Below are 288,358 nucleotides of genomic sequence, written 5' to 3' on the forward strand. Positions count from 1 at the left end.
ATACCTGTTTCTTTGGCTCTTCAGTTTATACGATAGAGAAATTTACTGAGTGTTTCTAAATTCATATTGTCGGTAAATGATTGTTTTTCAAATGCATGTAAACAGAAGAGCTTGTACGAATTGTAAACAGTGAATGAAGCCTTCCGTTCCCTCAGGTCCTTACATTGGATATTCGTAACAATACGTGTATCGCCATCTCATAAAGTAATCAGTTTTCGGCCAATTTCTTTGCTAACAGTGTTTGAGAAAGCGATGTAAAAGAAAGAAGTGGAAGACCTTAGCTCATATAAATTGCTGTAGGGCAAGCAGTTTCACTTCAGGATTTGTCAAGAAACATGAGAGATGGCTTAAAGTTTTCTCTCTTAAATGACGCAGGGTATCGTGAAAGACGTGAAGCACATTGTAAATGGTATAGTTAACAGGATAGTCAGTAACATAAGCATGTGTCTTTCAGGAAACAGATTAACGCTTAACCGCAACAAAACGCAATGCACGTAGTTTCTGACACGGAACTCTCCTAAAAGGAAATTTTTACTGGCCGATGGTGGTCAGTCAGTGAAGTCGACCATTTTAAATTCGTAAGACTGACGGTAGATGGGAAGATTTATGAGGAGTATCAAGTTCGGATTCTTGTCCAGAAAATAAGTATTCCTCTATTCACTATAGGAATCATGTCAGGTGTCTCCGACAGTCAAACGCGAAGGCTTGTTTACTTTGCTTTCTTTCACACTATTATATCGTATACTGTCGCATTTTGTGGCAGATCTTTGAACTCACAATCCAGGAACTCGCGGTTGGACTGATCTGCAGTGCCAGTTCGCGAAATACGCGCAGGACATTATTCAGGTATCTCGGAGTTCTAACTCTGCCGTCTTTTTGCATATATCATGCAATTACGGGATATGTTGTTAATAGTATTGACTCATGCAGAAGGAACTACAACCTTCGTTCACTGAACACTATACGAAAATAAAACGATTCCTTAAACAATTCACAGAAATGGGTGTATTATTCAGCAGGATTCATTTTGAGAACGCTTCCAGCAGAACTAACAACAAATGACTGTTAAAAGCAATTAGTCATATACATGTTGAAAGTTTGCAAAAACAGATATAATGTCTGATGGGATAGCAGCAATCAGTGATTTTATAATGTTACTTATAATCTGTCCTAATTGCAAATTTTTTTTCATGTAACCGGTTTCGGTTCATTCAGAACCATCTTTCACATGTGATAGTTGCTGGATTTGGACGGGTTACTCCTGTAACTGAAATATCAGATCTGAAGATGGTTCTGAATGGACCGAAACCGGTCATTTGAAAAAAAAAATTGCAATCAAGACGGATTATAAGTAACATTATACATGCTGAAAGGTTTTGTAGTGCTACACGCCATCTCCAGTACAACAGTCCAGAACTTTTTCTGTAATGTGCTTTTTTGTATATTCTCTAATACTTTTTTTGTTTTTTATGAATTCTTTAATTCTTCAGTTTAATAATTTTCACATCAGTTTCTTGTGAGCCACACTCTGTCTCATTTCATAACAAAGTAGCTCTGGCTGAAACAATTAGTTATTGTTTTATTTAACCCGAACAGACTGGGGCCTTCAAGCCCTCTTTTACATCTGAACTTTTTACGACATAGCTACCTAAAAATAACAACAATTTTGATATAACAAACAGTAATAAAATGATCTGAGTGTCTGTAGAGACAATGTGATTAACAATTCTCTCTAAGAGCTAATAAAATTAATACTGCCATTAATTATACTACTGTCGCTTCGAATAATAATAATGAATAATAATAATAACAATGGTGATAGTAATAATAATAATAGTAGGCCTAGTGCAGATACAAAAAGAATTTATAGGTGTACAACATAAATATTTTCTAATGTAGGGAGTTCTGGGAAACGGAAATTTAAGAAGACTGCACCAGCTAAGAAAGCTGAAAAATTAGGGGTTTGAGACGGCTAGAAGGATGTACAGGAACGATGGTTGTCATTACTGTTTCTTCAGTAGACATGCCATTAACTGTCTTTTGAAACTGGAGATGCTATTCTCTCCTCTTTTTCAGAGTCGGGTTCCTGTTACGGCGAACGGCTTCGAGAAAATGGCTGAGCGATGAAGTGAGACAGATAGGATTTTGCTCTGACGCGAACGGGTTTCCCTGTCATGTTGTTGAGAAAAGAGCGTTAAAGTCTGAAAGAGATATCAGGGCCATTATAAGCTATATAAGATAATAGAAAAGACAGAGTATATGGAAATCTCTGCTCTTGTATGCACGCAGCCAGGATGACTGTGCATCTGGTGGTGTAACATAATCAAAGACTCTAGCGTCACAGACTATCGAACACAGGCGTTCGTAACCAGTTCCAGGCGTCGTAAGCCCTCCTGAGAAAATTCTTGCAGGATAACATCGCTATAATCAATAACTGAAAGTATAAATGTTTGTAAAAGTTTCTTTTTCAGGTCAAGAGGGCAGAGTATTTTGAGTATTTTATATATTTATAGGACATAGAGATATGCTGATGCCTTCTTGCACACAGTGGTTACGTGCTCAAATCAATTTAGATTTTTACCTTATTATTATTTCTAGAATCTTTGCTGAAGGGGAGAACTTCATATTTGTCCCATTTAGACTAAAAATATTTCTGGCTAACGAGCCTAGAATAACCAACTAGTACTGCTTGGGTTTTAGATGGGTTTAGTGTTAACGCTATATTCTGGGCTCATTTTGATAGTGCACATAGATCAGTACTGAAATTCTCCCCTGACCTTAAATTAGCAGACACTGATTTTCTTGCTTAGGAGAAACGTTGCTTACACAAACTCCATAAATACTTGTTTAGTAAATGACTTAGTCTTTTCAAAATCACATGTCAAAGAGAGCGGTAGAAGACAGGTTCTGAATTTGCTCAACAACTACGAGTTGTGTGGTATACCTACTCTATGATGCCGGTACTGATGAACGTGCCATTCTTACACTCGTCAAGGCAATCAGAAATTAGCCTTACTCCTACATACTGTTGCAGGCCTGTATAAACTGTACAGAGTGTCACACTCCTCTCCTTCCCGGACACTGCACTCAGACATTCAGCAATAACCGTAAGAGTTTATTTACGTAACTCAAAGAATTGTAAAAGTTGTCTCTTTGTTTCCGAGGTCTCTATATCTCTGTTGCAGCTTTACAAATAATTTGGGAATTATTCAGTGGTTGGGACAGTACAGCCTTATTTGGACAAGATACGTTTCATTTTACTTGAAGAATCTATAGTCGTCACAGTGAAAAATGTCCTTTCGTTTACTAACCGCTGAAACGAGATCGTAAACAGTTCTAATGTTTACATTTACTTTTTTATTGCTATTTTTCTTTTATGACTTTTGTTATTTTGGGCTCTTAAACTATTTCCAAGCGCTTTTCTGTAAACAGGCACACTGGTACACTGCACTGTCTGTAACATATATTTTCTCGTTTGTTTGGTTTTATACACTCATTCACTTCCTGTACGTTGTGTACTTTGCTTTAATCTCGCGGAATGTGATGGTCTTTACTTTTCTTATAGCTGCTGTGGAAGCATCTGCTGTTCCACTGTGTGTTCCTATGTGCCGGACTCTCTCTCTCCCTTTTCCTCTCCCTCTCCCCCTGTCTCTCTCTCTCTCTGTCTCTGCCTCTGTCTCTGTCTCTCTCTCTCTCTCTCTCTCTCTCTCTCTCTCTCTCTCTCTGTGTGTGTGTGTGTGTGTGTGTGTGTGTGTGTGTGTGTGTGTGTGTGTGTGCGCGCATGTCACTTTGTGCACATGAATAAGTGTGCGTGCGTTTGCTTGTGTGTATGTGTGCGTAAGTAGTCTCAAGCCGTTAAATACCGAATCTCTTCTGGTAAATACGTCGCTATTCTAATAACATAATTCACCGTCTCATAGGTTAATGTTATGGTAAACGTTTATGTATATACACTACGCGTTTGCACGTTTCAGCCAGAATCGATTAGTCTCTGGGAATCGCTTGTCGTGTACCTTTCGCAATTCGCTACACTTATTAGAGGCCACGCCGACTAAAATGATACTCTATTTTAATGCTTTGGCAACTTTTCCAAGCATCCAGACTGCTTTGGTACGTTCGGTGATTATCGTTGAATTTAACTTTGCGAATGATTGTTCAAAAGTTATTAACAACAACAACAGTCCTCGGTCACAAAAAAGGACTCCTTTTTTGGAACCGATCGCTCCTACTGCTGTTAATTTTATTTTGTAAAAAGTCGCTGACCACGCAGGCATGTTCAAAACTCATTAACATCACAATAGTTCGCACAGGTACCATTTTTCCCGACGCGATTCACTAAACACAGCGAATTAGCATTTACGTCTCAACGCTCTCAATAGTCTACGTCTACGGCGTCTTACTAAAGTGCGCGAGACAGTTAAAGGGTCACTATTTTGAAACCACGTAATTGTCTCCACTGCAATATTGAAGCTTGAAATTTGACTCAAAGCTGCCTACAACCTTCCTCGGTAATGGTGCAAGTGTGCTGCTTCCCAATACATTATATGCGGAACCGGCGACGCTGCAAACGGCAAGGTGCCGACACATGCGACAAAATGGCCAAAGGTAGGAAGTACATGTGAGCTGTAAGATGGGTTAATGACGTCAAATTGGTGCCAAATTACACCAAAATTCTGCCCGAAGCGGACGTGTCACACGATGGGAAGGTCGTCAGACCCCCCTCTTACCTACATTTCACCCACTGTTTTGACGCCTCTGCATTGAATGTCAGAACCGCAAACCCAAGCGGTTTTCCTAGGGGTGGTGGAGGGAAACACTTCATACACACCGCCGCTCAGAATCGACACGAAAGGACCTACTGCTGACATCCACTCTTCCGCTCCTCACAAGCGACTATTAATCAAACTGCGTGCATATGGAGTATCGTCTCAGTTATGTGACTGGATTCGTGATTTCCTCTCGGAGAGGTCACAGTTCGTAGTGGTAGACGGTAATTCATGGAGTAGAACAGAAGTGATATCTGGCGTTCCGCAAGGTAAGGTAGTGTCATAAGCCGTCTGCTGTTCCTGATCTATATAAATGATCTAGGTGATAATCTGAGCAGCCCCGTCCGCAGCTCGTGGTCGTGCGGTAGCGTTCTCGCTTCCCACGCCCGGGGTTCCCGGGTTCGATTCCCGGCGGGGTCAGGGATTTTCTCTGCCTCGTGATGACTGGGTGTTGTGTGATGTCCTTGGGTTAGTTAGGTTTAAGTAGTTCTAAGTTCTAGGGGACTGATGACCATCGATGTTAAGTCCCATAGTGCTCAGAGCCATTTGAACCATTTTTTGAGCAGCCCCCTTAGATTGTTGGCATATGGCGCTGTAATTTACCGTCTAGTAACATCATCAGACGATCAATTCCAATTGCAAAATGATCTAGAGAGAATTTCTGTATAGTCCGAAAAGTGGCAATTAACACTAAACAAAGAAAAGTGCGAGGTCATCCACATGGGAACTAAAAGAAATCCGATCAATTTTTGGTGTAGGATAAATCGCACACATCTAAGGGCTGTCAATTCGACTAAATACCTAGGAATTACAATTACGAGCAACTTTAATTGGAAAGACCACATAGATAATATTGTGGGTAAGGCGAAACAAAGACTGCGCTTTGATGGCTGAACACTTAGAAGATGCGATAAATCCACTAAAGAGACAGCCTTGATTACACTTGTCCGTCCTCTGCTGGAATATTGCTGCGCGGTGTGGGATCCTTACCAGGTGGAATTGACGGAGGATATCGAGAAAGTGCAAAGAAGGGAAACTCGTTTCGTGTTATGGAGCAATAGGGGTGAGAGTGTCACTGATATGATACGCGAGTTGGGGTGGCAGTCACTGAAACAAAGGCGGTTTTCTTAGCGGTGAGATCTATTTACGAAATTTCAATCACCAACTTTCTCTTCCGAATGCGTAAATATTTTGTTGACACCCTCCTACGTAGGGAGAAATGATCATCGTAATAAAATGAGAGAAATCAGAGCTCGAACGGAAAGATTTAGGTGTTCCTTCTTCCCACTCGCCATTCGAGAGTGGAATGGTAGAGAAGTAGTATGAAAATGGTTCGATGAACCCCAGCCAGGCACTGAAGTGTGAATTGCAGAGTAATCATGTAGATGTAGACATATGGGGCTGCAACTCCACTGAACGTGATTTGATCTCTTTGAACTGTAGCGTGACCGTTAATTTTGCTTTAGTATACAGGGACTGTTCAAAACCATTGACTAAATTTTAACGTGATCAGAGGCAGCAAAGGATATTTACGCTTTTTCAGCTCTCTTGTTTCGCGCTGCTCTTTGGCGCGATCACAGGTGAGGTGTGGTGGGGTGCAACACTGACACTTGCGTGAATAAAGAGGCGAAGAGGCCCTCTGAGTGTTCCCCACCCCCGCTAGTGCCAACACCCTTGGTGCCACCCGAATACCTTTGTTGAGCACTTTAAACAAGTATCTGAACAGAGACTTGGGCAACCGTTAAGTTGAGCGACGTTCCGCTCCCTTGGACACACCTTAAGTTCCGCATACCTGAAAGCAGGCGCTAGAGCAGCAGTGAAGCGCCTGTCAGCTGAATGGTTGCCGAAATCACTGTACAGGTATATTTTTAAAGTGATCAGCAAACGTATTCGGGTGGCACCAAGGGTGTTGCCGAACTGGCAGTGTTAGAAGGACGTTTTACCGCTTTATTGACGCATGTGTTCAAATGGTTCAAATGGCTGTGAGCACTATGGGACTTAACTTCTGAGGTCATCAGTCTCCTAGAACTTAGAACTACTTAAACCTAACTAACCTAATGACGTCACACACATCCACGCCCGATGCAGGATTCGAACCTGCGACCGTAGCGGTCGCGCGGTTCCAGACTGCAGCGCCTAGAACCGCTCGGCCACCGCGGCTGGCGACGCATGTGTTAATCTCGCACTCCCCTCACCACATCCCACCCTTTATCCGCCACAGGACAGCATGAAACAGGAGAGCGAGAGAGCATAAACACATTTGAGGTTGTTTCGGATCACGATCAACTTTCGTCTCGTAGTTTTGAACAGTTCCTTGTGGCACCGGAGCAAAAATTGTGGTTGCGCTACATTCTAAAGGCGCCAGATTACCATCAAGGAGGCTGCAGTTCCACGATCCCCTTAGAAAACGGTTGAATGGTTAAGGTGGCTGTCAGCTGCGTCGAAGGTTGTCAAGAACGTCGTCCTACTGCTCATCGCAATGTAAACAGCCGATGTCGACAGTGAAACATGTGGGAATCAACGCTTCGAGAGGAGGGGTGATTTCATTGGCGCGCTTTATGTCACCGCGAGGCCTTTTCGTGTCGATTTCGAGTGGCAGTTTATGTGAAATGTTTCCTTCGGCCAGAAGACAGTGTGATTTTCAGTCATTGTGTCACGATTCTGACCATCATCCCAGAGCCGACAGGTGAGGGGGCGAAATGTGGGTAAGAGCGTGTGTGGCGACCTTTCCATTGTGTAGCACAACCACTTTCGTTGTTAACGGGAGACAACAGCCGAATTTCAAAAAAGTGTTGCTCAGTGTATTTACCTCATCAACATGAGCCTCGTGCTCTTGACAAATAGTGAGTCTCAGTGTATAATTTCCATCTCAACATAAACACGCTGCCAGCGCACTATTCACACACCACTAATGGTAATGGCACTGTGAGACAAGATCTACTGTACGCTGACGAAACGGATATTTGTGCTTCTAGGTAAGTTTAAAGAATGTGGTAAAGCCTATATTTCCTCCTTGTACCCCTACATAGGTAAGTGATACCTTAATTTTCTGTTCAGAGTTGAACGTTAGTGCTTGACTGCCAGAAAATCAAGTAAACATCCAAAGCAGTCAGGATTTTATGTTGGATGAAGACTCTGTTCTGATCTTACAGAACTTTTCTGAAGTGCTTTTTTTTTTTCAGGAAATGTGCTGGGAATTACATGCTGTCACAGCTGAGCTGACGATTGCGTCAGTAGGGGAGAGGGCTATACCTTCGAACATATTCATCCTATCGCCTCTAGCAGGCCCTGTAATAGAGGTTTAACACTTTTTCTTACTCAGTTGTGAAATGATAGGATTCACTTTACGTCTACTGCAGTATTTTCATGAAATTACAAAAATTACTCTCGGAAAGTAGGGTTCTTGCAAATGTGAAAAACTGTTCCAGGATACAACATGGTCATGTACCTAGGAGTAAATACTCTATTGAAATTTGTCTTGCAATCTAGAAAATGTTGTCATTAATGCATCTGACAGTCTATGTGTTAAATTGTTAGTCCACTACACAACAATAATCAATAGGTAAAATCAAACTAAGAAGTATTATCAAAAACCAGTGACAAGTTAAATACATTTTGAAATAGAAGCTATTGCCAACTAACACAGATATCCAATTTCGAGATAGGAAACATTGTTAAGACGAGAAAAAACTGATTCTGATAAACACTCCTGTTTCAGTTCTTTTTTATTTGGGACACTTAACCGCTTCCTTTATCTCCCCTCCCCCTCTCACCCCTCTAATTTCTACTGACTGTCTTTCACATTTTATGATTTGGAATGTACGATTGTGCTATACACTTTATTCTTTTAGTTGACAACTTTGGTAAAGCATAACAAGACTCTACGTTTTGTAACGTTTGGCAATTCACGGCACCAAGCAGCATTTGTTAGTTTTGTATGAGTATGACGTGTAATCCCTTGAAATAATACTTCCTCTGTTTCATAAAATACTCATTTCCTCCTGCCTTTTCCACCCTCCCCCACTAATTTCTACAATTTGTGTCTAATATTGTATGGTTCGGAATGTACCACAGCACCACGTATTTTATACTATTAAATTATAACTTTCGTAAAGCATCAAGAGACGCTACGATATTAACGTTTGACGGCCCATGGGACCAAATAATACTTCTTAATTTTGATGCGTCTGACGTATAACCAACCAAGACTAATTTTTGGTTGTACTAAAATACTTCCTATGCTTGATAAAAAAATTGGTTGTGTTTATTAAAAGAAAATTGTTCTAACTGTATTAAATTTGTGGTACATATTTCTATAGCTATCATATGTTTTAATTTAGTCGTTTGTCGTATCACTCAGTTGTTGTGGTTGTAGCTTTTGACGATGTATGGCGTCACGTAATACCTCCGAATTTAACAAATATTTTGTGTAGTCTTTTATCACTGTAAAGTCATTACCAAACCTATAAAGAAAATATTTATTTTAAAAGAACCTGGTTCACAGCCATCACACACGGTGTAATAAATGTCCACTATTTTCGTGCCATAGCACCACTATACATTTTGTAATGACACCTTGTGGCAAAAATGTCTTATTGGTCCGAACTCTACGGAACTGTGTCTGTATTGATTGGCGACTCCATGGCGTGTTATGTGCACCACGACCAAATAGTGGATATAATTGGAAGGAAAATCAGCATTGGCCGTATTTTGTTGTTTTATTGTCAGCATAATCGATTTTTGGTCACGTAGTGACCATCCTCAGTGCTGTAATATACAATTAAAATTGGTAGGCATTGGTATCAAGCTACAACCACAAGCTTAGAGCGATCACATAAACTGTGTCTGTAGTCTGCGAATGTTTCACATATGACCTAAAACGCCATATCTACGGGCAGCAATCGCACCGGGGTGTGTCTGTTACAGTATATTTCAATCAAAGTGGAATGCTATAGCCATCCTTTACTATGGGTTATAAAATATTTTTTTTTTTATTTTTTGTAGATATCTGATGATGGATGAATTCTGAAACGTGGTATATGAGCAATAAATTCATTCGCTTCCTGATGTTTGACTTGCACCATTGTGAACCCTGTCAGCCTGAGTGCAGAACTACTGATTGTTATAATAATGGTCACCTGTCTCCTACATGTCTTTGTCACATTTATAAACTCATTTTCTTCGCAACTATCAAATGTTACATGAGAGAGGATATTTCATGTCAAGGTACAAGATGGTACAGGATCGATGGAGTATGGCTTTAGCCGTCCATACTTTATGTGAACCGTTTTTTTTTTTAAAAAAAAAAAAGAAACAACTGATTATTGTTCACCATAAAAATGTGTAACTTAAGAAAAAACAACATCCACCAAATTACACTATATTATAAAATACTGTAATTTGTAGAGATCGTAATATTTCCAAACAAAGCACAAAACATAACCTCATGCCTCACATTTACAAAAACGATAGAACGTGATGGAAACTGATTATGGCGGATTCCAATGTGCATTCCCTAATGTGATCCTAAAATCAGTCATTAGATTGAACCAGCGACCAGGAACCATTCCTATCTACACTATCCTCCAGGTTCAACAGCCTCTATTTCCAAGTGGTATCGTCCATTCGAATTATGGCATTGTTTCCAGTAATGAGTTCTCGCGCACACGTTTACTGCAATTAACATTGACTGACATCGGTAATGGTTCGTTTCGAGCATCATCAAAGTCTTATTTCAAATTTAAATTACCATACGTCGTAATATAGTGTAGCAACAGTAGCTTTTGGTCGATGACCATCTCTACAACATAAAAGAAGTGTCGTGATAATTTGCACTTCAAATGGCACAAATGCTCGTTTAGGCGATGCGAACTCATGGCGGTCTCACCAACTCTGACACAAATCACTGTGGCCGTAATTTGGTCGCTATTAAGCTGGCGCTGACGTGATACCTGCCAGTGGCGCTCTCGACTGATGGCCTGCATTAAATCATTTTACTGTTAACGCGGAGGACAGCGATTCAGCAGTTGATGGGAATCAATATTGAGCTGAAATTATTGAAACGCTGGTGCAGTAACCAGCCCCTGAGTAACACAATGACGATCATTGTTCTGCACAGGTGCAGGGAACTATTATGATTTGACCACAAATTAAGAGTCCGATAAGGTTATCACCAACGGCTACAAAGCTATTGTTGGTACAATCTCTGCAGCCAGTGCCGATGTTACACATCAAAATTTTCCTTTAATCAAAACCGTAAATGAAGTACAACATCGCACGACCTCTGTCGTACTTATTATCTCGCTGACCAGATTTCGTTAATGCAGTTATTGAGTTATTGTAGATATTAACTGAGGAGAAAAGAAAGCAAGATTAATTGAGAACAGTAGGAAACAGTACACAGGGATTAAATCAGTAAAGCACTTAACCAGTACGGCGGATCATCAAGCTATAAACACGAATCAGAACTGGAAAGTGCCAATAATGTTACATGAACCAATTACTATAGAAAGATTTTTACTACTTTAGGATAGACAGAACACCAGTTTGTTTAATTTTATTGTTTAACATAACATTGTACACGTTTGTAATTACCCGTTGCAAGTGTTGTGCTTCAGTATGAGATATGAGTGGCTCAATTTTGTAATTCAGTCTTTTGCTGTGTCAATTATACTTAATAATTCTGTTGTTTGTAAGTACTGAAACTTTCTGGAAGCAGACGCGACACAAGATAAAAAACCAGATTCTATCAACAGATTTCATTTTCGGTTTGATATCAATATACCATTCGACAGAGCGGAACACGGTGAACGGAACGTCAATAACATGAATATGGTCTAAGCTATGTGAAGTATTCACAAACTGATATGAGTAAATGAGACTGCTGATACTGACTACTAAAAATATACCCAGTAGGGATAATTATGTAGAGGTGCGGTTCGTGCTAATTTATAGCACTCATGGCAAATTTTATGCTGTATGGGAGTATCTTTTAACGTTTGTCTCTGTCGAATTGGGACGTCGAATTTTATTTAACGAAACTACACAGCGGGAAGGATGGTAAAAGGATATATTTTTTGAAAGTACGCTCTGAATCTGTGACTCTAGCCTTTATAGTCTTGATTTGCCAGGGTATTTGTTTAGACGGACTGGAGAAGGACCACTAAGTGAATTAGAGTGTTAAGGTATTTCATACAATAGTCCAATGTTTATGTAGGAGGAAGAGCCAATTCCTTCAAACAGTTTCTCCGTGACACTTTTTTCTATACATATCCTTTTTTGCAAGAGTACTGGTCCAGCGAGGAATTCAGGAGAGCTTACATAGACTTTGTAAGGTGGGTGAGATCTGTAGATTTGAAGCTATTAGATTGGGTTGCCAGTCGTGTGTATGTTGCTCACTCGGAAAGAGAACTGTCTACGAAAGGCACGGTTCCGGGTTCGAGGCCACGGTTTCCATCCGCAAAGATATTTCAAAGCAGCAGAGAGAAAGATTCATTATGGAGCATGGAAAATAGTCTATTCCAACAGTCACGTAATGAAAATTAATAAATCCAAATAAATGTAGAATATAACGCACTATCTATCGTAAACGAACTATAACCGTAATTACAAGCATGAAAAAGTAGCTGTGATCTTTATCCATTCCTCTTTAAAAATCAACCGAATAGTGCTGATAATTTCTAGGAACAGTTACAGGAGTATTAGAAGTACTACAAAGCGCATCAGTTGAGGAGCTTTAAGCCTCTCTCAAATCAAGATTGTTATGTATTCATACTTAAACATAGGTTTAGCGACGTCATAAACTTAGTGCGTGTACAACTATTTTCAAATACGTCATGTTCGTCGCACTTGGGAACCTGTCTTGCTACTGATCGTTTGCACTGCATTAGATACAGCACGCACGGAAGTGTTTCGCTTACTGCCTGTATTTCTCTTCTCAAAAGATATTGAAATATGAAATGAAGTCCCATGCTTCTTTACAGAGCGTAGGGGAACGATGCGGGAGAGCCGCACCGCTTTACTAGGCAAGGTCCTAATGGAGGTGGTTTGCCGTTGCCTTCCTCCGACCGTAATGGGGAAGAATGATGATGATGAAGACGACACAACACCACCCAGATATCTCGAGGCAGGAAAAATCCCTGACCCCGCCGGGAATCGAACCCGGGACCCCGTGCTCGGGAAGCGAGAACACTACCGCGAGACCACGAGGGGCGGACCAAAAGATATTGTGCACCTACATTACATCTAAATTAGGTTGAATTATCTTAAATATTTCCTGATGTAACTAATTAAACTTCTAGCTCAATTTGAGCGAAGCTGTAAATAACGATAAAAAAGTTTGTTAGAGTGTGCATTACTAGTACATTCTCTTCACACAGTTATAACTATATAGGCAGTAGAAAGGAGTAGTATGTAGAAATTGCTGTGAAAATGTATTTGTAAAAAATTACATCAGAAAGTACAGGGACAGATTAGTGGACGAAGGACGTGGGAAGCAGATATAAAAGTTTCTCTGGTTATTACACACTCGTTTCAATCCAAATATGCTCCTATATACCCTTGAGAAGCGGCAGTTTTAGATGTGTAGTAAGGCAATTGCCCACTCTGCAAAAAGAGTTGACAGTGAAACTGGTACGAAATCAAATGTGTTTGACGGAAAAACATAAGCTCAACGATGACAATCAACAACTTACACGTTTTTCGATTTTGCTTGTCAAATACACAAAAAATTTGGAACGTACAAGAAAATCTACCAGCTGTGAAGTCTTTCGACTGATATTAACATCTGAATTTCATCCTTCGCGTATCACAAAAGTTTGTCCTAAAAGGTCACCAGAAATGTATACAATAGTCACAGCTCAAGTTACATAGAAATCTCCTGTCGACCCGAGGCTTCTAACTAAGACAATGAGTTACATTTGCTGTGTCGTTAAACAGAAATATCAAAACACAGTTACAGTGTAACATTTTCCAACATTCTTCTACCTCAAACGACTGTAGGCTTACTCAATGCAGTCGTGAGTGTTGTGATCGTCAGAAATAATAAGTATTATTTTTAACGATTACTGATTTGTCATAAATATTACTCACATGCAACTCACTTTCCAGTCCTGTTATTATTCCCAGAAAGACATGGAAGATGCGGTTTGCAAGTGTTGGCGTTCACTGTGAAATGTATGTCCCACTTACAGGCATAGCTTAGGGATCCCGTTAGGTTCCCGAGGACCTGAGACACTTTAGTGTGTGTGTGTGTGTGTGTGTGTGTGTGTGTGTGTGTGTGTGTGTGTGTGTATGTGCATGTGCGAGCGGGGGAGAGCACTTAAAGACCTTCGCCCTACAATCAGATCTGCTGCTAAGCTGCGATGAATGGCAGTTTGCTCTACGTATGGCAAAATGTAAGCTAAGACAGATGATTAGGAAAAGCAGTCCTGTAAAGTTTGTATACAGCATTAATGGTGTGGTGCTTGACACAATCATGATTGGAACGAACATGTGAAATCAGCTGTATGATAGGCGAATGCTGACTTTGGTTTATTGAGAGAATTATTGGAAAATGTAGCTCATCTATACTGGAGACCGTATACAGAACACTTACGTGACCCATTCTTGAGTTCTGCTCGAGTATTTGGGATCCTCACAAGATCGGATTGAAGGAAGACACGAAAGACATTTAGAAGTGTAGTGTAAGGTTTTCTGCCGGTTAAGTTCGATCAAAAGCGAGAAAAAGGAAACGGTGAATTCAAACTGGAATCCCTGGAACGCAGAAGATATTCTTTTCCCGAAACACATTTGAGACACAGAGCAGAAAAATTTTATTGCCCGCAATGTACACCTCGTGTAAGAGGTGCAAAGACAAAGAGAAATCAGAGCCCGTACATAAACATACACGCGATCGTATTTCCCCCGCTCCATTTGCGGGTGGTGTAGAGACTGGAACGAAAGGTAACCGCCGTTATGTACCACATAGTACGTATATAATGCAAAAAGTGTAACCTAGTTGATGACTAATGAATACAGGCTCAGGGTGGCGGGTCACCACTGGACCACGACCCGAGTTCGTAGGTCCCGTACCAGTGATTTTTTGAAGTGAGATGAAAATGGATTGCACCATCTAACCAAGACTGCGGTGGAGTTAACCAACCTCAGTAGTTCATTAGAGGACATCGTAAATTGAGTTCGTAATTGACAATACAGTGTACGTAATATTCGATATCCAGTAGAACTAGATTTGGAGTTGAAGAATAAAGCCCCTGAGGTGGAGCATTCGAGGAAATTCTTTTGTGAGATTCGTTTGGTGATTTTCATGTCAGGGTACGCTGATTTGCATGTCATTCGGTGTAGTGCATTGTGAATTCGTATTCTGGAGGCATTTCAACCTGCTTTCTACTCTGTTTTTGGACAGCCTGATTCCTGTGTTCATCACGCTGTCTATTATTATATTGTGAAATCCTCAGTATGCATTCCATGTCGGGTGGCCATCCTTTTGATTCAGTGTTCGAATCAAACAACATTCGACTGTGTTCCTACTAGCCGACCTGCATGCTCAAATATAAGCATGGACTTCTCCTCTGCAAGGTAATTACTGAATCGGGAGACAATGAGCGGCGCTGGAAGGCAGGAGAATAATGCCGTGCGTCAGCAAGGTGACGAATTGACGTGAAGAGCGGTTAAGGAATAAGCGATAGACGGAACATCGCCGGTAAGGTCAAGGTTGCATAGGAGTGCGAAGATAAAAGACGGGGGGCTCTCAAATCACGGATAAAAGGCCATGCGGCACCAATGGCGCCGACGTTATGCCAGGCGCCTAGGCATTCACGCACTGCCGTTACACCGTATGCTGAGATACAATGATTAAAAGTCACCTACATCACCAGTTACTGAACCATATCTATCCCGAGTTCAGAGATATTTGAGTTTACAATGTGTGTGTTACAGACAGAAGTTACTAGCCGTGTTATCTAACGCTCTGCTTCCCGAGACGGAAGGCGTGCCGGTACCCTGCACGAATCCGCCCGGCGGATTAGTGTCGAGGACCGGTTGTGACGGTACGTCAGATAAATGGACATTTGGAGAAAGGGAAAAGAAGTTTGTCATGAGACGTGTGAACCATAAATTATCTAAAGACTAAGTACGTCTGCGCGATGTATAACAAATAGTAAAGAATGTAAATTATTATTATAAAAACTCACAAATAACGATGTAATTAACAAAGAACAGATTTTTGTATAATCTCCGTGTAACATAGGCCATAAAGATCAGAGACAATGCTTTGATGAACTTTCTCCCCTGGTTTTGTTTTGTCTAGCGGTAGGCCACCATTGTAGTGCTGTTTGATAATTAATGTAAGTTTTTTCTGTATTTTAGAAGAATATAATATAAATTGTTATTAGAAAGTGTGTATTATTGACTTAGTTCTCACCCTCCATGGTCGCAACCATTAATTATCATTAATCAAGTTTTTTTCAGAAGTTCGAGTTGCCGGGAGCAATTATTCCTTACCAGCATTTGGTCAGCCATTACGCTGACGATCTTTTATAGTTAATAACTCATGTTATAATGTTACATGTAAATGCGAGAGACTTCTCAGTTTTGATCTTTCATTAATTTCAAAGTTAAAGTGAGTAGTGATAGATTTCATTTACTAAAATTCACAGCACTGAATGAGTTCAGTATGTTACATTTTGGTCGTTTAACGGCAGATGAGATTCTCTCCAGTTTTGCCTTGCAAATAATGAACAAGAAATACTGAAAATCATTCCATTCAATAAGCTTCACAATATCTCAGTTAATTTTTGAGTAATTTGGTACATAAATAACCAGTAGCCCCTGAGAACCATATTAAAAATTACAGTTTACGTAAGAAAACGCATATTTTCTTTTCTGAACAGTAGCGCTCACGCAAACCATTTATTAGAAGGTGGTGAGTCGCGGGATCTGTTTAAAAATATTATATCATACTTACTTCGGGGCAGCCGATGTCCGTGCGAGTGTTATCGCGGTATAAGTTAATTAAAAGTCTCGTGCTAGCCCACAATATTTAAAGACACCCCGGCCAATAAATCATAAATAATAATATATACAATATATAATACAATCACAGTAAATATATTATACCGTGATAAGTGGCGCCCAAGAACGCGGGGCACGAATTTTTATGTACCAAATTATGTACAGAAATATTGAGTACATAAAATTTACTGACGTATACTCGTATTTATCAGAAAATTTTACAAAAATGTTAGTAAAATGTATTTATATGTATGTAATGATATGTATGATGCAAGTACTAATACTATATATGTAAAATTGTTCCATGTACCCAATATAAATACTTTCATCTGTACGAGACTGAGGCAGTGAAGATTTATGGACGTGAAGCTGATCAATACATACAGCTGTCTCAACCGAGATATACTCAGCAGCAAGTAATACTAATTACTAAAGGTAAGGGTGTAAGTGCATGTGCTTCTGGGCTGGAACCGAGAGGAGGAAGGAATCCGGGGGCCATGCATTGAGCTGACTTTCTGGGCTCAGATTTGTCATAATTGTGAAGATAAAGTGAATCACATTCATTTGCCAAAGTGAAAGTTTGGTCAGATTCATTTACTATAACTTGGCACTAGTGAGTGAATCAGTGCTAGAATTTGCTAGACAGCGAGTAGTATTTGAAATAGAGGTCACACAATCAGCTGTGTGGATTTCAGATAAACTCAAGTGCAATTAACAATAGGTTCACTTGTGTGTGTACTGACACCAAAACAATATTTCAATAGAGATAGAATTTTTGCAGTACACAAGAAGTATTGTAAAGGATTACATCATAAAGTGAGTGTAAAAGGATAGGTGATAGTTTCATTTGTAGTAATTATTAAGATTTCATTAGATTGTTTCAGTATGATAGCGTGTGTTTTGAATATTTTGTGTATTTCTTGTGTGTGTGAGAATTTGGGGGAAACAGATTTCTGTGTATATTTGTGTCCAGTTAGTGAGAGTAAATTTATGCAAACATGGTTAAGACACGGTAGGAAAAACTAGTAGAGAGCGAGAATATGTCTGGGTATGATACAGATGATAATATACAGGAATTTCCAGTAAAGAATCCACCCGAAATGTCAGGCTCTTAAATTCCTAGACAGGAAAGTGATCAGCCAGTGACAGATAACGTATCAGGCAATGGTGAGCATCAGTCTCAGATGAGCAGGGAAGTTCACTCAGCTGCTGGGACAGGGAAACATGATGCTACTGCATCAACAGATAATGTTGTGGAAGCACCTGCACCAACAGCTGATTTCTTGACTGTATTTATGGCACAATTAGATCTAAGAGAGAAGCAACGTGAAGAGAGAGAAACTGAAGAACGCCTTTAACGTGAAGAGAAAGAAAGGCAAGAGCGCGTGATTCGCGAGCTGGCGTTAATTTCAAAAGTCAAAGATATGTTAGTGGTAGAATCGAGATGAACGTGAGGAAAAAGAAAGACAGGAACGCCTTGAATGCGGACGCAGGGAACAGGAGCGTGATGCTCAGTTCCTGGCAAAAATGAATGAAATGTTTGAACAACGTGACAAGGCGCTAGTGTCATATTTGTCACAGGAGATCGATGTGGTAAAACAACAAGTCGCAGAACTGGTTGAACAAAACAAAGACATTCCGAAAAAGGTAACACAATTAGACGAACGCGTAGATCAACTGGACAAGGCGCATTGCGTCTTAGAAAATCAAGACAAAAATGTTGTAAAAACGGTAGACCTAATTTCAAGCAACTTAGAACAAAAGAGCGATGATTGTGTCACGCAGGCTGTGGCTCGATTGGAACTCGAGGCGCAGTCAGCGACGTGCGCGATACCTCATATAAAAGTAAATACGGAAATGTACTACTTAATATATGCGGGGTAGAAAAATCAGACTGCAATAGAATGCAACCGCTCTCGCCAATGAATTATACAGGTATTGTCGTTGCAAACGAGGACGGAATGTTACCAACCGTAGCACAAGTAAAACATGAAGAATCGTTAATCAAACACCGACAATTTCAAACATTTAACGATGAAAAGAACAGCGTACATCCCGTGATTTTCGTAAAAAGTTTTCGAAACGTGTTACCTGTGTTATGGACTGAATATCAAAAAATTCTGTTCGTGATTTCATTTATTACGTGAGACGTGGCACTGTGGGCGATGGAGATCGCGGAACAGTATTCGACGTTCTCGGAATTTGAAAGCAATTTCCTAGCTAGTTACTGGTCTAGATCTGTACAGGAGAGGCTACGTAAACAAGTGTACAACCCTGAACCCTTCTTTAACCCTCGCTGTGGTAATCTAAGCAAATACTTTGAACGATACTCGAACAAGACGAGGTATTGGGATGAACCCGTGCCCGCGAGAGATTTTTTACAAATATTAAAAGGCAAATTGCTAATAGTGATTAGGGAAAAATTAGTGCACGTACCTGATACCGACCTGGAACTGTTCATGGCAACAGTAGATTCTTTGAACTTAATACATGAAGATGCCCAGCAGAATGAGCAAGGGAATTCAAATAACGGTGAAGGTAATAATACAGCAAGAAATCAAGGTAATGATAGCCCTAGTAAAAATGGTTATGGCAAAAATAACGAATATTCTCATGGGGATAACCTCCATAAGAAGGTGAACTCAATGAATAATGGGCCGCCTGCAACTAACAACTGGTGTAGGAATGGTTATAATGCGAACCAGCATGAACCAGTCTCCACCAAAAGGGGGGGGGGAGACATTTATAACCGAAAGAGACGGAGCGAAGGGGAAGGATAGTCCTACTTCGTAAACAAAAATATGAGAACAAACAATGAGCAGTGGCAACGGCCAGGGCCAGCTAATTGGCAGGCACAACAAGCCATGCCAACAGGTCATGTGCCTGTCAATCATATTAACGTTATTCCGATGCCACCGCCCCCACCTCAGCCAACGAATAGTCAGTCACATGTGTATGTCGCGCGTGGTACATCGCAAACTGTGACTGACGGGGTGAAAATCACAGATGTGACAGACCAAGCATCGGCAGGGTGCGACAGACCGTCAAGCTCTGGCCGACCTCTGTAAGCCCTTCGCCGACAGTCGGCAAAATTAAAGAGGGGGGGGGGGGGGGCAGGCAGAATGTGGGTGTGTATTTACCCCGTTATAATGACGGATGCGATATTAAAGAAGAATTAAGGCATCTTGTTGTGATAGGCTTAAGTAAGATGATTCGGCTACTTCTCTTCAATTTGTTGTTTGATAGTGACAGCTTCCCACTCCCAATCGGGTTCCTGTTCATTGCTGTTTTGACTGATGATACAGTCACTGATATTCAATGTATCTGGATCATTTTCAGTCAAACATGTACAGGCTGCATTCAGAAAAAAATAAATGGCCTAGAAGTGACAGTAATACTTGGTAAAGGGGCGAGTGCCTCTTGCATAGATGAGCAGTTATTTAAATGTATAGATCGTGTAAAGAAACACAGTTTACCAGTGGAAAATTGTAAGGTCGTAGGTGCTCTATGGGGCAGAGTGCAAGTGATAAGGAATCAGTTGCAGGCTGAGATTGCCAAGGAAAAAGAAGCTATATTATGCCCATTCCTTGTGGTTAAGAATCTTACAGTGCCTTGCATACTGAGACTTGATGCGCTGCGGGAAATGAGGACTAGAAGTGACCTCTCCCGGGGCAATTGCACTTCATCCTATCGCAACCGGCAAGTTGACCTGGCACTGATAAGGACTTGGGGCGCGTACATAAATTACTGCTGGAATGTCCGAGTAACTGAAAATGATCCAGATACATTGAATATCAGTGACTGTATCATCAGTCAAAACGGCAATGAACAGGAGCCCGATTGGGAGTGGGAAGCTGTCACTATCAAACAACAAATTGAAGAGAAGTAGCCGAATCATCTTACTTAAGCCTATCACAACAAGATGACTTAAGTCAACTATTAAATCATTCTCACAGAAAACAGGAATCATTAAGGGATATGAATTTGACATGCAGGTTGACCCCCAACCAGACATTCTGTCGTGCTACCTACTCTATGCCGTGGTCGAAAAGACCAGCCGTTGGAGAAGAGATCTAAAGGAATATAGCTAGTAAAGATTTACTTCATGTATGTTTCATTTTGTGTATATAGTTCTTTTATATGTGGTAGTTTTTAAGTATGTGTATGAGTGAGTTGCTTGTGAATGAAGGTCATGCATTCAAATGTGTGCAATCAAACAAAGTATTAGTAAATGAATCCGCGTAATGGCACTTTGCACAAAAGTGAAAATGAGAGAGAGGCACTGTGCATGATTGTCGGAAACACGTACTAGCAGCGGATCATTGACCGAATGCGTGAAATAGGATGATTTAAACTCTAAACAGGATAATACCTGAGGGTATGACAGATAATTAACATCTTCACAGATTCCAGCTCGGAAGCGCTTGCAGTTACACACGTGCAAGCAAGGCAACTGCAAACGCAGCAACAATAAAAGAAATGAATCAATGTTGAATGAACATAAAGAACATATGTGAAAAACCTACTGAACTCACGAGTCCATAAAGACCAGTTGGGCGACACATTAAATAATAGGTGCCAACTAGATCAATCACTTAGTACAGAGTGATAAGAAATACCTAGAAGGAACTCTGATTTGTGTAATGTAGGAAATACGATAATGTAAAGTGAGAGCCATATTTCTTATGTAGCTTAAGTAATAGGTGTTAAAATATGTTCCAATTTACAAGTGCGACTATCCGGACGCTTAGTTAGTGCAATACGGATAAACCGAATCACTAATTGGAATGTGATGGAAAAAGTGAACAGTAAACTGTGTGGTAACACACTGAATGTTGACTGTATTTAAGAGTGAAAAACTATTGTTTAAGTACAGTGAACTAAGATAAATAAAATTAACAGCATACATGGTGGTGCGTTCTGCAAGAAACAATTTAATATATGCCAAATAATACTGACATCCATAGTGTGGAAAAATGTTTCTGTGAACAGAATACTCCCAGTGGACTGTGAATGGACGCTACGGGTAGCGCACAGCGAACTGTGGATTCCGGGGTCGACAAACGCACGCTAGAAGTGACGCAGACCAAATATAGTGAAATGAAAAGTGTCTCAGCAGGGTACTAGCATGTAGTGCTGAGTAGTGATCACTTCGCAAAAAACAATGATTAAATCCGAGTAGTGAAATGTGTCAGTTCGAGCCAGAAACTTATTTAAAGAACTGGACCTCGTACGTTCGTACATTAATTACAGTGACTATATATTTCTTATTGTGATGTATATGTGTACGTGAAAGCACAGACAGACATTTTGCGTAAAGATGACTTAGTACTTCAAGACAAACGTACTGTGTATGTAATTTCAATTAACATCTATTTCTTGTTGTAATATATATATTTCTTGATTAATTCATTGGACATATTATCAGCATAAATAATATAAAGAGAGGCTGGCTGAATCTCAACAATCCGAAAGCTCCAGGCGAGGTTTTTGATCTGCTTTTCCTTACGCCTGTAACCCGAATGAGGGAGCGTAAGCAGATTCGTACCGGGTCTGTAAGATTTCGGATTGTTCACATTCCTGATGAAAAAGAGAGTTATAACTAGTAAATGAACTCACCTGTAACAGTGAGATCGAAACATATCTAAAACATACGAACGGTATAGTACGAATGTAACCATACATGTAACTGTGACTTGAACACAAATGTACTTACCACAATCATGAAAACGTGAGCACTTAAATAATGATGTAAGACGGTAGTGAGTCTGTACATAAAGTAGTAAACCACTTTAAGTACACCCTCACTAGGGGGTCCATGTGACGGCACGTCACATAAATTGACATTTTAGTAAAAGAGAAAAGGTTTTTGCTTGTGTCACGTGTGAAACATAAATTATCTAAAGACTAAGTACGTCTGCGCGATGTATAACAAATAGTAAAGAACGTAAGTTATTATTATCAAAACACAAATACCGATGTAATTAACAAAACACAGTTTTTTTTGTATAATCTCTGTGTAACATAGTCCATGAAGATCAGAGGCAATGCTTTGATTGAACCAGAGCCCCTGTTTTGTTTCGTCTAGCGTTAGGCCGCCATTGTCGTGCTCTTTGATAATTAACGTAAGTGTGACCTGAATTTTTGGAAAAATATGATAGAAATTGTTATTAGAAAGTGTGTATTATTGACTTAGTGGTCACCTCTCGTGATCGCAACCATTAATTCTCATTAACCTAATTTTTACAGAACTTCGTACTTCAGGGAGCTCATCTCCCCTAGCAGCATTTAGGCGGCCATCATTCTGACGATTCATGTTATTAAATGTAAATGCGAGAGACTTCTCAATTTTGATCTTTCATTAATTTCAAATTTAAAGACAGTAGTGATAGATTTCAATTACCAAAATTCACAGCACTGAATGAGTTCAGTATGTTTAATTTTGGTCACCTAACGGCAGATGAGATTCTCTCCAGTTTTGTCTTGCAAATAATGAACAAGAAATATTGAAAATCATTACATTCCGTAATACCTCAGTTAATCTTTGTGTAGTTTTATACATATATAACCAGTAGCCATGAGACCCATATTAATAATTAAAGTTTGCGTAAGTATACACAAATGTTCTTTTCTAAACAGCAGCGCTCACGCAAACTATTTATTAGAAGGCAGTGAGTGCCGCGTTGTGTTTAAAAAATATTATATCGTACGTCTTTCGGGGCAGCCCATGTCCGTACGTATGTTATCGCGGTATAAGTTAATTAAAAGTCTCATGCTAGCCTACACTATTTAAAGCCACCCCAACCAAAATCATAAAATATAATTATAAAATAAAAATATATAATTATACAGTGATAAGGTACCCACACCCATATATATACAGTTATACCGTGATAACCTCTGGTTGTAATAGTGAGGCAGAATTGAAAATTTAAGTACAAGACCTGAAAAGATGGACGTCATCAATCTACCCGCAAAGTTGATGATATAAAAAACATCTTTAATGGCTTAAAGTTACGACTGCTGTACTCGAGCCAGGAAAAACTTCGCACTCTGTACGTTGCTGCTTGCCCCAACTCTCGTGTGAAAGCACCCGTGTCTGCTGCTCGGTATTGCAAGCGGCCTGCCTGCGTTTTAATACCACGAAGCACTTTGTCTCAAGCTAATTTGTTATACAGTCAAACTGAGGGATGAACGCTGGGCTCATTACAATTTGAACTTATCTTTGCCCTGCTGCATACACATGTAGGCATAATCTTCTTTTGAAACCTAGCACATAGCTCTTGAGACATCTTTAATAACACCTAAACATAATGAATGAGGAAACATTTATTATACGTCTGGACCTGCATGTGTTTCCATGCACCGAAGCTTTTCTTCTGGCACTCTTTTCTTCCCTAATGTCATTCTCTCACTTTGTTGTAAAAAGTGAACATCAGTTCTCGTTCGACTCACCTGAAGGTGACTGCCAGTTGTCAAGCCGAAATATCGTGCAATGAAGTTTACGACGACCTGCTGCAAGCCCGAAACCTTTTGAACAAAGTGAACATCAAACTTCCTGGCAGAGTAAAACTGTGTACCGGACCGAGACTCGAACTCAGGACCTTTGCCATTCACGGGCAAGTGCTCTACCATCTGAGCTACCCAAGCACGACTGACGCCCCGTCCCCACAGCTTTACTTCTGCCAGTACCTCGCCTCCTACCTTCCAAACTTTACAGAAGCTCTCCTTCGAACCTTGCAGAACTAGCACTCCTGAAAAAAAGGAAACATCCCCTAGGCTGTGGCTAAGCCATGTCTCCGTAATATCCTTTCTTTCAGGGGTGATAGTTCTGCAAGGTTCGCAGGAGAGCTTCTGTAAAATTTGGAAGGTAGGAGGCGAGATACTGGCAGAAGTAAATCTGTGGGGACGGGGCGTCAGTCGTGCTTGGGTAGCTCAGTTGGTAGAGCACTTGCCCGCGAAAGGCAAAGGTCCCGAGTTCGAGTCTCGGTCCGGCACACAGTTTTAATCTGCCAGGAAGTTTCATATCAGCGCACACTCCTCTGCAGAGTGAAAATCTCATTCTGGAAAGTGAACATCAGTTGACGAAACAGTGGGTAAAAGATATCTGACACATTTCGGTGAGTCACACAAATTGATTCGTGAGGTAGACCTAAGAATATGATTAGTATCTTAAAAATTATGGCTTAAAAATTATTTCGTTGTTTGGCGCAGACAGTATCTGACATTATGAAATTACGTACCAATTCTTGTATGAGTTACTTTGATAGGCAAAGAATAAAACTAAATTGTTTTTATGTTGCTCTTGTAGCAGCATCCGTCCATCACACCCCGTGTACGAACTTTTCCAGTATTTGCTAACGGTAAGCAACATTGATTAACGTCACGACCTCCCCTGTCGTTGGGTCGGTGGCGTGTCACAATGTGCCTAATTGACATGTACCGGACCGGCTGCCTGTGGTTGTGTGCAGTACAAGTTAGTACCGTAGTATGAGTCAGTCTCGTGATATTGTACAGGCACCAAGAACAGGGTTTCTCGTCACTTTCACGAATTATTCAATACCGACCCTTCTGCTTCCGTGGTCTGAGTACGACGCAATGTGAACGGAAAGAAAGTTGAAAAAGAAACGCAAGTTTCATTAGTCGTAGCTTACTAATTCTATTTAGTAGTAGCCGGAGCATGATCTGAGCATGTGTCTACATCTAGATCTACATCTACATCTACATACCTACTCTGCAATTCACATTTAAGTGCTTGGCAGAGGATTCATCGAACCACAATCATGCTATCTCCCTACCACTCCACTCCCGAACAGCGCGCGGGAAAAACGAACAACTAACCTTTCTGTTCGAGCTCTGATTTCTCTTATTTTATTTTGATGATCATTCCTACCTATGTAGGTTGGGCTCAACAAAATATTTTTGCATTCGGAAGAGAAAGTTGGTGACTGAAATTTCGAAAATAGATCTCACCGCGACGAAAAACGTCTTTGCTTTAATGACTTCCATCCCAATTCACGTATCATATCTGCCACACTCTCTCCCCTATTACGTGATAATAGAAAACGAGCTGCCCTTTTTTGTACCCTTTCGATTTCCTCCGTCAGTCCCACTTGGTAAGGATCCCACAACGCGCAGCAATATTCTAACAGAGGACGAACGAGTGTAGTGCAAGCTGTCTCTTTAGTGGACTTGTTGCATCTTCTAAGTGTCCTTCCAATGAAACGCAACCTTTGGCTCGCTTTCCCCACAATATTATCTATGTGGTCTTTCCAACTGAAGTTGTTCGTAATTTTAACACCCGGGTACTTAGTTGAATTGACAGCCTTGAGAATTGTACTATTTATCGAGTAATCGAATTCCAACGGATTTATTTTGGAACTCATGTGGATCACCTCACACTTTTCGTTATTTAGCGTCAACTGCCACGTGCCACACCATACAGCAATCTTTTCTAAATCGCTTTGCAACTGATACTGGTCTTCGGATGACCTTACTAGACGGTAAATTACAGCATCATCTAAGAGAACTGCTCAGATTGTCACCCAGGTCATTTATATAGATCAGGAACAGCAGAGGTCCCAGGACGCTTCCCTGGGGAACACCTGACGTCACTTCAGTTTTACTCGATGATTTGCCGTCTATTACTACGAACTGCGACCTTCCTGACAGGAAATCACGAATCCAGTCACACAACTGAGACGATACCCCATAGGCCCGCAGCTTGATTAGAAGTCTGATACGGGTGGTGGTCTGCTCGCGTGAATAATGACCAATCTACCCTCCTAATAAAGTCTTCAGTCCTTAATTTATGTGCAGAATAGTGTACGTGGAAATCCACTGCTTTTTTCAAACACTGCGTTTCCAGTCAATTGCTTGTTCCATTGACTTAGAAGCCACCAGTTAAGGAAAGGTACTATTTAGAAAATACAAACCGACTGCTAGTTCTGCTGAGCGGTCGTGTACCTGTGCCACTCGATTACACAACTGACAGCGGGCTAGCATTCTCTAGCCTCTGCTTGGAGCTGCTAAATATCGTACATTAGTGCACCTGAGCTTAATCTGTAAATGATTAAATCATTTCAGTTTCAAACACGTTTCTCTAGAGAAAACATACCAGGAAACCCAGTGTCGTATTCTTCTTTGTCGCCTTACAAAATAATCGTAAGAGCTGGCCCTTGTTGCTTATGGAGAATAAAACACACGTTGTTGATACCTTACGCTCGTTTGCGTGAAGCGTGCGGTTCAGGTCCCCGCGCACGATTCAAACATCAGTTTGGTGTGCCATCTGTAAGAAACATCTGGTGAATCCTGAATGTTTCCATCAACAAGGCCGTGACCGATAACCGTGACCTAAACTTTAAAATTTATGTCTTTGTTGGTCGTGAGCTACTATTTCCATCCTTATGAAATTTACTACATACTACTTCGAATATTACGTCCGTAACGAACGGCATTGTGAGGCAAGTGACTGTTGGCAAAAATAAAACAGTTTCAGCATCAGTCACTCTTATCTGATATTACTCAATTTTTCCACACCGTTTTTGCCAAACGGGGACTACAACTGTTATGAAGAGGCAGTTCTAAAACCATTCAGATATTTAGAATAATCGTGAGAAACCTGTAAGAATGTATGGATAGTCTTACTATCGTTCCTGTTTGGGATCTACCAATATTCGTTTTATAAAATAACATTATAATAAAAATAATAGTGCACCTATCAATGTAACTTGTGTCAAAACTTTTTATTGTTAACATTGTTTTGAGAATACCTAAAGTATAATTTCATCTTTATTCTCTGGCTCTAGCAAGACCCTCCATTTTTGCCACATGAGAAGACCATAGGTTCTCCTTGTCCTTGCAGATCACTTTATGTACTTAGAATAAGCCCGGAACAGTACAGCGTTGAAAGTAACTGTATAGTGGGAGTAACTAGGTAAAAAAATTTTTTTGTGTCAGCCAGCGGCCCTTGAAGTCAGTGAAAAATCAAAGGGAAATGCGAATAATTGTTTGTTATAGAATGAAAATTATGTATCAAAGCGAAATCACTATCCATTTATACATTAGTTTCGATTTTACTAAGATACTACTGTACATAGTCTAGTTTCAAACAAACATTTTCGGATGTGTGTGTGAATTCCTAAGGGACCAAATTGCTGAGGTCATCGGTCCCTAAACTTACACACTACTTAAACTAACTTAACGCTAAGGACAACACTCACACCCATGCACGAGGGAGGACTCGAACCTCCGGCGGGAGGGGCCGCACGATTAGTGACATGGAGCCTCTAACCGCATAGCCACTCGGCGCGGCCAAACATTTTCCTCGTAACTCTTACATACTCTAAAAATGGTTATGTGCATAAATGCATATTGTATGTATGTATGTTCCACATGTGTGGGTACCCGTGGTCTAGGGGTAGCCGGCACGGTAGCTCAGCGTGTTCGGTCAGAGGGTTAGCTGCCCTCTGTAATAAAAAACTGAGTTAATCGGTCAACAGCGCACTTAAACGGATGTCTTACGACTTCCGCCCCGAGCAGATGCAACGAACGAAAGAAAATTGTCGGCACGTTAGCTCAGCGTGTTCGGTCAGAGAGCCGGTTAGCCTCTGTAATTAAAAACTGAGTCGAAGGATCAACCACCGAACTTGAACAGGACGTCTTGTGACGTCCGCAACGACCAAACACAACGATCAATAACGAAAAAAATGCAAAAAAAAGGGGGGGTAGCGTCTTTGATTCATAATCAAAATGTCTTCGGTCCCGGGTTCGATCCCCGCCACTGCCTAAGTTTCGATAAATAATCGGCATTGGCGGCCGAAGACTTCCGGCGTAAGAAGTCACCCTCATTCTGCCAACGGCCTTGTCAAAGAGGGCGGAGGAGCGGATAGAGGTTCACGGCACTCTCTTGTCCTAGGGGTGGGAAATTGCCCCTAAAGGCGGAAGAATCAGCAATGATCAACGACATGAGGATGCAGAAGGCAATGGAAACCACTGCATTAAAGACACGTAACGTGTATCCACAGAACATGTGGCCTGTAATTGAAGAAGTGTCATGAAGATCTCTCCATTGGCAAAAGATTCCGGAATAGTCCCCCATTCGGATCTCCGGGAGGGGACTGCCAAGGGGGATGTTACCATGAGAAAACGATTGAACAATCAACGAAAGGATAACGTTCTACGAGTCGGGGCGTGGAATGTCAGAAGCTTGAACGTGGTAGGGAAACTAGAAAATCTGAAAAGGGAAATGCAAAGGCTCAATCTAAATATAGTAGGGGTCAGTGAAGTGAAGTGGAAGGAAGACAAGGATTTCTGGTCAGATGAGTATCGGGTAATATCAACAGCAGCAGGATTCGTTATGAATAGGAAGGTAGGGCAGAGGGTGTGTTACTGTGAACAGTTCAGTGACCGGGTTGTTCTAATCAGAATCGGCAGCAGACCAACACCGACAACGATAGTTCAGGTATACATGCCGACGGTTCAAGCTGCAGATGAACAGATAGAGAAAGTGTATGAGGATATTGAAAGGGTAATGCAGTATGTAAAGGGGGACTAAAATCTAATAGTCATGGGCGACTGGAAAGCAGTTGTAGGGGAAGGAGTAGAAGAAAAGGTTACAGGAGAATATGGGCTTGGGACAAGGAATGAAAGAGGAGAAAGACTAATTGAGTTCTGTAACAAGTTTCAGCCAGTAATAGCGAATACCCTGTTCAAGAATCACAAGAGGAGGAGGTATACTTGGAAAAGGCCGGGAGATACTGGAAGATTTCAATTAGATTACATCATGGTCAGACAGAGATTCCGAAATCAGATACTGGATTGTAAGGCGTACCCAGGAGCAGATATAGACTCAGATCACAATATAGTAGTGATGAAGAGAAGGCTGAAGTTCAAGACATTAGTCAGGAAGAATCAATACGCAAAGAAGTGGGATACGGAAGTACTAAGGAATGACGAGATACGTTTGAAGTTCTCTAACGCTATAGATACAGCAATAAGGAATAGCGCAGTAGGCAGTACAGTTGAAGAGGAATGGACATCTCTAAAAAGGGCCATCACGGAAGTTGGGAAGGAAAACATAGCTACAAAGAAGGTAGCTGCGAAGAAACCATGGGTAACAGAAGAAATACTTCAGTTGATTGATGAAAGGAGTAAGTACAAACATGTTCCGGGAAAATCAGGAATACAGAAATACAAGTCGCTGAGGAATGAAATAAATAGGAAGTGCAGGGAAGCTAAGACGAAATGGCTGCAGGAAAAATGTGAAGACATCGAAAAAGATATGATTGTCGGAAGGACAGACTCAGCATACAGGAAACTCAAAACAACCTTTGGTGACATTAAAAGCAACGGTGGTAACATTAAGAGTGCAACGGGAATTCCACTGTTAAATGCAGAGGAGAGAGCAGATAGGTGGAAAGAATACATTGAAAGCCGCTATGAGGGTGAAGATTTGTCTGATGTGATAGAAGAAGAAACAGGAGTCGATTTAGAAGAGATAGGGGATCCAGTATTAGAATCGGAATTTAAAAGAGCTTTGGTGGATTTACGGTCAAATAAGGCAGAAGGGATAGATAACATTCCATCAGAATTTCTAAAATCATTGGGGGAAGTGGCAACAAAACGACTATTCACGTTGCTGTGTAGAATATATGAGTCTGGCGATATAACATCTGACTTTCGGAAAAGCATCATCCACACAATTCCGAAGACGGCAAGAGCTGACAAGTGCGAGAATTATCGCACAATCAGCTTAACAGCTCATGCATCGCAGCTGCTTACAAGAATAATATACAGAAGATTGGAAGAGAAAATTGAGAATGCGCTAGGTGACGATCAGTTCGGCTTTAGGAAAAGTGAAGGGACGAGAGAGGCAGTTCTGACGTTACGGCTAATAATGGAAGCAAGGCTAAAGAAAAATCAAGACACTTTCATAGGATTTGTCGACCCGGAAAAAGCGTTCGACAATATAAAATGGTGCAAGCTGTTCGAGATTCTGAAAAAAGTAGGGGTAAGCTATAGGGAGAGACGGGTCATATACAGGGTTATTACAAATGATTGAAGCGATTTCATAGCTCTACAATAACTTTATTATTTGAGGTATTTTCACAATGCTTTGCACACACATACAAAAACTCAAAAATTTTTTTAGGCATTCACAAATGTTCGATATGTGCCCCTTTAGTGATTCGGCAGACATCAAGCCGATAATTAAGTTCCTCCCACACTCGGCGCAGCGTGTCCCCATCAATGAGTTCGAAAGCATCGTTGATGCGAGCTCGCAGTTCTGGCACGTTTCTTGGTAGAGGAGGTTTAAACACTGAATCTTTCACATAACCTCACAGAAAGAAATCGCGTGGGGTTAAGTCGGGAGAGCGTGGAGGCCATGACATGAATTGTTGATCATGATCTCCACCACTACCGATCCATCGGTTTTCCAATCTCCTGTTTAAGAAATGCTTCTGCTTTAGCCTTTTCCGTAAGATTTTCCAAACCGTCGGCTGTGGTACGTTTAGCTCCCTGCTTGCTTTATTCGTCGACTTCCGCGGCTACGCGTGAAACTTGCCCGCACGCGTTCAACCGTTTCTTCGCTCACTGCAGGCCGACCCGTTAATTTCCCCTTACAGAGGCATCCAGAAACTTTAAACTGCGCATGCCATCGCCGAATGGAGTTAGCAGTTGGTAGTTCTTTGTTGAACTTCGTCCTGAAGTGTCGTTGCACTGTTATGAGTGACTGATGTGAGTGCATTTCAAGCACGACATACGCTTTCTCGGCTCCTGTCGCCATTTTGTCTCACTGCGCTCTCGAGCGCTCTGGCGGCAGAAACCTGAAGTGCGACTTCATCCGAACAAAACTTTATGAGTTTTTCTACGTATCTGCAGTGTGTCGTGACCATATGCCAATGAATGGGGCTACAGTGAATTTATGAAATCGCTTCAGTCATTTGTAATAGCCCTATACAATATGTATAACAACCAAAAGGGAATAATAAGAGTGGACGATCAAGAACGAAGTGCACGTATTAAGAAGGGTGTAAGACAAGGCTGTAGCCTTTCGCCCCTACTCTTCAATCTGTACATCGAGGAAGCAATTATGGAAACAAAAGAAAGGTTCAGAAGTGGAATTAAAATACGAGGTGAAAGGATATCAATGATACGATTCGCTGATGACACTGCTATCCTGAGTGAAAGTGAAGAAGAATTAAATGATCTGCTGAACGGAATGAACAGTCTAATGAGTACACGGTATGGTTTGAGAGTAAATCGGAGAAAGACGAAGGTAATGAGAAGTAGTAGAAATGAGAACAGCGAGAAACTTAACATCAGGATTGATGGTCACGAAGTCAATGAAGTTAAGGAATTCTGCTACCTAGGCAGTAAAATAACCAATGACGGACAGAGCAAGGAGGACATCAAAAGCAGACTCGCTATGGCAAAAAAGGCATTTCTGGCCAAGAGAAGTCTACTAATATCAAATACCGGCCTTAATTTGAGGAAGAAAGTTCTGAGGATGTACGTCTGGAGTACAGCATTGTATGGTAGTGAAACATGGACCGTGGGAAAACCGGAACAGAAGGGAATCGAAGCACATGAGATGTGGTGCTATAGACGATTGTTGAAAATTAGGTGGACTGATAAGGTAAGGAATGAGGAGGTTCTACGCAGAATCGGAGAGGAAAGGAATATGTGGAAAACACTAATAAGGAGAAGGGACAGGATGATAGGACATCTGCTCAGACATGAGGGAATGACTTCCATGATACTAGAGGGAGCTGTAGACGGCAAAAACTGTAGAGGAAGACAGAGATTGGAATACGATAAGCAAATAATTGAGGACGTAGGTTGCAAGTGCTACTCTGAGATGAAGAGGTTAGCACAGGAAAGGAATTCGTGGCGGGCCGCATCAAACCAGTCAGTAGACTGATGACAAAAAAAAAAAAAAGTTCTACATCTTCTCCTAAACTATTGGATCGATTTTAACGTAATTTAGGAAATAATCTCACTGTGTGGAAAGAATTGCTGTGGGAGTAAAATCACCTACCTTTCAGAAGGGTGGAGTTGAAAAAACAGCCCACGAAGCGCGAATATGCAAACTTTAAACATCCAGTATTTGAGAATGAGATAACTAGTGACTCGCAAAGAACTTTATGCATAACTTCAACCCTTTATAAAGCATTTTATCGCTGAAAACCACCCCAAAAAGATGAAAGGAAAAAAGTTTATCGCTTTCTACATTTTCGCCGTTCATCCGGTAAAACAGCCACACGAAACTGACTTTTGATTTATTGCTTTAATATTCTATGTACTCACGAGACACTTTGTAGCCATTATTCACGTATGTAATTATGCATGCAAGTATGTTCCACATCTCCTGCTAAACCACTGGATCGATTTTAACCAAACTTGGTTAACATCTGACTATCTGGAAAAGAACGTACCAGCAAAATCATATCATGCTAAGACACGTAGTTCAGGAGATATGACATCATAAACTCTAAATGGGGGAGAAAGAGCCGTGTCGTGAATTACGTTCACATTTACAAGGTGCATTCAAGTTCTAAGGCCTCCAATTTTTCTTCTCCGGACTAGAAAGAGATAGAAACATGTGCATTGTTTTAAAATGAGGCCGTGTTCATTGTCAATACGTCCCAGAGATGGCAGCACCGTGTGGCAGATGGAATTTTACCGCCAGCGGCGAGAATGAGAACTGTTTTAAATACTTAAAATGGCGACGTTTACCTTACTTGAACAGCATGCAATCATTTGTTTTCTGAATTTGCGAGGTGTGAAACCAATTGAAATTCATCGACAGTTGAAGGAGACATGTGGTGATGGAGTTATGGATGTGTCGAAAGTGCGTTCGTGGGTGCGACAATTTAATGAAGGCAGAACATTGTGTGACAACAAACCGAAACAACCTCGGGCTCACACAAGCCGGTATGATGACATGATCGAGAAAGTGGAGAGAATTTTTTTGGGGGATCACCGAATGACTGTTGAACAGATCGCCTCCAGAGTTGGCATTTGTTTGGGTTCTGTGCACACAATCCTGCATGACGACCTGAAAATGCGAAAAGTGTCATCCAGGTGGGTGCCACGAATGTAGACGACCACATGGGTGCCCGTGTGGCATGTTGCCAAACAATGTTGACGCGCAATGACAGTATGAATGGGACTTTCTTTTCGTCGGTTGTGACAATGGATGAGATGTGGATGCCATTTTTCAATCCAGAAACAAAGCGCCAATCAGCTCAATGGAAGCACACAGATTCACCGCCACTAAAAATATTTCGGATTACCGCCAGTGCTGAAAAAATGATGGTGTCCATGTTCTGGGACAGCGAGGGCGTAATCCTTACCCATTGCATTCCAAAGGGCACTACAGTAACAGGTGCATCCTACGAAAATGTTTTGAAGAACAAATTCCTTCCTGCACTGCAACAAAAGCGTCCGGGAAGGGCTGCGCGTGTGCTGCTTCACCAAGACAACGCACCTGCACATCGAGCTAACGTTACGCAACAGTTTCTTCGTGTAAACAACTTTGAAGTGATTCCTCATGCTTCCTACTCACCTGACCTGGCTCCTAGTGACTTTTGGCTTTTTCCAACAATGAAAGACACTCTCTGTGGACGCACATTCACCAGACGTGCTGCTATTGCCCCAGCGATTTTCCAGTGGTCAAAACAGACTCCTAGAGAAGCCTTCGCCGCTGCCATGCAATCTTGGCGTCAGCGTTGTGAAAAATGTTTACGTCTGCAGGGTGATTACGTCGAGAAGTAACGCCAGTTTCATCGGTTTCAGGTGAGTAGTTAATTGGAAAAAAATCGGAGGTGTTAGAACTTGAATGCACCTCGTATTACTTTTTCGTTATAAACTATATTCAGAACACGTTTCAAAGACAGTAATCACGTCTATCAATGGATGTACCTGGAAAACTTACATCATTGGACACACAGTTCAGAAGTTATGACGTCAAACACTGAGATGCGTAAAAAACTGTTGCATCATACTTGACGTTTTAATTTGTTACTTACTACTAACTGATCACAACACATTTAGCAGACATTAGATATGTATCTGAGTACACGGGAAAAGCTATGGGTAGAAAGCTTGTCCTTGGACCCTTGGAACGATTCCAGCCAAGTTTGGTACACATATTAGTTACAGAATAGTACAGAACACTGTGGTGGTATGTGACAGTGATAACGTGGGGAGAGTGGGGGGGGGGGGAGGGGTGAAGAAGATGGACAGGGAGGGGAGCAGGTAAAGACCGACAGGGAGGGGGAGAGGACATGGACAGAGGGGGGGAGGAACATATAGGCAGAGAGAAGGGGAAGACCATGTAGAGGGGTTGGAGGGTGGGGAGGAGGTGAAGGGAAAAGTGAGGGGAAAAGGGAAAGATGGATTGAAAGATAACTGGAATAAATACATACGCCAGGTACTCAGCTAAACTTTGTGGCTACCCTTCGAATTAATTTACAAGTTACGAATTTAATATTTTGTTTGTTTACAAGAGTGCTGTGACATTTAACTTCGCGCCACAGCGGACTTCTTTCTCGTCCAGCCGGCCAAGGAAGTATGGCTCTCGCATTCACTGTTTGGCTAGAGGGAACGGTTGGAGAGGGAACAATGGATATTTGCTACTGTTGTAATGACAGAGCATCAGAAGTGTGCTCTGTTGTCGCCAGTGACTGGTGGCCAGCTGAAAAGTGTGAGGCTGATGTGTCTGTACGCAGAGTACTGATCACGGTGAAGTCAAACAGTGGCTGGTATGCGACGCGATCTTAAAAATTTGTGATAATGCACGGCATTGCCATGACGGTGCAATGGTGTGCGTCCCGCATTCTCTTTTATTTTCGCGCCGAGAGTGTTCAGTCATTTACAATCCAGTTCCGTATTGTGTTTTCTGATCACGCTGAAGGAATTTTCAAATATTGTACATAACTTTGTTTTTCGAATTTCATGTTGATGTTTGTTGTCCATAGGTGGCCTGGTATAGTACTATTGGCTGTAGTAGAAGTCAGTAGCTGGTTAAGGCCTTTTGTGGCTGAGGAACCTCCTGTTGTGATTTATTGGCTGAGGATCATCCCGTTGTGATTTACTGTGTTATTATGGTTACTCGATTATAACGTACTATTGGCTGCAATTGTGTAAACTGTGATTTCTATTCTGTTGTTTTTGGTTGGTGCCCAATAACGTGTCACAGAGGCTGGATCTGATTTGAGTTGTACATATTATATTTGCTTTCAGTTAGTGCGACGTCCAGTTTTACATCAGCTATTCCTAGGCAAAATACTGTTGATTTTTCACTGAGTTCCAATCATTTCCACTGATGTCATCCCGTTTGTTTGCTAATGTTTATGTTGTTAAATAATTGTTACTGTAAAATATGCCCGCACTTGCATGATCCCAAGCTCGAACGCCAGTCCATCCAAATTCGGCGCTACACAGGTACATGTTTGGCCTTATACGCCACTGAAATCGCCTTAACACGACGCCAGAGGAGCCCATTGATAAAAAATTTCCTTTACTTCACGTTTACGGTCAAAATTTTTTTGGTATCAGACTACCGGTTTCGGCCTCCAGTGACCATCTTCAGATCTGTTGTATGAAAATATGTCCTAGTATAATGGAGACATAGTAGACATGTTGTTATGAAGATGGTCATTATAGACCAAAACCGGTATTGTGATGACAAAAAAAAAATTGTGACCATAGACGTGAAGTAAAGCAAATTTATTCTATATTCGGGTCACTGTTCAATTTACAACTATATCGCAGCCTGTGAAACCACTGATGAATGTTGAGTATCATGCGGCAATTACTTTACTGCATTGGCAATGGATCTACGCTACAACAATCTGTATTGAGTTTGAAGCGTCCGGCAACAATTCTTCATTATATGACAAATCTGAATGACGAAGTACGTAGTGGCAGACCATCGATCTCTGAAGCACAGGGTATCGCAGGAGTAGAGAAGGCCCCGATTTTGGACGTCCGGCATATCACAACCGAGGGAATAGTGCAAAATTAAAAATCATGTACCAGTTTCCACCTTGTACAACATTTTGAAATTATCTAGGGCCACCGCCCGCCGAGTTCCGTAACTACTCGCACCCGTTCAAAACGCCCGCCGAAGCGAAGCAGGAGCGGAAATATTGCGGCTGCGCCAGGCCAATCCAGATGACTTCTTTAACCAAGATGGACGAGTTTTTGGTGTATCACTGTGATCTCAAGAGGAAGAAACAAAGCAAGCAGCGGAAACATGTGAATTTACTGCCACTGAAAAATAAAAAATAGGCGAAAACTCGAGCATCTCGGGGAAGTATGATTCTAAAGATTTCTTGGGTCTAATGGTCTGGTGGTTAGAGATTATGCTCGTAAGGTCCACCTGTCACAGGAACATAATAAGAAAAACTTTTAAGATTATGTGTTACGGAAGATTGTAAATACGACGAGTCGAAGGAAACGACCAAGGTGGTGCTCTTGCTCAGTGATAAAGCATCTTAGTTTGTGCAGGAAAGCGTCACATAAACAGCTTTGCTGAGCTGTGGAAGTACACTCCTGTTACGGCACAGAATAGTAAGGAGTGGAAATTAGAACAAAATTATTAAACCTCATTCAGATTGACACAAGTAAAAACAAGTCACGACGGAGACGAAGAGAGTCAGAAGCAGGAAACGAGCCAGTACGTCACAAGCGGGTCCGTTCATTGACACGTTACGACGCTCTCTACCAGGCGAGGATACGCATTCAGCAGAACGGCGACTGCGGTAGAAAATCAAAGGAAGCGTGACAAACATATTATTTAGCATTTTGCAAGAAACTGTCACAAGAGCAAATAGCGGGGACTTGATGCAGTAGTTAACGGCCTGTTAAGCGGATATAACAGATTCAGGACGATACGTGTGGTCATTACGAACGGAGCCTTGCATCATAGCCTCTCGTCAGCTCCCTTTAAACAGTACAGCTCTCTAACTCTCAGCACTAGTTGATCACTCGGATCGATGGCACACACAGTAACAACACGCGACTCCATGACTACGACATTGTATTAAATCTATGTCCCGGATGCTCCATCACAGTCTCTGAATTAGCCGAAGATGTACACATCTGATACTTGATGCTGCTCGCCACCTACCGTCTACTTCATCTACGTCGACATGGGCTTTCCGCAAGCCAATGTAGGTTGCGTGGTGCGGGGAAACGTACACCACTACCAGTCATTTCCTTTACTGTTCCAAAAACAGAGCGAGGGAGAAACGACTAGCTATATGTCTCCATATGAGCCCAAATTTCTCGTATCTTTGTGATGCTCCCTGTCGCCGTTAGATAAGCAGCTGCCAGCAGCAAGTCCTATACTCTTAGCTGGCTTATTTGTTACATAGTTTAATTCTTAATTTCTTTGCGTGTTTTTGGGTACTTGCATTGTTTAATTCATAAATTTCGGGCGTATTATAGTATTTGAGATTGTAGCATCGCGTTTTGGTACCTGAATAGTGTAAAATCGCGTAGTCTCCTTCCGCCGCCGAGCAGTGTGTCAGCAGCGCGAAAGTAGCAGCATTACTGCATTTACTAGGCAATCTTGTATTTTAATAACCGTTTAAATTTTGTGTCGAATTGTTTCTGCTCTCTGTAGATTAGTTCAACCGTTCTTTGCACATCAGATTTTATCACGGATAGGGACTGCAACTGCTGTGTTCGGATGCGGGCTGAGTTGGCATCCCTTCGCTCCCAGCTTCAGACAGTGTTGGCTTCGATCACACAGCTTGAGGCTGTTGCCAATGGGCATCACTGTGGGGTTCCCTCGGGGACGGCCAACTCGTCCCACGCATCCCTCAATCGGACTAAGGCTGTGGCTGCCCGGGATACTGCCCACATTGAGGCTGACCCCTCACCTGTGGTAGAGTGGGAAGTCGTCTCGAGGTGTGGCAGGGGGTGAAAGACATTCCGGAGGGCTGAACGGAAGGCCTCTCCAGTTCGTCTGACGAATCAGTTTCAGGCTCTGTCTCCGGCTGATACTGATCTTCGGCTGGACATGGTTGCTTGTCCTGTTCCAGAGGTTGTCCCTCAGTCTGCAAGATCCGGGCTGTCGCACAGGGTGGGCTTACCGGTAGTTGGGAGTTCCAACGTCAGGGGCGTAATGGGGCCCCTTAGGGATATGGCAGCAAGAAAGGGGAAAAAATCCAATGTGCACTCCGTGTGCATACTGGGGGGAGTCATTCCAGATGTGGAAAGGGTCCTTCCGGATGCCTTGAAGGGTACATGTTGCACCCATCTGCAGGTGGTCACTCATGTCGGCACCAATGATGGGTGTCGCTATGGATCGGAGGAAATCCTCTCTGGCTTCCGGCGGATATCTGATTTGGTGAAGACTGCCAGTATAGCTAGCGGGATGAAAGCAGAGTTCACCATCTGTAGCATCGTCGACAGGACTGACTGCGGACGTTTGGTACAGAGCCGAGTGGAGGGTCTGAATCAGAGGCTGAGACGGTTCTGCGACCGTGTGGGGTGCAGATTCCTCGACTTGCGCCATAGGGTGGTGGGGTTTCGGGTTCCGCTGGATAGGTCAGGAGTCCACTAAACGCAACAGGCGGCTACACGGGTAGCAGGGGTTGTGTGGCGTGGACTTGGCGGTTTTTTTTTTTTTTTTTTTTGGTTAGATGGCCTCGGGCAAGTACAGAAAGGGCAACAGCCTCAAAGGGTGCGGGGCAGTCAGGACATGCGGGGACCAAGCAGCAATCGGTATTGTAATTGTAAACTGTCGAAGCTGCGTTGGTAAAGCACCGGAACCTCAAGCGCTAATAGAAAGCACCGAAGGTAAAATCGTTATAGGTACGGAAAGCTGGCTGAAGCCAGAGATAAATTCTGCCGAAATTTTTACAAAGGCACAGACGGTGTTTAGAAAGGATAGATTGCATGCAGCCGGTGGTGGCATGTTTGTCGCTGTTAGTAGTAGTTTATCCTGTAGTGAAGTAGAAGTGGATAGTTCCTGTGAATTATTATGGGTGGAGGTTACACTCAACAACCGAGCTAGGTTAATAATTGGCTCCTGTTACCGGCCTCCCGACTTAGCAGCACAAGTGGCAGAGCAACTGAGAGAAATTATGGAATACATTTCACATAAATTTTCTCAGCATGTTATAATCTTACGTGGAGATTTCAATTTACCAGACATAGACTGAGACACTCAGATGTTTAGGACGGGTGGTAGGGACAGGGCATCGAGTGACATTATACTGAGTGCACTATCCGAAAATTACCTCGAGCAATTAAAAAGAGAACTGACTACAGGAGACAACATCTTGGACCTACTGATAACAAACAGACCCGAACTTTTCAACTCTGTAAGCGCAGAATAGGGGATCTGTGATCATAAGGCCGTTGCAGCATCCCTGGATATGGAAGTAAATAGGAACATAAAAAAAGGGAGGAAGGTTTATTTGTTTAGCAAGAGTAATAGAAGGCATATTTCAGACTACCTAGCAGATCAAAATGAATATTTCTGTTCCGACACTGACAATGTTGAGTGTTTATGGAAAAAGTTCAAGGCAATCTGAAAATGCGTTTTAGACAAGTACGTGCTGAGTAAAACTGTGAGGGACGGGAAAAACCCATCGTAGTTCAACAACAAAGTTAGGAAACTACTGCAAAAGCAAAGAGAGCTTCACTGCAAGTTTAAACGCAGCCAAAACCTCTCAGAGAAACAGAAGCTAAACGATGTCAAAGTTAGCGTAAGGAGGGCTATGCGTGAAGCGTTCAGTGCATTCGAAAATAAAATTCTATGTACCGGCTTGACAGAAAATCCTAGAAAGTTCTGGTCTTACATTAAATCAGTTAGTGGCTCGAAACAGCATATCCAGACACTCCGGGATGATGATGGCATTGAAACAGAGGATGACATGCGTAAAGCTGAAATACGTTTTTCGAAAGCTCTTCCACAGAGGAAGACCGCACTGCAGTTCCTTCTCTAAATCTTCGCACAAACGAAAAAATGGCTGACATCGAAATAAGTGTCCAAGGAATAGAAAAGCAACTGGAATCACTCAACAGAGGAAAGTCCACTGGACCTGACGGGATACCAATTCGATTCTACACAGAGTATGCGAAAGAACTTGCCCTCCCTTCTAACAGCCGTGTACCGCAAGTCTCTAGAGGAACGGAAGGTTCCAAATGACTGGAAAAGAGCACAGGTAGTCCCAGTCTTCAAGAAGGGTCGTCGAGCAGATGCGCAAAACTGTAGACCTATATCTCTGACGTCGATCTGTTGTAGAATTTTAGAAGATGTCTTTTTTTGCTCGCGTATCATGTCGTTTCTGGAAACCCAGAATCTACTCTGTAGAAATCAACATGGATTCCGGAAACAGCGATCGTGTGAGACTCAACTCGCTTTATTTGTTCATGAGACGCTCCAGAGGCTGTCAGGAGTTCTGATGTAATATCGTCTACTCCTGGGGTCTTCTAGCGACTTAGATCTTTCAGAGCTCTGTCAATTTCTTCTCGCAGTATTATACAGCTCATCTTCAACTACGTCCTACTCCCCTTGTATAATACTGGCTTCAAGTACATCTCCCTTGTATAAGCCGTCTTTATACACATTCCACCTCTTATTTTCCTTGTTTTCTTAGGACTGGTTTCCCATCTGAGTTCTTGATGTTTATACTGCTGCTTCTCCTTTTCCCAAAGACCTTTTATTTTTCCTGAAGGCGGGACGGTAACTATCTTTCCCTAGTGAAATGTGCTTCTAAATTCTTAGATGTATCCTCTTGCCACTCCTGCTTAGCCATTTTGGACTTCCAGTCAATTTCATTATTGAGACGTTTGTGTTCTGTTTTGACTGCTTCATTTGCTCCATTTTGAACATTTCTCGTTTCGCCAATGAAATTCAATCAATATCTCCTGCGTTATCCAAGGATTTCTACTTCACCTTGTCATTTTATCTATTTGAACCTCTGCTGCCTTCACTAGTTCATCTCCTGATGTTACCCATACCTCTTCTAGTGTATTCTGTTCCCCTGTCCCAGTCATCCGTTGCTAATGCTTCCTCAGAAACTCTCAGCCTCTTCTCCTTTCAACTTATTCAGGTCCCATTTCCTTAATTTCGTACTGTTTCCAAATTTCTTCAGTTTTAATTTGCAGTTCATAACCAAAAAGTATGCTTAGTGTCTATATCTTTCCCTGAAAATGTCTTACAATTTAAAACAAAGCTCCTAAATCACTGTCTAATAATTATATAATCAACCTGAAACCTTCCGGTAGTTTCAAAGTCTCTTCCGCGTGTACAACCTTCTTTTATGATTGTTAAACCAAGTGCTACCGATGATTAGATTATGCTATAGGCCCTATTCAAAATTCTATCAGGCTGCTTTCTCTTTCATTCCTTTCCGCCAGTCCGTATTCACCCACTACTTTTCCTTCTCTTCCTTTCCCTGCAATCGAATTACAGTTCCCCATCACAATTAAAATTTCGTTTCCTTTAACTAACTGAATAACTTATTTCATCTCATCATACATTTCTTCAATCTCATCACCTGCGGAGTTAGTTCGCATACAAACTTGTAGTACGGTGGTATGCGTGGCTTCGTGTTTATCTTGGCTACGGTAATGCGTTAAATTTGGTATACTTACTAGCTTACCCACATTCATATTTTATCATTCATTATTAAATCCACTCCTGCATTATCCCTATTTAACTTCATGTTTATAACCCTGTATTAACTTGACCGGAAGTCCTGTTCCTCCAGCCACCGAATTTCACTAACTGCCACTATATCCAACTTTAACCTGTCCATTTCCCTTTTTAAATATTCTAACCTTCGTGCCCTTTTAAGGGGTCTGACATTCCACATTCCGAACTGTAGAACGCCAGTTTTGTTTCTCCTGGTAACGACATCCTCCTGAGTAATCCCCACCCGGAGATCCGAATGGGGCACTACTTTAAATCAGCAATATTTTACCCAAGGGGATGCCATCATCATTTGGCCATACAGTACATCTGCATGCCCACGGGAAAAATTACGGCTGTAGTTTCCTCTTGCTGTCAACCGTTCGCAGTACCAGAACATCAAGGCCGTTTTGCTTGATATTACTAGGCCAGATCAGTCAATCTTCCAGATTGTTTCTCCAATAAATACTGAAAAGGTTACTGTTCCTCTTCAGGAACCATATGTTTGTCAGCCCTTTCAACAGATAACCCTCCCCTGCACCCGCTGTACAGCTATCTGTATTATGTATCGCTGAGGCACACGAGCGACCCCACCGACAGCAATGCCCATGGTTCATGAGGCGGTGGTGGTGGTGGTGGGGGGGGGGGGGGAGGGGGGGGACATACGAGTAGAAAAAAACGCAGTTTGTTTATTTCTCAACTTTAAAAATAAATGAGAAATTTCAGTATTGTTTAATAACTATTTGTCATACCTCTTCCGAAGAAGCGCGTGCTATTTACCATAAATGTCATTGATTAGGTCGATAGCTTGTGAGGACCACAATGGGAGTTTGGACTGCTGAATTGGTAGAGCCCAACAGGCTATAGCTATAATTCGCCACAGTCAGACAACAGCTTCGACCTGACAGAAAGTTACCTTTCTACTGTAGAATGGAACACATCTTCTGTGAACAGCTCTGCGTTGCTAACGCGCAACACACTGTGGCTTGGAGAGCTACCACGTGACTGAATGTAGGCGTCACACCGTGTAAGACGCACTCTGCTTGTCAGACGGTAGAGTGTCACTAGCCTCAGCTCCAAATCTTGATTCTAATCACGATTTTAATGCGCCAATAAATTTAATTACAGAATATGTAGCACGTCTGAGTGCCGTTACTCTATAAAGTAAATCAAGGAAATCAGGCTCTCTCGAATAAAAATAAATTTAACGAACAGAAAAACTTTCTGAATTGTTTAATGTCGTCTTGTTCTCAGTTTTGCTCGTTAGATTAATTTACTGTCATATTTGCAAAGTTCGTCTGGGGCATAGTTTGCTGCCTGGCAACAAGAAAGTAAGCAGAAAACATTCCTCACTAACTGCGACCATTAGTATAAAAACTACATTTGAGTGCAAACACGGAACAATTATATGTTAAATCTGTAGCAATACAATATTAAATGCGACGTATGTTAATATTCATATGGGAACAAAACACTAGAAATCAGCAAACAAATCAGTCAGCCACTACGATGGTCGGATTCAATCACACTCATGTTCGCTCCATCTACTTGCTCTCTGAACCATATAATGTGCTGAATAAATTTTGTATCTCGCTATTCAAGAAATAACGTTTAATCGTGATTTAATCGACATAAGGCTGGTAGGAAGTCAACCACGTAAACCAAGTGTTTCGCCAATAGCCATGGAAACGCATTTTGGAACAGCATCCCGAAACATTGCGGAGTTATCTTGCGAGTGTAGTGAGTAATAGTACCAAAACAGACTTAAGATTACTCAGAATGAACATATGAATAAAAAAAAAAAAAACAAGAAACAGACTTAAATGCTGATAAATGTACCTGAAACAATGAGTAACGCCGTAAGCTGTATGTCTGTGTGTGTTACTTATTTAACTGCGACCGATTTCTGTGGTTCACTCCCCGTCATCAGGCTTTTGTCTGGCAAGTGATGGTAGTATATTGAGATAACAAAAGTGATGAGATAAGGGGTTGGGTTGTCTGGGGAAGGAGACCAGACAGCGAGGTCATCGGTCTCATCGGATTATGGAAGGATGGGGAAGGAAGTCGGCCGTGCCCTTTCAGAGGAGTGATTTAGGGAAATCACGGAAAACCTAAATCAGGATGGCCGGACGCGGGATTGAACCGACGTCCTCCCGAATGCGAGTCCAGTGATGAGATAAGTATATGCACATATACAAATGACGCTAGTATCACGCACTCGAGGTATAAACGGGCAGTACACTGGCGGTGCTGTCGTTTGTACTAAGGTAATTCATGTGAAAATGTTTCCGACGTCATTATGACCGTAATACAGGAATCAGTAGACTATGAACACACGGAATGGTAGCTGGAGCTAGACGCATGGTACACCCATTCTGGAAATCGTCAGGGAATTCAGTATTCCGAGATCCACAGTGCCTAGAGTGTGCCGAGAAAACTAAATTTCAGACAGTACCTCTCACCAAGGACAACGCAGTGGCGGACAGCCTTCACTTAACAACCGAGAGCAACGGTGTTTGCGTAGAGTTGTTAATGCTAACAGACAAGCAACACGGCATGAAATACGCATAAACCAATGGGGAACTTAGGACGAACGTACCATTTAGGACAGTGCGACGAACGAATGACGCGAGTGTCTTCGCTGACAGCACTACACTGTCTGCAGTAGAAAAATTTGGAAATTTTCGGTAAGGTCTTATGGGACTAAACTGCTGAGGTCATCGATCCCTCCGTCTGCAATGTCTCTCTTGGGCTCGTGACCATATTGTTGGGCCCTAGACGACTGGAAAACCATGACCTGGTGAGAGGAATCCCGATTTCAGTTGGTAGGAGTTTATGGTACTGTTCGAGTGTGTTACATACTCCACGAAGCCAAGGACCCAAGTTGTCAACAAGGTACGGTACAAACCGATGGTGGCTCCATAATAGTGTGGGGTGTGTTTACGTGGAACGGACCGGGTTCTCTGGTCAAACTAAACCAATTGTTGACTGGAAATGGTTATCTTCGGCTATTTGGAGACCGTTTGGAGTCATTTATGGATTTCATGTTCTCACACAACGACCAAATGTCAACGGCCCTCAATTGTCCGCAACTGGTTTGAAGAACATTTTGTACAATTTGAGCGAATGATTTTTGCCATCTAGATCGTCCGAGATGAATCCCATCGAACATTTATGGGACATAATCGAGAGGTCGGTTCACGCACAACATCCTGCACCGGCAACACTTCCGCAGTTATGAACGACAGCATGGATCAGTATTTCTGCAAGGAAGTTCCAACGATTAGTTATGTCCATGACACTTAGAGCTACTGGACTACGCCGGGCAAAACGCGGTCAATTGCGGCATTTGGAGGTATCCAATACTTTTATCGCCTCAGCGTATAACTAACAGCTCCAAAATCATACGCCGTTGGTGGTCATATAACCAATAGTGCTAGTAGCAGTTGGTTACATGACCTTGCATGGGGGCTTAATTATTATTTTCGAAAATATTTTATTTTTATTTTTGGTGGCTGTATGTCCGATTACGCTGTGTCTCGTAAACGGTTGGCCCTGACTAGTATTATTACGCAATCTGACTGCATAGAACAACAACAAAGAATGAAATGAAAATTTTCGTTAACACAATTAATTAATTAAGTCCCCAGCAACTATAAAACCTACGAAACCAAAACACAAGTGTAACTGTTCTGTGTGTGAAAGTATGACTCAACGTACACACCTGGCACGGTTCTTCTTCAATAAGACAAGAAATTTCAAATACCATTTATACTGACGTGATAAAAAAAAATTAGAAATACTATAATTGCGCAAGAAAACCAGAATTACACTCTAATACAAGAACACAAGCCAGATGCTTTGTTGACTGAACCTGTAATGACGCATTATTTAAGACATTGAGATAATAAAAAGAAAAGGAGATTTTTTTTTTCTTTTACCTTCATATATTGATGAAAAGCACTCTAAACATTACAATATCTCTCCACACCGACTCGCTACTACCACATCTCAACAAGAACTTTTCAGTATCACATCTCAGCAAGCACTTTTCACTAGCACATCTCAACAAGCACTGACTACTACGAGTTCTCCCCAAGCACTGCCAGTGGAGGCGGCTGAATAATACTCTTTTTGCGCTATCTCTGGCGCTGTGGCTCAGTGTAGCCACCTTTCATGTGCCCCTCCTCCACGGGCCAGAATTTGATGGTATTTTTGCCAGCATTGGTGGTGAAAATACCACCAAATTCGTCCACAAAAATACAGACAAAAATAAAAGATAATATTAATACCTAAATATCACATAATTAGTTAAAATTTTGGCTTTGCACTGACCTTTCAATAACCTAATATATAAAATACAGTAAGCAATACAACTTCTTTTCATACATGTGACTTTACATAATAGTTCACACAATACGCAAAAAATCAGTTTATACAAATGTTCACATAAAATGCTTTGAATGATTAAAAAAAAAAAAAACAAGTAGTTAATAGTTCCAGCAGTAGCACCCAGCAATGGTCAACAGGTGCAAATACCAACAAGTGACATCATTCAGCAGAAGCAGTTCCATTAGTGGCACTCAGCAATGTTGAACAGGTGCAGACAGCAACAAGTGACATCATCTCAGTAGAAGCAGTCCATCAGTGGCACCCAGTAATGTTGAGCACGTGCAGACACCAACAAGTGACATTATGTCAGTAGAAGCAGTCCATCAGTGGCACCCAGCAATGTTGAACAGGTGCAGAAACCAACAAGTGACATTATTTCAGTAGAATCAGTCCATTAGTGGCACCTAGCAATGTTGAACAGGTGCAGACACCAACAAGTGACATCATTTCAGTAGAAGCAGTTCATCAGTGGCACCTAGCAATGTTGAACAAGTACAGACGCCAACAAGTGACGTTATTCCAGTAGAATTAGTCCATTAGTGGCACCCAGCAATGTTGAGCAGGTGCAGACAGCAACAAGTGGCATTATTTCAGTAGAAGCAGTTCCATCTGTGGCACCCAGCAATGTTGAAGAGGTACACACAGCAACAAGTCACATTTCTCAGCAGAAGCAGTTTCATTAGTGGCACCCAGCAATGTTGAGTAGGTGCAGACAGCAAGAAGTAACATCATTTCAGTAGAAGCAGTCCATTAGTGGCACCCAGTAATGTTGACAGGTGCACACCCCAACAAGTGACATTATTTCAGTACAAGCAGTCCATCAGTGGCACCCAGCAAAGTTGAGCAGGTGCAGACAACAACAAGTGACATTATTTCAGTAGAAGCAGTCCATTAGTGGCACCCAGTAATGTTGAGCAGGTGCAGACAGCAAGAAGTAACATCATTTCAGTAGAAACAGTTCCAACAGAGGCACCCAGCAATGTTGAGTAGGTGCAGACAACAAGAAGTAACATCATTTCAGTAGAAACAGTTCCAACAGAGGCACCCAGCAATGTTGAGTAGGTGCAGACAACAAGAAGTAACATCATTTCAGTAGAAGCAGTCCATCAGTGGCACCCAGCAATGTTGAACATGTGCAGAAACCAACAAGTGACATTATTTCAGTAGAATCAGTCCATTAGTGGCACCTAGCAATGTTGAAAAAGTACAGACACCAACAAGTGACGTTATTCCAGTAGAATCAGTCCATTAGTGGCACCTAACAATGTTGAACAGGTGCAGACATCAACAAGTGACATCATTTCAGTAGAAGCAGTTCATCAGTGGCACCTAGCAATGTTGAACAGGTGCAGGCACCAATAAGTGACATTATGTCAGTAGAAGCAGTCCGTCAGTGGCACCCAGCAATGTTGAGCAGGTGCAGACAGCAACAAGTGACATTATTTCAGTAGAAGCTGTTCTATCTGTGGCACCCAGCAATGTTGAACAGGTGAGACACCAACAAGTGACATTGTCTCAGTAGAAGCAGTTCATCAGTGGCACCCAGTACTGTTGAACAGGTGCAGACAGCAACAAGTGACATCACTCAGCAGAAACAGTTCCATTAGTGGCACCCAGCATTGTTGAACAGGTGCAGACACCAACAAGTGACTTCATATCAGTAGAAGCAGTCCATCAGTTGCACCTAGCAATGATGAGCAGGTCCAGAGAGCAGTCCATGATATTCATTATCACTGATCACACTGTTCATCAGAGTTTATAAGCAGAAATTAAACATGTCCTAGTGGCACCAATCATGTAGAAAAAGTACAAGTAACAGTCCATAACATTCACTATCACTGATCACACTGCTCATCAGAGTTTATAAGCAGAAATTAAACATGTCCTAGTGCCACCAATCATGTAGAAAAAGTACAAGTAACAGTCCATAATATTCACTATCCTAATCACACAGTTCATCAGCAGAAATTAATCATTTCTAAGTGGCACCCATTATGTTGAAAAAGTACAGGTAACAGTCCATAATATTCACTATCACTAATCACACAGTTCATCAGCAGAAATTAAACTTTTCTAAGTGTCACACATCAATGTTAAACAAGTGCAGGTAACAGTTACATACAAATTCTAATAAACACACAAATGATATCAGATAATTGTCATATTAACTATTACAAATACTTAAATATCAGTAAACCTATAATATTTATGGATGTCAGTGCAAGCCACAACATACAAATAAAATAATATTTAGGAGATAGGTGGGTAGGATTAGGAAAGGAAAACACACAAAACACACTTACTCATCTTTCATCCACATTAAGTACTACTGTGTAATTGAATAGCGTTAACTGTGTAAATGCAATTCTGTCAAAATTTGATGTTCATCATGTGTATCAAGTAGTAGTGGCAGCAATGTATAACAGTCAATAATAGTTAAGTCAACGTCATAGTCATCATGTCAAGACCAATGTTTGCAAAGCCAGGTCAAAATGTGCGGATGATGAACAACTGTCAGTAAACCAAGATATACAATTACTTCCTCTCTCCAAAAAAAAAAAATGTACTGCTTATTGACTTAAAGTGTGTGTAGACAATCTTCCTTTTACTTGAGTGTTCTAGTCTGCTATCTTCATCCTCCTTGTTCCATATAGACCAACAAAAAAAATTATTCACCTCACTTACTTTACCTCTTATCCACCAAAACTCCAATAATCATCAGCATCACATAATCTCAATACTTCAATAATACCTCTTACGTCGATACATATAGATCTTATCATCAATAGCATTTACCTTACCTCTTGTCCACCAAAACTCCAATAATCATCAACTTCACATAATCTCAATAATACCTCAATAATACCTCTTCAATACGTCGATACATATAAACCTTATCGCCAATATCATTTCACTTCCATAACAACTCTTTCCTCTAGTCAGTCTCCTCGAACAAGTACAGATAGAATCCTAATGCAAACCTCATCATCCCATACAATCCGAAGACACACTGTCAACACACAGCCTCTGTGTAATTCATCTGACCCAAATCTTCTATTCATTATGAATTATAAACAAAAGAAATGCATACATGACCTCTAACAGACTTAGTTCGAATAACTCTCAGTAATTAAGTACGATTACGGAGTGTGAATGATCATAGTATTTCACAGTGTGTACACCACTTCAAGAATTATGGCAAACAGAAGCAAACATGTGGAGTATTTCTTGTGTCAAGTGTCACTTCCTATTTCAATTGCTCACGAAAAATGCAGTGTAATAACTGTCAATGGTCTAAACCTAGTTTTGGTATGTCATGTCGTTAGCTTCCTTCCTATTAGCATACATTTATACAGCTTTCATAAAACCTCCAGCTCATGTGACTTCTATGAAGTTTCTTGTACTAATGTCGTTTATGTCGAATTATAGCAGTTCATTTTCTTATCTTAAAAATATAAGGCACTGAGCGCAAGCAAAACAAGCAATAGCGAGTAAACATACCAGTACGGAACAGAATGTCAACAAGTGGATGCAGCACAATTACTACAACGAGGCTCTGCCAAGCTAACAATCTATAATTAATACAATAGTGTGACCTAAACTCTATGTTTGTACACAGTATATCAGCATTTCTATATACCAAATTAAAGAGTAGTTATGACAACAAAACAGAAATGCGTAAATATGCAATCCATAAGCAAGGCAGCAAATATGTTATCTAACATAATACACAGGTCATTAGCATCATATCAGCATAAGCAAATAAATGTTCATATGTAATCTTAATAAGTAAACATGAAGGCGCAAGCAGATAAATCACAAAGTATAACTTACATACCTAACCACATCAGCACAATTAATCAGGTGACAATTATAATTTAAATAAATAAACACAGCAGGCACATAATAGAAAAATATGACATTAGTGAAAAAGCAGTGCAGCCAAGCGATGCATAATATATACAAATAACAACCCTGTTCATTAATAAAACATTGACAAAAATGAGCAAATGTACTCAAGCACGTCGCTTCACAAGTAAATTCATAGAACATGAAATTAGCACAAAGTATGTATCACGTAATTGCGAGCAGCAAATTACGTCTAAAATACGTACCTAAGTGGAAACATGTTACCTGAAAAAATAAACTCAATTAATAGTTACCTTTTTAGTTTATTAGTTTCTTCTTGGAAATTACATTCTTTCTGAAATTTTCTCGATAGCAAGTCCTCTTAACGTCGGAGACACACAGAATTTACCTGAAGTTCTTAAATATTTTATACAACCGTATCCTGAAAAATACTGAATGTTAATAACATAATTCATCAAGTCACTATAGCTTTATACTGAATTTAATCGGAGAAATTAAACTGTGTATTTGTTTACGGCTGTCAGTGCATTCGCACTGAGCGCTCGATCAGCTGTAGGCGCGTAACGTAGGAAGTAATTGTTTGCGGTCAACGACTGCCTTGTGCGGCGCGCAGACTTGACTGTTGCTTTGTGTATGTGCCGCCGCCAAAACACAGCGCGGTATCCTTGTATTCTCTGCATGTTTACGTAAACTGTTGGTTTCTGAGTCCGTCGCCAAACAAAAATCTTTAGATAAATCCGGATGTGAAAGAAGTGGAGCGGCAACTAAAGCATCACGAAGTTGTTCAAATTCTGATTGAGCTTCCTCATCCCAACACCAATTAGAATTCTTTCCGGATAGTTCACATAAACGAGGTGTGGTCAAATTGTCCAATCTAACAAAGCGTCTAAGAAAATTACAGACACCATGGAAACTACGAACATCACGTTTTGTGGTAGGAACAGCATAATTATGAATAGCGTCTAATTTCTCTGGATCAGGAAGAATACCTTCTGTAGAAATAATCTGACCGAAAAATTTCACCTGAGAACGACCAAATTCAGATTTTTCCAAGTTCACTGTAATGCCAACTCTTGCAAAATACGTAATAATGAATCCAAAATTTTGTTATGCTCATTCCAAGAACGCTTAGCAATAAGAATATCGGCAACATATGAAGTGATATTGTTACGAAGATAAACAGGTAAAATTTCATTTAAACTAGGAATGAATGCTGCTGAAGGTACAGTAAGTCCAAACGGTAATTTCCGAAATCACTTTTGGGTAAATAGTCATATCAGGTTATTGTTTACTTACTCTCTAGATAGATTGATAGTCGAAGAGTTGTTTTGACAGATGCAAAGAATAGTAAAAGAGTAGGCAGCGGTACAGAAAACTAAAAGGGAAATAGCACCACTGCAGCTCGGGGCCCTATGCACGCTACGGCACATATTCACTTAGAGTAGTGAATCCCCTGAGGACTTTAATAGCCGCACATAATTTCAAGTTTGTGACTTAGTGGCCAATTTGGTGGGAGTGCGTACATAAATTGATCTAACCATGAACATGGATGTATGTCATTCATAGAATTGCGGAAGATCTTAAATTTCCGAACAGTCAAAAAGTGTTTATAGTCAAAGTTTTCGCCTCGTGGCGACAAAGACCTACCGCGTCTGTCCCAGTCACTATGACGATTATTGTCAAGTTCGCGCCTGGCGCTCTCTTGTTGCATCCCGTAAATGAAACAAATTACTTTCTTCAAATCCCTCTGCTATCTGTGATTCTAAATTTCTTCTACTGTCTTTTCCTACAGTTTCGCCTTCGATTTGTTTGACTTGCTTTCGTAATGCCTCAACTTCCCTTTTAACGCGTTCATTAAATTTTCCCTGATTTTCAACATGTTTATTTATGTTCTGATACTATTCGGTTTCTGCAAATGGCAACGGTGCTGTATCATCTGAATCTCTGTCCCCATTTAAACTAAGACTTGTCAATTTGTCTGAAATCTCCTCAACTCTTTCCGATAAGTCACCTATTTTTTCTTTCTGTTTATTTACGTCTTCCGTAAGTGTCGCGACTCGGGTTTCAGTTTTGACACATTTGTAGTTAGGCCTAACTGTTCATTTTGTTGTGTTAGGTTATTTAATCTGTCATTTGGTACGGATTCCTCGATTCTCTCAAATATTTCCTCCTTATCGTGTGCACGTTGTAAATTTAACTCTGAAAATTTCTGTACTATCACGCGATCTCTTTCCTCCTGTTCTCTATCCTGTTCCCTTTGTCTAATCTCTACTGCAACTAATCTATTATTGTGGGCATTCAAAATCGGTTGTACTTCTTCTCTGATTTCTTTCTTTAATTCATCTTTCATATTTTTGAAACATGTCCCTATTCGTGAATCTAACCGTGTTTCCAAAGTTCCCATCTCTGTTTTAATTGTTCCTATTTGTGATCCCACTGTTTTTAATTCAGATCTTAACTGTGTTTCCATTGTCCCCATCTGTGTTTTTAATTCAGATCTAAACTGTGTTTCCATTGTTCTATCTGTTTTTAATTCAGATCGTAAATTTAATATTGCATTCATCATCTGCTCCATATTAACTTGTTCGAAATTCTTTTCGCCCCTAACATTTCCCGCAAAACCAGTTTCCTTCGTCATAGCCGTAAAGCTATCTGTGTTCGATACTATTCCAGAATCTTCTATCGTTAATCTCGTACTCTGTGAATTTTCTGATTGAGAAAAATTTTGAAATGGTTCCGGACTATCTTCCCGATTTATTAAATTGTTTCCCACTTCATTATTCATCGTACTGTTCTCCTGTGCTGGCGAGTTCGCCATTTCAACAATTTCGTCATTCTCACCATCCATCATTTTTGCCTTTTTCATAGATCGCGTAATCATTTACAAAACATACAAAACTCGTCACTGTACGAAAATTACACACAATGACTCCTCATCTCCAACAATACCATTCACACGAAATGTTTCCCTCAAACACGATTAACGAACAATTGAAATAATTGCACTAAATTGTCAAACGCGTATACAAGACAACAAAATTAAATTATGAAATACCATTAGAAGAATGCCAATTACCAAATCTACACATGCAATATAGACTACAATTACTAAACTACAAATTACTACAACAATACTACTGTCTACTATTTTTACAATCAGAAGATTTCCAAGGCACGATCCGAAGCAGCGGTCGCCACGTGCATGGGGGCTTAATTATTATTTTTGAAAATATTTTATTTTTTATTTTTGGTGGCTGTATGTCCGATTACGCTGTGTCTCGTAAACGGTTGGCCCTGACTAGTGTTATTACGCAATCTGACTGCATAGAACAACAACAAAGAATGAAATGAAAATTTTCGTTAACACAATTAATTAACTAAGTCCCCAGCAACTATAAAACCTACGAAACCAAAACACAAGTGTAACTGTTCTGTGTGTGGAAGTATGACTCAACGTACATACCTGGCACGGTTCTTCTTCAATAAGACAAGAAATTTCAAATACCATTTATACTGACGTGATAAAAAAAAATTAGAAATACTATAATTGCGCAAGAAAACCAGAATTACACTCTAAAACAAGAACACAAGCCAGATGCTTTGTTGACTGAACCTGTAATGACGCATCATTTAAGACATTGAGATGATAAAAAGAAAAGGAAAAATTTTTTTTCTTTTACCTTCATATATTGATGAAAAGCACTCTAAACATTACAATATCTCTCCACACCGACTCGCTACTACCACATCTCAACAAGAACTTTTCAGTATCACATCTCAGCAAGCACTTTTCACTAGCACATCTCAACAAGCACTGACTACTACGAGTTCTCCCCAAGCACTGCCAGTGGAGGCGGCTGAATAATACTCTTTGGCGCAATCTCTGGCGCTGTGGCTCAGTGTAGCCACCTTTCAACCTTCATTTACAATATAGGAGCCTCGTGACGAGGGATTCGACCACCGAAACTATCATAATTAAATAAGTAATACACACAGACGTACAGCTTATTCATTTCTTCACGTAGACATAGCTGTATTTTCTGTTGCACACATGTCTCGAGCATAAAGTTATGCGTATAGTGTATCATACAATTAATAAAATAAAAATTGTTTTTGTTATTTTATTATTCTACGATGCAAAAGGTATTCAAAGAGTAGTAAAATTTTCATTCATTTCATTCGATACTTCCTTTGCGCAATTACTTTATTGTGCCATTAAAAATAAGTTACCAAGACCTTTTACTTTTTCCTATCACGTTATTAAAGAGTTACAAAATCTGTATTAGTGAAAACAGGGTTACATCTATGTTAGGCTGTCGTACCCAATGTTTTTAGTTTCTTCATACAGATGCATATTGGTTCAAATGGCTCTGAGCACTATGGGACTTAACATCTGTGGCTATCAGTCCCCTAGAACTTAGAACTACTTGTACTTAACTAACCTAAGGACAGCACACACATCCATACCCGAGGCAAGATTCTAACCTGCGACCGTAGTGGTCACGCGGTTCCAGACTGAAGCGCTTAGAACCGCACAGCCACACAGGCCGGCCAGATGCAGATTCATTCTAAATAATGTGTTCCTGATATTGCTTTTACATGATTTAATGTCCCAGTTCGCTGTTCCATTGTCTGCGAATGGGCTTAAACGACCCATCTACATCTACATGATTACTCTGCAATTCACATTTAAGTGCTTGGCAGAGGGTTCATCGAACCACAATCATACTATCTCCCTACCATTCCCATCCCAAACAGCGCGGGAAAAACGAACACCTGAACCTTTCTGTTCGAGCTCTGATTTCTCTTATTTTATTTTGATGGTCATTTCTACCTATGTAGGCTGGGCTCAACAAAATATTTTCGCATTCGGAAGAGAAAGTTGGTGACTGAAATTTGGTAAATAGATCTCGCCGCGACGAAAAACGTCTTTGCTTCAATGACTTCCATCCCAACTCGCGTATCATATCTGCCACACTCTCTCCCCTATTAGGTGATAATACAAAACGAGCTGCCCTTTCTTGCACCCTTTCGATGTCCTTCGTCAATCCCACCTGGTAAGGATCCCACACGGCGCAGCAATATTCTAACAGAGGACGAACGAGTGTAGTGTAAGCTGTCTCTTTAGTGGACTTGTTGCATCTTCTAAGTGTCCTGCCAATGAAACGCAACCTTTGGTTCGCCTTCCCCACAGTATTATCTATGTGGTCTTTCCAACTGAAGTTGTTCGTAATGTTTACACCCAGGTACTTAGTTGAATTGACAGCCTTGAGAATTGTACTATTTATTGAGTAATCGAATTCCAACGGATTTCTTTTGCAACTCATGTGGATCACCTCATACGTTTCGTTATTTAGTGTCATCTGCCACGTGCCACACCATACAGCAACCTTTTCTAAATCACTTTGCAACTGGTACTGGTCTTCGGATGACCATACTAGACGGTAAACTACAGCATCATCTGCGAACAACCTAAGAGAACTGATCAGATTGTCACCCAAGTCATTTATATAGATCAGGAATAGCAGAGGTCCCAGGACGCTTCCCTGGGGAGCGCCTGATATCACTTCAGTTTAAGTCGATGATTTTCCGTCTATTACTACGAACTGCGACCTTCCTGACAGGAAATCACGAATCCAGTCGCACAACTGAGACGATACCCCATAGGACCGCAGCTTGATTAGAAGTCGCTTGTGAGGAACGGTGTCAAAGGCTTTCCGGAAATCTAGAAATACGGAATCAACTTGAGATCCCCTGTCGATAGCGGCCATTACTTCGTGCGAGTAAAGATCTTGCTGCGTTGCACAAGAACGATGTTTTCTGAAACCATGTTGATTACGTATCAACAGATCGTTACCTTCGAGGTGATTCATAATGTTTGAATACAGTATATGCTCCAAAACCCTATTGCGAACCGCCGTCAATGATATAGGTCTGTAGTTCGATGGATTACTCCTACTACCCTTCTTAAACACTGGTGCGACCTGCGCAATTTTCCAATCTGTAGGTACAGATCTATCGGTGAGCGAGCGGTTGTATATGATTGCTAAGTAGGGAGCTATTGTATCAGCGTAAACTGAAAGGAACCTAATCGGTATACAATCTGGTCCTGAAGACTTGACCGTATCAAGCGATCTGAGTTGCTTCGCAACCCCTAAGGTACCTACTTCTAAGAAACTCATACTAGCAGCTGTTCGTGTTTCAAATTCTGGAATATTCCATCCGCCTTCCCTGGTGAAGGAATTTCGGAAAACTGGGGAAAGCCCGCCGGTACTGTCGATGGCCAAGAGAAAATAAATAACATTTTTAGTACGTCTTTCTCCGTAGCTGACAGATCTGCGTGACTTGTAAGCACACTGGGAAATATGAATTAGTCCTCCAAAGTTAAACGGTGGAACTGGGTCGCCCTAGGTGGAGGATGAAGCAGTGGTTGGTCGGCCAGCCGGATGCCTTTACACGCCGTGGTGTTTACCTCTGTTTACCTGCGTACCCTGCTCTCAGTCGCAGATTTCCTTTCGTTCGTAAAGGAACAACTATGCGATTGAGATACAAAAATTAAGTAACATCCAACATGTAGAAGCGACTGTAATTCGGTAACCACCATTTTGGGCCAATGTATTCTGAGAGGTGAAAACAAAGTACATCCCTCAAGTTGAGAAACAAAATTAATTTTAAAATATTTTCTTCACTATCACTCTACTGATAGACCAACATTTATTATTTTTTTAAATGATGCTGCCGCCATTTGACTTAATAATTTTTATTTTATTGTTGTACGATCCTAATTTTTGCCTTAGACCATTTTCAAGTACAAAAACTTATATATATGTCAAAAGATATCAGACTGTCAGAGTTGTATGAAATAAAAAGTCCTTGTCTAAAAGCATATACGTCATACACAGCTCGTTGTTTCACTAACCTTGCGTTCGCTCGCTGACCGACTCAGTACAACAAATTGCATATTTATGGTCAAAGTGGTACATCTCGTGGATGTCTCTTGAGAAATAAGCACATTTGACGGTGGCTTGCAATCAACAATAATGAATATTTTGACAAAAAACAAAACACTCACACTCACACACACTCACTCACTCACACACACACACACACACACACACATACACACACACACAAAATAATAATAATGAAAAATCCTCAAACCTACTCTCTCACTCTCTCTCGCATTTCACACACACACACACACACACACACACACACACACATAAATTGCACAGACACCTCTGGAAAATTGAGAACAACCGCAAGGAACAGCTTCGACTGTTCCAATGTCCGCCATCATCTTGTTTTTACAGCTGGTAAACAGTGAAACAGTGACAGTAACCGCTCAATAACACAGTGAAGAATTGATTTCCCTAAACCGCTCCAGGCAAATGCCAGGATGGTTCCTTTGAAACGCCACAGCCGACTTCCTTCCCCGTTCTTCCCTAATCCGATGAGACCGATGACCTCGCTGTTTGGTCTCTTCCCCAAAACAACCCCAACCCACGGTGAAGAAGATGAGGAAAACAGAAAACGCAAGTGAAACATAATGTAAATAGACACGCACACACACACACACACACACACACACACACACACACACAACCTTGCACATAGAATTAATTAATTTCAGGCATAACAGCTACCAAATCGTAATTTTTGCGTAATTAATTTGTCTACATTAAGCTGTATATGGTTTCAGATGGTAAACTGTGAAATAAATCAGTTACTGTAAAAACATGACACATCAGGAGTACCACACAATGTGATAAAAACATATGAATTCATAATTTTACATGTTTCTTCGAAAATCTGTAATTACGATTAAAAAACTAATATTTACATGTATACAAACAATAAAGAACATTCTTTATGTTTAACAGCCGTAAAATAAAAACCCACTGATGATGCTGCAACTGGAGTGAAATATGTTTGGGATAAAAAACAAAATTGTGTTTTGTTAAAGATGGACCTCATCCAAAAACATTTATATTGTTAAAGGAAACACGGACAAAAGAGCTTCAATCCCAAGATGATTAAAACTACGTTGCTTGTTTTATATGAACATTGGAGCTCTATCAATGCAGTACTGAGATTGAGGGCTTCTGAAGTTTCCAGAACTGTAATGATCTTTCTATATCACAACCACTGCCTACTATCTTACAGTATTTATTGCTTTTCCGTCTGTTTCCCACTACCACTGTTTCCTTCTCTCTCAGCATGTGAAAAAGATATTCGCATGCCATAGTTCTTCAGAATATTTTTAAGAGCACTGAGGAAGGTAGCTTAGGGCAGCTTGTATCCCACTTTCGAGTCAGTCTTTTAAACAGGAGCATATTCACCTTTTTTAAACTCCGATAGGAGCAGTTTTCCGCTGGTCCACTTCTTTTCCCTGCCATATGAGGGCATGTCAAACGTCTGAAAAGAGCTACATAAGTCAGTAAAAGTTTGATAGTTTACGTCTATGAAAATAATGCCAAACTAATTTTTTACCTGAGAGCAGATTGTATACGTGCACAAAAAGTTTGCACAGGCTTCAGTACTACAATATAGGACTACGAGCAGCCCTCTGATGATAACGGATACACTTTACAGCATACTTATCCATTCTCCGTCACTTTATAAACTAGGTTTGCGGCCTATATCGGATGTTACGTGCGCATTTTAGGTGCACAAGTAGTGTAACTTAGAACCTATGTACCTCGGAAACGGATAAATATACCAAGAGAATATTCAGTGTTGTTTGAGATCAGGACCTTAGGAATATATAAATAAAATTACAACTGTTTTCTGCATATAGCCGTTTTGGTATTCAAAAACCATGTTTTTGGAGTGCTTCTCGATAATGGATTAAAATTTTTGAAATCGTGCAAGTGTAAGTTTTAGATAAATACCTAGAGAATGTAATGTTCAAATTTACTTAATTTGCTGTGGTTATTTATTATTTAGATTTCTCCTCGTATTACGTGCTTGTTTTACGTATACATGTATGGTTCCTTCGAACATCTGTATCTCATAAACGGAGAAAGATATTTAAAAAAATTCAACGTTGTTAGATATATGGATCTTATTTACTGCCTCTCAAAAATTTTAATAATTTTCTCTACGCAGCCGTCTTGGAATCCGTGTCTCGGTTTTGTTGCGCAAAAGCAGTAAACTGTTTTTGGGGTTTTTCTAAAGAACCTCCCATGAACTTGTGGTGTCTCCTTAAGTCCCTTAAGGACAACAGTAGGCCACATCAAATGCAAAAGGAACCATCCGATTTGCTCCATTTCCGTAAGCAGAAGGAAACGTGTAGCATTTATACTTTGAACCTGTACTGTAGAACAGTGAACTAAGACGATCCTTGTGTTACGTGTAAGTGGTCTGCATCTAAAGAGCTATCCAAAGCACTGGATCCTAACTTGTATCGCCAGTAGAACCCGTTTTCATGTGCGGTGTCTTGAAACTACTTAGGTATCCCATGCTGTCTCATTAGTACAGTTTACGAACCACTTTTCCTATTTGAAAAATCGGTCGGAAAACATCTAGGCTCTAAAATAATTTTCTCTGAGTAAGTAATTTCTGTCAGTGAAATTAGAGCCAATGTATAATTTCGTATGCACTATGTAGGCAACGCACTGAAAACAGTTTTCCATACAGTTAGTAACGCTCTGGCGAAAGTTTGTTGACGGAAGAAACTTGAATATGCTCATTCCATTCACATCGACGTATTGGAGTAAAAGTGGATTTGCAGTAACTTTAGTGATGGAAACATAACTGAGGAACGTAATGAACTCGAATATTGGCCGAAATCAAGACGAATATCAGAAAAGATTGTTAGAAATACTCGTATGTGGTACGAACCAACTCATTAACTCATAATTTAGTACTTAAAAAGCTAGTGATTTTTTCTTTAAACATAAGAAATTTTGTTTATCTTTTGTGATTTTAAAGAGTACTACATATATTTTATTAATCTTTAGTTAGTTGTAAAATTTTATTAGGGTTATTGGCTGACAACTGTCGTTTAGGAAGTAACGATTTCAGAAAATTTGAGGAAATAGAGCTATAAATTGTATTATATTAAAAAGAATATTTAATATAAACTGCATTCACATAAGTGGCTCATAATTGAAGTAACAGCATTCTTTAATTAATTATACAATCAGAATAAAATGGGCTTGCACATAGTTTTATCAACATGACAGCCTAATCTCAGGCGAAAAACTTGTGACTACAGAAGATTCGAGTGTTTTTATATTTTATTTATTTTTCTGAATATTATTATCGGAGGAATCAACGTTATGGTGTCAGAAATTTTCTCATTAGTGTTACACACGCTCTGACGACTGTAGCCCTCCATTTTCGTCCCTTGTATTAAACTGCAAGCGACTGTCGATGTGGTCTGATTTACAAATAGCAACAATACCAGAGAGTTCCGCTGTGCTCTGGATTACAACGAATTCGCTAAGTGACAAAAGCGGTCACCATATTGTTGTTCCACGTACGCACAACGATTGAATGGAGGCGGTTTGGCACGCCTGTGGCTGCAGATGCCATAAACAGGCAGACATGTCGGCCCTCTAACAGTATTACGCGGTTGGCTCGCTGAAGTAGTAGCCATGAAATGGAACGGCGTAAATATTATCCGTGTCCTACATGCGACACAGGCGTAGGCAGGCAGGGAAATTTTCCTGGATACCCCCAGAAATTGGCGATGGTTAAAGCTGCTCATCAACAAGTATTGTGTTTTTTAAGAAAACCTTATCAAGAGTAAGCATCGGATTCAGTTAAAAACTAGTTTCGACAATAAATAATTGCAATTCTCATCAGGTTACCTTCCATTGGGAAGTATTGAATGAACTGCGGATGAAGCCCGACCAACAAGCATTACATGCATTGAGCATAAATAATAGTGAATTGAGAATGGCTAACTTCTAGCTGAAATCTAGATCTGCCAGTAAAATTTAAAAAGGACGACTGATCGCTGAAATCTATAATTTACAATTGTCAATTACATTCTTGCGGATATGGGCGTAATATTGTGATACAGACAAGCATTTCAGTGATTGCTACAAGAGATACTGGAGAGATCTTCATCCGGGTGATGATGTATGAGTGAAAGGTGATGCGGGTACACACAGCTACGGAAGCTTTCATTTTATGTATTCTTGAATTACATTGGAGATCATTTAACCCCGCGATGTATGTACACTGCACAGGCGATGGCTGTCGTATAGCTAGCGACAACTATCTACGCCTCCATTAAGCTGTATCTTTAACAGTGGCGACCCCATCGCGAAATAACTGGAGCTTTGGTAATAACTATTATCTTGACTTTCCTTCCTTGTCTTCTGTTCACAGGAAATTATTCAGATTTCTTGGTGTGGCTGCTCCTTGGTTTCTTACCTTGAGTCAATACGGCTATGAATCTTTACAGAACCGTGTGCACCTAATCTAGCATCCCACGATACCTTACTGATCCTGGATTTAGTTTTACACGACATAGGTACTGCAGAATTCTCGAAAGAACTTAAGCCCAAACATATCAGTCGAAAAAAGAAAATAACGTTTTCTGCGGTAAAATGTAGGGAAAAGTGTGCGACATATCACAGTCGAAAAACTATGGTCTCCTGGACTGCGAACTTCTCGAATTCTATGGCTCCAACAGAGCGGCACATGCAATTTCAAGGCTAAGAAATCTGCATTTCACTCAGCGTGCTGCGCAAATATATGATAAACTGGGGAGACGCGGAATACTTTGGTGCAGTTGCTGCTAAATTTTGATTCCCTCAATCAACTAGACGTATGCTGACCGTGGGCTACACTTTACGTAACCAACCCCAAGACTCGACAATAAAAAATATAATTCATAATAGCAACGTAGTAAATCCATTAACGTGAACATATGTGATTGTTATAAGCAAAAAAAAAAAAAAAGTGTAGACGGGATCAGAGTTCAAAAGCCTGTTTGAAAGTTTGTTCCCTGTTCCTTCACTCTCGGGGATATTAATGTGGCATTTTTGTTGATACCCAGCAGGATTTTCGGAATAATTCTGGCCTTTTTTCCCGTTTCAAACTTTTTATTTTCAATTTGAACCTAAGCTCTTGTAAGTTTCAATAAATTAATTTTTGTGTGTTTATAGCTTTCGATTTAATCATATGAGAATGTGATTTCGTATCACTGAGTCTAAAAGGTGGCATCCATACTCATTAGTAATATCACTAATATCAATATGCTATTGATATTAGCTTATCGTTTAGGTGGCAAAGGAATCTACTTTAAAATCCTAAGTAGGTAACTACCAATCTCTCGAGACATAATAAGTTATATGTATTTCGTATCAGGTGTAGTTCACGGGGCATGGCGCCTTTTCAAACTCATCGATTCAGTTATATCGGAACTGGAAAGTTTTCAATTTTTTCCACTGTTAGAAAATTTTCACAGACACCTTTGTTACAACGTAGTTCTGATGAACTGATTACAGATGAAGCCCTCGCAAAAATAAAATCATGAGAATACAAATGTGAAATAGTCAACTGTTTGTCGTGACTGAATTCCATCCGGCAGTATTCGTCGGACATTTGCCTAACATTTGCCTAACATTTGCCTTATCCACTGTACATATTATCATACATCGAGAAAGTACTACATCTGTGCAACGCAAAGATACCAATTATCCTACAGAGCAGCTGAAGAAAACGGAGTTAGTTTAACGTTACCACATAATAGTGAAAACCACTAATATACTTGCATCTACGCATACCACGTGGAATACACTCCTGGAACTAGATAATACGAATTATAACACTGTCCCTGACAGGAGTGAGTGGTCGAAACGCAGGCTTTCTTCCGAAATTCGCTGATGAAATCCTCTCGAGTTATCAGCGAGTTGCGGTCTTGTCTTGAAGCATTTCAGACCTGAAGATGACGAGTGGGAAACCCGTTGAAATGTTGACTGATAACCAGAAAAGATTTCGTCGGGAAAGTGATATGTGGCTTTTCGTTTTGCGTTACTGATGTAAAAGTAAATTATAACGTAAGAAAGGTATTCGGACATGCTGATTCACGCGAACTGTAAACAATCGTAAGACTTTTACCGAGGCAACCGTCCGCTTCTAGCGCAGTGGTGCTCTGTAGAGGAAATGTGTCTGCTCGGAAAAAAATGTGTAAGGGATCACAAAACAGATTTCTGTCATGATGTCTGACGTCGCAGCTAGTACCTTCATTGGAAAACTTTTAACCGAGAAACTAAACGGTCTATTTGAAGGTCTTCGATAGCAGCGCACTATTCAGACGACATACATTGGAAATGAACAGGCTAGCGTCGTTTAGCGAAGGCTAAAATCTGACGAGGGTCCGTTTTGATGTATACCACTCTCACTCAAGAACAAGCGCAGCGAAACACTGCCGTGCTCTAATGCGCTCCAATCCGGTAGGGAAGGGTATCATAAAGCATAGTATTCTATCCTGAGGAAAACTGATTCACAACTGTTGCAGATAGTCCTTAACATCCTGCATTCTGGCACCGTGACGGAGCTGACGTCCGAGCTGGTCCTACACATTTACTGTCGAAGACTGATCTGGCCACAGGAGTACGTCATCGTGAAGAAGTTAGCTCATATCTTCTGCCGTGTGTGGACGAACGTTGTGTTATTGAGACACGGCACCACGATACTGTCATTTGAAAGGTAGCACAAGAAGACGCAAGATGTCCCTGATGTTCCGTTGTGCCTCCAGAGTTCCGTCAGTCGGTGCCAGTCGTCACCTGAATTCTTAGCAGATGTCCCCCAAATCACGACATCCGGAGTAACGCCGCTGTGCCTCACCAAAGCACTGAAAGAGCGGGACTTCTCCCCACATCGCCGCCATACCCCCCAACGTTGGTCATCCGAGATAGTGCAGAGCGATGAGTCATCGCTGAACACTATTCGATGTCGTGTGTCAGCAGTCCACGCTTCACGTCACGGCGCTTCACGTCACGACACCTCTCCAAACGCAGGCAGTAGTAATTCCCTTGTCCGGCTAATGCTACTTCCGATCAGTGGTGCGAGATGACCCAGAATTTGGCAAGGGATCAATTACATGTTCTCGGATGGCAGCCGCAGATGTGAAGGAGTTACAGTGTGATTGTTGCAGAAGACGGTGATCCTCCACAGTATTGGTCATACGTTTTCGACTGGAAACTTGACAACAACTACGGCTCACCTAACGTTCCCGTGCAGGCCTATGTCGGGCGACTGTCACATACGAACACCCCACTAATCTGAATACTGCACGATTCGACCACCCAGCCAGACGGAGACCCACAATGAGGCTTGTTTCAAGCTCTGTCAGGTGCCGATAATGATTTTCCATACGAGTGCGTGGCATCTCCATATCCTTCAGTGATCAATCAACATCCAAAGCCGTTGAAGCTCCCTAAATTCCCTACCAGGCTGGGTATCAGCACTAATCACGAACAACACTGATATTCTCCAATGGCACACAAGCAGCCGTCGTTTGAAAGTATTTTGTTTTATTTTATAATATTATCTCTTTTATTGTTATATAATACACTAATATCAAATGTACTCTGGTTGCCGTTCTACCTTCCATAGAAAATTTAAACTTTAATGGTTCACATAGCCGCCGGTGGTGTGTAAGTTTGTGAATTTATGCAGACGTCCGACCGTTTTGACAGGGAGTGTACTTCGGTTATTAAAATTGCTCCCTATGACACTCAATTATTTTGACTACGGATTTGAGTCTAAATACCACACGACTCGGAGTTTCATACTCTTGTGAGCAATAGTTCACGATTTACTGGCATTTTGTGGATGTGTAACTGAAATTGTGTTCCGCTGGAGATAAAGGTACTAATACCAAATTTGGTGTGATTGCTTGGTTACACATTACATTCATTAGGTCAGTACGTTGTAGTGAAGGAAATAATACTTTCTGAATTATTTCTCGCTATTTCCGTTCATGCTTTTCTCATTGCAGGTTATCTAGCATCAATTTTATGCCGGTGATAAAATTATTAATGGGTTCATGAAAGTACAAGTCATCAACCTGTGCCAAGTTAGAAGTCCTTCAGATCGGTACGGCGGTTGCAGAAAATTTTGAAAGGTATCACACAAGTAGTGATAATCTGACAGAAAAATTTCTACAGCCACAGATTTATATGTAGGAAGATACCCTTTGCACTGATGGAAATTTCAAGGAGACGGTAACTGACCGAATAGGGTAGCGGGAAACGGTTTAATGCCTCGTTATGCCAGCGCATGATCATTACAGCGTCTGTACAGGCGTTCTGCGTAATGTCCATCCGTGGCGTACGTGCAAGGCGCCGTATCCAGGTAGAAACTCTAGGGACAATTTCTGACAGACAAAGGCACCACTACAGAGTACCTGCGTACTTAAACAGCAACGATAATAACAGACAGTATTAAAATGAGTTCAGGAGGGATGAAATCCCAACAAACAGGCCAAACACCATAAACCAGTAGAGGAGGAAAAGGCCCATATGTCTCTGAAAGTGAAAATAAAAGGAACATTTCCTAATATCTTGCGTCATAGAAGCACAGAATACCAAACGCATAAACCTTTAATCCATACGAAGCACAAAAAATTTCGGAGAGTTACTCGGCAGTTCAGTTACGCTATATTTTATGATCCGCACAGAACTACCAAATTGTGCACTTGTATAACTTTGACCAAGAACTGACAAGAAGAAAAAGTACTTTACAAATTTACAGTGCGTTTCGGACTTTATTTTTTTGTGTGACACTCAGAGGATTTTTCATATTCATTCCGTTCCGTACCCGAAGTGGGAGCAGAGTTACGATTGGTAGGATTTTAGGGCTAGCAAACAGATCCGCTTGCAGCCCTGGCCCTAAGTCATTCTCAGCACCCTGATGATCAATAAAATTAAGTGCAAGCGTGGATGTTCTGGTTTTGGGGCAGCAAGGAATTAAATAAAAGAATGGCAATATTACAGAACATATAGCCGGCCGGTGTGGCCGTGCGGCTCTAAGCGCGTCAGTTTGGAACCGCGTGACCGCTACGGTCGCAGGTTCGAATCCTGCCTCGGGCATGGATGTGTGTGATGTCCTTAGGTTAGTTAGGTTTAAGTAGTTCTAAGTTCTAGGGGACTGATGACCTGAGTAGTTAAGTCCCATAGTGCTCAGAGCCATTTTGAACCTCCACATAATCCAAGTAGTGCGTCTCCCCGAGTGCATTCTTCTGGGACAAACAGATGGAAGTCGGAAGGATCGAGATCCGGGCTGCAGGCTGGGCGAGTGAAAACAGTTCAATAAATCTCGCAGTCGTCACGGCACTCCAGGCGTTATCTCCAGCTTCCGATACCGTGGGCGATCACGGGATTTTCAAATCGTTGCGCGTGTCATGGCGGCTAGTACAGCCACATTTCTGTCAGAGACGGCAAATGACTTGAAAGAGCAGTTGAACAGTACGGATAGTGGCTTGGAATTAGATTATGAGACGAACACCAACAAAGTAAGATGCCTGTACAAAAATTATTGCCTGTGCCAGTCGCTTTCAGGGCCTAAGTCCAGATCTACGAACACCACTGTCTTCTTTCTGGAGTAAAACCTGATCCGTGGTGGTGTGCTTAGACGATGAGCAGCCGATCCCACGTCGGAATCGTCGTCGACGAGCGTGTTGGTTCCTTCTACGGACAGGTGAGCTGAAGTGACTGGATATGTAACTGCGACAGTGACTGTAACTGTACCTGTAGCTCCTACTGGCTCTCCCCGGAACTCTGCAGGAAGTATGCTGTTTAACCTACGGGGTGCGGCTTGTATGTTGGTGCGTGGTGATTCTAAGCTCTGCAGCAGGCCGCTAGAATTTGCTGTTAGACTCTCAACTCCTGGCGCGTAGGCTGGCCCGTTCAACCTCTGTTACTGGCGGCAAGTCTGTCTTCCAGGAGTTGCAACTCGCGCTCACAACACTGTTTTCTGTCGCGATTCAGAAATTTACTGTTCTTTTATATATCTAATATCAACCGCACGTCCCTTTTGAGAGTAATATAAGTTGTAACAACACTTACTAATGGAAGGAATATCAGAAGTACACAAATTATAACGGAATAACAAAAGAGTTGAAGTAATCCCAACATTAAATTATGGAAATTTTTACTTTGTTAAATGAAAAACGTGGTCTTGTAGTACTTAGGTGAGTCAGCTTTTGCAACTTTGTGTAGATTTATTAGTGTCCCTTCCACCTAATCAACATTCTTCGTAGTTCCTACACTTCCCACTACATTTAGGAGATACTGTACCAGAAAAAAAAAATGGTTCAAATGGCTCTGAGCACTATGGGACTTAACAGCTGTGGTCATCAGTCCCCTAGAACTTAGAACTACTTAAACCTAACTAACCTAAGGACATCACACACATCCATGCCCGAGGCAGGATTCGAACCTGCGACCGGAGCAGTCGCGCTGTTCCGGACTGCGTGCCTAGAACCGCGAGACCACCGCGGCCGACTACTGTACCAGATAATGAATTAAAAAAGAATTAATTTTGTCACCATATCAACATTGAGGTCATTGGAGATGGGACACTCATTCAGAGTAGTAATAGTTTATTTAGTGTTCTGACAACATGTTTTGTGTTACAACTGTGTGGGTTTTGCTGGGTTATGCTAGTATCTTATACTTGAGTATGAGTTTCACAGCGCGTTGATATTAAAATTACTTGATTGTGAGTAAGATCCATTCCGACGCTAAGCAGTTTTTCTTTATCTCGGCACAACATTAGATGTACGTAATGCTATGTAAAGCTATCAGAGTTAGCAGTTTCCGTTCCCGCATTTGTACTTTGAGTGGAGTGTGATGTGATATTCCGCGTGTTCACAGATATTTTACAGAAACGTTCATCTGTTTGATTAGAAGGAAATATTAGTGGAAAGGAGACATTCCAAAGACTTTCAATAACTACGAAACAATTAAGTTACTAAATGTTTCCCTGTTAATTCGTACACAAAAGGTAACCAGCCACTGTTAATACTGGTACAGAAAAGTAGCACTGATATCCTTTCAGAACCGACAGACAAGTGTTCACGTTTGTCTCTGCTATTTAAATGACAAACAAAGAAAAAAAAATGCAACCTGCCATTTCTTAACATGGCATTATAAAGTCAATATTCAAGAAAATAGCTTACTAGAAGTTTATTTGACACTAGTAACAAAATGGTAAAATACTCCCCTCTAATCTGAGGTTGCTTCCCAAAGACTGCCAAGTCAGAAGGTAGAGGTAGCGGAGTATTCGCTGTAGTGCTCGCTCGATGTGGGAAACCTTGTTCTACGTACTCGTGACGGCAAGTAGAGGTAGCAGCAAAGTGGCTGTCGTCATCGACGGCGCTGAAATTACTTACAGCGCCTTTTCGAATTCCCATCGCCCGTGTGTTTTGACCTGTTTTTCCCTCTGACTCCTAAAGCCATAGCTTTAGTTTCATGCTGTGTGGAAGCAGTGATGATCGATGAGGTAATCTTAGTACTTACCCCTTTCGTCAACCCCCGATGACGGTATGGAATGTCCACTGTGCTCCCTCCTCTCTTCTCTCTCTGACCCTATCCTCCCTCACACAAACTAAAACCTTACTAGGTACTTCATCTATCAGTTGGTTATATGTGTTGTCCCAGTCTAATTAACAGTAGCCTAAGAAGCATAAACATTCTTGGTGTCGGTATCCTACGGAAAGGTGCAGCTTTCCTTAACAGACCTTGGAATCTTCATACTGGCGCCAGTGCCACACAGGCATCCCGTCGAGAAGATGGCCCGGCACCACGCTAAGAGGGCGTGCCTGCCTCTCGAGCTACGCACATCGCTCTTCCTGTAGATGTTATTATAATTTGGCTTTTCATTAGCGGACATAACCGCAGCAGTGGACTGTGACCCACAACAATACACGTGGCTGAAGCTAACGCAGTGACATGATAACCTGAAATTAAAAACTCGCGTCTCAATTGTTAATGCATAAACTGGGACTCAAACTATACCAGTACTGGAAATAACGTCGTCATAATCTGTGGAACGAAGTGAGAGAAAGGTAAATACGGGTATTTAGGGACACATATGTTTGTACTTCTTGACGCATACACCACACAGGAAGCGAGAACGGAGACTGTGAGATAGAAGTTGTGTCGCTTGGTGACACAAGCTAGCCGTCATGAGGATCCTAGGCTCCATGTGATTGCGTCACTATGGAGAGTACCGGGAGCGGCCGGAGCGGGTAGTTTGTTGTGAACCTACGAGAAGGAAGTTACCGGCAGTATTTGTAAATTGCCGAGTGCGATTAACTGGCGGAGCTACGCAGACTGTGCCGGCGGTATTGGTCTGATTCTTGGCAGCGATTTCTACAGCACAATGTTGGGTAGCATTTGTACCGGAATCCGGATTATCTCCCAGCAGTGTATGAATTGAAACTACCTGCGACACCTCGGAGTATTATACGAGTGCAGCTAAACTTTAAGGGTGGGAAAATCATTGTGAATTCCAAGGAATAAGAAACGTAAGTGATCCGTTTCCTCTGTTATCTAATGTGACTGGTTTAAACTAGACTGTTCGAGAGTATTCTCACTTCGAGACTGTATATTTAATATTGGCTGTTTTTGGATTTCGTTTCTGAGTTTGTGCATTTCCTCTTTAATAAGAAAAGTTATTCAGAATGGTTTGGAAATATTTGGTAAGATCCTATAGGACTAAACTGCTGAGGTAATTGCCCCATAGGCTTACTCACGACTTAATCTAACTTAAACTAACTTACGCTACGGACAACACAAACACCCTTGCCCCAGGGAAGACTCGAGACTGCGTCGGGGGAGGGGGGGGGGGGGGCGAAGCGTGGCATTTGTTCGTAGCTCGAGCTCGCACGCGGCGCCTCCAGTTTGGTAGTGGCTGTTGATAGCTTTGCACTGAAGCTTGTATTTATCAAGTTATTACCACTGTAGGTGCTGGACGTGATGTTCTAAGGTCAAATTGAAATGTCTGATATATTGACAGAAGTTTTTTGCCTGGTGCTGATTTAATATTCTGTGCCACAGTGCTGGCTAGGTAGTTCGATTTAAAAGTATTATACATTATACATGTATACATGTAGCTTGATGCGTTTAGTGCGTAATGTTTGTGGTTAAGTTGGCTGAATGTTGATCCTTCAAATGTTCAAATGTGTGTGAATTCCTAATGAACCAAACTGCTGAGGTCAACGGCCCGTAGACTTGCACACTACTTAAACAAACTCATACTAAGAACTACACACACACGCCCATGCCCGAGGGAGGATTCGAATTTCCGGCGGCAAGGGCCGCGCAGTCAGTGAGATGACGCCTCTAACCGCGCGGCCACTCCGCGCGGCTGTTGGTCCTTGATCTGAGATTCTTTTAATGCTGTTCTCTTGCACATTATAATTATTTTACGGAGCGTAAAATTTCGTCGAGGCTGTGAATCCTCCAATGAAGAAACTAGTGGATCCCTCCGGACAGTTTGCAAGGAAATTCACAAAGGATCAACAGCAGCTGCTGGAAGACAGTGACAAACAGGTAGCAGACTAATCATGTCTCTGGCAAAGTTCGCCTGGTGAACGTGGAGAACCGTCCAGTTTACCTATGGACTGACAGAGTGCTGCTGGAAAATAACATAAGGAGTTGTCTGAAGTAAAAGCAACATCTAGGATTGTGACCGGATACGCAGTTATAGTAGGTGTTCATACTTCAACATTCAACAGTACAAACTGTCGGGCTGTGTTCACCACGTCAGCGCCTAATACGTACTGTAATTACTTTTCTGTCTCCTTCACCAAGAGCAAATATTAAATAATAACTAAATTTCACGTTTATTTACTTTTAGTCAAGGGAAAGTAATACAAACATTTTCGAGAAAATTTGCTGATCTTAGGAAGCTGTTTTTAAGTGAATGGACATTTCTCTTCCTGGACATTAAAAACGTCCTATTCAGGTCCTGAATTTTACGTACAAACAAACAATACTAAATTACAGACTATAATTAAATTAAAATACCCGTCCTGCCCTCCTTTCAGTATCGCAGATAAACATTCCACGTAGAAACGTAACTGCGACTTCAAGAAACTGCTTTAACCGTAGAAACAGTGGGAAAATGAAACTGACGACACTTTAGTACAGACTGACTGAAGATGAAAGATGGTACTAAGTTTAAGACAGTAGATACGGTGGGCCAATGTGTTTCCTATGCAAATGCCACCCGGTTTGCTGAAAAGAAGAATGGAAGGCTGGTCTGATTTCTTCGAAACGTCCGAATCCAATACCGACGTGTTTCTCTCCTATCTTGCGACGGCATTGGTGAATCTTTCAAATTCGTAAACTAAGAACCAGTCCGTACAATGGTACCACACCTTTCCTCCACGACCCCATCCTCTCTAGTGCATGAGATATACCGATGAGACGTATAGTATAAGAACACGGGCCTTTTCTGTGCTTGTGACAGAACGGCGGAGTTGCCAGAGGAGGGCATGCTGTGGTGTCGCGTTGTCGGCAGCTGCCTGTCTGCGGTCGCTTCTGAGCACCGGCCGTGACGCGGGAGGCCGCGGCTTCATTTCATGCAAATTGTGCCGCGCGCTCCGTTCGGCTGCAAGCAGAGGTCCGCGGCTGCGCTCGATACTGCATCACCTGCTGCTTTCCTGTACAAACCCTCAGACGGTCCATACGGACTACATTTACAATGTGGCATTGAGCCGCGTGTGGTCCCTGTTTGGATATAATTAATTTATTGCAGTGATACAGATAGACATCAGAACACGATCGAAGTACTTTCTAGCTCTTTACATTTTAATATGACTTCCGCTTGCGTTATTTGTTTCAAGATATTACTAAGCAATACTTTTATCATGCGCAACTATTCTTTTCTATCAAGGTTACAGATGATTTAGCTAGCATAAAAATTCAGGATGGGCCCTAACCGCTAGACTTTTTACAAGGCTTTATCAGGGTTACTTACTGAACGTTTTGACGAAGGAACCCTTGTTTTCCAGTGGCTCGCTGTACAGTAAATCTTACGCACATTTAGCACTATTAACTTCTACATCTACATCTACATTCATACTCCGTAAGCCACCTGACGGCGTGTGGCGGAGGATACCTTGAGTATCCGCAGCAAAGTTCTCCCTTCTGTTCCAGTCTCATATTGTTCGTGGAAAGAAGGATTGTCGGTACACCTCTGTGTGGGCTCTAATTTCTTTGATTTTCTCCTCATGGTCTCTTCGCGAGATATACGTAGGAGAGAGCAATATACTGCTTGACTCCTCGGTGAAGGTATGTTCTCGAAACTTCAACAAAAGCCGGTACCGAGCTACTGAGCGTCTCTCCTGCAGAGTCTTCCACTGGAGTTCATCTATCATCTCCGTAACGCTTTCGCGATTACTAAATGATGCTGCAACGAAGAGCGCTGCTCTCCGTTGGATCTTCTCTATCTCTTCTATCAACCCTATCTCTTACGGATCCCACACTGGTGAGCAGTATTCAAGCAGTGGGTGAACAAGTGTACTGTAACCTACTTCCTTTGTTTTCGGATTGCATTTCCTTAGGATTCTTCCAATGGATCTCAGTCTGGCATCTACTTTACCGACGATCAACTTCGTATGATCATTCCATTTTAAATCACTCCTAATGCATACTCCCAGATAATTTATGGAATTCACTGCTTCCAGTTTTTCACCTGCTATATTGTAGGTAAATGATAAGGGACCTTTCTTTCTATGTATCCGAAGCACATTACACTTGTCTACATTGAGATTCAATTGCGATTCCCTGCACCATGCGTCAATTCGCTACACATCCTCCTGCATTTCAGTACAATTTACTATTGTTACAACCTCTCGATATACCACAGCATCATCCGCAAAAAGCCTCAGTGAACCTCCGATGTCATCCACAAGGTCACTTTTGTGGCTGTTTGCGCTGGGAACATCAGCACACCAGAGCATGTGCATGTAATATTGGAATGTGTGTCGTCTTTGGTAAGAAAAGCTGTTTAGTCCTTCGTTATTAACAACAAAGATAAATCCTCTATATTCCTTCTTCCTCAGTACTGAAGTCTGACAACGGCACATGTTGGATGTGGTAGTGAAACACAGCTGCGCCACGTGTAAGTATACTGGGTGGAGAAAAATTGTGCACGAAATTTTAACTCTGTATAGCTGATGCCACTAGGAACCAAAACTACTAAATTTGTTTAGTTCGCCAACGCACAATTCTTAAACTACGGAAACCTGGCGCCACGCGCCAACCGACAAGTATAGCACTGCCCGCCAACCGAGGAGAGGCAACAGGGCAATCCCATGGCCAATCGGAGCGCGTGGCGCCGTGTTTCCGTAGTTTAAAAATGATGGGTTGTCGACCTACACAACATTTGAAACTCTGGTTCCTACTGGCATCAGCTATCCAAAATTAAAATTTGGTGACACAATTTTTCTTGACCCTGTATAACAGCATGAACAGACGACGGACTGAACAAACTTGTCGTAGACTACGGTAGAAAAGTGGATTGTCTTGAAAAATACAGATGACTATGAAACTTGTTAAGATTCCACGAAAATGTCATAGCAATTTTTTTAACACTGTAGAATTTTTCATCTCTGGCAGAGAGTACTAATGCAAGACGATAAAATCTACAACGCTGTTGTTCTCGTTTGAGGGATGTAGGCTGGGTATCGGCATTACAATTCACAATCTTCCTTCCCTCTCTTATCACCAGCAAAACAAAAGTGAGGAGTTACTTAACAGTCACGTGTACTATACACGACAAGTACATCTGAAACTCACAACAGCATTACACAGAGAAAAGATGTCCACTTACCATACACAGAGTCAACCACATTTTATAAATCCAGCTCAGAGGAGTCTCTCAGATGTGGAATAACAAATCAGATATGTTCATTATATTTAAGTGCAGCACTGCTGAGTTACTTACAGATGTGAAACATAAAAACGTAACGGAGCAGTGACGCCTCATACCAATAGCCTTTCTCTACAATTTGTCTATGCCGTCTGCCCACAGTGGGTTCGATCGACCTACACACAGTGCAGCAAGAAGGCACTTGCCATCCGATTGGATTAAGACTGGTTTTGGCCTCAGACTGGAGCGGTTCGGAATAGTCAATCCTGACCGAGCGCTGCGTACTGTGGCGGTGTCGAGCTGCAAGAGTAAGTGGGCGTGCTCGTTCGAGGCCTTCAGGCTTTAATACACACTGGGCCGAGTGACACGATGCTCACAAGCAGTTGTTGGATGCACTGATGTACTGGCTTCGGAAGAGTTCAGGATCTACTTTGTTTAACCTTGGTCAAATTAATTTGGTGAGCATCTGAGCATCTTTTTGAACATTTGCCTATGACATTTGTATGTTGTGGGGAGCACGCAAGTGGTTCTGAGAATTTGCTGGGCTTCTTCTTTCGGCAAGTTTAGGTGAGGTTCGTTACAAATAGTTTTCTTTGTCCTTGTGCGGCACCGCATATCTGAGAACTGGAATTTTCTCTCACCTTGTTTGCTGCTTAAGGATTTTACAAGTTAAATTACTTGTTTTTATGTCTGAAGACCCTTTTTAATTTATTCTACCTTGTATTGTGAATTCCTGCGACTAAGATTATCGAGGCCCTATCCTTTGACTTCAGGATTCCTTTTGTCATTGAAATTTTGTGTTCCGTGGATCTCTGATAGCCAATTATTCTGAGTTTAACTTAAACTTCTTCACGGCTGTCATATTGTTCTTCGATCACTACAAGAAACTATTTGCCCCATTTAAACCGTAGATTACTACTTTATTAACCTGTTTTAAGCCTAATTGTTTCTTTCATTGGTTTAATAATCACACTGCAGAATTCTTTGACTGCCGGTGTTCCCAGCTGTTTGTATTCATCAATCATTGGGGCATACGTATCACCAGAAAAACTCCTCTGGTTCTCTCGGGAAATCGTTATACGCAATCTAACGAGCGTCTTTCTGGATGTTGCAGTACGGCCAGTGGCTGCGCGTACTTAGACAGGAGTTGTGTAGGGCGGCCGCTTCAGCGCTCATCGCGGGAGCTATTTTCTTGTTTATTTATTTATTTACTCGTCTAGTTCCGTAGGCCCAAATTGAGGAGCAAATCTCCATGCTCAAGGAACATGTCAGTACATGAAATTACAACATAAAAGTAATAACAGATAAAATAAAGTTTATGGACCCAAAAAAGTCAACCCATAAATTTAAGTAAACACAATGAACAATATAACATAAGAGTCAGCTTAGTTTTTCAAAGGACTCCTCAACAGAACAGAAGGAGTGACCCATGAGGAAACTCTTCATTTTCTATTTCAAACGACGTGGATACTGCAAAGATTTTTGAATTCTTGTGGTAGTTTATTAGGGAAATGCGATCCAAATGCAGATTAGATTTATGCTGAGTATTAACTGAGTGAAAGCCTCTAATTCTTGGGAATAAGATGTTATTGTTAACAAAAAACGACAGTTATATAGCTACACTCCTGGAAATTGAAATAAGAACACCGTGAATTCGTTGTCCCAGGAAGGGGAAACTTTATTGACACATTCCTGGGGTCAGATACATCACATGATCACACTGACAGAACCACAGGCACATAGACACAGGCAACAGAGCATGCACAATGTCGGCACTAGTACAGTGTATATCCACCTTTCGCAGCAATGCAGGCTGCTATTCTCCCATGGAGACGATCGTAGAGATGCTGGATGCAGTCCTGTGGAACGGCTTGCCATGCCATTTCCACCTGGCGCCTCAGTTGGACCAGCGTTCGTGCTGGACGTGCAGACCGCGTGAGACGACGCTTCATCCAGTCCCAAACATGATCAATGGGGGACAGATCCGGAATCGTGCTGGCCAGGGTAGTTGACTTACACATTCTAGGGCACGTTGGGTGGCACGGGATACATGCGGACGTGCATTGTCCTGTTGGAACAGCAAGTTCCCTTGCCGGTCTAGGAATGGTAGAACGATGGGTTCGATGACGGTTTGGATGTACCGTGCACTATTCAGTGTCCCCTCGACGATCACCAGTGGTGTACGGCCAGTGTAGGACATCGCTCCCCACACCATGATGCCGGGTGTTGGCCCTGTGTGCCTCGGTCATATGCAGTCCTGATTGTGGCGCTCACCTGCACGGTGCCAAACACGCATACGACCATCATTGTCACCAAGGCAGAAGCGACTCTCATCGCTGAAGACGACACGTCTCCATTCGTCCCTCCATTCACGCCTGTCGCGACACCACTGGAGGCGGGCTGCACGATGTTGGGGCGTGAGCGGAAGACGGCCTAACGGTGTGCGGGACCGTAGCCCAGCTTCATGGAGACGGTTGCGAATGGTCCTCGCCGATACCCCAGGAGCAAAAGTGTCCCTAATTTGCTGGGAAGTGGCGGTGCGGTCCCCTACGGCACTGCGTAGGATCCTACGGTCTTGGCGTGCATCCGTGCGTCGCTGCGGTCCGGTCCCAGGTCGACGGGCACGTGCACCTTCCGCCGACCACTGGCGACAACATCGATGTACTGTGGAGACCTCACGCCCCACGTGTTGAGCAATTCGGCGGTACGTCCACCCGGCCTCCCGCATGCCCACTATACGCCCTCGCTCAAAGTCCGTCAACTGCACATACGGTTCACGTCCACGTTGTCGCGGCATGCTACCAGTGTTAAAGACTGCGATGGAGCTCCGTATGCCACGGCAAACTGGCTGACACTGACGGCGGCGGTGCACAAATGCTGCGCAGCTAGCGCCGTTCGACGGCCAACACCGCGGTTCCTGGTGTGTCCGCTGTGCTGTGCGTGTGATCATTGCTTGTACAGCCCTCTCGCAGTGTCCGGAGCAAGTATGGTGGGTCTGACACACCGGTGTCAATGTGTTCTTTTTTCCATTTCCAGGAGTGTATATATTGAGAGGGCAATGTCAAAATACTCAGAGTAGTGAACAGGGATCGACAAGAGGTTTGCGAACGTACATGTCATTTATATGAATAAGAAACAGGAATGGCCCCAGCACTGATCCGTGGGGCACCCCCCATTTCACTGTACCCCACTCAACTCCCACACCACAGCCATTCTCAACACTGTGAATAATGACCGTTTACAGTCTGTTGTTAAAGTAAGAGGTTAACCAATTGTGAGCTACTCCCCGTATTCTGTGATGGTCCAACTTCTGGAGCAATATTTTGTCATCAACACAATCAAACGCCTTAGTTAAATAAAAAAAATGCCTAGCGTTCGAAACCTTTTGTTTAATCCATCCAGTACCTCACAGAGAAAAGAGAATGCGGCATTTTCAGTTGCTAAACGACTTCTAAAGACGAACTATACGTTCGAAAGCAAATTATGTGATATAAAATGATCAATTGTCCTTACATACACAGCCTTCTCAATAACTGTAGCAAGCACTGATGGCATAGAAACAAGAATAAGATTAACTACATTATCCCTTTCTCCCTTTTTTTTTAAGCGACTTTACTACTAAGTACTTGAATCGTTCAGGAAACTGACTGTTCTTAAAGGAAAAATTACAAATATGGCTAAGTACAGGGCTAAAATGTGCAGCACAATACTTTAATATTCTGTTAGGCACTCCATCATATCCACGAGAGTTCTCAGTCTTCAGGGATTTAATTATTGACTCACTCACCCCCTTGTCAGTATCAAACAGGAGTATTTCAGACATTAGTCTCGGAAAGGCATTTTCCAAGAGAGTTATATGATTCCCTATAGAAAGTAAGTTTTTATTTACTTCACCAGGAATGATTGTTGAATACTGTACATATTTCTTACTTATTAGTAACAGAACTATTTTTACTACGAACTGACTTTATATCGTCGATCTTATGCTGCTGACCAGACACTCCCTTCACAACCGACCATACGGTTTTAATTTTATCCTGAAATTAGCTATTCCATTTGCGTATCACATACTCTTTGCCGTTGTTATCTATGTCATCGGCACTATAAACATCCTGCCACTCTCGTTCCTTAACGAATTTGAAAAAACTCTGTATTTCCGTAAATAATGAATGACTCTGACAATATTGGTATATCGGAGAACCACTTAAATAATTTGACGGTTCAGAGGCTTCCTTTGTCGGGATGCAGATTAGCTGACTGTTTCTCAAGAAGTTCCTTGCGGAGTGGGGGAGTGGCCATGTACGTGAAAAACGTATATGCGTATCATGGCACTGCACTGAACAGGTAGTTGAGTGTTTTGTAGGGGAAGTTGAATTTAGTGAAACTAAACTTCTAATTTATGTTGTTTATAGGTCCCGTAACTCTGACTTTAGAGCATTTCTGCTCAACATAGAGAGGGTTCTTGGTTCACTTTACAGCAAGTACCAGAATTTAAGACCCAGAAAATATTAGATACAGGCTCCCAGGTAGATGCTATTTTTCTTGACTTCCGGAAGGCGTTCGATACAGTTCCGCACTGACGCCTGATAAAGTAAGAGCCTACGGAATATCAGACCAGCTGTGTGGCTGGATTGAAGAGTTTTTAGCAAACAGAACACAGCATGTTGTTATCAATGGAGAGACGTCTACAGACGTTAAAGTAACCTCTGGCGTGCCACAGGGGAGTGTTATGGGACCATTGCTTTTCACAATATATATAAATGACTTAGTAGATAGTGTCGGAAGTTCCATGCGGCTTTTCGCGGATGATGCTGTAGTATACAGAGAAGTTGCAGCATTAGAAAATTATAGCGAAATGCAGGAAGATCTGCAGCGGATAGGCACTTGGTGCAGGGAGTGGCAACTGACCCATATCATAGACAAATGTAATGTATTGCGAATACATAGAAAGAAGGATCCTTTATTGTATGATTATATGATAGCGGAACAAACACTGGTAGCAGTTACTTCTGTAAAATATCTGGGAGTATGCGTGCGGAACGATTTGAAGTGGAATGATCATATAAAATTAATTGTTGGTAAGGCGGGTACCAGGTTGAGATTCATTGGGAGAGTGCTTAGAAAATGTAGTCCATCAACAAAGGAGGTGGCTTACAAAACACTCGTTCGACCTATACTTGAGTATTGCTCATCAGTGTGGGATTCGTACCAGATCGGTCTGACGGAGGAGATAGAGAAGATCCAAAGAACAGCGGCGCGTTTCGTCACAGGGTTATTTGGTAACCGTGATAGCGTTACGGAGATGTTTAATAAACTCAAGTGGCAGACTCTGCAAGAGAGGCGCTCTGCATCGCGGTGTAGCTTGCTCGCCAGGTTTCGAGAGGGTGCGTTTCTGGATGAGGTATCGAATATATTGCTTCCCCCTACTTATACCTCCCGAGGAGATCACGAATGTAAAATTAGAGAGATTAGAGCGCGCACGGAGGCTTTCAGACAGTCGTTCTTCCCGCGAACAATACGCGACTGGAACAGGAAAGGGAGGTAATGACAGTGGCACGTAAAGTGCCCTCCGCCACACACCGTTGGGTGGCTTGCGGAGTATCAATGTAGATGTAGATGTAGATTCCCAAGAATTAGAGGCTTTCACTCAGTTAATACTCGGCATAAATCTAATCTGCATTTGGATCGCACTTCCCTAATAAACTACCACAAGAACTGAAAATTCTTAGCACTATCCACGTCGTTTGAAATAGAAAATGAAGAGTTTCCTCATGGGTCACTCCTTCTGTTGAGGAGTCCTTTGAAAAACTAAGGTGATTCTTATGTTATATTGTTCGTTGTCAGAGTCAACATGTATAAGCAGTACACTAACTTTATTTCTAATACCTGTAATATTTTGATGAAATATGCTAATTCCTTCTCTGCGTGGATATCTGACCTTCTCTGAAGGTGATTTCCTACATAGATTGTAATTATATATGACGTTTTCTGAGTACAAATCCTTTTAGTGTAAAATTTCCGCATCGTGGTATGAAAGGCCAATCAGCCTTTTACTAACAGAACGCCCGTCTAGTAATGAAGAATGAATAAAAAGGTTGTTTATGGCTGTGCTACTGTTTCCCTGCACCCTAGTTGGAAAAAACACAGTCTGCATCAAATTATACGAGTTTAGGAGATCTACCAAGATCCTTTTTCTTGCACAATCATATACAAGATTAACATTGAAATCACCACATATAATTAAATTCTGGTACTTCCTGTAAAGTGAACCAAGAACCCTCTCCATCTTGACCAGAAATGCTTTAAAGTAAGAGTTACGGGACCTATAAACAACATAAATTAGAAGCTTAGTTTCACTAAATTCAACTGCCCCTGCAAAACACTCAGCTGTCTGTTCAGTGCAGTGCCATGATACGTCTATGGACCCAGATTGAATACCGTTTTTCACGTACATGGCCACTCTCCCGGTAAGAAACTTCTTGAGAAACAGTCAGCTAATCTGTACCCCGACAAAGGAAGCCTCTGAACTGTCAAATTATTTAAGTGGTGCTCCGATATACCAATAATGTCAGAGTCAACATGTATAAGCAGTACACTAACTTTATTTCTAATACCCGTAATATTTTGATGAAATATGCTAATTCCTTCTCTGCGTGGATATCTGACCTTCTCTGAAGGCGATTCCTTATTAAGAGGGACTTCCTTTAAGCAGATATACCTATCAGCTGACTTCAACCATGCCGCATTATATTATCAGTCTCTTGTAAAGAACCCTGTAGTTCTTTCAGCACCTTTGTTTTATTGCACATATTGGCAGTTATTTGTGTTTTCTGGTGTTTAATTAAATCAATGCAGTCCTGGTCTAACCAAATAAAAATTTTCAGTCTTCATGTGAATGACATTTATTTGGTCTCCTGACAGATCGATTTCCAGCTCCTCACTCTCAATCTTTCAACACCAATCGTAATACGAACGGTATAGACAAGAAAAAATGGAAGCTTTTGAAATGTTCTTCTGAAAATTAGACAAGCAGATTTGATAGGAAACGAAGAGTTACTCAGTTGTGTGGGAGAGAAACAAATCTATGAGATTACTTGAGTAAAAGAAGGGGTAGATGGACAGGATACGTCATGAGGCACTGAGAAATCATTTACTTGGTAATGGAGTGTGTTTGTGTGTGTGTGTGTGTGTGTGTGTGTGTGTGTGTGTGTGTGTGTGTGTGCGCGTGTGTGAGTGTGTGCGCGTGTGTGAGTGTGTACTGCTGTGGGTGCAGGTGTGGTGGAGAGGGGGTGAGGGTGAAAGTTGCAGAGGGAGACCGAGTCCTCTCTCCAGTAAGCAGGTTCAGTCAATATACATTGCAGTAGTTACGCAGAGATGGAAAGACTTGTACAGGATACACCATATAGAAGTCTGCATAAAACAACTCTTCACACTAAAGGTCACGACAATACAAGTGACGTTACAGTAAAAAAAACTAGTTATGCTCATCTCTTTAGACAGCTCCATACAGCAACAGTTCAGTATCATGTATCCCGCCCGTCGATTCTGAATGCCCATCGCAGGGCACGGACCTCGATGACGGCCGGTATAAAGCACTGCGAGGGCTAGTATCGCACTGCAGCACTAGCTGTGCAGTGCCGTAAGACCCGGCTACTTTGCTGGCCAATTAGTGCTCATGGCCACGCAATTTTGAGTGCGCGATGCCGCGACGTACAGAGCTCGGAGCGCTGGCGGCCTAGGCAACTGTCCCGGCCTCGCTGGGCGCGGTCGGTCGCCGGTGTTCGCCCCGTCGGTGGCTCCTTCGACTATGATGACTACGGCACCAGACGGGGTGATTTCCCTGCCGACAACCCAGGCCATAAACATGGCATACGAGAGGACAATTGTACCAACCAGCATTGAGACGGAAATCGCGAATACAGATCGGTGCAGCACCATACGACATGCCATCCACCGCAGAGTTTCAGGAACTGCAATATGAATCTCAACAATACGCTGATGACCCTCACATTACGGCACAATGCCAGCCAGAACCAGAGTCCACGACTGGAGAAGATTATCACACCATCACATGATAAAGAAGAAATGGAATATTAGCACCCACCATAGGGAGAGGAAGATCATGACCCACAGCTACAGAACGACGATGAATTCACACCTATGGAATATAAACGACACAGGGAACCACAAGCTGTGGACGACCAAAACTCACGTAAGCAGATATTCAACTTTCCAAACGATACTCTCCTATTTCTCCAAGCGGAGAGGCGCCAGCCAGGCGCACCACTCACGGCGCAACCGCAGCTAGGACAGCCATGACAATGATGCCACCGTGGATAACGACCGCAAAACCGATGCTGCTGTTCCACCAGTGATGATTTACAACACATAAAATTACTTGGGGCTGAACGTAGCTTTGATGGCACATCTGGAGGGCGAACTAAAGGCAATCTACCAAAAAGATCGCATCAAATATCACTTTGAGATGTTTGCTAATCAACATAATGCTGTCTAGTTTCTCGCATCTGCCTAAAATTGAGAACTGAAGGTTGTTATCAAGGGTCTTCCAGAGCAGATACCAGCTGCAGGAGCTCAGACGGCGCTTCAGGTAGTTGTATTTCACGTGATCAACGTCCATCAATATAGAAGACAAAGCAACTTATCTCAGAATCAGTCCGCTGTACGAGACTTCCGAAAGACAAGAACAGCGCCAGAATGTACGAGCTTCGATTCTTACTTTACACTAGGATTCGAGTGGAAACCTGTAACAGGAGAGACGGACAGCGCAGGCAAACTCTGCCTGTGCTATGACTATACCGTAAACTACTGTTCTCTATCGGAATGGTGCCTTCATTGCACAGCTCAGCAGATTGCTAACTTGTAACGACAACTGTACATATAATATTTTTTTTTCTTTATGAATTTAGTTAAATTAATGTAAGCAATGTTTTGAATTTTTTTTTCGGTTCGTATCGTTATGTTAAAGAGACTGTGAGCAACTCTTGAAATGAATATTATTATTTATGTTAGATTTCAAATAATGTGGTAATCAAAGGAAAGTGTATTTAATGTTAAAACTATTGTAAGATGTGAAAATTGTAATTTATACACTTGGTCCATACGTAGGTAATGCATTAGGATATGTGTAGTAGAAAACCTGTGGTGAATACCCTACCTGTAGGGGAGCGGGAAAAGGTGGAGGCAGGCGAGGCGGGAAAACGCACACTGGCGCGGTTCGGCACAACGGGCACTGTAACACAGTCGGAGGCGAGCAACAGTCGGAAGTACACGTACTGTACCGAGCAGGCTACCCAGGAAAAGTGGATTCCATTGAGCCTCGGATGAACCGATTCCGACGACTACTTGGCATGGCTATATTCTGAGGCACAAAATTGGAAAGATTACAACGCTAAGAAGATGGAAAGTGCCGATGTTGTGTGAGCCTTAGCCGTGCTTGCATGTGTGCCGTGCTGCACGCTATCTCGCTGCCCGCCAACCGCCGCTCCGACTTGCACAGGTCAAACATTTATTTCATCTTTAGAAGTGTATCTGTGTGGACCAGTGTCGAAACTGTTTCTAACTGTTCAATAATAACGTGACTTTTACCAGAATTGCCTTAGCCATTACTGATCCTGATCACTGACCTAGACAGGATCCTTACCTCGTATTGTGCAATCCGAGTATCCTGAACTGAAAGTTTAATATTAGTGTTAATGAAAATTATCAGCAGATTAATCTATGCCATAAAGGATTCTAAAGTTTTGTGTGTTATTGCAAATGTTGGTAAAGAACAAAAGTATGACTAAATTGAAAGAGAGTTTTTTTTGAATTGAGTTAGCGATGTTATTTAATTAATTTGAGACAGAAATAATGACAGTTAAATTATTCAGAAGTAAGACAAAAGAGTAGTTATCCATAGATTGATAATTCTGAATGTTAATTTGCCTTCAGTACTTAATAGTTTCAGTATAACGACCATAACAGTTTCAGGCCCCCCCCCCCCCTTCTCTTGACCATTCTTTCAAACCTTGAAATGTGTTGATCAGATTTGACCAGTAAAGCTAAGCCTATATTAATCCTAAGTGTATTAGTGTTTTTCCATCATTAATAGTGATATTGTGTGTGTACTTTCAAGATTGTCGATGCTAGGGCAATCTATGCCAGATTTCAGTCTGCTGAACATACAAAATGCAGTTCGTAGTAATCATTGCTGAGTGGTGTTGTGTAAATTTAGCTCGTCCAAATTAGTACAAAAAGAGAAAACTTTAGTTCAGTGGATTTTTCCGGTTCCAAACTTTGCCATATAACGCATCATTGCTACGTGTTACTATGCTTGTACATGCACCCACTTGTACAAGGAAAAACTCGCTCATTGCCTAAGTAGGCTGGCGACCGAATTATTAATTATAGGTGACATCTACTGTGTGTACTTCTTGTCCATGCGAAAGAGTAATTATACTTTACATTTGCTTGACTGCATCACTATAGTTATTGACTGAGTATAAGTCCGATCTTGCTTCTATTAGGTACACGCGGTCAACTAATGTACTAAAATCCTTGTTTATAAGCCCGTGAACTTATTGCAGTACAGGCTTTATAGAGCTAACGTACGTCCGAGTAGGGCGGTAGTGTTACAAGTGGCTTCCCGGTGACAGGACGTCTATCTGTTGTCGGTTACAAATTAATGTAAATACCGAACAGTGGATGTTCAGTGGCACGAATTGCAATAAAAGTCAGTAAAATGAACTGCAGTGTGAGTCAAGTATAATAGTGTGGTATAGTTGGCATTCAATATGGACAGGAACGTGGGTAGGGTAGATGCGCCAAGCGAAATGGAGAATGCGGCTGGCAGTAGCCGGAGTTTACGCGGCCAGATAACAGATGGCGTTAGCGGAAGACAATTGGCGTACATACAATACCACAAACATGTCAATGAACAGATTGAAAGGTTGAGATCGTCTCGAACACAGCAAGGGACAAAACAGAAAGAAGAGGGTGACTTTGTAGATGATAGTGGGTACGTGAACGAATCCACTGACATGTTTGATTCACCACAGATAAAGAAAGAACCGAACGAAACTTCTGAAGTAGAATCGGAACAAATCGATCCTGTAGAACAAAACAGTGTAAAAATTTTAAGTATGAACGATTTATTTGAACAATTAACCAAACAAATTGCAGGACAGAATGAGCAACTTCAAAAACAAGTCGGCAATCAGGTTAATCAGCTCAAAACACACGTTGACGAGCAACTCAAAACACAGATGGATCAAATTAAAGCACAGGTCGAAGGACAGGGAATTAAAATTAGTAAACAAATAGAACAGGTAGAGCAAAAAGTGGGTAATTTAAGTTCTGTGGTAAATACACTGAAACTTGAAATTGATACTATTAACAAAAATATGGATACTATGCAGGAGGAAATTGGAAACATTAATAATAGATTCGATGTTGAAATTCTCAACATCCAAGAGAAAGTAGAACCTCTGGTTGAAACTAAGGTAGACGAAAAAGTTTTCGGTCTTAAAACTGAGATCGTAAACGAATGTCAACAAGGGATATCGCAATTGAAAAAGGTAGTTTTAGACACTGAAAGGGATTTAAGTAAAAAAGTAACCGGATGTGTTCAAAATTGTGAACAAAATACTACGAAAATTCAAGGCAGAATTTTCGATCTGGAGAGCAAAATTAAAGATAGGCCTGGTGTTGTCTGTAATGGCACACCAATTACGAAGCTGTTAGAAGGCGAGGAATGCTTCGATCCAGCCAAGAAACATAACGGGTGGCATCCGTTAGATTTTATTAAAAATTGCGAGAGAGTACTTCCTGAGCACTTGTCTGATCAGGAAAAGATAAACGTTGTAATTAGCGCCTTAGCGGGTGATGCTAAGCGCTGGGGAATAAATTTAAATACCGAACGAATGACGTTCGAAGAATTTAGGCAAAGATTTACGGAAGAATATTGGTCTGAACAAAAGCAGGACCATTTGTGGCGGGAGTTCATCATGGCCAAACAGCATGATAACAGGGGCAGGAATTCTTTGAAAGATTTCTGCGAGTATTGGTACCGAAAATTGACACACTTAAGAGGTAGAAGATCAGATTCGGAAATTATCTGGGAGCTATATAAAAAGCTTCCGGAGGATTCAAAGAGGTATGTAGGAAGCAATCATCGCAGCTTACAAGCATTTCTAGAAAGGGTCGAAGACGAAGACCATTGGCGTGCAAGTCGTGCCAATTACCAAAACTTTGGTAACCGTAATAACCGACACAATGACGAAAGAAATGACGGCGATGGATTTCGAGTCAATATAATACAGAGAGGAAGAGGCAGAGGAAGAGGCAGAGGAAATAATCCAGGTCGCGGTAGAGGGTATACCGCGCAAAATAATAACGACGCGGGAAACTAATTTCCGCGAACGTTGCGGGCCAAACGGAAGCGGACAATACATACCGGCCCCGATTTAAGAAAAGATACCGGACCGACCGTAATGTAATGAGACAGGAGAGGGACGGACGTGGAACGCCGCAAAGTGTTGTGGCGAAACAAGCGTCAGGTGCGAGCCAGAATGAGTCATCTCTGCCGCACAGAGCGCTACATGTTAACAGGCGAGTGGAGCATCAGAGGGCAACGGCCCAGCCTAGCAGAACATCTGTTCAGAAAGAAGCAGCTAGCAATACGGCAGCAGTAGATACGAACATAGCCGTCAGAGCTAATGAAAATTTTACGAGTGACAATTACGTGGCAAAGGAAACAATAAATGAAACTGTGAATACACAGGGAGGTGCGGTTAGCAGTGTTTGCGATGAGATAAAAGGCGAGGATGAATTAGCAGAAGTAACTGACTGGCGTGTGCAGATCGATGATCTGTACAAGGGCCTAAAGCAATGTGAGTGGGAGGATTTTAAAAGGGAGTATGAGGCGAAGAAATTAGTTGGTGGAAAGAGAGATAGTAGGGACGTCCATAAAGTGACGTGGCCCAAATTTGAAGAGGGGAGAATAAATAGCGCCGCGCAAAGTACGCGTGCTGCCGATAGGAGGAAGGTTAATGATAGGAAGGATTTGGAGGATGAAATCCTCAGCATTGACGAAGATATAACTTCTGCTAACAGTCCGCCAATAGTACAAGCTGCTACCGAGAGGCACCGTGGAGAAGAGGTAGGTGATTACCTGAAAGTAATTAAAGTCCACGAGGATTACACTAAATATGAAGTCACAGTAGATGTAAATAAAGCTGATGATGAGGCCGTTTTGCCAAAAGAGGAGATTGAATTGAAATCCAAGCCTGACGACAATACAGAGGAAGAACTTAGTGCCTGTCTCAGAAAAGCTTTTATGTTAGAACCTGAAAGCGATCCAGAACGGTCGGATTCCGACGATAGTTCGGATGATGAAAGATACATAAATACAGACGAAAATGAATGTACTAACTCTCCCTATTGTGCAAAAGTAGCGTACTTAAGTGAATCTGATGTTGAGGAAGAGAGTAGTGGTGAGTCTAGTGAAGATGAATTTTCAGGTGTAAAGGAAAATGAATATACTTTTACTGTAAGAGGGTATGAGAAAATCATTGAAAATAATAGGGATGCAGTTAATTGCGAAATTGTACCTAATGATGAAGAAACTTCAAAACAAAATCCAGATGTTGAGACCGAACAAAGAAAGAAAGACCCACCGGACGACTCAGTGTTTATTTTGCAAAGAGTTCAAGTAAGCAAAGACTTTGAACTCCAGAAACCGAAAAAGCCGCCAGATATAAATGGTTCACAGGGCAGGAACGTATCTTATGGAAAAAAAAAGGATGGGGCATGATTCAGAGTCTGGGGCAGATTTATATCGGATATTACCTCATGAAACTACAGGATTTCCACCGGAAGAAATTTTGTTAGGCAGAAGTAGTAAAAGTTTAATTGAACAAAAACTAGAGTTTCCACCTTGTACAAGTTTGGGATTGGATCAAAAGAAAGAATTGGTGATAAAAAGGGCAAAGCAAAAAGCTGAATCTAGATCTAAAAGACACAAAAAAAATTTAAAAGTTTCAAAATTTAAAATTGGAGATTATGTACTTTTAAAAACCCACGAAAAGTCTAGTGAACTAAACCATGAAATTTCAAAATTTAAATATATTTATAATGGACCATATATAATACAGAATATTCCACACGACAATGCTTACTACCTGATCTACCCAAAATCCAAAAGACCTTTAGGTGTAAGAAATATTGTGGACCTGAAACTGTATGTTCCTAGGAACATACAGTTTCTTATGCTGAACCCAAGTTATTCTAAATGTATCTAATCTTTGTAAATGTCTGTATACCCTTGAAAGTGTGGTAATGTAGTTATGTGAGTTTCAGATTACCAATTGTATTGTAACTGTAAAAATGTATGGAGAAAAGGACTGAAAAGAAAGGATAAATGCTATCAGTCAGATAAAAGATGAGACTGTCAAAATTGAAAATGGGCAGTGTATGAACCATAATATGCAGGACTGCCAAATACCAAGGAGGGCAGATAAATAATCGATGGAAAATTGTAAAGGTGATCCAGAAGATGTGACAATATGAAGTGAAAAGGACTGCCCAAATCCGCATAATAGGCAGCAAATATGTGTAGTTAATTTTCTGAATATATGTGTGTGTGTTTTGTTTAGTAAGTAGGGAAATGGACTGCTATTCAAAGCAAGCAGCGACAAATTATCTTATAGTGTATACAAAATATGCAATTGTCTTTGTAGTTAAATGTTTGTATTCCAGAATTTTAAATTATTTCTTAGAGAAATTTAGAAAAAATGATTAAATTGCTATTTTAGTAATGTTATGATGGGAAGTTGGACTGTGCAAAAGGCACTTGAGTAAATGACAAGTAATTATTCTTGATGTGTTAAAAAAGTGTAACCCTATATACAGTGGGTAAAAGGAAATATGTAGTGTAAATCTTTTTGGACATTTAAGTAAAGATTCAGTACCACTGTATAATTGTAAGATTTAGTGTTCCCATAAAATTTGGACTTAAGAAAATTTTCTGGAAACAGGGGCATGTGTAACGACAACTGTACATATAATAATTTTTTTCTTTATGAATTTAGTTAAATTAATGTAAGCAATGTTTTGAATTTTTTTTCGGTTCGTATCGTTATGTTAAAGAGACTGTGAGCAACTCTTGAAATGAATATTATTATTTACGTTAGATTTCAAATAATGTGGTAATCAAAGGAAAGTGTATTTAATGTTAAAACTATTGTAAGATGTGAAAATTGTAATTTATACACTTGGTCCATACGTAGGTAATGCATTAGGATATGTGTAGTAGAAAACCTGTGGTGAATACCCTACCTGTAGGGGAGCGGGAAAAGGTGGAGGCAGGCGAGGCAGGAAAACGCACACTTGCGCGGTTCGGCACAACGGGCACTGTAACACAGTCGGAGGCGAGCAACAGTCGGAAGTACACGTACTGTACCGAGGGGGCTACCCAGGAAAAGTGGATTCCATTGAGCCTCGGATGGACCGATTCCGACGACTACTTGGCATGGCTATATTCTGAGGCACAAAATTGGAAAGATTACAACGCTAAGAAGATGGAAAGTGCCGATGTTGTGTGAGCCTTAGCCGTGCTTGCATGTGTGCCGTGCTGCACGCTATCTCGCTGCCCGCCAACCGCCGCTCCGACTTGCACAGGTCAAACATTTATTTCATCTTTAGAAGTGTATCTGTGTGGACCAGTGTCGAAACTGTTTCTAACTGTTCAATAATAACGTGACTTTTACCAGAATTGCCTTAGCCATTACTGATCCTGATCACTGACCTAGACAGGATCCTTACCTCGTATTGTGCAATCCGAGTATCCTGAACTGAAAGTTTAATATTAGTGTTAATGAAAATTATCAGCAGATTAATCTATGCCATAAAGGATTCTAAAGTTTTGTGTGTTATTGCAAATGTTGGTAAAGAACAAAAGTATGACTAAATTGAAAGAGAGTTTTTTTTGAATTGAGTTAGCGATGTTATTTAATTAATTTGAGACAGAAATAATGACAGTTAAATTATTCAGAAGTAAGACAAAAGAGTAGTTATCCATAGATTGATAATTCTGAATGTTAATTTGCCTTCAGTACTTAATAGTTTCAGTATAACGACCATAACAGTTTCAGGCCCCCCCCCCCCCCTTCTCTTGTCCATTCTTTCAAACCTTGAAATGTGTTGATCAGATTTGACCAGTAAAGCTAAGCCTATATTAATCCTAAGTGTATTAGTGTTTTTCCATCATTAATAGTGATATTGTGTGTGTACTTTCAAGATTGTCGATGCTAGGGCAATCTATGCCAGATTTCAGTCTGCTGAACATACAAAATGCAGTTCGTAGTAATCATTGCTGAGTGGTGTTGTGTAAATTTAGCTCGTCCAAATTAGTACAAAAAGAGAAAACTTTAGTTCAGTGGATTTTTCCGGTTCCAAACTTTGCCATATAACGCATCATTGCTACGTGTTACTATGCTTGTACATGCACCCACTTGTACAAGGAAAAACTCGCTCATTGCCTAAGTAGGCTGGCGACCGAATTATTAATTATAGGTGACATCTACTGTGTGTACTTCTTGTCTATGCGAAAGAGTAATTATACTTTACATTTGCTTGACTGCATCACTGTAGTTATTGACTGAGTATAAGTCCGATCTTGCTTCTATTAGGTACACGCGGTCAACTAATGTACTAAAATCCTTGTTTATAAGCCCGTGAACTTATTGCAGTACAGGCTTTATAGAGCTAACGTACGTCCGAGTAGGGCGGTAGTGTTACAAGTGGCTTCCCGGTGACAGGACATCTATCTGTTGTCGGTTACAAATTAATGTAAATACCGAACAGTGGATGTTCAGTGGCACGAATTGCAATAAAAGTCAGTAAAATGAACTGCAGTGTGAGTCAAGTATAATAGTGTGGTATAGTTGGCATTCAATATGGACAGGAACGTGGGTAGGGTAGATGCGCCAAGCGAAATGGAGAATGCGGCTGGCAGTAGCCGGAATTTACGCGGCCAGATAACAGATGGCGTTAGCGGAAGACAATTGGCGTACATACAATACCACAAACATGTCAATGAACAGATTGAAAGGTTGAGATCGTCTCGAACACAGCAAGGGACAAAACAGAAAGAAGAGGGTGACTTTGTAGATGATAGTGGGTACGTGAACGAATCCACTGACATGTTTGATTCACCACAGATAAAGAAAGAACCGAACGAAACTTCTGAAGTAGAATCGGAACAAATCGATCCTGTAGAACAAAACAGTGTAAAAATTTTAAGTATGAACGATTTATTTGAACAATTAACCAAACAAATTGCAGGACAGAATGAGCAACTTCAAAAACAAGTCGGCAATCAGGTTAATCAGCTCAAAACACACGTTGACGAGCAACTCAAAACACAGATGGATCAAATTAAAGCACAGGTCGAAGGACAGGGAATTAAAATTAGTAAACAAATAGAACAGGTAGAGCAAAAAGTGGGTAATTTAAGTTCTGTGGTAAATACACTGAAACTTGAAATTGATACTATTAACAAAAATATGGATACTATGCAGGAGGAAATTGGAAACATTAATAATAGATTCGATGTTGAAATTCTCAACATCCAAGAGAAAGTAGAACCTCTGGTTGAAACTAAGGTAGACGAAAAAGTTTTCGGTCTTAAAACTGAGATCGTAAACGAATGTCAACACGGGATATCGCAATTGAAAAAGGTAGTTTTAGACACTGAAAGGGATTTAAGTAAAAAAGTAACCGGATGTGTTCAAAATTGTGAACAAAATACTACGAAAATTCAAGGCAGAATTTTCGATCTGGAGAGCAAAATTAAAGATAGGCCTGGTGTTGTCTGTAATGGCACACCAATTACGAAGCTGTTAGAAGGCGAGGAATGCTTCGATCCAGCCAAGAAACATAACGGGTGGCATCCGTTAGATTTTATTAAAAATTGCGAGAGAGTACTTCCTGAGCACTTGTCTGATCAGGAAAAGATAAACGTTGTAATTAGCGCCTTAGCGGGTGATGCTAAGCGCTGGGGAATAAATTTAAATACCGAACGAATGACGTTCGAAGAATTTAGGCAAAGATTTACGGAAGAATATTGGTCTGAACAAAAGCAGGACCATTTGTGGCGGGAGTTCATCATGGCCAAACAGCATGATAACAGGGGCAGGAATTCTTTGAAAGATTTCTGCGAGTATTGGTACCGAAAATTGACACACTTAAGAGGTAGAAGATCAGATTCGGAAATTATCTGGGAGCTATATAAAAAGCTTCCGGAGGATTCAAAGAGGTATGTAGGAAGCAATCATCGCAGCTTACAAGCATTTCTAGAAAGGGTCGAAGACGAAGACCATTGGCGTGCAAGTCGTGCCAATTACCAAAACTTTGGTAACCGTAATAACCGACACAATGACGAAAGAAATGACGGCGATGGATTTCGAGTCAATATAATACAGAGAGGAAGAGGCAGAGGAAGAGGCAGAGGAAATAATCCAGGTCGCGGTAGAGGGTATACCGCGCAAAATAATAACGACGCGGGAAACTAATTTCCGCGAACGTTGCGGGCCAAACGGAAGCGGACAATACATACCGGCCCCGATTTAAGAAAAGATACCGGACCGACCGTAATGTAATGAGACAGGAGAGGGACGGACGTGGAACGCCGCAAAGTGTTGTGGCGAAACAAGCGTCAGGTGCGAGCCAGAATGAGTCATCTCTGCCGCACAGAGCGCTACATGTTAACAGGCGAGTGGAGCATCAGAGGGCAACGGCCCAGCCTAGCAGAACATCTGTTCAGAAAGAAGCAGCTAGCAATACGGCAGCAGTAGATACGAACATAGCCGTCAGAGCTAATGAAAATTTTACGAGTGACAATTACGTGGCAAAGGAAACAATAAATGAAACTGTGAATACACAGGGAGGTGCGGTTAGCAGTGTTTGCGATGAGATAAAAGGCGAGGATGAATTAGCAGAAGTAACTGACTGGCGTGTGCAGATCGATGATCTGTACAAGGGCCTAAAGCAATGTGAGTGGGAGGATTTTAAAAGGGAGTATGAGGCGAAGAAATTAGTTGGTGGAAAGAGAGATAGTAGGGACGTCCATAAAGTGACGTGGCCCAAATTTGAAGAGGGGAGAATAAATAGCGCCGCGCAAAGTACGCGTGCTGCCGATAGGAGGAAGGTTAATGATAGGAAGGATTTGGAGGATGAAATCCTCAGCATTGACGAAGATATAACTTCTGCTAACAGTCCGCCAATAGTACAAGCTGCTACCGAGAGGCACCGTGGAGAAGAGGTAGGTGATTACCTGAAAGTAATTAAAGTCCACGAGGATTACACTAAATATGAAGTCACAGTAGATGTAAATAAAGCTGATGATGAGGCCGTTTTGCCAAAAGAGGAGATTGAATTGAAATCCAAGCCTGACGACAATACAGAGGAAGAACTTAGTGCCTGTCTCAGAAAAGCTTTTATGTTAGAACCTGAAAGCGATCCGGAACGGTCGGATTCCGACGATAGTTCGGATGATGAAAGATACATAAATACAGACGAAAATGAATGTACTAACTCTCCCTATTGTGCAAAAGTAGCGTACTTAAGTGAATCTGATGTTGAGGAAGAGAGTAGTGGTGAGTCTAGTGAAGATGAATTTTCAGGTGTAAAGGAAAATGAATATACTTTTACTGTAAGAGGGTATGAGAAAATCATTGAAAATAATAGGGATGCAGTTAATTGCGAAATTGTACCTAATGATGAAGAAACTTCAAAACAAAATCCAGATGTTGAGACCGAACAAAGAAAGAAAGACCCACCGGACGACTCAGTGTTTATTTTGCAAAGAGTTCAAGTAAGCAAAGACTTTGAACTCCAGAAACCGAAAAAGCCGCCAGATATAAATGGTTCACAGGGCAGGAACGTATCTTATGGAAAAAAAAAGGATGGGGCATGATTCAGAGTCTGGGGCAGATTTATATCGGATATTACCTCATGAAACTACAGGATTTCCACCGGAAGAAATTTTGTTAGGCAGAAGTAGTAAAAGTTTAATTGAACAAAAACTAGAGTTTCCACCTTGTACAAGTTTGGGATTGGATCAAAAGAAAGAATTGGTGATAAAAAGGGCAAAGCAAAAAGCTGAATCTAGATCTAAAAGACACAAAAAAAATTTAAAAGTTTCAAAATTTAAAATTGGAGATTATGTACTTTTAAAAACCCACGAAAAGTCTAGTGAACTAAACCATGAAATTTCAAAATTTAAATATATTTATAATGGACCATATATAATACAGAATATTCCACACGACAATGCTTACTACCTGATCTACCCAAAATCCAAAAGACCTTTAGGTGTAAGAAATATTGTGGACCTGAAACTGTATGTTCCTAGGAACATACAGTTTCTTATGCTGAACCCAAGTTATTCTAAATGTATCTAATCTTTGTAAATGTCTGTATACCCTTGAAAGTGTGGTAATGTAGTTATGTGAGTTTCAGATTACCAATTGTATTGTAACTGTAAAAATGTATGGAGAAAAGGACTGAAAAGAAAGGATAAATGCTATCAGTCAGATAAAAGATGAGACTGTCAAAATTGAAAATGGGCAGTGTATGAACCATAATATGCAGGACTGCCAAATACCAAGGAGGGCAGATAAATAATCGATGGAAAATTGTAAAGGTGATCCAGAAGATGTGACAATATGAAGTGAAAAGGACTGCCCAAATCCGCATAATAGGCAGCAAATATGTGTAGTTAATTTTCTGAATATATGTGTGTGTGTTTTGTTTAGTAAGTAGGGAAATGGACTGCTATTCAAAGCAAGCAGCGACAAATTATCTTATAGTGTATACAAAATATGCAATTGTTTTTGTAGTTAAATGTTTGTATTCCAGAATTTTAAATTATTTCTTAGAGAAATTTAGAAAAAATGATTAAATTGCTATTTTAGTAATGTTATGATGGGAAGTTGGACTGTGCAAAAGGCACTTGAGTAAATGACAAGTAATTATTCTTGATGTGTTAAAAAAGTGTAACCCTATATACAGTGGGTAAAAGGAAATATGTAGTGTAAATCTTTTTGGACATTTAAGTAAAGATTCAGTACCACTGTATAATTGTAAGATTTAGTGTTCCCATAAAATTTGGACTTAAGAAAATTTTCTGGAAACAGGGGCATGTGTAACGACAACTGTACACATAATAATTTTTTTCTTTATGAATTTAGTTAAATTAATGTAAGCAATGTTTTGAATTTTTTTTCGGTTCGTATCGTTATGTTAAAGAGACTGTGAGCAACTCTTGAAATGAATATTATTATTTATGTTAGATTTCAAATAATGTGGTAATCAAAGGAAAGTGTATTTAATGTTAAAACTATTGTAAGATGTGAAAATTGTAATTTATACGCTTGGTCCATACGTAGGTAATGCATTAGGATATGTGTAGTAGAAAACCTGTGGTGAATACCCTACCTGTAGGGGAGCGGGAAAAGGTGGAGGCAGGCGAGGCAGGAGAACGCACACTGGCGCGGTTCGGCACAACGGGCACTGTAACACAGTCGGAGGCGAGCAACAGTCGGAAGTACACGTACTGTACCGAGGGGGCTACCCAGGAAAAGTGGATTCCATTGAGCCTCGGATGGACCGATTCCGACGACTACTTGGCATGGCTATATTCTGAGGCACAAAATTGGAAAGATTACAACGCTAAGAAGATGGAAAGTGCCGATGTTGTGTGAGCCTTAGCCGTGCTTGCATGTGTGCCGTGCTGCACGCTATCTCGCTGCCCGCCAACCGCCGCTCCGACTTGCACAGGTCAAACATTTATTTCATCTTTAGAAGTGTATCTGTGTGGACCAGTGTCGAAACTGTTTCTAACTGTTCAATAATAACGTGACTTTTACCAGAATTGCCTTAGCCATTACTGATCCTGATCACTGACCTAGACAGGATCCTTACCTCGTATTGTGCAATCCGAGTATCCTGAACTGAAAGTTTAATATTAGTGTTAATGAAAATTATCAGCAGATTAATCTATGCCATAAAGGATTCTAAAGTTTTGTGTGTTATTGCAAATGTTGGTACAGAACAAAAGTATGACTAAATTGAAAGAGAGTTTTTTTTGAATTGAGTTAGCGATGTTATTTAATTAATTTGAGACAGAAATAATGACAGTTAAATTATTCAGAAGTAAGACAAAAGAGTAGTTATCCATAGATTGATAATTCTGAATGTTAATTTGCCTTCAGTACTTAATAGTTTCAGTATAACGACCATAACAGTTTCAGGCCCCCCCCCCCCCCCTTCTCTTGTCCATTCTTTCAAACCTTGAAATGTGTTGATCAGATTTGACCAGTAAAGCTAAGCCTATATTAATCCTAAGTGTATTAGTGTTTTTCCATCATTAATAGTGATATTGTGTGTGTACTTTCAAGATTGTCGATGCTAGGGCAATCTATGCCAGATTTCAGTCTGCTGAACATACAAAATGCAGTTCGTAGTAATCATTGCTGAGTGGTGTTGTGTAAATTTAGCTCGTCCAAATTAGTACAAAAAGAGAAAACTTTAGTTCAGTGGATTTTTCCGGTTCCAAACTTTGCCATATAACGCATCATTGCTACGTGTTACTATGCTTGTACATGCACCCACTTGTACAAGGAAAAACTCGCTCATTGCCTAAGTAGGCTGGCGACCGAATTATTAATTATAGGTGACATCTACTGTGTGTACTTCTTGTCCATGCGAAAGAGTAATTATACTTTACATTTGCTTGACTGCATCACTGTAGTTATTGACTGAGTATAAGTCCGATCTTGCTTCTATTAGGTACACGCTGTCAACTAATGTACTAAAATCCTTGTTTATAAGGTGAAGCCCGTGAACTTATTGCAGTACAGGCTTTATAGAGCTAACGTACGTCCGAGTAGGGCGGTAGTGTTACAAACTCCCCAAAACAGAGAAACTGACGTGCGCCAATTGAAGTGAAAATAACCCTGCCTCATACAGCGGATGTGTTAAATACAAAGAACTGCTCAAGAAATACCGATCGAAACCGAACAACCAACCACCTCAACGCACGATTGTGATTTCTCGGCGCGGTAGCAGCAAGGAGGTATGGGACCCACCAAAGGAGTCGTCACCACAAGTACAAGAGCCATCTCCGCCTCCACGTGTTCAACATGAGGAGAAGGTCATCCTGAGAGGCCGCGATCCTATGTAGATGCGGCTTCGCCACTAACTTAACACAGCGCCAGAGAGCCGCATAACATATCGCGTGGCCCGCTGGCACTGCGTTTCACGGACGTCCCGGAATTACTGACCACCTTACAGCGAAAATTTACCACCTTCCTCATGCTCGTGGAAGACTTAAAGTTTTGGTATCGCCTTAAATTTAGCCAGATCGTCGCACCTCTCACCTGCGACTGTGAATTTGGAGTGATAACTGCGTAAAGAAAAAGAAGAGGGAACTGACGGACTTTCTGACACGCCACAGAATCGACTTTGCTTTCATCTCAGAGCTGCAGATCCAGGCGTCGACTTACTTCCGAATTCGCAACAACTCAGAAGCGGAATAGCCATCCTCGTTCGTCTAGAAAATAGCCATCACCAAGAACAGTTACCACAGCTTCAGAGCATCGTACCCACGGCAATTACCGTCATAACTCCAAACGTGAACTTAACGAGCATAGTGAAATACATCAGTTCTAACTAATAGTTACTCACCGACGACTTGCACCGTCTCCTGGATGGCTTTGACAAAGTCCTACTGGGCGGCGATCTCACCAGTGAACTTTCGAAGGATCACGGCGACTTTTGGAATTAGAAGGCGAGTTGGAGATAATTGTGATCGGCCCCCGGGAACAAACGAGGATTCCGCCTTTCACACGCCCACAACCGTATGTTTTAGACGGCTATTATGAAGCACATCAATCCCAGTTTTCAATTACGGACAATAAATGACCTCTCATCGGATTATAAGTCGGGTATTGAAGTTCTGGAGCGAGTATGTTTGCGTTAACCCTCCAGAATCACGAGGATTGTCACCTGGGACCAGTATCAGCGCTATCTGGCTAACAACATCAGGTCAACTATGGATGTCTCCACCAGGTCAGCCCTTGACGACGCAATACAGACTCTCGCTGCCAAAATAAAGACGGCGAAAGCGAGAGTCACAACACAGCTGTTCCAACTAGATATTATTTTCCCATCTAGACTTCAAGGTATCTAGACAGAATGGTACCGCGCCCGTCGATGTTGTATTGGGTTCGAAAATCCGGTTGACAGACGAGTACTTCACTGAGAACTCCATAAATATGTGACGGAATGATGACGAGAGATCTGAGAGCAAAACATATCGGACTTCTTATTTCGCGCAAGGGAGGAATGGTGGATTGTCCGAAATTTACTACAGCAGCCCCTACCGAATCGAGCCATGCAATGACCTCAACGTCTGTTGTTCGATATCTAGGAGCAAGTAGCTTTATGCAGACACATATCAAGACCAAATGAAGAAGCCACCGCTACCACCGGTCAATAACAAACAGTTCTTCCGCTTTAAGACTACGTCGCTGAAGTGCTGACTGCATGCCGAGCCACTGGCGCTCGAACACAGCCATTGATCATCATGCCAGACATAAAGAAGCAAATCATTACCAACTCTCCAGGAACGGATTCCATCACCAACGAGGATCTCAAACATCTTCCTCAAATCCTACAGTTCTAATTAGAAGATCCTTAACGCTGCCTTCGGCAAGAATATTTCTCAGTAGCTTGGAAAGTGGCACTCATTAAAACGATTCCCTAACCGATCAAGACCTGTCTCAGCCCGATAATTATCGACCCATTAGTCTTCTACCGACTCTGGGGAAAATGTTTGAATGAAGCCTACTGAAGAGAATTAAACCAACCTGTCTCAACATGAGGCTATTCGCCCTGAATAATTTGGTTTTTCAGAACCGCTTGTCACTAGAACTCCAACTCTTACACATAACCGAAGCCATACAGGACAACTTTAATAAACGCAAGATGACAATTAGGGTGTTATTAGATCAGGGAAAAAGTCGATAAAATGTGGCTAGACCACCTTGAGCTGTGCTGCCACTGAGTTAGTGGACTGTCCTGTCTGGCACCACTGGCTCAGGTACAGTATCGACTACTCCTCTTGCGGCACCATTGCCATTATCTATGAGAAAGAGTTGGTATCTGTGAGTTGTGTCCTTAGAAGGTCTTTGCTTGACGATATGTACACGGGGTTCGATGGCCCGAGGAGTAGGCACGAAGTTTGGTGGTCGGCGGTAGCATCGTGACGAGAGGTCGTGACGAGGTCCGAGCGGCCGAAGCCACGAGCTGCGCAAGGAGGGCCTGCAAAGAGCAAAGAGACCGGAGTACTTCACCGGGGTCAGCGTCGACTACAAGCAGCAGGCCGAAATCCCGCCGGTTAGTTGGCAACATTCGTGTCGGACGACCGCTCGTGGCTTGGGTGCTCTCGCCTACCTGGCTTTCATCGGCACCACTCAGTAACCGTTGCGACGCGACGTGGATTCATGGAACTGATTGTTGATAAAGGGGAGTAACATTTTACCCTCATTATTTTCTGGTTTGTGCCTGACCCTCAGAGTTTTACTCGTTTGGCTCTTTGGTCGTAAATAGAGGCCGTAGTATTGTATTAAGACACTAGTTGTCATTTGAAAATTGTTTCCGCTATTGTATTGCCTTTCCTTTCTGGTTGTATCCGATCATTAATGTTCTAACGAATCAGATCCTTGGTATAAATAAAGCTGGAACAATTGTACTAAGGCACAGGTTGCCGTTAAACAGAAGAAGAACCTTGTGGTTACATTTAGATGTTAACCGGTTCAATTCTTTTATTGTAATCGCATTTCTCAGTCCTAAGTTATAATCCGAGCAACCTGTTGTAGTAAGCTGTGTTTGAAAGACCGTGTCTTTATCGGTGTGTTTTAGCTGGATCTTGTAGTTGCGCCGGGTGAGTTCTCTTGTAATAAGTGTTCACAAGTCATGCTTTCAGACGTTTCTTCAGAGTGGTATTTGATAACTGATAATCAGTCTAACTTTGAAAATCTTAACAGCCAACAGTCACCAGGGCTTTAGTCAAAATAAGATTGTGAAAAGGGACGGTAGGGGTCCAGTCGGACCTTCGTTGCCGATTGAAATTACTTTGAAGTGAGCCTTATCATTGTCTTATTGTATTCTAATCTGTTTAGCCTTTAAGCACAGGTGCGCACCTTAACCCCGAACTTTTGACACACAGCTTCCAAATTAAAAGTTACGTCATGTGTTTGGAGTAGCTGAACCACTTTTGTCATCAATGGTGCTTATGTAGTTCTCATGTGTTGCAGAAGGGTATTTAATAAGACAGACTGCGTCCAGCGCGGTAGTAAACACCGCTGTTTCACCTGATAACGGGCGGGCTGCAAGTCCGGTCGCCTTGTAATCATTGTCGTATTGTTTGATGTTTTGAATTCTTTCGCAAAGGCTTATTCATCTTAAGGATTAAGATTAAAAGAATTTTGCAAATTCGCTCATTTTATTAAAAAAAATTTTTTGTTATATATTTTGTTAAATAAACAGGTTGTGTGAAAAGAAATTTATACTGAAGGGTCCCCCTTCCACGTTTTCCTTAATTCCAGTAAGTACCACGTATCACATCTCATCCACGAACTTCAACAGGACAGATACCCCGCTGTTCCGCCGTCTCTGCTACTGTTGAGTAACTGTGTAAATGATATGTACCTTAACTGTCAGTCAGCCTTTACGGCGAAGACTCAGCTTCCTTCTCCACCGAGACGAACGTGGACCACCTAATCACACGGATACAGCGTCAAATTGACCTGATGGGGCACTGGACCCTGATGAACAAAACTGCTATCAACCCGACATAGTGGTAGGTGCACTTCCCACGAAACGGCAGCCAACCATGAACACGAGGCTCACAATCAGCGCTCAATCTATCCCATAGTCTCCAGTAGTGAAATATTGAGGGTCCATTTGGATGAGAAACTTCTCTTCACACACCATGTGGCAGAGAAGGAAAAAGCATGTTTTAACCATTAAAGAGCGCTCTCATGAACATCGGTACAAAGATACGGCCTTACAAAGCAGCAGTAGAGACTACGTTGCTGTGTGGTACAACGGATTTCAGGTTACTTCAGGTGATACCAAAGAAATGTCTATGGATGGCACAGGGAGCTCGCTGGTGTACATGCACAACGGGTCTTCAAGACGCAATACAGGATAAGCAAGTCAAAGACAAAGCACAGAAATTGTCTGACACAATTGGCAACTTATGCGTCACAACTCGGCAGTCGCAGGCGATATGAAGAGTCGAACGGGAAGGGTGGCAAATTTATCGAGCTACACGGCCTATACTTCAAATACTTCACATCTAAGGTAACAAACGTCCCACGACCACTCTACGCAGCTACGTACAACGTTCAGTGAAGTAGTCCACCAACAAAGCCGGTGCAAGGACCCAAACATGAGCCCAAATCCTGCCTTATATGAGTAATAAACAAAGAAGTGTACGTTTGACCCTACATCGGACGTAAACAGCAAAATTTGAAACGTCAATAACGATGGAGTAAGTTACGCAAAAAATCGTTTTTGGTACGTCTCAGAGTTCCTATCTTGGGTCACTCATTTGGAGTTGTTATTCTGCCGTGGCGTCCCCGTTCTCTGTTCCTCTTGTTATTGTCTTTACGTTCACACCCGGCCAACCGGTATTTATGAGCACAGGCCGGAGGGCTAAGCGTCATTAAGATTTATTTTGATTCTTTGGTCACCCAGAAGTGTACTCATTGCATGAAAAGAAACGGAATCTGTTTGGTCGTTGCCGACTTCATGCCGAATCTCTGTCACTATATGACGTTATATTAGGCACTCACCACTCCATTCATCGTACTCTTTTTATTGATCGAGGTGGCACGGTGAGTAACGCACTAGACTGGCATTTAAGAGGATCATCGGTCAAATCCCAATCATATCATCCAGAATCAGGTTTTCTACATTTTCTCGGAGCTGACTGAGCAGAAAGCCGAAATGATACCTTTGGTAAGGACACAGCCGACTTCCTTCGCTGTACTCTCCATATTCAAGCTTTAACAGTCTTCATATTTGTTCAACCACTGTTTCCTATCAAATATATACGTGATTAACCAGGTTTGTCCCCTATCGCCACATTTTCAAACGTCTATTAGAGTTGTTTCTTGAATATTTTGATGTAAGAACCATTTTATCTTCAGTCTGTTGTATATTAACTTCAAAAATGGTTCAAATGGCTCTGAGCACTATGGGACTTAACATCTGTGGTCATCAGTCCCCTATAACTTAGAACTACTTAAACCTAACTAACCTAAGGACATCACACACATCCATGCCCGAGGCAGGATTCGAACCTGCGACCGTAGCAGTCACGCGGTTCCAGACTGAGCGCCTGAACCGCTAGACCACCGCGGCCGGCATATTAACTTCATCGAACATGGGACATTAAGTGCTAATCTTCTGCTTCTTCCTTTCATCATTTAATGTCACCATTTAAATTCTGAAGAGATTTTGTTGGTGATAGTATTATAATCACACCGCGTGCTGTAAGAAAACAGTGATCAGTACCAAAATTTAGGAAGATGTCTCTGTAAGATGATTTAAAACTGAGATCGAATGTAGCTCTTATTCGTGCGAAGGCAGTTCTGTTAGGCAGTAGAAACTATACCTTTCCTGAAGCCAAACTGACCATCATGTAAGAGATATTCGATCTTTTTTTTTCAATTCTTTTGTATATTATTGTTGTCAGCAACTTGGATGCATGAGCTGTTAAGTTAATTGTGTGGCTTTTGCTGTCTTCGGAATTGTATGGATGATGTTTTTCCGAAAGTCAGATAGTATATCACCAATTTCAAACATTCTACACACCATTGTGACTAGCCATTTTGTTGTCACTTCCTCCAGTGATTTTAAAAATTTCGATGGCGTATTATCTATTCCTTCTGCCTTGTTTGATCTTTAGTCTTCCAGAGCCCTTTTAAATTTTATTTTTAGTGCTATGTGTCCCATCTCTTCGCTGTCGATCGCATTTCTTCTTCTATCACGTCATCAGACAAGTGCTCCCCTTATAGAGACCTTCAGTTCGCTCTTTCCAAGAATCCGGTCTTTCCTCTGTGTATAACAATGGAGTTCCCATTGCAAAGCTGCCGCCCTTGCCTTTAATTGCTGAGTCACTTCTTTTGCTTCTCGATTTCTTCGCATTTCTCGTGCAGCCATTTCGCTTTAGTTTTCCTACACTTCCTGTTTATTTCATTCCTAAGTGACCTTTACTTCTGTATTCCTGAATTTCCCTGAACGTTTTTGTACTTTCTTCTTTCATCAATAGACTGAAGTATTTCTTGTTACCCATGGTTTACCTTCGTTGTACATTCCTTTTTCTTGCCAACGTCTGTGATTGTCCTTTTTAGAAATGTCCATCCTCATTCAACTGAACTGCTTACTTTCATTATCTCGACGTATGTGGCCTCGAAGAATTTCAAGCTCGTATCTTTATTCCTTAATATTCTGCATCCCATTTCACTGCGCAATGATTCTTCCCGACTAGTCTCTTTAAATTCAGACCCTCCATTATTACTAAATTGTGATCTGAGTCTATATCTGCTCCTGGGTACGCCTTACAAAGCGAAATCTGATTTCGGAATGTATGCCTGACCATGATGTAATCTAATAGGAATCTTCCTGTATCTCTTGGCCTTCTCCAAGTATACCTCTTCGTCTTGTGATTCTTGAACACATTAATCCCTGTTACTAGCTGAAATTTATTGCAGAACTCAATTAGCTTTTCTCTTCTGTCGTTCCTACTACCATGCTCATATTCTCCCGTAACCTTCGCTTCTACTCCTTACCCTACAACCGCATTCCTATCTCCCATGACTATTCGATTTTCTCTTCTACTCCTTACCCTACAACCGCATTCCTATCTCCCATGACTATTCGATGTTCATCTCCTTTTACAAACTGAATTACCTGTTCAGTATCCTCATATACTTTATCTCTTCGTCTTCTGCTTGCGACGTCGTCATCTAGACTTGAATTACTGTTGCCAATATTAGTTTGCTGTCGATTCTCATGGTAGCAACTCTACTACTGAACCGTTCATAATATCTCGATCTTTGCCCTACCTTCCTATTCGTAATGAATCCTACTCCCGTTACACAAGTTTTTTTTTACCTGTTGATACTGACCAGAAATCCTTGTATTCCTTTCATTTCAGTGTACTGAGCCTCAGAATATACAAATTGAGCCTTAGCATTTCAATTGTCAGATTTTTGAGCTTCCTTACCACGTTCAAACTAATGACAGTCCACGTCTCGACTCGTAGAAATTTACTGTTTCGTTGGTAATTCAGTCTTTTTCTCATGGTCAGCTCTCCTTCAGGAGCCCCCTGTCGGCAATCCGAATGGGAAATAGTTCGGATTTTTTTGCCGATGGAGACATCATCATGAAACTTTTCAGTTACAGCCCAAATGTCCTGCGGATACACATCATGTGTCTTTAATGCAGTTATAAAACAGTAATTCCCTAGTAACTGAATTTTTAGTCCTGTCACAGGGAAGCCACGTATAACACGCGGGCTGCAAGTTTGCGCCAAGTATAACGCTATGCTCGCAGTTTAGTGTTACCCTCTGTGAGGATTTTTGTATTTATTTGCTTGTGTGTATACCTAATGGACAGAAGGTACCGAAACATTAATTTCGTATAAGTGGCAATTAACAGAAAACTGAAAGACTTTACTTTGGAGGTAATGCCAGTACTGACATTCATACAAATAAAATAATAAACGGTCGCCAGCCTAATTAGGCATCATAATTTGAATCATTATGTTTTAAGAAATTTTAATATGAGCTACTAAATTGACTTTCATTAATACTCCTTTTGAATAGTGCAATGAATACACACGACTACCGGACGAACTGAGTAGTGGGTAGCAGTAGTTACTATTTACACAAATCAACAATCATAGGAATTTTGAAAGTTATTTCACTCGTAGTAATAATAGCTGCTGTTGCATTCAATAGCAAACTCAGCAACAAGATGTTACTAAAGACGTCACGAGACTAAAATTGGGCATGATCAGAGTCCTGGTTTAACTAACATACAGACACCACAAATGAAGTTAAATAACATTACACAGACACTTGTTACGCTCACACCTTTATGGACATGCTTCAGATTTCTTTAGCAAAAGCACTATTTATCTTTCTTATAATAGAAAAGAATATAGTGGGGGCCCACAAACTGAAACTGTCTTTACAGATAAATTCTGTGACTATTTCAGAAACAAAATGCAATTTGCCAATATTGCTTTCTAACCCCACTTGAAATAGTTTACATGTTCATACTTTAAAGCAAGTAATTCAAATATTAAGTTGAATTAACTTAAGGAAATAGTTCATAGCAATAGTCAAAGCAAAATTACTTTTCAGTTTGTGTGCCTTAACCATTGCCTGTGAAGCATGTATTTTTACGTTAACACTACACACTTTGGCACTGAACTTAAGCACATTTAGTACGGGAGTAAACCATTAATTAGTTAGAAACAGGATACTCGGTTTCTGCACATTTAGGATAGGACCCTGCATTGGTTTCATGATAAGGACAATTTTAAGGTTCAAACACATGTTTATACTACTGGGATTATTATTGAAAAAGACTCACACAAACATACTATGCTACATATCTGAGTTCCTGAAGTGGACGGAGCAGTGGCGCAATAGTGATGGCAACCTCGTGGCGGCTGTCTGGTCTCACACTCTTGATGTTGAACGCTCTTTATAAAGTGTTCTTGGCGGCGTATCATCCTCGCTTTGGAGCAATTCCATAATAACAAGAGCACCATGCGACAGCCGCAACCACATCCGAGGCAATTTCAGTATAAATTGACTTCCAAATGCCTCACTTGGCCCCTCGATGTTAACCATACAACGGCTAGCCACTGACTGCGTAACTTGATCACCCAGTAGCCGCCCCGATCGACCGTAAAATCCACCTTTTAACGCGCGCCGAGCCACTTCCGTAGCGGAGGGGGCTCCCCATAGCTTTTATACTACACAACACAAGTCCCCTAAGCATGAACCAGCATTCAAAGTACAATTTCTCTTACTGAACATACATATTCTACAAAGTTTCATTACTTTTAAACATTATTTTAGTTTTCATAATACATATATTACAAACTTCAGCCTTCTCTCTGACAATTCAATGACCTTCATTAGTAAAGAACAAACACTTCATACTCACATACATATAATTACACAGTGTAAACTACTTACAATCGATATTGGTGTTACACAGTGGTTTCCATCCCGTTCTGCAGCCTCATACCATTGATAACTGCTGATACTTCAGCCTCTTAGGGTCACTTTCCCATCCAAAGCGCTGTCCCCTCTTCCACCCTCTTTCAAAAAGCTGTTGGCAGGAAGAGGTTGACTTGTTATGCTGGAAGTCTTCGGCAGCCATTGCTGATGATTTTTATTCAACATTTACGTAATGGCGATGTTCTAAATCACTGGAGCAACCATATTAGTTCCTTTTTATATTATTAGGAAGATTGTAACGTATCCGATGGGTGCACCAGACGAACAGTTGGCGATAACCATTCTCCAGGCAAAATTGCCACCTACTTACTATTGTTCACGAGCTCAATTACCGTGACCGAGCCCCCATAATCACCGCACCGTGGGATACTTTTGTGTAAGTGTAAAGCATCTGCCTAATCAGTCAACCCCCAGATAAGCCTTTAGATTGTAGCAACACCCTGTCCGATGGATGACATAAGCTCTACTGCCACCAATTCTCCTGGATGGGAATGTGCTTTGCTTGTCAGGTGTCTTCGAGTATATCAGGAAAGATAATAAACCCGGCGATGGGTTCAACACGTGATCTGCGTTTAATTTCTGCGTGTATGGGATGTGAAGTCCTAATGTTTACTCCTTCCATCTTGTTTAATTCGTGAATTGCTTCAACGACACAATGTTTCTTTTTTTTTTTCTGCGTCTGTCGAATATGCCTTAAATCTCGGACTTCAGTGTTGTATTCGAGATCTATTGAGATGACGCTCTTGACAGTGTTTCTCGCTGCTTACAGTCCGTACTACACTAGAGCCACTTTCTGAAGAACTAATGTCGTCAAAATAAATTTACCTGAAGGCGGAACGAAATAAAGTGTCTTCTGGTCATAAAAAGACAATAAGCTTTTTAGGTCCCAATGATGCTGTTCGAGGCTCATTTATTCTTGATTACGGGCTTTTCTCATCTAAACAGGAGTGAAGAATATGTCTTTCGACAATCTTGATCTGTTTCAAGTGTTACTGGTAGTAATCCAGTACGCTTATCTAAAAAAAAAAAAAAGTGATAAATGCTATCGGCCACTCTGCCGTTCTTTTCGAAAGACAGCACGACGTACTGCTGTCGCTTGAAATACAGTCCTGTTGGGACTCGATACTCCTGTAACTTCCGACTGAGAAGAGAGTTAGCAGATTACATCATAGGGAGGATATTGGCTAAAATAATCAAAAGAAATTCTCATAAACTAAGATTATAACTAATACCCCCAACTCGTCTTCCTGTACTTCAGCGACATAAGGAGTATGGAGGGGAGAAAATTATATAACCTCCAACGTATTTTGTATCATGGTTTGCAGAGCACAGATTAAGAAGTAGACCTGGAGGTAGAGTGATGTAGTGGATGGTTACAATTGAATTGATGGCATTCAGAAAGCTGTAGTGTTGCGTGCATACATCGCAGGACGCTGAAACATAGTACGTTAATCGGTGCGCTCATCAAGTAAGCTGAAAAAAATATTAGTTTCACTTTACGCCATCAGGTGAAAATATGTTGATGTAAGCAGTCAGAATGTGAAATGTTTCCTGTTTTGAGGTCAGTATGCTATTTGTCACTTGGGACACGTGTTGATTTAGTTTGTGAAGTAACTGTTGGTATAGAGGGTTAAGAACGTTGAAGTCTTCCGTACGAAACGTAACGGCTTTTGAGAAGAAAGATTGTGCGCTACTGGTTACGTTGCTTTATCAGGATGGCAGAAAACAGTAGCTATGCCAACAGAAACAGCTGCGAACAGGCCCCGTGTCAACAAGTCGGCTAAAGAATATGATAAAGAAGTTTGAAGAAGAAGGTGAAATATGTGGTGCAGCATGAAGAGGCTCATTTCCATGACACTTGTCGATAAAGTTTCTGTAGCTATAGCAGACCTCGCAGCATATACCTCAAATTCTACCTCCAGCGCTGGAGCTGTGTTTTAGCGGCGCTTTTTACACTGGTATCCCCACGAGATTGAGATTGTGTACCAACCGAAGCCCCAAGATGCGTTACAACACTTTGGTTTTTTGGCACGCATGGAAATGGATGACATGTGTCCGGGGAATATTCTTCGAACGAGGCACATCGTACTCAGCATGGGGCCGTGAATACACAGACCTATCGCTCACTGGGTTCTACTCCGCTACATGTTGTGCATGAACATTCAGTGCACTCAGCTTTTGTTACTGTGTGGTGTAATTTCACAAGCTCTTTCATTCTCGGTTCATTTTTCTTCAAGAAGATAACACCTCGCGGGACTGTTATGTGCACAGTGACATCTCCACGTCACAAGGACCTTCTTGAATAACACGAGATTCCAACTTTGCAAGAATACAACCGTGTCCGCACTCCTATTTTCAAGGAAGATGGGGCGACACCACATGTCGCATGTCACGTGAAATATTTACTTCCAGATGCCTTTAGTAATGACAGCATTACCCTCAGGGAATTTAAAGATGTGTGAACTTCCACATCCCCTGACCTAAATCCATATGATTTCTTCCTATGAGACGTCTGAAAGGTCGTGTCTATCGGGTATTCACAGGAACCCTGCCAGATCTGAAGGAAAGAATACGATGTCACTTCGCTCCGACTGCACTGGATTTGCTGCGAACAAATGCCGTTTTACAGTGCAGCATGTTGCTGAGTCGGGAGACCAGATTAAGCACATGTTGTAACTTCTGATCTAATAAACGTGCCAGAACCTCCGTTTGTGATGTGTTTGACCGTTTGTTCCTTTTTGCTGCACCCCACCCTCTCCATATTCTGCCTACTTACAGCGTCATATTTTCACCTGGTCGCAGAGTGAAACTATTATTCTTATTTTTAGCTAACTCTGCGCGTGAACCGATTAATGAACATAGCTGCGACGTTTCAGTGTCCTGCGATGTACACAGCCCGCACTGCAGCACTTTGAATACCGTAAGTGTAATTATGAGGCGTATTAAGTTACTAGTGCAACACGCTTTTGTTTATTTGAAAGCTGGTTAGTTTTATTTGGGAATCCAATACACCGTATTATTACCCATTCTTCTGGCTAAAAACCTTTTTTCTTCGACATCATCCGTGTTCAGGCGATGGCCTTACGACGCGTTACTGGGAGCGCCTGTATGCCGACACGTAGAGCCCTCACAGAATAAGGTTACCGGCAGATACCGAGGCAGCAGGGTAGGCGTGGGCGTGGGCGTGGGCGTGGGCGGGGGGGGGGGGGGGGGAGCGGTAGTGGCGGGGGTTACGGACAGGCGCTGTGGGGGAAATGCTTAACGCTGAAGGGTAAGTGCCATTCTAAACTGAATTCTACGAGCACATTTTTGTAGATATTAAGTAGAGCCCCTCCACGTCCATATTTCGATGGTGATCACTCGAAAAGATCCGTCACCTCTGCTTTGATAGGTATCCGAAAAGGATTCGGCCGAAAATGCAATAGCGGCGATTTATTTTTGCCTAGTTTGTTAACAATTTGTAACTTTCAATGGGTGGCGAATTTTGAGTAAAACCTACACATATCTCTTTTTGCCACGTTAAAATTTGCCTCTTTTGCTAAAACACAGCACATCAGTGACATTTTGTGCAGACGAAATTGCGAGAAAATTCTGAAAGAGTGGTTTATTAACTTTTTAAATTAAAGACCTGAGGAAACACAAGGTCTGTAGTTTATGAAAAATCACATCCTCGATACAGAAGTAAATGTGCAGTGTAGTAGTTCCATTTCTCGTTCCACCAACTACTGATGGCTCTTAAAAATTACATTATTTCATCGAAAAAATCTGTAGTTGCTGCAGTAACCCGGTAGATAATGAAGTTTTGCATAACAATCATTGACAAAATAGTGTCCTCTTTGCGCATATCATTTGCCAAAATCTCACATAAGTATCCCAAACGGTTTATGAAATAAGATAAATGTTGTTGATGTTTCACTCTGCCCTTATCGTTGCTCCTCGCGACTGAAAATGAGTGTCCCACCTCATATCAATTTTCTCATGATCGGTGACAGATAGAGGCGTCCACCCAAACTTTAAAAAAAGTTAATATGTTAGCTAAAATTCATACGTGCGCATTATATAATATGCACCAAACGCAAAAGCACAGCGATCCCTATTTTTCATTGTAGAATCTTCAGAATTTCGCTCAGTGTCTTACTTCCAAGCAACATGAATAACTACGACCATTAATGAAATGACGGGCACCTTTTCATTAACCTCATTTACATAATTATAAGTAACAAAATTGCTATTGTTTTAAGGAATAGTTTCCGCAAAATCTCTTGAGAAAAATTTCAGGGTGTACGCCTCGATTCTGTAATCGCCGACTGGCCGAAAGCGGCAAACACTTGTCGGCCTCCCCTTCCGAACAAATGAATGAAATCACGCAGCTCTTTGGACGGACATTGGTCACTGCGCATCGGCTACCGTCTCCTGCGCGGACTCTGCCACTCTACTGGTCGACGTAGGAGCCAACGTGCATCAGTAACCTCCACATCGTCCACCTAGTGCTTCCTGCCGAGTGCATCCTTCATTGGGCCAAACAGACGAAAGTCGGAAGGTGCAAGTTGCAGGCTGCAGGATGGATGAGAGGAAACAGTTCAGTAAAATTTTGTAGCCTTCTCTGTAGCGCACAGACTTGTGTGAGGCCTTGCGTTTCCCTAAGGCGCTTAACAATGGTTCTGTCAACGATTTCAGTATTTATTAGACGACTAGTTTCGAACCTTACAGGATCATTTTCAAACCTGGCCTGCTGAGGCTGCACTCACAGTGTCTGATCTTAATAATAAACGATCAATGGTGCCACATGCTGTGTAAATGTTTGCGGGATGAATGCCACAGTCCACAGATGCCTTTTATCAAACCAAAATCAAACTTTTGACGTGGTAACAGGCATGTCTGGATAGTGGCATTCATCCTGCAAACATTTATGGAGCATATGCTGCCACTCAGTCTTTATTACTGTGATGAGGGACTGGGCTTGAACCTGTAAAGTTCGAAACTAGTCGTGTAATAAATATTGCAACTGTTGGCAGAACAATTAATAAACGCTGTAAGAAATTTAAATAAAGTTGCCGTTCTGTCTCAACGAAATGTTGAAGAAGGAGAAGTTCGTTTGTATCCATGGATCACCTCGTATGAGGGTATCCGTACGATCCAACGTCGGAGGAGCCACAGCCGTGTGCCGGCGGCCTGCAACGCGGGATATCGGACAGCTTTGGGCGACCTTGTGGCGATGATAACAGACGCCTCACCCAACGACTCACCGTGCTTTTGTTCACTGCCAGGCCTCTGTAAAAATTCTGCAGTTCCCTATGAATATGTGCGATGCTTTAGTTTTCCGCCTGAAGTAGCTCCTTGGCCATTTTGAAGGCTAGGCATAACGCCGCAACTTATCGGAACTTCGTGGACTTGTAGGGGTTGAAGCAGGAATAGTCCACCATCTCCCTGGACAAATTCTGTCTTTTTTTAACCGAAATTGGCCGACAAAAAGATGTGTTTCATTACTTATTGAGCGCCCCTCGTACAACCATCCGGTATATTGCACGTTATTTTAGTATTCATATTAAAGAACTCTAGGTTTTGAAACAACATACCATTCTCTGAAGTATATACAGCTGTATGTAGATCTCAGACGAAATTTTTGTTAATTTTCATACCATCGTTTTTGAAAACACGACTGAAAGCGTCAGTAATAAAAACTAATAAGACTTTTCACTCACTTCCATGAAACAGGTCTTCACATTAAGGGTAAAGTGCTAATTGTCGAAAGGTATAATGTGTGGCTGCTAGAATGGAAATGTGTGGCTGCTAGAATGGAAATGTATTGCATGACATTTAAGCCAGGTTCAATTACAAAGAATTCAAATATTTTTAGTCTAATGGTATACCAACATTCGAGAATATCATCGGAATCAGGCTATGGAGAAAAGAAGAGCCGAACTTTAAACAAAAGGCGTTGATATTTACATTTACGTGACTAAATTAGGAAGATTCGTGTGAAATAGTTCGTCATTTCTATTTCAAATCGAATGAAAGTTCATAGGTGGTATATCAGACATCATTCTTAATATTTCGACTCTGTAAAAGTCTCATTAGTTTTTCGAATTGAGACTTTTGTTGGTGTGGTACTAAACAAGAGCAAGTCACCGGACTTCACGATTCTGATTTCCATTAATTCAAAACTTCATATTTTTGCGGAGGCCTGAAAACGGTTTATAATGAGAGTGCTTCCATACTTGCACTTTCGTGTGAGCTCTGTACACGTTGGCGCTCTGCTTCACTTCATGTGAAGTGCCCGAAGCGTCTGGCGCGCTGCTTAAGGCAAGTCACTCGCCGGCACTGCTAAGAGCACTTTCAGTTATTCATAAGAATCGGAAAATTGGAGCCGCCAGCTCGCGATTCGTCACAGCTGTTCTGGAATATATGAAATTCGTATTTTCATAACTCCACCTTCGATGTATTGCGAAAGAGGGAGAAAAATTTATCGCTCTGGAATATAAAGCAGGAACAGTTTCCTTATGGAGTATCATAAATTAACAGAAATGGATTTAATGATACAAAGCGGGAGTTTAAATACTAGTGATTTAGTTGGCAACGGGGGAATGGAATTATGTCATTGCTGTGAAGACACTGCGTTTGATCTATTGTCATGTTTATGGTGGATTTTGTATATGTAACTGCACAGTAGAAACTTCATTAAAAGGTATTGCGCATTGTTGGTATTAACAGCAGATCCAGTCTACCATTTTCACGTTAGGTTGCAACTGTGCTCTTATAAAGAATGAACCAGCAGGCGTGGCGTGGGGTGAGATCACTACAGCGCGAGAGAAAGCTACCGCCTACACACCATACAGGGCGAGAGAAGTCCGGAGTTTACGTTTGCTGACATAACTTACGAGTACGAGGAGCGAAGGAATAGCATTAACAGCCTGCTGCCGTGGCACATGGTGTTTCACATACGACGTTAGTGACGTGTCTGGCATTGTGTAGTATGCAATTCCAGCGAGGCAGGCTCCGACTGTTGAATACACTCTAATCTCTTCCTCGGACTCAACAGGGGGCATATCGGTTTTAGTTCGACGAATTAGGAGCGGCTCTGGAAAATACTAGAAAATCGTTCCGGCATATGTGATATGTGACGCTAGCATCTCATGACACAGCTGTGCACGAAATCAAACTGAAAGATTACAAAATGACAGTAGTTCAGCAACTGACCAATTCAGACACGGTTCCTAGACGACGGTGCTGCTTCTAGATACTGAAATGAGTGCCTGATGGAGAGGGATGATGTGTGGCTCCATTTACAGGTATGCCATTTAGAGGGGCACGATTGAATTCTGTATCATGAACTGTTATATGACGCTAAAGCAGGAGGGCAATAAGAGTTACTGTACCCGTCTCTTTCCGACAAACTATAACGTCTGAGCCGTTAGTGACCAGAGAATTCACAACTAACGGAAAGATCTACGCTTATTTCATGCAGGACAGTGCAAGAGGCTACACCACCAACGTTTCTACGACAGTATTAGAGATGTTTTCCAGTGTAACATGGTTCGAAAGGGCTACAGGGTGCAGAGATTTTCTCAAATGTATTTACAGTTCCGCTCTTTCTTCTAATACCGATACCCCTTCTGATAGTGTCCACAGAAAGGTCCCAGAACGTTTGCATCATCACAGCTTGATATGTCTTTTATCGGTCAAAGTACAATGAGAATACTACCCAATTAAGCAGTGTAGAACAGTTTCATTTGAATATAAAAGAACATAGATCTCCTTCGAGCAGTGTTAAGTTATATATAAATGAAAGTTGGTTTGACAATTTGAGTCCTAAAACAGAAACACAAACAATGATGAGTGAGAATATGATTCCAGACCAGAATCAATTGGAATGTTCATAAATTCATGACACAAACTTAGTTGACATAAGGCCAAAGTCTGAAGAGAGGGAAGTCTTTGTCCTAAGCTCAGCAGGTATTAAAAGATGCACACAGTTTGGAAGCTGTCCAAAGATCTTTTCTTACGAGAGTTCTGACTGTTGAGCTGCAGAGGCAGCCGACGCCTGACCAAAGAACTCCAAGGAACGACAGGTTTGATATTGCCAAACTGCAGATCCGCGATCTGCTGTCTCCTCTTTCTGGAGGGGGTGGGAGGTTAAAGGTGTAACGCAGTGGTTACCATTGGGCATTTACTGCAATAGCAGTGTATATTATTGTTCATTTATTTCTGCATTGTGTTAATGAGCGATAGTGACATGGACTGCAGGGTCGCTGGAAGATGTTCTTGCTATGTATGAAGTAAGGTCACAGACCGCCGGAAGCGGTCTCTATAGTCATTTCGTTAGTGGGGAGTGGGAGTCCCTTGTACTGCGTACGTAATGTTGAAAGGCGGCAAGTACCTCCATTTATTGTGCTGTTTTCTTTCAGGAATTGTCCGGGAATCATCGAGATACACGAAATATTCTCCGTAGCGCAATGTTCTGCGTCTGCTGGAGAGAGGGTAGGCGGTAGTTAGCCGTAGACCCCATGCCGTAGTGCCCATGCCTCGCACGCGTAGTCCATCATGGGGCGGACACAATCGCGGAAGAGTGTGAGGCCACAGTCGATCGGCAAAGTGGTTCCTTCACGAAGGACTGGGCCGAATGTGCCAAGAAGATGCTGAACTTGCTTTTGCCACATGGGAACATGGTCAAAGATGACACCAAGGTACTTTACGTCGTCCCTCCATTGCATAGGCTCGCTGAAGAGCTACAGCTGCTACAGCTGCCTCATAACTGGACGATATCTGTTGACAAATAGTATAGTTTGGCTCTTAGCCGCATTGCAACCTACCCTCCATCTCGCTGCCCAGTCCTAGGTATGAAGACGCCTCCTGCAGTGACTAGCGACCGTCGACTTCTCGTGAGAAGGACCGTGTCGTCCACGTAAATTGCCAAAATAACTTGAAGCGTCTTGGATAGGTCATAAAGTAGAGCGAGTAGAGGACCGGCCCAAGGACGGATCCTTGTGGGTGGCCTTATCTGCGTGGACTACGAACGCCCTTCCTCGGAGATAACGTTCCATCAACTGAACGTTGTGGCCATGAAACCCCAAGGTGGAAAGTGGCAAACGGCCGATTCGTTGCTAGGCGCCGGCCTAAATACTGTCGGGCGCACGGGTACGGCACGAGCTGCTGGAAGGCATGTGGCATGTGGTAGGAGAACAGTGCCAGCAACTACAGCTTTGTCGCCATGGGAGCGTTTACTGCTGGCAGCGGACATAGCGCATGCTGGACACTATGTGAACAACAAATCGGCTTCTTGCCGTTGTTCTTGTTGTAGTTGTTCAGAACACTTACCAGCAAGCGGAACAAGCGCGCATCAGACGCTTACGCCTGTTGCGGCAAACGAAACCTAAGTGCGACCACCCGTGGGACGCAAATGTGTTGATGGATTGCCGGTTGTTGTCTTGTAGGAACGACACAGCAGAACCTGTCTCTGCAGTATTGGTTGCTGCAACACAGAATGATCCGAAGGTAAACAATGGCAACATTACTTTTCGTTAGTGCGTCAAAGAACGCTTAGTTTTTTTACTTTTTTTAAATTGTATGAGTAGTTAAGTGAATTATACTACAATCAGTACAAACATTACAGTATCACATGTTGATTGTTTCGCAGTTAATGAGATTGTCCTCAAATTAAGAATGCATCTATTTCTTTGTTTCAGTACTGACAACGATAAAAAGAAACTAAAACTACAGATTGCCGACATGGCACCGAAGGTAGCAGCTCACCCCCACAATCGCGGCATCCGGTGATACGTGATCCACCAAGTGAGACTAGACCAGCCACGGAGACGTGTGACCTTTTGGGAAAGTATAAGAAAAAAGAGTTCTGCTAACCCCGTATGGACTTGAGGAAGCCAATAAGCTACATGAAGCGCTAAGTCATTTACTGTGAAGATAATTTCATCATTGTCGAATAAACATAGAGAAAAATAGAAACGTAGTGAACATGTGCTACCCTAATTGAGGAAACTCTGTTCAAATGGCTCTAAGGACTATGGGACTTAACATCTGAGGTCATCAGTGCCCTACACTTACATCTAACTAACCTAAGGACATCATATACATTCATGCCTGAGGTAGGATTCGAATCTGCGACCGTAGCAGCAGCGCGGTTCCGGACTGAAGCGCCTAGAACCGCTCGGCCACAGCGGCTGGCTGGAAACGCTGTGTATAACTGTATGTAACACCCAGAAAACAACATATCTCTTGTTATTTACCGTAAAGGCTCATGATGGTTTAGATGTGTTAAGAGTTAAGGAAACTTATTAACTACGTCAGTAACTTGCTCATACTCCATGAGAAAACTAGTGTAAGGGCGACGTATATAAAATTTTTACTGCTGTTAGACAGTAAACGTATTCATGTTCGCTGAGCAAGCATACTGCCTGATACCTGCAATGTATAATACTAAGCATTCCAAGGACAGTACACCTTACTGAACCACCACTGGTTACTAATGTTCAATGTACTTAACCACTTGGATGGGAACTTGCAAATGAGACGGACAAAAGCTGCTGAAAAACTTCATTGTAAGCATTTATTCTATAAATACACTAACAGCAAAGTACGAAAAAACGGAGACAGAATCTTTAATACAAGGAGAAGAAGGCACGCGAGCCACAGACTAGATCTAGAGAGCTCGACCAACATGCGAAGGTGACCGAATTTAAATTAATTTCAAGCAGTTATTCTCACGTGAGAATGGGGACAGAACTACATCAGTAGGATGGTAGCCTGATCTGAAAACACGTGCTGCCTAACGTGAAAAAAAAAGAACACATGTCTTGAAAGCTCTCTCCTTAATTAATAAGACTCGAAAATTTAAAAACCGATAGAAAAGCGTAAAATTGCTACATAAGTAACAATGAAGGTGGACGATAGGTACACAAAAGTCAAAGTAATGTGAGCATCGCATTGCACCCAGTATACCCCTTTCCACAGCCAGTGCTACTCCAAAACGTCCGATTGGATCCTGAAATTTGCGGAGTGCCTATCAGCCCACGACAAGGGCAGTACTCCCCTCCTAGCGGAACGACCGGTTCACGAGTTATTTGTTCGAATTGTCTCTGAAGTAGGAGGAACAGTAACTCTTACCACAGTGAGTCTCGTAGTGATCGAGAGATTGTAGAACATAGTTGGGCGATTTCGAAAAGAAAACCATTGTGAATCTGTAACATAGAAGCAGAGCGAATAAGTTTAATCGCCATAGAGAAATTCTGAAAGTGGAAACGGGAGGTAGCGGTATCATTGTGTACTCCACACGCTTTTACTGAAGGTGACAAGTTACATAGGAAAAAAGCAGATAACGACAGCAATCTAAATGATTTTGCGTGTTGTCATGTTCACCTTTATGGCATAAAATTGAAACCTAAACCGTTTGCTTGGGATACCAGAGGCTATGCAGTAAATTTCTGAACTATCTGTAGAAGTGAATAAAACCACGTAAAATTCTCTTATCGGAGTTTTAGTAAAATGTGTCATAGATGTAGCACTGTCTTCACTTTAAACTTAAAAATATGAAAGGCAGAAAGTGGCTCACCATTCACTGATGCTGAAAGATAAGCAATGTTTGGAGTAGGCAGTACTGTTCGGTTTTTAAGGAACACATAGAACATTATTATTTCTTGATAAATGAAGAAATTTTACTTGAAGTACAGTTTTACAGACGGCTGTTTCCCAGCAAGCGTATACAATTTTCAAACATAGGAATTATAAAACGAACCATTTGCAAATAACTGTTTGCTACATGGACCTACGTTTCGACACCTAAGGGTATCTTCAACAGAACAAAATTTGGAGAAACTGTACAATCACATTGTGACATAGCAATGGTCAAAACTTAGAGCAGCTATGGTCAAGTCAAAAATAAATTAAAACACGTTTCAGCGTTTGGCACGTATGCCTAGCTAGGAACTGCATCAGACTGATGTAGCTAAAACGTTATAGACACTTAACTTCCATTTATAAATTGGTTCGGCGAACGAAATGGCCGAAGTCACGTGGTAAGACCCATTTCTGAAGTATTTTGAGATACTCTACGGAAATGGTGGAAAAAAATGAAAATGTGGTACGTCTGAATACTGTCATTGCCGTAAAAGATTCAAAAAAGTAATTCTAGCACAACGGCTAATTGTAACTTTACGAGGAACAAGATGTTGTAAGCTTCAGCAAGTTTTACTGAAGATCATATTCTGTGTAATACATTAACCTATAAATGTTTCGTGCTGTTTCTTTCATAGATGTCGTTTTCTTTTCACGCTCAATTAAATTAGAAGAACCGAATATGGAAATTCCATGTCGAATGTAAAAGAGCAGCAGTCCACAGATTCAGAAGAGTGGGTTTGAGTTAGGATTTCTCATTAACCTCATACAGAATAAAGTATGTTGGATGAAAAGTCACAGGCGCACTGCGCGCAGTACTCGACATGAGTAGAGCACCAACCGCGACCCGCTTATGTCTCGTAGCTCGGCGTTCCGTAACAGCCCTGGAAAAGACGCTTCACGGGAACTTACCTTGGCGTAGCATCAGTTACGTTGGAGAAACGAAACCAGCCTTCGATGAGAATCCGACAGTTTTTCGGGTGGGATAGTAAATGATTAAAATTTAATTTAATGATGAGACTTGTACCTAATCAGGGCATTCTCCTATTATCGAGTAGGATTTGCGTGGGTGCAACGGCGCGGCTAAATATTCGTCTTACAGAAAATGTCCACTCATCTTTCCGTGATGTTTTCTTTTGGAGCATCTTACACGTCTGACCTGTTAGAAACGAGTCGTGTGTCTCGACTGGGAAAGCTCTGTTGAGCGGCGGGGCTGATTAAATTTTCGTTCGTTCATCGTACTGTGTACTGTTCAACTGCAATAATCCAGCTACCTCAGTACGGCGTCCGCTCACCATCCCAATTCTCTGAAAACGTACGTGCTGTTTAGACGTCGGAAAAGCAGCATTGATAAAAACGACGCCTATACTTACGCAAAGTCCGCGTAAACTCTAGTAGACTCCTGTCCTGCAATTATCTCATAATACATATCGGGTGGTAATGTTGGTGCTTCTATCATTAGAAATTGTTCGGAATTCGAAACCAAGTCTCTTTTTATTTCCTTAAGCACACATTTAAACCGGCCATCAAGTCCAAATTTACTTAACTAACGAATCTACAACTCTCAGTTCATACAACAACTTCACACGCAAAGCTGCCAGAAACACAAATAAGTCCGACCAGATTGACTACGTGATCTCACAGTCGCAGTTCCGCTACTAATAGTGTGTTTCACATTCGATCCTTTTCCGTGGTTTTCTTTAAGAGAAACTGCTCGCCAAAATACTCCGTAAATAAATAGGGAACATGCCACGCGGAAATGTTCACAAAGGCCGAAAGTTCACAAGCTAGTAACTTTCCAACAAACCAATTCCAAAACTTCCATCTTTCATCAAACTCTTCGTAATTGCAACGGGTTTCCTTGCATCTAGTTTTAACACACAATATTTCTTCATCTTACACATAATGAGAAACAGCACATTTAACATGTCCTTCCGCGACAGAAGCTGACGAGCGACTCTTGTTCAGACTGCCTCTCTCCCAGTATATATAACTAGTTGTGCGCGGGAAGTACTTAATTCCGATTGGCTGATCAGCCTGACGGACCAATCAAAATGATCCTTCGAGATCGTTCTCGCGGCAAAACTCGTCTAAGCTAATCACCATGCAGACAAGCATTTGCATCTTCCAAAATGCAAATACTTACACGATGTCTAATAAAACAAAACGAAATTAAAACTAATCTTAAAAATAATTTAAAAAACAACTACTCTGCAAACGGCTATTCTGGCGGCCTTCTTACAAAAGCAATCACACCTGGACATACATCATCTGCAATGTGGGTAAAACACAACTTTCCAACGTTCTAGTTACGTAATGTTGTACATAATATAATATTGAATTTTAATGTATGTCACACATACACACTCAAACTCATTCTCATCTATTCACACAATAACCCAATAAAGAGACAATGATTTTTCTGAATTTTATACTACGAAAATGCAAAATAATTTGGGTTTTGAAAATAAAATCTCAGTTAAATCATTCTACACCTAATGATTTCAAATGATACCCAAGACCAACTTTTATTATTCCTAACTGAGTTTTGTAATCTAAGTGTAGGTTTGGGGTGTTTTAGGTCATTTTTTGAATCTCCCAACCTATAATATGCATGACTTTGAAATTTTGTGGAGACCTTCTTCTGAATAACAAAAACTAGGTTATCAAATTTCAAAATAATCTGTCCATATTTAATGTATTTTATTTAGATTCGTAGCAGGTAAGAATATACAGTGGCTCGAAGTGTCACAGGAGCCGTTCTCATGCTGCCTAGCAGTGACAGCTGTGCTTAATGAGTCATGGGTGAGACAAGTTTGCAGCTTCCTAAGCGCCAATAAAGCGGACTGTGTTGCACTGAATGTTATCGCGTAGTAACTTGCGACACCACAAATGAAACCAGGTGCAGTTTCAGTCTCTAAGGGATGCAACAAACGTTTTGTACCTTCAGTATTACTGAGTGTTTTCTGGTTTCAAAATTACTGAGCTATTGACTGTAAGGTAACCTGTGAATGAGAACTTACATATATTGTCACTTTCTTTATCTAAAAAAAAAAAAAAAAAAAAAATCACCACCAAGTGAATCACGTTTTACAAACTTCTCCCGAGGGTGTGAGTCATTCTCGCTGTACAGCCACAGTTCTCACACTCTCAGTTAATAGACACTACAATATTCACTTGTTATACTACTTTGCACTCACACTAATAATTAAACGTATTAGAACAACAATAATTCACAGAAGATTTAATATCCGCGGAAGATACAGTTGTACTTCTAAAATATGTTGTGTTGACTATGATTCATGCCTTTAGGATTCTGACATCTTTCGTCTAAATCCAGCAACTGTTGCAACGTAAGACCCTCTGTCTGCATCTGTCTGTTCACTGTCATCTGAATTACATCGGTGCGATACAAGGCGCTACGTCTCGTGGGTTTCGGTATGGGTATTGTACAGGCGGGAGATCAATTTTACAAAAAAAAAATTTAAATACTTTTTGTCAAACCAAGGTTTGTAGTAAAACTGAGCTTCATCTGCAGCTCAATCACAACTCTTGATTGCAGGGCTTGGAAAAAGAAAATAGCAACGTAAAATATCTGCAGTACAACGCAACAAAATTTAACTGGGACTTCGCTCAAAAAAGGAAATTTCGGTCAACAACAATAGTTCACAATATACTGCCTACGTTGACAGATGCAAAAATTGCACATGAAATAAACTTACACTTAAAACAAGCGAAACACTCTTGTTCAGATGGAGCTTATTCACTTTAGCACTCAACTAAATGTTAATCTACTCCCATTACCAACTAATCACAACAGCAACACTATGATCAACTCATTACTATATTAAAAATGTCAGTTTCGCTATTAAAATTCTCTGTACAGTGGCACATATACAATCAGTCATGCTCACAGCAGAAAACTAACAAGATCACTCTGGCTTTTGCTTAGCGAAAACAGGCGCACATGCATTGCACCAACACAGAATAACATCAACACACTGAACTTTAGACACGGACCTTCCGTGTGGAATATTACTGACAATTCGTGACAGTAAATGCACAGCGAGGGTTCCTTACTGTTTACCATGCTGCGTTACTCAGTCATCAAAATACCTGATGTGTTGGTAAATGTGCCAACACCTTGTAGATAGAGGCGGCCTTTATGCACGCTATCTAACGCAGACGGGCGTGACTTCTGGAACAGGATAAGTTGTGAAAGCTAATAAGAAAAGTATGCAGCTCCTCGAATACTTAACTTTATTCGATCCTTGTGGTACATCGCTCTTGATAATACAATTAAGACTATCTTCAGATATGGTTAATGGCGCCTTGCTAGGTCGTAGCCATGGACTTAGCTGAAGGCTATTCTAACTGTCTCTCGGCAAATGAGAGAAGGCTTCGTCAGTGTAGTCGCTAGCAATGTCGCCGTACAACTGGGGCGAGTGCTCGTCCGTATCTCGAGACCTGCCTTGTGGTGGCGCTCGGTCTGCGATCACACAGTGGCGACACGCGGGTCCGACATGTACTAAATGGACCGCGGCCGATTTAAGCTACCACCTAGCAAGTGTGGTGTCTGGCGGTGACACCACAATACCAACGTCAGTCACTGAAGCACCTTGCTGGCGATCCTCTTGTAACAGTGAAGTTCCCTGTCTGAGCCTTCTCTGGTGTCGCGGTCCTCTCGTCCTGAAACAGACACCAACTGCTCCATTGGGTTGCGTGTTTCCACGTGAGACCATGTTTTGTGCTGACTTTAAGCGAAATCCCGAACTGACACAACAGCCTTGGAGAAGACTGTTCACATATTGACTACATCGTCCACCTCTCCTGGCGCCTTGTGCTCACATCGATCGCTTTTGCGGGCAAACAGCCCTCCGGTAGACCACCAACGTGACAAACCATCAAGCTCATTTCGGTTCGTGGCTGAAAGAAACGTGAAGCTCGGCAATGCACAAACTCCTTCCCCTGAAAGTCTTGCCTCCTCGCACACTGGCTTACTCATGGATACACCCATTCCTGTAACACAGTAGCAGTATAAGTAACCTGCGGTAGTACAACAAGGCCACACTTGTTAAAATTTAACTAACTGATCATACGTCGGAACGTGTTCTATCAGTCGCTCGCTGTTTATTTTATCCCCTATAATTCGACTCAGTATCTGCTCATTAGTTACCTGCTCTACCCGTCTAACCTTGAACATTTCCTTCCGGCCAGAGTGGCCGTGCGGTTCTAGATGCTGCAGTCTGGAGCCGAGCGACCGCTACGGTCGCAGGTTCGAATCCTGCCTCGGGCACGGATGTGTGTGATGTCCTTAGGTTAGTTAGGTTTAATTAGTTCTAAGTTCTAGGCGACTGATGACCTCAGAAGTTAAGTCGCATAGTGCTTAGAGCCATTTGAACATTTCCTGTAGCGTCAGAATTCAAAAAGTTCAATTCTCTTCTTCTCTGAACTGTTTGTTGTCCACGCTTCTCAGCCATGCAAGGCTACACCCCAAATGCCTTCAGAAAAGACTTTCTAAACCTACGTACGATGATAACAACTTTCTCTTCTTAAAAAACGTTTTACTTGCCAGTCCACATTTTATATTCTCTCTACTTCAGTCGTCAGTTATTTCACTACCATTCCTGACATTTCTGGTCATCCTGATTTAGGTTTTCCTTGATTTCCTTAAATCGCTTCAAGCAAATGTCGGAATGGTTCCTTTGAAAGGTCACGGCCGACTTCGTCCCCATCCTTCGCCCTAATCCGAGGGGACCGACGACCTCGCTATTTGACCCCTCCCCCAAATCAACCAATCATCTTCGTCTACATCCTATTCCCTTTCTGCAATATTGCCTTGAAGTTCATTTACCTTGTGTAGCCCCCTATATACTCCTTCGACATTTCATCTTTTGATTCTTTGCTGAGTAGACGTTTTTCAGTTGAGCTCTTTATATTTTCTTCAAAGGCTTCTTCAGTTTTGCTTTAGGCGGTATCTTTCCTCTAATTACATATGTTTCTATGTCCTTACATTTGCCCACTAGCCATTCCTGCATAGCAATTTGGCACTTCCTATAGATTTAATTTTTTAGAGGTTTGTTTTCTCTTTCTCCTACTTAATTTTATGTGTTTTTATACTTTTCCTTTAGTCAGTTAAATTCTATGTCTTCTTTGATATCCAAGGATTTCTACTAGACCTTGACTTTTTACCTATTTGATTCTCTGCTGCCTCACCATATCATCTCTCAAAGCTACCCATACGTCTTCAGCTGTATTCCATTTCCTCGTTTGTAGTCAAACTTTGCCTAATGGTCCTTCTGAAACTCTCAACAACTGGCAATTCTTTCAACTTACCCACGTCACGTCTCCTTAACTTCCTACTTTTTGGCAGTTTCTTCACTTTATATCTACAGTTCGTAACCAATTAGTTGTGATCAGGACCCACATCTTCCCCAGGAAATGTCTTACTGTTGATAGTTCCGAAATTGCTGTCTTACTATTATATAATCAGTCTGAAATCTTCCGGCGTCTCAAATCTCTTCCATATATACAAGCTTCTTTCATGATTCTTAAACCACGAGTTGGCGATGATTAATTTATGCCCACTTGACTATCAGAATAATTTATTTTCTCTCATTGTCCATTTCTTCGATGTCTTCATCATTTGTGGAGATGTCTGGCGTATAAATTTATACTACTATCATTTTAGTACTAGCTACCATATCGTGTTTAATATCCTGTGGTGGGGCCCATTAATGGAACAAGTTCTGCATGTTCGAACCATTGTCCTAATGTGACGGTCCATAACCTTGCGTTTGAAATCTTTGCAGATTTTCGCGCTTGTTTTAAACGCACCAAAGTGCTGTCCCCACTGAAGACTGGTGATAATAGGGGAATAACATGGGTACAATTTCCGCAGGTACCAACAATAATGGACAGAATACTACACCGGGTAGTTCACTACAGTATACCATTCCTCACAGATAACGACCGAATCACCTTTTCCCCTATTTTCTGTTTAATTGCTTTCAAGGACTCATTCTCTTACCTGGGAAATCCTCTGCCGTACCATCTCAGTCCGGCCCCCCTGATATCCTTCTGTTAAGAATTTCCTCGAAACATGCGACTCACCCAGTCTGCAATAACATACCTGACATCAAATTTAAAGGCCGAAATTCGCGTAGCCTAGCCCACCTGGAGATGCGGCCAGTACGTCTCGGTCGCTCCAGAGCTCAATTCAGAACTTGCATCTGAACTTTCGCAGGGCGAACATAAATGCTAGTGATCAGAGCGCTTCTCCTACAATGGTGTTGGTTCTCTAGAACCACTCAAGTCTGGCATTCTCCCTTCTGAGTACTCTTGAAGTAATACAGCCGCTACACTTACCATCGACGCATTGTTTACACAATGGATTCTTTATCAAAGTCCAGTATCGCCAACACAGGGGCGCCTACCAATCGCTCGAACGCTGCTTGTTGGGGGTGCGTACCTTTCTAATTTACAAACCTTTTCCTGTAACCCATTTAGTGGTGTACTGAACGAAGCGAAATTCGGTAAAAAATGAGCATGTGGAGGGAGTAGCTCAGGCTGTAAATGATTCTGTCCAGTTTTGGGCGTGTTTTTGTCACCGAGGTTCTGGGACAGCTTGTAATGAACATGAACCAGAATTTTTATTTCGAGATTTTCGGTGGCCAAGTGTTACCTTTCTTCAAAATGCGTGCACCATTGCTGTGAGCAATGACGTCTTGCAAGAAATATCGACTATTTTAACAGAAATAAAGGCTTATGTTCCTGTTCTGAAGAACACACGACACTCTGTCACACTTCGACTTCCTTACTGAATAACCAGATGTTAATCCTCTGAAAAACATCTTGTGGAAAAAAAATTGCAAAAAGTGGCGTGTTGCAATCAACTTCCACACAAAATTGAATTAATCATCAGTAATTAGCTCTGGCTGGATAAAGTATACCTTAAAAAGATTCTCGGTCCTCTCTCTCACCAAAATGCACCATTATCAGAGCTAGACGTGGTGTCTAGATATTAGCGTGATGTACTTATTAAATGATTCTGATCACATGAACTACATGTTTTCAATGCATACTCTGTTGAAAACACTTTGCCTGGTGGAGAGGACTCGATACGTAACAGAGAGAACAGGCTGCGTTGAAGTAAAAGTTACAGTTGTAAAGTTTGTCACATAAAAGCTAATAGCCATGTAGCTGTGCTTTTGTCTTACGGAGCTATTAAAATAAAATGTTGGGTATAAGATGCTTGTAGAGAAAAATGCTTCATCAAACGTGTGTAACACTACTTGTTAAGAAAACGTTGCACTGGCGTAACTGGAAACTCCAGCTGGACAATTGAATGTAAGGCATGCTATTGGCAGAGTGTACTAATACTACGAAAGAAAATGTAAATACAATTTTGCTGTAGACCTCAGGTTGAACATTTTTGCCTTGACACTTTAGAATTAAGATAGAAAGTTTTTGTTTCTTACTTATCTCACGACCTTGGTCAGCACCACTGCTGAGAAACAACACTGACGATATTCAGCCCAGCTGTCAATTGTGTTATTATAGCCACATCATGTTTTGGAACAAAATAATCCCATTTTCAAGTGCTAAAAACAAGGAAACAGGTAAAACATCATTCTTATACCGATAGACATATAAGGATTACAGACTTCCTGAGCTATAACCTAGCTTTAAAAAAATTTATGCCATTGGCCGAATCACAACTTAAGAACAAGCTGTACACATGCATTGCCAACTCCAGCCATTAAACACAAAGTATCGGAAGGCGGTGCAGCTTGATTTTAAGTTGTGAAGGAACCTAATGGCATAAAATTTTTTTAAGGTCGGTTATAATACAAGGAGTCTGTAATCCTTGTTCGTCTGTCGGTACGAGGAGGATGTTTTATCTGGTTTCCTTGTTTTTAGCACTTGAGAATGGGATAATGTTGTCCCGAAACATTTTGTGGTAATAATCGTACGATTGACAGTTAAGCTGAATATCTTCAATATTGCTTGAATGACAGTTGTATGACGACTTCACATCAGTTACGATGCAGAGAAGGCGATTCGCGTGTGGGAGCCGACAGGTGTTATCGCAGATGCCAGGAAATTCGATATAGAATACATATCGTTTTGGTTCGATAAAGTGATTTGTTAACTGGCTAACGAAAATCAAAATAACATAATTTAATTGCAGATTACAAATATACAGTAAACTAAAGAGGATCCCACAGAATCCCTCAATGTAAAGTACTAAGGTGATAACAACAAGAGACAAAAACTGTTTCCAGACCTTACTTCATGGGAATAATTATTATTTAATAATGTTTACATTTTACAGAACTGAATAAAAGTACACCCTGAAGGTGGTACAAAGGCGATGACGCATGTTTGGGCATTTATAGTCAACTGTTGTTTGAAATCCAATAAGAATATCATATATTTATCACTTCCGATTCAATTATGAACGTGTGATGTTTCAACATAGCTTATTTCCCAGCAGAGAATGACGTAAAACACATATGCAGGCGAAGTATCGTTGGGAGGTGTGAAAACGTGTTCCAAGCGTTAAACTTTACACGTTGTTAGAGGGCCAAGCGTCAAACTTTACACATTGTTAGAGGGAAGTAGCGTTCGAGGTGCTTCAACTGCAACCGCAACACCTGCGAGGCTGTCGCCTGTTGCTGGCGCTCAGAGATGTTCGCCCCATTCACGGCCGCCTCGCGTGTTTCAATGCAGCGGTGTCTGCGGGAGAGTGGCGCGTGACGTCACGCGAGCAGCGAGCCGGGCGGCGCGATGCACCGGCGCAGCGCCTGGGGTCGTGGCGCAGCCGGCCGTGAATAATTCAGCGCAGTCTTTAGAATGGCGGCGGGCCCGGCAGCTCCGGCCGGCATTCAAGGAGACTGCCTGCGAGACGTGAACAATATTACGCGCTCCCACAAGCACGGCGTTTTGTACGAGATAAGTCGACTGCACCTTTCGGTCTCAAAATACACCGAGAACATATTAAATGTAGTGTCTTCGCCATTCTCTCTTGAAGCTTTCACCCACATTTCCAGGAAAAAAGTACTATCTACGCTAAGGTATGGTAAGACTAACATACTGATTGCAAACACGTCAATGTCTGTGGTGAAAAGTAAAAAGTGAGTGAACCATACTTAAAAAACTGGACGTTTTTTAAGACAAAAAGAAAAGGCTCTGAGCACTATGGGACTTAACTTCTGAGGTCATCAGTCCCCTAGAACATAGAACTACTTGAACCTAACTAACCTAAGGACATCACACACACCCATGTTCGAGACAGGATTCGAACTTGCGGCAGTAGCGGTTGCGCGGTTTCAGACTGAAGCGCGTAGAGCCGCTCGGCCACTCCGGCCGGCACCTTTCTCGGAAAACGCCCCCGAAAGGCAAGGCTCCGGATCGAATCCTGTTACGGCACAATATTTCCACATAATAAATTTAACGTTTGGAACACACTAGTTAACAGAATTTATATTAAATGCTCACTAACTGAAACCCTCAGCTGCCGACAGTGTTGTTGATATACCTCGATGTGGACGGGAAGTGTGCAAGGAATAAGTCCCTGCAGTCGCGCTATTGATCTGAGTCCTCGATGGCTCAGATGGATGGAGCGCCTGCCATGTAAGCAGGAGATCCCGGGTTCGAGTCTCGGTCGGGGCACACATTTTCAGCTCTCGACATCGAGGTATATCAACAACACCTGTCGGCAGCTGAGGGTTTCAGTTAGTCATCATTTATTCCAGGGAAAAGCTGCGCGGTCATCAACAGTATTCTGTTCTTTCGAGAACAGTTACTGTCTTCATATATATAGAATTTCCTATCTGTAAAGACAATTAGCTGTCGAGCAGTAAATTGAGATAATAGATGGTTACTTTAACGCACTCATCGTCTAGCGTCTCTGGTTATCTAGCGTCTTTGGTTAGTAAGCTAAACGTCCATGGTCCCACGTTCGAACCACCGCTTAAATTTTGAATAAAAATCATCAGGACTGGTAGCCGAAGACTTTCGGCATAAGAAATCACCCTCATTCAGCCAATGACCTAGTCAAAGCAGGCAGAGGAGCGGACTGAGGTTCAGGATACTCCCTTTCCCTTGCAAACTCTACCTAAAGGCGGAAGAATCAGCAATGATTAACAGGATGCAATGAGGCAATGGAAACCACTGTATTAAGGACACACAACTTGTATCCACAGAACACGTCGCCTGTAGTTGAAAAAGTGCCATGATGATCTCTCTATTGGCAAAAGATTCCAGACTAGTGCCCCATTCGGATCTCCGGGAAGGGTCTGCCAGAGAGGAGGCTACCATGAGAGAGCGATTGAATAACCAACGAAATGGTAACATTTTACGAGTTGGGGCGTGGAATGACAGAAGTTCGAAGTGGTAAGGAAGATGGGAAACCTGAAAAGGGAAGTGTAAAGGCTCACTCTAGTTGTGTTTGGGATGGGTGAAGTGAAATGGAAAGCATACAAGGATTTCTGCTCAGATGAGTATAGGATAATATCGAAAGCAGCAGAAAGTTTTCTGACGGGAGTAAAATTCATTATGAATAGGAGTGTAGTGTAGAGAGTGTGTTACTGTGAACAGTTCAGTCGTAGCTTTGTCCTCATGAGAATCGACAACAAACGCACACCGATGACAATAATTCAGACAAACACGCCGACATCGTAAGGTGAAGGTGAAGAGAGAGTGAAAATATGTATGGATATAGAACGGGTAATTCAGTAGGTAAGGGGAGAAGAAGCAACGACGGAAATTAATGGAAAGGTTAAAGAGCGGAATTAACGTTCAAAGTGAAAGGATATCTATGACGCGATTCGCTGTCCTCAGTGGAAGTGAAGAAGAATTACATGATATGTTGAAAGGAATGAATAGTATAAGGAGTACATACGAGGGTAACTCCAAAAGTAAGGTCTCCTTTTTTTTATAATTACATAGACCTGTGTATTTCTACAATAGTTTGCATCAGTTTACAGCTTGAACATTTAGCTGTTTTTCGACATAATCACCATTTCTGTCGATGCACTTTTGTAGATGCTGTGGCAGTTTTTGTATGCCCATGTCATACCAGCTCGCCGACATGCTATTCAGAAAGTTATGAACCTCTTCTTTCACCTCACCGTCGGAGCTGAATCGCTTTCCGGCCTAGTGTTCTTTTAACTTAGGGAACAGGTGATAGTCACTGGGCGCCAAGTCAGGACTACAGGGTGGGAGGGTGGGTGATTATGTTCCACTGAAACTGTTGCGGAGAGCAACGGTTTGCCGATCGATGTGTGGGCGAGCGTTGTCATGGAGAATGTATATACCCTTGCTCAACATTCCTTTTCTCCGATTCTGAATTGCCCGTTTGAGTTTTTTAAGTCTCACAGTACCTGTCAGCGTTAATTGTGGTCCCAGTGGGCATAAAGTCGACAAGCAATACGACTTCTCGATCCCAAAAAACGGTTGTCATCACTTTCCCGGCAGATTGTGTTTGTTTGAATTTCCGTGACTTTGGCGAAGAAGGATGCCGTCACTGGCGTGATTGTTGCTTGGTCTCAGGTGTAAAGTGGTATACACAGGTTTCGTCACCAGTGACAATTGAATCCAGAAAGTTGTCCTGTTCGGCTGCAAGGTGGTGAAGAAATGCGCGGGAACCATCAACTCGTTGCCGCATTTGGTCCTCAGTCAGCATGAGTGGCACGCATCTTGCGCACACCTTTCGGTAGTACAATTTTCCCGTTAAAATGCTGTGAGCAGTGCTTCGGGAAACCTCAGGAACCAACGTGCAGAGATCATCCAGGGTGATCCGCCGATCTTCACGCACGCTTTGCTCAACCTTCAACACTGTCTCCTCAGAAACTGTCTCCCGCTCTTTTGTTCGTCGTGAATTTCGGTCCGACCAGCTGCAAACTCTCTACACCACTTACGAACATTTTTGACGTTCATGCAAGACTCGCCATACACTTCCGTCAAATGGCGATGGATATAATCGACGTAGTGCCCTTTGCGTTCAAAAACCGAGTAACTGCGCGCAATTCACACTTGGCGGTAACATCGAACGGGAGCTCCATTCTCAGTGGCTGCCAAGCCAAACCGAGCGCCTCAGCGCACACAGCGCATGAAGCATTCTTCATAACAGTGTGACCAACTGCCACACAAACAGGGTTCTGAACTTGTAAAAAAATAGACCTTACTTTTGGGATGACCCTCGTAATATGGATTGAGAGTAAATCGAAAAAGAACGAAAGTAATGAGAAGTAGCAGAAATGAGAATAGCGAGAACCTTAACATCAAAATTGATGGTCACGAAGTAGATGCAGTTAAGGAATTCTACTACTTATGCAGCAAAATAACCAATGACGGATGGAACAGGGAGGGCATCAAAAGCAGACTAATTAAGAGGAGCCTACTAGTATCAAACATAGGCCTTAATTTGAGGAAGAAATTTCTGAGGATGTATGTTTGGAGCACAGCATTGCGTGGTAGTGAAACTGTGGGAAAACCGTAACAGGAGAGACTAAAGATGTTGTGCTACAGACGAATTTTGAAAATGAGGTGGACTTATAAGAGATGAGCAGTTTGTACCCAGAGTTGGAGTGGAAGCTAATATATGGAAAACACCGTCAAGCGGAAGGGACAGGATGGTACGACATTTGTTAAGACATCGGGGAAAATTTTCATGGTACTAGAGGAAGCTTTAGAGCGTAAAAATTGTAGAGGACCATAGGGGTTGGAATACATCCAGCATTTGAGGACGTAGGTTGCAAGTGCTGCTCCGAGATGCAGAGATTGGCACACGAGAGGAATTCGTGGCGGGCCAAATGAAATCAGTTAGAAGACTGGCTTAAAAAAAATTAATACATAATGATATTGCAGATGTTTCAGGATGCTGATGTGTGTGTTAGGAATCAAATGAGATGTCAATGAAACAATTCCCCATGTTGCAGAATTATGTTTATATCATCCGTAAATACATGTCTCGCATCCAGGAGATAATCAAGGGTGGCAGCCACACTTGTCAGCCATCAGATTTCTCCCGACACCGAAACACACGCCCCGCGTTATTTACTTTTTGCCCAGCCACGTTTTGTCTGAAACTTTTCTATAGGACTAACTACACATAGCCGGCCGGATTGGCCGAGCGGTTCTAGGCGCTACAGTCTGGAACCGCGCGACCGCTGCGGTCGCAGGTTCGAATCCTGCCTCGGGCATGGATGTGTGTGATGTCCTTAGGTTAGTTAGGTTTAAGTAGTTCTAAGTTCTAGGGGACTTATGGCCTCAGATGTTAAGTCCCATAGTGCTCAGAGCCATTGACTACACATTTCTTACTTAAACTATAACAGTAATAATGTCACGTTCATTCGTTTTGTCAAACGAAGTGGATGTTGCGTTACCTGTAGCTAACAGACACCACTGAAGACGAAGCGCTTTAGTGCCCACGGATATGTCAGATTGCTAAGATATTAGAGACTGTCAATGAATTTATAAGAGTTAATTAAGGGAAATGTGGAAGAACTTCCATTCTTTCCCTGTAATAATTATCGTTTGTTACTAGCTGACCACCAGCTTTTTACGGCAAATAATTACAAGTTAGGACAGAACCTCATGTAGCATGTCTCAGAATTATACACGAAAATACCAGCTGTGTGATTGTTAGGCTGCAACAAGTGGGCCTAATCTGCATCCTCCCTCTGCACTTTCATTAGGTACATTGCCTGTAGGGTATCGGTGTATTATGGAGGCAGTCTTAACTCTAGTGTGTCTAAACTATTCAGAGGTTCAACGCAACGTGCCACAAACCATGGTCCGCCTAACGTCATAACTGTTATTTATTCCCACCATTGGGCGATTCAGTTAATTAAATGTATAGTTTCTTTGACAATGAAGTTCTTTGGTATAATGTTGTAGATTATTCCTAATTATATTACGCTCATATTGTTCTTTTCATAACGATTCTTTGAAGTGCTGAACTTAAGTTATCAGTTTGCGTTGTTTGAAAGTATTACTCCAAACAACGTTACTAAAATGGTTGCTATCATGACGTACCTCAATAATGACTATCTTTCAAGTATGTGCTGATGTATTTCCCTTTTAATCAATGTTACCTCCTCAGATTTATCTCATTTGATACTCTAATAATCTTCGCAGCATAAGCGTTGTTGTTGCACCCATGTAACAGCATACGCAAGAATGTCACGTAAACGTAATACAGCAAACCCAATCATCAACAGATATGAAAAATCTCGACGTGATCAAAAGACATGCATTACAAACGTAGGGAAGCAAACGTGCCATGCCTTTCAAAGGAAACGTTCCGGCGCATACAGGCGCAATTTGAATGAATCATGGAAAACCTACAGCATGGCGCTCGTCCTCCTGAATGTTTGTCCAGTGTGCTAACCACTGCGTCACCTTCCTTGGTCTGAAGACTAAGCTTTGTCACTTCTAAATGGAATGTATTTAAAGTTGAAATCACTAAATATAAATTGGAAGTACGTATTATTTGTTTTCTTCAGTGAAAACATTATCTGAGATCCTTGTCTCTTGCTTCACTGTGGCAGGTAAAACAAAATTTGTTCCTAACGTCTTAGTAAGGAGGACAAAGATATCAGTGGAAGAGAAACATGGCAGCTATCAAAGATGCATGACAAGAGCCCGTAAAGATCATAGGAGAACAGAGACAACGGAGGAACTGAGAAGTAGAGAGTGTGAAGCAAATAAGACAAACACCGATTTCAGTTAATTTATAGCGAATAGTGTGATTAACTGTCTTAATTACGGTAATCAAGTGACTTCTAACGTTTATACCCGTGGTATTATGATAAAGGAATTTCTTTAAACTGATATACTTTAATGTGAAATTGGAATTTCGCAGAAACAGTTAACGTTCGAAGAGGATTTAAACGAAATACATGCGTAGATATAATGTTAACGTAGATAACGCAGCCTCTGACCGACTGGCTTAAGAACAATCAGATAGAAAAGGGTAAGAGATTCCTAACTTCTGTTCTAGCAGACAGACAGACAAGGTACAGAACATTCACGTAGATGCTTCTCGTTAGGTTTCTGAAGAGTACATGTTTGGGCTTTTAAGGGTGAGGACTTCATGTGAGACTTTTGCAGAATTTAGTAAAAGAGAGAGATTCAAAATGGTTCAAATGGCTCTGAGCACTATGGGACTTAACAGCTGAGGTCATCAGCCCCATAGAACGTAGAGCTAATTAAACCTAACTAACCTAAGGACATCACGCACATCCATAACCAAGGCAGGATTCGGACCTGCGACCGTAAAAGAGAGAGAGATGAGACGAGCCTTGGTGCCACCAGAAGAATGTCTGTACTTGAGTATTAAGTACAAAGAGAGGGAAGAAATCATATACCTTCCTTATTCACGCTCCACATGTTCCGTCAGATGGAGCCATCATCGCAGTTGTTGATATTCAGATACGAAGTTAAACTGCTCCCTTCAGGTGCCAAGTACGCCGTTTCGAGGTCACGTATTCACCTTGTTACTGTCAAGCGCACTTTACGATGCTATGGCATTCACTGCTATCTTTCCATGTCTTTTCTATATTTAATTAACAACTTATACAGTCACTGCCTATGTCTGAAAAATGTTAGCGTAACATAAACGTGTTTCATCCTCCCACCAACCTGTGCCAAGGATATACTTTAGAGCTATTATCCCTTGTCCGCTTGTCGATGGTTCTTTTAATATATCACTAGATAATTTTCATGTTTAAAGACGAGAAATGTAATTGTTATAATGAATATTTGTTTCCGTTCGTAGTTAGAAGATCCCTCCTCCCATTAGTATATCTGCTTGAATGAGTGGTATCCATTTGCTACATGCTTAATTGGGCCGTCTATATGATTATTCATTTAAATAATACATTTTCTTTAAGCGACAGTATCCTTATCTTAAATCAATTTGCATTATCATTTGGGGTGATTATGCATTCTGTTAGTCACCAGTTTTATACTACTGTGCATCACAGGGGTAAGCTTTAACCACAACTGACACCCAACAAGCTGTACTATGAATTTCCTGAGTATTTGCGCAACAACAATATAAATATAGAACAAGTGGAGCAATGCATCATCGACTGTATTCCCTCATGTACCAAAGTTTGAAAGTGTTGAGCCTATAACTATAAAATCAGTGGGAGCTGAATTTACTTAACGAATGGCCATATTTAGGAATTGCAGCTATAGGTTTGAATACTATTGACGCTGAATGCCTTGAATTCACAGGTTGCTGCGTTCTTTGAGGGTGGGACTGAGGATGGAAGTGGATTGGGATGGAGTTCAACTCGTAGCAGAAAACTGTCTTGCACGTGATGGCACTATACTGCTAAGTGTTAATGCTTTCAGAGAGCTCGCTTGTCAACACTGCTTGGCATCCACGAAGGAAGGTAACTACACCTCGAAATGAACCATTGGCATTATCATTGTACGAACCACGCCTCAGCCATACGATGAAATAAAATAAATAAAATCAAAATTGTGAGGTTTCAGTTCTATGGATTTATGGTGGTGGTTGTTGGGATGTTTATGGGGGACTAAACAGCTAAGGTCATCAGTCCCCCAATGGATTTATGAATCTCGTAATTATTGCGCGTTTTCGCGTTGTGCATCCGCTGCTAAGTGGTCTTCTGATGGGTCTGTATGCCGTATGTATACTTAATAGCAAAAATGTTGATTCAGATGAAGACTTACTATTTCCTAACCGCAAAAATCAACTAGATTTGTGTTCTGATCAATGACATTCTGCTCAAGACAGTCACTGGCACATATGTTGGATCACTGGGAACGTCTACATTTTTATAACCTGGACCTACAGTACGAAAAAGTGCGTACATAGTATGGACTAGTCTGTCGTTAAGGAAAGAATTGTACTGACTGGCATTTTTACAACTTAGGAAAAATGCGTCTACAGAATAAACTAGTCTGTCGTTATAGGAAGAGTTCGTCTGATATTACACTCAACACGACTTGTACTGACTGTCAGTACGTGTACTTGCCGATTTGACTAGTAAATTGTATCAGTATTATGCTCCAGCACTTGACCTCTCAAGAAACTTAATAGCGATCCTACTGAAACTTTGTAGTTAGTGTCAATTGTCTCTTGTGTTGTTTTTGTCTCTGTTTTGAATATACTAACGTCTACATATGAAAAAAATCTTTTACAAATCATTTTACATACACATTTAAACTGTTAACATCATAGCAGCCAGGACGTATTAGCACATCATCCACAGCCTGTTGATGAATTTAACTGTTTGCCACAGTGACATTATCTATGCTATTTTGTGTTTTCAGATCAATAGATGTAATACTCCATTCCGCTGCCAATATCGATTGGAGGAAAGTAGATAACCTTTAATGTAGATGGATGTTGCTGTTTGAGACTTCCCGACGTATAAACGCTTCATTGGTTCAGGGGCGTCACTTCGGATGCTGTGGAAGCTGCACAGTATTTCAACAAAACAGCTGCTTGTTATCTGCAGGTGCTTACTGACGTGTTGCAGTGACTTGCTAGAAAAGCACAGACATCAAGGAGTGGGGCTGTAACATTATCGTAGACTAATCCTAGAGCACAGCGATATTCAGTGCCCCTGTCAGAGAAACGGGCCACGGTCTTCGCATGCACGGCATGGGAATAGCGCGGCCACAAATCACGGCTCAGTGCATGCGGGCAGAGTGTCGGCGCCCAGTTCTCCGTCTGTATTGACTCTAATTCGTTCGTCTGTGGCCGACGATACCTTATACCGCCAGTGCTGGTTCCCGTACCTTTGTGCGTTGAAACCCCGTGTCTCTGCTAATCAGGTCGTTACCTGTACGTATTTCGACTGCTTCTTAATGATGGAGTCCCAGTATGTGAAACCGTACAAAAGTACCTCTGTCTCTCCCTAATTCAAGCTGTGCTCCTTGTCAAGTCAGTGTTTAGCCATTGCAGACTTTTCTGGCTGACCCGATCTGGTGTGACGTCTACGTTCAGCGCATTTATTCTCAACAGTGCAATACGTCTGGCCAATGTATGACTCCCCACACTGGCACGTGATTTCATACATCCCTGGTATCGTTAGGCGTCGTTCTCTTTAACAGGACGAAGCGTAGTTTGCAATTGCGATGGAGGGCGGAAGACATATTTTATTTGATATTTCTTGAACAACCTGCCAGTCTTAAAGTACATGCCACCAACAACGTTCTTTTCAAATACAATGTGAGACATCGCAGCTAGGCGTAAAATGATGCAGTGACATGTCCACTGCTTGTTTTTAATCAAATATCAGGAGAAATACTAGACATAAGCACCAGGTCGTCTTCCTATACACCAAAAACACCTACATTGACGATTACACGTTATCTGGATTTCCATGTCGCCTTTTGTCAAAGGCACAAACACACAGCAGACTCTTGGGAATTTGGGTTTTATGACAATGTTAAGTAGATCTGCGTTAGTAAGTGGAGTGTCCAGTGGTATTATTATGAGTCTATTTTTATGTGCAGTGCCAGAAATTTCCTAAACGGTTTTAAATATAGTCCTTAAGCGACAGCGATGACCCCTATTGCTGTATAGTGTCTCCTCTGCATTTCTTACAATCTTAACTGCTTGTGTTATGGAGGCAGCTTCCCAAGTTAACAAACCAATCGCTGACAGCCAACGAATGCAGGTATTGGAAACGGAATATTCCACCAGATGTCTTAGGTCATGAAAGAAGTGTAGGTGTTTTGACGTGTCTTTTCCTTCCTCGTTTCTGCCTCAAGGCAGTTTTGGCCACTGCCACCACTGACTGGATGCTATTTTTCAAACATTCTGTAGACATTTTCTTCTTCTTTAGTGTGAAACAATCTGAATTCATGATTTGCCTTAAAGATATTCCAGCAAGCAATTTAAGTTTGGCACGTATTGTATTATCTACCATGAATGCAGAATTGCATTGTCCTATACCACTGCTTTCTCTACATTATATCTGTCTAGCTGGACAGACATATGGTCTGCAATGTGACAATCTTTATTTATAGTCCAAGCAATATTGTGCTCTTTGCTTCCATCGTCTAGTATATTAGTTCGATTTTTCAGTTTTGTTCCAGGTCACGAAAATTGTATCCAGGGATATAACGTTCGACTTCTAGGGTATCAAGAATACCGTCCCCAACTTTCCGATACGTTTCCTAGCACACATATCATTCTAATGTGTGGTTTGAAGTTTGTGTGTCCTATTGTGTAGCAGATTGTGAATGCTCACTGAGCTGTTGTACTTTGATGAAAGGCAAAGCCATTTCACTAATGCCTTGTTCCCTCTACGTTTTATGACCCGCTCTGCAAGGAACATCTCTGATTCAGAATTTTTCTTTAAATCCTCTGTATAAAAACTCCCTGTATTTCCTTCACAATAACTGTCCTTTAAGATGTAAGTTCTCAGGTTTTTGTGCTGCATTTCAGAAAATATAAATATATCTCTTCAACAGTTTGATAGGTAGGACTTATCAAACACAGTTTAATATTTCTAAATATGTACAAATCATTGATACTGAACTCTGATTGCATGGATCCAACATGTCAATATGACATCCGTTATTACGGACATTAACAGGTCTCTTAATTGTCTCTTATTTGTCTATAATATTTTGCATAATTTGTAGCCATCTGTATGATCCTTGAAGATTAAATTGCTTCCACATTCGTATTTTATTATCATGTTCAACTTTTCTACAATACTAGCTTTCAAATGGCAGAATGTTAAGTAGTGGTTGATCCCATATACACTCCTGGAAACGGAAAAAAGAACACATTGACACCGGTGTGTCAGACCCACCATACTTGCTCCGGACACTGCGAGAGGGCTGTACAAGCAATGATCACACGCACGGCACAGCGGACACACCAGGAACCGCGGTGTTGGCCGTCGAATGGCGCTAGCTGCGCAGCATTTGTGCACCGCCGCCGTCAGTGTCAGCCAGTTTGCCGTGGCATACGGAGCTCCATCGCAGTCTTTAACACTGGTAGCATGTCGCGACAGCGTGGACGTGAACCGTATGTGCAGTTGACGGACTTTGAGCGAGGGCGTATAGTGGGCATGCGGGAGGCCGGGTGGACGTACCGCCGAATTGCTCAACACGTGGGGCGTGAGGTCTCCACAGTACATCGATGTTGTCGCCAGTGGTCGGCGGAAGGTGCACGTGCCCGTCGACCTGGGACCGGACCGCAGCGACGCACGGATGCACGCCAAGACCGTAGGATCCTACGCAGTGCCGTAGGGGACCGCACCGCCACTTCCCAGCAAATTAGGGACACTGTTGCTCCTGGGGTATCGGCGAGGACCATTCGCAACCGTCTCCATGAAGCTGGGCTACGGTCCCGCACACCGTTAGGCCGTCTTCCGCTCACGCCCCAACATCGTGCAGCCCGCCTCCAGTGGTGTCGCGACAGGCGTGAATGGAGGGACGAATGGAGACGTGTCGTCTTCAGCGATGAGAGTCGCTTCTGCCTTGGTGCCAATGATGGTCGTATGCGTGTTTGGCGCCGTGCAGGTGAGCGCCACAATCAGGACTGCATACGACCGAGACACACAGGGCCAACACCCGGCATCATGGTGTGGGGAGCGATCTCCTACACTGGCCGTACACCACTGGTGATCGTCGAGGGGACACTGAATAGTGCACGGTACATCCAAACCGTCATCGAACCCATCGTTGTACCATTCCTAGACCGGCAAGGAAACTTGCTGTTCCAACAGGACAATGCACGTCCGCATGTATCCCGTGCCACCCAACGTGCTCTAGAAGGTGTAAGTCAACTACCCTGGCCAGCAAGATCTCCGGATCTGTCCCCCATTGAGCATGTTTGGGACTGGATGAAGCGTCGTCTCACGCGGTCTGCACGTCCAGCACGAACGCTGGTCCAACTGAGGCGCCAGGTGGAAATGGCATGGCAAGCCGTTCCACACGACTACATCCAGCATCTCTACGATCGTCTCCATGGGAGAATAGCAGCCTGCATTGCTGCGAAAGGTGGATATACACTGTACTAGTGCCGACATTGTGCATGCTCTGTTGCCTGTGTCTATGTGCCTGTGGTTCTGTCAGTGTGATCATGTGATGTATCTGACCCCAGGAATGTGTCAATAAAGTTTCCCCTTCCTGGGACAATGAATTCATGGTGTTCTTATTTCAATTTCCAGGAGTGTAGTTCCATTATTGCTTTGAATCGCCTGTTGTAAAATTATCTTTCATGGTTGGTTTGAAGGCTGTCAGGATATCGATTTGTTCCAGTCTACCACAGTTGTTCGAAAACCTCTGCAAACTCTTTACCTTCACAGATAGAATTCAAATGAATTTGGGATATGTATCTCTGACTTCTAGAATGTACGTGATACCTTTATTCGGTCATGTGAAGTTTCACATATCTTCAAGTCCAACCTGCCATAAATCATCCAGTCTTTGTATCATCATAGATCTGTGCTGAAATGACATGCGTGCTGGCCTGTGAAGCTCATGAACACTGCTTCAAAAAATTACTGAATGTAGGATCTTTCTCCAATCTCTGATATGATTGGTATGATTTCGTTCATATTACCCGTATTCGTTGACAGCTTATGGTGTAAGTAGTCATAAGCAGCCCATGATTTCATTTGCTACACTTCAATACTCCAGAGTTAGACTGTTCAGTCTTTGATGCTGGTTTAATTATATTCCTGTATTTGTCACTCGAAGACTTTTATTCGTCCTTTTGAGGTTTTTCCCTTCCTATGTGATGCCTTTATCTCTGTTGGGATATACTTTTTGAAGTTCAAAGTTAATGAAAGTATTAGCTCTAGCCGGCCGTGGTGGTCTCGCGGTTCTAGGCGCGCAGTCCGGAACCGCGCGACTGCTACGGTCGCAGGTTCGAATCCTGCCTCGGGCATGGATGTGTGTGATGTTCTTAGGTTAGTTAGGTTTAAGTAGTTCTAAGTTCTGGGGAACTGATGACCTAAAATGTTAAGTCCCATAGTGTTCAGAGCCATATTAGCTCTAGTAAACAGTGCATTCTTTCGAATTTCTTATCCATGACACATACTGCGTTCTCACTTAAACATACTGGTTGTTTATCTGCCATATGTGGTTCCATCCTGCTAATCCTATATTTTCTGTCTGTTTCAGCATTACAATAACAGTTATGAAGTCAGTAATAACATTTATTCCCTCACCTTCTTCTTCTTCATCACTTTTGCCTCCATCTGTAGTGTGCGACAGCTCTTTCAGACTCTTGGTTACTGGCTTAAGCGTTTCTGAGATATGTTGAACTTGTTGCAGCTGCATAACTTTAATAATCATAACTTCCATTGGTATTCCTTCTGTGACTGCAACTTTATGCTTTGTCGATGAAATGCTTCTGTGTACTAAGCCACTTTTGAGACAGCATGCAGCTAGTATATACTTTGCGACTACTGGTAACGAAGGAAGTAAAGTGTCTTAGCTATCACCCTGACGTGTCCATACATATCTATTGGTTTGGCTTGACACGTAGCTCATATTGCTGTGTTTTGGAATTCAACACTTCGTTATTTCTAGCCACGTACTACACAGCGTTTCCAGTTCCATTAATTTAGCACTGATTGCTTTGATATTTCTGACAATATACAGATGTACAGTACATGCTTTACACCCTCCGAGCAAGTGCACAATGCAAGTGCAAATTTGACCATAGTTAACAGAATACTGACACGCTTACATTTTGGTACACTGCCTTTTATGCTCATTGACGTTTCGTCTATATCAGCCCCTATTCGGTTTCCTAGTTTTACCTATAACCAGAAATCCATGCTGCATGTTATTCCAGCATCTCTTTATATGGTAACGAATTCTTTGAATGACATGTTGGTCCATGCATGTTCTTGGTAAAATGTTTTAAATACTTATTGCACTGTATGAAAGCTATAATAAGGCTTGCATCATCACAGACAAACTGCTGTGATGTCCTTGAGTGTGTCTGGAGCAAATAAAATATATTGGCTCGCATGTATTATTGATGAAAACACACACAACGCTAGTGCAATAGTCCAAAATATTTTCTATTTGTTTCACAAACCGGCTTTTTCTGTTACGCCATAATCAGGTACAACGATAAGTAGGGTCTATAATAAATAATAAACAAACAAATATTGTAGAATATTACTTCAGTATTATGTATTTTCCTTTCATAATGTACAAAGGATTCTACCAAGAACCGAAGAGTCAACCAATGCTATTGCGGCCAAAGAAAAAATATCTCCGGATTTCATCCTGATTTTGACAGCAGTGTCATCAGTTATGAAGATGCTGTTTGGCTTTACTTTTCCAACAGAGCCATATCGCTTCTTTCACTGAAACTCTGGATCTTACTCCCTCAACGCCATGTGAAATCCCCTGAAATAGCCGATATTTTGGTTGAAACAGGATTTTTTAAAAGATGTACACCGTTACATGCTCGAAGTGGACACCATCCAGAAACTTTATCAGTGTTAGGAGAAGATTAGTCACCCATAAACTGATAGCCCAATGGTTAAACCACACTTATTATCAGGAAGCAGTGATCCATTCGTCTTCTTCCTTCAGTTTCCAGCATCATCAAAGCAGGACCAGTGACACTACAAGACCCTAGTGGTGAGCTTGTTTCACCCACTCAGTCATGGTAGTAACTGTTCGTTAACATTAGGATGCAGAAAGTTTTATAGGGAAATAAGTTGCATGCAAATAGCTCTTAAACTTTATAAGCACTTGGTACAGAGAAAACTTAAATACGATCATAGTTCAAAAAATGGTTCAAATGGCTCTGAGCACTATGGGACTTAACATCTATGGTCATCAGTCCCCTAGAACTTAGAACTACTTAAACCTAACTAACCTAAGGACATCACACAACACCCAGTCATCACGAGGCAGAGAAAATCCCTGACCCCGCCGGGAATCGAACCCGGGAACCTGGGCGTGAGAAGCGAGAACGCTACCGCACGACCACGAGCTGCGGACACGATCATAGTATTGTGCGAACATGCGGTAAAGCTGAAACATAAATTTAGACATCCATAGATGCACAGCAGGTGTAGTAGAGTTGAGCAGCTAATGGGCAGAAAGTTTAGCGAGCTAACGCCAACAGATTACTCCCCAATGTCTCATAAAATCGGTGGAGCCTGCCGCCATATTCGAAACTCTAGCTCATGCTCTGTGGCTTAGCTGGCATTCATTAATCTCTCAAAAACACGCTTATGTAGATGTGTGCACTCTCTGTAGTTATATATTTTAACAGTTCCAGGGAGTCGCGCTACAGTGACTGAATGGTCATCCAGTATCCCTTCTGGTTCCGGTTCCTTGGAAGAAGATTGAATTCTACATTGACACGTCACATAGTCAACATCATGCATCCATGGATAATATTACTTTGATGTTACTGAATCGAGAGTTTTAAAGTACTACCACCTGCTAGAACACTCCATTTGATGTTATACCGTCATGGAGGCACTTCCAGCCGCTGGTGCGACTAAATAGCATTATTTCCATACAGTGTGAAATGTAAATGCTATTCACGAGCTCTGCTGGCAGTTCATCAAAGTTATTATCATCTTTAGTGCTAAATTTACAGTTACTTGTGTCTATGCACAAGTGGTGAAAACGTTTAGGAAGGTTGTTGTGGTGAGTGATGACGTACTCTGGTTACTGAATATCGCACTCCATCGCCGACAAGCACCTGCGCTGCACTGTACAACTTAAGTTGCAACTGCAAATGTGTGATTGATTGTAGGACATATTTATTTACAATATTCCTCCAGACTCCCGCTGTTGCGGCAGTGAAAAGGAAAATTATGTATAATGTCATACAAACATAATAATAACAAAAAAATCGTAAGATAATGTTTATTATAGCTAGATATACATATGGTAATTGTTTATGCATGGTGGGAGACTGGATATGCATGTTAAGAAGATCAACAGTTCCAACACATGCAGTATAGTGTGTTGGTGGGCACAATCTCGAAAAGCATTTTCTTGCCATTCTGCTGCATAGCCGCTATTATTTGAACAATATTCGTCCTGTCTACAATTTTACACTCCCACACTATCATGTCCTTCCTTTCTTGATGCAGAAAGCTGCAAGTACATTTCTCTGACAAATGATTACAACAGATATGTTCAGTTGTTCGTTGTTCAACACTAACGTCACATCAGTCGAACACATGGGACTTAAGTGCATGTACAGTGATGACACAACGGTGCTGTGTGTTGTACATGAGCAGTTATGGACACTGACGTGATGCATGTGTGTAACATCGACAGATCATTCGAAAAAAATTAATTTGTTCATGTGCAACGAGTCTCTTGGCAATGTAGCCGGTCGTCAAGCCTGTACAAAAAAAAAAAAAAAAAGAAAAAAAACATGACGTCACCATATGACAGTTTTTCTACTGCACTGAAAGCAATTGGCTGCCAAACAGGGTCACTTGGGGCACAATGAATTCCAAGTATTCAGCAGTACTTTCGAATGTGTGTCACTTTGCATCTACGTGTGATCTACAGTCGACTCTTGCTCCCACGAACAGCCCAGGCATTGTGATATGTGCAGATGTGTGTTACACATACGACTCTCACTCCCACAAATGCGCGAACGCAGCAACTCACCAGTGCTGTGGTGGATACGCATTACAGTTGGAGACGCATGGTTGAATGCAATTGGCGCTTAAAAATTGCATCTCATTGGACCCGGAACCTGAACATGCAGAGTGAGGTTCGCGATGTCTACTTCCCTGGTGCAAGTGGGCCGATCCTATTCCCAGGATTACCTTGGGGGTATGGAAGTGCAGATGCAGACATCGGAGAAATATGACAAGCGCAGTTGCATGAGCATGATTGTTGTGGTCTTCAGTCCTGAGACTGGTTTGATGCAGCTCTCCATGCTACCCTATCCTGTGCAAGCTTCTTCGTCTCCCAGTACTTACTGCAACCCACATCCTTCTGAATCTGCTTAGTGTATTCGTCTCTTGGTCTCCCTCTACGATTTTCACCCTCCACGCTGCCCTCCAATGCTAAATTTGTGATCCCTTGATGCCTCAGAACACGTCCTACTAACCGGTCCCTTCTTTTTGTCAAGTTGTGCCACATACTCCTCTTCTCCCCAATTCTATTCAATACTTCATCATTAGTTATGTGATGTACCCATCTAATCTTCGGTATTCTTCTGTAGCACCACATGTCGAAAGCTTCTATTCTCTTCTTCTCCAAACTATATATCGTCCATGTGGCTGCACTCCATACAAATACTTTCAGAAACGACTTCCTGACACTTAGATCTATACTCGATGTTAACAAATTTCTCTCTTTCAGAAACGCTTTCCTTGCCATTGCCAGTCTACATTTTATATCTTCTCTACTTCGACCATCATCAGTTATTTTGCTCCCCAAATAGCAAAACTCCTTTACTTTAAGTGCCTCATTTCCTAATCTAATTCCCTCAGCATCACCCCACTTAATTCGACTACATTCCATTATCCTCGTTATGCTTTTGTTGATGTTCATGTTATTTCCTCCTTTCAAGACACTGTCCATTCCGTTCAACTGCTCTTCCAAGTCCTTTGCTCTCTCTTACAGAATTAGAATGTCATCGGCGAACCTCAAAGTTTTTATTTCTTATCCATGGATTTCAATACCTACTCCGAATTTTTCTTTTGTTTCCTTTACTGCTTGCTCAATATACAGATTGAATAACATCGGGGAGAGGCTACAACCCTGTCTCACACCCTTCCCAACAACTGCTCCCCTTTCATGCCGCTCGACTCTTATAACTGCCATATGGTTTCTGTACAAATTGCAAATAGCCTTTCGCTCCCTGTATTTTACCCCTGCCACCTTTAGAATTTGAAAGAGAGTATTCCAATCAACATTGTCAAAAACTTTCTCTAAGTCTACAAATGCTAGAAACGTAGGTTTGCCTTTCCTTAATCTTTCTTCTAAGATATGTCGTAGGGTCAGTATTGCCTCACGTGTTCCAATATTTCTACGGAATCCAAACTGATCGTCCCCGAGGTCGGATTCTACTAGTTTTTCCATTCGTCTGTAAAGAATTCGCGTTAGTATTTTGCAACTGTGACTTATTAAACTGATAGTTCGGTAATTTTCACATCTCTCAACACCTGCTTTTTTTGGGATTGGAATAATTATATTCTTCTTGAAGTCCGAGGGTATTTCGCCTGTCTCATACATCTTGCTCACCAGATGGTAGAGTTTTGTCATGACTGGCTCTCCCAAGGCCGTCAGTAGTTCTAATGGAATGTTGTCTACTCCCGGGGCCTTGTTTCGACTCAGGTCTTTCAGTGCTCTGTCAAACTCTTCACGCAGTATCGTATCTCCAATTTCATCTTCATCTACATCCTCTTCCATTTCCATAATATTGTCCTCAAGTACATCGCCCTTGTATAGACCCTCTATATACTCCTTCCACCTTTCTGCTTTCCCTTCTTTGCTTAGAACTGGGTTTCCATCTGAGCTCTTGATATTCATACAAGTGGATCTCTTTTCTCTAAAGGTCTGTAGGCTGTACCTATCTTACCCCTATTGGGATAAGCCTCTGCATCCTTACATTTGTCCTCTAGCCATCCCTGCTTTGCCATTTTGCACTTCCTGACGATCTCATTTTTGAGACGTTTGTATTCCTTTTTGCCTGCTTCATTTATTGCATTTTTATATTTTCTCCTTTTGTCAATTAAGTTCAACATTTATTCTGTTACCCAAGGTGTTCTACTAGCCCTCGTATTTTTACCTACTTGATCCTCTGCTGCCTTCACTACTTCATCCCTCAGAGCTACCTATTCTTCTTCTACTGTACTTCTTACCCCCATTCCTGTCAATTGTTCCCTTATGCTCTCCATGAAACTCTCTACAACCTCTGGTTCTTTCAGTTTATCCAGGTCCCATCTCCTTAAATTCTCACATTTTTAATTCACACTTCATAACCAATAGATTGTGGTCAGAGTCCACATATGCCCCTGGGAATGTCTTACAATTTAAAACCTGGTTCCTAAATCTCTGTCTTACCATTATATAATCTATCTGATACCTTCTAGTATCTCCAGGATTATTCCATGTGTACATACTTCTTTCATGATTCTTGAACCAAGTATTAGCTATGATTAAGTTATGCTCTGTGCAAAACTCTACCAGTCGGCTTCCACTTTCATTTCTCAGCCCCAATCCATATTCGCCTACTATGTTCCCTTCTCTCCCTTTTCCTACTCTCGAATTCCAGTCACCCATGACTATTAAATTTTCATCTCTATTCACTACCTGAATAATTTCTTTTATCTCATCATACATTTCTTCAATTTCTTCATCATCTGCAGAGCTAGTTTGCATATAAACTTGTACTTCTGTAGTAGGTGTGGGCTTCATGTCTATCTTGGCCACAATAATGCGTTGACTATGCTGTTTGTGGTAGCTTACCCGCACTCCTATTTTTTTATTCATTATTAAACCTACTCCTGCATTACCCCTATTTGATTTTGTGTTTTTAGCCCGGTATTCACCTGACCAAAAGTCTTGTTCCTCCTGCCACCAAACTTCACTAATTCCCACTATATATAACTTTAACCTATCCATTTCCCTTTTTAAATTTTCTAATCTACCTGCCCTGTTAAGGGATCTCACATTGCATGCTCCGATCGGTAGAACGTCAGTTTTCTTTTTCCTGATAACGACGTCCTCTTGGGTAGTCCCCGCCCGGAGATCCGAATGGGGGACTATTTTACCTCCGGAATATTTTACCCAAGAGGACGCCATCATCATTTAATCATACAGTAAAGCTGCATGTCCTCGGGAAAAATTATGGCTGTAGTTTCCCCTTTCTTTCAGCCGTTCGCAGTACCAGCACAGCAAGGCCGTTTTGGTTAATGTTACAAGGCCAGATCAGTCAATCATCCAGACTGTTGCCCCTGCAACTACTGAAAAGGCTGCTGCCCCTCTTCAGGAACCACCCGGGCCTCTCAACAGATACCCTTCCGTTGTGGTTGCACCTACGGTACGGCCATCTGTATCGCTGAGGCACGTAAGCGTCCCCACCAACGGCAAGGTCCATGGTTCATGGGGAAAGTCCTGCAATGGATTTGGTGAAAATGGCTACATGCGATCATTGAAAATTCTGACGGATGCTGTGTTAGTTCTTCGCCAAAAATTGCAGTGATACAACATCCATATCGATCTGTCAATCCAGAGAAGTTTGGTCATTAGATAGACCATTTTATATGGCCACAACGACCCATCCAATAATCTCCAGTTGTTTTGTAAATTACATTGTAAATATAGCTCATACTTCAGACATGTTGGTACCACAAGTATGTCTTAGTTTCAGAGCGATATAACTGCGGCGGCGTATCTGTTAGGAACTGTAGATGCTTGTGCCACTTAAGAGTCCTATTAATGAAATTTTCGTATGCCCCAGATTTTTTCTTTTTGATTCGTGAGTCTTCTAATTGGATTGATTCAACTCACCAAGAATTCCTATTTATCTCTGAATAACACTCCACGTCGCTAATCATTTGCTCTCTTCCCCTAAAGTATAGTTTTCATCCTCTGCGGTTTCATCTACAAACATGATGGATATTCCCTGATCCTTTAACAATGTCCTACCATCCTGTCCCTTATTCTGAATATTTTCCATCTGCTACATTCTTCACCGATTCTAGAGAGAACCACCTGATTTTCCTTTTATCAGACCACCTAATTTTCAAAGTTTTTCTGTAGCACTGTACCGCTGACTCTTCGATTCTCTCCTGTTGTGATTTACTCACTGTCCATGATACACTACCGTACAATGCTCAGTTCTAAACACACATTCACAGAAATTTCCACCTTCAATTAAGGCGTTTTTTTGATATCAATAGACTTCTCTTGGCCACAAATGCCCTTTTTGCCAGTGCTGTTCTGTTTTTTATGTTTATTTCGTTCGTCATTGGCAGTTTTGCTTGCAAGGTAGCACAAATCCTTACCTTCGTTTACTTCAAGGTATAAATTTTTAAGTGAAGTTTCTCGTTGTTCTCGTATCTGCTACTTCTCATCACTTTCATACTTCTTAAATTTATTCTCAACCCGTATTATATACTCGTAAAACTGTTCATCCCATTCAACACATCGTACAATTATTCACCTTTAGTTTTATAGCAATGTCATCAGCGAATCTTATCATTAACATCCTTTCACCCTGAATTTTAACCCCACTGTTAAATCTTTCTTTTATTTCCGTCATTGCTTTTTCGATGTATAGATTGAACAGTAGTGGCGAAAGACTTTAGCCATGTCATATACCCTTTTTAATCCGAGCAAATCATTGATAATTTACCAATGTTCTTGTTCCCTGTTGGTATTACACATGTTGTATATTACCCATCTTACCCAGCTTACTCCTATATTTCTCAATATTTCTAACAATTGGTGTCATTTTACATTGCATAGTGATTGACTGCGTCTTGATTTTTCTTCTGTCTGTCTCCAATATCAAGTGCAACGTCAAAAGTGCCACATTGGTATCTTTACCTAAAGTCAAACTTATCTTCACCTAATAGATCTTCAGCTTCCTTTTTCACCCTTCGTTAAATTATTCTTATCAGGAGCTTGGATGATGCAACAGTTTTCGCACCTTTCCACCATTTCTCTGTTTGGAATTGTGGGGTTAACATTTTTCCCGAAGGCTCACAGTACGTCGCTAGTCGCATAGGGTTCTACACACTAACTTAAACTGTCGTTTGGTTGAAACTTTACCGAATGATTTTAGAAATTCCGATGGAATTTTATTTATCCCTACTGCCTTAATTTGATATTAGGTCTTCCGGAGCTCTTCTAAATTCTAATTCTAATGCTGGATCCACTTTCCTGTGGACCCTGTTTTTCCTACCACGTCATCAGATAAGTCTTTTCCTTGATAGTGGCCCTCAAAGTTCTGTTTCCACCTATCAGCTCCCTCCTCTACATTTAACATTCCATTGCGCTCTTAATGTTACGAACGTAGCTTTTAATTTCATTGAAGGTTGTTTTAACTTTTCTGTAGGATGATTCAGCTGTCCCTACCTATGGGTTTTATGAATCTAAAACGCCATCAAGTAGCATGAGCAAGACGTTCATATTCTCTTGTGCTCTGTGCACACAGTATTAGTCCTACACGAAAAATGAACACGACCTTTTGTAGGAAATGTAAAGTAGTTAAATTTTGTATTCGTGTATGTTTTCGCTAGAAGCCATAGTTTTCGAACTATTCAAGAAAAACGTACAAAAGGGACTTCCAAACGCGGTTTCTTCGAGTTACTCGAAAACTGTGATCTCCAGCGAAAAATTATCCCAGTACAAAATTTAACTGCGTTAAATATTGGACCAAAACTAGTACCAAGGACACGACGGCTCCATATGTCAGTAGCGGTATCCCAACAGCGTCTCTTTCACATGTAAGTGGAGGCTGATTATTATCCTCAGGGGCACGGCTAGCTCCACTTGAGTTTGATAGCCTCTGACAGTCAAACACGAAAACATCTTTTAGAGAAAAATTTCCACCGTCCAACACAATAGCGGAGGAGAAGGCTACATAGGATTGGGTGGGCAGCCAACTAGAAGACTCTAATTAATCGGAGCATTTAAAATCACCAGACTCTCATCATATGCATAATGCTAAACAAAAGCATAAACACGTTAACTGCATTGCAATACATAAGTTAAACTCTTGACTTAAAACTGGAAAGTTCAGAAACTTCACAAATGAGTTGGAAGACAAAACATCATTATACAAGACTCCAAGAAATGAGAAATACAACAGAAGATTCATTTGAATCTCAAGATTACAAAATTTGCAATAGAAAACCTTTGCAAAGAGTTGTGAAACATTGACCACAATTCGGAACAGGATTTATAATAAATTTGAAAGTGATAGTTTCAATAACTTATTTTAAAGCTATTTCTCCACGAATCGCAATTTTAGTTCAGAAAACCATTAACAATATCTATACTATCATAAACACCCACGTCCCTACCAACGAGAAAAATTTTCTAACAAGAACTATGCTATAAATAGGAAAATTCTGGGATATTTTGGCTCAGACAGTAAATCAAGTCAGTAAAACCAATGTAAAGATGTTAACACCAGATTTTAATGCCGAACTGGGAAAGGGAAGAAAGTACAGAGATATAACTGGAAAACAGGATCCACATAAACAAAATAACAGAAACGGACAAAGACTCACTGAAATTTGCAGAACACATGGGTTCATCTATAAATAAACTCATTTTAAAAGATAACCACGCAAATTTGTGACATGGAAACATCCTGATTGGAGAAAAAGAGAGTGGAAGCTGGACCATGTCTGCATGGAGAAATTCTTTCGTAAAGGAATTCGAAATGTTAAGGCAGTGAGAGGAATATACACAGCTTCAGATCATTATCTAGTCAAATTCAAATCCACCCTATTAAAGAAAAAATACAGCGCAATTGGAAATAAAAGAAAGCATGCCCCACATAAACTAATAAAAAATGACAAATATCAGAAAACACACAAAATATAATAATAATGAATAATCTTGAGGAATTAACACCAATCTTGAAACAACATGCTGAAGAATCAGCTCCAGTAAATCAACGTAAAAATTACGCATGGTGGACTATGGAATGTGATAAAATTCATGATGAAAGTCATCAAGCTTGGACAAAATTTCAAACTCACCAAGCAGAAGAAACTTCGGATAACCTCTAGGATATCAGAAAGAAATTCTCTCAAAATATTAGAAAAATAAAGCGGCAGTATCAAAAGGATCTAATGAGTTCCATTGAAGAAAACTACTAAAAAACTAATCCCAGAGAATATTACAAACCCTTTGATAAATATTTACGTAATTACAATCCATCCACACTATTGCTGAGAAACAAAGAGGAAAGAATAGCCCATAATAACAAGTAAATGTCAGAAATCATGATAGAGGCATTAAAGAAACCCTTGAACTGTGATGAAACCTGAAAAGCTTTTAACAATAGACACAAACACCGCTGTAAAAACCAAACCAGAAAATATTAACTTACCTACAGTGCAAGAAATAGAAATTGTACTTAAACAAATGAGAAACTACAAAGCATGAGCTGGTAATCAGGTGTTCGTAAAAATGCGAAATATGCTGGTAAAGCAACACGGACATATTTAAACATTATTTTACACGAAAATGTGAGCAACAGAAAAATTCCCAGAAGAATGGACCACATTTGTAATTAACGGACTTCATAAGAAAGGAGACAAAAGTTTTCCAGGCAACTAAAGATGAATCTCGCTCTTGGATTGTACCTCCAAGATTTTTTCCAAGATTTTACACAATAGGATCAAAGGATAACTGGATAAGGAACTGGGAGCATACCTAGGAGGCTTTAGACCTTGGAGAAACTGTACCAAACAAGTAATTACTCTGAAATTAATCCTGGCTTATTAGCGAACGAGTGGTCAGCGTGGCGGTCTGTCATGCCAAGGGGCCCAGGTTCGATATCCAGCTGGGTCGGAGATTTTCTCCACTCAGGGACTGGGTGTTGTGTTGTCCTCATTATCATTTCATCATTACCAGTGGAAGGCAACGGGAACCCACCACTGGAATCACTTCCCTAGACGCTCATGCCATGGACCTCTCTGATGAGGCTTCCTACATGATAAGACCTGCCGTAAGGCAGAACACAAGGTTTTTTACTAGGAAAGGAAACACGTCTCTCTCAATTACAATTATAGATTTTAAGAAAGTATATGATTCTATACATAAATCCACACTGTTAAAAATTTTGAAACATTTCGAACTCCACCTAAAATTAATTAAAGTGATAGAACTTACCTTTACAAATATAAATTCGAAAATTAAGTTCAGCATAGAACTTTCTTGATCACTCTTAGTAAAAACTGACTTAAGGCAGGGAGATGGCCTATCACCACGTCTTTTTAATTGTGTCCTTGAGTACATAGTAAGGGAAATGGTACAAGAACAATACGAAGAACGTTAAGATTGGGACACAAAAAGATGACATAAAGTTGAACTGTTTAGGATTTTCTGATGACCTCAATCTTGTCGCCAACAATTTTGAGAATCCAACAACAGATAAATCATTGCAGGAACTATCCCAGAGTACTGGCCTTAAAATATATTTTGAGAAATTGAAATAATGCTAATGGAACTGCCACTGGCAAACAAAACTGGAATTGGAGAACACGACATCAAAATTGTTGAGAAGTTTAAATACTTGAGAGAAATAAAGAACACAATCTAATGAGAAACCATCATGGGCGAGTAGTATAAACAAATTAATCAAATCACACCATGTTACCAAGAACACAATAGCCGAAATACCAACAAAACTGAAACACTGCAAAATAATCACACAACTTCAAAAATACATACTAACGAAACTATATTTAAAACAACTAACACTGTAGCAACAGACAGATTACTCAGAATAGAAAGAAGTATAGTCAGAAGATGTATAAATAAGAAAACACCAGGCGGAGTTTGGAGAGTAGCTTCAAATAGTTTATAAACAATTAGAACCAGTGACAAGTACAATGAAAACGAAACGGATCTCTTTCTTATAACGTTTGATGAGGACAACAGAAAACAGAATTAGCAGGAGAATAATTGAGAAGTCATGGAAGAGTAAGAGGGGTATTAGACGGATTACAGAGATAAAGGAGGACTTGATGAAATTACAGATTACGATGAAGAATTTGAAAGTCAAGACAGATACAGTTAAGATACTTCAGAACAATCATATCAACTACCAATAAAAATTAACAACCAGAGAATGGGAAGCGTGTTTTCAGATCAGGAGTGAAGAATAAAAAAGTATTTGGCCAACTAGAAACAGAAGAACCTAATTCATAATACTGACTAAAGTGGTTCAATGTAGGCCATAAAATAAAAAAAATTAAATAAAATATTCTGCTGGAAGGCACTTATCATGTTTTCTGTAGGACTGATAGTTTACACGTAGCAAGCAGGAGAATATGAAAATTTCTCACATCGTTTCAGAAGGCATTGCAGGTTGCATAAAACCGAAAGGGAGGGGCATTTGAATCACCCTGTATATTGTGAATCAGTTCTACCGATGGTCATTTTGTTTTCGATTTCTTCACATTTTTCCTGCAGTCATTTCACCTTGGCTGCCATGAACTTAGTGTTTATTTCATACCTAAGTGACTTACATCGCTGTTTTCCTGTCTTTCCCTAAAATTTTTTGAGCCTTTTGTATTTCTTCTTTTACCCAACGTTTCTTCACAGTTACCTTCTGAGCCATGTGCGGCTTTCGTTGATGCCGTTGGTAGGTTGGCATTGTGTAACAGGGACAGTGGGATCTCGTTTTCTTCTTCTGTTTACTGGCACCACTACGTTTGCTAGCGTTGTCTGGCTGCGAGTGTCAGGAGCAGCGTTTATCGATATCTGTTGTTGTTGTGGTCTTCAGTCCTGAGACTGGTTTGATGCAGCTCTCCATGCTACTCTATCCTGTGCAAGCTTTTTCATCTCCCAGTACCTACTGCAACCTACATCCTTCTGAATCTGCTTAGTGTATTCATCTCTTGGTCTCCCTCTACGATTTTTACCCTCCACGCTGCCCTCCAATACTAAATTGGTGATCCCTTGATGCCTCAGAACATGTCCTACCAACCGATCCCTTCTTCTGGTCAAGTTGTGCCACAAACTTCTCTTCTCCCCAATCCTATTCAATACTTCCTCATTAGTTATGTGATCTACCCATCTAATCTTCGGTATTCTTCTGTAGCACCACATGTCGAAAGCTTCTATTCTCTTCTTGTCCAAACTATATATCGTCCATGTGGCTGCACTCCATACAAATACTTTCAGAAACGACTTCCTGACACTTAGATCTATACTCGATGTTAACAAATTTCTCTTCTTCAGAAACGCTTTCCTTGCCATTGCCAGCCTACATTTTATATCCTCTCTACTTCGACCATCATCAGTTATTTTGCTCCCCAAATAGCAAAACTCCTTTACTACTTTAAGTGCCTGATTTCCTAATCTAATTCCCTCAGCATCACCCGACTTAATTAGACTACATTCCATTATCCTTGTTTTGCTTTTGTTGATGTTCATCTTATATCCTCCTTTCAAGACACTGCCCATTCCATTCAACTGCTCTTCCAAGTCCTTTGCTGTCTCTGACAGAACTACAATGTCATCGGCGAACCTCAAAGTTTTTATTTCTTCTCCATGAATTTTAATACCTACTCCGAATTTTTCTTTTGTTTCCTTTACTGCTTGCTCAATATACAGAGGTCGATATCTAGTAACCATATTATCTTTGGAAGGATGTGTTTTCTGGGTCAGGATGTGTCAGAAGTTGAGTTGGGATGGAACAGCAGAGAGGTCCGGCTGTGTGAGGACATGCCGGGACCGCTGGCGGCATGCAGGCATTGCCGGATCGAGGGGCTGTAGTTGCGAGGGCCACAACCTCGTTGTCCACCGAACCCAGGACGTTGAGTTGAGTGAACATTAATCCAGTTGTGATACCTCCACCGTTTTGTGATCATGCCGTTTATTTGTGCATTGCTGCTCATAGGGTCACCATGAGACGAGCAGCAACAAGTGGAGCGTGTCGAGTTGGCGGAATCTATTGGCCGTCTACTACTGCCCATTATTAGTTTTTGGATTTTGTGTTATTATTGGTGAAGTGCAACCAGCGGTATTTTGCTGCCCAGTGGCCGCTAATGCCTCAGTTACATGCCCTGGAGGTTAGCGTATTTTTGCGGCAGTGTACGTTTCCTCGTATTGCCGATACTGTCTGGCATGACATGTAGTTTGACAGCCTCCTGGATTGTGGTGTGGATTGTGGTTTCTTTTGTCTACCTTGGTTGCAGTAGTTCCTTTTGCCTTTCGATGTATTAAACACTGCATTCTGAAGACACAGTGCTGTCTGTCACTTCTTCCTCGCTTGAATTATTCCAGAGTTGTACTGGTTATCACACGTTAGTTGGATTTGGTAAGAGGATTGATTGGCTTTTAAACTGTACCTAGTTTGACTTAGGGAAAGCAGGAAAAGGTTTGGATGGGGCCTATTCAGTTACAGTTGGTTGCACAGTAAACACATAAACTTTAAATAAGGAAATATTTTTTTTAAAACAGTCATTTAAGAAAAAGAATTGATAGCAACACAAGCTGCACTGATGGATGAAGGCCTTATTAAAAGAGAATTCAAAATTATTTGTCAGCTGAAGGCCACAAGCAATACTTCATAACAATTAGCGGCTAGAGGCCTAAACTGCAAGTGAGAAAGACAACTACATGTTGAAAATACCAAAATAATTTTTAAAACAATCATTAAAAAATCGACTGTAACACAAGCTGCACTGACAGCTGAAGGCCTCATTGAGAAAGAATTCAAATTATTTGTCGGCTGAAGGCCACGAGCAATACTTCAGAGCAATTAACGGCTTAAGTCCTGAATTACAAGTGAGGAAGACAATTGACAATTACGTGTTAAAAACACCAAAATAATTTTTAAAATAATCATTAAAAATTGACTGTAACACAAGCTACACTGATGGCTGAAGGCCTTGTTAAGAAGAATTCAAATTATGTGTCTCTTGAAGGCCACAAGCCATAGGAACAATTAAAACAAAATATAATTTTTAAACAGTTGACACAATCAGACCAAATAAAGAAGTGAGTGATCCAGAGACAGTGCTCCAAGGATCGACCTGAGAAAGTCCGTAAACCTGCGTAAGCGATGAGACAGCCAGCCCAGTGTTATACTCACTTGACAGAATGGCAACTCAACCAGTCACATTTAAATGCAAGACCAACACTCTCGCAGCCGGCCGTAGTGGCCGTGCGGTTCTAGGCGCTACAGTCTGGAGCCGAGCGACCACTACGGTCGCAGGTTCGAATCCCACTTGGGCATGGATGTGTGAGATGTCCTTAGGTTAGTTAGGTTTAATTAGTTCTAAGTTCTAGGCGACTGATGGCCTCAGAAGTTAAGTCGTATAGTGCTCAGAGCCATTTGAACCAACACTCTCGCAAAATCTACCTAACGTCCGATGCCCAATACAACGATGGAATAACCCATGCCTGGCAGACGGGCGGGCTACTCTCCTGACGTCATGAAACGACAAACATTATACAAAAGAACATGTTCACGCGCAAGAGTAATCTAAGGTAATCACAAGTTGCCTCCACGAACCCAATACGCAGACAGCGTTAAATGGACTGCTCATTCAAAACCACACTAGGTACACACGGATTCACGAAAATAATTCGACCAACAACTCAAACGATACTAAAAACAGTCACTGTGGAACAACAAGCACGAACCACAAGTCGACACAAACACAGAGGGCCCAGAAGCGGTCGGAAGACCAAATACACGTCGTCCGATTGCACGACCGACCGAACGACCAAACCAACGGTCGTCCCTGCTCAAGTCAGGTAAGGGAAAAGTGCCGGTATGAATCGTCGACTGACAGCTTATTGCCACGAGGTCACTTCCACGGACGGACACACACACACACACACACACACACACACACACACACACACACACACACACGCAAATGAAGGTTGCACTGCTCGAATACAACGATCCATTCAACTTAAACTCGCTGAATCCGGACCTCGCCGTGGTCGTGCACTATCGCGACCACATCCTTCCATCGGGCAGTGCATCTGTCGCCAGCTGTCCCGGCGAGTACTGGCGCTGTGCGGACCTCACTGCTCCTCCGTCCTAAGCGAACTGCCTGACACACGACGACCCGGAAAAACTAGAGGTCGCTCCAAAGACAGTACCGCAGTACTCGCTATCGATAAACGCTGCTACTAGCACTCACGGACAGACAGAGAGAACGAACATAGTGGCGCCAGTAAACAGACTATGAAAACGAGAGGTGACAATCACAGTACACGATGCCAACCTGTCAATGGCACCAAGGCGAGCTGGAGCACGGCTCAAACTCCTCCCCCCCCCCCTTCCCTTAGATAGCAACCCGGGGGTCACATCCCAAAATGGAATCGACTGGCCACTGAAAACGTGGGTCTTAGGGAAAGCAGGGAAAGGTGTTAATGGGGCCTAGTCAGTTACCGTTGGTTGCACAGTAAACACATATACTTAATTTAAGGAAATAATTTTTGAAAAGCAATCATTAAAAAAAAATGACTTTAACACAAGCTACACTGACGGCTGAAGGCCTTATTACGAAAGAATAGAAAATTATTTGTCTGCTGAAGGCCACTAGTAATACTTCAGAACAATCAGTGGCTGAAGGCCTGAGTTACAAGTGAGGAAGACAGTTACACGTTGAAAATACTAAAATAATTTTTAAAACAGTCGTTTAAAAAACTGGCTGTAACACAAACTACACTGACGGCTGAAGGCCTTATTAAGACATAATTCACATTATTTGTCGGCTGAAGGCCACGAGCAATACTTCAGAATGGCAGCTTTAAAGGCTCGATCCCGAGGTCGCTGCCCAGCCCGGCGTCGTTTATTGTCTCTGGGTGCACGCGGTTGAACGCAAGAACGAACTAAATGACCTATCCGACCGCACCTGAAGCAACGCTGCGGTTCCCTTTTAGCAAACTCAGACGATGTAGATAATCCGGAGTTGTCCTTGATAACGCCCGCGGGCTGAACGTTAACTTCACGGCATGGATCGTCGGCGAGCGGTAACGCAGATGTCGCTACAACGGCGGCACGAAGTTCTTCCCAAGTGGAGGGCCGACCACGACTTATCCGCCTCTTGCATTCCCCTCAGGACAATAGAAACTAACTTCCCTTCTGGCAAGTTGACTAACAAGGCTAAGCGGGCCGTCTTGACTCTATCCACATATTGATGTAACTTCTGCTTATCTTGCTGCATCTGCCAAATCTAGCGACACTCGAGCTGTTTGCGAACTCCGATGGTCAGTCTTTCGTTAATTACAAGCTCCCTCAATCACCGCAAGGAAAATATCCCTCTGCCATGGCTAAGGATACGAGGGTCCTCAATTCCCCCCCCCCCCCCCCCCCCCCCCCCCCAGCTAACGGATAAGACATCACCTTCCTTCGTATCCATGTGTGACTGTCCAGCATCTGTGATTATCCTTACAAGAGATGTCCACTCCTCTTTCAATGAACTGCCAACTGTGGTATTCCCTATCGCAGTATACGCATCATGATGCATCATTCCTCTGTGTTTCCGTATCCCCTTTCCTTTCACACTGATTATTTCGGAGAATTCTCTTGACCTTCAGTCATCACATTCCTAAATGGTGATCGAAGTCTATATCTGCCTCCAGGTAGGCTGTACCATAGAATGTGGTATCTAGTTTCGGAATTTTTGTCTGATGGAGATGTAGTTACACATACAAATTCATCTTAAGGGCAGACGTAGACCAAACTGCATACTGATATTTAAACTTCGATATCTCCTACAACATTACAGTTATAAATTTGAAACTTGACACTATTGTGTTGTACATAATGAACTATAGTCTCTGCAGTTTTTGTTTGATCATATTCATAGAATTTCATTTTATAAGGATTTGAATTTTTAATTACCAATGTACATATAATGTACCTTTTCTCATAAACTATTCAAGCATTATAGCTGAAACTGTATAGTATACTTCTTCATTAAAGGATGTTAAAAAGTGTGCAACGTAATTTTGTTTCAGCTCATAGTTACTTTTAAATTTATTTTTCAGTTTTGTGTTACCAAGGACTGTTCTATTTTTCTCAAATTTTAAAGGATTACTGTTCTCAGAGAGAAAATAACGGAAAATTGGTGCACAGGATTATTCAGTGAGTACTTCTTAACAACTCTGCCAAATTTCAGGATGATAGCTCTTATAGTTCCTCAGAAAATGTACATTACATCTAAAAAAAAATCACTTTACGGGAAATCTCATTTAAAGTTTCTATTTCAATTTTTACGAATATTGCCATACTTCAACGCACTAATGCTGTCCATATCCATAATCTTCATTCTCTTCCTTGTCTTGCTGAGGTATTCTCTCTCCGTTTCCTTTGCCTAGTCATCTTTTGGATATTTTCCTCTGCTTCCTGGGCTTTGTCAAGTCGCACCTCATCGATGCTTCGGAGTGAATGCACCTGGATGGAAGCCTAATCTCTGCAGGCACTTAATCCTGCCTACATTTCCACTGTTGAACACTAGACAGGCATAGCACGCAGCTATCTTCACAGCATTTGAGGACACAAACACTGTTTTGGGACAACACATTCATATAAGGTGATTGTAGCTCTCATCTGAATTTTGCGTTTTCCCATGTACACATTTTTTCAGCAGTTCAGGATTGGATAGATATCTGAAAGTTGGCTTTATAACATTTAAAACAGCAAGTGGCAAACCATGCTTATGGGTGTATGGCTTTCCACTGGCTTCTGCCTGAAGATATTTGCACCACGAAATGTCACAGAGGTAGTGTTGAGGAGTCTGATCTGTGGAAAGTTTGTGGAAGAATATTGCCCACACTGCTTGCTGCATTGTTTTCACACTGTGTACATTGTCCCTGATGGCTTTCCCATAATATATTGTAATGTGTGAATTTCTTTGTCTGTCAATCTGTTAACACCTCCCAGTGGCTTTCCATCTTCTAATTTTTTGCCCTTCATTTCTTTCTTCAGTCTGAGAAGTCTGCCACCCATTCGCTTTTGAACATGTCCCACACATTCCAGGTTTTCAATTTTAATTTGTGAACCATAAGGATTTCTCTCTAAAACAGTCTTAAAAGCAATAGAATCTCCATCACCTAGGTACTTCACATACCTAACTCCATAGTGTTCTACTGACCTTTGGAATATTAGTTTCATCCCAGCTGCCTCCATCTCACCACTTGACCCCTGATAATTCTTACAGCAGACTTTCTTGTGTATCTCCTGACACCTTCCTTCTTCACTGCTGTCATAATTCTTTTTGGTGTCACAATAAGAGCAATACTTGCTCATTACTTGGAAGTCCAAGATTTTTCCTGATGACAGGTGACCCACCATGAAGCGATGTATGGGCCGTTTTCATCCACGTTCCATCACAGGAGTCACACAGATCTGTCTTCATATCACAATTACCTTCTGTCCCCTCACTGTTAACGTCTACAGCTTCCTCAACAGCCGCTTGCATGTTTTCCTTGCACTCAACCTCAAGAGCTCTGAGGAATGTTTGTTGTACTCAGTGAATCTAGCCACTGGTGGAGGCATATTCATCAAGCCACAAAACAAATTCGTGCCTTCTCTTCCTACACCCAAGCATCTCATGGCATAACACAATCTTGTATTAGCTTCATACGTTTTCCTATGGAGAGCAGAAGCCTTGAATTGAGCATCATATTTGCAGACGTCACAGAAAAGATGTATATTACTTACAATGCTAATTCTGGCATTGTCATCATACAGTCTGAGGCCCTTGGACCCACAATTACCACATGCACATAAAACATTAATCATATGGGCAAGAATTTCTAAGTCAATTAACCTAAATCCACTACAAAATTCGTCTTTAGCACTGTACACTGCATCATTAATTCCTTCACTGATTTTCTTCTTCGACGAACTTGGCGATTTCATCGAAAACTGTTCTTCAGACACACAAGGAACATTTACAATATTCTTATTTAAACATTCTGTGCTCCTTACACGTGAAATTCGACACTTTCTCACTCTTTTGAATACACGGCCACTGTTACGAACCATTTTAAGCAAAAAAAGCTAATAAATTGCCAAACAACAAACTGTAACACGCACTATTAAAAAACAAATCATGTAAATAACCAAAGGAAGAGGCATGTATAATCTTTGTCACAGCCTTCTAAATACGTCTGCTGTTCGTTTCGATTGTGTGACTGAAAAATAACAAAAAAATATATTTAGTGTCAAGAAGGAGTGTAGCACAGCACAGATAAAGGATACGTGGCAAGCGCAGACGGTCGAAGAAAAATTTAAAAAAAAATAGTTCTAGGCAGATTTAGATTATGAAACTTTCAGATGTCATTCTTAAAACATCAACCTAATAAACTACGTAATAAAAAATCGAATTTTTTCACTATTTTGCCCTATGTCTTCTCTTAAGGAACATATAGTCGCGTCCCTCCATGTATTGTTCAGAGAAAAATCAAAAACGTTGTAAAACACATTGATAAACAGAAGAGTCCATGGGACACCGATGGAGGATGTTGTAAGCCAATAAATTTCAGATCATACAAAATTCTGTCACAAGCAATGAACAAATTGTCAAGTTGTATCCAAATCGAAATGCAATTCTACAGGAAGTTAATCAACAGGAAACTGTAATGATGGGTATGAAGTGCATTATGTAAGTATGTAGTTTCTTGTTAGCAGTACGCCCTTGTTTAATGCGACAGAGAAACCAAAGCGTTCGTCCATCTGCAGCCGTGGGAGTCGTGGAATACTCCTGTAATCCAAGATACAGGGAGACTGTTGTGTGTGAGACGCCTGTAGATCAACTATCAATTTGGTCATTTCGTACATACAGGAACATACACGACGCCTTCATCGTGCTCTGGGGAAACAGATTGTAGTGTAGAGCTTTCGGCGAGTGGCGGGATCAGAGTTAAGAGGAAACGATTGCAGGAAACGACCTAGAGCATTATGAATTAGAAGACAAATTTCAGATTCACCCACCTACGTTGCTCCTCTTGGTGGCCTCTGCGACGCATGCATCTCAGTGACTACACTCTGAACCCTCTCGAGATCACTAATCGATTCCACCTTCATATAGCTGACCGCTGATGGAATATTCTCGTCTCTACTTGACGGAGATACAGAATTCATCATGCTTTTAATCGATTCATATGGTAGAAAATCCGAACGAGCAACACAGGAGGCTACCTCGGTAACGTGACATGCGCTACGATCAAAGATGGGAGCAGATGGAGAGGACTGGTAACTGTGACCGAGGCTAAATGAGAAGGGAGCTGTCTTGGTGCAGTCGCCCCCACGCAGGGACAGCAGGGCGAGTAACGTTCGTGGTCGTAGTCCATGCAACTATTCAGTCTATAGTGGTAAACCTCCTTCGACACCTGGTGTCGGTTGACTCTCCAGTGTTTTAAAAGTTCTGAGCAACGGCTCAACTTCAGAATGTGATGCTGGATGGAAATGAGCGGTCAGATGATGACCCCTTACTATCAAAACTGGTAGAATTTAGATGTTACGTATCGAGGACCACTGTCGGATACCATCGTACGTGGGGCACCGTCTGCTACGAAGATACTGGACAGGGCCTGGCTCGCACCAGCAGTGGCTGAGGATGGCACAGGCAATTCACTGGTGCAGAAATATCCACATGCACCCGCTCTTGCTTGGGCCGTGGCAAAAAACGCTGCTCTGGGTCAGAATGACTCTGTGCGCATGTGATGCGTCACAGGACCGTTGTTTCTACACTCCTGGAAATGGAAAAAAGAACACATTGACACCGGTGTGTCAGACCCACCATACTTGCTGCGGACACTGCGAGAGGGCTGTACAAGCAATGATCACACGCACGGCACAACGGACACACCAGGAACCGCGGTGTTGGCCGTCGAATGGCGCTAGCTGCGCAGCATTTGTGCACCGCCGCCGTCAGTGTCAGCCAGTTTGCCGTGGCATACGGAGCTCCATCGCAGTCTTTAACACTGGTAGCCTGCCGCGACAGCGTGGACGTGAACCGTACGTGCAGTTGACGGACTTTGAGCGAGGGCGTATAGTGGGCATGCGGGAGGCCGGGTGGACGTACCGCCGAATTGCTCAACACGTGGGGCGTGAGGTCTCCACAGTACATCGATGTTGTCGCCAGTGGTCGGCGGAAGGTGCACGTGCCCGTCGACCTGGGACCGGACCGCAGCGACGCACGGATGCACGCCAAGACCGTAGGATCCTACGCAGTGCCGTAGGGGACCTCACCGCCACTTCCCAGCAAATTAGGGACACTGTTGCTCCTGGGGTATCGGCGAGGACCATTCGCAACCGTCTCCATGAAGCTGGGCCACGGTCCCGCACACCGTTAGGCCGTCTTCCGCTCACGCCCCAACATCGTGCAGCCCGCCTCCAGCGGTGTCGCGACAGGCGTGAATGGAGGGACGAATGGAGACCTGTCGTCTTCAGCGATGAGAGTCGCTTCTGTCTTGGTGCCAATGTTGGTGGTATGCGTGTTTGGCGCCGTGCAGGTGAGCGCCACAATCAGGACTGCATACGACCGAGGCACACAGGGCCAACACCCGGATCATGGTGTAGGGAGCGATCTCCTACACTGGCCGTACACCACTGGTGATCGTCGAGGGGACACTGAATAGTGCACGGTACATCCAAACCGTCATCGAACCCATCGTTCTACCATTCCTAGACCGGCAAGGGAACTTGCTGTTCCAACAGGACAATGCACGGCCGCATGTATCCCGTGCCATCCAACGTGCTCTAGAAGGTGTAAGTCAACTACCCTGGCCAGCAAGATCTCCGGATCTGTCCCCCATTGAGCATGTTTGGGACTGGATGAAGCGTCGTCTCACGCGGTCTGCACGTCCAGCACGAACGCTGGTCCAACTGAGGCGCCAGGTGGAAATGGCATGTCAAGCCGTTCCACAGGACTACATCCAGCATCTCTACGATCGTCTCCATGGGAGAATAGCAGCCTGCATTGCTGCGAAAGGTGGATATACACTGTACTAGTGCCGACATTGTGCATGCTCTGTTGCCTGTGTCTATGTGCCTGTGGTTCTGTCAGTGTGATCATGTGATGTATCTGACCCCAGGAATGTGTCAATAAAGTTTCCCCTTCCTGGGACAATGAATTCACGGTGTTCTTATTTCAATTTCCAGGAGTGTATTTTCACGCCATAGTTTGTATTTTTCGTTCTTGAATTATCAGTATTTTGACTGATTAGATTCGACCCACCACGAATTCGTCACCTGCGCTATCCTCTTCATTTCAGTGTGGCACTTGCACCTTACGTCCTCAAACGTATTCCAATTTTAGTCGCCTCTACAGCTTTTACCAGCTCCTAATACCATGGATGTTATCCCATTCTTGTTATCAATGTTTTCCATATTCTCTTTCTTCGTCGATTCTGCGGAGAACTCTTTTATTCTTCAACCAATCAGTCCGCCTTATTTTCAACATTCTTCTGTAGGACCACACCTCACGCTTCGATTCTCCTCCCTCCACTTCAAGATTTGTCCACGTTTCACTACTATACAATGCTGTGCTTCCGATGAATGTTAGAATTATGCTCAAAAGACAGTGAATCGTTGGTGTAGGAATCATGAAACAAGGATGTGTCCGAGGAAGACGCCTGGAGACATCGAATGAGTTCAGATGTCTGACATTATGGTAAGACTGAAATTTAGGAGCCACATTTTAAACTGTAAAAGTCTTCTGAGAACAGCTGTGGATTCTCACCTTACAGTCTACGATCTGAGGATGAAAACTGAAGAAACAGCAGGAAGCTAGGAAATTAAAGAGAAGGGACCTGTATATGTTGAAAGCTATAACGGTTGGTAGGAGTTCCAAAGGGAACATTAGCCAAAGATTGAAAGAGGGCGAGGAGTACTACAGAAGGCGAATGGCTAGCTTTGAGAGATGAAGGAATGAAAGCAGCACAGAATCAACTAGCCAAAGGGACAATGCCAAGTAAAATTTTTGGATCACACGAAAGAGACTGAATTTAATTGACGAAAGAATATAGCAATAGAGCAGGCAGTAAGGACAACACATGTCTGAAAATGAGACTGACGAAGAGGGCAAAATAAAAATGCAAGAATGGGTAGAGGAGAAATGGCGGAGGCATGAATGACTATGGAAAAAATAGGAAAACTAAACGGACCTGTGGAGAGAAGAGAAACACCTGCATGAATACTAAAAGCTCAGACGCAAGCCAGTATGAAGCAAAGAAAGGAAGGCTGAATGGTGGAAGAAATATAAAAACTGTCTATACTATGAAAACGAGCTTGAAGACAACGTTATAGAAAGGGAAGACGATGTAAGTGGAGATTAGGTGGAGGTGTGATAGTGTGAGAAGTATCTGATAGTGCACTGAAAGACTAATCGAAGCAACGCATATGGAGCCGACAAAATTCTCTCAGAATTATTACGATGCATGGGAGAGCATACCATGACAAAACGATTGCACTCGACATTCAGGATGGATGAGACAGGAGAAACTACCTCAGACTTGAAGAATACACTAATTCTAATTCCAAATAAGGCCTTTGCTGACATGTTTGAAAATTACAGATCATAATTTTAAATTTGTCATGGTTCCAAAATACTGAAAGGGTTTGTTACAGAAAAACAGAATGAAGACTCTTGAATAGCAGTTGAGCGAAATTGAAAGTTTCTTGTAAAGCTATAAGAGGAACAGCAACAAAACTAAACCGTGGGTAATGGAATGTAAACGAACTAAACCAAGTGATTAGGAGATGAGACACTAAAAGTGATCGTTGATCTTTAGCAAAATATCTGACGATGGCGGAAGTAGCGAGGTTACGAAATACAAACTCGCAATAACAAGTGAACAGATATAGAAAAAGAGCAACGTATTAACACTGAATATAAATTTATATTTTAGTAAGTGCTTTCTATATACACTTGTTTGCATTTGTATGGGAGTCAAACGTGAATGTTTAACACTTAAAACAAGAAGGGAATGTAAGATTCTGATACGTGGTGCAGCAGAAGAATGCAGAAGATTAAATAGGTACATCGGATAACTAATGTGTTTTTTTTTCTTAAACGAAGTGAGTAGAAGTGAAATTAATGGCATTTTAAAATATAATGTGATCTGCCTAAATATATGTCACATATGAATGACCATATTACAGAAGGCCACCAAAATAGCAGCGTAGTCTTGAGTGGAATTAGCATGCCTGGTTCATACACAAAGTTACTAATTTGGCAGCTCAAACATTGTTAATGCATACACATAACTTTGATTTGCAGCCAAATTATCTCCAGTACACTTCCTTCTGGATAAAGGGTTTAAAATGACAAATGTTAGGCAACCAGTTCCAGCATTACGTCTAAGGATCGTTGACACTAGTATTGTGTTTTTCTGTGAACGAGTAAGTCCGAAAACATTTTTTCTCCTAACTCATCATTGTGTGAGTAGAAGTAGAAAGATAAAACACTCTTAGAATAAGTGACTTGTCAAGGGCAGGATGTTCTCTAGAGAAGCAAGTGATATTCAAAACGCAATAGCTAAGCTAGTGTCCTTTACAACTAATGAAAGAAGTGTCTATAGAGAAATTTCTTCACGTTCTGACAATGTACTTTAGTCTCCACGTTTACTCATTTTAACCATAACGCATTTTCGACGATTTCTAGGCCTCTCAGGGTGGTCACTGTTGTATGGTAGTGAAAAGGGTTGCGATTAGCCGAAAAAATGAGAATAAGCTACAAAGGCTACGTTTTAAAATTGCAAATTTGACGTAATATATGTATTCGTAAAGAGTTCTATTAACTTACACGCATAATACTACTCTTCTGTCACTAACGACACTCACTGCACTCAAATATTTAAGAATGAAACGATAACAAAAAAGCAGTCGGAGTGAAAGTTTTCATTTATAGCCTGAAACCTGATGAAGTGTGATGCCAACGATGGAAGGAGTCGCTTTCAAAACGGTAGTCTGGTCACTTCTTGAACACTACAAGTCAGTTTGAGACTCATGCTAAAAAGTATTCGTCATAAGTTTCTTCAAATATTCCTGCAGAGATACACGTATATAGGCTTCCACGTAAACCACAGTGTCATTGTAAGAGAGCAGTCACTGAACAAAACACGTTTCAGCCACTGGAATAGTAGCCTTTCACTGGGTACATTGTGAAGCAGTTGTAAACATGTTCAGAACCCTGTAGGGAAACGAGTAGCTTGAAGTACCAGTGTAGTTCTTGTTCAAATTTTATATATGACTATTCACATCAAATGAAATTTCATTACATACGACAGAACGTGTGTGCTAGTGACACCAGCGTATCGACCGCACCAAGCAGACAAATAACGTTACGTTTAGCTTATGATGTGTACACACAAGTATGTATCATGTAATACAACATCTGAAAATAACATTGTCCGCAGCTCGTGGTCGTGCGGTAGCGTTCTCGCTTCCCGCGCCCGGGTATCCCGGTTCGATTCCCGGCGGGGTCAGGGATTTTCTCTGCCTCGTGATGACTGGGTGTTGTGTGCTGTCCTTAGGTTAGTTAGGTTTAAGTAGTTCTAAGTTCTAGGGGACTGATGACCATAGCTGTTAAGTCTCATAGTGCTCAGAGCCCTTTGAACCAAAATAACATTAACATGAGGACGATGGCCTAAATTCCGTAAATTACCCAACTTGCATCGAGCTGAGAACTAGACGATGTCACAAGTGTTTTCTCCACATTGACAACCAACAAAAGGATAAACACGGATGCTATTATTTACTTTTATGAAACCCATTAATAAATTAACCGTACGCAGATGACACTGGAACGACACAGATAAGGCGTACTGTAAAGTTAAAGGCAATAAGTTGAAAGCTACTCATTGTGGCGTCGCGTCCCCTTAGAGTTGACACGACTCGGTGGAGATGGTTGTCGCAGTCGGCAAGACGTGGAACGGCGTCCATCACTCATGACAACGCCACCCTGTAACTAGTACAAAAACAAAAACACCTCGCGTGGTTTGGTCACATTTCAGATACCGTCTTTCGTGATTAATGTCAATATTTCGATAGAGCAGCGCGTCAGAATGTGTAAGCCGCTCTCGCTCCTTCAATGATAAACGTGGCAATTGCACCACTCGATGACGCGATGAATACCTTGACCTGAAATGATGACCACCAGGCTTCTTTTGTTGAGTCCATCACAGACTTTTCAGCTTGCGCGAACTGGCTAACTGTAGTTCTTCTTTTTATTATGCCCGTTTAGATAATAGATGATGAACATTAATAATATAAAGTCTTGAATCTTCAATTCTTCCCCCAAGTCGTGGCCACATTATGGAATTGCGAGGATCTTAAGTTGATAAATTGTTATTCCATCATCAAAACGTCGCTACGTCGCGTGTTGAATAACTGCACGACGTAATTCCAGAGATAACATATACTTAAGTAATGTTCTGAATGCGTCGTAATCTTGGGACAAATCGATGACTGTTCACTGTTAAGTAACCATGAATTCACTTTTCACTTCATAATATTCTAATAGTCAATTAATTGTCACTAATACACATCATAATGTCTATTCAATTATGTAGGCGACACGAAGAATTAAAGTTTAAATCCAATTTCATTGTTCCTTTTAATTAATTGTCCCTACGCTGAGCACGCACACCGATTTCTCACTCAGGGTATTGCTTCCGTTTGCATCAGTAATCCTGTCGTTGACGATAACTTCTGACAGCTCGGCGCAGTTGTACGTTCTTCGTGTTGGCGTTTGTCTGTTACCTACTCGAGAGTAATAATTGTTTTCTGTCGGCGATCTTTCGTTTCCAATGTCCTTGAATGTTCGTGCTTATTCAGTATCACGAAGGCTAAGTCCCATCACAAATCTCACACGATTTAAATTCCTCGCGAATCTCCGTATCCCGTTATCTTGCTAACGGTAAAGATGACTTTGCTATAGTAAGACTTGTGAATTATACTTGAGTCTTTATCGCAAAACTTTCAAACTTCCTATTAGCTTAAAACAATCTAGTAGCGCTTACATGCATGCTACTATCGCAATAGTACTAGAGAGCGACTAGATAGCAACTGAAGCTAACATCTCCATTTCCATTGTAGTCACATCGAACTTCCTTTTCGATGCGGCTACAACTCTCTTCTATGGCAAATGTTATCTTTGGCAAATTTACCATCTGGGCTTTAACCTTCGTTATTAATTATTTTTTCAATTCTTTCTTTGATGATTTTGTTCCGTATCCTATCATATTCTTTTATTCAGACTCTATTTCATGATAAATATTATTATTCACATGACATTCCTGTTGATCAAATTATAACAAATGTAAATTTTGTCGTCAGTAGCTGCCGTCACTTTCAGGATGACTAATTTTCCTACTTCTTTTACAACAAAGAGTTGTTTATTTGGGTTTCTGTAATTGGGGTGCTACATCATCCACGAAAGAGATTCAGCAATGGTGGTCCTTCTTGAGGGGGCAGATATAACGAACTTCTCACTTGTCGGCGCCCCGAGAAACACGGGTCCTGCAAGTAACTTCTGACGTCGCACTATCCGGCTTCCTCCCAGCATTTCGCGAATGCTCGTCTCCGTTCAGGGCCCATGGGAGATCAATATGTCAATGGCATGGTACCCATTAAAGTTCTAAATTATGTCGTATCTAGTCGAGAGCTTACACGCATTTCAGCGCGTGTTTAAGAACTACTAAACTCGTCTGAAACAGTTAGTCGCTCCCCGCCGGAGACTGCTATTGTCACTCGTAAGCTCCGTGGTATCACGTGCTGTGAAGTACGCGCCATGGCCTGTCTTTCTCGTGGGATACGCACCTGCCCCGTCCATTGCCGGACAGTGGCTGGAGGCAGACGCGTGCATAATGCAGAGCCGGACGCCGCAAACTGCCGCCAAACAACGCCCCGTAATGGCGGTCCCCTGCGGCCACAAACGCCTGTGGTTTCGGTCGTCCGCTCCCCGAGTGCTCGCAGCCAGGGGACAGCCTCCGTCAGAACACTAGGCGTCACATTCAGCTGGAATATGGGCGCAAATGCCGCGTTTCGCTATGCCATCTTCATGCGCCCGAACAACGTGTGCAATAAAAACAGGGAGCAGCATTCAGTAACTGGTATCCGTAGATTACTTTTTGCAGCTGATGAACGAAGGGATCGCGCTGTTAAAAAAGTAACCTACGGATACCAGTTACGGAATGCAGTCCCTGCTTTTAACTGCACATCAGATTGGATTCTTCCGACACGTCGGTCAGGGGTCCTGAAATGGAGTAGCCAAACTGCCTGTAAGTAAAATTTGAAATATAGGCGGCTCAAGGTCATTTTAATTTAACGTTTTGTATTGAACAGCCGAAGCCCCTCAACCATCTTGAATCCAGATATACTTATAGACAGTAATTTAAATGTGACTCTTCAAGCTTTCCCGGAGGATGTGTTGTAAATAGTCTTCACGGGTTTGTCGCCGGATCACGTTGTGCAAATGCCACAATATTTCCTCGGAGCATCTGGCCGACATCTTCAGGTGGTTCAACGTTGCTCGTGGCTAGGTACGACAGACGGTATCCGCACGCCGACGGCCCGTTTTCAGAACACGCGCGAGAAGAATGCGCAGCCGCGGAAATCGCACATGCGCAGTGATTTGCCACATTCAACTCCCTCTGCCGAAAATCGCATACCGGCTCTCCCGAGCGTGCGCTGTTCTCTGCGTTTGTCGACAGTGCGGTCAGACGTTACCGCATCATCTGCGTCATTGAGGAAGCAATACATATCCGTACAGCCGATATTCTCATCAACAAGGATACGGGATTTCAACTGAGCACAGCCTGGAACCCCGAATTGGCTGCTATTAAATCACGACGCGAAAATCAAGATTTTTCGATAACAGGCCAGTCATAACACTGGCCTAGAACGGCCGTTGGTGAGTAACGTTTGGCCGCACTGTTGAGAAACGCAGCGTACAGCGCACGCGCGGGGGAGCCGCTCTGCGATTTTCGGCAGAGGGAGTTTGAATGTGGCAAATCATTGCGCATGCGCGATTTCCGCGGCTGCGCATTCTTATCGCGCGTGTTCTGAAAACGGTGCGTTGGCGTGCGGATACCATCGGTCGTACCTAGCCACGAACAAGGTTGAACCGCCTGTAGATGTCGGACAGTTGCTCCGAGGTAATACTGTGGAATTTGCTCAACGTGATCCGGCAGCAGACTATTTACAGTAATTTAAATTATCTGACACCTGTCGTTCGAAGTCGGAAGTTGAAACTTTGTGGTAATGAGTACTGTCGGCAGGCAGGCGCCAAAGCGCTCCTCTCTTCGTGGCTTTAAAGTTTCTCCCCATTCTAAAATTCACATAAAACATGTTAAATGCACATATTTCTGTGAAAAAGGTCAGAGCTCATAGTAAGTGACGGAAACTCATCGAGTAAGACAGAAGTTATATCTGGTGTTCCCCAAGGAAGTATTATACGCCTTCAGTTGTTCCTTATTTATATAAACTACTGCTAGACGGTAACACACTCATCATAATATGCAAATTAACTCGCTGTGCAATACAGACTGATGACCTCAGAAGCCATTTGTGCAATACATGTTATAATTATACTGGGATTCGGACTGACAAGGGGAGGCCGCCAATTGTGAAATTCAGATTCGATTCATACTGCGCATAATAAAAGCTCATGGCCAGAGGTGTAATGTGGCAAAGCACCAAGATGCACTTCTCAGCCGTTGTCGAGAAAATCGACAGTGAAAAGAAACCGTTGCGGTGAAATACTCTCAACGATTAATATTTATCTACAGCGTCGTGGCGCAGCGGTAAGCGCTCTGGTTCGTCATCCGAATTGCAATTTTTTTTATTATTAGTTTTTTGTAATTCAAATATATATATACACACCTGGAAATTGAAATAAGAACACCGTGAATTCATTGTCCCAGGAAGGGGAAACTTTATTGACACATTCCTGGGGTCAGATACATCACATTATCACACTGACAGAACCACAGGCACATAGACACAGGCAACAGAGCATGCACAATGTCGGCACTAGTACAGTGTATATCCACCTTTCGCAGCAATGCAGGCTGCTATTCTCCCATGGAGACGATCGTAGAGATGCTGGATGTAGTCGTGTGGAACGGCTTGCCATGCCATTTCCACCTGGCGCCTCAGTTGGACCAGCGTTCGTGCTGGACGTGCAGACCGCGTGAGACGACGCTTCATCCAGTCCCAAACATGCTCAATGGGGGACAGATCCGGAGATCTTGCTGGCCAGGGTAGTTGACTTACACCTTCTAGAGCACGTTGGGTGGCACGGGATACATGCGGACGTGCATTGTCCTGTTGGAACAGCAAGTTCCCTTGCCGGTCTAGGAATGGTAGAACGATGGGTTCCATGACGGTTTGGATGTACCGTGCACTATTCAGTGTCCCCTCGACGATCACCAGTGGTGTACGGCCAGTGTAGGAGATCGCTCCCCACACCATGATGCCGGGTGTTGGCCCTGTGTGCCTCGGTCGTATGCAGTCCTGATTGTGGCGCTCACCTGCACGGCGCCAAACACGCATACGACCATCATTGGCACCAAGGCAGAAGCGACTCTCATCGCTGAAGACGACACGTCTCCATTCGTCCCTCCATTAACGCCTGTCGCGACACCACTGGAGGCGGGCTGCACGATGTTGGGGCGTGAGCGGAAGACGGCCTAACGGTGTGCGGGACCGTAGCCCAGCTTCATGGAGACGGTTGCGAATGGTCCTCGCCGATACCCCAGGAGCAACAGTGTCCCTAATTTGCTGGGAAGTGGCGGCGCGGTCCCCTACGGCACTGCGTAGGATCCTACGGTCTTGGCGTGCATCGTGCGTCGCTGCGGTCCGGTCCCAGGTCGACGGGCACGTGCACCTTCCGCCGACCACTGGCGACAACATCGATGTACTGTGGAGACCTCACGCCCCACGTGTTGAGCAATTCGGCGGTACGTCCACCCGGTCTCCCGCATGCCCACTATACGCCCTCGCTCAAAGTGCGTCAACTGTACATACGGTTCACGTCCACGCTGTCGCGGCATGCTACCAGTGTTAAAGACTGCGATGGAGCTCCGTATGCCACGGCAAACTGGCTGACACTGACGGCGGCGGTGCACAAATGCTGCGCAGCTAGCGCCATTCGACGGCCAACACCGCGGTTTCTGGTGTGTCCGCTGTGCCGTGCGTGTGATCATTGCTTGTACAGCCCTCTCGCAGTGTCCGGAGCAAGTATGGTGGGTCTGACACACCGGTGTCAATGTGTTCTTTTTTCCATTTCCAGGAGCATATATATGTATATATATAAAAAGTATTAATGAATTGCTTATGCATGTTGATGAAGGCGGATCGCTCTCCAATTGTACCGCCTCCATTTTTCCGTTTTTTTTTTAACAGGGTGTACCAAAGCTCTCCCGTCCGCACTGATTTTCGACAATGTTATAAGTTGCGCTAGGGACCGCATCTACCTTCTTTCGAAGTTAGCAGGCAACTACGCTGTTATGCGGCGGCTCCTTTCGGCCCATTCGACATCTGTCATTCAAGTGTAACGAGCGAGTAACGGAGTTTATATTTCATACCTGCCACAGCAAATTTGTGTTCGTGGGGTATCTATTCTAATTCGAACGTTTGACTTACGCTATACGTATTCGTTTCGGAATATCGTTTCTACGTCTTCCGTTAACTACAAGTGGTTAACATTATGAAGACAATTAATAACATTTGTGAAATACAACTTTGTTTGCGGAAAACATAATGATGTTCGAAGTCGCCAGTTTTTCCACGACAAACGACTTTCAACAACTTATTATATGCATAATTGTTGCAACTGTTTGCCGGGAATTATATATATATATATATATATATATATATATATATATATATATATATATATATATAAAAAGAGGTTGCATCGCGCGAGATCCGATCCGGCAACCTTCGGATTACGAACCCGAGCGATTACCGCTGCGCCACGACGCTGTAGAGAATTATTAATCGTCGAGAGTATTTCACCGCAACGGTTTCTTTTAACTGTCGATTTTCGCGACAACGGCTGAGAAGTGCATCTTGGTGCTTTGCCGCATTACGCCTCTGGCCATGAGCTTTTATTATGCGCAGTATGAATCGAATCTGAATTTCACAATTAGCGGCCTCCCCTTGTGAGATACAGTACATTAAGTTTTGGATTTTGTCGTACAGTAATCTATTTGAGGCCCTGAGAATCATGTAGCACGTCATCGTCGACTGTGAGACTGTTGTTCTTATTCATGCTTCTGACATCATTGATAATATGGTGGGTCAAGGTTATCTGTGCCCCAAACACACACTGAATACGTCAAGAAAGCTGTCTCACTTTCTGTAATATTCACTTAAATGCGGAATCGACGACGGTGTGCTTTCGGCCCTTATAGTACTCAGCGCGTCATTTCTGTTCTAGTTATGTGACCATGCTGGTAGGCAGTACTACTGGAATTTAATCATGCTGCGCCATGCAATTTTTCGCGCGGCTCCCCCGTCGGAGGTTCGAGTACTCCATCGGGTATGGGTGTGTGTGTTGTCCTTAGCGTAAGTTGGTTTAAGTTAGATTAAGTAGTGTGTAAGCCTAGAGAGCCATGAGTGGCTCGTGTTTGTGCCATCTCTTATTTAACACCCTGTTTTTACCGTACTGCCGCCTCATTATGTTACTTTTCAATTACTGGTGTCACTGAGTTGCTGCCTAGCCTGCCCATGAGCGGCAACAGCAGCGCTTATCGATATAGGCCCCGCCGTATTATCTTTGGGACTGCTTTTACTTCCTGGTCGTCGTGTGTCATCCATCGAGTTGGAACGCGCCAGCAGTTGAGTTCGGACCTGGCAGTCGGACAGTTGGGACGACACCCCCGGGATAACAAGGCCGTCCAACAGTGTTAGTGACGTCACACTAAGCGGCCCATAGCCGACGCAGCAGTCCACGGACACCTCCGTACAGACGCGCCTGGTGCTAACGATCTTCTGTCCGTCATACAGAAAGGAGCGAACTATACTTCGAACCAAAGCCCAAATTACATATATTCTTGTAAACAGCATAAAGGTTCATAATGAAATACCGATTACATATACGAGCAGGAATAAGTTTAATCGATTGAGGAACTTTGCCACTATTTTATAATTGTCAGAACACCATTTAGCTTTAAAACTCGCATACAGGTGGTGACAAATGCCAGCTGACAGCAGGACTTAACATTTTCAAGCTATTACACTGAAAGTAAATTATCTTAAACACTGTCATACATAGCAAAACCCTCACAACTTTCGTTTACAATAAGGTAACAAGAGTTCGCTTTATCACATAAAACACATGACTATTGTGAATTTGCTCATATTTTCATGGTGACAGCTCTTTTCAAGAATTTTTACAAGTGTATCCCCAGTAATAAAGAATGGAAACAAAAGATAAATATCAAATATTCTCCTTTTAACATAGACATCACTGAACACAAGATTCTGTCTTGCACTGTGATACTAAGGGACTGCTCTTTCCTTTAAGAAAAGCCTGACAATTTGAAGTTCACTCTGCTATTGAAGATACACTTCTTGAAGCAATATTAAAAATGTTATGAAAGGTAAGGAAATGAAAAACAACCAAGTGCATTACATGTAAGAATGTGAGCAAAAGGCTGAGGCTCTCTTTACTTACCATTTTCAATCTCTCTACAGCTTTTCCACGTAGAAATCACCAACTGCAAGTCTCATTATTGGTGTCTGTTACTAACAAATTGCTTTTCTATTTAGAAAACCTGACAATTTGATGTTCATTCTGGTACTGAAGATAAACACTTTTCAGAGGATTTCTAGAATCTATTCCTGCCCCTATATGTAATCGGTATTTCGTTATGAACCTTTATGCTGTTTACAAGAATATATATAATTTGGTGTTTGGTTCGAATTATAGTTCGCTCCTTTCTGTATGACGGACAGAAGATCGTTAGCATCAGGCGCGTCTGTACGGAGGTGTCCGTGGACTGCTGCGTCGGCTATGGGCCGCTTAGTGTGACGTCACTAACACTGTTGGACGGCCTTGTTATCCCGGGGGTGTCGGTTGGGACGCGGCGGAATTTCGGTCGGGTTGGAGCGGCAGTGAGGTTCGGATAGCCATGATTCGCCCGACCGTTGCCGGCACACATGGCTGGTGTATTTGCTCGCCGATCGCTTATGGGTTGGCGGTGTGTGTCTCAGCTTGTGGTTTGCCCTGGAGATTGCACAGTCACTACTGTTAGCATTGGTCGCGTTCTTCGTCCAAGTGTTTATGAAATTGTGTGTAGCCTGTGATGTTCACTTCCCAGTTATTTTAGTGCCTTCTCCGTGCTGATGTGTAGCAGTTGGTCCCTTGTCGGAGTCGCGTTGTAGCACCAGTGGGGCATGCAGCGTAAGGGAGGCGCGGATAGCCAGCACACGCCGATGATTGCCGACACACATGATTTGAGTGGGGACGACTTTGGTTCATCGTCGGTCGCTCGTCTTGTCGGACGACGTATATTTGGCCGGCGATCGCTTATGAGTTGGCTGTGTGTGCCAACTCGTGATTCGTCCTTGTTTTGCTCAGTCACTGCTGTTAGCATTTTCTAGTTCTTCGTGTAAGTGTTCGCGAAACTGTGTCTAGTTTATGTGGTTTGACTGACAAGTTATTTAAAGGTTGTCAGCGTACTGGCTCTGAATTGGTCGGTTGGCGTGGAGTAGCGAGGAAGGACACGATAGCCATCACTCGCCCGACGATTGCCGACACACACGTTTGATTGGTAACGACCTTGCTTGCCCGTTTGGTCGCTCGTCTGATTAGACGACGTGTATTTGGGTCGTCCACCGCTTATGGGTTGTCTGTGATCCGATCTGGTTGTTGTTCCATTCTCCGCTGTTAGCGTCGTTTGAGTTTTGGTGCAAGTGTGAAGCGGAACTGATGTTGATCATTGGTCTGTTGACTGTCTGTCGGTTGGGTTTCCAGCGGATTGAAAATCGTTGGGCCTACTGCCTCTTTCACCTAAGCGAGCGTTAGTTTTTGAATTCCAGGCCGACCCTCGAACAACTGAGCGCCCTTGGGTGTGCTGCCTCATTTTTTAAAATTTGTTCTTGTTGTTTGTACTTGTATGGCTTCTAATCGATTTCTAAAAAAGTAGAGTTGTTTTGCTCTTAAGGCCTTCAGCCTAATTTAAAGAACTGTTTCACGTAAGGCTTTGGCATTTTAAAAACTTTAATGTTGTTGAATTTTAAGTCTTGGGCCTTCTGGCGATCTTGAGTTTGAGTTGTTTGCTCTTAAGGCCTTCAGCCTAATTTTTTTAAAAAAACTGTTTCATTTAATGCCTTTGGTATTTAAAATAAATTAATGTTATGTAGTTTTAGCCGCGCGGGATTAGCCGAGTGGTCTTAGGCGCTGCAGTCATGGACTGTGCGGCTGGTCTCGGCGGAGGTTCGAGTCCTCCCTCGGGAATGGGTGTGTGTGTTCTGTCCTTAGGATAATTTAGGTTAAGTAGTGTGTAGGCTTAGGGATTGATGACCTTAGCAGTTAAGTCCCATAAGATTTCACACACATTTGAACATTTTTTATGTAGTTTTAAGTGTCAGGCCTTCAGCCGATTTGAATTTAAATTGTTTATTTCAACCTAAGTAAAGAACTGTTTTAAGATAAGGTCTACCTTTTAAATTTCTGATTATGCTTGCGTTTTAAGTTATTGGCCTTCAGCCGTTTTTAAATTAAAGTTGCTTTCAACCGGTAATTAAGTCCCAAAGGTTAAAGTTGTGTGTTTAAAAAAAATTCTTTTTGGGGCTCTTGTAATGTTTGATCAAATAATATAGTTGTATGTTTGAGTGTAACTGACAGCCGGCCGCGGTGGTCTCGCGGTTCTAGGCGCGCAGTCCGGAACCGTGCGACTGCTACGGTCGCAGGTTCGAATCCTGCCTCGGGCATGGATGTGTGTGATGTCCTTAGGTTAGTTAGGTTTAAGAGGTTCTAAGTTCTAGGGGACTAATGACCACAGCAGTTGAGTCCCATAGTGCTCAGAACCATTTGAACCATTTGTAACTGACAGCCCCTTATTTTGGCCCCTTTCCACAATTTATACTATCTGTCCTGTCCCGCGGGTTTCGCGGTGCGTCTCACCTAGGGACCGATGACTTCAACAGTTTGGTCCCATAGGAACTTTACACAAATTTCCAAATGAATCTCACAAACGGCAGTTTGCGTTCGGAGTTGGTTATTTACTTTGCAGGAATTGGCTTTCGTGTACAGCCAAAAGGAATTCTGTTGAATCTGTATTAAGCGCTAACGGAAAAGAAAATTATGAGGAAAGCTAGTCGCAAGGGAAGTAGGGCCTCCAGATCGGATCCTTCGTCTGAGGAAGTGATGAACGTGACTACAAGCGAACATTTAAGCAAGAAGTGCATAATAAGTTGTTGTGTGGGTGCAGCGTAAGAATGTCTGATTTTGAGTCCGGGAATTAATCCGGCAACTAATACATGTATTATGGATCGTGTACATTTGTCCAATAAACAAAAAAGTACGAAAATTCCCACTAGCGCAAAAATGCGAAACGGAGAGTAGCAAAAGCTTGAAAGATATTTCGTTCTTATCCTAAATGTACAAAACAACAAAATTCTACAGAAACGATTCTTCCTTTGCTTTCTGACAAGTCATGCATATTGTATTATTATTATTATTATTATTATTACTGTAATTATTGACAGTGATTGTAGTTGTAAAAATATGTTGGTAAGCGTAACTACTCTACAGCAGATGCTATTAATTTCGCACTGTCATATTTATCTGAATCTAAAAACTTTAAATACGCAGAATGTATACTCACGAGCCGCCATTGGATTTAGGAGACAATCTGAACAGTCTTCTTAGATTGTTTGTTGATTATACTTTCATTTAGCGTCTAGTAAAGTCATCAGAAGGTCAACAGCAAATGTTACATGATTCAGAGAAAATCTCGGTGTCATTTGCATCTGTAGTGTAGAGGGAGATGACAAGGATGAAAGTTGTAAAGGAAGACAGAGACTGGAATACATCCAACAAACCAGTCAAGAGACTGATAACCCAAAAAAAGGAGCATATGTTGCGAAAAGTGGTAACTGATTCTAAATGGTGAAAAGTGTGAAGTTATCCACATGGATTCTAAAACGGATTCGTCAAATTTCGGTTCCACGGTAAGTCATACAAATCTAAAGGCTACCAATAAGACCAAATACCTGTGGCTTACAATTACGAGCAGCTTAAACTGGAACTATGTACATATAATATTGCGGTGAAGGTGAACCAAAGGCTTCATTTTACTGGCAGAATACTTAAAACACGCTGCACGTCTACTAAAGAGACTATCTACTGTACGGTTGTCCGTCCTGTTATGGAGAATTGTTGCGCGATATGCGGTCTGTATCAGATAAGATCAACGAATCTTCGAAAAAGTTCAAAGAAGGACAGCTCAGTTTGCTATCGTGAAACAGAAACAAGCCGTTTGTGTTGCGGCGAGATGTGTTTACGAAATTTTGATTACCAGCTTTCTGCAACAAATGGGAAATATTTTGTTGACGTCAACCAATAATGCGAGAAGTGCTCATCTTTACCCAATATGAAAAATCTGAGCTTGCGCGGAAAGACTTGCGTGTTCGTTTCTCTCGAGAGCTTTATGAGATTAGAAAGATATAGAAATAGTCTGAAGGTTGTTCGATAAACGCTCTATCAGCACGTAAGTATGAATTGCGGAGTAGCCATGTTGATGTTGGTCTACTTTATAAATTTCTACAGTTTAGCTAAGAATATCAAAAGTCTGAAGTCAGAGTAAAATTACATTTTTAAGGGCTTTACCTTGTTGTTCACATTTACATATCGCATTGCCCACAAATGGGGATTTTTTCTTAGTTTTGTCCAAAATAATGAGTAACAAGTAAGAAAACTACGACTCTATAGAATTAATTTCAATTTCAGTGCGACCAATGGATAATGACATTGGCTCGTCTCCATGTCATACGGGTCGTTGTCGCCTTGGTCTCTGTCTGTGCCTCACAATTAATTTAGATCTGTCGCGGATGCACACAACCATGAGAAATGTCTGTTAGGTTGGATAAAAAGCTGTGGTTTGTAAATGATGCCACAGAAGAAGTAGTTTCATAATTAAAACTTGTCAGTAGTCATTAAACTAACCCACATTTACAGGGTGTTCGGAAATTCCCGTTAACGAGAGAAGGATTTGTAGAGTAGAGTCAGTACAAAATATTTTGAATAGGAACCCATTCTACGACGGTTTCACTTCAGATGTTTAACTCATCCTCTTATGCTTGAGGATTTGAATTTGACGTGAGGCAGTACAATTATTAGGTCACAATTCGAAAGGAAAAATAACGAAACCTCCATTTATGACTTAAGCACATTTTCTTGTTCAAATACTTAAATATTATTCCAAAACAATAAAGAATCCAGCATACCATACGTGCAGAACAGTACTGATCCATTACAGCAGCGGCTCGATATGTAGTTACAGACATTGTACACATCTCCCTGTCTACCGTATTGCATACAGGAACAAGTAACTCTCAGACTTATCTTTCCCTCAGCAGACGTCAACGCGTTGCTCATCTGACCTAAAGCTGTCGTAGAAGGGAAACCGCGAGTTTCTGGACATTCTCATTCAAATTATAATCTACTCACTGCCCTCTACAAGTAATAAAAGTTTGTAACGGGAATTTCGGATCACAAAAAAAGAGACACTATCAATTTAAATGAACTGCAAAATAATACCAGACTCGAAACATTCTAAGTAACACCTCACAACAAAGAACACAAATCCTACATGGCTGTATCATCGGCAGCTGCAGAGGATGCAGCCCCACAACCTGCCAGAAAGACAATTCGAAGGGGGGAAAAACAACTCAATTACTCAGAAGTGTGCGCAGATTCAGATGCTGCAGAGACAAGGAAAAACGACCTCGTTAACGAACTCCAAGGAAAAATTTCAGTTGAGTGTCATGACAAGCTGTTTAATGATACAGTTGGCTCACATGTTGTCCGGCACATTATGACACTTGCAGCAAAGAAGAACGCCCATCATTTTCAGCTTGCAAATAAGTCCATCAATAAGTTTATTGGAATTCTCCTTATGTCTGGCTACCATTCTCTTCCTTCAGCACATTTATACTGACGTGAAGACGATAGCATTGATATCCCAAACTTAAGTGGTTTCTCAATCTGAATGACAACTCGAACCTCCCAGATAATGCAGCAGAAGAACATTCCAGCAGAAGGACGGTGTAAGGTATCAAAATTCGCCAACTGATCGCTAAAAAAAACTAAAATTTTCTGCTTTCTGGCTTGTTCTCCGAAAATCTTAGCATTGATAGTGATTCGATGTTTCAAGCAGTTGTTGAGGGGTTGGCCAAAAATATGTGAACGCCGCGAGAAATGCCCGCCTGGACATAAAGGAAAATGCTCAAGAAGCCTGCACGTTGGGCTGTTGCATTTGTACAGTGTCCTCAACACACTGCAAGTGTCAGCAATTGTGAGAATAGTGTTCTGCGTAGTTGTGAGTGCATTAAGTCACTTCGTCCGCAGCTCGTGGTCGTGCGGTAGCGTTCTCGCTTCCCGCGCCCGGGTTCCCGGGTTCGATTCCGGGCGGGGTCAGGGATTTTCTCTGCCTCGTGATGACTGGGTGTTGTGTGATGTCCTTAGGTTAGTTAGGTTTAAGTAGTTCTAAGTTCTAGGGGACTGATGACCATCGATGTTAAGTCCCATAGTGCTCAGAGCCATTTGAACCAGCCATTAAGTCACTTCAAATATGGACAATTATTGGCGCTCTTATGGTGGGTGCTTCGGTAAGCAAGGTAGGTGAAGTCTTTGTTGTATCAAGAGTCACCGTATTCAAGATTCATATCGTATATAGGGAAAAAGGAAGTTGCGAGAAGGCAGTTGTCATTTGGAGAGAGAAGTTTGGTCACGGGCCGCGCTAAAAGGACGCGCGCACGGCTGCCGGTGAAGCCAGTGGGGAAGACAGGGAATGGTCAGGGTAGATCGCTCCACGTGAACCTGTCACTTTCAAGCAGCTGGCGGTTGCATGTAGTCACGAGCGTTTATCCACGGCTTTAAGACAATGCTTTATCCACGTATACGTTGATTACACGCAAATGCAAATCAGTACGACGTATGATGCGCCAAATGCAAGATGAGTCGAGACAAATCAGCCAAGACGCTGATACGATTATATGAATTTTACATCAAAACATATTAAGTAAACAAATCTGCAACATTTCAAGTTACTGAGTGATTTACAACTTTTGAACCAGTGCAGATACAGAGCAGAGCGACTGCCCATATTAAAGGTCTCGTCGAAACGCAACGACTGGCCTGTTTGTAGAAATTGTAGCATTAATAGTTCACTGATAAAACACCCATTTTATTAATTACTTGCTAATAGCTAATTAAAACAAATAATACAAGATAGATACACGAACAGCAAGGCAGTATATGATAGTGGTTGTCGTTATACACATTTCAGAATGATTAGTTGGCAATACTCGTAATTATTACGATATGTTGTCTTTGTTTATTAATAACTTTCGCATAGTTTTGCCCATATTTGTTTAACATTTGAGTATACATAGATTTTCATCCATGCATCAGAAAGGGAGCTTCAAATCTGTATGAAAAGTGGTGCATTGTAAAGAACTGTTATGTTATTTAGTGGCACAAATGAACAAACACTACTTTCGCACTCCGCAGAGATGAATATAATATTAATGCTGGGCAAATTTATGAAGCTACAAATTCGTCAAATACATGTTTTAATGAGAATTTAAGCGCACGTATAATAGAGCAAACAGAATAAATGTTGCTCTTTTATGTAAAATGTTATGCAAATAAGTGGTGATCAGTCGAAAGCAGTTGCGTGACGTAGACTGGGAAATTTCGAATCGAGGGTATTTAAGCGGACCTGACACGAAGCTCGAGGTCAGAGTTCTGCGTTCCTTTGCCGACGCCGGACCCGTGTTGCTCGACGCGACGCTGTGATCCTACTTTTTGCGGTTCCAGATGTGTTGGACTTAGACGACTCTCGCGTGTGCGAGCAACGAGAAGATAGATTTTTCGCAAAGAATCCTGACAGGATATTTCCATTGTGGAACACAGTAGGTACTTGTCTTTTTTCAAGCGTTGTGTCTTTTGGTGATTGTTTTTGTTAGCAAACTAGACTTCATTGTAGCAGTGGGACTCTGTATCCATTCGTGTGCCACATTTAGCCGCTGAAGCACTGCTGTGGTGCTCTGGTTTTTAGCATTCCGATTGGGATACCAGTGGCACCTAGTTTCTGACACGGTGAGGTTGCGCGCTGGTTATCTTCACTACTTTTAGGTGGTTGAGTCTGAAACAGTGTTGAGTGTGTTCAAACCAGTCAAGACGTTGAATATTTTGTTGGAAGCCGGGACTTAGGAATTGAGGCTAGTGTCAAGTGAACTTTAGATCATCGGGAGTAGGCCATATTTTAGCGTATTTATCGATTTACTAAATATAAATCGGTGTTATTAAGCATTCAACAACTTTATTAAAATCTATAGCGCGTTCAGTATCGCTATTGGAGGCTCGAGCAATAATTAAAAAGGCACGTAACTGTTTGGAAGATACCACCAATGAGCTGTAGTTACTTATGAATAAAAAAACTCAGCAGAATCGAGAGTATTTTGTTTACGCACTTTAACAGTTGCTAAGCGCACGTGTCTGGCGGTAGAAAGGTTCGGAGACCATCCCCGGGTTAGACGACGAGAACCAGAGAACAGAAGCATTTGCAGCCTCGTTCCCATTCCGCCGACCGTCGCAACTGGGAGGTTCGTCAGGGATTTAGTATGGTTCGTATATAGACCCGAAGGCCAGGGACACTGGGAGTGCTTCGTGTGAAAAACGTGTGTCGTCGAGAACGCGAGTCCGTCGCCAGTTCAACGCAGCGCACCGCCTTCGCGCCGATTCTCTCGCCGTAGCTGTTACCAAGTGGACAATACTCGACAGCAGTACTTTCCGACCGTGGTCCATGAACGGAGTGTTCAGGAAAATTGTAGCAGGACCAAGAAAATGACAATAGTGACGATGAATTAGGTTTTTTTTTAAAGCTCGAATCAATTTGAAGCAGCAGTGAAATGTGGAAAGGGTGGAGGCACCACGAGAAAGCGTGCAGGAAATAACCTAAACAGGGAAGTGTACCTGAAGACTTAAACTTAAATGTTTTATTCAAGAAAGTGACTTTTGACGACGAAGTAATCGAGTTAGCATTTAGAGCTGGAGTGACAGTGTCGTATTAACGTAGCAGATAGTTACGGCGACAGTAGTAACCACTCTAGGGAGGACCACATAGATGTAGTATTGGAACTCGGTGTTTCAGAGGAATGTGCCCAGGGAGAGCGATCTGACACTTCCCAGAAAGTTGTACTCAGGTACGGTGACGTTCTCGAGTGTCCAGACATCATGATTGTCGTACAGCAAGGCGCTGCGGCGAACGCTAAGTCATAATGGGTGAGTGGCACTCTGATGTCTGAAAATGATGTAGTTTGCGACGATTAGTGAACTGCTGAGTGCCGTGATGAAGTGAAGACCTTCGTTATCATAAATGATGAGGAACAAGTAGCCGGATACATGGATACTGATTGGCTTAGCAAGAATGAAAGTAAGTTTCAGCCAAGTAACTACACCTCACAAGCAAAATTCTTAATTCGTTGGCGTCTGGAAGATTGGAAGAACGAAAAATGTAAGTTAGCCAGAAAACTGTGTTGATTATGTGAAAGTAAATTAGAAATTTTGGGTACCTTCGACCAAATATTCAGTCCTGGTGTCGACATTGACCTTCCGAGTGAGATCACTGTAAAGAAAATCTATTTTGACAGCTTTTAAGAGACGGAAAGAGATTTGTTGGCTGAAATAGAACTCAGGAAGGAACCTGTTGAAAAAGTTCAGCTTATAATTAATGTAACTATTATTGACACAGGGCTGACTGTTTAGTTGATTCAGCTAGCGACGTGCGTTGAATCTCTGAATCATACTTTGACGATATTTACACCAATGACTTAATTGTTTATAGGGTAAACAGTACAAAGATGAAAGCGGCTACTGGAGTCACAGTAGGCCGGTCAAAACCGAAGTCATTCTAGAAGTAAATAAAGATGGAATCACCTTTGTGCAGGGGTTCTTCATTGTGTCGAACTTCTGCACAAATATGATAGTCGGGTCGGATTTCCTGGCAAAATATTCAGGCAACATCAGTTACCAAAACAGGTCTATGGGACTTCATGAGGGCGCAAACCGAAAACGCATTAGGTTTAAGGGCCCTCTTATGTGGTGAAGAGTTGGTAGCTAACAAAAATGTAAACGATAACATGGAGGGATTAGTTGTTGTTGGCAGCATCAGAGAGAAAGTAAGTGGGACTAAAGGGTTGTGTGAGGAAGACAAAAGTTAATTGTACAAGTTACAAGTTGTTATAAAATTTTAGTGGATATATATATATATATATATATATATATATATATATATACTAAAATTTTATAACAACTTGTGCAATATATATATATATATATATATATATATATATATATATATATATTTATATGTGTGTGTGTGTGTTACCGTGAATGACCGAAATTAGAGAATGTCGACTTTCACCGGTGAATGTCAACAGATACCAAATACGTCGGTGAAAGATCGAATATTGCGTTACATTGTTGTACATTCGGACCCTCTCCGGTGTGTGTCGACAATCACAGATATCCTGTGGTGGAGGTCCAAAACAGAAGAGTCAGAAAACAAGCGACTGGATCTCTCCCGCCAAATCCTTTGTTCTGCTCGGAGTCAATCAGCTTTGTCAGTCTTATGCAAGCTTTGATAAAGCGAGCAACGTTTTCTTAATTTTTTCCGATACCGTAATTTATACTAAATGGATACTGCAGTAAATCGTGATCTTTTTCATGAAAAGTTAAATGCGTTTATTGCGCGTAAACGAGAAGACAATTGTTTTTATTTTTCTCAAGAAAAGTATCATAAAATACTTTCTGACGTGGTTTCTGCTAAAATTAAATGCAACACACCTTCGGATTACAGATGATTAAAACGATTTTCAGAAAGAGAGGCAAAAAAGTTACGTCACCATTGTGACGTTTTATAGCGACTGAATTACGGAGAAGAAAATATAAATCTCCAACACTTTCAACATTCACCATTAGTGGATGGTGAATGTCAACATTTACCGGTGTAAGTCAGAAATAAGGGTATTTAGCAAATATTTCGGACATACACTAAGCGACTATGTGAATGTTGACATTCACCGGTGAAAGTCGACATTCTCAAGATGTCGGTGTTCCACTGTAATATATATATATATATATATATATATATATATATATATATATATATACTCCTGGAAATTGAAATAAGAACACCGTGAATTCATTGTCCCAGGAAGGGGAAACTTTATTGACACATTCCTGGGGTCAGATACATCACATGATCACACTGACAGAACCACAGGCACATAGACACAGGCAACAGAGCATGCACAATGTCGGAACTAGTACAGTGTATATCCACCTTTCGCAGCAATGCAGGCTGCTATTCTCCCATGGAGACGATCGTAGAGATGCTGGATGTAGTCCTGTGGAACGGGTTGCCATGCCATTTCCACCTGGCGCCTCAGTTGGACCAGCGTTCGTGCTGGACGTGCAGACCGCGTGAGACGACGCTTCATCCAGTCCCAAACATGCTCAATGGGGGACAGATCCGGAGATCTTGCTGGCCAGGGTAGTTGACTTACACCTTCTAGAGCACGTTGGGTGGCACGGGATACATGCGGACGTGCATTGTCCTGTTGGAACAGCAAGTTCCCTTGCCGGTCTAGGAATGGTAGAACGATGGGTTCGATGACGGTTTGGATGTACCGTGCACTATTCAGTGTCCCCTCGACGATCACCAGTGGTGTACGGCCAGTGTAGGAGATCGCTCCCCACACCATGATGCCGGGTGTTGGCCCTGTGTGCCTCGGTCGTATGTAGTCCTGATTGTGGCGCTCACCTGCACGGCGCCAAACACGCATACGAACATCATTGGCACCAAGGCAGAAGCGACTCTCATCGCTGAAGACGACACGTCTCCATTCGTCCCTCCATTCACGCCTGTCGCGACACCACTGGAGTCGGGCTGCACAATGTTGGGGCGTGAGCGGAAGACGGCCTAACGGTGTGCGGGACCGTAGCCCAGCTTCATGGAGACGGTTGCGAATGGTCCTCGCCGATACCCCAAGAGCAACAGTGTCCCTAATTTGCTGGGAAGTGGCGGTGCGGTCCCCTACGCCACTGCGTAGGATCCTACGGTCTTGGCTTGCATCCGTGCGTCGCTGCGGTCCGGTCCCAGGTCGACGGGCACGTGCACCTTCCGCCGACCACTGGCGACAACATCGATGTACTGTGGAGACCTCACGCCCCACGTGTTGAGCAATTCGGCGGTGCGTCCACCCGGCCTCCCGCATGCCCACTATACGCCCTCGCTCAAAGTCCGTCAACTGCACATACGGTTCACGTCCACGCTGTCGCGGCATGCTACCAGTGTTAAAGACTGCGATGGAGCTCCGTATGCCACGGCAAACTGGCTGACACTGACGGCGGCGGTGCACAAATGCTGCGCAGCTAGCGCCATTCGACGGCCAACACCGCGGTTCCTGGTGTGTCCGCTGTGCCGTGCGTGTGATCATTGCTTGTACAGCCCTCTCGCAGTGTCCGGAGCAAGTGTGGTGGGTCTGACACACCGGTGTCAATGTGTTCTTTTTTCCATTTCCAGGAATATATATATATATATATATATATATATATATATATATATATATATAGGGTGGTCCCGCGGTCCATTGATAGTGACCAGGCCAAATATCTCACGAAATAAGCATCAAACGAAAAAACTACAAAGCGGTTGCCTGGGTCTAAGATCGTACAGCGGTGGGAAGGAAGCCTAAGTTACCGCCCCATGGTACCACTCTGTTAGCGGATTTAGCTCTTCTGACTCATCGCAGGGAATGATTGTACAGTCATACTCTGTGGTCCAACAGTATCACTGCTGACAATGTCGAATTATTAGTGAAGGATGAGGAGTCTTGCACATACGCAAATAAAACTTAATTACAGATCTCTGTTTATTCATAAAGTTTCTCCACCTTGGATAGTGATAGTTAGCGAGGCAAAACTAAGTTGGCTGTTTTGATGGAATAAGACTACAACCCATTAAATTCTTTTCAATGTACTAATCACAAATATGTGCAAAGAGATGTTCCTAAAACCATCGTTACACTTAGCTTCCCGCAAGTCTGAGGTCAGGGTTCGGCTTAAGCCGGAGACAATGTATCATTACACCTAGCGTCAAAATTGTTGCTAAGTACAATACCAAAACAATCGCTACCAGCTGTGTCGGTTTTTAAATGCACGCGGCTGTACCCCATCCCTTTTGAGTCTCAACCATACTCCATTTTAAAGAGAGCACCAATGTGCGCCACTAATTTTGCCACCAAAGACTCCTACCAAGCTCAGACGTTCAGCTAGTAGAATCTGAAACTGGAAATAATAACTCCGTATTTAGCACGTTAGAGAATTAAAACACGTTAATTAATAAATATAAAAATTTAAGTGACGGTTTTAGTTAGAGTGTCTTCAAGCGCATTTCTTAGGATGACTCAATTTCGAATCACTGACAATTTCTTTAAAAATTACTTTAATTAATCTATGAAATTGTAATGAAATACACTGCACTATTTTTTTTAGAATATAGGATGAAATGTGTACTGCGCTGTTACACAGTGAAGTCATTATAACAGATGAATCTGTTCTTGTTTATGAGGCCTATTTTAATACACATGTTAAGCGATGTCAGAATTCGTCGTAGCATCGAAACTATTAGACTTTCAAATGGTGTACATTGATATAGTTGTGGTAATTATCTGTTATTTGGTCTATCACGTGTATCGCAGCTACATGTTGTTGTGTAGCAACCTTTAAAAGATTCGGAAGACATGAGTCAGTAAAGCACTCATAACTCTCCGACTTCTTTTGTTTACAGACACGGTCACGAAGTGTCAGAGGTAATCTCACTGATGAAGACAGTCTGGGGCATTAATATTTCTGTAGTATTGCTAGATCAAGTCGAATCATGCTGCAATTAATACTTCAGCTCCGCACTTTGTGGAATTGGTCACCGGAAGAACCACAGCTCATGATGTGATGAGCTGCTTCCCATGACTCACGGCCAACTGACATCGCCACTCAACTATCAAACAGCTTTTTCTCGCCTTCAGTCGCCTTCCCTCGCCTCTGCCCACTTTATCTCGGCCCACGCCAGCATCAGCAGACTTATCTCACCAACTGCCGTCCAATAGTGATGTATGAAATAGTTGCACCAAAACCAACGAATTCAACGCACTGAAGCACCAACAAAATAACCAAAGAAAAATAAAATGTTGCTAAAGGACCATATCAGTGAATTCAAACTAGAAAAAAGTAAACTGTTACCAATGACCATACTTACGAAAAGCGAAACAGGTTTAAGATATCAACTGCAAATATTTTCTCAAGAAATGTGATACACTTCAGTTATTGGAGCAGAAGAACACAAGAGATAATATGGCCCTTTTCCAGTCATAAATGTAGTGTCTTGTGATTCTGATAATAAAATTTGTTTTTATTGCGACTTATTTCACAAAGTATAGACGACGTAAACAGCTTATTGTCAGCTCTGTACTAAGTTGACAAGCAATTAAATACTGGTTACATAAAAATTTCCCGCTGCCATTTCAACATGTACTGCGAGATCCATTTCGTACGAAAACTAAAAAGTTACCTTGCTCAAGGGATCTCTGTTGGCTGTAACATCATGAAATACGACAAAAATATTTGTGTAAAGACATGAAATGAGTGGAATTGTTGGGCAACACAGAACAGTGTTAACAGACAGAATGTGAGAAAACCAATGATTAATACAGGAGAGGTCCACTGTAGTATTTTACACTGAGTACTATATCTGTAACGCCGTATAAAATTCATCCCTTTCTACAGAACGTGCAGCCTAAAATATCGAATGCCACTCCGTTGTAACTAAACACAGAGCCAACACTCTTGTGGTCTCTGCCCGCGTCTGCTAAAGAATCCAATATGAAAGTCCGACCCTCTACATACCCAGTACGCGAAGTCTCGCGATTGACTTTTTCTCAATTCCTTGCTGCCTGACGCCAATGTCTTTGATTTTCTTGCGGCCAGATTTTTCTCAGTGTTTAATGGTACAATACAGTTGGTTCCCACTGGAAGGTAACCCTTACTACTTTCACAAAATCATGATGTTCAACATTTTCAGTTCCTTTCAGATGTTTGGCTTGAATACAAATGTTCCAGGAAATGACGGAGAAGGTGCGTTGTCTTGTTTTATTAGAAACGTTTAGAGTGTCGCTCATAACTGTCCATAGTACTGAAAACAATGAACTGATATACCTATACTTCTGCGCGAGGTGTCAATGTTTGAGCATAGATAAAGGCGCCACGAATGTTTGAAATAAAATATATACTAATTATTGTGGTGTAAATTCAATAACGTTCTTCTGAACCATATTTAGTATCATCTTTCTTTCAATTCAACTGCCGAATTCATGTAATCAATTTGAGAATCAAAAAAATTTTCGTAATAACATAGTCACTCACTTTAAAAAGGGACACGCATCCTTAACAGCTTCCCTCTACCATTAAAGTTTGGTCACTAATATAATTTAAGAGCAGCCTCCTGGATTTATTAATGATCAGGCCTTTCTCTTTTGATGGCGTACATCTAGAACCAACTCATAGCATGTGTACTATGTACGAGTAGTACTTGACTTCGGCCCAGTTTCAGTGCAGTCATGGGGCTATGTAAGTAAACTTTCAAAATGTTTTTTTTTTTACTATGTTTTACTACAACAGCCTTGGAATCATCCTATATACTTTAGAATTAATGCTAAACTTTTTAATTAACGTATAAATGAGAGTTTTTTTTCTCCTCATCCTCGATCTTTCATCCAAGGTATGTGTTAGAAAAATTAGCATATTACCTTACTTCTAAGTATCTATCATGTGCTTTTGCTATGCTGATGTGTACTAAATACTCAAGGACCTTATCACTACAGCTGTATTGGACGAAAAGACTGTATATCATGAACTGATATATATATGATGAGTTTTGAACATTATTAAGGAGATGCCATATGGTGATTGTGCACCCGCACAGTCGCAACAGATGGCTGCTGGCCATCTCTACAAGGACTCGGTGGGTGTACACCTTTGATGGCCCACCAATACCATTATTTCTACAAGGACTTCAGTGGGTCTGCACCTCTGGTGGCCCACCAGTACCATACTCTCTACCAGGACTACATTGGGTCTATCCTGTGATGACCTACCTACCAATATTCTTCAAAATTTCGACTGACTCTGCTGTGAGTTTGCTCTACCAAGGGAGATGAAGAATCTTGCACAGGATAGAGTAGCATGGAAAGCTGCATCAAACCAGTCTCAGGACTGAAGACCACAACAACAACAACAACATTTTTTGGGAAGGCAAAAAGACGTACTGACATAAATTCTTAAATGCCATTACACTTTTCACGCCGTAGACAATGAAGTAACAGACAATAATTGACATTAAGGAATGTGAAAAGTGATGCATAAATTGCAATTATCACTCATGACCATGAGACTGGACCAGAAGCTGCAGATAATGGCAAAATATTTCTAACCTATCCAAGCCGGTGAACTTCTGTATCAAACCTTCCAACACATACAGGAATTGGCAGAAGTATCCCAGTAGGACTCAGCAATGTTGCACAATGATGGTTCGAGACAATATGACAGTACTTTGCGTCCAGATTTTGGTATTGCCTTAAATTTTGTATCATAAAGTGGTTATATGTAGCCAAATAAAAGAAATTTATCATTAATATTCTAATTTTCTGTGTGCTTATATGTGGTCGTTTGTAAAGTTACAGAGCTGCGGCAACCGGGGCGGATCTAGAGATGAAACTTGAGGAAAAGATCCTGTCAACAAGAACTGGTCACCCAAAGCTGCGTCGAGCGCTGGAGTTAGTAATGGAGCCATTGTCGAAGATACTGGCAGAGCTGTACATGTGTTTGCTTTTAATGGTACCGAAAGAGCTTAACAATGGGATTGTGGAAAGTAACCTCAGTTTGATCCTTACCCAGGGTTGTTAAACGACTTGAACTCACCTGGTCAGACTGGGTACGGAATTTATCGTCGGGGATCAAGAGGATGGACGGGGATAAACTGGCGGTTTGGTAAGCCTCCTACGGAAAGAGTGAATGCTTATAAATCTTGAGATTATTCTGGGTGTGTTTCGGCAGTGTAGGTTCCGGAGATTGCTAATGGAGATATTAAAAAGGGGATCTTGAGTTTGTTGACTGAAGAACGAAATAAATAATTTTGTTACACTGTTGTTGGATGTGCATGTAAATGTGTATTGCAGTGGTTAAATCCGCACTTTGATCCGAACGATTCCCTACTTCGTGACCAGTGATTATATTGGCGATCTAAGGAAACTGAGCTGCTTAGTTGGCTGGCGTCATAGGAGGCACATTCTAAGATTTTTGAGTGATTACTAGATTTTGGAAATTATAAGCACGCTGTGAGGTAATTGAATCGTGGTTTTATGGTTATTGTTGAAAGAAGTAGAAGCTATCATTGAGCGAGGCATGGTCTCAGGGTCAAGAATACATTTTAAAAGGCATTAGTCGTTCTTCTGGACCAGATAACTGACTTGGGCTTGCTGCAAGTGTTCTTCGAGAAAAGTATCCAGATCCAAACCAAAGTTGATTTAAGGGCTTATTAATTACGGAACCATTATCGCAAGCTACTACTTGCTGCTTGAAATAATTGTGGCGAGTGAAAATCTAAATTAGGGAACGCTATTGGGACGTGAGAAGTCGACACCTGAAGGTGACTGAGATTTGTTGCTATTGTTTAACTTCAGGGATCAAAACAGTGATGATGTCCTGTTTTTTTGTGATGTTTTCCATCTGAAGTCTGCTGGCACTCGAACACCTACTACGGAAAATATTGTATTTGTGATATACTAGGGAAATGAATAAAACCTAAGAGTGAGTAGTTTAAGGGCTATCAAAAAGTTTCTGTTTGATGGCGCTGCTGCAGCTTGTATGCAACGTAGCGCGGCTACGATTCGCGCACATAAGCACCGACCTATAGGTAATCGATTAGAGTGGCATTCGTGACTTTTCGACGCGCGTACAGTAAATGCAGAAGCGTGAGCTATGGAGACATTATTACCAAATAAGTCCATACGGGATCAACGTACAACTTCAGTATAACATACCGAAAGCACACGAGAATTAGCAAAAATAATCCATCTACATTCTTCAACCACATTAAGAACGATAACCTCAACGTAGAACGAATGTTGCCAATGAAACCCATACACATATTACCTAAGGGAGCGGTTTACACTTATTACCTAAGGGTGAATGTGCCTGGAGAGATAGAAATCTACATACACACATTACAACACCCTAACAATATTTCAAATGAACGAACGGATTTAAGAGATAAATATTTCAAATATAATTTTATCGAATTCCTAACAGAGCGACTACCAACAGACACATCGACTACAAAGTACATACAAACAGCCCGCAATTACAATTTCAGCGCACTGTAGCAGCTGTAACCACATAGTCAATTGTGACAACCATCAGTCTGTCAAATCTGCCGATAAAACGTAAATTACAATAATTACAAGAAAGAGCCATCAACAACATGAGCAACCATAAAACAGCTTTTAATGTAAGAGACCCACATCTACAACACGTTGTAATACAACACATAGTATAGATGATATATATACGGAAGACCGAATTTGTATATTCTAAAATAAGATTAACCAACATTAAAATAAAATACAGATGTGTTGTAACTTTCTTAGATGGTCTGAAGAAGGCATTCTAGCTGAAATACACTCCTGGAAATTGAAATAAGAACACCGTGAATTCATTGTCCCAGGAAGGGGAAACTTTATTGACACATTCCTGGGGTCAGATACATCACATGATCACACTGACAGAACCACAGGCACATAGACACAGGCAACAGGGCATGCACAATGTCGGCACTAGTACAGTGTATATCCACCTTTCGCAGCAATGCAGGCTGCTATTCTCCCATGGAGACGATCGTAGAGATGCTGGATGTAGTCCTGTGGAACGGCTTGCCATGCCATTTCCACCTGGCGCCTCAGTTGGACCAGCGTTCGTGCTGGACGTGCAGACCGCGTGAGACGACGCTTCATCCAGTCCCAAACATGCTCAATGGGGGACAGATCCGGAGATCTTGCTGGCCAGGGTAGTTGACTTACACCTTCTAGAGCACGTTGGGTGGCACGGGATACATGCGGACGTGCATTGTCCTGTTGGAACAGCAAGTTCCCTTGCCGGTCTAGGAATGGTAGAACGATGGGTTCGATGACGGTTTGGATGTACCGTGCACTATTCAGTGTCCCCTCGACGATCACCAGTGGTGTACAGCCAGTGTAGGAGATCGCTCCCCACACCATGATGCCGGGTGTTGGCCCTGTGTGCCTCGGTCGTATGCAGTCCTGATTGTGGCGCTCACCTGCACGGCGCCAAACACGCATACGACCATCATTGGCACCAAGGCAGAAGCGACTCTCATCGCTGAAGACGACACGTCTCCATTCGTCCCTCCATTCACGCCTGTCGCGACACCACTGGAGGCGGGCTGCACGATGTTGGGGCGTAAGCGGAAGACGGCCTAACGGTGTGCGGGACCGTAGCCCAGCTTCATGGAGACGGTTGCGAATGGTCCTCGCCGATACCCCAGGAGCAACAGTGTCCCTAATTTGCTGGGAAGTGGCGGTGCGGTCCCCTACGGCACTGCGTAGGATCCTACGGTCTTGGCGTGCATCCGTGCGTCGCTGCGGTCCGGTCCCAGGTCGACGGGCACGTGCACCTTCCGCCGACCACTGGCGACAACATCGATGTACTGTGGAGACCTCACGACCCACGTGTTGAGCAATTAGGCGGTACGTCCACCCGGCCTCCCGCATGCCCACTATACGCCCTCGCTCAAAGTCCGTCAACTGCACATACGGTTCACGTCCACGCTGTCGCGGCATGCTACCAGTGTTAAAGACTGCGATGGAGCTCCGTATGCCACGGCAAACTGGCTGACACTGACGGCGGCGGTGCACAAATGCTGCGCAGCTAGCGCCATTCGACGGCCAACACCGCGGTTCCTGGTGTGCCCGCTGTGCCGTGCGTGTGATCATTGCTTGTACAGCCCTCTCGCAGTGTCCGGAGCAAGTATGGTGGGTCTGACACACCGGTGTCAATGTGTTCTTTTTTCCATTTCCAGGAGTGTAGATCCATCACAATAAGTACTTCAAAAACTACTATAGCAGCAATCTAGAATTTATTATAGAATATCCTACAGGGCTAATTACCGCCTTCCACTTCGGTAATTTTTCATACCTTTTATTGGTAATCCTGTTCATAAGATATTTTTTGCACACTGCAGGAAATGTAGAGACCGACATTCCAGTTGGGTCGTAAAATACAACTGCAAGCGTACAATTCTTTGTGTTCACCAGACTTAAACGTTTACTGTCAGTACTGTTGGAACTGGTATTCTTAATTTTGTTTCGACAGGTGGTACTGCATATGCCTTACTGCACTGACATAGTACGGGAAGGGTAGTGTTTTGTTGACCAGTATGTGCAAGTGCTTCCACGCTATGTCGAGTATTTCTTTCCGGGCACGCTGTAAGAGTGTCAGGAGGTTAATAGAAGAAACGCAGTAAAAGTTCCAGCACAAACCAGTTCCCTACGTCAAGATGCTAAACCAAATATTCATGCCCTGGAGCCACTCTCTATCGTTTTGTAACGTAGTCTGTTCTGGAAGACAACACTGTGATTCCTAGACGGGGAAGAATCATAAACCCTTTACGGAAACTGTTAAAGCATTATCGCTATCCATGTATTTAACGAAGTGTAACCTATATCTCTGTAGGTATTAGAAGAAATGAACATCAGCGGGTTGTTTTGACTGTGTAACCCTGAAAGTATCTTCGACTCCTTCACGTTAATTCACAGGGCATCTCTCTACACTCCGCAACGTAATATTTCTGAACACGAAAGGAATTTTTAAGAAGCAGCATTCCATGCGAATATTTTTCTCATCGATAAATGGTTTTTGATACCACTGATGGTACAACATCATACAAAAGTATAAGTACGATCCCTCTTTAAAATAATTCAACAACCAAATTATCTTTCTAATATGAAAACCGAAACTGTAATTATTTACACTGAAGAGTCTTAAGGACACTCTCAGCAATTTATCCCTGTAGTGTCGCTAGGATGCGGCTCTCATTGTTTGACGTGGACCTTATTTGATCGTAAAATCATTGAAGTAAATGGAAGAGAACACTGACACACGGCAAAGCGTTGTTCGATGTTACTCTGAATGTTCGCACTTTGATAATAGGCAGTTTGGCTTAGCCTTTTTTGTATGGAACCTTTTAGAAAGAATAGCATACCGTTACGCGCTCAAAGGGATGATACCTTTTAAATGGTTTTTACGAGTGAAAGGATAAATTATTGTGGATTGGAATACTGCTATTTTAATTGAAACATATAAAAACTGCCAGAAGGCTCTCCCAGGCAATATTAATTTTGTTCTTGATGCAAGTGCCAGCAGCACTGAATGGGATTGCTGTGGGTTTCCAAAGCACGAATACGCTATTGAGATTTCAGTGCCCATAAAAGTTAATGTTAAGATCTGACTTTCATTTCAGGGCTATAGAACTCAGATCGTTTGAAGGCACAATATCAAGTGTTGATTCGCTAGTGCAATAACTGTTTTGAAACACAAGCGATAAGAGACAGCAAGAAAAGTTAGCTTTAATGAGAAGAGACAAATAGAGGGGGCAAAAAGGTATCGACAGTTTTAATCATAAATTCAAAAGGCGACGGAGCTGACATTAAGGTCCAGTAGATAATGAAATGTAATTACACGTTTTCATCCATACGCGCCTCCGCGGCAGAGGTCGCTAAGGCACGCTTGTTCGAAGGCGGCCGACCCCGCGATAAGGCGGTTCGAAGACAGCAGGTGGCCGACAAGGCGAGGGGAGGAGGTGGTGTAAAATTTCTCATCACCAGACTTTGCGCCAACGTCCTCGTTTAAATACTAAACCTCTCCGTTGTGTCTCATGAACAAAGGACTTCTGACACTGTTTACGGTGATTCGTCCGTCGGATGGAGGGTGTAAAGCTGTGGGGCGGCACCGGGTTTCACTCTCTCCATTGTCTCATTATCATCATACAGTATAAATATCACACTGTACACTAGACAGAAAATACATGCTCTATGTTATCAAAAGTATCCCGACGCCTGGCTGAAAATGACTTACAAGTTCGTGGCGCCCTCCATCGGTAATGCTGGAATTCAATATGGTGTCGGCCCACCGTTAGCCTTGATGAAAGCTTCCACTCTCGCAGGCTTACGTTCAATCAGGTGCTGGAAGGTTTCTTGGGGAATGGCAGCCCATTCTTCATGGAGTGCTGGACTGAGGAGAGGTATCGACGTCGGTCGGTGAGGCCTGGCACGAGGTCGGCGCTCCAAAACATCCCAAAGGTGTTATAATGGATTCAGCCCAGGACTCTATGCAAGCCAGTCCATTACAGGGATGTTATTGTCGTGTAACCACTCTGCTACAGGCTGTGCATTATGAACAGGTGCTCGATCGTGTTGAAAGATGTAATCACCATCTCCGAATTGCTATTCAACAGTGGGAAACAAGAAGGTGCTTAAAACATCAATGTTGGCCTGTGCTGTGATAGTGCCACGCAAAACAACAAGGGGTGCAAACTCCCTCCATGAAAAACACGATCACACCATAACACCACAGTCTCCGAATTTTACTGTTGGTTCAAACGGTTCAAATGGCTCTAAACAGTATGGGACTTAACATCTGAGGTCATCAGTCCCCTAGACTTAGAACTACTTAAATCTAACTAACCTAAGGACATCACACATATTCATGCCCGAGGCAGGATTTGAACCTGCGACCGTGGCAGCAACGCGGTTCCGGACTGAAGCGCATAGAACTGCTCGGCCACTGCGGCCGGCTTTAACTGTTGGCACTACGCACGCTGGCAGATGACGTTCACCGGGCATTCTCCACACCCACACCCCGCCATCGGATTGCCACATTGTGTACCGTGATTCGTCACTCTGCACAACGTTTTCCACCGTTCAATCGTCCAACGTTTACGTTCCTTACACCAAGCGAGGCGTCGCTTGCCACTTAACGGCGCGATGTGTGCCTTATGAGCAGCCGCTCGACCATGAAATCCAAGTTTTCTCACCTCCAGCGTAACTTGAGATTCCGTTTCGCAATTTGTCACACAGGTTGCAGTAAGTGTATCTATCAATCGTCATTATTTATTTGAGGTTCTAACTTGTTCTTGGGATGACTTACCTAATGCTGCACATTTGAAGGTTATGCCGATTATTTTTAAGTATTAGAAAACGGAGGGTGAAACGGAAAAAAGATAACCTTTTGTATTCTATGAATTTAGTTGAGGGTTGCAGGTAGTGGAGGCATCTGCAAACACTTTTACCCCGTGTTGAGTAAGAGCATTGAAGAAAAATCAGGTGAGAAAACAATTTTCTGGTTTCAGGTAGGACCACTTTGACGTGAATTATTCGCTACATTCAGTAAGGTCAACGGATTATGATGAATGCAGTTTTTACGATTTACCAACATGATCTCCCCATTTACTGGCAAATGTGATGAACTGTGTCCATTTATTCTTCGGAGACACTTGCATTCAGTGGGAAATGATGGAGAATGAAGAAAGAAGAAAAATGTGCGTTTAAACATTCCATCGAATACGAGATAATTAGAGACGGAGCAGAAGGTAGGTTTGGGAACAATAAGGAAGGAAATCGACTGTGCCCTTTCAAAGGAAAGATCCGTGGCATTTATCTCAACTGATTTAACGAATTAACAGAAAACGTTAACCAGGATGGTCAGACGGAGATTCTAAACACCGCGAGTTAAATTCATAAAAGGGAACTGACTGCTTGTACTGACAAAAAATGTCTGAAGCGAAGGTCAGTGTGTGTCCGCCAAATGAACCGTTATGCATTGCGGGGCAGAAAGAAGAGGATTTGTGCATAATAGGGGTGTGTCCGTCGCAGTTGATATCTGTTTCCAACAAATGAGAAGTCTTGATGTCACCACATAAGAGAAGTGACCAATCGCATCAGGAGTTGATACTGCATGAGAATGCCCGTATACATTCTGCGGAATTCACAAAATAATCTATCCAGGAGCTTGGCTGGAAAGCAATCCGTACCAACTTATTCTTCTGATATAGGACCTCAAACGTACCTTTCTCGCCTGCTTATAGAACAATCGCCATGAAAATTTCTGTATGGACGAAAATGTTCTTTAAACTAGTATTGACGAGATCTTTATCTCAGAACCAGAAGCCGTTTACAGGCGTGGAACCAAAAACTGTTTGAGCGTCATCAGATTGTATAAGTTAATGTGAGGGAATATGTAGCTGATTAATTTCTCTCTTGCGTTTTTGTGTTATACGGAATAAACCAACACCAAGCGCTTTAAAATCGTACAGTTCTAATAGAAGTGAATTACTACTTACCACGATATCATTTGAGAAAAGTCTTATGTAATAAAACAGGAGAATGTCATGTTACGGAGAAGTGAAGTGACAGGTAGTTCATCACTGTAGGAATATATATCTAATTCAGACCAAGTGAAACACACATTTAACAGTAAACGGTGCCCATACAGTCTCACCTGTATACAGTGTACCCCTCTCTGACGGCAACACAGGTGTGTATCCTCACATGTAAACCACCATAAAGGTGCCGAATTGCGTCCTGCGATAGATTGTCTGAAGCATCTTGCGTCTTATGTTGAAATTAGGCACAGCTTCCTGGAGGTTTTGGGTAATAAGAAGGTCCCTGCTTCATCAAGTTCCATATGATGTGTCCTGTTCTAGTATGACATCCACGAAAGAAGGTAAGTACTTACAATCACACAAATTTAATGACAAACGCAGTTTCAAACTTCCAAAGGTCCTCTCGGTCTGAATAGAACAAAAGTCTCCAAGAGCAAAATAAGCCCTTCAAGTCCACAAAATAAATATTAATGCTTGAAATAGTCAATAGCTTAAGTAATCAAGTAAAGCAATATTCAGAACTTTAACATGAAGAAAAAAGAAAAAGTTTCCTCCGCTTCAGTCTTTTGGTTGCAACGGAACTGTTGTCCAAAACTCGTGCGCCGGCCTATATAGCAAACCTCGCAGCTGGATACTTGCGAGCCTATTTGCAGTATTTGACATGGCAGATGCATGAAGAGGTGCGGTTTGTCAACCACCACTACCATCGTCATATATGCCGCTTGGTGGTCGAGTTCCGGGTTGCTAAGTCCCGCATTGTGTGTACTGTAGGGGTTGAGCCTGCTGCGATTTACATGATCTGTATGTTGGATGTAGTGTCGTAAGTACTTGATTTCTAGGACGTCAACGCATTCCTCTCCCTCCCTGGGCAAAGAAGGAGAGTAGAGCCAGACATCAGAATCGTCAGCGACGTCGGGGGCGGGGAGGGGGGGGGGGATGGGCGGAGCTGGGCAAGGGTCGACTTAATATCTTCCATGGAAACGTTATCCTGTGATGCCTGACACGCAGCCAAGGGAGGTGCCGAAGAGATGCCATCTGTAAGAGGCTCCACGCTGGGATGCATTTCTGGGACAAAAATTTGTGTAAGATTCCTTGTGGGAGGCAAGGAACCCCGATACACCTGAATCTGGTTGACTTACTTCCTGCATTGGATGCCATCCTGCAGTTTGACCTCTGCCATGCTGTGGTAGGGGAGGTGCGTAACGGTGGCGAGAACGACCTCAGGAGAATAGAATATACATCTACATCTACACAGATAATCCGCAAGTCACAGTACGGTGTGTGGTGGAGGGTACCTTGTACCGTACTAGTCCTTTCCTTTCCTGTTCCACTTGTAAATAGTGCGAGAGGAAAACGACTATCTATATACACTATGTGATCAAAAGTATCCGGACACCAGGCTGAAAATGACTTACAAGTTCGTGGCGCCCTCCATTGGTAATGCCAGAATTCAATATGGTGCTTGTCCACCCTTAGCCTTGATGACAGCTTCCACTCTCGCAGGCATTCATTCAGTCAGGTGCTGGGAGGTTTCTTGGGGAATGACAGCCCATTCTTCACTGAGTGCTGCACTGAGGAGAGGTATTGATATCGGTCGGTGGGGCCTGGCACGAAGTCGGCGGGTGTTCTACAGGATTCAGGTCAGGTCTCTGTGCAGGCCAGCCGCTCGACCATGAAATCCAAGTTTTCTCACCCCCAGCGTAACTGTTATAGTACTTACAGTGGATCCTGATGCAGTTTGGAATTACTGTGTGATGGTCAGGATAGATGTCTGCCTGTTACACATTACGACCCTCTTCAACTGTCGACAGTCCCTGTCAGTCCACAGACGAAGTCAGCCTGTACGCTTTTGTGCTGTTCGTGTTACTTCACGTTTCCACTTCACTATCACGTTGGTAACAGTGGACCTAGGGAGGTTTAGGAGTGTGGTAAACTCGCGTACAGACCTGACCAAGTTCGAAGTCCTTGAGTTCCGAGGAAGGCCCTATTCTGCTCTCTGACGATGTCCAATGACTACCGAGGTCACTGATACGGAGTACCTGGCAGTAGAGGGCAGCAAAATGCACATAATATGAAAAACGTTTGTTTTAGGGGGTGTGCGGATACTTTTGATCACATAGTGTACCTCCGACGAGCCCTAACTTTTCGATTTTCTCTTCATGGTGGTTACGCGCAATGTACGTTGGTGACAGTAGACTCATTCGGCGGTCAGCTTCAAATGCCGATTCTCTAAATTTTCTCGGAAAAAACGTCGCCTTCTCTCCAGGGATTCCGATTCGAGTTCCCGAAGCATCTCCGTAACACTTACTTGTAACAAATATAGCAGCTCGAATCTGAACTGCTTCGATGTCCTCTTCAATCCGAGGTGATACAGACACCAAACACTCGAGCAGTATTCAAGAATAGGTCGCACCAGGGTCCTATACGTGATCTCCTTTCCAGGTGTCCCACACTTTCCTAAAATTCTCCCAATAAACCGAAGTCGACCATTCGCCTTCCCCACCAGAGTCCACACATGTTCTTCCCATTTAATATCGCTATTACTTAATCAACTACCTCCTCAGTGTACCTCACAAAGGCTGAGTGCCGCCTTCTTGCCAACAGCGGTTTGCAGACCAGGTGGTCACCCAGCCAACAGATGATCATATACTTCACCTAAACACATTACATACAACAGACTATGTATTGCATCAGTTTTAACCCTCGCAATAAGTCATCTAGTATCACTGGAAAGTAGTTCATGTGTTTTTCAGCCCAAAATGCATGCAGTGCTGTTGATAATGACCAGACGGGATTGAGAATGCTGTTTATGGAAGAACAGCTGACTGACGTACACAATTCATAAGGCTATAGTTGTGAAATATCGACATTGGCCAAGATTATCTAAGGTTTCTGTTATACAAGACATCAAGTAAGGATCAGATACTGATTTTGGTAATGTGGATGCACCTGCCCGAATCCCAGAAGTAGCATGCTAATGTGCATGGCTATCTGGATGGGTGAATGAGTTCCTCATGTTTGACCAAAAAAGTAATTGCAACATCTTTTGAATAATAGCGCCATCCAAATAATTTCACGTGTTCTTTACCTATGATGTTAGAGTTTCAGCTGGTGCATCTGGACATTAATGATTAATGACAACCACCTCAGTTGTATTACTGTATATTTATTGTGTTAAAACCGGTTTTATTCATTGGAGATGTTGAGATTTCCGAGCTGCGCTAAGGTTATGACTTTAGCACGTCTTGGCAGTCTGCAGATGGTCAATGAACGAAACTGGTCGTAACACAATAAAATTGTAATACTAAATTTAAGGTGGTTTTTATTAATAATTAACATTAATGTTAACTGTCGTGCTCGACATGAGCAAGACTATCATCTGGATAGTATTTGTAACTACGCCTAAGGCCAAAATCATAGTTACAGAAATGTGACTTAAGCTCACTGGGCTATAATGTAGGTATTTTGGCTCCTAGCTCATGTGGTAGCAACCGGTTCTGCCAAATTTTCTAGTGATAGGGCAATCGACTGTTTTTAGCAATAGATTGCTCAGTCAATAGTTTTTTTCGTTCAGTCTTTTTTTTCAGTCGAATGAAAACATCTGTGGCCATGTCAACTATATGAATGTTTTCACCAATACGCAGTATTTGCGTGGTTTTACTCAGTGTGTTACAATCGACTGAAACAAGTCTCCTTCGGTTGCAGCCGTTATATGAATATTTTCATTCACTCATCGTGTTTGAGCGATTTTACTTATACCTTTTCAGCCCTTTCGGTTATACATGAACCATTACTAGGGTTGATAACCATTTTAGACACAAGTGAAGTATACATAAAGTAGATGTGAGTGAGAAGTATATTTACAAAATTGAAGTGTATTCAAAATGTACGTATTTACTTACTGAAATACGAATTTTCGTACTTGTAGCATTAAATATCAATTATTTGTTTGTTTTAAAAGTCATATATCTGGTGCTGCGCTGTAAATTTGTGTATACATAAATGAACAATCAGTTTTTAACACATTTTTATTTGATCGTTTTTTTTTTTTTTTTTTTTTTGAACACATTTTGAACTGATTTTAAACTAGCTTTCCGAAACCTATATTTTTAATAAAGCTCAGAATTGGATGATGCTGTAACAGTAAGTCGCTTTCGAGCCTGGCGTGTGGTGGAGAGCACTTCGTTTTTCAGTCTGTCTGTCTGTTCGTTTGGTACAAATTTTGCAATTGATGTTAAAGTAAATTCCCGTTAGGCTATCAACTTGAAACTTTCAGCTCAGCTCAGAACTCGATGATAATGCTGAATTAACTGGCCTTCTGTTCTAATATGTGGCGCAAAGTAGGTACTTGGTGTACCATAACTATATCCCTATTTTCCTGTTCCTATCGCGAATGTTTCTCAGTTACGTACGACTGCTGCTAAGCTTCCCTGTGAGGTCGATTCTCTCTCATCTACATTTTCGGGCTTTTCGCGAGATATGCATATGAGGAAGCAATATACTGGTTGGCGCAGTTGAAGAGAAACTGAAGTTTATCTCATGCCTCTGGAGTAATCTCATCAAAATATTAAAATCAGTTGAAAAATTTCACACAGGAAAGACTAAAAAGCAAAAAAATAACTATTCAAATAGAGAATAATTTTAATATAAAACGGTTTTAAAACGGACTAATAAATATTAAATAATCTCTCCTAGCCCCATACAGATTCCAAAGTCATGCAGGCAGTCCTGAAAATTTGTGCTACTGAATTTTTAATAGCTATGACACTACCTTAAAACTGAAAACTTTGGGGGCGCGTATGTAGCTGGTGACGTAATGTTCTTTACAAAATATTTGCCTTCCATGCAAATAAATGGCTGAATATTAAAAAGATTTTGCATTTGTGTACATCATCACTCATTGCCTATAAAACGGAATGCAGACTGTTGCAAAAACGAGGTGAAATTCCTTTCTTCTTCATATACCGGGTGATGATAAAGTCAGTACAAATCTGAAAACTTAATAAACCACGGAATAATGTAGATAGAGAGGTAAAAATTGACACAGATGCTTGGAATGACATGGGATTTTATTAAAACAACAAAAAAAAAAAAAAACAAAGTTCACAAAATGTCCGTTAGATGGCGCTGGACAGCAAAACGTCAGTGACTGCTCATGACAATCGCGTGTAAAAGGAGCTGTAATGAGAGAGGGAATCAGATGCGCCAGCAGTCGCAGCATGTTGACGTTACCTGAAAAGGAGCTCAGAATGGGGAATGAGCTAGTTCAGCGTTACGATCCTATCGCCATGGGAAGGAGATTCGAACGGGTAAAGGTCCGTTGACAAATGCAGCTGTGGCGAGAATGATTTCGAAGCCACGGGTTATTTAGACGATAGACCCCGTAGTGGCCGACCAAGCACAAGGCGTAATGCTGCTGAGACAGTTCAGGAAGAAATGGAGACTTTAGTGGGTTCATCTATGCATGGGGAAGTCAGCGCTCGTGCAGTCGCACGTCGCACCGGCATTCCATACACTATTGTTTGGTTGGCACTTAGGCATAGCCTCCGATGCTACCCGTACAAAATACATCGGCATCATGAACTGTTGCCTGGCGATTTGGTGAAGCGGAGGGCATTTGCACTGTGGGCGTTTCAAAAGATGGCGGAAGATGACGATTGGTTGAGTAACGTGTTGTGGACCGACGAAGCTCATTTCACGCTCCGAGGGTCTGCCAACGCCCACAACTGCAGAATGTGGGCTACCGAAAATCCTAGAACTGTCGTGGAAACTCCATTGCACGATGTGAAAGTCACGGTATGGGTTGGATTTACCACATCTATCGTTATCGGGCCTTTTTTCGTCGAGGTAATGCGTGATTCTGGGTTTGTAACTGCTACCGTGACGGGTGAGAGGTACGCCGATATGTTGCAGAATCGAATCATCCTCAACCTGGCTAATAAACACCTGCTGGAACGTACGATGTTTATGCAGGATGGCGCTCCACCCCATATTGCTAGATGCATGAAAGATCTCTTGCGCGCGTCGTTTGGTGATGATCGTGTGCTCAGCCGCGACTTTCGTCATGATTTGCCTCCCAGATCCCCAGACCTCAGTCCGTGCAATTATTGGCTTTGGGGTTACCTGAAGTCGCAAGTGTATCGTGATCTACCGATATCTCTAGGGATGCTGAAAGACAACATTCGACGCCAATGCCTCACCATAACTCCGTACATACTTTACAGTGCTGTTCACAACATTGTTCCTCGGCTATAGCTATTGTTGAGGAATGATAGTGGACATATTGAGCATTTCCTGTAAAGAACATCATCTTTGCTTTGTCTTACTTTGTTATGCTAATTATTGCTATTCTGATCAAATGAAGCGCCATCTGTCGGCCATTTTTTGAACGTTTGTATTTTTTTGGTTCTAATAAAACCCCATGTCATTCCAAGCATGTGTGTCATTTTGTACCTCTCTATCTACATTATTCCGTGATTTATTCAGTTTTCAAATTTATGCTGACTTTTTGATCACCCGGTATTATTAAGGGAACCATTGCGCTCGTCTTTGTATCCCCAATTAGGGCTGCTATACGTCCGTATTTCTCCGAATTTGTCCTAATTTTGAGGGTATCCAGAGGCATACCGGAGGGATTTTTGTACAACCATAAGAGTAAACCTGGGCCATCCTTCGTGTCTGAGGAAATTCGATTGATTGGGAACAGACTGTAATAAACCTAATTGAAATTCATTAAAGGAGGACTGAACCATTGATAGTTCCTTCGTTCTAGTCTATTAAAAACTCAGTGGCAAGCACTCTTAGACGCATATATTCAGTATGTTCCAAAATGATCTTCACAAATTTGATCATGTGTATTTTAGAAATGGGAGTAGGTAGAAACGTGCTATACGACGTAATGATCATACACATCTTAAGCTGTTCTTTTTATTTTTATTTTCCCATGTTAATTATTGACTAGCCACTATCCAGCAGTTGGCACAATGTGTGAATAGTTGGTACAGATCAGGTCTGACACATAGGTCCTGCGAAACACCATTACATTTTTACCTTCGGGCGGGATTTGCACGAACTATGGGCTCGCATCAGAGCAGCAATAGCACACTTTAATGAGGACATCCTATGACGGATATGGAAATAGAATATGGCTTATACAGACTGTGTGCTACAGAGGGCGGACACATTTGAGGTGACTATCCGTCCCTCCGTCCCCCTCTTTTTCGAGACAGTCACGGTTTTCCCAGTCTGTTCGGAATTTCTTCGAAAGTAATTCGGGACACCTGTTTCTCCTGGATTTCATAATTATGAAACGATTTATCCCGAATTATATGTGCATTTCCCCTGTATCGGTATGCTGTTATTGAAAGGGCATTTTCCCAAATGAGTAATTCTTAGAGCAGTGACAAAACACAATTTATTGTAGGAACTATGGAACCAATGACAGTGACTACAGTGAATTATGATGGAACATGAGCTGATTGTTTTTACAATACTGTTGAGGAGTAAGAGAAGTGCTGAAGAAAATTTACTGCACTGATAAATACTGTATGTCTGCTCGCACTCTTTCGTCTTACAAGGTACTAATAAAATATAAATTAATGTAATTTTTGTACAAATTAAAGTGATAGTTCTCATTTATAGCGTTCAATTAAGACATTTTTGCAATATTACAATTTTTATGTGTCCCATATTTGGCTGTAGAAAATATGGTCACCTTAACACACAGAATTCTGTTAAGCGGCTAGTAGAACCTTAGATACGTATGAAGATTATGGTGCACACCGCGCTTTTCTGCCTATCCCCATTTCTGAGATGTATGTGATCAAATGTGTAAAGAAAATTTTGGAACACCCTGTCTCTTTTATGCTTCTTTATTGAGACAATGAGAAGCCACCAATGAGAAGCTGGCGACAATGGGCGATCGCATATACCGTGACGCCGCCCCATCCGTTAGACAAGTCCTGCTGTATAAAACTAAGTTAATTTTCGTTCGTATTCCGTACTGCAAATTAGTACTAAGTCTGAACATGAAGCCTCAATAATGCGCTTTCACAATACCTCGTTATTCTCACGTGTAATGTTTGGAAACATAATTTGTTAGTGTGTTAATTGATTCAGTAACATCAATTAAATACCTAGGCTTAACGCTGAAATGTGTCTGCGTAATAGTTTTAATATGTAGAGATGTTTTTCGTGTTCTAAGCGTTTGTGTATCGTATAAATGAGGCTGAAAATGTTAATCAGCTCCGAATTGGCGTAGACGAGTGTGGAGAAACTGCTTGGAAAACTACTTTCAGGATGGCTGGCAAATGCGATTAGAAGCGACAGGGCATCAAATACCTTAAAATTGCTCAGTTGAATTACATTGTAACATCTTATACGTATGGCCAAAAGTTGTGAGCATACTCACCCAGTACAAATATATTTCAGAAAATTAGCTTAAGGGACAGCTATAATTTCGGAACTTTGAATTTTCCCGAGTGGGTATTAGTTTTTGAGGGCGTCCATAGGCGTACTGGGCGGATTTTTATGCAACTGTCCTGCGTAACCCCGAACTTTTTTCGTTTTTGTGGAAATTCGGTTGACTTGAAATAGATTGTAATATACCTTAGTTACAATTCATTAAATGAAGACCGGTCCGTAGGTAGATTCTTCGTTTTAGTCTATTAAAAACAAATAGGCAAGCACTCTTAGACGCTCTCCAATACACATACAGAATGTTTCGAAATGATCGTTACAACTTTGATAGAATATATTTCAGAAATGTGAGTAGGTAGAATGGCGCGGCTTGCGGCATAATATTCACACACAACAAAAGCTGTTCTTGTTTTCCCATATTAGTTATTAACTGGCCACCTCCCCAGCAGTTGGCAGAGTACGTGGAATGATTGGTACAGGCCAGAGCTCACAATCAAGTCCTGCAGAACTACATTACATTTCTTTCTTTAGGCTGGACCCGCAGGAACTGAGAGCTCGTATCACAGTAGCAACGGCACACGTTAACGACGACTCGCTTCACCGTACATGGCGCCGAAGTACCACTTAAATACACTCCTGGAAATGGAAAAAAGAACACATTGACACCGGTGTGTCAGACCCACCATACTTGCTCCGGACACTGCGAGAGGGCTGTACAAGCAATGATCACACGCACGGCACAGCGGACACACCAGGAACCGCGGTGTTGGCCGTCGAATGGCGCTAGCTGCGCAGCATTTGTGCACCGCCGCCGTCAGCGTCAGCCAGTTTGCCGTGGCATACGGAGCTCCATCGCAGTCTTTAACACTGGTAGCATGCCGCGACAGCGTGGACGTGAACCGTATGTGCAGTTGACGGACTTTGAGCGAGGGCGTATAGTGGGCATGCGGGAGGCCGGGTGGACGTACCGCCGAATTGCTCAACACGTGGGGCGTGAGGTCTCCACAGTACATCGATGTTGTCGCCAGTGGTCGGCGGAAGGTGCACGTGCCCGTCGACCTGGGACCGGACCGCAGCGACACACGGATGCACGCCAAGACCGTAGGATCCTACGCAGTGCCGTAGGGGACCGCACCGCCACTTCCCAGCAAATTAGGGACACTGTTGCTCCTGGGGTATCGGCGAGGACCATTCGCAACCGTCTCCATGAAGCTGGGCTACGGTCCCGCACACCGTTAGGCCGTCTTCCGCTCACGCCCCAACATCGTGCAGCCCGCCTCCAGTGGTGTCGCGACAGGCGTGAATGGAGGGACGAATGGAGACGTGTCGTCTTCAGCGATGAGAGTCGCTTCTGCCTTGGTGCCAATGATGGTCGTATGCGTGTTTGGCGCCGTGCAGGTGAGCGCCACAATCAGGACTGCATACGACCGAGGCACACAGGGCCAACACCCGGCATCATGGTGTGGGGAGCGATCTCCTACACTGGCCGTACACCACTGGTGATCGTCGAGGGGACACTGAATAGTGCACGGTACATCCAAACCGTCATCGAACCCATCGTTCTACCATTCCTAGACCGGCAAGGGAACTTGTTGTTTCAACAGGACAATGCACGTCCGCATGTATCCCGTGCCACATAACGTGCTCTAGAAGGTGTAAGTCAACTACCCTGGCCAGCAAGATCTCCGGATCTGTCCCCCATTGAGCATGTTTGGGACTGGATGAAGCGTCGTCTCACGCGGTCTGCACGTCCAGCACGAACGCTGGTCCAACTGAGGCGCCAGGTGGAAATGGCATGGCAAGCCGTTCCACAGGACTACATCCAGCATCTCTACGATCGTCTCCATGGGAGAATAGCAGCCTGCATTGCTGCGAAAGGTGGATATACACTGTACTAGTGCCGACATTGTGCATGCTCTGTTGTCTGTGTCTATGTGCCTGTGGTTCTGTTCAAAAATGGCTCTAAGCACTATGGGACTCGACTGCTGAGGTCATTAGTCCCCTAGAACTTAGAACTAGTTAAACCTAACTAACCTAAGGACATCACACACATCCATGCCCGAGGCAGGATTCGAACCTGCGACCGTAGCGGTCTCGCGGTTCCAGCCTGCAGCGCCAGAACCGCGCGGCCACTTCGGCCGGCCTGTGGTTCTGTCAGTGTGATCGTGTGATGTATCTGACCACAGGAATGTGTCAATAAAGTTTCCCCTTCCTGGGACAATGAATTCACGGTGTTCTTATTTCGATTTCCAGGAGTGTATTCTGTGTGCAATTGGTGGTGCACAATTTTAAGATGACCGTCCGTTCCCCCTCCTTTTTTTTCGTAACAGTCAACAGTCAACATTTTTCTAGCTCTGGTCCGAATTTTTCTAAAAGTGATTCGGGACACCTGTTATTTCCGGATTTAACTATTACGAAACGATTTATCCAAAATTAGGTGTTCGTTTCACTTGTATCCGTATGCTGGTACTGAAAGGCTATTTTCCCAAATAAATATTGTATGGAGCAGTGACAAAACACAGCTTGTTGCAGGAATTACGAAAATAGCGGTAGTGACTAGAGTGAATTATGATATAACTTGCGCAGAATTTTTCATGTGTTGTTGTAGACGACAGACATGCTGAAGAAAATGTACAGCACTGATAAATATTGTAAGTCTGCTCACACACCTTGATCTTAGAAGGTACTAATAAAATACATTAATATATTTTTGTAACAAACTGAAATGATAGTTCGCACTTATTACGTTCAACTTTTTTGCAATATCAGAATTTTTTAACTGTCCCGAATTTTGGTTTAGAAGATATGGTCGCCTTAGCTCACTGACCTCTGTTACGTGTCTACTAGAAACTTAGGCATGTATGAATCTTATGCAGCAAACCTCACATTTCTAACTCTCCCCATTTCTGGTATGTATGAGATCGAAGTTGTGGAGATAATTTTGAAACACCTCGTGTTTTCAATAATTCAGTGAGAACCAACCGGCAATCGGCGATCGCAGACACCGCAACGCCGCCCCGACCGCCAGTTAACATAACATTTTAAATGTTATTTGCCTTCTACTTATTGATGTGTATTAAAACTGACTTAATTTAAGTTCATTTTCCTTACTACAAGTTAACACTACGGTTGAACATGAACGTCTCTATAAAGCGCTTTCATCAATCCTTGTTAGTATCGTGTGTAATTTATATCTGTTGATCGGTATTTGGCGCGCTCCGACTGGCGTCGTCAGCACTGAAATGCAAGTGAGGAATCATTCCCCTTTTCATATCCCCGCTCTACGTCGTACATCGTCGCCGTCGCAAAATTTCGTTTGCAGACTGTGTGTGACCGGGAAAATAATCAGATTTGACCCATATGTCCAAGGCTTCCAAAGTTTTTGGCTGAGGTAGGACATTTAACCGATATCTGGGTCAGCGATATGTCAACTTAATTAGTTAGTCGTTAATGGCACCAAGGACAACATAACCCACAACAGTGTATGAATCAGTTTTAAATGTTGAAAAGAAAATTTACTCCAGTCAGTGCAGAATTATATGAACATGTAAATTGCTTATTTAACTTTGACTTACCCCTTAGGCACACCTTCAGTTACCCTTGGATAGGGCTATCTTCTGGTGGTATAACGTTGCACAGTTTCACTTCAGCTTGTGAAAGTACTGGTAGCTGGTTCCATTCAGAAGTATGAATGAATAGCTCAGTCACCTAAAACACTAACAAGTGGTTTCATTTGTAAGAATGAGTACATGATTGAATCGATAGAAGAACTACTCACTGTTTCACTTGCGAAGAAAGCATTTATTATTAAGTCAAAATGCAAAGCTTCAACAGTATCCAGACAGTAAAAAATCCCGCAACATCTTACCTACCCATGCTCCAAGAGGCTTAGAAAGCTTTATATTCTCCCCAGGGACCTCTGAGAGCTGCCTGCCACTGGTTCTTGTCCTCTTTGTTTACTTGTTTGTATGCTGTGTATATAATAATCAGTTTTGGGACATCGTCATAGATTTTAGTTCACATATACAAAAGTTTAGTTAACGTACGTTAGTGCACACATTGATATGAATAATGGTCAGATACCATCATTTTTTGTTCTTGCAAAAACAAACCTATGCGTTATACGCTGTTTCTCAAAGAGATATTACAACTTAAAATGTCAGTGAGGTGTGTGTGAAGATCAGAAACTATCACTTTTATGTTGCAAAAACAAACTTACGCTATATACACTGTTTCACCAAGACATACTGAAAGAATCTAAGCATAATTGTTTCCTTTTTAATTAGTGAAAGTATCAAAGATAAAATTGTTCCAAATTAATTGTTCAACAAACCTGCATCTGACTGCATCTGCGAACTTGTTCCTTGCACTCCACCATTTTGCCAGTAATGAAACATGTATTCGACTCACATATCCACGAAGGTGCCTGTTACCTTGTCTCCTTCATCTATCTTGTTTAATATTTCATAGATGCTACTGCTGTTACAATAGATCTTCCATTTCTAAAATCTTGTTGTAGATTATTAAATAGATTATATTTGATACAACATGTTTCCATTTGATTTAATATTACTGTCTCCTGTAATTTTACAAGCTTTGTAGTTAATGACGCTGGCCTTTAGTTTTTCATGTCAGTTTCTATTAGCTTCTGATACATTGGCAGGACTTCAGCGATTTTGAAAAGATCATGGTATTCTCCATGGCAGAGGGAGTTATTTATTAGATGTGTCAGAAGCTTCACTAATTCTCCTGTGCATTCCTTTAGGTGCTTAGGTGAAACGTCATCCCAGTCACAAGACATTTTAGCTTGAAGTTTTGAAATGCTTGCTAGCAGGTCCCTCTCAGTATTGCCATGGTTGAAAAAATATTGGCTAGAATTTGTAATATTTAAATTGGGTACCCAGTCATGTGGTTTCTTAGTGCCGATTCTGTTAAACATCCGTATGAGTTTCTCTCACACTTCTTTGGTTCATTTGCTACATCTTCATTTTTCTTTAACCTTATGCTGGTGTGTTCGTGAGATCGCTGTTTCTGACAGTCCCCTTCCACGAACACCCATCCAAGACGGCATCAGCTTTATATAGTACAAGTACCAGAATATGCAATTAACTACAGGACTAGAGTGTTAGTGACCCGATTTTTGTAATTACCGATATCAGCACAACATATTCATGGGCCAGTAGAAACATGGCACAGATTTAGATAAAGGTAATAAATAGCACTGCTATAAAAGAGGTGTAACTCCATCAGTTGACTTATATGTTTCAGCCCATATTAAGTTGCTGCAATGTGTGTTACTTTACTTCCCATTTACATTTAGAGTAGCACCTAGTAATTTATCAGAAATACGCCAGCATCTAATTGTAAACATCAGTTTAAGTTTTTGAACACTGTAAATATTCATATTCAAACTCTTTGAATGCCTTAAAATAGTCCTGCAATTTTAACGTTTCACATAGTGTGAAAAGCTCCCGAAATGACTGCGATGAGACGGAAAATGGAAATATCAGTAGAAACGCCCTTCTAAATTTGTCTCAACTCCAGCTGGTTGCCACCAAAATTAATACAATTCACCATCTCTAGCTCGCCTTTAGTGCTCGAAGCCATTATCATGCTTATTTTCAGTATGGCGTTTTTGTCGAACTATTGATAGGCTAGCGATATCGTTTCTAAGTTTCAGGAACCTTATTTCTTGTATTCGTTGCAAATCGTGTTGACTGTCAGTTTCTCAGTACTGTATTTTAATCAGTATTTTAATTACTGTTCAGTCGACACACTGTATGTTGTGTCTTTAATGAGAAATTCTAGGTAGCGCCTATAATGAATAAGAGTTTTATTAAATTCATTAATGTACAGTGTTCACGTTTGAACCTGTATCGATTAAAAAATATTCATTAAACCGTGCTCTGCATATTCCACGTATATGAAAGATACAACTTAACTGTGCTATAAATAATACTGTATTCTGCTTTGACTAGTGTCGATGTAGTGTAATCACTTGGCGCACTTGGACATAACAACTGCTGTCATCTGTGTCCCTGGCCCATATGCAGGCCCTGTTATATAAAGGCCCTATTACCTTCGGGACTGATTCTGCTGCTATCCTGTAGCACAGACACCATGCCTGCCATGCCGAGTGTAGACCTAACACACTAGTACGAACAGAGCATTTACATTTCCGTATTGCGTTCAAACGTGTGGTTTCAATCACTGAAACCAACACTGTCACAGATCTTTAGGTTTCATCTCCATCTACAAATGGGTGTGTCTCTTTTACTGCCCATTTCCAATCATACGTTCATATGACGTTTCCTGCTCCTTATCCTCTCAGGAATTGCTACCTGCAGTTTGTCCTCATCTAGCAAAATCACGCTGTATATTTAAAACGTTGGAAATAAGTGGGCCTTTAAACGTAGGTATAATGTCATGACAATGGTGCCACATGTTCGCAATAATACTTAATCACGAACTACGTGGAGAATGAGACATCATTCACTACAGTCACGAACGCGCTTGGATCAGTAGTCCGTCTATTTATACGTACTTCAAACAGGATATGTGGGCATATGAAAATTTGAAATGTGTAGCGCTATAGTTCAGTTTTGGTTACCCAGCTAAAAGCAGCCTTCACACAATAAAGCATGCAGCAGATAACACACTCGATACATAGTGATCCAGCTACGGTGAGAGCATTGTATGTGGTGATAACGTTGCTTGCTTAATACGCTTTACATTCCTGAGTACTTTCCCATTAGTTACCTTCTGACAATTCATTAACCAGTGCCAGGAATATCGCAAAACAGCATAGAATTATTTTGCATTACATATATTGGTGCAGCAGTGTTTAATGTGGCAGCTCGTGAATTAATTAGAACTCTTCTGTTCCCAAATTTTCCAAAGTGTTTGTGCTACTATACATGTTATACGAAGACGTAAATACCCTAATGGACGCGGTCGGGAACAGAAATGCTAGTGATGTTATTTTGTCCATCGGTTACAAATTTGCGCTGCGTAAGCCTGCAGCTCCTCCTGTTGTCTGCGATGCTACCATTCCCCAGCCACTTAGGGGAAGTCGCTCCAGAGACACCGAACATACCACGCTTCAGGCAAACGCATGCGGCGTTAACGCTGAGAGATGCTAAAAGGCTTGTGGCGTTACTCTGGTCGAGCTACGGTGAGCCTGTTGAGTGTTCTGAGCCTTGTTGCCCTCAATACTGAATTATCAAGTGCTCGCAAATACATTTGATGATTAAACAGTTGCGCTTCAAATCACATTTCAAGAAAGTTTAGTGCATGGTTGCAACGCTACCACCGGACACCTTAAATGGAAGTCGACGCTAACGTTATACCTTTGCGAGAAATTTTTCAGAAAGTTGGCCGTGAGATAAACTAATGGAAACAGAGCAGTCAAACTGGGATTATTTTCCGAAATACTCCAGCAGAGTACAAACAATAGTAAACGATGGGTCTGAACCCGACATTCTCTCAGCACAAAAGCAATTTGTAACACTACATATTAAAATAGGTCGTCAGGCTTATTAGGCATCCTTGTGTCAAAGAAAATGATAAAGCGGAAGACAGTGCTAAGCTAACTCAAGCTTCCTTGGCACCCGTACTGAACTCTTTTCTTATATCTGCTCGCACTACAACACACTTGCAGACAAATGTGCAACTAACAAGTAAGCCAGATAAAAAAATGGCCAATGAGATAGTAACCAGCAACATATGACTCTCAACAACATGTACCTTAAATGAAATAGTTGCAACAGTTTATAAAATCAAATGAAACACATGAAACTAGTAGCAATACTGAACAGGGGAAAGCTTGACATGATTCTGAATTTAAATCAGGGGATCTACTAATGATCGTAATTTATAACTTCATTTCCTAATACAGGGTCTGCATGCCTGCGTATTAATCAAATTGCATTGGAATAGATAACACAGTGAACAGTTCTTTCTTAAACTCGATCTGAAGCAACTAAACGGAAAGCATATCTGGCTACAATGGCTCTGAAGGTGCCTTTGCAGTGCTTCATTAAATTACTAGCTTGGTACGTGAGGAGCCTCAGACATGCTCATTAACAGAACTACACCAGTATGTATGACAAACGGTAATTAATCTTATCATTAATTATTAGTTAAGTAAAGCAACACAAACTCTTTAAATAACAGATGTGCTTTCATAAGCAGTCTTTTGACCTACTCAGAATTATAATTGGCTGTGCAAATGACAATAAAACATTAAATTCAAGTTCAGCCACTTTCTCATGATAAATTCGGACACTCGGAGTTAAATTCACTAGGATAGGAATCCTGTCGAGGTTTTTGATTTGGGATAATCACGGGTGTATTATAGAGTTTTTAGTGACACCACAATTGTTATTATTATCAAGAAATTTTCACAAATACCTGGTCCATTTACAGAGTGTCAAATACAAAACCATTTAGAGGAAGGGTGGTGGCACTGGTGGCACAGTTTTCAGTGGCTATTAACCTGGCGGCGATGCAGTCACGGCAGTACTGTTGGCCTCGCCCTATTATTGATGTTCCTGACATCGAAATAATATTTTTATAGGGCCAAAAACCATGCTGTAATAATGGTATCGCCAAATACAGCATCCGAGGCCCATAAATACTACCACTAAGTTCTTCTGGCGTCAATTCCAAGAATATGAGTCACTATGACCCGCTGCTGCTAGCTAGGGGCCGGCCAGAGTGGCCGTGCGGTTCTAGGCGCTACAGTCTGGAACCGAGCGACCGCTACGGTCGCAGGTTCGAATCCTGCCTCGGGCATGGATGTGTGTGATGTCCTCAGGTTAGTTAGGCTTAAGTAGTTCTAAGTTCTAGGCGACTGATGACCTCAAAAGTTAAGTCGCATAGTGCTCAGAGCCATTTTGCTAGCTAGGTGTTAACCACAGCACTATTCAGCCCAGATAACGTACTAGTCACAAAGGACGAGTTGACACTTGCGCTCCAACCACATCTTTTCCATTGCGCCAGGCTACTTCCGTAGCTGCGGGGCTTGCCCACAACTCATGCTCATAAATTAAGGATAATTGCAGAATGTGTTGCCACACAACGTGGTACTACACAAAACTGGCGCTAATAGCATAGGCACATAGGGAACACACACGACACAGATCTGTAAGTCCACGGTATTGGTGATAAGTTGAGAAAACCGTCCCGAAACACATGTGCTACAAAACGCCACTGTTTCCTGCGCATGTACCCCGACATCAGACATCAATATGGGATATGATCACCTTGCACACGTACACAGGCCGTACAACGGGTTGGCATACTCTGGATCAGGTGGTCGAGAAGCTGCTGGGGTATAGCCTCCCATTCTTGCAGCAGTGCCTGTCGGAGCTCCTGAAGTGTCGTAGGGGTTTGAAGACGTGCAGCGATACGTCGACCGAGAGCATCCCAGACGTGCTCGATGAGGTTTAGGTCCTGAGAACAGGCAGGTCACTCCATGCGCCTGATATATTCTGTTTCAAGGTACTCCTCCACGCAGCTCAATAGGGCCGTGCGTTATCATCCATCAGGAGGAAGGTGGGACCCACTGCACCCCGAAAAAGGCGGACATACTGATGAGAAATGACATCCCGATACACCTGACCTGTTACAGTTCCTCTGTCAAAGCCATGCAGGGGTGTAAGTGCACCAATCGTAATCCAAGCCCACACCGTCAAACCACGACCTCCATACAGGTCCCTTTAAAGGACATTAAGGGGTTGGTATCTGGTTCCTGGTTCACGCCAGATGAAAACCCGGCGAGAATCACTGTTCAGACTGTACGTGGACTCGTCCGTCAACACTAACCTGGCACTACTGTTCCAATGACCAAGTACTGCGTTCTTGACACCAGGCTTTACGGGCTCTCCTGTGACCAGGGGTCGGTGTAATGCACCTTTCAGGTCTCCAGTCGAATAAACCATGTCTGTTCAGTCATCTGTAGACTATGTGTCTGGAGACAAATGTCCCAGTGGCTGCGGTAAGGTCCCGAGCAAGGCTACCTGCAGTACTTCATGGCCGTCTGCGGGCACTGATGGTGAGATTCGGTCTTCTTGTGGTGTTGTACACTGTGGACGCTCTAGCGCTTGGACACGTTTCCTGTCTGCTGGAATCGTTGCCATAGTCGTGAGATCATGCTTTGTGGAACACTGAGGGCCCGTGCTACGACCTGCTGTGTTTGACCAGTCACCAGTCGCCCTAGTATTCTACCCCTCTTAACGTTATCAGTATGTGTTCTCTAAGCCATTTTCAACGCACAGTCACAATTAGCACATCTGAAAACGTCTGCACACGTACTCGCTGCACCGTACTCTGACATGCACCAACACACCTCTGTGTATGTGGACTGCTGCCAGCGCCACCGTGCGACGACCGCAGGCCAAATGCACCGTATGGTCATACCACGAGGTGATATAAGCCCGCAAAACGCCCACCAGAGTTCTTTCACCATGTATCAGCATTATCCTTAATTTATGAGAATGAGTGTAGTACATTACATAACAATCATTTCACTAGATTTTAAATTCACAAGCATAATTTAAACAGCATCATTCAAAAATTCACATAAGTGAAACTTGTATACATAGTCAAAGAATTTCCATGACAGATAATTATACATAAACAATACTTTAAATTGACACTGAAATATCGGTACAGATACAAAATAGGTCAAAAATAGATATTACACAGTGTTGTAACATTTGGTCTGAGGGAAGACTGCATCACTTTAGAAAACAATGTTTTACGATAAATGACAGGCTTAATTACAACATTTGAACAAAGAAAGCGTTTGCTGACTATGTTTCATTTCTTAAGGCTATTTCTAAGACTGAATCCGATATTTTATCTGCACAAAACCGTTTTATTTACGCAAAATATTAGCCTTCAAATTGTGCATGAACATGTACGCATAAACGCATGTTGTCACCAAACCATGATGATATTCACGCTGTGTCTGAAATGTCACGGTTTGGATAAAGTAAATATCTTTAATGTCTGAATAAGGAATTTCTGTTTACAACCAATGCGACATGTTAACTAAGTTGTGAAGTTTGTCAAATGTAGCGATTTTCCCCTACACAAAAATATTGCATCGGATTTTGCAGATTGTTTTGCAGAACAATATGAATCGTCTCAAAACAAGTGTAAACATCGCTGACAGTTCCGTTGTATCATTTAGTGTAATCCTGACATTGGGAGGCTAATTTGAAAACTGATGTTTATTTATTTGCACTTACACTTTACTTATTCATTCCGATGTTGTGAAAAACAAAGCTATGAGATGCAGTGAAAATCAATAAATTATTTTCTCCATTATTCAAATCTTTCAGTACGTGTAGGTTGTAAAAATAAGTCTTCCAAACAATTCAAACGTGTCCTTTAACAAAATTGATATCGTTAGTACTGATATGCATCTAGTCACGATAAAAATTACTAATGGACTACGCAAGTACTCCTGAAGTAAACATTTATATTAGGATGGGAAATGGCAACCTAAAGTGAAGTACATGTTCCCATACTTAGCACTGGAAGTGGATACTCTTGCCTAGCAACACTTATCTTGGCATTCTACGGAGACACATTCCGAAAACATGAAAGTATACTGCTGTTAACATTATGTATATGAGAGGTAACTGATTTCGGAAATAGTGTTGCAAGCTATTGTCTGTCCTATGAGGAATATGCGCTGTTAATTTGCTTCCACAATTTCGATTTGATGACTTACCCTATTTTGGTATCATTTTCAGCAACAATACCACAAGAGATATTACAGAATTCTCACTGTACGTGAAAGATTCCGGCTTAGTCTCACATTCGGATCAATGGGAGGGGCCTGCCAAGGAGAGGGGGAGGGGGGGGGGGGTGACCATGATTAAAAGATTGAATAACCAACGAAAGGATAAAGTTCTACGAGTCGGGGCGTGGAATATCAGAAGTTTGTACGCGCTAATGAAGGTAGAACAACTGAAGAGAGAAATGCCAAGGACCGGTCTAAATGTAGTGGGCGTCAGTGTAGTAAGTAAGACGACAAGAATTTCTGGACAACGAGTGTAGGATAACACAGACAGCAACAGAAAATGGTATAAGGGGAGTAGGATTCTTTATGTAGAGGAAGGTAGTACAGAGGGTGAGTTACTCTGAGCAGCACAGTGACAGGGTGGTTCACATCAGAATCGACAGCAAACTAACACCGACAACAATAGTTCCGGTACACAGGTCGACGTTACAGGCGGAATGTGAAAAGAGAGAGAAAGCATATGAAGATATGGAATGGGCAGTTCAGTATGTAAAGGGATATAAAAACCTAATTGACATGTGGGAATGGATTGTGCTTGTAGTGGAAGGAGTAGAAGAAACAGTTACAGGAGAATATGGGCTTCGTATTAGGATTGAGAGAAGAGAAAGACTTAATTCGGTTGTGGAACAGATTTCAGATCGTAACAGCAAGTACTCTGTTGGAGACTCACAAGAGGAGGAGGTATGCTTGGAAAAAGCGGGAGGGACAGATAGATTCCAGTTATATTACATCAAGGTCAAGCAGATATTCCGAAATCAGATATTGGATTGTAAGGCTTGCCCAAGAACGGATAGAGACTCAGCTTACAACTTATGATGTAGAGTAGGCTGAAGGTCGAGACATTAGTCATGAAAATGCGGAAAGACGACGGATCCTTTATCCTTAGGATAAAGAGATACACTTGAAGCTCCGCGAGGCTATAAATACTGCGATAGGGAATAGATCTGTATGAAGTTCAATTCAAGAGAACTGGAGATATCTATAAGGGACGATCAAAGAAGTTGGATGAAGAACTTAATTACAAGGAAGGTAATTGCGAAGAAGCCTTGGGTAACAACTTCAGTTGATTGACGACAGAAGAAAGTACAAAAATGTTCAGGATAATTCAGGAATACAGAAATGCAAGTCGCTGAGGAATGAAATAAATAAAATGTGTACAGAATCTAAGGCGAGTTGGCTACATGAAAAATGTGAAGAAATCGTTAAAAAAACGATTGTCAGAAGAACTGACTCAGAGTATAGAAAAGTCAACACAACATTCAGTGAAATTAAAAGCAAGGACGCTAATACTAAGACTGTAGCGGGAATCCATTGTTGAATGGAGAGGATGGAGCGAATAGGTGGAAAGAGTACACTGAGGGCGTCTACGAGCGGGATAGAGGCAGAAGGAGGATTCGATAGGGTAAAGACACACGACACAGTATTAGAATCAGAATTTAGAAGACCTGTGGAAGACTTAAAATGAAGTAAGGCAGAAGGGATGGATAACGTTCCATGGGAATTTGTAAAATCATTGCGGGAAGCGGCAACAGTACTACTGTTCACATTGGTGTGTAGAATGTGTGAGACTGGAGATACCAGCAGACTTTCCGGAAAACATCATCCCCACAATTCCCAAGGTTGTAAAAGCCGACAAGTACGAGAATTATCTCGCAATCAGCTTAATCGTTCACGCATCCAAGTGTAAGTAGGCTGTTCAGGTTTTTGTGTTGGTAACGCCACGTAGCGCTCTGTATGAAAATCACTGACTGTGCTGTGTGCAGTCTGTGGCAGGTTGGCATTGTTGGAATATTCGCTATTGTAGTGTTGGGCTGTTGGACGTGACCAGCGAGTAGCGTTGGGCAGTTGGAGGTGAGCCGTCAGCAGTGGTGGATGTGGAGAGAGAGATGACAGAGTTTTGAGAGGCTGCTATAAGCGGACGATCTGGACGTGTCCGCCAGCAAAAGAAATTTGTAAAGATGGTCGTCATATGTATATGATGACTTCTGAACATTATTAAGGTAAATACATTGCTTGTTCTCTGTCAAAATCTTTCATTTTCTATCTACGCCTATCAGTAGTTAATGCCTTCAGTAGTCAGAATCTTCTATTTAGCTGGCAGTATTGGCGCTCGCTGTATCGCAGTAGTTCGAGTAACGAAGATTTTTGTGAGGTAATTGATTCACGAAAGGCATAGGTTATTGCCAGTCAGGGTCACTCTTTTGTAGGGATTATTGAAAGTCAGATTGCGTTGCGCTAAAAAATATTGTGTGTCAGTTTAGTGAGGATCAGAATAAGTAAAGAGAAAACTGAGTACGTTGAGCTTTGCTCAGCTGTTTGAAAATCAAATAACGTAGGAGTTTTTCCAGCACTGTCATTCTTAATTTTTCAGAGGGGACGTTACATAAGTACAGAAGACTGGAAGAAATTGAGGATCTGTTAGATGACGATCAGTTTGGTTTTGAGAAAGGTAAAGGCACCAGGGAGGAAGTTTTGACACTGCGGTTGATAATGGAAGTAAGACTGAAGAAAATTCACGACACGGTAATTGTCGACCAGAAAAAAGCGTTCGACTATGTAAAATGATGCAAAATGCTCGAAATCCTGAGAAAAAGAGGGGTAAGCTATATAGAAAGATGGGTGACATACAGTATGTACATGAACCAAGAGGGAACAGTAATACTGGAAGACCAAGAACGAAGTGCACGGACTAAGAAGTGTGTAAGACAGAGAGGTGGCCTTTCGCTCATGCAATTCAATCTATACGTCGAAGAAGCAATGAAGGAATGGAAAGAAAGCTTCAAGAGTGGGATTAAAATTCAACGTGAAAGGATGTCAGTATGAAGATTCGCTGATGAGATTGATATCCTCAGTGAAAGTGAAGAGCAAATACAGGACCTGTTGAATGGAATAAATAATCTAATGAGTACAGGATATGGATTGAGAGTAAATCGAACAAGGGCGAAAGTAATGAGAAGTAACCAAAATGAGAACAGCGAGAAACTTTTATGATAACGAAGTAGACGAAGTTAAGGAATTCTGCTGCCTAGGCAGCAAACAACCCAGGACGAACGGAGCAAGACGAACGTAAAAAGGCAGACTAGCCCTAGCAAAAATGGCATTCCTAGCCAAGAGAGGTCTGCTAGTATTAAATATAGGCGTGCGTTCGGGGAAGAAATTTCTGAAAATTAGTTTAGAGCACAGCATTATATTGTAGTTAGTTACGGATTGTAGGAAAACAGAGACAGGAGAGTATTGAAGCATTTGAGATGTGGTGCTCCATAAAAATGTGGAATTTCAGATAGATTGATAAGGTAAGTAATGTGGAGTTTCTGCTCAGAATCGGAGAGGAAAGAAATATATTAATATGCAGGATGATAGGACACATGTTAAGACATCAGGGAATAATTTCAGTGGTGGTAGAGGCAACTGCAGAGGGTAGGAACTGTAGAGGAAGTCAGAGATTGGGATACATCCAGCAAATGAAAATAAGGACATAGGTTGCAAAGTTGGGACTGGAGAGGAATTCGTGACGGGCCGTAACAAACCAGTCAGAACATTGATGAAAAAAAAGGATGGTGTGGCGTATTGTGATGTATCACTTTCAAAATAAAAGATGTAAAGTGAGTGAAATGTAATGAGAGTAGTACTCCGTCGAAAACTAGTTGTTCGGAGTCCTGATATTGGAACCGTTACTAATTTACTTCTATGACAATGTTGTCACAGGTGTATGTGTGTGTGTGTGTGTGTGTGTGTGTGTGTGTGTGTGATAAATGTTTTCTCTAGGCGTAGCATTAACAATCGGAATTAGTTTAGTATTGTTCGAGTGGCATCGGACTGCTCTGGTGCAACGTTAGTGTTTTGTACCGTATCTTTGTTATTGGCTTGTGTGTCTGGTAAAGTTTCACCTATTGGATTCTCAGATGGACTCGCTTGGGGTTCAAGTCCCTTTACCGAATCGTCAGATGTGAGATGAGAATTCAATAGCTGAAAGCTGCACTTCGTGCGTCAGTGCAGAATGTAATCATTCATTACTGTTCATTGACATTTCTTCAGATACTGTTTCTGGTTTGGATGACAGAGTATCTGATCCAGTTAGCGTTGTTATGCATCATTCAAACGAGTGACTTCAGCACTTAGTGCGCCGCACTGTAAAGGCAACTTTGCCATGTCACTCATAATAGCATTTTACTGTAAGTATAAATGTGACACTGTCGGTAAGCTTATTATTTGAGAAGAAATTTCATCTAAATTAGTTGACATTTCACTGTGGTACACATTTCTTTACACATGGTAAACATTTCATTAGTTAAACGTGTTATTTCATTTTTAGTGCAATTTTTTTTACGAAAAGTTGTTGTGTAAGAAGACAGTTGACCTGATATTTGCTTCAGCACTTCCGCTAAACTGAGAGGCCGTGCGATATTTGCACCTGTTACTTGGCTAGTGGCGGGACTAAAAACAGGTGCGATTGGTTCGTTTTCAGCACGTGATTCAGTTTCGCGAGCTGAAGCGTCTCGATCATGTACAGCTGCGTCAGTATGCTCGCTGTCTTCGGCACTAAATTCTATCTCACGTAAATTCTCGGATTACATTTTAAGTAACTTCCAGATTTTAAACGTAACGCTAAAATATGGCTGAAATCACGCATGAATTTACGTAATTCTAATTAATGTCAGCACATAAGAGACTAATATTGCTGAACAAGGATGCTGTCAATACGACATGACTGATACCATGCGAGCAAGCGTCGTTGCGCCATTAAATGCGTTCACGAGATGATTTCAGAAATTTGAAGTGCTAAGTTACAGAGCCTTGTTGAGGATATACACTTTTGTAAAGCTGGAGCAGAAGCTAATTTGTATAAATACAGTTTGTGTAAAGATGTACTCTACGTTCAAGGAGAAAAAAATAGTCATGCTCTCCTCACCTGTTCTTTTACAATGTAGTGCAGACATAGAACATCCAATAATTATGTATTTGACCAGTCTTCCTGCTTTATACTGTTACGCTTTACTCTTTTCTAATTAATTTCTTCTGTCTTCTCTCGTTGTTTGCCATGCGTTGATTTTGATAAAGAATAAAGGAAGAGTATAACAATGTAACAGTGTGGATTTTTTACCTATCATGTACATTTGGTTTCGTTCGTGTCACATTGTACCCAATGTAATGCATTGCTTTCAAAACGAACGATGAAAACTGAAAAGTAAGAAATTTAATCTGTTCCTCCGAGAACTAATTGTTGTGACTTGGGATACATCGCGGTGGCCTCTACAGGAGCACCACAAGGAAAGACACATTACAATGTTTTCAGTCTCAAGTATTTTAACCTGTTGGTGGTCGAATAAAACTAACTATTTGTGTAATTGTCAGGTGGAGAGCAGATAAGATTGGTGACAGTGGACAATGATTGCATGGAGCATGGAGTATAACGCTATAAAATGTTCTGCATTATGCTACATGACATTAATTGGATTTCTCAAACGATATTTATACTGCAAGGTTCGAGTTTTGTAAAGTAAAAATCTGCACATAATGGCGTTTGCACGGTGCGCGAATTGACACGACAGCAAACGAATTGCTTCCCAACGTAATTAGAGCTGGAACATTTAAAAGAAGTTTTATCTAGCACTACGATAGGCGTTTAAATTACAATAAATAAATAAAACATATAGATAGTTAAAGACATTAGTTGTTAATCGTAATTTATGTTGATCCAACAACACGGCGCTCTTACAGGCGCTATGCGATAGGAAACAGACCAAGCTAGGAGGCGATTCGTGCCTCAGTTATTTATAAAACTGCAAATCGAAAATCACGGCAATAACAGCTTTATGATAATTACGTGTACAATGTACATTATTATTTTTACAGTATAAGAGGAAATTAATTAATTACAATATCTACTGAAGTTTTTTAAGTAGGTACAGCAGATATTATTAAAGTCAATAACATAGTGTTGCAAAGCTTAACCCCTTTTAAACGAATCAAAACATTTCACCCATCTGAACATATAGACGAAAGGCATCAGCAGGTAAGCGAAACATTTTTGTGCCAAGACGAGATTTCTCCATTCAATTAGTATAAAAATCATTATATAGTCTCATGTCTTTCTTTTTAACGGACTCTATAAGTTAGTTAGTTTTCGTAATGTCTTTAATCTCCTAGGGCAATTTAGTATACAATCTTATATTTTTGGTAAAAATTCTGTTTTTAGAATTTATGTTTATTCTTTCTTGGTAAATATAAGTTCGGACTAGATCATATTCCATGAGCATGGGTATACCTGACCTGTTAGTGCAGTAATTATCAAAGGGAGTTTAGATGTGCATAACTTATTGGTAAGTATACTTACACATTCTAGTTCAGATGCCCAATGTTTGATGAGATCTTTACAATGAGCTCAATTATTATTTCTGTTTATTATTCATATAGCCCTTTTCTGTGTTTAAAAAATGTGTTCGCTTTTTGTGCATTTGCCTCCCCCAAAAAGAATTCCATAACTAGTTATTGAATGTACATTTGAACAGTTCATAATTAAAATACATTGGTTGTTACTCACTGATGACAGGGTTCTAGGGTCATAGCGTGCTGACAATGATATTTTAGCAAGTATTTTCGTGTGTTTACAGCACTCCAACTGATAATGAATAACGTATTCCTAGAAATTTTGTGTTTGCTACGTACTCTATACTGGTACCACCATTTAATTTAACAGTGTTGTTTTCCTTGTATAGATCGAAATTCGTGACAAACTTTGTTTGCACTGTAAAGGAGAATTTTTCCCCATAAAACTATTAGAAAAGCCACTGATAAAATCAAGAACAGAACTGATTCTAATATCCTACTCTGGTGAATCCCTATGTTAATTTATTTTGGTTTGAAAAAGGGTTTCACTAAAATACTTTCTACTATGTATGCTCAGAACCAGTCATTAGCGACGCCCCTTATTCCTAATGATCCTAACTAATTTAATGTAATCCAATGGGTAACAGCATCAAAAGCATTTGAAATATCTAAGATTATCTCTATGAGACACTCATCCTTTTCAAAAGCGTCAGCGACCACTTTTGAGACTCCTTCTGTGGCTCATTCTGTACTTTTGCCTCCTCATAACACCAACTGTGTTTCATATAGGTTGTATTTATTTATTAATGTCCCCTTTCATAATTGATTCTATTATTTTTGTGAAGGATGGCAGCAGGGAAACAGGCAGGTAGTCTTCTGTATCTTCTGTGTTACCTTTCTCTAGCAGAGGCACACCTCATGTCTGTTTTGAATGATCTGTGAAGTTCCCTGATGCAAATAGCTAATTTAATATGCTGTGAATGTTTCATTTTAGCTTACAGACTGGTACTTTATTTAATTCAACTGGTCTTTTCTTCAGATATTGTACAGTTTTACTGATTTCATGCTCGGTGACTGGTAATAAAATCAGTGTACACAGTGAATACATACATACTTACATATATACATACATACATATACTATTTACAGGTGTTATATTGGTTTCTGGGAATTTTTGTTGTAATTTCTCAGTCATACTTGAAAATTACAAATTCACTTTGCTTGCTAGGTGGTGTGGATCATTATTATTTTAACTTTCTCCCTTATTAGAAGGTTATTATACTTTTTAATGCTTTTCTGTTTCCTTGTTAGTGACATTCAAGACGTTTTTTGCTTTTGTTCTCTGTCATGTACATTACTTCACTGATGAAAAGCAATATTTTTTACAGCAATCTGCCGCGTCCTATATATTAGTTTATAACGATGGTAGAAATTTAAGAACTCTGGCCCATAATGTCTTTTTCATGAACTGAGGCCCTTCTTGAGGTACTAATATCTGCTGGTATCGATTTAGTTCCCTGAGAATTCGCTACTAGGGCGGGCGCTTTTGGAAATGTCTTTAAAAATTCATATGTAATAAACTTAACGGAATCTCCCGTCGGTTCTTGATAGAACAACATTATAATAAACGAAAAGCACCAGTTTGCTTTTGTTCTACAGTATTATTTTTATTGTGTTAAGCGGTTTTCGACTTACAGAGCCATCTTCAGACATTTACTGGGTATTGTCACCTTGAGCATTGTCTGAAGATGGCCTTGTAAGCCGAAAACCGTTTAACACAATAAAAGTAATACTGTAGGACAAAAGCAAACTGGTGCTTTTCATTTATTGCAATAACCTTGAGAAATTAGGTAATTTTGAGTCTGCACTGGTCTCTATATGAACTTCATCCCAACTTCGGGTTGCCTGTACTCTTACAAAAAATTAATTTTTTGACTTGATGAAAGTCTTTTGTAAGCTTACCGTTTAGAGTTTTTTCCATAAGTGATTTCACCATTACCATTTCACAAAAATGTTCTTTTATAGCTACACCACACTTTTCCGAGTCCACGATTCTGTGGCCACATGGTCGACTGCTTATGGTGTCAATGTAGCTACCCCTGTTGGACAACTTCCCAACAGGGATATGCCAGAAATGAACGATGTTAATGAGAGTGCTCCATACTCTTATTCTCCGTATTTACATTTATGTTTATGCATCCACAAAAATAATGTTAACTTTTATCTAGATCTTGTATTAATTTATTAAAATAGTTATTTATTTCTGGATGATCAATACACAAAGAAATGATAAATTTCTCGTTGAAATTATGTCTTGTTAACTTTGGTATTTCCAAGTATTAGCCTATGTCAGCTCCATTAAGGTCTCTTCTCGATTTACAGGATGTTCTTTGCTGTTATAAAACCCGAATCTTTCACCTTTTTGTAATAGTCCTAGAGTAAGAGTCCGTCCTTTCATAGGACGATAATGCTTTCTGTCTCTGCACCAGTTCTCCGTAACGCATTGCAGTTTGAAGATTGGCGCCCATGTTCATCCTGATGTGATTTATTTTTTACTGATTGTATGGCATGATGAAGTGTGGCCGAGTCTGTTTAATGCCCCATGTTACTTGTTACATAGTTGTTTTATTCGCTGTGATATGGAATAAATCTGAAGGGCTTATTTCAATAATGGCACAAGTCCATTACCTTCAGTTTTCTGCCTATAATGCTTCTGAAATTACTGATTCAAACAAACAGAAAGAAAGGTTCATCTCTAGCAAGAAGCAATATGCTTGAATATTTCTGGTATCTCAACTGCAGAGTTTTCAGCGCCCATTTAACTTTAGGACACTGTACCTCTAGATGAACAAAAATAAAGGACTTGTACCACTATCGACATAAGCCCTCCATATGTCATCTGGTGTTTCATAATCGATCTTGTGAGTGATTATTGCAGGATTTTAAAACCTAACGGACGCTCTTCTCACGCAGGAGAACTTGTCCGATTTTTTCTACAAACGACCTACTTCTCCTATCATGTTAAAAGATACTGATATGTGACCATGAGTGGCATGAGATCCATTCCCTACACTCTTATGAATCAGGTGTACCAATCTTCCCTTCCCGATCACGTATAGATGTGGCGCATGTCTGGTGAAGCCCCATCCGTCAATAGTCCCGATTGGTACCACAGAAACTTGCTGAAAGGTAGCTGCCGTCTGTACCATCTCCAACCCTACAGTAATCCACCTCACAGCTCCACGATTCGTGCCCGAGTATGACGCCGTGTAACTGTTTCGTTTATTTTTTGTGTACTGGTTTCTTATTCATTACTTCCATGTGTTACTGTGTTGTAATGTGAACGTGAACAATGAAAGTGGTGCAAACGGTATGTGATAGAAAGAGTCCCCAGATCCATCTGAAAGTGTCTAACCGTACTTCAATTAACTGTTACCAAAAATAAGTAGAAATCCTAGAACTGCATACTAAATAGGCTATCGTGTAAAATTCTGTATTACGCACTGCTGTGAACACTGTTAAAGTGCATGGACAGCACAATGCTTGCTTAGACCTTCAGAACACAAAACCATCGCAATAAAAATTCCACATCAAATTACTAATCGATTTTTGAAAGAATGAATGTTCAAAATTCTTTTATTAAAACGCCCTGTAATCTTACGTACGCAGACAAACTAAACAAAATTACGAACATTAAATGATGCTCACGAGAACACTTAACGCTGCAATGCAAGTGTAAGACTGTGAAACGAAGAAATGAAATCTGAACCGAGCTTTACCTTTACTGTCCCTGTTAATAATTCTGAAACACAACGCTTTACATGATCTTATTGTGTCCTGACTGTAATGTTTAACTGCTCCTAACAAATTTTCAACACTTACCCAGTGGGAGCGGAAATTCGTTACTGCTCGGAAGTGGTGAAAATTAAAACGCAGTGTAGCAGCAAACCAGTCAACGAAACACCTTGCCAACTGCAATGCGCCGAAAAACAACTGTGATAAACATATCATGCTATACTTGGAGTGACTGTGTTCCGCTCAGTGCAGTACGGCGACACACAATTACAGGTCTAAACATTCATGAGAAGGTGGTGGAAGAAACTAAACTTACTGAATGTTTGAAAACAGACTAGCATTCAAAACTGTATTATGAACCTCATTCCTTTACGAAATTCACTTCTTATAAGAAATATGCCTCTGCCATGAAATTTGTTAATAGAATGGTAAAAGAGTGGTGAATCTATATCTCTGAGTCCAAGCTATGCGAGCAGATACATTTGTTTAATCACGTCTCGACAATTACATTAATTGAAACTTCCTGGCAGATTAAAACTGTGTGCCCGAGCGAGACTCGAACTCGGGACCTCTGCCTTTCGCGGGCAAGTGCTCTACCAACTGAGCTACCGAAGCACGACTCACGCCCGGTACTCACAGCTTTACTTCTGCCAGTACTTCGTCTCCTACCTTCCAAACTTTACAGAAGCTCTCCTGCAGAGTGAAAAATCTCATTCTGGAAACATCCCCCAGGCTGTGGCTAAGCCATGTCTCCGCAATATCCTTTCTTTCAGGAGTGCTAGTTCTGCAAGGTTCGCAGGAGAGCTTCTGTAAAGTTTGGAAGGTAGGAGACGAGGTACTGGCAGAAGTAAAGCTGTGAGTACCGGGCGTGAGTCGTGCTTCGGTAGCTCAGTTGGTAGAGCACTTGCCCGCGAAAGGCAAAGGTCCCGAGTTCGAGTCTCGGTCGGGCACACAGTTTAAATCTGCCAGGAAGTTTCATATCGGCGCACACTCCGCTGCAGAGTGAAAAATCTCATTCTGGAATTACATTAATTGACTCGAACCAATAAAAAAATCGTACTAAATACTTGTCTTCATCAAATTCATGACATATTACGCGTGAACAAGCATTGCAGTGGCAATATTACTTGATTATCTTCAAACTTCTCAAACCAATCTTTACAAAATCACATTTTCAAAAGATCAAAATCCTCTGCGTTGCATCTCTGTGTTCTGCTCGTTACTTCCAGATCACTCAGCAGCAAGACCAACACCTCAGTTACGTATCACTGAATACTCAACTAGCAACGACAGTGCCACTGACAAGCAAAGATCACATTGCGTTTACTCAGAACCTGTTTGAAAAATATCCAGCGCGCGAAGATGAAGTATGACAAGTCGCATTAAAATAATTAAAAGAGAATTCACTTTACTTGCACCGAATACTAAAAATAAGCTAGAAACTTCCGGAAGAATTCGACAAAGGTATCATCTTTGCCTGTCCTTATCAAAACGGTTTCCCATCTCACCCGCTCCATTCCGGCCGGTGTGGCCGAGCGGTTCTAGGCGCTTCAGTCTGGAGCCGCGTGACCGCTACGGTCGCAGGTTAGAATCCTGTCTCGGGCATGGATGTGTATGATATCCTTAGATTTGTTAGGTTTAAGTATTTCTAAGTTCTAGGGGACTGATGACCTCAGATGTTAAGTCCCATAGTCCTCAGAGCCATTCAACCATTTGAATCACCCGCTACAACTACATGATCCTCTTTTGAGAAGTCGTTACACAAAGACGCTAATCCGCTATCTCTTGACTTAGCCCTGTATTTGGTGTAATTGCGCTAGTGCCCTGATACGCTACCTCTAAGCTATCCATTAACTGAGAGACTACAGCTGCCCCTTTCTACTACTGTACTGTTTCTCTAGGACGCGAATTTGGCTCTAACGTGTTTTGTACTGATGTCGCTGTTTTCGTACTGCCGTGGAGACATGATAACAGGCGAATGAATTGTAACTTACTTGTGTTGGCAGGAGTCGAATTACAAAGACTGTTTCCTTAGATTTTTTAACGTTCAGAACTTGAAAAATGTAGACCTAGGTTGCGTCTATCCAAGTAGTAACTAACATGAAATATGTTCTGAAATACGCTTAATAAATGTTAAATTGTATTTTCACGCCAAGAGCAGACGTTATTGAACTATTAGTTGCCTTATCTTAAAGAAATTTATGCTCTTACGAAAACTGAAACACTATTTTCGTTCTTTATAACACGCAAACTTTCAGCCTCAACCGCGGCTAACGAGATATCAAATTATAGGAACTGGTTTTAAGGAAAACTGTAATAGAACCATTAAACGTTCATTTTTGTAAGAAAATTACACACTGAAGCAAATACATGACACAAAATAGTTCCCTGTACTCTATAGTAGGAATTTTATATGTGTAATACCGTATTACATGTTTTTTTAAAGAAAACATTTTAATCATTGACTAGATAATCTTACCTTGAGTCCCACAGTTATAATTACACAAATTTCTACATTTGTGCCACAGACTGCAGTGATGCAGGACCTATGACACTAACATCCAGCCAATACTGTTCATACGGTGTGAACGACAATTGTTTATAATATACCGCCCGGATTTAGAGGAAGCCGAGAAACCAGTTTGGTATAGGACGGTTTTGGTGTATCAAGTATGGAAGCTACCTCGAATTGGCCTATAAAAACCACATAAGAGCATGCGCATGTATAGTATTTTCTCACTCCGTTCGCAGGAACTACTGGTCCTAGAGAAAAAGTGAGTAAAACCTTTTTGTAGAAATTTCAATTTAGTCTAATTGTACACTGGTATATATTTTCACTTTTCAGTTACTCAAAAGAAACGTACAAAAGTGACCTACAAACTCCTCCTCCCACCGCCCCATCACTAATCGCCAACTACTCCTTCTCTTGCCCCACCTATCAACTTTTCTGTATGTCGTTGATGGTACTCCCCCCTATGACTACATGAATTATTTCCCATACGGTACTACAACTCGTTCTGGTCTTCATTGACAGAAATTTCAAAGCAGAGCTAGGCACAATAAAAATTATTGCCCCATGCAATGGCTATAATCCTGATTTTCAATAGGAAAAAAAGCAGAAAGTTATACATCTCTATGCTCCCTCTGCTGCCCCTTCTGCTGTCAGCAGGAAGTGGTGTACCCAGGACAGGCATCAGAGTATTTAGCAAAAATAATGGAATCCTGCAGCTGTATAATTTCCTACTCTCTGAAGAACACCACAACCCAGCTTATTTTTAACAGAAAAATATAAGACCCAGTTATTAGCCAGCAGTGGGCAATACAAAATTACTTGTCCTGATTGTGATAAGTTTCATTCTGGCGAGTCATATAGAGATATGGCAACTGTGCTGGCTGGACATAAACACAACTGGAGGTTGCAGAATTATGACTCCACATCTGCTGAACATGTACTGGGTGAGGGCCATAGATAGCAGCCGTAGCCTTATATCGATCCTTTAACAAACCAAGGCCAAAAAATCAATCTGTTGGACGCCCTGCAAATCGACAAACATCGGTCCCACACTTCTGATTTAATTGTAAATGACCAAGCACAGCTTAATACTGCCCGCCCCCCCCTCCCTACCCCATACTAACACCTTTTGCAGTCTCGTCCAGTACATGTAACTTGCTTTTTGGACACTGTTTTTCGATTTAAGTGTTAAAGTTTTCAATTTATATTTATGTATTTACAACTTTTTACCTTTTAAATTGCATTATCACCAAACTTTCAAAGATGATTTACAGTAGATTTGTGCCTCTGTGTAGGTAACTTCTTTTCCAATGTTATTCACAACCATTGTAAGCTTTTTGACGACGATAGTCAGTTATTGAGTGACGATGGCCTTGTAAGCCGAAAAACTATTACCTGAATAAATTAATCATGTAGAACATACGAAATGTAGTGCATTTCATATATTACGTTGTTCTGCCAAGAGGCGAAGGAAGAGTGATTTAACATAATGACAACAGCATTACTTTTTTTTATTTTACTGTCATATGTCAGTAACGTTGCACCCGCGGTCTAGGGGAAGAGTCTATGATTAGTAATCAAAACGTCCTCTGTTCTTGGTTCGAATCCACTGCCGTTTAAATTCTGAACAAAAAAATCAGCATCGGCATCCGAAGACTTCTGGCATAAGGAGTCACCCTCATTCTGCAAACGGCCTTGTCAGAGGGGGCGGAGGTGCGGAAATATGTTCAGGGCATTCTATTGCCCTTGTGGTGGGGAAGTGCCCGTAAAGGCGGAAAAATCAGCAGCATGAGGATGTAGAAGGCAATGGAAACAACTGCATTAAAGACACATAAATGTGTGTCCACAGGACATGTGGCTGTAATTGAAAAAATGTCATGATGATCTCTTCATTGGCGACAGATTCCGAAATAGTCCCCCTTTCAGATCTCCGGAAGAGGACTGCCATGAGGGAGGTGAACATGAGAAAAAGATGGAATAACCAATGAATCGGGGTGTGGAAAGTCAGAAGTTTGAAGGTGGCAAGGCAGCTAGAAAATCTGAAAAAGGGAAATGCGAAGACTCAATCATGATGTAGTAGGGGTCAGTGAAATGAAATGGAAAGAAGACAAGGATTTCTGGTCAGATGAGTATACGGTAATATCAACTGCAGTAGAAAATGCTATAACAGGAGCAGGATTCGTTGTGAATAGGAAGGTATGGCAGAGAGTGAGTTACTGTAAACAGTTCATTGATAGGGTTGTTCTCGTCAGAATCGACAGCAAACCAACACCGACGACGATAGTTCGGTACACATGCCGACACCTGTAGCAGAAGGCGAAGAGATAGAGTATGTGAGGATATTCAAACGGTAATACAGCGGGGAAAGGGAGATGAAAAGCTGTTAGTCATGGGAGACTGAAATGCAGTTGTAAAGGAAGGAGTAGAAGGAAGTGTTACGGGAGAATATGGGCATGGTAGTAGGAATGAGAGAGGAGAGAGATTAATTGGTTTCTGCAATAAATTTCAGCTAGTAATAGCGAATACTTGGTTGGTTGGTTGTTTCGGGGAAGGAGACCAGACGGCGAGGTCATCGGTCTCATCGGATTAGGGAAGGACGGGGAAGGAAGTCGGCCGTGCCCTTTGAAAGGAACCATCCCGGCATTTGCCTGGAGCGATTTAGGGAAATCACGGAAAACCTAAATCAGGATGGCCGGACGCGGGATTGAACCGTCGTCCTCCCGAATGCGAGTCCAGTGTCTAACCACTGCGCCACCTCGCTCGGTGCGAATACTGTATCAAGAGTCACAAGAGGAGGAAGAATGCCTGGGAAAATCCAGAAGAAAAAGGAAGATTTCAGTTACACTACATCATGATCAGATTAAGATTCCTAAATCAGATACTGGATTGTAAGGTGACCCAGAAGCACATATAATCTCAGATCACAATATAGTAGTAATGAAGGGTAGGCTGAAGTATAAGAGACTAGAGATACCGCGATAAGGAATGGCTCAGTAGGCAGTTCAGTTGGAGGAGTGGACACATCTAACAAGAATACTCACCGAAGTTGGAACGAAAAAACAGAAGTACAATGAAGGTAACTACGAAGAAATCATGGGTAACAGAAGAAATGCTTCAGCTGATGGATGAAAGAAGCAAGTACAAAAGTGTTCAGGGAAATTCAGGGACGCTGAACGAGAAATACTGAACGGCATGTCGCTGACGAATTAAATAAACAGAAGTGCAATGAAGCTAAGACGAAATGGCTACGTGAATAACGTGAAGAAATCGAAAAAGAAATGATTGTCGGAAGGACTGACTCAGCATATACGAGGGTCGTTCAATAAGTAATGCCTCACATTTTTTTAAAAGCCATTAATGTACATAGACAAACGTCCTTATTGGTGCTTCACATTTGATGTTTGTTCTGTGCGCCGATGAAGCTTCGAACCGTTTTGGCAGATGGCAGAGCAGTACTACAGCGTCAAAATCGCTTCTACATACGACTCACGCTACAAGTAGCGTGCTGTTATTGAATTCTTGTGTAAAGAAAAAGAAACCATGATGAACATCCATAAACGTTTGTGTGCAGTGTGTGGCAATGATGCAGTTGATAGGAGTACAGCTGGGCGATGGGTAAAGAAAGTTATAGCTTCAGGAAACGCAGAAACAGAGCTCCACGATCAGCCACGCTCGGGACGTCCTGTCACAGTCACTGCTCCAGACATGCTGAATCGTGAGCATGCCATTATTCGTGTCGACCGGCGTATCACAACTCGACAATTGTCTCTGCAGTTGTCGGTCAACACTGGAAATGCTTCTGCAATGATCGTGACTCTCGGATTTTCAAAGAGGTGCTCACGACGCGTTGCACGAAAGCTCACAGCGGACCATAAGATTCAAAGAAAGGCCATTTTAATTGAATTGTTGGAGCGTTTTGATATCGACGGAGAGGTCTTTCTGCCACAGATCGTTACGGGGAACGGAAGCGGGGTGCACCACTTTGCAACGGAAACAAGAAGGCAGTCTATGGAGTGGCATCATCCTCATTCACCACAAAAGAAGAAATTCAGGTCTACTCCTCTGCCGGGAAAGTCATGGTGATAGTTTTCTGGGATTGTGATGGCTTCGTTGTGATGCCAAGAGGGTCAACCATCAATTCAGAGGCATACGTGAAGACTGAATAAAGAACCGTTTCGCCGGCCGCGGTGGTCTCGCGGTTCTGGGCACTCAGTCCGGAACCGCGCGACTGCTACGGTCGCAGGTTCGAATCCTGCCTTGGGCATGGATGTGTGTGATGTCCTTAGGTTAGTTAGATTTAAGTAGTTCTAAGTTCTAGGGGACTGATGACCGCAGATGTTAAGTCCCATAGTGCTCAGAGCCAAAGAACCGTTTCCGACGTGTTCGATCGGGCAGTAATCCAACAGAAATCTTGCACCAACACGATAATGTACGCCCACATACGAGTCTGAGAACTCGAAAATACGTCACCAAACTGGGTTGGACATCATTACCTCATCCATCCTACAGTCCACACCTGACACCCTCGGACATCCATCTCTTTGGACCGCTTAAAGATTCTCCACGGGGAACACACTTTGAAAATGACGAGAGTGTCAGTCATGCAGTGAAAACATGGCTACGCCTACTGGACAAGAGCTTTTACCAGCAGGGAATATCTGCTCTTCCACAAAGTTGGCGTACGGCAATAGAACGTGATGGAGACGACGTAGAAAAATGGGACATGGACAAGACATGTTGGTGTATATTGTGAGCGAATTCTGACGCTTAGCAATAAATATGTTCTGAGAAAACAAATGTCGGGCATTATTATTGAACGCTCCTAGTAGAAAAGTCAAAAGAAACTTCGGTCAACTTAAAAGAATGAGTGGTAATAAGAGAGCAACGGGAATTCCACTGTAAAATGTAGAGGAGAGGGAGGATAGGTGAAAAGAGTTCATTGAAGGGCGCTTTGAGGTGGCAAGATGTGACTGACATGATAGAAGACGAAACAGGAGTCGATTTAGAAGAGATAGTGGATCCAGTAATAGAATCACAATTTGAAAGAGCTTTGCAAGACTTAAATTCAAATAAGGCGGAAGGGATAGATAATACTCCATTAGAATTTCTAAAATCATTGAGGGAAGTGTCAGCAAAAGGAGTACTTACTTTGATGTGCAAAATGTATGAGTGTGTCTATAAACTATCTCCCTTCGTAAAAATGTCAGCCACACAATTCGTAAGACTGTAAGACTTGTCAAGTGCGAGAATTATTGCACAATTTGCTTAACATTTCATGCATCCAAGTTATTGGCAACAATAATATGCAGCAAAATCGACAACGTAAACTGAGGACGTGCTAGGGTTCTTTAGGAAAGGTAAAGGGACGTGAAACGCCAGAACGAAGTGCTCCGGTTAGACAGGGTGTAAAACAAGGATGTAGTCTTCCGACCCTACAGTTCAATCTGTACATCTATGGACCAATGATGGGAATGAAAGAAAGGTTGAAGAGTGGAATTAAAATTCAAAGTGAAAGCATATCAATGGTAAGATTCGCTGACGACATGGTTGTCGTTAGTGAAAGTGAAGAAGAATTACACGATCTGCTGAATGAAATGGACAGTCTAATGAGTGCAGAACATAAACTGAGAGTAAACTGAAGAAAGGCGAAAGTGATTAGAAGTAGCAGATATGAGACCAGCGAGAAACTTAACTTCAGAATTGGGGTGACGAAGTAAATGAAGTTATGAAATTCTGCTACCTAGGCAGCGAAACAATCCATGACGGACGGAGCAAGGAGGATATCAAAAGCAGACTAACACTGTCATGAAGTTGATTCCTGACCAAGAGAAGTCAGCTAGTATGAAATACAAGCGTTAATTTGAGGGAAAAATTTCTGAGAATGCAAATTTGGAGCTTAGCCTTGTTTAGTAGTGGACATGGACTGAGGGAAAACCGGAACAGAAATTCTTCGAATTTCAAATATGGTGCTATAGATAAATGTGGAATATCAGGTGGACTGATAAGATGAGAACTGAGGAGTTTCTAAGCAGATTCGGAGAGGAAGATGTGGAAAACACTGATAATAAGAAGGGACAGGATGATAGGACGTGCGTTAAGACATCAAGGAGTAACTTACATGGTGGTGGAGGGAGCTGTAGTGGGTAAAAACTGTAGAGGAAAAGAGAGATTGGAATTCATTCAGCAAATATTTGAGGACATAGGTTGCAAGTGCTACTCTGAGATGAAGAGGTTGTGGGACAGGAAAAGAATTAGTGACGGGCCGCATCAGACCAACCAGATGTCTAATGACTCAGAAAAGACTGTTATTAAGTGAGAGAAAAGCCTGACAAGGAAATCATTCTTATTTCGTAAATACAAATCACAAAAGTAATGAATCGAAGTCTCACGTAGAGAACAGGGAAAATTTACTGAGAACTTCTTATATCACTGTGAGGTCCTTATGTAAGCTGCACTAATAACAATTTCTGCAAATATCCCTAAGTCTCCGAGGAACGTAAATCAGAGATGACGGTCGCCTGGGCATCGGGTTAGTTGGCCGGCTACGTGACGAACGGCTCTTTGCTCACCAGGACGCCCGCTGACGGCTCTGCAGGCGAGCAGTGTCTCACACAGCAGTGGCTCGGGACGCCTGCTACTGGACGTAAATCTACAGTGTTTCTACCACCTGTGTTCCTGTAGATCAAGTTCAGGCGTTCTAAAGTCATGAATATTTAGTTCTTATTGGAGTGTGTTACTGAAACCCCCAACCTAACTGGTAGAAGTAACTCTGTATTCGAACTAATGTGTTGTGTGTTGCTTTCTTGAACCTCAAGCCTATTTCAAAAGCAAGAGTGCAATCGTATTTCATTTTGTCATCTGTGTCACACATTCATATCTGTGAGTAAACTTTACTCCTGGAAATGGAAAAAAGAACACATTGACACCGGTGTGTCAGACCCACCATACTTGCTCCGGACACTGCGAGAGGGCTGTACAAGCAATGATCACACGCACGGCACAGCGGACACACCAGGAACCGCGGTGTTGGCCGTCGAATGGCGCTAGCTGCGCAGCATTTGTGCACCGCCGCCGTCAGTGTCAGCCAGTTTGCCGTGGCATATGGAGCTCCATCGCAGTCTTTAACACTGGTAGCATGCCGCGACAGCGTCGACGTGAACCGTATGTGCAGTTGACGGACTTTGAGCGAGGGCGTATAGTGGGCATGCGGGAGGCCGGGTGGACGTACCGCCGAATTGCTCAACACGTGGGGCGTGAGGTCTCCACAGTACATCGTTGTTGTCGCCAGTGGTCGGCGGAAGGTGCACGTGCCCGTCGACCTGGGACCGGACCGCAGCGACGCACGGATGCACGCCAAGACCGTAGGATCCTACGCAGTGGCGTAGGGGACCGCACCGCCACTTCCCAGCAAATTAGGGACACTGTTGCTCCTGGGGTATCGGCGAGGACCATTCGCAACCGTCTCCATGAAGCTGGGCTACGGTCCCGCACACCGTTAGGCCGTCTTCCGCTCACGCCCCAACATCGTGCAGCCCGCCTCCAGTGGTGTCGCGACAGGCGTGAATGGAGGGACGAATGGAGACGTGTCGTCTTCAGCGATGAGAGTCGCTTCTGCCTTGGTGCCAATGATGGTCGTATGCGTCTTTGGCGCCGTGCAGGTGAGCGCCACAATCAGGACTGCATACGACCGACGCACACAGGGCCAACACCCGGCATCATGGTGTGGGGAGCGATCTCCTACACTGGCCGTACACCACTGGTGATCGTCGAGGGCACACTGAATAGTGCACGGTACATCCAAACCGTCATTGAACCCATCGTTCTACCATTCCTAGACCGGCAAGGGAACTTGCTGTTCCATCAGGACAATGCACGTCCGCATGTATCCCGTGCCACCCAACGTGCTCTAGAAGGTGTAAGTCAACTACCCTGGCCAGCAAGATCTCCGGATCTGTCCCCCATTGAGCATGTTTGGGACTGGATGAAGCGTCGTCTCACGCGGTCTGCACGTCCAGCACGAACGCTGGTCCAACTGAGGCGCCAGGTGGAAATGGCATGGCAAGCCGTTCCACAGGACTACATCCAGCATCTCTACGATCGTCTCCATGGGAGAATAGCAGCCTGCATTGCTGCGAAAGGTGGATATACACTGTACTAGTGCCGACATTGTGCATGCTCTGTTGCCTGTGTCTATGTGTCTGTGGTTCTGTCAGTGTGATCATGTGATGTATCTGACCCCAGGAATGTGTCAATAAAGTTTCCCCTTCCTGGGACAATGAATTCACGGTGTTATTATTTCAATTTCCAGGAGTGTATGTCGATAAAAGATAATCTGGTGCCACAAAACTGTATACGATGTAAAAGTGACCATAACTGAAGTAATTACACAGGTACCACAATTAACTTGGTACTATGCCACATTTGTCGTTCTTAAGTTTTATGAAGTATTGAATATGTCACAGGTGAAGCGTTTCTTCAATGACAACGCAAACGACACTCATTGCTCAATATGTACTACACAGTTTTACGAGAGTTTGTCGTGGAACAAACCAATGTATTTTTGACCTGTATTAATGTAGGTCGTTTAAATGGATAGTTTAAAGCGAATTTGTTTATGTATTATGTTTCACAATATGTATCGCAAATTTGTAGTGAGCTAGCTTTTTGTTGGATCGTCCTTGTACATATGCCACTGTCACGTGAAATATTTTCTAGTCCTGTAAATATACAATTTTTTTCGTTCAGTTTTATAAGAGTTTCCTTCAGATATGCAGACTATGAAACAAAATTTTTTACACCTTGAGAACTTCCGAAAAGATAGCCGTAGATTTTCATGAGAAATATTATAGAGCCGGCCAGTATGGCCGAGCGGTTCTAGGCGCTTCAGTCCGGAACCGCGTTGCTGCTACGGTCGCAGGTTCGAATCGTGCCTCGGGCATGGATGTGTGTGACGTCCTTAGGTTAGTTAGGTCTAGGGGACTGATGACCTCGAATGGTAAATAGTGCTTAGAGCCTTTTGAACCATTTGAATATTCTAGATTATTTACATTCCAGCTTTGTTATCAGTACTTTTCACGAGAAATGTTAAACCCTTCATATTCTGCAAGATGGTCAGGAACAGTGTGAAAAGCTTGTAAGAGTACTGCTGGCTAGGATGTGCTGAGGAATAACTGTTAAGAAAAAAATCGATACATTATGCCGTTTTCGAGTTATTTAGCACTGGAATTATCCAATTATCCCGCTGACAGCACGAATTCCAGCGGCCCATCAGATATAGTAAGTTACAGTTGCTGTAATCTTCTGGTTGATAGAATATGAGACTGCTCAGCAATTGACTCTGGTTCGATTCTTACTACAGTCACATTTCCAATTTTTATATCGCTCTCTTTTTCGGGTTTAGGAAACCAAACAAAGACACCATCTACTGCGAGCCGCTTGAATCTGCGTGTGCAACGGCCTGATTGCCTAACTTCAATGCTAATTAGCTCGGAAACGGCGAAACTTTCTTCGAATTTTGTTTTCTTCAAAATTTCTCACCGCAACAAAAGCTTTTCAGACTGTTTCTGACCACCTTCCACATCTGCAAGACGTTACATTCTGTCACTGTTTGCTCACAGCTGCGACTTAATCGTACTAGAGTTCGCACACCTTCTCCATTCTTCCGTCATATTTTCATTACATTTGTCAATGAACAGATTTTCGGCAGGTGCCTCGCTACCCTACCCTGGGGATGAGAGGCGCCGTCAAAGCAAAGAGGCTTTCTTTCATATGTCAGTTACTATAAGAGGACAATCAAAAAGTTTCCATTCGAAGGTCGTGCAGTCTACAAATGTTATGCTTGTCAGGTAATATAGCTGTGAACCTTGAGGCAATTGCCGGCCGCGGTGGCCGTGCGGTTCTGGCGCTGCAGTCCGGAACCGCGGGACTGCTACGGTCGCAGGTTCGAATCCTGCCTCGGGCATGGGTGTGTGTGATGTCCTTAGGTTCGTTAGGTTTAAGTAGTTCTAAGTTCTAGGGGACTTATGACCTAAGATGTTGAGGCCCATAGTGCTCAGAGCCATTTGAACCATTTTGGGGCAATTATTCCACCAACGGCAGGTTGGAAGACATATTTTATTGCTTATTTAGACTGACCAGATTAGGGCCTTAAAACCCTCTCTTACCTCTGACCCGGAACTACTGAGACAAAAAAATTTGTAAAAATCACAATATAATTTACATTGTTAATAAAAATAATAATTGATAATAATAGTAATAATGATAAAATAATGGACAAATTAAGAATGATATTAATTAGTTATTCACATAACAGACTCAATAATCTGCATTATTAACAAAATTAATAATTTGCAATAATAATAAAATAATGGAGGCATTAAGAACTATATTGATTAGCTTAGCACTTTTGAAACCTTGTTTGGTACTAGAAGAAATGGAAAGAGGAGAGAACTGAAATGAAACTGACAGTGGTGCCTAGCAAAGAAGGGAATTTCAATAGAGAACTCTGTAAACAAGGAGAGGGAAAAGTGACGAAGGGAGGAGGATTGATGAGAGTGAGCTCCAAGGAGATACAACTATTATGACAGAAGGTAGGCCATTACCTGTCTTCTAAAGTCATTTCTCTAATGTTTGGAGGAAGGTTGATCTAAGGTTGGATTCCTGATACAGAAAATGATTTAAAAAACAAGGCAGTGTTCAGTAGTGGTGCAGAGACGATTTTCTTTGTTGAGAACGATTACTTCAAATACAGGTTATGATGATCTATACGCTCATCAACACGTAGCCATGGTAACGTTTCATAGGATGGAGTGATATGAAATAGCATACATCAGAAATGCATTTTATACAAGCATTCATCGCCAGTTCTAGTCAACATGGAGATCACCATAATCAAGGTTGGACAGTATTTGTTATTCTACAAGCTTCTTTATAAGCTCAAGAGGATATACTTTCTTCTATTTTTGTAATAAATGAAGTGATGCTGACACCTTCTAAAGGGCTGCAGTTGTCTGTTCAGTCCAGTTTAGGTGATGGTCCAGAATCATCCCCAAATTCTTTGCGGGAGAAGAAAAGGTGATATCTGTGCTGTTTAGCATTAAGGGTGGAAGAGATACTCTGAACCGAGGACTAATAAGTGTTGTTTGAACGACTAAGATCGGTTGTGTTTCAGATTGTTCACTTTCAAATCCATATTTTGCGCCAATTCTGATTGAGCGAGATACTCGTTTGGTGAAACGCCGTGCCCTTTTGCATGATGAAGTACATAACTACATGCTGAACATCCTCGTTTCACAGCAATCGACGACTATTCAAGGCCTTTTTTGAGGCACCGAAGGCATGACAATCTTATGGGGAGAAATCAGGACTGTACGACGGGTGATCCATTGTCTGCCACAAGAGTTAACGTAACTTCTGCCTTACGACATTTGCGACATGGGTACGTGCGTTACTATGAAGCAGCAGCGCCTCTTGAAGTACCATTCCAGAACTATGGTTTGCGACAGACATACTGTTCCATACACAATATTCATTCTGCGATGGACGTCTTCCGGTGTTCGTCTTTTGGTAACCGAGTAAAAAATAGCAGCAAGTTCGTCCTGTTTTGTCGCACTGAGTAATAACGTTGCCACAGTTTACGTTTCTGCGTTTACTGCATGCAAAATGGTGACACACGAATATCACACTCGTCCCTTGTCTACATGTAGGCGCTTAAGCACACCCGCATCGGAATCACGCTATATTGGATACACTGCAGCTGCTTCCTAAAACAGAAGATTCCTGGTCGCCCCTCATACTTCAAGTAAGAACTACTGTGAATATCGATTATTAACTAACATAGGCCACAATGATCTATAAGACTGGAGTTCAGTTGAATTGGAATCAGCTTTATAGGAACAAGTTTTAACAGCTTACAGCATGAACACCTGCGTTTCGGTTTGAGCAGTCCTGTAACTACATTGTCGAAAACGACGTTGTAAGTTGCTTGGACAGACGTTCCAAGGGACACCAATGGTCACCGTGGAACTGCTGAATGTGGGTTCCAAAGTGTTGTAGAATTCTGGTGAGGAACGCTGAATATATAACACTCAAGAGAACGAATTTTATGCCAGGCCCAGAAAATTTAGATGATAGTTCCTTTAGATATATTGCAGGACAGGATGTCTCCGCGTGTAAATGGGACCGCAGTAGCCGCACGGGATTAGCCGAGCGGTCTAAAGGCGCTGCAGTCATGGACTGTACGGCTGGTCCCGGAGGAGGTTCGAGTCCTCCCTTGGGCATGGGTGTGTGTGTTTGCTCTTAGGATAATTTAGGTTAAGTAGTGTGTAAGCTTAGGGACTGATGACCTTAGCAGTTAAGTCCCATCAGATTTCACACACATTTGAACATTTTTGGAGCGCAGTATTTCCAGGTCAAAATTGTTAAAGGGGTGCTATTGAACTGAACACGTTCTGGTATGTCATTTAAAGTGGCTGCCGGCCGAAGTGGCCGTGCGGTTAAAGGCGCTGCAGTCTGGAACCGCAAGACCGCTACGGTTGCAGGTTCGAATCCTGCCTCGGGCATGGATGTTTGTGATGTCCTTAGGTTAGTTGGGTTTAACTAGTTCTAAGTTCTAGGGGACTAATGACCTCAGCAGTTGAGTCCCATAGTGCTCAGAGCCATTTGAATAATTTTTTAAAGTGGTTAAGATACAAGGTACTTAATGCCTGTTTGGTCCCTTAAACCTCAAGCAACCAACCAACCAACTTAATGCCTGGACCAGGTACACAGGCAAGTAAGCTGGGCTGGCCGACGTGGTATGGCCAGCATGCATCGACATGTCTTCACTAGTGTAAAGATCAGATCCTCTCAGCTGAGGCACAAATACCATCAAATCGTAAAAATATTTGAGATATACACCATAGCACGCAAAATTAGATCACATTATTTCTTACTTACAATCAAAATGTGCAGATTATTTGTGCCTTGTATTAGCAACAGAATATTTATGTCAACTTCTATTTTACGAAAAGCTATTAATTTTAAATATGTGCTGTTTAATATGATTTATATCCAGGATGAATGTTTGCCAGTATGAGCTTCTGGTATAACAACTCAGTTGTCAGTCCGTAGCATTGACATAACAAACGATCGCCGTTTTCAAATTTGCTTAATGGTTGTATCACCCCCCTCGGTCTCGTAAACTAACGTACGGCTGGGAGAGCGGTGTGCTGACCACATGCACCTCCATATGCGCATCCAGTGACGCCTGTGGGCTGAGGTTGACACAGCGGCCGGTCGGTACCGTTGGGCTTTAATGGCCTGTTCGGGCGGAGTTTAGCTTCTTTTATCACCGTCATGTGTCCTGTCTGAAGTTCACCTGCTGGTGCTTAGTGCCAGTTGTATTATTTATAACAGCCTATAATGGATCAATATGTTCTGTTTGGGACTGCATTATCGGACTTCGTAGCTTTCCCATTGTTTTACGGCTAATCATTACATCCGTAGAGGATGTACCTGTATCGGTGGGAACCGTTACTGTTTCCAATAAAGGACAACATGGCAGCTAAACCTACTTCATTCGCTGTGAATCCCTTCAATTTATAAAAAATTTTCTAGTAAAAAACAATGATTTGAAGATTATTAAATACTGACAAGAAAAAATGTTTTCCCTGTGGCTACCGAACTTTAGAGGAATGATGTGCAGAACGTGCGCTGCAGCGTTTGTGTTGTTATTAGCGTTAATGTCATGACTTTCCATCAGGCGTAGGTGCTCGTACAGTGACGTAGGGTTCTGACACAAGTATCAGTGAGACAGTCAACACGGGTCAGGACAGGGTGAGCACAGCTTTGCTCGTAAAGCAGTTTTATCTCTCCTATCACAATAACAGCAATAGTGGCCGCGCTGAGTGGCCGCGCGGTTACAATTGCCATGTCACGGATTGCGCGCCCCTCCCGCCGGAGGTTCGAGTCCTTCAAATGATTCAAATGGCTCTGAGCACTATGAGACTTAACACCTGAGGTCGTCAGTCCCCTAGACTTAGAACTACTTAAACCTAACTAACCTAAAGACATCACACACAGCCATGCCCGAGGCAGGGTTCGAACATGCGACCGTAGCAGTCACGCGGTTCCGGACTGAAGCGCCTAGAACCGCTCGGCTACAGCGGCGTGTGTGTTATTCTTAGCATAAGCTAATTTAAGTAGTGTGTAAATTTAGGAACTGATGACCTCAGCAGTTTGGTCCCTTTGGAACTGACACGTATTTGAAAATATTTTGAGCAGTAGTACTGTTGCTCTTCGCGAGTATCGACACATTGATGCAATGCAGAGAGGTCTTCTTTCTGCACCGGGGTTGAAGAACATGATTCGGAAGTTCGGTTTGTGAACTGCTTCTGGGAGAGCCCGACGGCCAACTGCGCCACAAATTATTGAAGGCGTTTCTGTTGCCATGGGTGTGAATGCTGGGCTCAGCGCTCGAGCTTCAAGTAGTGTACGAGCTGTGTAACGACAGCTGACCATTTCATGTTCCACCGTTCGAAAAGTGCTATGAGCCATTGTGAAATGGCATCGGTACAAACTTCCAGCCTGTCCTGGATGCAGATGGTCGTCACATTAAACAACGCTCGTAACCTGGAGCGTAAACATGGTTCACAAACAACAAATGTTACCGTCTCATGTGGAAATTAAAATGCGTTTCTTTCAGTGGCTTATTCGTTGTTTCTCCTCCACATGCTCTTAAAAATATTTCTGTAAAATTTCGCGCTCTTACGATCACTTGTTTTTCCTGGGGACCCTCTCAAATAGCGAAAGCTTAATTATAGCGACCTTGTTTATTGCAGTTGTTGTCAGTTCGTTAAATGAGTATGTATTTGCAATTGTGAAGTGAGATATTATGTGAAAAAGTTCAACAGTTGGAACTCTTCACTGTCTACCACAGTGAAGAACCTGTCCCAAGTGCAATATGCTATCAATACGTGTTCGACAATGTCAGTTTCATTATTTCTACAATTACTGGCTGGAATACATTTCACAGCATAAAGGGTATCAAATGGATCACCACAGCCTTAGCTCTCCTAACATCAGTAGGTACCCAGAGGCTTATATTGTCTGTCTTTGCGACAGAAGTAGGAGCTTTGTTTAGCTCTGTGGGGAACCACCAGCTCGCTCTTCACTCTGCAGACCAACGAAGGAGAAAACTGAATGACCACAGTCATACGACCTACTTTCCCTCTCACATCTAGCCTCCATCCGCGCCGCCTCCACCCTGTTACACCCACACTGCTATTCTATTGAACTTAGACGTTTACAAATACTGATCATTGTTCTTAATTCACTTAATTTAAGAGTAAACAGTAATTTTAAATAATTGAAATACTGTTTTCAATAATCTGCTATTTTTCAGCCGCTGTAACGCGTAAACTAATGGTCCTAGAGAAAAAACGAGCAGGATCCTTTTGGTAGGAAATTTAATGTAGTTTAATTTTGCACTGAGAAAAGTTTTCGCTAGTAGCCGCGGCTTTCGAGTTATTGAAGTAAAACATGAGAAAGAGACCTTTGAACGCACCCCCTTCCACCACTGCGCCATTGTCGCACCCACTTGATGGAATTTTTAGTATGTTGTAAATTACACTCTGTCCTACCACAGTGTAAAAATTTGCAACTATACGATTTTCCCCTAATGGACTAATGGAGAAATCGGCGTCTTCAAGATAATGATTACATATGTAGTAATGTGGATCAGACTGTACGTCAATTCGTAGAAAACTATCAGTTTCAGACATGCGAAGATGGTTTGAGGAACAAAACGAATTAACTGTAAATGGACCTAACCACCTCTAAGGAACTGATATCTTATTTTCCAAATTTACGGAAAACAGGCATGTTCATATAAGAAGCGAGAGAATCTGCCGCTCGATACAGCATTAGCTTACATTACGAGCTTGACTGACAGGCTTGTGAAACTTTACTTGAACAAATTCGAAAATCAGCGCTAATCGTCTTCAAGCAATCTGCAACAGGGAATGAATTTAAAATAAGTGATACAAGCAAAATGTATACAAGAATTAATAGCAAAAAGCGATTCCCGAGAAACAAAATAATATTAAAAAATATGAAATGTTAATGCTCGCGTGTACACGGAACACGTCACAAAAAATTAACAAGATGTCTCGTACGCCAGATTCCATTAAGTTGAGACTACGATATACGAGCATTATATACGCTGAAATCAGCTACGCCACTACGATGCCTACATCCACCGACGGGAGCAGCCGTAGAAATCGGTGTTAAGACTGCATATTGTACTGTACTTATTCCTGAGACACAAAAAGCGGCGCCCTCTGGCGGAATACTAGTGTAAAGGTGGACGTTCTAGACGCAGGCTTCATTGGGCTGCCTTCTAGGTGTGAACTGTCAAGTTATCGCTTATTCTAATTTAGCATAGGTTTTGTGATTGGTATCCTATAGTTCTTGCTTTAAATGACATAGAATTCTCTGTTCCATTACCTTCCAATTACGTAACGACTCTGTGAACAGCACATTAAATCGACTTGTTACTCTGCAGCTGCACTATTTTATTTACCACGTATGCTTTTCAGTTTAGTCAGGTATGATCAGACTTAGAAAGTCTTACATTTACTTTCACGTCGCTGAAGATGTACAGTAAATAGCAAAACCAGGGATAATTGTAATATCTGTAAGTGCTGTGTCTACATGATCAATACTAAGTTTTAATTCTATATTTAAATGTGTTTACATACCATTTAGTTTTATATTGAATCCCGAATATACATTTAATAATAATAATAACTCTGCCACTGCCGGTTCCAGGCTGGGGGGCCTCATCTCGCAAGTGATGAGAAAGGAGGAGGAGAACCTCATTAAAGAACCTGAGTCCACCAGGCTCAGGATGGTAGTGCACAGTGAGGCCCCCTGTGTGTGGTTACAGGGAAAACCTGGTCAACGCTCTCAAAGACGGTAAAGGAGTTCCGATTTCCGACGTCAGAGAGAACGGAAGAACAACTCATAGAAACCTTGTCAGCATCTGCTCGCAGGGAGGGGCTAAAGGTCAGCCGCCTACTGTTAAAATGATTGGCGCCGCTGTAAAGAGAGCGCTGGGACTAACCACTCTAGTAGTATCCACCCAGAGAAAGGTGTAATCACAAATGATGCACAGTCATGAATCGTGGGAGGAATACTATCTACATCCCAAGAGGTAATTAACCCACAGTTGCCCACTGCAGTACTGCAACCGGACTATCGGATTGTGGGGAGTTCGGCCACCACGAAAGCAGAGGGAGACCTCTGGCAGACTTTCAATCAGAGTAAAGTCGTACATGTAACAGTGAGCACAAATACAATAGAGTAGGTAAACTACGTGAACTATAAAAGGTACTGGACGAACGAAAGATCCTGATATTGGCAGCCAAGAAACAAGCATAACAGGCAACACTGAAGAGCGAAACAGAGAGGCAAATAGCCTAAGGAGCTCTGCCTCTGGGAATGACATGTACAGTCGACAAGAGCATCCGGCGATCAATAACAGAAGGGAAACCAACAAACAACTGACAACGATGAGGCGCAAATATACGCGTAAGTCCTACACGACAATCAACGCACGTGCACCAGTAAACCGATATAAGAAGAGAGCAAGAAAGGTTCCGATAAGTACTGGAATGAATTAGAGAAAACCATGAGAACAATCCCTAAAGGCGACGTTAAAGTCTTATTGGTGATTTGAAGTCACAGTTAGGCAATGGAAAATAGATTCAGAGAAACCATATGGCAAAACCCAGGACACAGATTCACTGACACGAATGGCCAGAGATTGGTCGAGCTGTGTTAACAACACAATGTGAGGATAATGTCAACTCACTTCAAGAAATAGTTTACGAAAATTAACACGGTCGCAGGTTCGACTCCTGCCTCGGGCATGGATGTGTGTGATGTCCTTAGATTAGTTAGGGTTTAAGTCACGGCTGTAAAATTCTAACGCGAATTCTTTACAGACGAATGGAAAAACTAGTAGAAGCCGACCTTGCGGAAGATCAGTTTGGATTCCGTATTAATATAGGAACACGTGAGGCAACACTGACCCTACGGCTTATCTTCGAAGCTAGATTAAGGAAAGGCAAACCTACGTTTCTAGCATTTGTAGACTTAGAGAAAGCTTTTGACAATGTTGACTGGAATACTCTCTTTCAAATTCTGAAGGTGGCAGGGGTAATTATAGGGAGCGAAAGGCTATTTGCAATTTGTATAGAAACCAAATGGCAGTTATAAGAGTTGAGGGGCATGAAAGGGAAGCAGTGGTTGGGAAGGGAGTGAGACAGGGTTGTAGCCTCTCCCCGATGTTATTCAATCTGTATATTGATCAAGCAGTGAAAGAAACAAAAGAAAAATTCGGATTAGGTATTAAAATCCAGGGAGAAGAAATACAAACTTTGAGGTTCGCCGATGACATTGTAATTCTGTCAGAGACAGCAAAGGACTTGGAAGAGCAGTTGAACGGTTTGGATAGTGTCTTGAAGGGAGGATATAAGATGAACATCAACAAAAGCAAAACGAGGATAATGGAATGTAGTCTAATTAAGTCAGGTGATTTTGAGGGTATTAGATTAGGAAATGAGACACTTAAAGTAGTAAAGGAGTTTTGCTATTTGGGGAGCAAAATAACTGATGGTAGTCGAAGTAGAGAGGATATAAAATGTAGACTGGCAATGGGAAGGAAAGCGTTTCTGAAGAAGAGAAATTTGTTAACATCGAGTATTGATTTGAGTGTTAGGAGGTCGTTTCTGAAAGTATTTGTATGGAGTGTAGCCATGTATGGAAGTGAAACATGGACGATAAATAGTTTGGACAAGAAGAGAATAGAAGCTTTCGAAATGTGGTGCTACAGAAGAATGTTGAAGATTAGGTGGGTAGATCACATAACTAATGAGGAGGTGTTGAATATGATTGGGGAGAGAAGAAGTTTGTGGCACAACTTGACTAGAAGAAGGGATCGGTTGGTAGGACATGTTATGAGGAATCAAGGGATCACCAATTTAGTATTGGAGGGCAGCATGGAAGGTAAAAATCGTAGAGGGAAACCAAGAGATGAATACACTAAGCAGATTCAGAAGGATGTAGGTTGCAGTAGGTACTGGGAGATGAAGAAGCTTGCACAGGATAGAGTGGCATGGAGAGCTGCATCAAACAAGTCTCAGGACTGAAGACCACAACAACAACAACAGTTAGGTTTAAGTAGTTCTAAGTTCTAGGGGACTGGTGACCTCAGATGTTAAGTCCCGTAGCGCTCAGAGCCATTTGAACCATTTTTGAAAACTAACAAGTGGAGATCGCCTGTTAAATGCTTTGGAGAATACCAAATCGGCCCAGCAGCAATTAAACACAAGAACCCCAGACAAATCATGAATTTGAATGTCATAAAGGCAGAAAATATAGAAGTCGATCATTTATCATCATCATCATCATCATCATCATCATCATCATTTGAAACTCAATTTGCCTTTCAGCGATCAGTCTGGAGCGTAGTCCCCCTTATAAAATTCCTCCATGATCCCCTATTCAGTCCTAACATTGGTGCCTCTTCTGATGTTAAGCCTATTACTTCAAAATCATTCTTAACTGAATCCAGGTACGTTTTCCTTGGCCTACCCCGACTCCTCCCACTCTCTACTGCTGAACCCATGGGTCTCTTGGGTAACCTTGCTTCTCTCATGCGTGTAACATGACCCCACCATCTAAGCTTGTTCGCCCTCTCTACTACATATGTAGAGTTCATTCCCAGTTTTTCTTTGATTTCCTCATTGTGGACACCCTCCTTCCCTCGTTCCCATTTATTAGTACCTGCAATCATCCTAACTACTTTTATATCCGTAACATCAACCTTATTGATAAGGTAACCTAAATCCACCCAGCATTCGCTCCCATACAACAAAGTTGGTCGAAAGATTGAACTGTGCACAGATAACTAAGTCTTGGTACTGACTTCCTTCTTGCAGAAGAGAGTAGATCGTAGCTGAGCGCTCACTGCATTAGTTTTGCTACACCTCGCTTCCAGATCTTTCACTACGTTGCCATCCTATGATAATATGCATCCTAAGTACTTGAAACCGTCCACCCGTTCTAACTTTGTTCCTCCTATTTGGCACTCGATCCGTTTATATCTCTTTCCCACTGACATTACTTTCGTTTTCGAGATGCTAATCTTCATACCATGGTCCTTACATTTCTGATCTAGCACTGAACTATTACTTTGCAAACTTTCAGTCGAATCTGCCATCACAACTAAGTCTTCCGCATATGTGAGACTGCTTATTTTGTGTTCACATATCTTAATCTCACCCACCCAGTCTATTGTTTTCAACATATGGTCCATAAATAATATGAACAACAGTGGGGACAGGTTGCAGCCTTGTCTTACCCCTGAAACTACTCTGAACCATGAACTCAATTTACCATCAACTCTAACTGCTGCCTGACTATCTATGTAAAGACCTTTAATTGCTTGCAAAAGTTTGCCTCCTATTCCATAATCTCGTAGAACAGACAATAACTTCCTTCTAGGAACCCGGTCATATGCCTTTTCTAGATCTATAAAGCATAGATACAGTTCCCTGTTCCACTCGTAACACTTCTCCATTACTTGCCGTAAGCTAAAGATCTGGTCCTGACAACCTCTAAGAGGCTTAAACCCACACTGATTTTCATCCAATTTGTCCTCAACTAATACTCGCACTTTCCTTTCAATAATACCTGAGAAAATTTTACCCACAACGCTGATTAAAGAGATACCTCTATAGTTGTTACAATACTTCCTGTTTCCATGTTTAAAGACTGGTGTGATTACTGCTATCGTCCAGTCTGATGGAACCTGTCCCGACTCCCACGCTATTTCAATTATCCTGTGAAGGCATTTAAGACCTGACATCCCACTGTATTTGATGAGTTCCGACTTAATTTCATCTACCCCAGCCGCTTTATGGCACTGCAATCTATTGACCATTTTCTCCACTTCCTCAAATGTGATCCTATTTCCATCATCATTCCTATCCCATTGAACATCGAAATCTGAAACATTACTGATCATATTTTCACCTAGATTGAGCAACTCTTCAAAATATTCCCTCTATCTGCCCAAGGTATCAACAGGATTCACCAGCAGTTTTCCTGACCTGTCCAAAATACTTGTCATTTCCTTCTTACCTCCCTTTCGAAGACTGCTAATTACACTCCAGAATGGTTTTCCAGAAGCTTGACCCAAAGTCTCCAACCTGTTTCCAAAGTCTTCCCAAGATGTCTTCTTGGATACTACAATTATTTGTTTGGCTTTGTTTCTTTCTTCAACATAACTTTCTTTGTCTACCTGAGTTCTAGTATGTAGTCATTTTTGATACGCCTTCTTTTTCCTTTTACAGGCTGCCTTGACTGTGTCATTCCACCAAGCTGTTTGCTTCATCCTACCTTTACACACTACTATTCCAAGACATTCTTTAACCACTTCTAGTACTGTGTCCCTGTACCTTGTCCATTCCTTTTCCAATGACTGTAATTGACTACATCAACTAACTGGTACCTTTCTGAGATCACTGTTATGTACTTGTACCTGATTTCCTTATCCTGAAGTTTCTCCACTCTTATCCTCCTACATATGGACCAAACCTCCTGCACTTTCGGCCTCACAATACCAATTTCAGGGGACTGATGACCTTCGCTGTTTAGTCCCCCTTAAACATCCAACAACCACCACCAACCACCAATTTCACTGCAGATTAAATAGTGATCAGTGTCATCAAAGAATCCGCTGAATACACGTGTGTCTCTCACAGCCTTCCTGAATTCCTGATCTGTTATTATATAATCAATGACAGATCTGGTTCTCCTGCCTTTCGCATTCGGGAGGACGACGGTTCAATCCCGCGTCCGGCCATCCTGATTTAGGTTTTCCGTGATTTCCCTAAATCGCTCCAGGCAAATGCCGGGATGGTTCCTTTCAAAAAGGGCACGGCCGACTTCCTTCCCCGTCCGTCCCTCAACCGATGAGACCGATGACCTCGCGGTCTGGTCTCCTTCCCCAAACCAACCAACCAACCAACCATCTCCTGCCTTCCCAAGTACACCGGTGAATGTTCTTATGTTTAAAAAAGGAGTTTGTGATTACTAAGCCCGCACAGAAATCCAAGAGTTGTTTCCCGTTCCTTTTGGCCTCCATATCCTCTCCAAATTTACCCATAACCTTTTCATACCCTTCTGTTCGATTTCCAATACTGGCATTAAAATCACCCTTGAGCAGAACACTGTCCTTGTCCTTTACTCTAACAACTACATCACTGAGTGCGTCATAAAAACTACCCATCTTATCTTAATCTGTCCCTTCACAATACGAATATACTGACAAAATCCTAATTTTCTTGCTAGACACTGTCAAATCTATCAACATCAGTCGTTCGTATACATACCTTATTGCAACTACGCTGGGTTCCATTTCTTTCCTGATGTAAAGCCCTACACCCCATTGTGCTATTCCTGCTTTGACTCCTGACAGGTAGACCTTGTATTCTCCCACTTCCTCTTCTTTCTCACCCCTTACCCGAATGTCACTAACAGCTAAAACGTCCAGCCCCATCTTACTTGCAGCCTCTGCCAGCTCTACCTTCTTCCCAGAGTAGTCCCCATTGATATTAATAGCTCCCCATCTCGTTACCATTCGTTTGCCGAGTCACATCTTAGGAGCCCCTGGTTTGTCAATTAGAGGTGGGACTCCGTCACCTCCAAAGGCAAGAGGCATTTTGCTCTGATTGTTACCATCATCATATTTAAGGAACCATGGAAGCAGGTTGCTAGCCATACTTGCCTCGGGTCCCATTGAGTTTTACCCCTAACGGTTCAGGGACTAACCGGTGGATTTGGTAGTTTTTACCGTCTGAGTACAAAGGTGACCACGACTCAGAATATGTCCGAGATGCCCAGCCTTATTCCAAAGTAACTGGTATCCCGACTGTCAGGACCACTTACTTGGCCACTCATACGTTCATCGTGGTTCATGAACTAGGACATGACAACAGGAACCCACACCATGAACCAAGTCGTTGATTATTTCACCAAAATCAAAATCAGGCTGAGATCAAATCGAATGAATAAAAACACCACGGTGATACCAAAGTTCGAAATGGAAAAATTAAAATCATCAAATCAAAGAGGAGTGAGAGCAAAAGATAGCAGCTACCTAGAAGAATTCAAAGAGAAGATCATCAATAAAGCAAAGAGAAATTCCTCTAAGGAAAATCTGAAACATCCATGGTCGAATAACGTATGTGACAACACAGGATAGGAAAACAGCATAAAACAACTGAAACGGCGGCAAAACATAAGTTATTCCGGAAACGTACGTAAAGGCGAGAAAGCAAACGAAAAGAAACAGTACGAGACTCGAAAGAGAAAATGAAAAGGATCAGTTACAAGAAATAGGCAGGGAGTTCAGTAAGTAATTAAATACATTTTTGTTTTGTAAGCAGGTTGGTTTTATTCAGAATTCCAATGCACCATATTATTCTCCATTCTGTTGGGTACAAAATCCTATTTTTAACATAATCTCCGTTCAATACGACGGCCTTACGGCACCACATTGGGAGGGCCTGTATACGCTCATGGTACCACTCTACTGATAGACGACGGAGACAATGTCTTGCTGCATCAATAATCTCTCCATTATCCACGCACTGCTACCCACGGAGTACATTCTTCATTGGGCCAAACAGATGAAACTCGGAAGGGGGGATATCCGGACTGTAGGGCGGATGAGGGAGGACACAGCTTTGAATACCCCAACTGGTGGATGAACGTGTCAGAACTACCAACAGAGATGTCCAGTTGAGCAGCGTCGTGTTTGATTGTGATCCGTCGATCGCTTCAAATGAGAGTGTCCACACATTCCACAATTGCTGGAGTAGCAGAAGTGTAGGACAGGTCGGCACGCAATTGCTCGGACAGGTTTGCGCGAACTTGTTGCAATGATAACAGACGCCTCGCCCAATGACTCACCGTAATTTTGTTCTTTTCCTGGTCTCCGTAGACACTATGCAAGCACCAATGTATATCTGCAATCTTCTGTTTTTCCAGCAGGAGAAAGATAATGACAGCAAAAAAATGTTCAAATGTTTGTGAAATCTTATGGGACTTAACTGCTATGGTCATCAGTCCCTAAGCTTACACACTACTTAACCTAAATTATCCTAAGGACAAACACACACACACCCATGCCCGAGGGAGGACTCGAACCTCCGCCGGGACCAGCCGCACAGTCTATGACTGCAGCGCCCAAGACCGCTCGGCTAATCCCGCGCGGCCGATAATGACAGCTTTCTGCTTAGAACGCACTTCTATTACAGACGCCGTTTGAAGGCTACGTATAGTACTGATACCCATCGGAGATTCATGAAGCTATAGGGTCTGAGGCGGGAATATTACACGACGTGCCACAGTAAATTCCAAATCTTTTCAACGAAAACTAGCCGAGAAAAAAATGTGTTGCATTACTTATTGAACGACGCTCGTAGAATAGTGATTTCGAAACAATGACGCGAGAGGCTTCTACAGGGCATTTAAAACAAGAACATTAGGATACCAATCACAAAATCTGTGTTCGAGAAAAAATAATGGAGATCTGGCATTGAACAACGAGACACTGGCGAAACACTTTAGTGAACTACTGATTTGCGCTGAACAGGTAGAGAGATTCCCAAGGAGCCAAGCGATCAAGAGAAATGAGAAATCAAAAGCACCAGACGAGTAGAAGGCTAAGAGACAAATTATGAAATTGAAAAACAGTAGAATAGCAGGAGACGGTGGCATCGTGGCTGACCTATTAAAGGAAGCCGAGCTGAATACCACCTGAGAAAAGACAAATATACGGAACACATCAGAGATGGAAGTAATACCATGAGAGTGGAACTGCGTTTTTGTACACTCTCTAGCTAAGAATGGGGGTAGAACCAATGTTATCAATTGCAGAGCGATATTTGCACTGCCCGTCACGTGCAAAGTTGTGTCACAATATCTGCTAGATCTGACACACTTCCAGCTGCAAAATAATATTGGAGAATACCAAGCAAGATCAGCCCAAGACGATCCTGAGCTGGACATATACTCAAAGTAAAGACAGTCCTGAGGTACCGAGTGATGATAAGTAAAGAGACCGTGCGTTGTTTAGGAGATTTCAAAATGGCATACGGCTCTATAGACAGACCATCACAGATCCAAAAATAGGAAGAGAGGTGCCTTGATGAGAAGACAGTGAACATAATCAAACATACACTAACAAAAACCAAAACCAAATTTCAATGTATAAACGTTATCAGAGTCCTTCGAGAGTAGAACAAGAGTAAGACAGGGCAACTTCATTTCACTACCCCTGTTCAGTATACTACTAGACAAAGTTGTCAAGTTGTGAAAAAATGTTTATGGATACAGGGACTTTATAGACTAGTGAGGCAAGGAAGGAAAGCCAAAGAATTATACACTGGCTTCTAGCATTCGCTGGAACCACAGTAAAGGAAATCGAGGTCCTGAAAAAGAAGGCTGAAAACGTCGGAGTACATGTCCGAATAACCACATGCATCAAAACAGATTATGACCAACAATGGTGAGAACAAGACAATTCACAAATTCAAATATCTTGGGGGACATGAAGCAGGCAAATAGCAGAGACAAACTTGGTCACTGAATGATAAATCAAAAGTAAACTAAACATCTGGAATATTGGAAACATGTACAGTCGCAGATGACTATCACGCAAAGTAAAAGCAAGACCTTACAACACTTTTCTCATGCTAGAAACCATTTACGCATCAGAAACGTTGGTGGTGTTTTAGGAAAGTTGCTGATTGCGGAGCAGACGAGAGAACGAACGGATATCTACGTAGCAGTACACGGCTGATGAAAATTGGTCCCCGAGCTTAGAGGTTGTAATCTGTCAGAATGACCGAGCGGTATGGTATCGAAGGTACACCACCGGCCCTGCGCTGAGTTCGGCGGTAGCACCGCACAGTTGCATGGGTCAGCTCCAACACAAACGCCGGAATCTGCAGCATCGGCGTCGGGTTGCCCAGCCTTGCCTATGTTGCGATGCTACTCGCGCCACTGGTAAGTGATTGCCGCTCGTGTTAACTATGCCCTCGGCCTGGAATATGGTTGACTGCTCCCGCAAGCGTGACTCGTAGACCCCATGTAGACCGTCAAAGGGAAGCAGCCGACCGCTGTCATTGCAGCAAGCCCCAGCAGCTCGATCAGCACCCACGGACTGTTCTGCGCTTGGAAAGCCGCGAGTTGTCGCCCCGGTCCCACCCCTGCAGACGGCAGCTTGCATTCCACTGGACGACGTCCCCTAGATCGCGGAGGCCTGCAGCCCTCTAGCTCCTTGCGCCGGTGCAGCTCCAAGGTGCGACCGGCCCCGTCAAAATAATGACACGTCTGTGCAGCAGAGGCTGGAGGTAGCTACAGTGGGCCGGTTGGCCGTCGACATCCATAGCCAAACGGTCGTCATGATCGGCTTGCAACTTAAACTGTCGTCATTCCCTCCGGTTCCGGATGCGGATACAACGGCGACACGACTGCTCGCCTTGAGTCCCCGGGATCGCTTATTTGTACGTCTTTTCCTACGTCTCCGCTGTAGTTCCACTGGAGGGGGCAAGCGGAGTGTTCTTTGATAATTACAACGTCAGCTTTCCTCAGCCCGTTTCTGTGCGTACAACAGGTCCTAGGCGCTGTTGTACCTGAAACGTATGAGTTCTTCACTGCGCATCAGTGCCCTGTTCTGCCCTAATTACTTCACGTTTATATACAGTTCCCGCAGGTCATGCCCTCTAGCCTGCCTCGCATAATCATCTGCATAAATATCAACATTGCCTGAGGCTTCCATCCGATGTGGCAATCGGTCCCTTAACTACTGCCTTCCAGTCATAGCTGTGCGAAATTTGTGAGAATTCACTAAATCCACGCATCTACTTGTTCGAGTTGCAGCATATCTTCTCCCTTCCAGATGATTTGTCCCAAATCTTTAACATCATGCTCCCATCAACTACCTTAACTCTAATAATTTACACATTGATGACAATCTCCTGGATTCAATATACAGGCCTTACGCTCACACTTTACTACTTGTATGTACGTCTTATCTTACTCTTAAAACTAATTCCTTCTCCGACAAAAGCCGGCCAACCACTCTACTGGTAATTGGTTTGTTGGCATGTCCACAACCTGTGCCTTCTTGCGTCTTACCCACAAACACAGTATCCTAAACCCTGCTAGAAACATGCCACAACTGTTGGCCGATAAGCTCACCACCAATACTTTGTGGCCGGCCGCTGTGACCGAGCGGCTCTAGGCGCTTCAGTCCGGAACCGCGCTGCTGTTATTTTCGCAGGTTCGAATCCTGTCTCCGGTGTGGATGTGCGTCATGTCCTTAGGTTAATTAGGTTTGTAGCCCTAAGTCTAGGGTACTGATGATCTCAGATGTTAAGTCCCACAGTGCTTAGAGCTACTTGAACCATTTTTTGAATACATTGTGTTCCTGTTCTTCCCGCAAATGGTGTACATGCTGCCACATTTGTTCCATCGAAATTCCCCCTTTCTGGGTCTCTATTAATATGTCTAAGGACTGCAAAATATCTATTCAGTGAATAACTTAAATACGTCAAATTTTGAGCTGGTAATACTCGTAGAGATCCTTCTAGCCAATATAACGTATTCTACGACAATATCATAACAGTTTAATCTGTGAGCGAAGCTGGAAGACGTGAATCCGTCCCGACTACCTCACAAGTCACGCCATTAACGATCATTACACTTTCTCGAAACTCGATTTCTTTCAACCTTGCCGGTGTGCCTCCTTCGTAGCAATTCAACCGTACATTTTGCGGCATGAATATGGAGTATAACCAATGAGTACCCACCCTCCGGAAGTACGTTCGGGTTGCCAGAAGCTCCTTCCCACAACGCGTCCCATTTACTTCCTCCAGAAACAAACTCGCTTCACATGTCCGCATATCATTCCGTACTTGGCCACAAAGAAAATGCACGAAGCCAAATACAATAAGTCAAAACAAAAAGGAAGCAACAAATTACAAGTATATGACTTACTTACGCAACCTTAACCTACACGGCACATCATGCACCTAATGTTGCTCACCAATTCCAGCTTACTTCTTTCTACCATTTGCAACTTTCGCCTCCCGACTGGCTGCAGATAACCACGATGTCCCCTCCACCATTGCTTTAAATTATTTTATGCGACTGACATGTATAACAAACATTTTTGTGGATAACTGTATCTCCACGTTGAGCAATGAGGTCATTTCCACGACCTGGTATGGTCCCTGGTATTCTGTAAAGAATTTCTTAGTTTTCCTCTTCACTAGTGACAATCGCCCATTACACCACGTGGTACCGCGGCTTCATTAAATCGGATCCAAAGTCGTACTTTGGCGCGTAATTACGGTCACAGGCACCCCAAACTTTAATATCCACTTGTTTACTAACGCCTGCGCTACCTTACTAGCCCGGTGGTCTGGCATAGGTACCATTGCCAACAATCGAGAAAAAGCTCGATCATCGTGAGAACATACCTATTTCGAGCAGGAGTTTTATGAAATCGGCCGAGGATATCAAATCCCAGTACAGAAAATGAACTAGACATCTCTGGTAACTTTTGGAATGGCACTCTCTGATGGGCAATTTCGGCCCACTGCGCGCATGGCAAAGAGTCCAGTAACATACTGATCCACGTCACGCTTCCTGTCCCTTCACCAAAACCACTCTGCTACACGTCTGCCCGTTGCACGTCACCCACCATGACCTAACAACGTATAGTCGTGAGCTTGCTGCAAAACTTCCTTCCTAAAATCCTCCACACCTCGTCATTCTACAGAACAAACCCTCGTGCATAGCGAAATGTGGCTGCTACTTAAATGCCTGGCTCTCCTTATCCCTTGCCTGTGCCTGCTGCCACTCTTCAACGACCTTACGTATCGTACTTGACATTGCTACCTCGCGTCTTAACGAATCTGCATTTGTGTGTGATATCCCTGGCTTATGGATTATCTCGTACTCGAATTCACTTAGCTTAAGGGCCCATCGAGTTAATGTACTAGATGGATCTTCCATACCAAGCAACCATTTCAATGAAGGATGATACGTCACGACCTTAAATTTCCTACCATTCAGATAACACCGAAAATAAGTAATACCATATATGACCGCCAACATCTCTTCCTCCGTTGTTGAGTAGTTACGCTCCGCCTTGTTTAACTCCCATGAAGAGTAAGCTACCGGATGTTCCTGACCATCTACCATCTGTTGCAAGACACAACCGACTGCCTCATTTTAAGTATCACACGGAAAGAGAAATCTTTCCCGAAATCCGTAAAAACCAACACTGGATTTAAAACTAATATTTCTTTCAAGTTTTGAAATGCTTCCTGACATTCCTGCAACAAATGAAATTTCGATGCCTTCTTCAGTAGCTTGTTCAAGGGTTCGGCTAGTTTCGCAGAGTCTTTCACGAACCGTGTATAATAATTACAGAGGCCAGTGCTCGACTGTACCTGCTTAGTTTTCGTGCTATCGGATAATTCTGAACTGCGTCTGTAACGCGAGGATCGGTCTGTACGCCACGCTCATTGATCACGTGCCCCAGATAGTTTACTTGATTGCGCAAAATGGCGCTTGCCTATACTTAACGTCAATCGCACTGATCGTAGACTGCTAAAGACATCCTCCAAACTTCTCTCACGTTCCGGTAAATCCGGTTTAGATTCGACAAGTCTTGGCTTTAATCTTCTCAGTACACCATCTAACAACCACAGGAAAGTTACCGGTGGGTTCTTTTGCCCAAATGGCATGCGTTTGTAATGAAAATGTCCTGCTGGAACGCTAAACGCTGTTTTCGGGCTGTCTTCAGGCGCCGTCTACAATTGATGGTATCCACGCCAAAGGTCCATAGTTGTAAAGAACTGACGCCGATCCAGATTATCCAGGTTTTCATGATTTTGGGAACTGGACAATCTCCCGAAATTATTCGAGAGTTTAGATATCTTTAGTCACAGCTAAATCTATATTTCCGTGTCGGTCCACCGACTTTTTGTCGCGATGGCAATATTTTCACTCCATGGACTATCACTCGGTTCTGTGATCCCATCTCGTTGTTGCTGTTCAATAAATTCTTCTTTGCTAAACGGAACGGCTTCCTATAAATAGGTGCAGTATCAGCTGTCAGTATGTGATGTTGCATCAGTGTGATGTTGCATCAGTGGGGTTGCTGCTAACCTTCTGTTCGCACAAAATAACTAAAACTCAACAACAAGTTCTCCATAGTCATTCGATCACCGCCCTTCAAATTATCTACTTTCCATCGTAACACTTCCCTATTGACGGTTTGGTTGTGGCTTTCCTCTAGGCTCGACCATTTAAGCCCTCATCTTCCAAGACTTCCAGAGTGGCTATTGTTGTACCTTTTGACAGATTCACCCTTCTCCGCCAAAGTTATTCTTACTAATCGGAGCCATCTGTTCCCATTAATGTCACTCACACGCGCTAAACTCCTGCGGACAAAACAATTCGAACTATCCAACTCTTCCTTGCTTAAGAGCGGTTCAACCACATATGCTGTTTCCCTCAGTAAATAGGTATTGTCCCGTACCTGCTGGTGTTTTGTACTGCTCATCGATCTTTACTGAAAACGTGTGCAGTTTAGTCGGTCTCACCTCCATGATAGGTAAACCTTCCACCATTGTCTCAGTTGCAATTGTTTCCCCCGGATGAAACGAAGTTACACTGTGCGTTGCAAAATATCAATCTTAGTGCGATGTTTGTCGAGAAAGTCTAGCCCGAGAATCACTGAATAACCTTCGCCTATGCATGACAACATCTCCATGCGTTAGCTGAAATTAGTTTTCCAGACTGAAAAATGCAGTACTGTCGTACGCAATGATTCCACCCTACGCTCGTCAACCCCACGTAATCTATACCTTGGTGGGCCCAGTCTCCTCTTTCCCACGAGGTCCAGACTGATAACGGCCACATTCACACCCGTGTCCACCGAAAATCTCCGTTTCTTACTCCCCACCAAGCTACGTTCCATCTGTACACTAACTTTTGCCGTGTTACATCCTATCGGGACTGCCTTCCGGCGGTTGAAGCAATCCCGTTTGGGTTTAACGGCAGCTTCCCTTGCTGGTGCCTTCCACCCTTCCTACCTCTACACTCAAATGCCCGGTGATCCACTAAGCCACACGCATAGCACTCTCGTTGCTTACACTGCTTCCTTACATGCTCCTTCCGACCATAACACTTGACTTCAGAAGCGAACATGCAATGGTCCACTCTCTGGTTTGTGGCCATATCCACCTGTTCTAAAAGTGTTGTGATCCTAAGAGCTGACTCTAAGTCCTCTGGCTTCTCCATCCGTACCCTCCGTGACAAAAAAATTGCAGCGCTCTATTTTCTGCTTCCAGTAACAGTACCATATTAGCTTCTGTATTCTGGGTCTGCACATATATCTGTGCGTGTAGCTTATAGATTCTATCAGAGGGCACTCCCACAGACCGTTGTGCTGCATCGGCAACGTACTTAATTTCTCCTGAAAAAATCGCTCTGTGTGGTGCTTTTGGTACCGCTATCACAATCCCGCGGCCAACTCCTAGAACGTGCATGCTTTACTCAATTTCTCGAGCTAGACAACATATGCTTTGGCGTTCCCCGCCGAACACATATTAGCAACATACATAGTTACTTCATCTGGCCATCCATGTGCTTCCGCAGCGTCCCTAACATCCTTAACGAACGTTGTTGCGTACTTCGTTGCCTTGACCGAGAAAAGATTAATCAGTGCGCTCATTGCCGGATCATATGAAACAGAAGGCACTCTCAATCTAGACTTATTCTTTCCAGATGCTGATTGCGACTGATCATGACTCTCTTTATGAGCCTCTAACTCACCATTATGTACGAAATTTCTCTCCTTCATGCTCTCAAACTGCTCTGTTAACGCTTCTGCTTCCACTTTAACGCAACAAACTTTATTTAAACAAGATAAAACACAAACTCTCATTGAACTCTACACAAAAAAGATGTAAAGACAAATTAACTCCTCCAGTGAATCGTCGCCAGTTTACTATTAGAAAAATGACCAGTACGCCTACATACAGAACAAACGGCTGCCGTAGATCTGGTGTACGGCAACTCGAGCTCAGACAAAATGCAAAATGAGCACCTCACTGGCACCAAATTATACCGTCCACCATTACCTCTAAACGAAGTTAAGTCTACAGGTTCCTGTGGCTTCACAAAAGTAACTCTTAACATCGTATACTTGAAATCTGTTTTCGCAGGACAGAGCGGATCAAGTTATGGCTGTGGAAAGGGGCCAAGATCAGTTACTGTTAGTTGCACGAAACACACAAACTTTATTTTCCTAAAAACCCTTAATCTCACATGGCCTTAAAAGGATTCAAAAACAGTCCTACTGAAAGCTCTAACACAAGTTATTAAAATTGCTTTAAGGGATACATGCGGCTGAAGGCCTTACTTTAAAAAAAATTAGCTACATACTCGGCTGAAGGCCACACACTAGACATAGACGAACTGAGGCTTAGGGGCTGGATAACAAGAATTTTCAAAAGATAAGAGAATTTTAAAAAGTTTTGAACAAGTGAATTTTCAAATTTCAATTTAAGACGGTTGGAGGTCTTATCTTTAAAATATTCGACATAAAAGCTCGGCTGAAGGACACATACTGAACATAGAACAACTCAAGGCTTAAGCCCGGGATAACAAGGATTTGCAATAGAGCAAAATTCCCATGTTTTTTCTTTTTTTTAAATATGTTCAGACAAGGTTTTAACTTAATACGGCTGAAGGCCTTATTTCGAAATTAAAATAACTTAAATTAATAGGCGGCTGAAGACCTCGCACAGTGCTTGAGACAAAAATCAATATGTAAAAACAACAGAACAATGGTGCTCAGAAGTGTTCCAAGGGTCGGCCTGAGGAGGTAACTCTAACCTAAGGTTAGGTGAGATAGGCAGCCAAGAATAAGATAAAGTAATCAGATGGCAACCAGACCCAGGGAAGGACCGACCAACAACCTAATCAATTCCCTTCCGCCGACCAACGGCACGACAATGGAAAATGTCAGCGAGGACGAAGATACCAGCAGCACTACGTCTTCAAACTGGCGTCTAAAAATAGCCAAGGCACAATAACCAATAAAAAATATGAACTACACCAAAGGCTGTCGAACTACACGCGGTACGGACAGCATCAGCACGGCGAGGAAAAACACACTGCCGAACGCCGGCCTGGGTGACCGAACGGTTCTAGGCGCTACAGTCTGGAATCGCGCGACCGCTACAGTCGCAGGTTCGAATCCTGCCTCGGGCATGGATGTGTGTGATGTCCTAAGGTTAGTTAGGTTTAAGTTGTTCTAAGTTCTAGGGGACTGATGACCTTAGAAGTTAAGTCACATAGTGCTCCGAACCATTTGAACCACACTGCCGAACACTACGTTAATGACCTCGCCGCGGGGACTTCCTCGCTGCTCTGTCCCAACCGACCGACTGCCTACTCCAGTACGCAGACAGCATTAATATAACTGCTCAGTCGAATTTAACACAAGCTAGAGGCAAGTTCCACGAAAACACTTCCATAAGAATTCGAACAATCGTAAAAGTAATCACTGTGGAACAACAAGGACGAATGACAAGTCGACACAAACAGAGAACCCGAAGCGGTCGGCGACCAAATGTACGTCGTCCGATGAAACGACCGACCGAACGAACAACCAAGGTCGTTCCCGCTCAAGTCATGTGTGTCAGCAACAGTCGGGCGAGTCCTGGCTGACCGGACGTCACTGGCGCTCCGTCCCAACTGAACTGCCGACATACCACGAACCGGAAATACTAGAGGTCCCTCCAGAGGTAGTACGACAGTGCACTTATCGATAAGCGCTGCTGCTGCCACACCAGCAACTTAGTGGCGCCACCAAATCGAATAAGGAACGAGGCGGTGGCACCGCAAAGACAAGTTGTCAAGCAATAAACGGCACGAACGCGAGCCGCGCACGGCTCAATACTCTAGCTCACACAACTAATTCTGACAATAAGAGCTAACATAAAAAATAATATAAATGAAATTTAGACTCATCGCAGCACATTGTGTTGAGCTGTTACCTGTGTCAAGACTCACCACTCACCAAAACCAACTCTCTCACAAAAACGTAGTGTTGGACATTGATGGATACTTTCCGACACAACGTTTTACGTTGGAAAGCGAAACGACCACTTCCTGACACCAGACTATTACAACCCTCCTAGCTCAAGTGTTCTAATATGTCAGAACGACTGAGGGGTATGGTTTAGGAGAGAGAGAGATATGACTCACGCCGAAGCTTGCAGAGAAACACAGGCAAGTATGTCACTGACTTTATTACATCGTGGTACACCGCCGGCCCTGCGCTGAACTCGGTGATGGCGGCGCGCAGCTTGTGTGGGTGAGCGCGAACGTGAAAGATCTGCAGCGTCGGCGTCTGGTTGCCCAACCTTGCGGACAAAGCGATCCTACTCGCGCCACGGGTGGGTGGCCGCCGAGCCCGTTAATTGTGCCCGTGGCCAGGAACACGGCTGACTGCTCCCAGCGCGATTAGTGGAACCCATGTAGGGCGCCTGAAGGGAAACGGTCGACCGCCGTCGTTGTAGTGAGCCTCAGCAGTTCTGGCTGTCCGCCCAGAGCAGCTCGATCAGCGCCCGCATACAGCTCTGCTCCTGGGAGGCCGCGAGTTCGCACCCCGGCCCTACCCCTGCGGACGGCAGCTTGCAGTGCACTGGACGATGTCACCCAGAGCGGGAGGGCAGCAGCTCTTTCGCTCCTCGCGCCGTTGCAGCTCCAAGGTGCGACCCGCCCCACCAAAATCATCCGTGCACCGAAGGTTGGAGTTACCTTCAGAGGACCGGTTGGTCGCCAATATCCATCGTCAAACGGTCGTCGTACCTGCAACTTAAACAGTCGTCATTCTCTCAGGTTCTGGACGAGGACAAAATGGCGACATGACTGCCCACCTTACGCCTCCGGGCTCGTTTAATTACGTGCCTTTTCCCTACATCTCTGAAGTAGTGCCTTTGGAGTTGACAAGCGCAGTGCCCTTTAATAATTACGTCAGCTTTGCTCAGCTGTTTTCGGCCATACTACAGGTATTAACCGCTGTTGCAACGGAAACGCATGGTTTCTTCACAGCACGTTGGTGCCCTGTGCTGCCCTGATTACTTCACATTTGTATTCAGTGCATGCCAGGCCATGCCCTCTAGCCTCCGAGCGGTGTCAAAAACCTTTCTGGCTGAATCATTTACAAACCATCAATGTGGCTCTCCCCTGCCGATCGATGTGGCTGTCGGCTCCGTAACTACTGCCTTACAGTTGTAGCTGCGCGAAATTTACAGGAATTCTCCAAATCCACGCCTATACGTATTCGTTGCACAGCAATATCAACAGAATGCCGGACACCGAAAACTAAACGTATCTTCGAGGTCACAGAAGGCATTAAGAACATGAAGTGGTTCAACGAAGTCAGAAAAAATCTGAGGAATCCTGGCACAACAATCTCAGATATGAATGGTGGGCTCCATGTGGTTCCCAAGTTCTGCAGCGACCGTACGCCATAAAATTACCAAATAAGACAGTATTACTACCCAGGGAAAATATTCGTTGAAAGCACCGATGATGGCTGTTAATCAGTTGAAATCGATTTGAAAAAGTGAATAAATAAAACATGATTTTGCGACTGGTTGCTGCTTATTTGGTAATCTCAGATATACAAGACAGAAAAAAAATACTCAAATGAAAGTGTGCCAAGAGGTCTTTCAAGGCAGGAACAACTTGGTCAGAGAAAAGACAGAAAATGCGTTGTAAAAAGATGAAAGAAGTCTACGCCGGAGAAAATATAACATTTTGCAGACGCTTCCCGTGATCCCCTAGCGCCCTATAGACCATAATAATAATAATAATAATAATAATTATTATTATTATTATTATTATTATTATTATTATTATAACACATGTTTTGCAGAATTATTAGAAGTCAAAGAAAGATTCTGAGAATGACCAGAATTTGGTCGTACAGTGACCAGAGCAGAAGAAGGCACAGTCACAAGGTAAGCTATATGCATGTAATTAGGAAATACGAGAAGTTAAATATGGATTAGGTTTTATGATCACCTTACTACAATATTCAAGTAAGTCATTGTAACAAATCTTCATTTGACTGGAATAAGAAGTTGACAGGTTTCGTAGGCTTTAAAATATAATACATCATCAATGGTGATGCATGTAAGATTTTCAGATAATGTCTAGAAAGGACGGGAAATCAATCTAAAGACCGGGTTAAGTTTATAGCTCAAGGGAAAGACATTTCTTGAAGTGTGGTCCAGATCTGGCGAAAGTTAAACAAAGATAAAATATTTGCATTAATATTTAAAACAGTTGTCGACAAATCCTTTTGCTCAAGAACCAATACCGTCATTGGAGGACGACACTTCGGGTCGCATATGTACCGATCTTATTATTTATTAGTAACCTACAACAAAGGAGTGTGTTATGAGCTCTCAATAGACCAGCTAGTGTAAGGACACATTAAGTTGGACGCCGTTTACCAAGTACTCAAAATTAAGTCTGTTTCAGATTTTTGCCTCCTGTAACGACTACAGAGTTGTGAAATTGTAACTACCAGACGAAGTTTTGTTGTGTTGTCTGTGCGTGCGGATGATTAATTGAATAATGCCAGTAACTGTAATCATATGCAAATGCATTATATAATATATGGTGCGATCACAAATGTTTACTTGATGTTTTGAATGCCATTTTCCTTCTACTCACTGCATTGTATTACAACAGCTTCGTTTAATTTTCTATTCTTACTGCAAGTACATACAGAATTTGAAGAATGCCTATAATTCCCATTCACGAATCCATGTTAATTCCGTGTCAAAATTTATGCCATAGCAGCTTATTGGTGTGAGTCATGCACAGCATTGAGTTCTGAATACTATAAGACAAACAATAAAACATTCCCTCTCTCACATCGCCTAATGGTGCAGTGTCCCCTGAAGTAAGTTGTCAACTTCACTTAGCTCTTATCTGAATTTACCGGCGACAGTTAAAACTAAGTACATTTTCAAACATTAATGTCTCTGTAATTCACTGAGCGCGAAAACTACACTCTTAAGAAGCTCTTAACGTTAGCTGACGTTTTCGGTTTCGGCGATTAGTTGTTAGATGCATCCACGCATATTATAAAAATGGGTGTACATATGAATGTATGTGCTTCTAAACCACAAGACCGATTTCAGTCAAACTTAGTACACATATCCCTTACTGTCAGGCAACAATCGCTGTGGGGGTAAGAACCAAGTAGCTGGAGACATGACGTCACAAATAAAGACATGGGCGAAAAATTGTCGGATCATGCATGACGTTTAAATTTATTGCTTCTTTGATACTTACTCTATTCGCAATATATTTCGCTGAAAATATCCGCATATACCGCTGTATGTACCTACACAAAGATACTCGTATCATTGTACGACACATAGTTACAGAAATGAGGTCATAAACAATGAGATACGTGAAAAAATACCGCTCGTTGCATGAAGTTCTAACACATATACTCTTTATTACTGACACACTCCTACAGTCGAGTCAACTTAAGAAAATGGCTGGCACGCGGCAGCGCTTTTGACAGCTTTCAATTGCAAAGTGCAAACGGCGGTAGGCGAAATCAATAGCTATGACGAAGCGTTGCCATAGATCCGTTTACGAAATCGCGTTGTAGACACATAAAGCGGCCGCGCACAGAGTACAGAAACTGTCCGAGATAGTCACACCTCGAGTCTACTGCAGAGGTACATGTAAGGTTTCGTTAATAGTAGAAAATTGGCATCATGAATTCCTGGAAAAGCCACGTTTGTCATCTAGTATTATTATAAAATATAGTTGAGAACTGCGAGCCTCACGAGTACATGATTCGGGCCACAGACTGCCCGCCGGCCGCAGTTTAACGACTACTGGTTTCGAACACACAGAAGGCCTCCAAAGTTCCCCTGCTTAAGTGTAGTACGTGTTACAGGACCACTGGAAGGTGACAGTGTATATGTGAATAAAAGAGGCAGAATTACGTGGAATACTACGTATTGCCGCTTGACGTCGCATATGTATGACGATATCTGCCTGAGTATGCGCATTGGTCACGAACTGTTGTAATTCAAATAGTTATAACAATAGTTTCACTTTCTCCACAAGAATTCATATTGATCTTTTACCATCCTTTCACTTTCCCATTATCTAATAGTACTTTAACATCACACAACTACACTCCTGGAAATGGAAAAAAGAACACATTGACACCGGTGTGTCAGACCCACCATACTTACTCCGGACACTGCGAGAGGGCTGTACAAGCAATGATCACACGCACGGCACAGCGGACACACCAGGAACCGCGGTGTTGGCCGTCGAATGGCGCTCGCTGCGCAGCATTTGTGCACCGCCGCCGTCCGTGTCAGCCAGTTTGCCGTGGCATACGGAGCTCCATCGCAGTCTTTAACACTGGTAGCATGCCGCGACAGCGTGGACGTGAACCGTATGTGCAGTTGACGGACTTTGAGCGAGGGCGTATAGTGGGCATGCAGGAGGCCGGGTGGACGTACCGCCGAATTGCTCAACACGTGGGGCGTGAGGTCTCCACAGTACATCGATGTTGTCGCCAGTGGTCGGCGGAAGGTGCACGTGCCCGTCGACCTGGGACCGGACCCCAGCGACGCACGGATGCACGCCAAGACCGTAGGATCCTACACAGTGCCGTAGGGGACCACACCGCCACTTCCCAGCAAATTAGGGACACTGTTGCTCCTGGGGTATCGGCGAGGACCATTCGCAACCGTCTCCATGAAGCTGGGCTACGGTCCCGCACACCGTAAGGCCGTCTTCCGCTCACGCCCCAACATCGTGCAGCCCGCCTCCAGTGGTGTCGCGACAGGCGTGAATGGGGGGACGAATGGAGACGTGTCGTCTTCAGCGATGAGAGTCGCTTCTGCCTTGGTGCCAGTGATGGTCGTATGCGTGTTTGGCGCCGTGCAGGTGAGCGCCACAATCAGGACTGCATACGACCGAGGCACACAGGGCCAACACCCGGCATCATGGTGTGGGGAGCGATCTCCTACACTGGCCGTACACCACTGGTGATCGTCGAGGGGACACTGAATAGTGCACGGTACATCCAAACCGTCATCGAACCCATCGTTCTACCATTCCTAAACCGGCAAGGGAACTTGCTGTTCCAACAGGACAATGCACGTCCGCATGTATCCCGTGCCACCCAACGTGCTCTAGAAGGTGTAAGTCAACTACCCTGGCAAGCAAGATCTCCGGATCTGTCCCCCATTGAGCATGTTTGGGGCTGGATGAAGCGTCGTCTCACGCGGTCTGCACGTCCAGCACGAACGCTGGTCCAACTGAGGCGCCAGGTGGAAATGGCATGGCAAGCCGTTCCACAGGACTACAACCAGCATCTCTACGATCGTCTCCATGGGAGAATAGCAGCCTGCATTGCTGCGAAAGGTGGATATACACTGTACTAGTGCCGACATTGTGCATGCTCTGTTGCCTGTGTCTATGTGCCTGTGGTTCTGTCATTGTGATCATGTGATGTATCTGACCCCAGGAATGTGTCAATAAAGTTTCCCCTTCCTGGGACAATGAATTCACGGTGTTCTTATTTCATTTTCCAGGAGTGTATTTTCTAGTATAGTCAGTAGCTCGTGGGCTAATGGCTAGCGTTGTTGTCTTTGGACTACGGGATCCCACGTTCGATTACCGGCGGGATCGGGGGTTTTCTCCGCGAGCGGACTGCGTGTTTGTGTTGTCCTCATTATTTGGTGACCATTCGGGAAAGTGACGAGACTGGACTGTGTAAGTATTGGGAATTTATACGGGCTTTGATAACCGCGCAGTTGAGCCCCCACAAACCAAATATCATCATTATTTGTAGTAGAGATCACAGAAACTTCTTTTATTTTTTTGGACGGAGGAAAAAGTAATAGCATAGTTGAACTACTTTAAATGATCTGTTCATCTTCGCTACGCGGGAACATGACACCTAATAATCAGGGTACGTTTGTTTATAAAATGTACTGTCTCAGGTTCTCGTAAAACCACATGTAGCGGACACTTTGGCACTTATGAAGACTATAGCTGCGGAAAGTGTAATTATTTCGTGGAGAACTTTTCGTGTTGCTCATTTTTGGTGTATTCCCCGTTGGAAAAAATGAACGTCATGTATTTTGTTACTTGTCCCATCGAAGTCTGCAGCTAAAAGAGTAACAGGAAATTTCTTTCCCGAACTCATGGCACTTTTCAGAACTTGAGTCCCCGTAATTGTCGCTGAGTGCCTCTTCAAATATTAGGTGAACGAGGGATGAAGCTTCAACAAATAGTCAGGATGCTATTACATCGTAAGAGCATTAGTAGTACGAGGTAGTTACAAGATAAATTAAACGAAACTGAGAGCCGTGGTATCCGATACAATTCAACATCGTTGCCCCATCGTCCAGAGAGTCTGTAAATCACTTGAATTAAGGTTGTCAGCTCACTGTTACTAACTAAATTCCTCTCGCGTGACCGTGTCATCCTTTTATTCTAGATTTCTAAGTAATACCATTACAAAGAAGTTAACTGAGTCTGTGAAAAATTCGAAAATAATGTAGGAGTCAGATTTACCGAACCCTGATGTTAAGTCCTTCTCATCCTTAACCCTTATTTTGTTACGGTTTCTAACTTAAAATTTTTCGAGTAGATAGTATTTAACCACTAAGACAACATTTGCGTTAACCAGTACCAAGTATAGCACTCAAAACCAATTCAGTCGACTTATAGTCGCCAGTACCTAGATACTGGGAATAAAGAAAGCAAATATTAATGATAGGAAAATTATAAGATCTCCTAATACGTTAATCCTACGTTGGCGCAAGAGGCAGTAAGTGTAAATAAGCACAATGGAGTGATACTAAAAAAAAACGAGACCAAGGAGTAATTGATTACCATGGTCAAAATGGTGCACTTCGAGGTACTCGCGTAAATGAACAGGAAAAAAATTTTTATATTAAAGTTACGTTTGGTCAGCGTAGTTCAATAATAATGATGCATCATATAAATGATGTTACTTCTATTTCACAGTGTAAACTTAAACTGAAAATACTTAAATATTAAATAGAGAATATAATCCTTATAACAAATATTACCTTCACTGACGGCTGCATATTAGGCTTTCACGGATTATAACAATAACAAATGTGACTTCGTGATTGTGCGTGTTTGTTGACAGTACACCTTTCTTGATTTCTACACTCCACCTCTTTGGTGAGACGTGGATAGCCATGAACTATACATATAATGGAATTTCGAACAATGAAATCAGATAAAAAGTAGTGAGTCCATTTAAGGCATTGTCTATCTAAAAACCAGTTACATAGAAAGAGATATTACTTTGCTCTTTAGTCTCGCTTCTCCGGATGTGGTGCTTTATACAGTAAATTTCTTTACATTATGGCCTGAGCTCCTAACTTAGCCCGATTCTTGCACATTCATAGAGACTGATTAAAAAGTGATGGAATCCATCCAGTTCGCTCAGATGCCAACCCAAGAAGGACGAGAAGACGGAGAGAAATGAACCTCGAGTAAAATGAATAAGGAACTAAATTCCTACAATGATTACATTCAAAACATTTACACTTCCTGTATCTTTTAAAATGAGTTTTCTGATAGAGAAGAAGTTTAGTTATAGTGTTAGTGTTACAATCCCCCTAAGGGGTACGTCAATCACATTTTGTTATTCATTTTCAATTTCAATCTGAACTCAACATAGAATCTATTTTAGCCGGCCGGAGTGGCCGTGCGGTTCTAGGAGCTTCAGTCCGGAACCGCGTGACCGCTACGGTCGCAGATTCGAATCCTGCCTCGGTTAGGGATGTGTGTGATGTCCTTAGGTTAGTTAGGTTTAAGTAGTTCTAAGTTCTAGGGGACTGATGACCACAGATGTTAAGTCCCATAGTGCTCAGAGCCATTTGATTTGAAGAATCTACTTTATGAATGAATTCAACGAAAAGTCATCTACGACTAATCACACTCACACCGAATTCTACTCTTCATATACAGTCGTTTGTCCTACAGGGTGCACATAACGAGTAACGATTAGCAAGTGGTGAACTCCATAGTGTACCTGCCTAAGTAGAAGAACAATTACATTTGTTCAATATTTAATTAATCTTAATGTTGGTTTAAATAAAATTGTTCTACATGCAAATCGAAGAAGAACAGTATCAAGTCATGTAATTCCCTTGTGTACCTATCGAATTGCCAACACATCTACAAAACATTGACTTTTTTATAACACAGAAAGAGCTTGAATAGTGAGTGTGAGTATCAAATGAAACACCTCTTACTATACTCTGTAATAACTGTGAAAAACTCTACAAGGGTCAAACAGTACGAAATTTTCTGATCAGATATCGAGAACATGCCAGAAAGGGTGGCGCAAGTCCTTCCACATTTTTAATGCCACTTGAAAACAGAAAAACATAACGTAAACCAGTTCGACAACTCAATGGAAAACCTGCGTGTAATACCTAGAGGCCTAATAATGACTATTTTAGAAAAAAAAAAAACAGAAACATACACACACGCGAAAAGATACCCAGACATAATCCTAAACGAACAGACTGAATTTAAGTACAAAAATTTTACTGAAGAATTGTTCAAAATTTTATATCTCGGTAATACATGACATGATAAGCAAATACTAATCGCACCTATACAAAGAATCTATAACCATTATATAATTCAATATATGAGTAAAATAAATTTGTAACCATACAACATCACTGACTTCTGTCAAGTAAAGCTGTCAGATTTATAGAAAACGAAACTTTCAAACAAAAATTACTCAACAACAACTGCTGTTGAAAAATGTGTATATAAACAGAAACAACTCGATCTGCTCTAAAAATGCGATACGCAGAATTATTTTATGACGAGAACTTCAGCAATGAGATATGGAAGTAAGTACCCGATACACTGTAATAAACAAGTCAGATATGTATCGTAAAAACTTTATATACTAATAACGCTGTACAACAGATCCCAAAGAAGCTTACCACTTAAATGTACAATTCTTGAATAAAGCTTCCCAAAATGAAGGCACCCAGGAACAATAGTATATATAAAACTGTCTTACTATACCTCAGGAGGCAGAGATAAAAATTATTTTTTCCTCTTTTTTAACTATATCTAAGTGTATGCTACGTGGAGGTTGCAAAATCGCTTTTCCTCTTGCCGCCGAACGGTGGAAATGCCTTGAGGTGGTGATTGGACTAGCAACGTGTTGACCTTTGCCCAAGCCTCAAAGGCAACTAACAGAAACCTGGGAAAGGACGTTTCCATCCGTGTGTAATTATCACAGAGGTGAAATATTTATGCTGATTCGGAGATCCACGAACTGTTATCGTTGACAGAGTAGTAAGAGTGACGTCAGCTAGGTGAAGGTGATTGGGTGACCCACGCGAGGGCAATGGTTCAGGCCTGCTGCGAACTTGAAGCTTAATAACAATCGTACGACAACCATCAGACATATAAAATCAAATGTTCTTCCTGAAAAGGGAATTTATTTGGACAGAAAAGAGTTTATTATAATAAGATGTGCTCAAAGAATATTGAAAAAAGTGCTGGTGCTATGTAAATTACATCATATTCAGTATAAAACAGTGTTATTCGGTGCTAGTGCCTGCGCTCAGTTTAGTTTGTTTTGACATTCGGGACGCTGATTAACGTTCCAGAAGCGGCATCAATTTTTTATGGAAACGATCATACCGCGTAACATTCTGAAACGCAATTATACGTACTTTCCCTCACAGACGTTAACAACTTCGTTTAAGGTAATTCCCATTTATTGATTACTCTGTATCACCTTCAGATCGAAGCCACTGCGTCAGCAACCTGAGTTGCCTTCTCAGAACCGCATATCAGAGTAGTCTGATGTCTAGTTCTGAGTAGAGAAGACGGGTTGCTGACGCTACTACTTAGGTCTGAAGATGATCCAGTGTAATCTAAACACCCAATCTAACCAAAAAATGTGCAATCGAGACGGAACAGATGACGAGAATTATCTTAAATATCAAGATAGTTTCTAAATCTCTCAAGGCGATTATGTCGATTATATTGAGAACATCGTAAGTTTTGCTGGGTAATGCCTCTATTACACACAGCGGGACAAGAACTTCACTAACTACGCGTTATAAAAAGCTCATTTTAACTGCAATTGTCTACAAATAGCATTCAACTACTTGTACTGTTCCAGTGAAACATCACAGACTTTTCAAGTGCAAGCGGTGCAAGGTGCTATTATGTGGATGTTCTGTATACTAAAATGTTAGTTATATTTTTGAAACAGCTTGGCTGCGTGTGTATAGATGTTGAATCATTATATGATTACTTATCCATGAAGAAAGAATTGTAATTACATATTCTCGAGTTACTGTCGATTAGAACAGCGACCAGTACACTTTAAAAATTATGTATGTCTCAATCTATAATTAAAATATTTTATTTTGCTTGCTGGCAGTACAAACCCTCAGGCCACCTGCTGACACGTAGCCGACACGCTCGCTTCAAATGGTTCAAATGGCTCTAAGCACTATGGGACTTAACATCTGAGGTCATCAGACCCTAGACTCAGAACTACTTATACCTAACTAACCTAAGGACATCATACACGTCCATGCCCGAGATAGGATTCGAACCTGAGACCGTAGCAGCAGCGCGGTTCCGGACTGAAGCGCCTAGAACCGCTCGGTCACAGCGGCCGGCTAGACGCTAACTTCCCAAGGACTGAGGCGTAAGAGGATGGCCCGAGGATGGTACCGTGCACCGAAACCTGTAGCAAATTGGAAAAATGAACAATTGCGGCTATGGACTGGGGGGTATCTTATTTCTAAATTGTAATCGTGTTAATCCCTATTTCAGCTCTTCGAGACTGATGACACGTAATAGTATATCAACTGCTGGACATAAAGATGTTTACAAAACCACTTTGGGGGCGGGCAGTGCAAAGATCTGGTGCCTTGACGTCATTGCCCAGACTGGTTATAGGCGAGAGTTATTTAGAGAGCACTGCTGACTTGCTTTTAAGGTTCCTAGGTAGTGGGTGGTGGCAAACTACTTGCTGAATTACTTAGTGCTTTCAATAATTCGATTTCAGCTAATTACCAACTTTACAGATCAGATGTGTTATAGATATTTATTTTAATTTTCCCTGACCTTTTTTGCTTTTGTAATTGGGTTCTGGTAGTAGCATGTGCCGCTCCAGATTATAATTTCTCATAGCTTCACTTACTCCAGTTTAGCATCCATAACTCCAAGTGCAATGACGTACCGGAACGAGTAAATATAACAAACGATTTACATAGAAATGTTGTGATTCTTAGTAATGAAAATTTATTCTTTCTTGATAGAGTACTTTACGAATGTCTTATACTGCGGCTGGCTTGAAGAGCGAGTCTTAGTAGTTTTTTTCATGGAACGTACCTCTTGCCTACATGTAACGGTAATCCTAAAACTGATGTTTAAAGTTTGCAACGAACAAGAATCAAAATTTACGTAAGGCACAAATTTCTAAAAATTTTCGCATCAAATGGGCACACTTCAGAAGCTATGGAGCTTAAAATTAATTTCAAACTGAGATGGTTACTTTAAGATGACCTTTATAAACGTTTTTCCATCGCTTCTATGGATTTCAGTCTGATCAATGTGCAATATTGACTCCCGTCATTGCTTATTGACATTTGACCGCGTAAGTTATTTTAATTCTCAGATATTGAGATATTAATTTCAATGTAACCGTTCTTTGTCTGAAATGAAGGCAGGTTCTTCGTTAAATAACAGAAAATGTTTAACGGTAATGCACGACTGGAGCGCGATCGTTTCAGCCACTAAACAATACGATTCCAACTTTCATGCCGTCTGTAATTTCAGATATATAGAATCGATACCTTTGCGGGAATGGATGACACGACTTTTTTATAAATCAACTTCGCAAAATGTAGTTTATGAAAAATTATAATTATTATCGAGTGAAAGTTTCTTCACAGTGATACGTACATCTGAACAGTCGAGTGCTAGAGAGCAGAGACAACGCAAAAGAAAAGTTACTATATATATATATATATATATATATATATAAGGAAAAAAGCGACGGACACTTGTAACACAAAGAGATTAATGATAACCTTAAAACTCAGGCAGCCATAGCTAAAGTAATTATGCATAATTGATTGATCGTCCATGCAGTACAACACAGGAGTTGACAAACAGATGTTAAAATACAAAACTGAACGTAAAGTCCTGTAGTCCGCAGTAGCTGCATTTACTGAAATCGATGGGAGACTCTCACAATCGTTTGGCAACTTTTGAACAGCATCTTCTGCTATGCATAATGAAATGTCATATGGTATAGGGAGCTATTACAGAACGCCGCAGAGTCACTGTCGTTGTGGCTGCGCAAAGTTCTCAGCCTGCTTGAGTTGGTAAAAACCTTCACCAGTGATAAATGTCCAATCCGTGCTAAAATCGCAGTAACCTGTTATCAACCTTGACTGATTAAAGTATGTTCCAGTGGGCCTGTGGCAAGCAACGAGCAATATCCCTCGTAAATGTTATCCCTGAAAACACTGTGTCTGGAAGATGACGGGTTTATGTGTGTTTGTCACTAACATAATAGCGTCAGACAACACACGCTACGAGATTTCCATTGTTGTCAGCCGCGGCGAATATGTTGGTGGCAAACGCACATAAGTGTGTCGGCTTCCTGAGCAATATTATCCTGGATAACATTTACGAGGGGCATTGTCCATTGCTTGACATAGGCCATTAGAATATATTGTAAGAGATGACAATTCATCATGATTTAACACAGCTTGGACATTCATCATTGATGAAGGTTTTTCCCAACTGAAAAAGGCTGAGAACTTTGCCTTGCCAGCTCGTAATTTTCAAGCTCCCAGTTACGTTTGACTTTTATTCTGTGCTTAACTAAGAAGATTTTTGAAACTTATTGTGGTATGGGTAGCTGCCGGAGATGGTTCTGAACTTGGTTCCACAGTAGCTATTTTAAGGAGGCTGATGTTCCTCATTCCGTTTTTGATCATCCGTGGAGTGTGTGTTTTAAGTGGTTTTCATGAAAATTTAGGTGCGGTTGTGTTCGTGCCTGGCAGCCGTAGAGTTAATGGTTTAATCATTTGTCACGGCAGCATTTGGCATGTTTATTTAATGTTGAAAGTGCCTTAAGGCAACTGGAGGTGATCTCTAAGTTTCCTGCTAATTTACTGGGAGACGGGTAATGTTAGAGTATTGCTCCTTAAGAATTTGGGGGCGTGCTTATTATATATTCCAGTGTGGCTGTGATTTCACCTTGTATTCTTTGCAGTCTATTTGTGCTGCAGGCTATTTGTAAAGACTGCTCGTTCCCTGGCGTCGGTGCATTATGGATTCTTGTCAGGAACGGTCATTATGGGGCCGGTCGGATTATATACATATATATATACCCCCTACTATGTGACCCTGTGCACAAGCCGTGGGGAGTGAACTCTCGTATTGCCTGCCTGCCGTAGCGTTGGTGCTTCCGAACACTGCTATGGGCCTTAACGCTGTTCTGTGAAGTTAAGTGCAATTCGAGAATAATTATGAGTCATTATGTCCATTATTTAAGTGAGGCCACCTTGTTAATATTGGCGTTTCTGTAAATCATTTTATTGGTTGAGTTATTACTAGCCCTTCTTATTTAACACTTATGTTAATCATTTGTGTATCTTTAATGAACGTAAGACTTGTTATTATTCCTGTGGGCAAGTTTTGCGACCTTGGTTGGCCCACTTTGTATTTTTAGTAAGAGCATGTTTCACTGTGGATCTTTGCGTGGGCAGTTCAGTGTTATGAAGTTGTGGTATTATGTGGCTGTGTAACTTGGTTGGAAGTGTATAGTGTTATTAGTCTCTTGAGACATGGTCAAATAAGAACGATTGTTTGTGATTGATTATTCACCGCGCCTACTATCAATGATTTTGGTTGCGGACGCAAAATAATGATTCTTATTCGTGTTTAGGTTATTCAATCAAAGTGATGATTTGTATATTGCATCAGTAAGAGGTCATATGTCCGGATTGAAGTTTATAATAAAGTCTGTTTTGATTCAAATTAACATTGTAAAGCTATGACATGATTATCCATCACCAGTGATCCCGGGCTTCCTATTTCCTTTAAATAACTGTGGTACGATTGTAATTTTGACTTTCTAAAGAATTGGGTAGTACCATGGTCCATGCGGTCTACTGAACTTCGTCATTCAGTTTTATATTTTAAAAGATTTAACACCTCTATGTAAACACCTATGTTATGCTGTACGAATGGCAAGTCAGTTATGTAAAGGGGTTCATGTTTTTAACGTAATCGTTTCTTGCACCAATCGTTTGTTGCATAATATTAAGTCTTCGCCACATAGTGGCTTATCGTTATTCGATTTCGTATAGAGTTTTACACATTGTATTTCCATTCGATGGTGGTAGCACGAAGAAAAAATTTTTAACTCTGCAGTCTCATGCAAGTATAATCAGTTGTACTTTCTGCAGTGAAATGGCTGAGACAGATGACACATGGCGAAAGTTTTTTACATGTACTGTTCATGAAAGGCATGAAAATACAGTGCTTTCATAGGGTTCCAGAGGCTGTTAACTAATGGAAAATTGTACATTATCTTGTTTGTCAGAATAGAAACTAAAATCGGATGAGGCCCAACTAAATGCAGCAACCATTAATTTTCTCATTATGCGTAAACGGTTTTGTCAACAGTACCCTTAGATGGTTCACCGACGATGCTGCTAACTACATGAAAGATGCTACTTGTATGATTGTGTAGGAGTGATGTACGACTCAGATCTGCCTTGCACGAAATGGGCGATTTCCTTAACCTAAATTCAGGATACATCACACAAACATGGGACAAGAAAACAATAGCGCTCTAAAGGTGGTAGTAGTTGGCTAAACATACAAAGTAGCGATGCGGGCCAATAGAAAAAGGAATTAACGTGTAAAATTAGTTGTGAGGCAGACAGATGGAAGATTAGACTTTTTGGAAGAATTTCGAAAACCTGGATTGCAGTTGTTAAGCAGCCAACATTCAGAACTTGTATTGAGTTGGACAAGGGGGAGGTAGGGGTGAGACCTCTAGGTAGCTGAAGCCAGGGGCAATGCTAGTTAATGGGAGTCTGACAGAGTGTCACACAGCTTATTTGTCCACCTGTAGGCACGGAGATAGTGCACAAAAAAGCTAGACGAAGGGAGCTGCGAAGTGGGCGGATCAGCAGAACACAGAGTTTCTTGATATTGGAGAAACTGAAAGTAACTCAAGATAATGCAAGAAAGCTTTCGTAGAGGAATTTTCTTGGTGAAATTGTATACTTTTTAGCTTTCTGGAAAAAAAAGCTTTCGACACAGCAGCAAATGTCGGTACCAAAAATTGTTTTAGTGAGCCAAGGAATCTAACCAGGCAAATCAGATGTAGAGACATACCTGTTGCAAATCTTTTAGACTGTTGGCCGATAATTCGTTCTAATGAGGGACAATTCACATTTAAACTTGATAACAGACCCCTTGCTGCTCACTGAGACGGACAGGAGGAGGCCATACTGCAAACAGTAGCGTTCTGGTCTCGGCTTGGGTCACACCTATAGACACACAACAGTCATCAGGTGCTGTCTTCACTCACATTGCCAACAATAAATAATCTCATCCCGAGCATGCTGTGTCGAGCCGCCCTCTCTGGCATGCTGTGTGCACCACCTGCTGACGTACACTGCGGTAATCCAGTAATAGACCTGCTTCCCTTCTACCGTTTCCCTCAGAGAATCGACTAGAAACAAAGAGGAACAACTCCGTGACTTTTTATTATTTCTGTGGACAAATTATTATCTCATTTTAATTATAGTGATGGAAAGATACAACATGTATTAGCATTAGACGTTCTTAATAGTAGCTAAAACCAAATAGTCGTAATCAAAAACAGCAAATTTTGTTAAATTACAGTGCTTCCAATATACTTCATTTATACTTCTGCATCTAGTGGTATAACCCCATTTTTCATTGTTAATTTAAATACTGCAGGTGCTCATATTTTACAATTAATGTTAATAAATGTTATTATCGTTAGATATCTTTCGAACATGGGCGTCTAACAAATGAATCACTAAAAATTCTGGTGAGACATACTCTAGGCTTTTGTCTCTACACTTGCACCCTCATCAATGCTGTCTAATGGATGGAAGATGTTTATAAAACTCGGATATGTACTGTTAAAGTAATATAGGTCCTTTATAGCCCATATGAATGAGAGTGCGCAACACACGCGCTAATAAAACATAAATTAAATATTCTGGAAGAGTGGACAGAGTGATTATGATTTTTATAGGTGCATACTAGTATCCATTTATACTCCATTCATAAACGAACTGCGTAAGATAGGGAGTGGCTAAGTTGGTGTGGAAGTACTTTCTGCTACGAGTTGTACAGTTACTTGCTTAGTAGATAGGTAGGTCCCTGTTTATGTGAATATTGTGACTGTAGACTAAAAATGAACGTAGCTTTAGTTCAGAAGTCAAATTTATTTTATTAGACACTATTAAAATTAAGAGTTTCCAACCACTGTAATTTTCCTCAAAGCACGTTGTAAATAACAAAGTCATAATTATAATCGACCCTTTCCTTGACATTCATGTAATACGAACTTGTAACTAGTCATTTTATAAAACCATGAAGCAGTGGTGACTTTAATTGCGTTTACTAGAGGCTGAAACAAGAGTTTCGCAAGCAGTGGAACCGAAACGCCGAGTGGTTTGGAGTCGGTTTCGGGGGTGACACGGTAACCTTTAGCCACGTGGACTCGCAGGTAGCAGACGAGAGCGCGAACTGCTCTGCAGCAGATACGTCTGAATGGTCAGAGACAATTATAGCTCTGCGGAATTACGAGAATATTGAACAATTTCCGCTATGAGCGTTAGCGACCGGAAACAGACACCTGATTGGAGCAAGGGGGACAAAGGCGGAGCTGAGAGATTTCCCACAATACTAAATTGATTGTGAAACGTGGAGCAAACTATTTCGCGTCAGTGCTTAACGCTCCCTTGCACACGTACTATTCATGTGCTCTAGATCTCCGTAGAGGATGCATTCCGTTAGATACCGACAACTGCTGAAGGACCAGTCACAATGTGATGTTCTTTGGTGGGTTATTTGCAGGTGAAATGTTCAACACATCAAAATAAAGTATTCGCCCTTCTTTGAGGGCTGGAAATTTGTTTTGTCCAGTGACGTGTTTTTAATTATTATGTCTCTTTCAAATACAGGAAAATCGCATCATAGTGTATTTTTAGACTGGAATCTTTTTAACTGCTTACTTCTTCCCATAGAAATATTTTTTCTTATAGAATAGAAATCTATATTGCGTTGCTCTACCACTGATCAGACATATATATTCCCTTCTGTGATTTCTGGCAGTGATTAACGCTGCCATGTAAAGAGCAAAATTACTAACCATAACTACTAAAATTGACTCTGATGTTTGATTACTACCTATGATGCGTTGTGGTTTAGAGCAGTGTCCGTACAGTCTCGTAAAAGAAAGCCAGAGGCATCCTGTTGCAAGCATTATTGTGGACTGGACACTTAATGCATTAAACTTTAACTAAAATTATATTGACACAAGAACTTTCTAGGATACACGAATAATCTGTCATCCAATGTCTTTGCTTCTGAAAAGCTAGTCTCCCAATTAAATTTGTGCAGGTTAACTGCAACAGGTAAGCAACCACAAATCTTTGCTCTGAGTTTGAGTGTTGTTGTACAACTGTCTTCTTCTATAATATTTTACTAAATGTTTTCTTAAGTTACTCCATCTTATCATCTTCCTTCATGCCTGGTTTAAACAAAATTTGAGCCACGGATCCTCATCAGTTTCCTCTCCAGAGACAATATTTTGCTTTCGGATGAAATGCTACTATGTGATAAGCTTTTCATTGGATTTCTTGCAACAAAGTATTTAAAAACTTTTCTCATTGTTTTAGTCATTAACATTCATCAAAATAAAGTTTTATGTTCAGTGACTTCATTATAGACACCAGGTACGTGAGATCAGTGGAACAGGCATATATCTGATGACAACATACGACTACATTGTCAAGAAGCTCCGGATTTCCCATGAAGCTTTGTTTGTGCAACACTTCTCTCACGCATAACAATAGGAAGAACGCCATGTCAATGTTGAGTGGACTTCTAAACAATTAGTAACTGTAAGTCATATCGTTAACATTTTGTTTATGGTCATCATTATTTTCGCTGCTGTGAAAGCCTTAATCCATCTTCTCTTACCACTAATTTAACCTCGGCGACTACTGCACTCTGTCCTCTAGGATCTATTCTTTTGATTTATTTTTCCTCTTTTCTGCATTACTTTAACCTTTAACAAAAAGTTCAGTATTCATGGATTCTGTAGTACATTAATCAATAACCTAGCCGACAGTTGCGGCGCGTAGGGTATCTGACAGGTAAATATCAAACGAAATTTGTTTTCCAACATGTCCTAATCCTGGGCGTTTCCTTAAGCTCTTTATAGTATATTATTCCTAAAATTAGAGTGATAGGTTTGTTGCCATCAGAACTGCCAACAAACGAATGCCAAAAACAGCTATACATGTCGAAATCAGAAGATGAGAGTATAGTAGTAGCGTATGACAATACACAATTGGTAATTAAATACGTAAAAGGAGATGATAATCTTATAAATATAGGGGTTTGAAATATGGTGGTAGGGGGACGAATAGAAAATAAAGTTACGGTAGAATACAAGCCTCCTAGTAGAAATGTGAGAGGAAAAATACTAATTGAGTTCTGCAGTACATTTCGGTTAGTAACAGCAGATACAGTGTTCAAAAAATCACAAGACTTTATGGTATATGTAGAAAACGTCCAGACACGAGAAAACCTCGTGAGACAGACATTTCGAAATTTGATATTGACTTTAAGGCGTACCCAGGAACAAATTCAGATTCGGATCAAAATTTGGCAATGATAAAGACTAGATTGAAGTTTACGAGTATTGTGCGGACGAATAAATGTGGAAAGAAATGTGATCCTGAGGTCATGAGAAATTATGAGATGCGTTCGAAGTTCCCTATGGCTGTATGTACAGAGTTATTCATTACCATAGTTCTGTGGAAGAGGAACGGATATACCTAAGAAGGGCAATCACAGAAGTTGGATCGATAAATGTATGTACATAGACGCTAACGGCGGAAAAACATTGAATAAGAGAAGAAATTCTTCAATTGATCGAAGAGAGACGGAAGTACAATAATGTTCAAGGGAAGATAGGAGATTCCAATAAACGCCACTTGGAAGTTAAATACAAAGCGAAAGGGCTGCAGGCAAAATGTGAAGATGTCTAAAACGAAAAAGTCATCGGAAGGGCAGATCAGCGTATATAGAAGTCAAAAAAGGCTTCGATGAAACAAAAAGGAAGGGCATCAATATGTAGAGTACAATGGAATTTCCATTATCAAAGGCATTGGAGAGCACGGATAGATGGAATAAATAAACTGAATATTTCTGCGAAGGGGATGACATGTCAGATGACGTGTTGGAAGAAGAAATTGGAGTTGATATGGAAGAGATAGAGGGCCAGTATTAAAGTTTAAAAGAGCTCCTACTGTAGTTGATGTGTAGACTCTATGAACTGAAGACATATAATTATACTTTCGGAAAAACACATCCACACAATCGCGAAGATAACAATGGTGGATGACCAGTCCTTACAGCCAAGTAGCGGAGAAGAAGAACAAATGGAAAAGTGGAAAACTGAAGAGAGCATGGATGGGCATCAAGCTGTTCTCGAAAAGGTAAAGGCACCAGAGAGACAGTAATAATACTGTGATAAATAACGCAAGCAATATTACGAGAAATCAAGAAACATTTGTAAAATTTTTCGGCCTGTAAGAAGCGTACGATAGTGTAAAATAATATACGATATTCGATATTCTGCGAAAGATAACAGTAAACTATACAGAAAGCCTGGTAACGTACAATATGTATAGGAACCGATAGGGAATGATAAAAACGGAAGACCGAGAACGAAGCGTCGTTATGAAAATGGATGAAGCACGGAGGACATAAAAAGCACACTAGCGTGGGCAAAGAGGGCATTTCTTCCCAACAGATGTGTACTAGTATCAAGTCTTAATTTGAGGAAAGAAGGGGACTGATGAC

The sequence above is a fragment of the Schistocerca americana genome, chromosome 1, assembly GCF_021461395.2.
Source record: "Schistocerca americana isolate TAMUIC-IGC-003095 chromosome 1, iqSchAmer2.1, whole genome shotgun sequence".
In the NCBI taxonomy this organism is placed as follows: domain Eukaryota; kingdom Metazoa; phylum Arthropoda; class Insecta; order Orthoptera; family Acrididae; genus Schistocerca; species Schistocerca americana.